The sequence below is a fragment of the Myotis daubentonii genome, chromosome 16, assembly GCF_963259705.1.
Source record: "Myotis daubentonii chromosome 16, mMyoDau2.1, whole genome shotgun sequence".
In the NCBI taxonomy this organism is placed as follows: domain Eukaryota; kingdom Metazoa; phylum Chordata; class Mammalia; order Chiroptera; family Vespertilionidae; genus Myotis; species Myotis daubentonii.
Window position 1 is genome coordinate 36,333,310 of NC_081855.1, and position 288,358 is coordinate 36,621,667.

Here is a 288,358-nt window from a genome sequence, read left to right on the forward strand (position 1 = left end):
ACAGCAGCTTTGGACATGTGGTTTCCTTGGTGGGTCCCTGGAGCACTGTTTTCACTCAGACATCATCCGATAGGGCCAGGATGCACCCCTATAGGCAGTGAGTACAGTGTAATTCCAACTGCTCTTTGTTTTCAAACCTTTTCATGCTCCCCCATTTATGCTTTTCTCTGAGAGCTCTTCAGATTGTAAAACCTCTTTCTTCCCATTCATTTCCTCTTGCTTCTGGGGATCTTTGGGTGCTCCTCACCCAAAACTATCCAGTCAATCTGCAACATCTTTCTCCTTTATTGAACTCATCACTTAGTCCTGGCTGGTTTGGCTCAGTGGATAGAGCGTCAGCCTGTGGACTGAAGGGTCCCAGGATCAATTCTAGTCAAGGGCACATGCCTGGGCTGCAGGCTCAATCCCCAGTAGGGGGCGTGCAGGAGGCAGCCAATCAATGAATCTCTCTCATCATTGATGTTTCTTTTTTCTTTTTTTACAGAGAGGAAGGGAGAGGGATAGAGAGCTAGAAACTTCGATGAGAGAGAAACATCGTTTAGCTGCCTCCTGCACTCTCCCCACTGGGTATGTGCCCACAACCAAGGTACATGCCCTTGACCAGAATCAAACCCGGGACCCTTGAGTCCGCAGGCCAACGCTCTATCCACTGAGCCAAATCAGCTAGGGCACATCATTGATGTTTCTATCTCTCCCTCTCCCTTCTTCTCTGAAATCAATAAACATATTTTAAAAAACAAAACACAAAGCCATCCCTTAGAACTCAGTATGTGTGCCTACCATTCACTGTTCAGTTAGTCGAATCATTCAACCAGTTCAGTGTCAGGCATTGAACAAGATGTTAAGGAAACAGACCAATTCAACATAGACCAAATGAAGACGCTTACAATGTAGTTACTCTTCTTTGGATCTCTGGTGCTATGATTCTAGCTTCCTTATTATTGCTTTGTGTTTTGCCCATGCCCACGTCAACTTTTTTACAGGAAAGATGTGGTACATGGGCAAGGACAATGAAGTGGGATCTCTAGTCTAGGCTTTCAGTTTATCTGAAAGGCCTCCTCACTGGTTCTGCAGAATCTCCTCCTCAGTGTACATACCAGTGATTCTTCTGCTGACCACCATGTTTATCACACTTGAAATCCTGTCCAAAAAATTCAAAAACATGCTCCATATGTTCCTATCCCACTATTCTCTTCCCAGGAGCCTAAGGTTTGGCAGTCAACCCCTTCTTGTTCTTCTACCTACCAAATATGGCTTTACCCACTACTTGGTCATTTTGGCAACTAACCAGTTATTTAAGAGATATTTGCTTATCTGTTCAACCACATTGTTTCCTATGAGTTTTAGGAATGTGAACTGAAAAGTCTGGCTTTACATCTTTAACTAAATGATTTCCTGCTCCTGTACTCGGAAGCGTCTCAGACGATGCACCGTCAGCCTTATGAGTAAATAGAATTCTATTTCCACTAGCAGGAATGCTTCCACATGAAGTTAAGATAAACAATGTAAATAGTTCAAGTTTGTGGGGAACACAGTGTGGGCTCAGTGTTGGAGAAGATATGGCATTCAAGGGAGAAATGGGAAAAGATAGACAATCATTTTAGACGCTAGGGAGCCAGTGTAGCAGGAAGATGAAAAGGAGGGTCGGAGAGCTGATGATGCCCCAAATAACTGATAATAGCTTAGAAGCATTTCCAAAAAAACTTGGTTTTTGAATTATGGACTTCACCTAATGATGAAAAATCTAATAACTTATTAGAACAGTTTTAAAAAACAACAACAGTAAGCCCTGGCCAGTTTGGCTCAGTGGATAGAGCGTCAGCCTGTGGACCAAAGGGTCCCGGGTTCAATTCCAGCTAAGGGCACATGCCCGGGTTGTGGCTTGATCCCCAGTGTGGGGTGCGCAGGAGGCAGCTGATCAATGACTCTCTCTCATTGATGTTTCTATCTCTCCCTCTCCCTTCCTCTCTGAAATTAATATTAAAAAAATATATAAATAAAAAGAAACAGTAAGCTAAATTATGTGTCCCTTAGCAAGTCATTCTATCTTATCTAAATTTAGCTCCTTTGCCAATGATGCAGCCAATAAGGTGGCTCTCTTGTCCTATTTGAATTTAATTATTTATACGGCGAGTACACAAAAACTCAGATTCTATACCCATGCTGTCCAATAAGGTAGCCACTAGCCACATGTGGCTAGTGCTGTTTAAATATACATGGGTTTTGAAGATAATACGAATAAAAGAATGTAAAATAATGTTTTAAATTAATTGTTGAAGTGTTATTGTTGAAATGACAAATTAGGTTAAATAAATTATTCAAATTGGTATACCTGTTTCTTTTTAGCTTTTAAAATGTAGCTACTAACAATTTTAAAATTAGATATATGGCTTGCATTGTATTTCTATTGTATTTCTATCCAACATTTCAGGAGCAGAGTCCTGGGAATTACAGAAAAGACTTGAATGAAGCTTGTCCTTGCTAGATGACAGAAGTTCATAGGTACATGATAGTAAGAATCATGACATAATGCAAGAGATGGGTGTTTCCTTTTTGAAAAAAAGAGGCCTTTGCTTAAGCTGGGCTCACATGAACAGTTATGAGTCAGGATGTGAGCTTAATTCAACAAACGGCCATTGAACACCTACAAGGAAAACCACATAGGCAGGTTTTACAGATGAGCTAAACCTGGCCCCTGGCCTCGAGTTCACCATTTCATATATTCTTTGCTGCAAAGCAAATACCTGGCTCTTGGTAGAGACTCCATCATATTCACTGTCTAAAAAACAAGGGAGGAGATGGAAGGCTGCAAAACTAAAGGCACGCAGGGAAGCCGAGGAAAGCTCCCATATTAACAACAGATCTCACAACTATTAGATGAAACTAAGTACCTGGAGATAGAAATATAATGAAAAATATTTTATCACGGAAGCCCTCCTATATAATTAAAAGCATTTTAAGACAACATAAATCCAAACACTATATTAAGAGAAAGAAGAGCCCTAGCCGGTTTGGCCCAGTGGATAGAGTGTCACCCTGCGGACTGAGGGGTCCCAGGTTTGATTCCAGTCAAAGGCACATGCCTGGGTTACGGGCTCAGCGTGCAGGAGGCAGCTGATCAATGATTCTCTCTCATCATTGATGTTTTTATCTCTCTCCCTCTCCCTTCCTCTCTAAAGTCAGTAAAAAAAAAAAAAAATTAAAAAAAATATATATAGAGAGAGAGAGAGAGGAGGGAGGGAGGGAAGGAGGGAGAGAGAGAGAGAGAGAGAGAGAGAGAGAGAGAGAGAGAGAGAGAAAGAGAGAGAGAGAAGAGAGAAGTGCCTTTGTTTTGAAATCCCTGCCTAAAATCTAAATTCCTTGTTCTGGAATGCCAAGCCTTCTAAAGTTTGGCCACTCCCTGTCTCCACCATTCCTGTTACATGTACTATAGTACCTGAGGCAGACAGAAATGGCCTCATGGAAAAAACACATGGATTTGTCTATATGTTAATGTTTAATGTTGTTCAGTAAGGACAGGGATGGGCCAACTATAACTAACTTGAAGATATAGATGGTAGACAAGCCTCAATGGTCCTGTCTGTCCCTGTGGTGCCCCCTCCCACCCCCCCTGCCAGGCCCCTAAGACCAAGAAGAGGCGGCTCTGGCCATTTCTGAGCAGTACTGATAGGGTACATACCAGATTGCATAGTCTTTTCTTTGGGGAGTGTCTTTCTCAGGGGATTTACTTCTTTTTTGTATTATGCATTTCTTTTGCTTGCAGTTATAAAAAAAACGAAGCCTTAAAAACAATATAGAGATAGAATAACTGATTTTTAAAGGGATGTTAACCCCTGGAGGCAGGCTGAGGAATGAAGGTGGAGTAGTAAACAGCATCAGTGTTCTATAAACTGTCACATAAGAAGGTTGTAGGAGCCCTAACTCGTTTGGCTTAGTGGATAGAGCGTTGGCCTGCAGACTCAAGGGTCCCAGGTTTGATTCCGGTCAAGGGCATGTACCTTGGTTGTGGGCACATCCCCAGTAGGGGGTGTGCAGGAGGCAGCTGATCGATGTTTCTAACTCTCTATCCCTCTCCCTTCCTCTCTGTAAAAAATCAATAAAATATACTTAAAAAAAAAAAAAAAAAGGTTGTAGGAACTACAGGATGCTCCAGGTTCATTTGGGGGCAGAGGAGGGAGAAACTAAAGAATAAATTTGTGGTCCCTATTATCTCAACACGTTCTTCTAATGATGAACATTGCCTACCACAGAAAAGACTGGTACATATCACACACGAGTCTGGGAGCAGCCTGAAAAGAACTGTATGAAGCAGGAAAGCTTCTGTGTATGAAAGAGCTTTGTCCTTCCTCCTTTTTTTAAAAAAAATATATATTTTATTGATTTTTCACAGAGAGAAAGGGAGAGAGATAGTTAGAAACATCGATGAGAGAGAAACATCGATCAGCTGCCTCCTGCACACCCCCCACTGGGGATGTGCCCGAAACCCAGGTACATGCCCTTGACTGGAATCGAACCTGGGACCTTTCAGTCCACAGGCCGACGCTCTATCCACTGAGCCAAACCAGTTTCGGCTGTCCTTCCTCCTTTGCAGAGACTGGGGATGTGTTTATGCTTAGCTTCTTTACGTTTGAAGAAAATGCTGAAATTCTGAAAATGTCTTTTGAAACCTGTATTTTCCTAAAAGCACTATTTTTCAGCCTCATTTTATTCCCCTAACTTGTGCAAAGCACGCCCCTGCACATGCTTTTATCAGACAGGCATGATTCTATCAGAACACCAGGAATAGTGACACCTCAGGCTTCGAAAACTGTACCTCCCTGAGAGTGGAATACTCGCGTTTTGTACCTCCTTTCCACCAGAGGATGACTGCACAAGTAAACCTCGTTTTTCCTGAACTCCGGTGCTCCTGGTGAGTGGGATAATTCTGGTCATCTGTCATGTATTCTGAACTCCTATCCAGCCAACTTCAATAAGGATAAGTCACTTACTGAAACATGTAAACAGCCCCAGCACGAAAGCAGCCAGATGGAAAGCTGCCTTGACCACGTGCTCTAGAAGGTGCAATACAACTGCAATCTTGCCTTTTGGCTTGGCAGAGGCGGTTGGGAGCAGGCCCTCGTGCGCACTTGGGAATACCTATGACATCTGGGTTCTAGGTGGCAGCCACTACTGTCTAGGCTGGTGCTACCGGAATCTTGGACTTGAGCAGAAATATACAGGAAATCACTCTGCCAAACTTTTCTCCTTATAAAGACAGACAATCTGTCCAGTTGAGTAAGCAGGATACAGCAGAGGAGAGGAAATGTAGAGCCGTTTCCTCTGGCCCCAGGTCCATCTCTTCAAGAACAGTGGGGCATAAGAACCAGTCAAGGCTTAGATGATCACTTATGAACCTTTTTCCTGCCAAGGCCATTTGGATACTTATAACATCATTTGAGGGCCATACAAAATGATCAACTTGCCCTGACCAGTTTGGCTCAGTGGATAGAGCGTCGGCCTGCGGACTCAAGGGTCCCAGGTTCGATTCCAGTCAAGGGCATGTACCTTGGTTGCGAGCACATCCCCAGTAGGGAGTGTGCAGGAGGCAGCTGAACGGTGTTTCTCTCTCATCGATGTTTCTCTCTATCCCTCTCCCTACCTCTCTGTAAAAAATCAATAAAATATATTTAAAAAAACAAAAACAAAAACAAAACAAAATGATCAACTTAACTAGCCTGCTCTGTTTGCGTAAACATTTCATTAACTCAACCCTAATGCCTTGGCAAGACCAGACCAAATGATTTTGTGGGCCTTATACGGCCCCGTGGGCTGGATGTGCCCCACTCCTGACTTTGGGAAAGTACAGGGGACCTATTACTCTAGAGCAGTGGTTCTCAACCTTCCTAATGCCGCGACCCTTTAATACAGTTCCTCATGTTGTGGTGACCCCCAATTTCATTGTTACAAATTAAACATAATTAAAGCATAGTGATTAATCACAAAAACAATATGTAATTATATATGTGTTTTCCAATGGTCTTGGCGACCCCTGTGAAAGGGTCGTTCGACCCCCAAAGGGGTCGTGACGTGACCCACAGATTGAGAACCACTGCTCTAGAGGATTCTCCAGAGAAGTCCAGTTTCTTGTCTGACAGGGAGAAGTGACAGCGGTCTAGTGGATGGCACATTCACTAGGAGTTTAAAAATTAGGAAAACTGACTTACAGACCCATAGGAAGGCCCCCTCATCCCCCGTTTGTTCTGTTGCTCAGTATCTCCCCCAAATGTTCAAAACACAACTGTCTTTCTCCCTCAAACTTGCTCCTCCTCCTATGTTCCTGGCTCAGTGTGATCCATCAGCATTCTCAGGGCTCTATGGTTCCTCCTTCTTCTTTTCTGAATCCTCACCCAAGGATGTGTTTTCACTGATTTTTATAGAGAGCAAGGGAGAGAGAAACATCGATTGGTTGCCTCCTGTTCCCACCTAACCAGGGATTGAACCTGCAACCTAGGTATGTGCTCTGACCTGAAGGGGAATGAAACCTGCAACCTTGTTGGTGTACGGGACGATGCTCCAACCACTGACCCACCAGCCACACTCCACCTCTTTTACTCCATCTTTGCCGACTACCCTGGATCCTACTCAGGTAGCACCTCCTGCCTGCCTTTGAATCTCCACGGTTGCTCCACCTGAACTATTGCAACGTTTGTTCAGCAAACACTCGCTGGGAGCCTCCCGAGTGCCAGCCCCCGCGCTTGGCTCTGGGCATGCAAAGGACAACACAATAGTGTCCGCCTTTATGGGGCTTTTATGTTCTAGTGGAGGAAACAGAGCAAACACAAGAAAACAGACAACAATTATGAGTTAGGCAGTTACTTTAAAGGAAACAAAATGGGGCTAAGGCCAAGAATAACAGGAGGTAGATGACTCACTGGTCTTATCTCTTCTACCTACATTCCCCCCCTCCCCCCCCAACATGGTCCCCACCTGTTCCTTCCCAGTGCCTCTCATAGGGCTTTCTCTAATTAGAATACCTTCCCTCTCTCCTGGCAATTCAAATGCCACATCTGCACGAACCCTTTGGATGGATCCTTCCTGCTCAGTAATTCTTTTCTTCTGGCATTGATCTTGCTCTACGCAGTTGTCTGCGTATATGCCTAATGCCCCCAAGAAGACTGGAAGCTCGTGGAGGAATATCATTTTCAACACCTTTGTCTCTTCCCCGCAATGCCTTAACCCAGGAGAGACTTAAAAAGTGAATTAACCCCCCTCCCCGAGTGGGGCTAATGTCACTACTGGCCCTAACCATTTCATAGGGTTATTATGAAGATCAAATAACACTGAAGATGTGAAAGTGCTTTGAAAAAAGGAAAAAAGGTCTATACAAATAGAAATGGCTTTGTAATCATAACTACAGCGAGCACCACTCTGGGAACCGGCCCAACAGGAGCTGGCGTTGCCAATGCTTGGCCCAGGGAAGGACAAAGGCCGCTCATCATTTAAACAGCAACTTTGTAGGCTGTGGCCCCGACTTCGTGTTGCCTATCTGTGATCGCAAGATAAAACAAGTAACGCAGAAGCCAGGACTTTTCTGCAGAACTGAGTGGCCAGGAGCCAGAACACCTGGGTGTTGAGTTCTAACTCTGCCACTTTCTTGCTTCCTCCAGCAAATTACTGAATCTCCCTGTTTTCATTTCCTCATGGGGCTGTTTACAAGGATTTAATGATTAAATACAATTCACGTAAGACAGCACTGAAACAATGCCCGGTACAACGTAAGCAAACAACCACCAAGTTACAGTGTCCACTCCACTTCCTGGTACAGGGCGTGGAAGGAGGGTCCTGGGAGCTAAGCTTTTTTCTTTGTTGATTTGAGAGAAGGGGGGGGGGGGGTTGATCTGTTGTCCCACTTATTTATGCATTCATTGGTTGCTCCTTATATGTGCCCCGAGGATTGAAGCCTCAACCTTAGTGTACCAGGACAACGCCCTTACCAACGGAGCTACCCAGCCGGGGCCTGGGGAGCTGATCTTGACTGCTGGTGTTGTGTGGTTGTGCACAAAGAAAACACCATACAGCGGACATGGGGATGGGTAGGGGCTGGCGCAATGGGCAGGATGAGGCAGAGGTGTCTGAAGAGCCTCGAGTATGGCCGAACCATGTGAGGTTAGGTAGAGAGAGTTTGGCTGTTTTAAAAGGCTTAGTTAGGACCTCATTCAAGTGAGAGTGACGAGGAGGCCGAGCTGCACTAAAAAATGAAACAGAGAAAGGCCTCCTCTCATTATTTTGGGGTTTCACCTCTGTAACTGATGAAAACAGGTGAGCGCATGTTCTCGGTGACACGAGGAGGGAACCCAAGGTACTGTTTCCAACACAACCTGGTGAGAAGCTGAGACAACAGTGACCGGAACAGTCGTTCCCCACCCCCAGGGAAAGACAGAACCATCCCTTCTCCAAACTGCCTCCCTCCACAAAGGCATTTCCCCACAGGAAACCACCTGGGACACAATTAAGCAATACAGTGCGGCTGAGTCAGTCGAAAGTGGCCTGAAGGAATACGCTGCTCACGCTGTTCCAGAGGGGGCAGATGGCAACACAGGGCAAGGCCGCGTTTGGCATGAGTTGGGGGCAGTGGAAATCGGCCTACAGAGGCCTCTCCGAAGGAACAAGGCTTTTCCTCAGAGCTTTGGGTGGGAGGCCATCAAAGCAAGTTGTAGATGCTCCTCCCGGGAAACCCTCAAAAGAAGGCTATGACGGTCAGCTTAGGGAGGTGGCTGCGGGTCCCTCTGAGATGCCCAGAAGAGACCAGAGCCTTGCCGTGGAGATGTCAGGAATGCGGTCTCCAATGCAAATAAAGACTGCATTGTAGGGATAGTGCTGGCCTGTGTCCAAGCCCTCCCTCCTGTCCTTTGAGTCACTGGGAAATGGTTAACAAACGGGTTGAACACCTGGGCTGATTACCCCCGAAGGGGATTTCCACACTGTGTATTGTAAAACCTTCTCTTCCCTTTCCGAGGCGGATCAGTCCCACCCTCTGAAGCGCGCCCTGAAGATTCCAAGTTTTCTAACTTCGGTCCTAGGCTTTCCAAGTGAGAGCGGTATCGACTGCTGACACAAAGAAACAAGGAGCCAAGCAACCTTGTGCTTTTCAAGTTTGTTTTGAATGAAGAGGAGCAGATGTCCAATGTTTCAAAAAGCCACACATTTGTGGATTTGGCTGACAAACCCCCTACACTGCACTCGTTTCTGTTCCCACACAGTCAGCCAGCCACTCACAACTGACTCACTCTCTCTGGGCCACAGTTTGGGCCAGTCTCCCAACTACCGAGTTAGAATCTCAGATCTCAAATGAGTCCAGGGTGTTCGGGTGGAGAGCGGGGGCCACCTAAAGCAATTTTTTGTGTGTTTAATTTAGGAGTATCAACACCCACACAGCAAACTGCAAGGCCAGTTGGTCAAAGAGAATGAGCAAACAGTTGGCACCTGCCTATCCCAGCACCAAGCAATTCTAAAGGCCATGAGTAAGCACCTGCCCAGAACGGGTTTTTGTTACCATCCCTCTTGCGAGTACAGGGCAAATATGCAAATACATGTAGCTTATTTGCCGCAATCCAAGGCCTCACCCCCAAGGCAAACTCATTACCTCAGGTGAACTCTTGGACTTGTTGGGAAGGGAGGGACAGGAACCCAAGCCCCTGACGACCAGACACTAATGACTCAGCTGCTTCTAGAATTTTCAAGTACATTATGTGCTTTCTTGTTGCCTTCAACAATAAAGGAACAAAACGCTTCGGATGCCAGTCTGCTGCGGCGTTTCATTTACCATGTTTTGTGAAAGGCGGAACAGCTCTGATCAATGCGAGTTAGAGATGGAAGTTACTTGGCTTTAAAAAATGGCTATTCAACTCCTGACTAATGTGCTCCTTTTGTGAGCACATTAATAATTAATTATTCATGAATAAAATGGACGTTTTGTGTTTTTCTAGCAGAAATGAGACTTTGAGGCCTATTGAGACCACGCCTGCCACCAAACCAAATTTTAAAAAACCCGGTTTAAAACCTATTTACATCCATCAACTCTCACGAATATAGGTGGGGTTTCTAACAAGGAACTAAAACTGGTACTCCACGCCCCCTAACTTCCAGATTTATTAGGATTAACTATCTTTATAATAAAAAAAAATAAGCTGTCAACATTTATTTATAAGGTGGGTTAGGAAAGTTATTTTCAATGATTTCACAGTATACTTGTGTATTGGTGCTTTGTACCTTATCTAGGCTAGCTGGGGGCCTATTTTCAGATTTGAAAAGGTTTTTGTCTTGTTAAGCAAGTCATTAGTTCATTAATTTGTGTTTTTCTCTTTAATTTGTACCTTGGATTTAACTTCTTTAGAAGGAGTAGATCTACTCCAAAACAAGGGTGCATATACTGAAAACATTTAAAAAAGTTTTTGGAGTAATTGGAATGCTGTAAAATTCTTGCATGTGTATCAAATACTATCTTTGCTAAATTAAAAATTGGGAACATACATTTATGGCAGTATTTTCCATTTTATGCAGTTTAATCCTTCAGACAACCCAACTACCTATATATTTTTTAATAGATGAAATCTAGGCCGAGTTAAAACTTTCTGAAAGTAGACGAGTCTCATGCTGTCCACTGAAGCCACAGGGGCGGCATGTGGGCTGAGCTTGTTTGTACAGGAGCACTTGCTCCTACAGACACTGAACTAACCAGTGAGTTTCAGAACCTGCCCCAGCACCCGCTTTTCCTGGATTTCTAGAGAATGGGAAGTGACCATTATAACAAATGAAAGTAAAACCCTCCCCTGCTTTCAAGCCCCGCTCCCCAGGCGATGTACTCATGGAGAACACAGAAAACACTGCGTGAGGTTTGGAGGGAGGTGCTCCTCAGCGTGAACTGCTGATGCGTGCCACTGGGTTGTACTGGGTTGTAGACTATTCTTGACAGTCACTGAGTTGAGAAGTGATTTAACGTTGTAGATATTTCAGGCACAAAATGAGGCTTAAACAAAATAGAGAAGGAATCAGAATTCCCGGGCCCTTTTTCTTTATTTGCAGCAATATCAAACCATCCATTTACAACATTTCTGGTTTCTCACCAGCTGGAATTAACTAGGTATGTCTCTGGGATCATGTAGTTGTTTGCATCCACTTTTGAGCTAAGAAAGGAACAAATCCACACGGAACACAAGGCCAGCAGGACCCTCAGGGGTGCCACACCTGAGCACACAGTGAGGAAAGGAGAGTTGTTCTTCATTCCAGAGAGTGAACAAATGGTGGCCCTTAAGTCAGACCGTCAGCCCAAGACACATTTTTCTAATCCCCTACCCTGAAATAAATTGACCAATAAAGCCCAAAGATTTAGTACAAGTGGCACCATTCATATTTGCTTTCCTCTTTTCTCTCTTTAGACAAACACCAAGTAAAATGCAGGTGAAACAGATGAAACACAACCAGAAGCTGACTTAGAAACTTACACTAACCCTCAAGAATCTAAAAATTATGATTTTAATGTGAATCTGTTTAAAATAAAGCCTTTGGGGCACTGCTCTTTAAGGCAGGCAACAGTCACACTGCTAGAAGTCCCTGGATGGAAAAAAATGATCAATAACCTTTTCAAAACCTACAAGGAAGGTTGCTTATGCTTTATTTACTTAGCTGTGGTCATGGAGACTATCCCAATTTTCCCATAAAATCCTTTTGACTATGCAATATCATGGCATAGAAGACTCACAGTGCCACTGGACGTAAGGACAGAGGTTTTTGTTTTTTATCATTAACCATGATTTTGGGTGATGTTTGAATGGGAACATTTGATATGGATGGTCAGATGAAAGATACCAAAATGTCAGACAGCCCATCGACTGCTGTTGCCATGAGATTCAACAGTCAACATCAGTCTGATAAGCTACCCGACAAGGTGGTACGGCCATGGAGATGTCACGACGGGAGGCAAAACAAGCAGACATTCAGGCAGGATTTGATCAAACAAATCAGGCATTTCTGGCCTGTTGAGATTTAAACCCAGTTCTACTCTCAACATAATGTCAGTAGCAATTTTCCTAAAGGAAGAAAGTGAAATTGTTTATTTCCCTCTCAAGCAAAACAAAATGACCAAGTTCAACTTGAAACATCCCGAAGGAAACATCACATAAGAACAAAACTGAAAAGGACAAGAAAATTAAGTTACCTATAAAAGTAAATTTCTGTTAAAACAGAGTACACGCTGAGCTAAAATTAACACATGAGAAAAGTGTAGTTTTTTTTTAAATGAGTTATTTCTCTCTCCCGTGTTCTTTGACTTGCATACTACCATCTCTACTGCTTTCACAATCCAAGAAATCCCCTCATGACACCCGTCCTTACGGCACCATCTCACTGGGGTGCAGCTAGCTGCCCAATTCCAGCAACAAAAATTGACGTCGTCTCTTTTCATGCAAATGAACGAAGGCTTAAGAAATTATGGTTGTAGGTGGATTTGGCAAGGCTGCCAATCAGTTGATAGAAGCTACTAGGAAATAAAAAACCAAAACGCTCAAGAAAACGAACACAATTTTGGAATGATCAAAGAGGTCTTTATAAAGATTTTTCATGACTTCATTCTAAATATACAGAATAAAAAATGGTGTCAGCTCATTCGTGAGACACCAACCAGATTTTCCTTATACTGTTTCAAAATTTTAAAGATCAATTTCCCAAGAGGGTGTGCAACGCATCATAAAACGGCCTTTTTTTGGTAGGTGGGAGAGGAAGGGCTGGGCAGGATGGCAGATTAAACTGTACCATGATAGACATGCACGACTGTTATCCCATCTAATATTTATATACATTTTGATGATTTAGAAAAACGGAGCAGTCATTTGTGACAAGCTTAAAAAGCTTGACAGTTAACATACTTAAGAACGTTGTGGTGCCTGGATTCTTTAATTGTACTCGGGGCCTTCTGGAAGTGACAAACAGAAGGCCATTTCCCGTTAAGCCTGCTGCTGACCATCCCACCCACCCTCATAAAATACAACGTGAACTGAATCGAGGGCGGGCACCTTACCTTAACACACAAAGGAAAAGCATGTCAGTGCAAAATATGGACTAAACGCTTTGCAGGGAAAAAAAAGTTAATCGAAACAGGATGGAAAAGGGAAGTTTTTTTCCTGGTTTGGAGTCCTCCCAATTAAGGCAGAACCCATCCATTCTAATTCCTGCTGTGAAAAACTTTTCCTGCTTATTTAGTTTTCTCCTCTGATTTTATCCGCTGCTGGATTCTTTTGGCATAACTTTGTGCCATGGAGTTAATGATGGACAGGATGAAGTAACACACCATTGCAATCACCAACTTCTCGAACATCCAGGACAACCAGTTTTCTCCCTGCAGGAAGAAATGCAGAATGAGCCACAAGAAAAGCTTCATCATTTCAGCAGTAAGACGGGGGTCATCTACAATGTTTTAGAAAAAAATAATGAGACCATGGGAGCCTATAGCCTATAAAGTCTAAAGATGAAAAGTCTCATGTCTCTAGCTACCCTGAAATAGACATTTGGGCTCTTTTATACCCAGTTATTAAGATTTCACTTTGTTGGCTATAAAGTCCATGTTGATGCATATGGTTCAGAATGGGGCGACTCTGAGACCATCCCTTATCTCTTACTACATAAGAATAAAGTCTGCAGACACTTGTACAGGGCAGTGTCAAGAGAGTTATATATTCTTGCTCCAGGACTGGGAGCAGCTTTTAAAACATAAATGTTATGTTTCTGAAATCATGTTTGGTCAGTTGAGGGGAGCACAGGGCCACATAAAGAGTCTAAGGCCATCCAAAAACAACCAACCAAACAAACAAAACAACCCAACTGTGCTTCCTTCAAGTTTCCCATCTCAGGCTACTGCTTACTCATCTTCTTCTAGTCATTTCCCTTTGTCACAGAAAAGGCTTAGTTTAAGTTAAAGTTTTTATGTTCAGCTATAGTAAGAGCCTTGATTTATTAAAAAATGATTATTTTCCCACCTCTGAAAAGAAAAACAGTGCAAAAATGAAGGGAGATGTTCCAGTGACCTCAGTTTTGTTAAGCTATAAATGTCAACTTTTAAGTCCACTCAGAAAGTATACTTGCTAATAAATAATTTAAGATCAAGGCAATAACTCATTCTACATAACAGATCTATTATTTCCCACTAGCTCTAGCCTTGACTTTGGGAGATGCACAAAACAGAAGTTACATGTTCTGATTTAAACAAATTTCCCAGTAGAGACCATGGAGCCTCAACGTCTACGAGGGAGACTTGCAAACAAACCTCACTCTATTTGTGCCTATGCAGTGAGCCCTGTGCGTGATTCCAGCCCCACACGGTGGGGAAGGGGGGAAGTCTCACCTGAGGTGCGCCCATTTCACTCCGGTGGTGAAGCTTCTGCCGCTGGGCCTCCAGGTACTCCTGGAATGGCTTCTGCAGAGATGGACCTATGCCGGGGACAGCACTGGAGGCAGGGACAATACCCCAGGAAAAAGGTACATTTGGGAAGAAAAGAAGGAAAAATGTTAAGGAAAAATGCACTTACCGCCTGGAATCAAAAAGCAGGGATTGGTAGAAAGAAAAAACAAGTAGAACTATCAGCAGAGCTGGTGAAGTCTTGAGAACTCTTTTTATGGATAAAAATTCATCCTGTAACAACCCCATAAAGGAGAAAAGTCTCTCCCACCAACACGTCTGGGAGAGATTGGGAGCTCAGCTCCTTGCTTCTAGCAGAAGAGTTCATCCTCAGAGTGAGGCCAGCTCAGCTGAGGCTGCTCACTGGTGTGGCACAAAGAGTAAAATGAATGACTTCTGAGAAGTCCCACATTTATCACCACCAGTTCCTGTAAGAACTGGTTTGAACCGATTAATAAGGAAATGACTTATGCTTGTGTCATCCCCAGTTGAAAAAGAAACTGCCCGCCCTCTCCCTGACTTGTCCCATCTTCTCCGAGGGGGCGGTACTTTCTCAATCTAAGTCCTTATTAGGACAATCTGTGCGTCATCCCTTCCCAAAAAGAATGCATTAGCAAATTTGGGAGGCACCTCCCACTAGTCAGAAGTCAGTGATTAACAAAGGAACAAAGAAGGAACTATGAACCTTGAATCACTTCATGGTTTATGGGAGATGGTTTGCACAGAAACTGCGGTACATTACTAAACAACTTGTTCTCAGATGATTGGGATAGTGATCGCTGATAAGCTTATGTACTCGGAGCTCCCTCTCACCCAGAACAAGGGGAGGCAGTGCAGTTAAACCGGTTTGGTGACTGTAACTACCGGACTCCCGTTTCAGAAATGCTTGCAGGCGGTTTTTAAAATGGTAACTTGGGGCAATTTAGAAAACCAAACATCTCTATTTTCCTGTCCCCTTATTTTCCCATCAGTCTAATAGGGCCAAAAGGTAAACGCGCCCAATCTCTTTCCCGGGCCAGCAAAAGGTATTTCAACATGTGCCCAATGCTCTCCCTTTTCAGCAACTATTAGATTAACGTCACCTAATTTCTAGAACAATTCAGTTGCTGCTTTCTGTAAAAAAAAGCAGAGGAATAAAGGAAGAGAATTTTTTTGCTATTTACCGGAAGCTAACAAATATATAACTCCTGGCTGACACTTTTCTTTATTCCTTTTAATTATAAACCACCAAACACTTAATGAAGTCCTTATTTTGTGTCCAACACTGTAACTGGTGCTATGGGGGGTGGGGGAATAGTCCACGCCCACAAGAGACTTAGAATCATTATGGGGATTCAACACACACACACACACACACACACACACACACACACACACACACACACACTGATTTGGGAACAAAATAATTTAAAATCAATACTTAATTTTTGGGAGTACAGAGACATACTCCAAAGGAATTGAAGGAGAGCGACTGGTGTGGGGGTGAAGCTGTCCTTTACGAATAGTGAAGATGATTTAAAAAACCCTGAAAGGACATATGCAGTAGAGGCTCCGGCTGCACTGATTAGACCAGGAGACCCACACTGAGATGGAGAAGGGCAAGTCTCCTAACCTACAGTCCCAGTCTCTCTCTCACTGACTTTTTAAAAAACTGAATTTATTGGGGGTGACACTGGTTATTAAAATTACATAGGTTTAAGGGATACGGTTCTATACCACAGCATCTGTATATTGTATCATGTGTCCACTGTCACTGACTTTCACGTGGCCTTGCACTAGTGGGATAAGCCAGAAGAGCTGAGTCTGAGCTGTTTCTGTTTATTACTGCTGATTCTGACCAGAAGGGGCAACTAAAGTACTACAAATTTTCTCTTTAAAAGAGAGATTTTCCTTGGGTAGTTCTTTATATAATGCAAAGGGAATGCAAATATCTCACCATTTACACTTGAAACAAACCACATGAATACAAAAGAGAAAAATTCTAGTGAAGTATACAAAGACTGGCTTTGAAGACTGCAGATTTATAAGACATTTCCTTCAGAAATTGGTTCATTCACACTTAATACCTATGTCATTAAATTCCCAAGTCAAGCCATTATTTAATTTTTTAAAATGTGAAAAAAACTCTTTCATTTAGAAAGGCTGAAATGATTGTATGTTAATGTAAACAGCTAGGGTGTATAAGAAATGGCTTGAAATTTCCCTTTTTGATGTCCTATAGGTGCTGGATTCCATTACATGTGTCTTTTTTACAAAATTATTTTTAATATACCTTTATTGATCTTAGAGAGAGAGAAGGGAGAGGGACAGAGAGATAGAAACATCAGTTGCCTCCTACACCCTCCACCCTCACCCCCACTGGGCATGTGCCCTGATCAGGAATCGAACCTATGACCTCTTGGTTCACAGGTCGACATTCAACCACTGAGCCACATCAGCCGGGCCATTACATGTGCCTTGGTCTTTCTCCAGACCTCTACCTTCTGAATGGAAGTGAGCACAAATATGGTTTACAATTTGCCTTAAATCATACTTGGGATCCAGGGTCAAGTAATTATTTACAGAGAAAATTAAGAACCAAATGCAATGAATGGTCTAATTTTTTGTTTTTGTTGCTGAGAAAAATGAGGGAGGGCCTGGCAATCATTCAAGACCCTCTTCAAAAGAATTTGGAAAGATAAATAATTTGCCACTGGAAATCCACTTTAGCTGATGGAGAATGTATGTCCTTATATATTTACATGATAGGCAACTTTCCAAGAATTATCTTGGGCAAAAAAAAAAAAAAAAAAAAAAAATCTTGGGCTGATGCTGAGATTAATTTTTCAAGTTGCTATGGTATTACTATGCTTTGGAGAATTCTTGGTGGTGGGGTGGGAGCTGCAGTTTCTCATAAGAGACTAGGAAAATAGCTGAAAATAGAGAAATTAAAAGTTTTCATAGCAACATATTAATCACCATTATGAACAGATGCCACATGATCTGAATAAACCTTAAAAAAGTTAACATATTTTGGTTTTAAGTGTTATATAACCAATGATCAGATTCCTCTTAATCCACTTTATATATTAATCAAAATTTTGGTTTTATTTTCATTTCTCTATCTCTACAAACCACGACATAGAGCAGATGTCTCAGCTTATACAAGGCACTCTTATAGTAGGGTTTTCTTAATTAACACTACAACTATTTTAGTAATGGACTAGATAAAAATTGAAACCACAGCTGTCACTATTACCATGCATTTAAGACAAATAATAATGCTAGCCTACAGCTTCATCTTTCCAGTGATAGTCAAGCAGCAGACAAAAGTGAGAGTCCATTCTGACATTTAAGGTTAAAGGTTAATTTAAGGCATATATGGGAGTGGGGCGGCAGCTGGAGGAGTAACCTGCAGTACAGTTGGGTGTTTTTTGTAGTTGGCTTAGGAAATAGCTTAAATGCCACTCTCTGAAAGCCGTTCAACTCAGAGACCCTGTACACTTGGCTGGGAACTCTCATCTCAGCTCACAGGGAGTGGGGAAGTCCTTTGTGCGCTGAGTAAATTCAAAGTTCTTACAGTTTTGTGATACAGAAGAATATATAATAGAAGGAGAACCAACACAGAGACCTATTTTACAGTCAACTGTTGGACTAAAATATGCTTCACTTAGTCTTGTAAACAGCCACTTTCTCTCAGTGAGGAAGCTGTAAATAAAGTAAAGAAAAAAAGAAAGAAAGAAAAGAAACAGAAATTGATCTCATCTGCTTATCCTTGCTGTAAACCTACAACACGGTGGGTAGAAAAAGCTTTGTGATAGTAATATCTTGAAAATTTATATTCCTGGCACACACATTTTTCAGATAATATTACTCATGAAAAAATAAATTTCCAACAAATTAAGCTGATGGCAATTTTTGAACTTTTGTTATGGATTTTAATAAAGGAAAGTAAACAAACAAACAAAAAACCCTAAGAAAATGCAAACAAAAGTCCAGGAAAAAAGTAAAGGAAAAAAACCACAGAAGTCTAAACCCAGCCAGAGCTCAGAAGTGGTTTCGTGAGAACAGTATTTTGCTGTGCTTTTACATACCTAAGGATGTGTTAAAACAGAAACAAGACAAACTTTTCACAAAATTCTGTCAAGGGCCCTGACTGAATATGCAAACAAAAGCTATTATATTTAAATAGTTTTTAAATAGTTTTTAATACATATGTGACTCTGCTTCCGGAAATCACTTATCTGATAAGAAATCTGCATTTTTAAAAATATGTATTTTTATTGTTCTCAGAGAGGAAGGGAGAGGGAGAGAGATAGAAACATCAATGATGAGAGAGAATCATTGATCAGCTAACTCCTGCATGCCCCACACTGGGGACCACGCCCAAAATCTGGCATGTGCCCTGCCTGGGAATTGAATCATGACCTCCTGGTTCATAGGTCGACGCTCAACCACTGAGCCACACCAGCTGGACAGAAATCTGTATTTTTAATTCTCCTCATATTGGTCCATTAGGAAGGTCTGCATTATTCTCTGTACCCACAAAACTCAGAAAACCTTCCAGATGAAGATCACAGTCGGCAGAGGCTGCATGGAGAGTGGGTGGTGTGATTACTCTAGTCCAATGATGGCGAACCTTTTGAGCTCGGTGTGTCAGCATTTTGAAAAACCCTAACTTAACTCTGGTGCCGTGTCACATATAGAAATTTTTTGATATTTGCAACCATAGTAAAACAAAGACTTATATTTTTGATATTTATTTTATATATTTAAATGCCATTTAACAAAGAAAAATCAACCAAAAAAATGAGTTCATGTGTCACCTCTGACACGCGTGTCATAGGTTCACCATCACTGCGCTAGTTTTTCCACAAAGCTTACACTTTCATTTGTTGGTTAGTCCTAAGCACACACCCATTCCAAAAATTCATGATTCCTCCTGTTTTCAAGGGACTCCTTTCAAATTGTGTAACTCTCAAACTAGGTTCACCAGATACTAATATACTAGTAAGCAACACATCATGTGATTTGCTTTGAATCTCTTTTTCATCGTACAGATAGTCATCAAATTGGGACTTGCTATTGGAAGACGGGAAGCTTTCCTGTCCCTGATTCTGATTCTGTTTGGATTTTTCCAGCCAGGTGTGTATTTTGGTACTATGTGTCATCATAAAACCGGGCACAGTGGTTAATAACAAGAAATAACATGATCTTAAAAAAACTGATTTGTCTTATGGTTTAGCTCTATTTACACAGGGCCTATATAAAAGTTAAGCAGCTGAAATGCTTAAGAGAATTAAATGGGAATTAATAAAGTAAACTTGTATTTAATACAGGCTTTGTTCCTTTCTTAACCACTTTTTTGAGGATTTTAGCATTAATGTGATCATGTACATTTCACTGGCTTTCCAGAAAACATGCTGTCTGACATGGGTTCCTAGTAAGGTTGTAAGGTAACGAGCCTTTATCTTTCTTAGAAGAAAATGTGGGCACAATGTTTTTTACCTTTGGTTCACTGTGAAGTACTTTGAGACTAATTTATGTAACATGCCTCTGATGATGAATCATATTGTCTGGGCTAGGGCAGCGATTTTCAACCGGTGTGCTGCAAGAATTTTTAAAACATGCAGTACATGACTAGTTAGTCAGGGGCACTGACCTCTTTTAAGCCCTTAGATTGTTAAATAAAAAGATGACAACAGCCAACACAACAATAGCTGTCCGGTGTGAATGAGTCAAAGTTATATCTATTTTTTGGTTGTTGTTAATCCTCACTGGAGGACATTTTTCCATTGATATTTAGAGAGAGATGAGAGGGGAAGGGGGGAGGGAGAGAGAGAGAAACATCGATGTGAGAGAGGCACACAGATTGGTTGCCTCTCACCCATGCCCCAACCAGGCTGGGGATCGAGCCTGCAACCCAAGTATGTGCCCTTGACGGGAACTGAACCTGGGAACCTTCAATCCAAGGGTCAGTGCTCCAACCGCTGAAAAAAAAGTATTTTTTGGTGCGCTGCAGATTTTTAGTAATTAGTTTATGTGTGCCATGAGATGAAAAAAGGTTGAAAATCGCTGGTCTCGGGTGTGATTAAACCTTTGAAAACTTAAAAATATGAGAAAATGCCTTTAGAATAAGATTCAAGGCAGGAATAGTACAAAAAGAAAGTAAGGAGAGGATTTAATCAATTCTCCTGCTGCTATAATTCAAAAAGTATAACAGAGATCTTTTGAAGTAGACTACCGATGATGACTGGTACTTTTTGATAGTGGCTTTTAATGGCAAAGGAGTCTAGATCCGTGGTCGGCAAACTGCGGCTTGCAAGCCACATGTGGCTCTCTTCCTAAGCCTTAGGAGTACCCTAATTAAGTTAATAACAATGTACCTACCTATATAGTATATGGGTTACAAGTGTACAATTCTATAATGCATCATCTATATATATATATTTTGTTGTTTTGTTTTTAAAAATATATTTTTTTATTGATTTCAGAGAGGGAGAGATAGAAACATCAATGATGAGAGAGAATCATTGATCAGTTACCTCCTGCATGCCCTCTACTAGGGAATGAGTCCTCAACCTGGGCATATGCCCTAACCGGGAATAGAACTGTGACCTCCTGGTTCATAGATTGACACTCAACCACTGAACCGTACTGGCCGGGCTATATGTTGCTTTGTGTCCACCACCCCAAGTCAAGTCTCCTTCCATCATCATTTACTTCCCCTCTACCCTCTTCTATAAATTATTACTTTATTATTTTTAAGTAATAAAGGAAGGGGGAAGCGGGGAGAGAGAAACATGGAAGTGAAAGAGAAACACTGGTGTACTTGCCCTGGCTTGGGATAGAATCCGCAACCTAGGTTCGTGCCCTGACCGAGAACTGAACCGGGGATCTTCTGGTACATTGGAAGATGCTCCAACTAACTGAGCCACACCAGCCAGGGCTAAAAATTACATTAAATGCATTACTAATTATCATGGCTTTCATGCTACCATTAGTGATATTTGAGGCATATTATACACTTGTCCTTTATTAAGATTGTTTTGGCTGATTCCTATAGACATATACTAGGAGTAGGTGAAGTATCAATGCTTTTTTTGCTGTTTCTTATGAGTTCATTATTAGTATTATTTTCCTTCTGTTGTTTATTTATAGGAAACTCTTTAATTCACTGCCTGTTTGTGAGGGTTTGTTTAGTTAAAACTAGGAATTACATGCTATAAATCTGATTGATGGAGACAGAAAAAACATAATAAATTGCAACATGCTTATCGTAAGTCCCCTTTGTATTGTGGACTTCCTACTCTTCCATATATATATATATGTAAATGTTATATATATGTGCTACCATGATAATATTATATATGTTATAAAAACACACACAAAGAAATAACAAAGATCAAAATAAATATAAATAGAAGTACTAAAATTACCATGAAGCTAAACTGTAAAGGGTACAAATATTACACTTTGTTCCCAAAAAGTAAAAAATATTTTAAGACTTAATTAGAAGACCAACTCAATGCAGGATTGTTAGGTAATATATTAGAGGAAATAAAAGATATATTTCTACAAAGATGTGGACTATCTGTCTCTTTTTCACTCATTCTTCTAATAGGCCATTATGAAGAGGGCCTTTAAGAATCTGGAAAGCGCCCTAATCGGTTTGGAGGGTAGAGCCTTGGCCTTCAGACTGAAGGGTCCCGGGTTCGATTCTGTTCAAGGGCATATGCCGGATTGCAGGCTCAGTCCCCAGTCGATGATTCTCTCTCATCATTGATGTTTCTATCTCTCTCCTTCTCTGAAATCAATAAAAAAAAAGAAAAAGAAAAAAAAAGAAAAGAATCTGGAAAGCCAAACCTCAAGGGACTGTGTCCACAGTTAAAACTTGTTTTTCAAGGGAATATCAGGATCTTTAAAAATTTTCTTGGTTAATTGAGGATTATTATAGTCTATCAAAACATCAAATTTATCCTCCGACTCCAGAGAAATCTTCTATCAATTGAGATTTGGCTCAGGAGCACAGGAGGAGAGCCCTAACCAGAAAAGCCAACAGTCACCTCTTCTAAAGAGACTAATCTGTACAATTATGGTGCCTCTAGGTAGGATATACTTTCAGGGATGAAATAAAAGCCCCTTCTCTTCCCACCCCCACTACATCTTTTGTACAAAAGAGGCAATGACAGTTTGGCAGAACTTTAGCAACATGATTGACTAGAAATTTTCTTTCTTGATAACAGTCTTATAAATAATTCTGTTTTCAGAAATGTACACACTTTAGTCAAACACTACAGAGTTAAATTTTTCTCCCCACCCCGTAGGCAGTGATCTAAACAGGCTTAACGGTTAGTATTTTAATGAGTTGTCATTTCCTGTCTGATAAAGGTTCTCACAGTATTTAACCACCAGTTTCCCTGGGGCCCAACCAGTACTAGAGTTCTATTCATGGTGACTCAGAATGGATCTCAGACTCCTGGCCTGGTTCAACAGTGATAGATTGCCCTGAAAATGAAACTTTCCTCCTAAGGTAGAATGCCCTGGAGAGAGGGGAGGGGGAATTTATGATGCAATCCGAATAAGCCAAAGGCCATCAGGCTGATTTCCATGATGATTATAGCCTTTTAGTCCTCAGAGATTAGAGAAAACAAATAGGAAAAAAAGAAAAACAACCTGATATCAAATAAACCCAGGAATATGACAAGTAAATGAACTGGTGCTACCTGAAAATCAACTTATATTTAACCTAGTAAAAATGGATCCAGTACTCCTGTGTGACTTGAATGAAAGTGTTATTAATTTTTCCATTTAACTTGATGGGGAATTTCTTTTTTATTTTTTTAAAAAAATATATTTTATTGATTTTTTTACAGAGAGGAAGGAAGAGGGATAGAGAGTTAGAAACATTGATGAGAGAGAAACATGGATCAGCTTCCTCCTGCACACCCCCTACTGTGGATGTGCCCGCAACCAAGGTACATGCCCTTGACCGGAATCGAACCTGGGACCCTTCAGTCCGCAGGCTGACGCTCTATCCACTGAGCCAAACCAGTTACAGCTTGATGGGGAATTTCAATTTTTGAGACTGATAACAAAAATTGGTAACTGGTGTATTCTACTTGCATTTGGATCTGAAATGTAGTAGCCTGCCCAAAACCAAGTTCCTTTACATCTCTGGATCTTGCAAGATACCTCGATAAAATAAATTCAGAATAAAACCTATGCAATAAATAAACAACCTACGGCTTTCTCATCTATATAAGTTTGGGTTGATAGCCTCCAGCACCATTTAAGATAAGTTGTGATTCAACTCCAGGATTTGGAATTAAAACGTCTTGAATTTCATTCACATCTGTGCCCCTTTCAAATTATTAAAACCTCTTTTGTACTCAAGTTAGTCCATTGTGTGCTAAAGCAGTATTATAAACACATGACACCCTCCCTTTCTAAGTGGCTGGGCAGAAGGAAGACCACTGCTTTATATAGAAACATTAGGTGTATTGTTGCTACTGCCTTACAACATATTCCTATTACAGGCATCTTTCAAAAAAAGGATTTGTAATTATCCTTGCTTTTGAACATTTGGAATTGATTTCTGTAAGAGTTAGAATGAAGGGAAGACCTCCTTATAATTAGCAGCTACTCTGTGAAATATGCTATCATTAAAGGGAAGCTTTTGGAACAAAACTTCATTTCAGAATTTAGACTTGAGCAGGAGACAAGCAGGCATTTATGTTAATGAATGAGGCAGAGCTAAAGGAGTGGTCTATAAGAATCAAGTAAAAGTGATTGGTTGTCAAAACAAAATGTGTTAAAGTATCAGACAAAATAAACTTTAAAACAAAAGCTATAATAAGAGACGAAGAAAGATCCAGCAATTCCACTTCTGGGTACTTTTCTGAAGAAAATGAAACACCAATTAAAAAAGATATATGCACCTCTATGTTCACCGAAGTATTATTTACAATAGCCAAGATATGGAAGCAACTTAGGTGTATTCAATAGGTGAATGGATAAAGAAGAAGTGAATACATACATACACACACACACATATATACATATATATATATATATAGTATGTGTATATATATATATATCACACACAGAGGAATATTACTCAGTCATGAAAAAGAATTAAGTCTTGCTATTTGTGACATGAATAGACCTAGAGGGTATGATGCTAAGTGAAATAGTCAGAGAGACAAATACTTTTATCATTTCATTTATGTGTGGAATCTAAAAAACTAAACAAATGAACAAACAAAACAAACAGATTCATACACAGAAAAACAGATAGAGAGTTGGGCGGTGGGCTTACAGGCAAAAAGGTGAAAAGGATTAAGAGGTAAAAACTTATAACTAAGTCCCTAAAGTACAACATAGGGAATACAGTCAATAATATTACAATAACTTTGTATGGTGACAGATGGATAGTGGATTTTTTGTGGTGATCACTTTGTAAGATGTATAAATGTGAAATCTCACTATGTTATACACCTGAAATGAATAATACTGCATGTCAACTATACTTTAATAAAAAGAGCTTTATATTTCAGAAAAAAATCAACTGATTTTAGTTAGAGAAAATAACAGATTAGAGGAGCTTTATATTGTGACCAATCAATCTGTGGCTGGCTTGAAGATCCACTGAATTATAAGAATAAAATCAGCACTAGGGACCACTAAAGGTCAAGAATAGTTTGCAGAATTTTAAATTTAAGGTGACATGTCTTTTAGATTATTCAAAGCGGTGTGATGATGAGTGGATAAAAAAGTGATAGTATTGATTGGAATTCAATAACATTTAAGAACAATCCAATCATTTTAATTATTATTACTTAGGCTGAAAATCACTATATGTAGTAGATTACTAAGAAAAAAAAAGTAATGAGTTCCGCTCTCAAAGAACTTAATCTAGTAGGATGATGAGAGAAAAAGATATGTTTATACCCACCAAACAAAACCAGTAGGTTTCTCACTGAAAGTAACATGGGTAGTAACTAGTTTCAGTTGTGCCAGGAACGTACACGGATGAATGAGAGGAGCGTGGACAGAAAGAATTCATGCTGACCCCTTACTAAATTCACAAAGCAGCCATTTGAAACTGATTCTCTTGTCCAAATTTTCAACTTCAAGCAGATTACCTCTTTCTCTAACTCTGGAACAGTGGGTGATCACTAAATGCAAATTTTCTACCCACACCCTCCCTTTTAAAAAATGTTTGTTTGTTTTTTATTGTTTTAAAAAAATGTTTTTATTGATTTCAGAGAGAGGAAGGGAGAGGGAGGGAGAGAGAGAAACATCAATGATAAGAGAGAAACATCAATCAGCTGCCTCCTGCATGACCCCTAAGGAAGATGGAGTCCACAACCTGGGCATGTGCCCTGACCGGGAATCGAACCACAATCTCCTGGTTCATGGGTCGATGCTCTACCATTGAGCACACTGGCCAAGGCAACCCTTCCCTTTTTTTATTTGTATTTTCCATCTCTAGCTTTTTACTAGTCTTTCCCTCAGTCTATAATACAAAGAGGTCTCTCCTAATAATGAACAAATGAATTAATGAAGCCAACAAATATTTACAGAACACTTAACTGAGTTTGTTTTCAACATTCTACAGAAATGCTCTAATTATGGTTAACAGTAACCTCCTAATACAATGCCAATTTCTCATCTAAACAGTTTAACTCCAGAATTCCTCTTTAACCTTTAACTATGCTGCCTCCCAATATCAGCAACAAATATAGAAGAGTTAAGAGTCAAAAGAGAAGATGAACTATATGAAGAGGACATGAAAAGGAAAGAGTTTTGACTAAATTTTAAAGATCTTATTGGCTTTATTCCATGAGGCATGGGTCAGGCAGCATCCCATTAGCAGACAGAATGGAGCTCTGAAGAGCTGTATAAAATGAAGGAAGTCTTTTATAGGCAGGAGGAGAGGACAAGGAAGTTACCAGCAAAGAGTGTGAGGTCACCTTCCTTTGGGGGACAGCAGGGGTCCAGCAGGCAGATTACCTCACTAGTGCTGACCAGGTAATTACAGATCGACTGGTTTAAGATTCCACTCCTGGGAGAGGTTGAAACTGTCATTCAGTTAGGTATTAAGTCTCAGTTTGTATTGTGGAGTTAACACAAGTGACTCCATGTAAGGTCTGTTGTCTGTTTTTTTAACACTACCTAAATCACAGAAGATTATCATGAAATCAGTGTGTATAACAATCTGAGTAGCTGGGTCTTAAATAGGGTCCATGTATCCTTTTCCAGTTAATACAAATATTTGTGTTCCACACTCCCATAACTTTTCCTGATTGTTCTACAATGATCAAAGCAAAAGAGAATCAAGTACATGAACTATTTTATATTTTAAAATGAAAGGACAGGTTTTTTTTCTGTAGAGGAAAATGTCCAGGCCAACGTTAGGTCATTCTGACCACTTGTATAGAGTGAGGAGCAAGAAACAGTATTAAGATTCAAACATTAATTACTCCCTGGTTAAAATGATCTCTCTTGCCACAGGCAAGTCCGACTCTGAGGTCAAACATTAAGTTAACTCAGAAACAGGAGACAGCAAAGAAGAGCATGGAACATTCTGTATCTGGTAAAAAGTCCCTGCTTCAGCCAACCCCTCCCCCTGCAAGTTCAGTGATTGAGTTATGGAAACTTTCTTGTGTGGTAAAACTGGGGACTTTGTCTTCTAATAAGACACTGGCAACCTGACAATGAGCCAATGTTCTGCATATGGTTTGTTACGGGTCATACGCTTAATGTTATTTTCTGGAAATTCTCATCTTTCTTTAGTGAGAATACCGGACATGTCATCTTAATCATGATTTTAAAGTTACACTTGGTTCTCTTTAAGAAACATGTCTAGGTTTCTCTCATAAGATAAAGTCTAAATAAAAATCAGTTTAAATCTTAATGAAAAAAAGAAGACAGCAATAAATATGATGCCTTTGAAGCTCTAAAGTTCCCTGGTTCTTGGTTCTGTCCCTTGACTTATTTCAACCCAGGATGCCAAGGAGTAAAAAACTCCACTACATGCCTACTCGTTCTTTCAGAATCTTCTTTCTGTCCTCCTGCCAAACATCCCATAAACCAAAATGCTTTTTCTCAAAGCTGTTATTTGTATTCTAATCTCTCTCAGAATATCTAACTGATTCGTTACATCTGTTCAGATTTCCATACATAACTAGACAAACCCTCTGATTTAGGAATGGATAACAGAATACCTTTCCCTAAACCTAATGACACTGGCAATTATTTTCCAGCACCATCCAAAAAATAAATCGACTAATTATTATTTCTGAGGAGAATCATTTACATTTAAAATTACAGTAATGTTTAGAACTTCAAATGCATAAAAGAAGCTGCAAAACTGTTATTCTCCAGAGCATTTGAGATCTTGCCCCTAGGCACATGTCATCAGTTTGGCTTAAATACACTCTTATAAAAATTAAAATGAAATCAAATAAAATAACAGTAAATTTTGAAAGTAGGGCTTACATTCTCTCTGGAACCTTAGGACTATTGCACAAAGACACACTGTACTAAAAATACCAGAGGCCAAAAGCACACTTAGGGTATCCTATTCGGCTGGCCACACCACAGTTACCCTGAGACCAGGAGCCCTCGGGGAAGGAATTTTCCTTGAGTCATCAGTGTAGCATTCAAACCTGTATAAAATTCATCCTAAACCTCCTGCTACAGATGTAATTGGTCAACACTAACACTTTCCCTGCCACCCCGGGGGAGGTGAGCAGCCTTGGCCTGGCAGGCCACAGGCACACCAGTAGTGAGATTTTGCCCAAATTTGATCATAGACAAAACTAAGTTATCTTAACTTATAGAAACTCAGGGTTATCTTGCTTCTATGTCCAATCTCTCTTTGGCTTCCCTTATCCTTCTGTGTTTTCATCAGACCCTTAGGCTCCTTACCATGTGCTCACCTATCTTATGCTAAGAAGTGCTCATATTTGTTCAAAACAGAAAAAAACATGAAAACATATGAAGTATCTATCAAGGGAGAGTGGATGAATAATTACCCAATGGAACATATAACAGTCAAAATAAATAATTTTCAGCAACACACAATGATATTAGCAATATAATAAGTGAAAAGTTCCAAAAGATTACATATGGTATGAACCTCTTTTTATGAATTTAAAAAACACTAAAATAAAGAATTATATAAGTTAATTATTTTTAACCACTCAGAGCTCATTTCCTTAATAAAAGGGAGATAAATACGCATCATACATGGCTGTAATTAGAAGTAAACAACAGTAATAATAATAATGTATGTAGAATGCTCAAAGTATGTTAAAAAAATAGTACCTTCAAGAATTATTTATGTAATCTTTGATAAAAACTTTGTCCTGGTTAAAGGCAATTTATGAATCAGAGAAGAAAATAAATGGGTACTTTCTTTAAGGAGAAATAGGCTTTCCCTCAATCTTTCCTCAGAGCACACAAAATAGTCACTTAGTTGTCTACCTTTCCATCCAGTCAGTAGAAATTTTTGAAAATGACACTTTGAGAACACAGGTAACATAAAACTTAAGAGGAAAGGCATTTTATTTTATTTTAATTTTTATTATATATATTTTTTATTGATTTCAGAGAGGAAGGGAGAGGGGAGAGATAGATAGAAACATCAATGATGAGAGAGAATCATTGACTGGCTGCCTCCTGCACACCCCACACTGGGGATCGAGTCCACAACCTAGGCATGTGTTCTTGGCCGGAATCGAACCTGAGACCTTCAATTGCAGGCCAATGCTCTATCCACTAAGCCAAACTGGCTAGGGCAAGAGGGAAGGCATTTTAAAAATCCACATGCCCAACCAAAGAACTTATATGCATAACCCATGGACACAGACAATAGTGTGGTGAAGGCCTGGGAGGGGGTGGGGGGAGTGGGGGGACTGGGGAGGCAAGTACAAGGTGGAGGGGTTCAATGGAGAAAAAAGGGGGACATCTCTAATACTTTCAACAATAAAGATAAATTAAAAAATTAAACACATGGTTTGAAATACCAAATCACTGACATGAGTTTGTTTCAACTAAACTATGTAATATTTTGATATAGGACATTTCACATTTTGACTGGAAGTTGGAAAGGGTATCAGTAGCCTCCTAAACTGGAAAAAGAAATTCTACTCAAAACAATGCTACTCAACTCATGTTGTTTGAAAGAACAGTGGACACGGAATTAAATAACTGTGGCAGAGTTCACATTCAAATCTGGATTTATTTTGTCCAAAGCCCGTGTGTTCTTTTCATCTTCCACTCCATAGCTGTCCTTACTCTTGAGATTCATTTTTCATTCTTCCTTGCCTTAGTATCTCATAATTTTATTGTAAATTTGAACTGTTGCTGACTTTTTGTCTTTTGATTTTTTTCTTGACCACGGCAATTCATCACTTCCTTAAATTATGGGTACACAGTTTTAAGATATCCTTAAAAAGGCTGTATTCCAAACTTTCCTAGTTTAGTTTGATGATTTGTTATACCATTTAGAGTTTTAACAGTGTGAAGACGAATTACTAATAATCAAAGAAGAATGGTTCTACAGCAAGCTACAGGCAGTATTTTGAGTTCAACTCAACAATGGGTCTAGGGCAGCCGTGGGCAAACTACGGCCAGCGGGCCTGGATTCTGCCCGTTTGAAATGAATAAAACTAAAAAAAAAAAAAAAAAAAAAAAAGACCGTACCCTTTTATGTAATGATGTTTACTTTGAATTTATATTAGTTCACACAAACACTCCATCCATGCTTTTGTTCCGGCCCTCCGGTCCAGTTTAAGAACCCATTGTGGCCCTCGAGTCAAAAAGTTTGCTCACCCCTGGTCTAGGGAATCACTCTGACTGTCTTCCTTCCCTTTTCTGAAATAAACAATTAAGCTACTTATTTTTTTTAACCTCACCCAAGGATATGTTTTTTCATTGATTTTTAATTTTATTTTTTTCTGTTAATCCTCACTGGAGGGTACTTTTCCACTGGGGCAGTGATGGCAAATCTATGACATGCGAACTCATTTTTTTGGTTGATTTTTCTTTGTTAAATGGCATTTAAATATATAAAGTAAATATCAAAAATATAAGTCTTTGTTTTACTATGGTTGCAAATATCAAAAAAATTCTATATGTGACATGGCACCAGAGTTAAGTTAGGGTTTTTCAAAATGCTGACACGCCGAGCTCAAAAGGTTTGCCATCACTGCACTGGGGACTGAGCCCATAACCTGGGCATGTGCCCTGATTGGGAATTGAACTGTGACCTCCTGGTTCATAGGTGACGCTCAACCATTTAGCTACGAATGGCTGGGCAAGATTTTTTTTTAAAGTTACTAACTGCAGTATGATGATCAGATTAGAAGGGAATGAAACTGGATGTGGGTAGATGAGACAGGGAGCTAACTAATCTAATTCGTTAGAAACTCCAAAGGCTGGGGAAACAAAAGGTGGTAGTGGTGAGGATGTAAAAGTAGCCAAGAAACTTCCTTCTATACATGTTCAGCATGGGAAAAGGAGAAAGGAAGAATGGAGGGTGCTGTGAGCACAGTCACTCCTACAATGTGGGTTTATGTGGTAGTTAGCTAGGTATATGTCCTTCAGAATTTTCTCAAGGTGGAACACTATTCTCTATGAACAGAGGAAATGCCTTCATAGTATTTAAAACTAAGGAACAAGGGTATTCCAATTCTTTTTTAATGCAGCACTTTATTTTTAAGGATTCAAGCAACAAAAAACTGGAGTAATGAAATTTTAATGTACAAGCTACAATCCATATTTATAATCAGAACCAATGACTGGCTCCACTGAGTATATTCTCAAGAATATGTTTTTCCTCAATTTTATATTAAAAACTAAATAGAAAATATTAAAAATTATTTTGATAAAACAAACCATATAGAGAAAAGAGAAGATATAATATACCATGTATGGTTTAAAGAATAATAAATCTAACACTGATGAATTCACCTCAAAGTGGCCATTTTTTTAAATAGCAGAAATTTTCCTAAATGTTTTGTTTCATAAATGGCTTTTAAGATAAAATTTTATGCCAAAACTACATAAAGGACACTTCAAGGTAACACTTTCCCACTATGGGTCAGTAATGCTATTAAATGAAAAAAAACAAAAACAAAAACAAACCTCTCTCCCGTAAACACTGAATAAAAATTCACATATTTCAAAAGTTTCATTTAATATCTGACAGTACTCACATTCCAGTTGACAGCTAATTTGATTAACCAAACAAAATGAGTTTTTCTTTACTGTTTTATCAACGTGAACTACCCAAATTTGTAACACTACCATTTAAAGCATATGTTAAAACTAGTCTTTCTTCTATACACATGAAAATAAAAGCTTTGGATAGAAGCCTTTAAAAATGGCCCGATTTTTCTCTAGCAAAGTAACAGGTTCATAACTGACATATTTTGGTAATATTATGCCATCTTATCATGTCTTATACAACAAAAGATTAATATTTTATATAAGGTTTGTATTTAAATTAAATGCACCTGTGTATCTGGCTAAACGACATGGCATTGTATTAAAGCATTATTAAACTGTAACAAAACACATGTCTTTATGTAAAGAGAATTTCTTATTTTTCTGGACGGGCTACAGTCTCAAACTCCAAAACTTCTTTTAAATCAAGAAGCGCATGACTTACTATGTTCAGTTTAATCTGAGCCTCATCCTTCCCTGCTGCAGTTCAAGAAAGTCTTCTTCAATTTAACTAATAATAGGGCAAAAGATATTTTCTCAAAAAATGAAGAGCTATCACAACAATTCTATACCAATAAAGTCTTTTATACATTTCCTCTAATTCCAACAGTGATACTAATATTAGTCCTTAAAGAATTACTCACCCAATGAAAGCCACCATCTGTTCCACTATGTGTTTGCTGAACGTTATTATAACAAAGATTTTCTGTAAAGAAAACACCAGTTTTAATATTAAAATAGTTATTTACTATTAATAAAATATTAAATATTTCATCAAAAAACACCAATATAAATTCACAATTCTGATTAACAGTCTAAAAAGGTGAGGTGCTGCCCCTAAATGCAATTTTTAAAATTCTTTATAAAAAATATCATTTCCTACCTACTTTGTATTTTAAGGATGTTTTTTCCTAAACACAGTTCTAGTCTCATTAGGATACGTGACCATGTCTGAGGGAAAAATATGAGTCATGAAACCGAAGGCTGGGTAGACATTCCACATGTTTTATGTATCTTAGAATGGTGTATACAACTGAAGTCATGGGTTCCCATGTGGCCCCCACCACTGAAATGAAAGCTGACCAGCCTGATGACAGGGTTTTAGGCTAAATCTAATCCACAGCATCTGAATAGACTGTCCATCCTTCATGGAAAGTTTTGATCATGAAAGTTCCATTCTCAGATCCTGAAGGAGCTTGGCTGCTCAGGATTAGGGTACAAACAAAGGCATAAACAGATTAGTGAGGATCTGTACCAGACCTGGGTCATTTTCAATTTGGTGTTATTGAGGTAGTCTCCATTAATGAAAAATGTTGATACCTTACCTCACAAGTAAAGATGCCTTTAGGGCTAATGTGTAATAAATATTTTCAACTCAATAAATGTTACAAAATGTACTTACTATGGATAATATAAGGCATTGTTATTATTATTTTTAAAAATATTTTATTGCCGAAACCGGTTTGGCTCAGTGGATGGAGCGTCGGCTTGCGGACTGAAAGGTCCCAGGTTCAATTCCGGTCAAGGGCATGTACCTGGGTTGCGGGCATGTCCCCAGTGGGAGATGTGCAGGAGGCAGCTGATCGGTGTTTCTCTCTCATCGATGTTTCTAACTCTCTATCTCTCTCTCCCTTCCTCTCTGTAAAAAATCAATAAAATATATTTAAAAAAATATTTTATTGATTTTTTACAGAGAGGAAGGGAAAGGGGTAGAGAGTCAGAAACATCGATGAGAGAGAAACATCGATTAGCTGCCTCCCGCACACCCCCTACTGGGGATGCGCCCACAACCAAGGTACATGCCGCTGACTGGAATGGAACCCGGGACCCTTCAGTCCCCAGGCTGACGCTCTATCCACTGAGCCAAACTAATCAGGGCAATATAAGGCATTATTAAGAGATTTTAGGGAACAGAAAGACAAGAATACTTCAAGCCCTAAAGATACTTATAAATTTTTCTATACACAGTAGAAAGATGGTAAATCCTATGTCTATGTCTAAGTAAGTCTAAGTCTAAAAGTCTAAAAGTCAAGTCTAAAAGTCTAAAAGTCAAGTCTAGAAGTCGTCTCTAGAAGAAGTCTCTAGAAGATGTCTCTAGAAGATGTCTCTAGAAGAAGTCTAGAAGTCTAGAAGTCTAGAAGTCTAGAAGTCTATGTCTATGTCTATGTCTATGTCTATGTCTATGTCTATGTCTATGTCTATGTCTATCTAAAGATAAAACTATAAATGCCATTAGTGGTAAAAGCAATGTGATATCCAAGTTCAGAGAAAGGGCCTTTGCAGGTCTGGCTCAGTGGATAGAATGTCAGACTGTGGACCAAAGGGTCCCAGGTTAAATTCCGGTAAAGGGCATGTACCTTGGTTGCTGGCTCCTCTCTGTCCTGGGCCCTGGTGGGGTGTGTGCAGGAGGCAACCAATCAATGTGTTTCTCTCACATCGATATTTCTCTCTCCCTCTCTCTTCCACTCTCTAAAAATTAATGGAAAAAATATCCTCGGGTGAGGATTAAAAAAAAAAAAGTTCAGAGAAAGGAAAGGTTACATAAGTACAATTAACTAACTTCAAGAAGGTGATATTAAAGTTTAGCTTTAAAGTAGTGATAATTGATTAAATGTGAGTAATTCTAGATTCTCTCTACAAATTCCTGTTAAAAAAAAACTCTTTAGTGCTTTGTTGTTTTTTGTTAAATAATATAGCCTATGTAACCAAAAGGGAGAGAAGGCAAATAAAAACAATTAAAAAAAATCTAGCCCAGCCAGCGTGGCTCAGAGGTTGAGCATCAATCTGTGAACCAGGAGGACATAGTTCGATTCCTGGTCAGGGTACATGCCCAGGTTGCAGGCTCCATCCCTAGTGTGGGCCATGCAGGAGGCGGCCGATAAGTGATTCTCTCTCATCATTGATCTCACTTTCTCTCTCTCCCTCTCTGAAATAAAAATATGTTTTAAAAAATCTATTCATTATAAATCTCAGGAAAGTGCTTACTTTAGACGAAAGCTTATTATTTGAAACAATAAAGCAATGACATTTTAATTAACATCCTAGTATTAATAGACATTGGCAGCTGCAGTATAAGGATATTTGTAAGGAAATGAGAATAAAAAAAGTTCGTAGTCCTTTTTAGTGTTTGTTTATGCATCTGTTAACTGGAAAAAGATACCTATCTTATAGAAAAAGCAAGCACATACAAAGGTCAATCAGGTACAAGATGGATGATGATTGTATAAACAATGTTATACAAATGGCGTATGAAGATTACGAAACTAATAAGACTATGATAGATCATTTAGGAGAAAAGCCTGAATATATGGGGGGGTGCTTCTAGTATCCATACTAAAATCCAGTTACTTGGAACTATAAATTTTTTACTAAGAAACAGAGCTAATGGTCTTCTCTCTCAGTGATCTCACCAACATAATAAGCTTTCCCTACTATCATTTCCTAACATTCAGAATAAGCCAAATGCCCAGATAATTGCACAATTTAATTGCTTAAGAACAAATCATAACTTTAAAAAAATATGTAACAGCTTGAAAATCCACTGTTCTGGGCAAGAAATAAATGTGTCTGAGTGGGAGATTCTACCAAATAAATAAAAGGCACAGATCACTAACCAACCCTCTCGACCAAGTGCAAAGAAGAAACAAGGGAAAGGGGAGAGTAGGAAGAAAAAAAGATATGGGTATAGGGAACTACTGGTGTCAGAATGTACAAAAAAGAACCTATCTGTAAAAGAAACGTCCTTCAATGGTAAGAAGAATCATAGATTCATTTATTAAATATTTATTAAGTACCTACTACATGCCAGATGCTATTTAGGCAGAATGCCTCAGTGAGCCAAGACACAAAAATCTCTGCCTTCAAGGAGCCTATATTCCAGTATAAGTGTGTGCGGTGGTGGGTGGGAAGGTAGAGAGGGAATAAGCAATACACATGCTAAGTATATGCGAGCATGTTGACTTCTCAACTTCTTCATTATTTGTTTTTAAGGATCCTTCTACAGCCAGAGGACCTCAACTTGTCCAGTGGAAGGGGAAATCCTGATTTAACACTATTAGGTGGGCTGAATTGAAATTTTTAGGGGTGGTTTAACAGATGACAAAATATCAATAAAAATAACAATATTTATCAAGGAAAGTTGTCTAAGCTGAAAGAAGAGAACCAGAAGAGGAGATAGGTTTATTATTAGATTACAGAAAAATCTGTTTCAGAAATGGTTATAATGTTTATATTACTTGTTAGTATTCTTACCCAAGGAATGAGAAATGTCTGTTGCCCTGAGCTACATCTGGATGTACATTAAGTGACATGCCTTTAGAAAGTACATCTCTTTGATACAATGGAACATAGCAAACATACCGCATATTCTAGTTTAGTGAAGGAACTCCGATTCTTTCCTTTCAGAAACATGAAAGGATTTTAGCTTTCTTTTTTTCCTTCCACTCAGAAACAGTGAATGAGCTTTAACTTTATAGAATTTGGTTTGAATTCCTGGGCCTTAGGCAAGTATTTTATCTTCTCTAAAACCCAGTTCCCCCATCAATGAAATATGGATAATAACTACCTCATAGGATTGTTCTGAGATAATCAATGCCAACTGCCTGGTATAGGTCCCAATAAATTCCAGGCATCAAACAATTCAGTTTCCTTAATCACATAAATAATTTATAGTTAAGAAGACAATGCAAAGACTGGAAAAAAACACTGAACTTGAAGCCAAAAGACTAGGGTTCAAATTCCAGCTGTTACTTACTCTCTTAGGTACCTATTATTTACTAACCTCTGTAAGTTTGATAAGTGCTTTAAAGTGTGAAACACTACATAAAAAATAAGTATTATCATCACTTGAAAAAAACAACAAAAATGTTCTAAAAATATACTATTTTGGACTATTCTGATTAGTTCCATATCCTACCCACTATAGGGTACTGTTAGCATAATACGTTTTCCTATAATTTTTAGATTATTACATAAAGCAGGATGTGTAAGTTTATAGATCCCTAGAGGAACTGCTGTTATAAAGGGAATTAAATCTGTTGTTACTTTCAAAAGACTCCCTACAGCTAAATGCTAGCTTCTTTTCTCCCCCCAAAAGAACTGAAAAGATTACAAGACATTATCTTCACGTACACTGCAAAATCATGTTATTCACCATAATATTTTATTACTTGAAAAATCCTGTTGTGATATTTTAAATCTTTACTAAAGAAACTAGCATTCCAATATTACAGAACCCATATTCATTGAACAATATACTTAATATAAGTGGGGGAAAATATTCCTTGAAGGAGGAAAAACATATCCTTGAAATTCTGAGCAATTATCATGGCAGGACAAGCTCAAAAACTCATTCCAATGCCAAAATCTAATATCAGAGACTGGGCAGTAGAAGCAGCTGAAAATTTTCTGTTTCATTCTCTTCTTCTAAGAACTAGAGGTGGAGAGGTGTTAAGAAGAAACAGGGGGGATAGACGTGTTTTTAATTATTAAGGAATCATGCCAGGGCACAGACATTACTCACTGTTCTTGCCTTTCCTTTGGTGAATGACTCTTTGTTGCAAACCTCATTGATTAAGGAATTCTTTCCAGGTTAACTTTAGTTTATTCTGGTGAGATTTGCCCTTAGAAGGAAACAGTTCATATCACAGTCCTAGAAGCACATATGCAGTTCCTCTCATTTAAGTTTTTTAGTCTCTTTTCTCTCCTTTGTTCATATAGTATACACTAAACATTTTGTTAAAAGTGTCTTTGAAGGCTTGCTGATTTTCACTTCTCTCACCACAACCCCCATCTTTCTCCCTCTTCGGAGACCCCTTTCTTCCCCATTCTCCCCAATACTAACATCTGTCTGCTTTTCTGTAAAGAACACTGGTATCTTGAGAGGAAGTGTTACACAGTGTGTGAAAGAAAAGTAGAATTAGTGAAAGGCAATATTATCCCAGCTCATGGTCAGTAAAGATACATTTTTGGACTATGTATGTGAAAATGACATGCATTTTCCTATATGGGAACACTGTTTTTGTTTGGTAAAAGTCTTGCATAAATAGTTTCACAAGGCAAAAAGTGAGTAAACAAAGAGATGAAGGAACAAAGGTAGAAGGAAAGAAGGAAAAGAAACAAGGAGAAAGATAATAAAGGACACAACTTTCCTACAAGGACAGGGAAAACCTGCACAAAATTCACTAACCTCTAAATGACACGGCTGAGCAAGGAAGCAAGCGGTCAACCAAAAGAAACAGAACCAAAATCTTAACAATTCACCTTGGAATGAGCAAGAGAAACATGCCTTTTAATGGTCTCGTCATCATTAGGTAGGTGATGAGAAGATACAATTACCTGAATATGCATCTTAATTATTGCTTTTCCAATCAAGGTTGCACCAAAGAAAGTCCAAAAAGGTACAAGAAAGTGTCCGCATGTTATTCCAGCCAGATCAAACAGAGGATTTGGAATCTGTAAATAAATAAAGAAGTTAAAATGGAACTTCCAACATACAATCCAAAGAACAGTTTCATTTTACCACCTATGAGTAAATCTTACACTACAAAGAGAGGTATGTGCCTTGATCAGCACTAGACCGAGCAAGTATTCTAACGTGTCCATAAACTGGGTCTCACATTCATCTCAGGTTGTTGTTCAATCTGTTCAAAGCAAATCAGCCATCCTTTTGCTTGTATTGCTTATGGCCAATGTCTCAGTAATATACTTTTTTCTATCACATTAGAATTAGATAAATTCCCTAGGAATTTAACACCAGTCAGAAGATTGGTTGGCTATTTGGTAGCTGTTTTCTAAGGTGAGATATACACGAGAAAAAGCCTTAAGATTATTTTAGTAGTTGCTAGGTTTGAAAATCTTTAGCGTGAAATAAGAATATAATCTAGAAAGTGCTCACATATATATATACCAAACATTGTTGTAAATTCACAAATATATTTCTAGGTGGATGTGCTTTTATTTCTCAACATAAAACATCCATTATTTATATTTTATTTTAGGAAAGCCCAAGGCTATGGATTGTGTGATACATTTTAGAAAGAAAGTCAAGTGTGGAAATACAAGAGCACTGATTCAGATATTTTGAATACTCAGTCCCAGACAAAGAAGTGATTCACAACAAATACCTTTTCTAAACATTCCCACATTTCAAGAATGCTAAAAGACAATTTCACATAAAAATGCAAAGACACCACAAGCTATTTTGAGTGCTTCATGCATTTTTCTCCCATAGAAGTACTCTGTCCTTGTGGCTGTTGGCCAAACCATTTATAAATCAATTTATATCATTTCATTTTTGAACTTACAAAGAAAAGTCTAGTTATATAAAAGATACTTGTCACATCGGTCCTTTTAAAAACAGTGCCATGACTAAATTAGAATTCAAGTATTTTTTTGTTAGTAATACTTGGATTCAATGACTCAGTTTTGTTTTTAAATTCAAAGCCTTCATGCAATTTCATCTGACTTACAACCATGTAATAACAATATCACTTCACAGTCTCACATCAGTCATTTCTTAAAAATTTTCATGTGACCCTCAAAACTGTGAATTACAATGTTAATAGTTTTCCTTTTTTATCAGGCTCCACCTCACACACAAGCCTGAGGATCCACATATATAATCTTAAATCCTCACCTGAGCCTTTGCAATGAATGTTGTATTGCCCCATTTTGAAAATTAAAACCTAGGGTTCAAAGGGAGTAACTTGATTGAGGTTACCTAGCTAGTAAAAAGTCTAAACTGGTTTAGGAACCCAAGTAAGCCTGACTCTAAAGCCAATTCTTTCCACTATATCAAACTACAACATACCTATAAACTGCTCAAATAGTTAAGGTCAATATTGTGATAAAGAGCTTCTATGTTAAAAAGAAAAAAGTTCGATTATAAAAATTTCTAGTATTGCCAAGGTCAAAAGATAGTAATTCAGGCACAGATATGCTTTGGAATAGCTCTAGAATGTTGATATCAGATTAAAAATTTTGGCACCCAATGATCTCCTTTTTGTCCATTTGCTTTGCTAAGGCTGGAAAGGGGGTTCTCAAAGATGTATTATTGTTCTAGTACATAATGGATAAAGTAGCTGGTATCAACAGAAAATAATTTTATGAATTTTACTTATAATGGCAGCTTTTATCAGTATCAACCAGGTGCACCTAGTTATTCTGGTCAAATCCACCAGTGAACTACCAACAGCTGTGTACAGGCGACCAAAGAAAACTTGGATCAAAATGCTCCATTTCAAATGTAGTTAGTTCTATTATATAGAAAAGGACCAGGATAAAACACCCATCAAAGAACGTTAGTTTCACAAACCTGTAATTTGAGACATTAATTAAGTAAAACCAAATTTTTTAAATTTACAATCAATATTATTTTGCATTAATCAGGTACAGCATAGCAGAGACATAAAATGTTTGACATAAAGAGCATCTTAGTTCACTGTAGCCAAAGATGCCCTTAACTTTGCCACAGACATTCCAATTATCTCACTAGGTGTTAGCGTCACTTAAGGCAGGTTTTATACACATTTTCTTTACAGTTAATGCTTGAAACTTCGGGAAAAGATGACTTATCTATATCTCTGGAAAGAATGAAGGCATTGTTATTTGGTTAAATGCACTTCATTATAAATTCTCCACGGGAAGGATGGATTTTTGTCTCTTTTGTTCTTACTGAATCAAGCCATTTAGGTCTGAAGTCATCATGGCATGATGAAATGCTTAAAAGTCAATAAACAAAATATGAACATATTCATCAGAAAACAGCTCATTTGATGAGTAAGATGAATGATTAATAAAATTACATACCCGTTAAAAGTGATAGCATTATTGTTCAAGCATGTATCTTTAAAAACAAATTGGATCAAAATATAAATCTAGCATTTATTGGAATTTCTCACTTTTAATACAATTTACTTACTGAAGCACAGGCCAATATTCCAAAAAATCCAACCTTCTGTACTAGGTTTTGTACTGCCAGCTTAGCCCGGGAGGCAAAGTCCTATATAAAAGAAGGATATCAAAACATTAATGAAAAGTACAAGGAAGGAGGAAAAATAACTGTTTATAAAGTTTATAATATTAAATGCCTCATGATCTGAAAGCATTGATTCATTTAATGAGATGAATTCTTTTTAAAAATTACAGGTTGCACTGGAAAACATGCAAATAGAATCTTGATAGAACATTAATTACATCCTTAATGATAAACTTGTACCAGATTTCAAGACTAAGCTAAAACATTGTGACTTTAGTTTTTACATCCCCTCTGGATTATCTAGGGTTGAACAAAATGCTATAAACTAACCATGAACAAACTCTTTTTTTTTTTTTTTTTGAAATACTGGCCTACCACATCTGTCTATTTCTCTTTCCTTCTACAACTCACCAGACTTACTCCCGGATTAATACCAAGGTAAGAAATCATAAGATCTTTCAAGATAGCCAGTGAAGACACCTGGGCTGATCACTAGCCAGAAGATGGAAAACCAGTTATGTGGCAATAACTAAGCATTCATTACACCCAAAAGCAAAGTAACATCCTACATCTGCACAGCCTGTGCTAGTTTGTATAAAATGTTTTCACAAACATTTTACTTGAGCCTTTCAATAATCCCGGGGTATAAACAGGGCAGATTCTTCAGACTCTGAAATCAGAGGGTTCCCCCCACCCCCCCTATTGCCATTTCTGATGCTGAAACATACATTTGGCTGGCCAATTTATTTTCACAATTTTCTTCTTCCAGCATATTTATGCTACAATTATATGTATGTACTAGAGGCCCACTGAACGGGATTCATGCACTGGTAGGGTCCCTAGCAGCTGCGGGCTGCTGGCTGGGTACTCCCTCCCTTCCCCTGGCCACCTGCCACCACCACTGCCGGCTGGGGCCTCCCTCCCTTCCCCCGGCTGGCCCTGCCCCCTGGTAGAATTCCCGGACAACTCCCAGTTGAGGGGGCAATTTCCATATGCTTTTATTATATAGGATATGTTTTTCTTAAAAATACCATTCTGATATTTGATTATAATTATTTTCTGATTTTAAAATGGCATATATTCCAATCAAATTTTCAATGGAAATAAATGATACGATAAAAAATATTAGTTAATATATAAATGTCTTTTTAAACAGTGTGCACATCATAGAATATCTTCCTCTCCCTTTGGTTCAATGCTCTAATAGGCAACAATCTTATAGAAAGGTCAGAATATAAAAAATAGAAGGTTCCTTCATAGAACAGAAACAGGATTTAAAGCACTTCTCTAATCCACAACGTAAGTTGTATATTTCTACTTAAAAAACCACACACACACACAAAAAAACCTTTAACAAATATGCAGAATAACCCTAGCAAATTACAATATTAAATATTAAAAATTTAAAAATGATAATACCTTCCTCCTACTTACTTGAGGATGGTGAGAAAGTCAAAGGAATTAAATCAATAATGTATATGTATTTTAAAAGGTCCTATATAATAAGAGGGTAATATGCAAATGGACCAAATAGCAGAATGTCTGGTCACTATGACACACATTGACCACCAAGTGGCAGACACTCAACGCAGGAGCTGCCCCCAGCCAATTGGGGCCTGCTGGCCAACCTCTTGGTTCTTTCTCCCCAGCCAGAAGGCTCCAACTGCCTGATGGTGAATGAGGAACCGGGGGTGGGGGGGCGGGCCGGCTGCCGGTAGCCAGGGAAGATGGCCCTGATCTCAGGCCAGGCCTAGGGACCATACCCATGTACGAATTTCATGCACCAGGCCTCTAGTCAACACTAATAAAAGAGAAAAATGGTAATTGGCGTACGAGCTACCCTTTTCATTGGCTAATCAGGGCTATATGCAAATTAACTGCCAACTAAGATTGGCAGTTAACTGCCAACAAGATGGCGGTTAATTTGCATATGTAGGCACAATGCAGGGAGGCGAAAGGGAAAGCAGGAAGAAGCCCCCTGCCACTGACAGTGATCGGAAACCCAGGGGGGGGGGGGGAGCTAAGAGCTGGGGGGCAGGGCAAAGGCGGCCCTGGGGCCGCCTTTGCCCTGCCCCCCAGCCATGATCGGAGAATCAGGTGCCTTTTCCACCCTGGCCAGTGATAGCAGGAAGTAGGGGTGGAACCAGCGATGGGAGCTGGGCATGGTCGAAGCTGGCAGTCCCAGGAGCTAGGGGTCCCTTGCCTGGGCCCAAAGCGAAGCCCACGATCATGGGGCCACTGCAGCTGCGGGTCCCCGCTGCCCGGGCCGGACGCCTCAGCCAGAGGCGTCAGGCCTGGGCAAGGGGCTGATCCTGCAATTGGAGGGTGATGGGGGTCAACGCCTGAGGGCTCCCAGTATGTGAGAGGGGGCAGGCTGGGCTGAGGGACACTCCCCCCCACACACACCCAGTGCACGAATTTCGTGCACCGGGCCTCTAGTATTAATATAACCACTTTCAAGTATATAGGCTCTCAAAGTTAATCACTAACTAAATTCTACAATGTAACTTTTATAATTTTACAATTTATTTCCAAAGAGATAATTTTTCTTTTGGGAATTAGCCTTATTTTTTCAGTAAGTCATTATGTCAGATTTAATATTTTTAAACAACTGAATGACTATAGTAAAGGGCACTTTACATTTTCATTCAGATTTCTAACTGAAGATTTATTGTTTCCCCTAAAGTGAACAACTATTGCATTAAGAGTGAAATATTGTTTTAAAAACTGTTAAAAATATAATAAAATCAGCTTTCCAAAATAACATATTTTAAAACAAATTGCACTTCATTTTCTTTTGAATAATTTGTACAATTCAAATTACTAAATTTGTCATTTATAAGAAGTAGTAAATAAAAACTAGTAAGGCATAATGAAAAGAAATGTTTTGAGTTTTTAAAATATCAAACAATCCTATTAGATTACGAATGAGTTATAAAAATTTCATTAATATAGCCTAAAGTTAAAATATAAATTCAGAAAAATGCCTTCTTTTATAGCCCTTAATATCTTCACAACAAATCCACTCTAATAAGAGTCAAGATGGTACTCAATTGTTAAGAAAAATAAAAAAATAAAAAAATATATATACAAATTTTATTTTAAGGATAACATATTTATTAATATATTTTCCAAGTCAGACATATGTGGGAACATTTTTCTATCACAGAATTTATATACCCTTCAATATGTAAAATCATAGAAAATTAGATTTTTGCATAAAATGGCATAAATATGGTCAACTGTATTTAGAAGGTTTGGCGTCCTGTTTCCTTTAAAAAAGTTTTTTATTTTCAATTACAGTTGACATACAATATTATTAGTGTCTCTTTTCTTTTTATCTTAATTTCAAGGCTTTAGAATCTTATTATTTATTTAAACCAGGTGACTATGGTGTGCGGTCCTGTTAAACTGATGGCATTTTTCTATTAGAGACACACACACTTATAAATATATTTAAATTTAAAAATAGTATAATTAAACCAAACATTATGCAGATCACTTAATATACAAAATAATAAAAATATTTAAGCCTACAGAAGTTCAAGGAATCATGTTTTTAAAAATATCCTGAAAGTAAGGAGACATTTTATCCCTTGAGGCAGAATCTCTGTACTCAACAGAAATCAGACAAGAACAAAGGAAAATAGACTCCTTGTTCTTTCAGATGCCTGGGTGCCCATCATCAATTATTCTTAACAGTGTTTCAAGAATTTTTGTTTCAGGGAAGTTACTCTATCCAAATAAATGAAGTAGAAACCTCCCTTAACCATTTTCTTTTTCAAAATTAATTTTTAGCTGGCCTATCTTACAAGGAAAACAAATTAAGTGACTTTTAAATGGGGAGTTTTTACTTTTTAAAAAGTCTGAAAGTCATGTACTGAAAATGGATTTCATAAATCTCATTCTGTGCTTAACACACGCACACAGTGACCATGCTACTTTCAGTTCCTATAATTTATTTTCCAGGTCTTTCACAATATTCTCAGAATTAAAATTACATTACACTTTCAACCACCCATACACATTTATTTAATGTTTTTCCTTGCCTGTGTAATTCAAGCAAACTCAGGGGATCATTGTATTAGTATTCACAACAAATCTAAAATATTTTACAATAGTAAAAGTACTCATGTTTAGATTTCATAGACACAACCATATTTTGTTTTTATTTTAAACATTTTACTTTAAAGCCATATATTCAAAAGTTTGATATGGCTCTAGAGTAGTGGTTCTCAACCTTCCTAATGCTGCGACCCTTCAATACAGTTCCTCATGTTGTGGTGACCCCCAACCATAAAATTACTTTGTTGCTACTTCATAACTGTAATTTTGCTACTATTATGAATCGTAATGTAAATATCTGATATGCAGGATTTATTTTCATTGTTCGTGACCCACAGGTTGAGAACCGCTGCTCTAGAGGCTTATTAATATATTTTTATTGAAAATATCATTCTTTTACTGTCTAAAATATTCTACATGTAGTTGTACTTTCCTGTTTGTTGCACTGTAGTTTAAAAACTTCTTTATTTTTTAAAAAATAATTTAGTATTTTTTCATTATTTGCATAATTTGACAGCTCCTTCTTAACAGGTTGATTTTAAAGTAACATTGTCTAGGCATTAAAATATTTATATTTCTCCCTGCTTTAAAAGAGAAAGAACTGTACTGTGGGTATATTATTTGACAGTAAACCCAAATAAACACACACACACATCACAAACCAGCAAAAAAATTCCTCTTTTACTAAAGTTTAAAAGAACCATTTAAAACAAAATTTGCTATTCTTTTTAGGCCATCAAATAAGATAAATAAGGCAAGGGAAAGTATGCACCAATAACAAACAACAATATCTTAAATAAAAAGTTTAACAAATTAGTGTGTTAGGTATTCAATATTCAAATAAAATATAAAAGGAAATTAGTATTTCATTTTAATGGTTTTAGAGTATTTATGGGAACAATGTAGTAAGTTTAATTTGATTACTTCCTCAATTGTTATTCTTCATTTTTAAAAAATCTGTACAACTAAAACCAAATTCCTTTAAATAGTTTCATTTCTCTGGATTCACATTTCACAATGTTTACCTATTTCACAATTTAAGTGCCTGAGAGGAACGTTTCATTCTCTCGCTCTACCTAAATAAATAGCATGCATTTACAATTAGTTATCACATATCACTTTCCACTTTTTAAAAATAAACAAAATACAAATAAATAAAATTATCTTCCCTACTCCCACTGATATTCATGCTTCTGAAAGGAAGAATGAGAGACACTAGGAATATTTCCCATTGACTATAAGAAGACAGAAGAAGAAAAGTTAAATCCTTATCACTGAGATTTAAAGGATTAATAATAATATTAATAATAAACCACACAAAGCCTTCAAGTATAAATAATCTGCACTACTTTTGCTTCACATTTCTTTTCCCTAAAAAAATACATTTATGATTAAGGGAGAAGAGAAACTGTATTGCTAAGCATAATTAGCTTATAAAATATTAGTCTTTGAATCTACAGATGTCAGATTAGAGCTAAACATATGAAATAACATTTACCTTCAAATGGCAACAGTCATCTATTTCATTTTCATAAGTGGTCACATGAAATTTCAAGATCTCTTTAAAAAGTGACAGTAAATTCCTATATGTGTTAAATGACTGCAATATTATCATAGATAAATATGTATTTGGTTAAGAGTTGATGTTAGAGTTGACCTGTTACCATTAAAGTAATGGTAAATTTTATGAATTATCTGTCTTCTTAACCCATGATTTTTAAAACTGCTGAAATGCTCTTCTCGGAGTTGGTATTAAAAGTGGTTCCACAGCCACTATTAAAAACCACAGAGCAAATGTTGCAATAATAATTCCTTGTGTAAAAGGGAAATTTATATTAAAATTTATTGTATTTGTGAAGTTCTTTTGCCATCTAAAACATGTTAGTATGTCCTAGTCAATTGTGTTGTGGCAAGCAAGTTAAACTCTATTAACCAGAAATGGGGCTAACCTAGTAATAATGACAATGTTGTAAGCTGTTTCAGCATTGTTGACACTCTCTCTGAAATATTAACTTGTTATTAAGATCCCAATAACCATGTAATTATTTTCTACAATGTTATCATATTCCACATAGTAAATACAATGAAAGGGTACAATAATTCTCATCTTCATGGAAAGTACAATGAATCATAATTCATAATCTTTAAATCTTTCTCCTCTTAAAAACAGACTAAAATGTGTCTTAATTGCAATTTTCTACCCATTATTGGAGCTCTTTATAAGTTATTTTCATATAAAAATGTAGAGCATTAATTCACTCAACTGTTCACTCAACTCCGTGAACAAAATACTTTTGAAGTATATTTTCTTTTTTTTAATTTTTTAAAAAATATATTTGATTTTTTAAAAATAGATTTTATTGATTTTTACAGAGAGGAAGGGAGAGGGATAGAGAGCTAGAAACATCGATGAGAGAGAAACATCGATCAGCTGCCTCCTGCACACCTCCCACCGGGGATGTGCCCCGCAACCAAGGCACACGCCCTTGACCGGAATCGAACCTGGGACCTTTCAGTCCACAGGCCGACGCTCTATCCACTGAGCCAAACTGGTTAGGGCTTTGATTGATTTTTTATAGAGAGGAAGGGAGAGAGAGATATAGAGTGAGAGACATCGATGAAAGAGAAACATCGATTAGCCGCCTCCTGCACACCTCCCACTGGGGATGTGCCCGTAACCAAGGTACATGCCCTTGACCGGAATCGAATCCGGGACCCTTCAGTCCACAGGCCAACGCTCTATCCATTGAGCCAAACTGGTCAGGGCTGAAGTATGTTTTCAAATGAGCTACACACCATCCATTCTGTTCTTTGAATTATAATGGACTCAAACACACTCATGAAATGGAGGAAATAAACTCTAGGATAACAAGAAAAAATAGGGATATTAACTTGATAAGATAAATTATTATGACAGTAGGAAGTAGTTAATAAATTTAAGATGCTGGATTACAAAATGCACACACATTTACCAGAAAAGAGAATCAGGACAGTGTTGTGCAACTTTTTCTGAAAATGAAATGTATTGATGTCCAATTTATGGCATTTACATAATTAAATCAGAGATGATCACTGGAGTTTAAATAAAGTAAAAATTAGGGCAAAATTCTAAAATAGTATAAATAGAATACATCACATAAACACATTTCCATAAAGCAAAGCAAAGAAATTTTATTTTGAAACTACCTTAGAGATTTAGAAATTTTAAGAAGAGATTCTAGAGTTCTGAATCAAGATGGTGATGTAGGAGGATTATGAACTCACTTCCTCCCACAAACAAACTGAATATACAGCTGCAACCTCTGCAAGAAATCCAGAAACTAGCTGAGTGATTTCTAGTCTGATTCCCTGGCTTTTCGTGGCTGCCCCTGAGGACATATCTCTGGTAGCCAGTGGGGCTTGTGTTCATAGTTTCAAGGGATGGTAGCAAACACAGAAACAATTCTTAGCTAGCTATTCCTACAGGGTTCAGTGCAGAGAGAGCAAACAGAAATGCCCATATTCCAATCTCTCCCTCACAGGAGTATATTTGCATACTTTAAAATTTGCTGCCTGAAGACTGTATCTAGATGCTTAGTAAGCTACTCCCCTTTGGGACACTGACAGGTCTCAGCACACCCTCAACTATTGGGAGACACTAAAAAAAAAGACAAAAGACAATGGCAAAGGACTGAGAGACAACCAAAGAGCTAGGGCAGAGTTGAAGGATAAGGCTCATCTCCTACAGGAGGCCACTCCTTAAGAATGGGAGAGGTGGCTGTTTTATCTAACGCATAGAAACCAACACAGAGAGTGAGTCACAGAAAATGGAAAATGAAGAAACAAAGGAATAAGTTCCAAAGGAAAAACAAGATCGAGCCACAGATAAAGACCTTAATGAAATGAAGATAAGTGATTTATCATAGAGTTCAAAATAATGCTCACAAACATGCTCACTGAGGTCAGGAGAACAAAGATAAACAGAGTGAGAATTTCAATAAAGATAGAAAATATAAGAAAGTCCCATACAGAAGTCACTGAGGTGAAGACTACAATAACTGAACTAGAAAACTCAAAAGAGGGGTTCAACAATAGACTAGCTAAGGCAGAAGAAAGAATCAGCACACATGAAGACAGGGCAGTATAAATCCTCCCACCAGAGGAGCAAAAACAAAAAAGAATGAAAATGAGTGAAGATATTAAGAGACTTATGGGACATCAAAGGAATATATATTTACATTATAGGAATCCCAGAAAAAAAGAGGAAGTATGGGGAATAAATATTTGAAGAAATAATGGCTTAAAAACTCCTGTATTCTGATGAAGAAAATAGACATCCAGATTAGGGAAACTCGAAATTCCAAGAAAGTTGAATCTAAAGAGACCCACAGCAAGATACATTATTAATTAAATTGCAAAAGTTAAAGACAAAGAGAGAATCTCAAAGGCAGCAAGAAAAATAGCATGTTACGATGCTACATACAAGAGAACCCCATAAGACATAAGTACATTTTTCAACAGAAATTTTGAAAGCCAGGAAGGAGTGGCACAAATATATTCAAAGTACTGACAGAAAATAACTTCCAACCAAAAATACTCTATACAGCAAAGTTGTCTTTCAAAATCAAAGGAGAAATAGTTTTCCAAATAAGCAAAATCTGAAGGAGTTTAGTACCACTAGATCAGCCTTACAAGAAATGTTAAAGCTGAAACAAAAGGGCACTAATTAGTAATATAAAAACATATTAAAGTATAAACCTTACTGGTAAAGGTAAATATATAGTTAAATTCAGGACAATCTAATGTTGTGAAGGTGGTGAGTTAATCACTTATAAAGCTAGTATGAAGTGTAAAAGACAAAAGAAGTAAAAATAATTATAACTACAATAATTTATTGAGTACACAAGATAAAAAGATGTAAATTGTGACACAAAACATAAAAATGTAGAGATTAAAAAAGAAAAGAAAAAGAAAATGTAGATATTTATGTTTGGCCAGTATGGTTCAGTGGTTGAGCGTCAACCTATGAACCAGGAGGTCACGGTTCAATACCCAGTCAGGGCACATGCCCTGGTTGCAGGCTTGATCCCCAGAATCCCCAGTGTGAGGCGTGCAGGAGGCAGCTGATCAATGATTCTCTCTCATCATTGATAAATTTCTCTCTCTCTCCCTCTCCTTTCCTCTCTAAAAATCAATAAAAAATATATATTTAAAATGCAGATATTTATAATGCATTTGGCCTTGGCTGGTTGGCTTAGTTGGTTAGAGCATCATCCTCTTATGTCAAGGTTCTATCGTTGGTCAGGGCACATACAAGACTTTGGGTTGTGGGCACACAGTGCAATATATGGTTCTTGTAACATAGAAATCCGTACCTGAATCCTATCTGACCCTATTAACCAATGTCACCCCAGTAAATATAATTTCTTAAAAATGGGCAGAGGATCTGAGTAGGTATTTTTGCAAAGAAGAGACATACATATGGCCAACAGGTACACAAAAAGTGCTCACCATCACTAATCAACAGGGAAACTATAATGAGAGATCACCTCACAATTGTTAGAATGGCTATCATTAAAAAGACAACAGATAATAAGTGTTGGTGAGTATGTGAAGAAAGGAAAACCTCTGTGCACTGTTGGCAAAAATATGAAATATAACCACCGTATGACCCAGCCATTGCATTTCTGGGTATTGATCCAAAGGAAACAAAATAATCTAAAAAAAAATAAATATCCATGTCCCAAGTTTATTGCAGCATTATTTACAATAGCCAAGAAATAGAAACAACCTAAGTGTCCCTCGATGGAAAAATGTATAAAGAAAATGTGGAGCCGAAACCGGTTTGGCTCAGTGGATAGAGCGTCGGCCTACAGACTCAAGGGTCCCAGGTTCGATTCCGATCAAGGGCATGTACCTGGGTTGCGGGCACATCCCCAATAGGAGATGTGCAGGAGGCAGCTGATCGATGTTTCTCTCTCATCGATGTTTCTAACTCTCTATCTCTCTCCCTTCCTCTCTGTAAAAAATCAATAAAATATATTAAAAAAAATAAAGAAAATGTGGAATACATTGATAACACACACACACACACACACACACACGCACAGTAATATTATTCAGCTATAAAAAAAGAGAATCCTGACATTTGCAATAACATGGATGAACCTTGAGGGTATTATGATAAGTGAAATAAGCCAGAGAGAGAAAGACAAATACATGATCTCATCTACATATGGAATCTTAAAAAACCCCAAACCCAATGTAACAGACACAGAGAACAGATTGTTGGTTGCCAGTGGCAGGGGGTGGGGGATGGGCAAAACAGGCAAAGTTGATAAAAATGTACACACTTCCAGTTATAAGAAAAATAAGTTTTGGGGATGTAATGTATAATATGTTGACTACAGTTAACAATACTGTATTGTATATTTGAAAGTTGCTGAGTGTAGATCTTAAAAGTTCTCATCACAAGAAAAAATTATAACTGTGTGGTTATGGACTTTAACAAAACTTATGGTAATTATTTTGCAATACATATGTATGTCAAATCATTGTTGCACATCTAAAACTGATACAATGTTCTATGTCAGTTATGTCTCAATTTTTAAAATTTAGCCGTTAAAAAAACACAAAGGAACTAATGGTACAACTGGTTCACAGATGTGGCAAAAATCAAATATGAGAAATCTGTGTGCTCCAATGTATAATAAGCAAAAGTTGATCTGTCTTTTTCAGACTCCAGCCAGTACACTAACTTTTTAGAGTTCAAGATAATGTTTGTAGGCCCTGGCTGTACAGTTCAGTTGGTTAGAGTCTCATTCTTGATATACCTTGGTTGTGGGTTTGATCCCCAGTCAGGGCACATACAAGAAACAACCAATGAATGCATAAATAAGTGGAACAACAAACTGATGTTTTTCTCTCTCTAAAATAAAATTAAAAAATGATTGCAAAAGAGTATAGATTCTCTAGGTAGAATGATCTATTGCTTGCTTTTGTCACTGTCTAAAAATGGGACTATGATTTTCTTTTCTGTGGGGTCCAGAAAAACTAAAGACCCCAAAGTCATTAACCTAAAGGCGACTGTGCCTATAGTAGGTTCTATGGCACTTCCTCCACATTAACCCTTTCAAAATTATGTAATAATGATCAGTAAGATTTTTCACATAAAACTATATATAAGGAATATATAATCTTGGAACAATACACATTTCAGAGAGTTGTGCTCAAAATATGAGGCTAACAGCTATATCTGGGTCAAAATCAGGATTAAATGGATGTCTGCAGGTACTGATGTACTGGTTATAAAATTTACTCTGGAGAGATGAGGCAGTAAAAGTATTCTTTTAACTGCGGCACAACGAATATACAGTATGGTATACATATCTAAAATATACATCTTGATGAAACTTTACAATGAATACACCCATGTAACTACCACTAAGATCCAGATATAGAACATGACCAGAATTCCAGAAACCCCACTGGTGGCACTCCTAGTAATTACTCCTTACCCCAAAATAAACACTATCATTGACTTGTATTACACAGATGTAGCTTGCCTATTTTTGAACTTTACATAAATGGAATTAAACAGTAGGTTTTCTTTTATGTCTGGCTTCTATAGCTCCACATTATGTCCATGTGATTTATGTATGCTTACAACATGTAGCAATCATGAATTTCTTGCTGTTGCTGTATAGTATTCCATTGTATGAATATATCACACTTTATTTACTGTTGGTGAACATTGGGGCTATTATGAATAATGCTGCTATGAAAATTCCTGTACAAGTCTTTTGGCACATCTTCCTGTTGCACATAAATTTTCAAGTGGAATTGCTGTATCATAGGGTATGTGTATGTTTAACTTTAGTAGATAGTTCCAAACATTTATCAAAAGTGGTTATAACACAGATTACTCTTAATAGTGCTTCCATGTTGACAATTAATAATCTCAATTGAAAAAAAAATCTAAAGGATTTTCCTCTGCTACAGATGGTTCTAATGATTGTGTTTGTGGTAAACAGCAGTTCTGATAATTCAAATGAAGATTAAATAAATTCAAACATACAAACAAGAGGAAAAGAAAAGCTTTAAGTATTTTAAATGCTGAGTTATGAAAAAACAATATATATATGTATTTTGTTCACAGAATCATCATAGAAGACAAAGTTAGAATCTTTTCCCCAAACCAGAATTCTTATTTAAAAGCTATTAAATTGAACCAAATAAAGTTGGTAAACCACTACATGCAAGGTAATAAAAATACCGAGATAAGGACACAGTGGCCCAATCATTCATTCAACAAATGTTTATCAAGAGTTTATACCTGCCAAACACTACCACAGGAGCAGGGGATTCAACACTGAGTCAATCTGATAACAACCTGGACCCTCACACAGCTCACATTTTAGTGGGAGGAGAGAAAAATTATAGGATGGAGAGGCAGAGAAGGTATAATTTTAAATAAGATGGTCATATAAGACCTGACAGAAAAGGTGACATTTGATCAAAATCCTAAAGGAGGTGAGGGAATAAGCCAGGCTAAGAATTTAGTGAAAGCAAGTTCTAGCAAGTTTATTCGGTTGAGAGAGAAATAAATAATCCAGGGTGTGTATATGGGTGGTGGGTTGCAAGTGTTAAAGAGAAGGGGAAAGAGATGATGAACAACTCATGAAACCTACAATGCAAGGGAGAAAATGAAAAACAAAAAGGACAAAACGTTCTTATAGAGACAATACAAACACCAATCTACAGAGTTCTTGTGATATCAAAATGTTAGAGTACCGATTGCACTATCTTCAAACTTCTCTGAGCCAGTTTCTTATCTTTTCTATAAGATGGTGATAATAGCCGAAACCGGTTTGGCTCAGTGGATAGAGCGTCGGCCTGCGGACTGGAAGGTCCCAGGTTCGATTCCGGTCAGGGGCATGTGCCTGGGTTGCGGGCATATCCCCAGTGGGGGATGTGCAGGAGGCGGCTGATCGATGTTTCTCTCTCATCGATGTTTCTGACTCTCTATCTCTCTCCCTTCCTCTCTGTGAAAAATCAATAAAATATATTTAAAAAAAAAAAAAAAGATGGTGATAATAATACCTATCACCATGACCAGTAAGAAACAAAACTGATTATGGGACAAATTTGTTTAGAGTGAAGTTATATTACTAACTGTCAAAGATGAAAAAGGCTGAGAGCCAATGGAATAAGTATCTTGTCAGAATCCGTGGTCAGACATGAGCTCAGTTTTAATGCAATCTCACGACTCGGGGGATGATAGGCTTTTGTTTGTTTTTAATATAAAAATAGCAACATTTTAATATCGAGAAGAGGAGGGCTGCAAAGCAGGGAGGAGGAAAGAAAGGAAATGCATTAAGAATTGAAAATTTATCAAATCTGCCTTGTAGTACCACCAACTGGTTTATTAAACCCTCCATCACAAGAAGGTAGAGAGAAATAGCTGAGGTTACTACACTTGAATGCTAGTTCTTTTCTTTTTAATTTTATATTTCAATCACAGTTTATATTCAATACTATTTTGTATTAGATTTAGGTATACAGCATCATGGTCAGATAATCATACTTTACAAAGTATTCCAGAATTCTAATTCTTAATATATTCTTGTCTCCAGAAAGAGGAAATTTTTTAGTTATTTAGACCTATAATGGTTATCTCACTACTAATCTTAAAACTCATGAATAACGTATTAAACATAAAATATCTCTTGGGTAGTCTAGAAAGAAGGAATATATGGAAGAAGTAAGGTTTTCGGAAGCCTTTTCAGGGCTGAACATCAGTATTTGTTAACATTCTCAGATTTTAAAAAAAAGTATTTTTGGAAGTTCAGATAAGCATACTGTACAGTACTTTTTTCCTCCTTTTAATAGTCCAGCCAAATTAAAATGAAAGGCCAAGTAGCCTGCATTAAAATTGGCCAGTATCTGCTGCTTCCTTTTCCTCTGTCCATCTCTCTCCCTGTTGGAAAGAAACCTAATAGTAATTCTTAGGCAGGCAGGCAGGCAGGCAGGCATCTACTCCCATCAGTGCCTGCCTAGCCGCTACTTGAAAATGAGATGACTCTGTAGCCCAAGAACAACAGTGCTCTAGACACCCGGGGAAAATGTCTGAGTATGCAAGATTTATTAGAAATGACACACACAAGTAATAAAATTTTCTTTTCTTCTCTTTTTCCTGTCTGAAGTCAGTTATCTCCTCATGTGATCTGCTCATCTCACCAGAAAGGGCTTTTACCAATCTCAGTTGATGCTGGGGTGGGGGGGTAGGGGGGGCAGAGGAGGGGAAATCAAGTCCAATTTTTAGTACTTGACAACAGATTGTATTTTGGTTACAAGTAAGTAAGTAATAAATAACATTTATTTCCAGATTCAGACTGGAATCTAAAAAACAAAAAGCATATGATAAGCTGCTATGTATGTAACACAACAAAAACAGACCAAAGCTTTGCAAACTAAGTCAGTATGGAATTTATAAAACTGTCAGGGACAGGAAACTTAAGAGACTGAAAACAAAGGCTAAAGATAAATGGGATCTTCTCTATTATGAGAAATATGAGTAGTGGACTTCTTTCCCAGGACAGAACCAGTTCTACTTAATAGATTTATAAATAGCCCTGGAAAAAGGAGCAGAGAATTTAAGTTCCAAATCTACAGTGGAAATGAGAATTGCCAAATTTATGATAATAAATTGGCAGGTAAATTTCAATATGGACAAGAGTAAGATAATACATTTAGGGAAAATGTATTTAAATATAAAATAATGAGTTATAAAAGTTTTGAGATATGAACAAAGAAAAGGGAAATGGAAGCAGTCTCCAAGTAAACAGCTTATTGAAGTAAACAACTTATTAAAAACATTAGCAAATCAGAACTGTAGTTGTAGAAATCTGAAAAACATGAGTGTAGTAGCTTCCCTGGAAAATGATGTGCAGTTTTGATAACTTCATGGTAGGAAGGATATAGAAGAATTAGATAAACATTATTAAAGTACTCTAAGTGTTTGGGAGCTGTTAAATATAAAAAGTAAATGGTCACATTCTCTACAGCAGGTAAAAGGCAACTAACTGAAATCTGTAGAGTTATAAAAAGAGGAAAGGGGACTGTTAAATCTTACAAGAATGAGAGACAAATTTAAACAAATGCAAGCACTTCAACACTAATAAAAGAGAAAAATGGTAATTGGCGTACGACGATACCCTTTTCATTGGCTAATCAGGGCTATATGCAAATTAACTGCCAACAAGATGGCGGTTAATTTGCATATGCAGGCACAATGCAGGGAGGCGAAAGGGAAAGCAGGAAGAAGCCCCCTGCCACTGACAGTGATCAGAAACCCAGGGGGGAGCTAAGAACTGGGGGGCAGGGCAAAGGCGGCCCTGGGGCCGCCTTTGCCCTGCCCCCCAGCCATGATCGGAGAATCAGGCGCCTTTTCCACCCTGGCCAGTGATAGCAGGAAGTAGGGGTGGAGCCAGCGATGGGAGCTGGGCACGGTCGAAGCTGGCAGTCCCAGGAGCTAGGGGTCCCTTGCCTGGGCCTAAAGCGAAGCCCACGATCGCGGGGCCGCTGCAGCTGTGGGTCCCCGCTGCCCGGGCCGAACGCCTCAGCCAGAGGCGTCCTGCAGGGGCAGGGGCGGAGCCTGCGTGATCGCGGCGCCCCCCGCTGCCACTGCAGGTCCCCGCTGCCTGGGCCAGACGCCTAGGCCAGAGGCATCAGGCCTGGGCTGGGGGCAGAACCAGTGATGGAGGGAAATGAAGGTCCCCTGCCCAGGCCTGACGCCTCTGTCAGAGGGCAAGGGGCCGATCCTGCGATTGGAGGGTGATGGGGGTCAACGCCTGAGGGTTCCCAGTATGTGAGAGGGGGCAGGCTGGGCTGAGGGACACTCCCCCCCGCCCCACACCCAGTGCACGAATTTCGTGCACCGGGCCCCTAGTCTTTAAATAATAGGCTATGAATTTTATGAAGTTGTTATCTCAAGAAGTAGTAAAAATACAAATGTTTGCAAGTTTAAATAAATTAATTGATGCAGATTTATATCAGGGGAAAGGAACAAGGAATCTAGAATACATGTCTACTTCTGAGGGGAGCACTGGGTTGATTATCATGCCCACTTCCTGATCCACTACATAGTGCTTTAGTTTAAAAGCATGACAGCTCACCCTGGCCTAATTCAGTGGTTAGAGCACGGGCCAGAGCACTGAAGGATCTCGGGTTCGATTCCTAGTCAAGGGCAGGTACCTGGGTTGCAGGTTTGATCCCCACCCTGGTGGGAGGTAACCAATCAATGTGTCTCTCTCATGTTGCGGTTTCTTTCTCTCTCCACCCACCCCCCCTCCCCCGCCCCAAATCAATGGGAAAAATATCCTCTAGTGAAGATCAACAACAATAAAACAAAACAAACAAAAACATGACAGCTCATGTTTTTACCTTGTAAGGACCAAGAGAAATTTCCTTACATACTCAGCAAGAGAACTACAGATCTATTATTACAAACCACACACCCTATCTAATTAGAAACAAAAACTTCTGTAATATGAAATGAGCATAATGGAAATCCTGCCATCCATGTCTTATAAGAAACTCTGGTCTTGGGCCAGGACACCGGGAGCACTCAGCAGTTATAAGAGAATGTGGGTTTATATTTAGTGTGTTAACTGATTTGCAAACTCATGAGCAAAATCACAGCACACATAGTCTGTTGGTCCAAGTTTCAATGAAAGGAGCCTTTCTAAAGGCATTTTACAAAAGGTGTTTGAAACATAAACCTGAAAAAAAAAATCTTTAAATGAGTTTAACAAAGGTAACCTAATCCTTACCCCCTGCTTATTTTTTTCCATATCTGTAAGCAGGTGTGCAAATGAAAAGAAAAAAGCAGACATAAACGAAAACTATATTCTACTCCAATGCCAAAACAAACTAACATGAAAAACAAACATTTATTATTTACTGAGTTTTGTTAAAGACCAAGCTATATTAACCTCTTTTTTCCCCTTCATCTTAATATCATCTAATTTCAATTAGAATCACTTCATCAAAATAATTTTTCTATTTTAATTTGATTATTGAGAGTTAGTGAGCATTGCTAGAATATAAACAACTTTAAACTTCCATTATTTTGCATCCTTTCCTGTGAGGGGTAACTAAATCAAAATTTTTCCCATGTTCTTTCATCTAAATTTATTTTATTACAAAAACATTAGGCAGAATAAAAATTATTTTTAGGAGGTTGGACTTAAAAGTATTCATTAAATTTATTTAAAAAATATTTTTATTGACTTCAGAGAGGAAGGGAGAGGAAGAGAGAGCTAGACACATCAATGATGAGAGAGAATCACTTATTGGCTGCCTCCTGCACCCCCCCCCCCCCCCGCCCACTGGGGATTGAGCCTGCAACCCAGGCATATGCCCTGACCAGGAATCGAACAGTGACCTCCTGGTTCATAGGTCACTGCTCAACCACTGAGCCAGGCCAACTGGGCCATTAAATTAATTATTTAAGTAAAAGTCTGCTGAGATGAATACAGAAATGCACAATTAAAAACAAATTGATTCAGGAATGTATAATGAATAGACAATTTCCTAGAGACCATTCATTCAATAACTTGCATCAAGTTATAGCTCTCTGTCCTGTTCAGTTAGTTACTATTATAAGGATGGGTTAAAGAAATAGAGAAGAGCAAGAAAACAAAGAAAGATAAAAAGTCTGGGAGTGGGGTGGAGAAAAGAGTTTATTTTTTTAAAAATTTATTAATTGATTTGAGAGAGAAAGGTGAGAGAGGGGGTGGGGGAGAAGGAGAGAAATTTGTTGTCCCAATTATTTATGCATTCATTGGTTGTTGATTCTTGTATGTGCCCAGACCGGAGATCGAATCCGCAACCTTGGTGTATGGGAACGATGCTCTATCAGTTGAGCCACCCGGCCAGGGAAAAGAGTTTAAATAAAGTAAAAGTTTCCTGAGAAAGCAAATAAAATGAGGCATTAAGAATTCCACCATAAATCGTGCTAAGTGTGTTTAGAGATCACAACTGTGTGTTATGTGCGACTGAGAGCACTCTGCCTCCTGGCGACCCTATGAATGAGTGGCATCCAAATGTCCTGTCCTCAGCAGACAGCCTGCTCAGCTCCGGGGGACGCCTGCCTATGGCTGCTTTTACGGACTGCAACTACAGAATTGCTTTAAATGCGACCTTTTCTTGTGGAACCAAATGCAAGTCAGTGACTTTCATGTACCAAAGCCACTCTGCTGTCAGTCGCAATATCCTGCAACAGAATCCTTCAAGAGAGACCACTGAAAATTGCTTAATCTTGATGGTACTTTGTGGTAAAATCATGAGCCAGCTCGAAAGAAGAAAGGCCTGCCTTTTCAAAAACTAAATGTTGTTGGGTGTGGTTGGATGATTCTGAAAAGAGAAACTACAGTAAGCCTTGGCCTTTACATGATAAAAAAAACGTGTTTAAGGTGTCTCTGATGCTCATTAAGGCAACACTTACCAGTTTAACCCTTTGCAAACAAGCAAGAGATCATGAGAGCCGGAAGCTTTTCTGTGGAACTCCTGACACAACACAAACCATAGCAAAGCTTAATGCAAACCCTCTAGAGTCCACGTTGACAAATTCTTTAACAAGCCCTGTGGTTACAGGGAAGCTGGTTTCACTCTGACTCACTCCTACTCAAATAGTTTACTGGAAATGAAGGGGAGGGGGAATTTTCAGAGAAGTCATGTGATGGCCAGACAAACCACAGCCAGCAAAGGTTCAACAGAGTCAAAAACAGGTCCCAGCAACAACTGACACCCAGAGTGTTCAGATGGCACTAAATTAGATGAGAATGAGTCCTGGTGGGTTTCAGATCATCCACACCAGGGACTCTTTCATAAATCTCTGTATGTAAAGGAACAGAAACTTCACAAGGGGAAAAACCAGCAGGCATTGACATGGTGTGGGCAGCTACAAACACTTCATAGGAAAATGTGCTTAACAGAGAATAGCATCAAAGGAACGTTAAAGCACTTAAGTGAGTGTATAAATAATCATTATTAAATGCTTTCCCATAGTCTCTAAACTCAAATGATCAAACAGATATTCTATCATCAAAAGAATGTCTAAAGAACCTTTAATTATCCCCGTCTATGAGGGGGATATTCATTGGGTAATGCATAAAAAAAAATGCACTGGCCATAAGAATGAGAACTACCATTGTAATGAACAAACTTTATTTTGGTGCTATGTGTTTTCACTAATAAAAGAACGTAAATAACTTAACATTTCTAAACAGGATAAAAATTCTATTAAGCTAATAAAAGTTTTGTGTCCTTAAATATATTTAACACAAATTAGTAAGTGAAAAGATATTAGTATTTAAACTTAATTGGAATTTAACTTCAATAAATCAGACAAGTGGCAAGTTTTAATTATTATGTTTTACTCCTCACCTGAGGATATGTGTTTGTTTTTCTTTTAATATATTTTTTATTGATTTCAGAGAGAAAGGGAGAGGGAAAGAGAGAGACAGAAACATCAGTGATGAGAGAGGATCATTGATCAGCTGCCTCCTGCATGCCCCCTACTGGGGATCGAGCCTACAACCCAGGCGTGTGCCCCTAACCAGAATCAAACAGGGTACCCTTCAGTCCGCAGGCCGAGGCTCTATCCAATGAACCAAACTGGCCAGGTCTGAGGATATGTTTTTATTAATTTTTAGTGAGAGAGAGAAAGAGAGAGAAAGAGAGAGAGAGAGAGAGAGAGAGAGAGAGAGAGAGAGAGAGAGAGAGAGAGAAATGTCGATGTGAGAAACATAACTGGTTGCTTTCTATACACGCCTCCAATGGGAATCAAACCTGTAATCTCGGTATGTGCCCTGACGGGAAATCGAACCTGCAACCTTTTGGTGTATGGAACGACTCTCCAATCAACTGCAGGGAACAAGTTTTAATTAATTTAAATACTGAAGCCCTAAACAAAAGCTAAAAAATGTTCCCTTAAAATAAGATTAAGCCAAAACCGGTTTGGTTCAGTGGATAGAGCGTCGGCCTGCAGACTGAAGGGTCCCAGGTTCGATTCCGGTCAAGGGCATGTACCTCGGTTGCGGGCACATCCCCAGTAGGAGATGTGCAGAAGGCAGCTGATCGATGTTTCTCTCTCATCGATGTTTCTAACTCTCTATCTCTCTCCCTTCCTCTCTGTAAAAAATCAATAAAATCAATAAAAAAAAAAGATTAAATTCAGAAACTATAAAATAGCCTTTGAGGAAATATTTAACCTAACAGACTCATGAATTATATATACTCAAGAGAAAAACAAGCAAGTCAATATAAATGTGGAGGAAAAAAATTGCATTCTTTTAAAAAATAAAGTTTTAAGAAATTTCAATTTCTGACTTAATTCTCAATTTTCTATATTGATAGTAATAATATGAATCAAAACGGCATTGGCCCTGGCCAGTGTGGCTCAGTTGGTTGAGCATCCTCCCATGCAACAAAAGGTCAACAGTTTGATTCCCATTTAGGTTTGATTCACATGCCCAGGTTGCCTGGCTCTATCCTGGTAGAGGGGGTGCAGGAGGCAGCCGCTTATTTCTCTCCTTCTCCGTTCTTCTCTTTCTAAAAATAACTTTAAAAAATATTAAACATGGCATGGTACTGTCACCGGAAAGGGGTTCTGGCCCTTAGCAGGTCTGCCTAGGGCCAGCTGGTAGTGTGTGTGAGTTCCTGAGTTCATACAAGAATAATTTCACATCACGAGTCCAGATGAATTTTAGAGGACACTTATTAAAGCAGGGGACAGTGGAACAAGAAAGGGCTGGTGAAATCGGCCGAGGCTGGTCTGCTTTGGCTCACTAAGAAGTAAGAGAGCCGAAACCGGTTTGGCTCAGTGGATAGAGCGTCGGCCTGCGGACTGAAAGGTCCCAGGTTCGATTCCGGTCAAGGGCATGTACCTGGGTTGCGGGCATATCCCCAGTGGGAGATGTGCAGGAGGCAGCTGATCAATGTTTCTCTCTCATTGATGTTTCTAACTCTCTATCTCTCTCCCTTCCTCTCTGTAAAAAATCAATAAAATATATTAAAAAAAAAAAAAGAAGTAAGAGAAAAGGGGATATTGGGGACAGGATCGGGGGTTTTGCCCAGAACAACCTGCCACTGCCCACTGCTGCCCTGGTTGTAAATCTTTAGGGTCCCTGTGAGTTTAGGAGATGTATGTCTGTGGGAGAAGAAGAGGGGAAGAGAAGGAGAAAAGGGCAGACGTGCTCCCAGGAGAACATAGTCACCAATGATACATCTGATAAGGGATTAATATCCAAAATGTATAAGGAACTTATAAAACTCAAGACTGAATCCAATTTAAAAAATGGGCAAGGACCTAAACAGATACTTCTCCAAAGAGGACATACAGATGGCCAAGAGACATATGAAAAAAAAAAAAATGCTCAACATCTCTAATCATCAGAGAGATGCAAATTAAAACCACAATGAGATCACTTCATACTCCTCAGAATGGCCATCATCAATAAATCAACAAACAAGTGCTGTCCAGGATGTGGAGAAAAGGGGACCCTCCTCACTGTTGGTGGTAATGCAGAGTGGTGCAGCCACTGCGGAAAGCAGTATGGAGTTACCTCAAAAAATTAAAATGGAACTGCCTTGGGCCCAGTGACTGCACTTCTGGGAATATCCAGAGAAACCAGAAACACTAATTCGAAAGAATATATGATGCCTCTATTCCCTGCAGCATTATTTACAATAGCCAAGGTTTGGAATCAGCCCAAGTGCCCATCAGTAGATGAGTGGATAAAAAAGCTGTGGTATATTTATACAATGGTATACTACCTGGCTATAAAAAAGAAGGAAATCTTACTTTTTGTGATAGCATGGATGGACCTGGAGAGTATTATGCTATGTGAAATAAGTCAGTCAGAGAAAGACAAATACCATATGATTTCAGTTATATATGGAATCTAAAGAACAAAATAAACTAACAAAATAGAAACAGACTGAGAGCTGTCAGAGGGGAGGAGGGTTGGGGGGGGGGGAGCTGGGTGAAAAAGGTGAAGGGATTAACAAAAAACAAACTCATAGGCACAGACAACAATATGGTGATTACCAGAGGGAAAGATAAGTGAGGAGTTAAAAGAGGGTACAGGGGGAATAAATGATGATGGAAGGAGATCTGACTTTGGGTGGTGGACACACAATACAATATACAGATGATATATTATAGAATTATACACCCGAAACCTATGTAATTTTATTAACTAATGTCAACCCAATAAATTTAATTAAAAAATCCAGAAACTATAAAATAGCCTTTGAGGAAATATTTAACAGACTCATGAATTATATTCAAAAGAAAGCCAAATTAGTCAATACAAATATAGAGGAACAACTTGCATTTTCTAAACTCTAAAAAAATTTTTTTTATCCTCACCTGAGACATCGATCAGTTGACTCCCATATGCAACCCCAACAGGGAATCAAACTGAAATCTAGCTATGTACCCTGACCAGAATGGAACCCGAAACCTGTGTACCGAGTTGGAGGTACAGGATGACACTCCAACCAACTGAGCCATCTGGCCAGGGCTCAATTTCTTATTTGACTTAATTCTTAATTTCCTATATTGATAGAAATAGTAAGAAACAGTTTCACACAGTCAGCAACCTACCATTTTGTAAATAAAGAATCCAAGTAGTGAGGTCACTTGGACAGACAGCATTTAGGAAAGCACACTTATTCAAACCATATTCTTCCAAGTAAATATGTACGACATTCCTACTCTATTGTGTCAGCTTTAAACACAAAAAACCACAGTCACCTCCATGATCCCATTCCTCATTACTTCAATACTGGCTGCCCTAATCTTTTAGGACACATCAAGCAAATAAATTACTTTATTTTTCAAACTCTTATTCCTAATGCCTTTACTTTTCCCTTTCCTTTGGTTATGCAGCTTAAAGAATAAACAAGTTATCATAGGAACCTTCATTTGTTTCTAAAGTATAGCATTTTACTAATGTTGTTTTACTGGATGTGAATTAAAAATTATGTCATTTGGTATAATGTCTTTTACATTATCTTTAATGCTTGCTCTCAGATGATTATTAAACTAAAAGATGCAAAACTGCTCAATCTTTCTTCTTTTTAAAAAATGTATTTTTATTGATTTTAGAAAGGAAGGGAGAGGGAGAGAGTGATAGAAACATCAATGATGAGAGAGAATCATTGATTGGCTGCCTCCTGCATGCCCCCCAACTGGGGATCAAGCCCATAACCCAGGCATGTGACCTTAACCGGAATCGAACCCAGGACCCTTCAGTCTACAGGCCGACGCTCTATTCACCGACCCAATCCAGCCAGGGCTTCTTGTTTTTTAAAATTTATCTTTATTGTTCAAAGACTTAGAAATGTCCCCTTTGTTTTTTCCTCCCACTGACCCCTTCCACCCAATCTTTCTTCTTAATGATTTGAAATCTCAATAATTTCTATGTTCACTACACTTTTACATTTTATTTTACAGTAGAGTAATATGAAGTGAACATATTTCATGTAATGCTACGTTTTCTCTCTCACTTGATTATTTCTTAGTTTATTCCAAGTATCTACCTCATGAGTAATGTGTGCAAGACCAGGCAGGCATTATTGAAAATGCACACATTTTTTTTTGGCATCCCCTTAAGGAGCTTACAGATTCCTGAGAGAGATGAGAAAAGTTCATAAATAGTTTTAAAATAAGGTAGCAAGTGAAAAGTACACAAGAAAGATAAAGAAAAAGACAATACCCAGGGGTTGGGAAGACTTTTGAGTAGCAAAGTTCTATGACCAGAGGTAGTTTTCAGAAAAAACAAACAAACAAAAAAAACAAAAAACAAAAACAAAAACAAAAAAACGAACGAAAAAGACTAGTTAAGAGGAGATTTATTAGGAAGTTGCTGGAAATGTTCAGGGACCTAGTAATTAAGGTCTGAACCAGGAGCGGGAAGAGAAAGGAGAAGACATCTCACATCCATATTTCTTTTTCTCTCTCTCTCCCTTCCTCTCTTTCTAAAATCAATAAAAACATATCCTTGGATGAGGATTAAAAAAAAAAACACACAAAAAAAGAATGACTAGATAAGGGAGGAAAGGAGGGAGTCAGGTGACCTAACTTTTACAAATGATGCTAGAATTGCTGAAGGTCATAGGAAACTACATTCATTCATGTCTACCTCCCACAGACATCTAGTGAAAACATGACAGAAAGCCAAGAGCAAAAGGAAGTCAGCTTGGTGGAAAAATACTGCCTAATCTCAATACTGAACTCATGAAAATAAGTTAGGTAGCAAAAGGAATCAGTTCAAATATATGTGTTAATCTCCCCCCCTCCCCCCCCCAAAAATATCTATGGTACAAAATCCAACTATCAGTCAACACTGGAATTTAAGCAAATACTTAGCTTTAAAATTGTTACCTAGTAACAACTTCCTAGTAAAAGCATACACCCTTTATCCTAGTTGGAGAGCACATGGTAAAGCAATGAGAGCCAAGTATTTTTTTCACTCTTCCTGCTGATAAACTTATTCTACCAAAGGAATAAAAAACACACTTTCTACCTAAGTCTCAGGCAATCTTAAAATTCAAATACCCATTCATAATTATTCATTTTACTTACTTTGCTGTTTTAGTTACTGTTACCTTCTCTATATTTTATTGCTCCCATCAAATTGGGGGTTTACAGAATACATGTATCTATAAGGAAATTCCAACACCAAAGTTAGATTAACTTTTGGGTCTTTGTGAAAACTGATTACTGTAAGAACTTTTAAATCACAATCAGTAATATATAAATAAAAAGATATCAGTAAGCTTGGCCGGCATGGCTCAGGGGTTAAGCGCCAATCTATGAACCAGGAGATCACGGTTCAATTCCCGGGGTCAGGGCACATGCCGGGTCGTGGGCTCGATCCCCAGTGTGGGGCATGCAGAAGGCAGCCAATCAGTGATTCTCTCTCCTCATTGATGTTTCTCTCTCTCTCTCTCTCCCTTTCCCTTCTTCTCTGAAGTGAATATATATATATATATATATGATGCCAGTAAAATTATAGCTTACAAATAAAAACTTAATATCTTTAAAAATACTACCAATAACTATTTATAAAGGTATAATATGCAATTTATAATAGTAAAATATAAGTCAAAACTAAATTAAAATCACTGGGAAAACAATGTTGGAATATACAAATAGCTAATTATCTGAAAAAAAGAAAGTTAGGTCCCTACATTATATGGCAGGTAAAATATTGTAATAAATTAAAGATTTAACAATATGTATCTATATCTATATATAAGCCAAGTGATTGGAACGACTGGTCGCTATGATGTGTACTGCAGCAGCCAACTGCCCCCAATCGGTACCCCCACCCCGACTGGGAGTGGGGCTGGCCAGCCAACCTCCTGCATCCCCTCCCCCCTGCTGACCCGGCCATGATGGGGCCAGCCAGACCCCACCCATGCATGAATTCATGCACCGGGCCTCTAGTAAAATAATTAAGTCATAAAAATACTAAAAGAAAATAGAACTAAATATTTACTATATAATTATAAGGGTTCAGGAAGATAATTTTAGGGATTATTTTAAAAGAAAAAGTCTAAGATACTGATATAAAAAATGTAAATTTCTCTATTCTAAAAGGAAAACAAAGCTCAATAAACAACATGGGGAAAATACTGACAGCATATGACAAAAGAGATCTCCTTAAAAATGTCAATTGATAAGAAAATGAAAAATATACTAAATATAAAAAATTGATAAATGAACCAGTTAAAGTTTTTTCTTTTTTTATCTGTATTTTCAACATTTTATACAAGAAACTTTGTAATAAAAAGCAAAGATGCAGAAAATATTTGATGGCACTGAAAAATGTTCACAGTATGACTTTATATTTAAAACAAGTCACAGAACAATAAATAGAATATGACTCACTGTTATAAATATTTATAGAGAAAAAGACTGAAGGATGGAGGGATTAATTTTAAGTAGATATATTTATCAGTTGTCTACAATGAGCTGTGTCACTTCATAATAAGAGCACGATCTTAAAAGTCAGTATCAAATGTCTATTATATGTGGGGGGAAACTTGAGCCTAATATGTACAGTATGATCATAGTTTTTATTTTAAAAAGTTATAAATGCAAAGAAAACAGCTTAGAATTACAGGATCATTATCCTACTTTGGGGAGTAGGTAGGTATGTGGGTTTTCACTTTTAATACTTCTAGAATGCTTCAATATTATTACTACAAACACTTATATAACTTAAAAGATGAAAATCTGGAAAATATAACAGAAGCAAAGAGCCTCAGATTAAATTTTTTTTAAACGGTACCTGATTTAAAAAGAAAATTACAAAAAATTCTCTTAAATTGTTATACATTTATTTGCATTGTGAAAACCTTAAAAACAAAACAACAACAAGGTGTTTTAGCTGAGTCTGAGTTGTCTTGTTGATGCTTTCTATGTTTCCCTATTCTAAAATCAAGATGATAACCACTTGTATATTTCATCTTTTCTGAATGTTCTATCCCAAACCATGTGTAATTTTGTTTTCACACTGGCAGTCTTCCTCAAAGAAACTATTAACAAATTCACCTTAATCCTAAGCTCTTTAGGGATAATTAAAATATTCTATTTATTCCAACCCCCACACTGTTCTTACTTGCGCAGCCTCTGCATGCTCCAGCATCTCTTCAAATTCCTGATACTCTTCATCATCTGGTTCAGCACCTGAGAGTCGAGCTGCTCTGGCCATGAAATACGGGGGCAACTCTCCAATTGCTGTACCGACACCCTATGTTAAAAACCAAAAAAATCACGTAAGATTCTGTTCTCAACACAGTGACACTAAACACATCAAATCTATATTTTTCGATATCACCAAAAGCATATGAAGATGTAGGTATCAGTGAGAAAAGCATATACTAGTACATAACTAGGAGGGTAGGAGTTTGAATCCCGGCCCCAATACTGACCAAGGCAATGCCAGGCAATATGCTATACATAAAAATGTCAGACAATCCTGGTGTATTACTGACACTAAATTAATGTTAGTTCTCTTGCATATCTACTTATACTTTATTTTTTTATAATCCTCACACAATTATATGTATTTTTTATTGATTTTTAGACAGAGAGGAAGGAAGGAAAGAGGGGGGGGGGGAGAGGGGAGAGAGAGAGAGAGAGAGAGAATCATCATCAGTTGCCTCCCATTAAGTGCCTCGAATGGGGATGACATCTGTAACAACTTTCTGGTGTATGGGATAAGGCTCCAACCAACTGAGCCACCCAGCCTGAGCTCTATTTATACTCCATTATTTTTGTCATTTCTCCCCCTTTTAAAATATTCAAATGACTTGGTAATGAGCATTCACTGGTATAGCTATTAGACATATATTTTCTAGGAAATCTGATATTTAGAATGTCGCTTTAATCCCAACTGAACTTTTTAGTGCAGAGTTAAAATTTTTAACAAACTGGTCAGAAAGCCCCTTGAAAACAACATTAGGATGAATAAATTTTAACCACAGGAAAAATGTTTATATCTCCTTAGGACACTGAGTGACTCATGTTTTAGTCTCTTTGTAGATTCTTGTTTTTGAAGATAAATTTTTTTCTCAACCAACTCAACATATAAGGATAAAAACAAAGGTAAAAGAATCAGGAACTTGCTTTGAACTTAAATGGCTCAAATACAGCATAGGTAATACAGCAAGAGGCATACAGCCTCCAGTAAAATTCTCAACTTTGAGCCATCCTTCTCTGCCCTGAGTCAGAGTAAATGAAAAATGCATTTGCTAGTTCTAAAAATCAATGTTAGGCCTTTCTGTTTGCTCTGTCCTTGACAAGAGTCCCCAAGGTACATAATCAAATTCAAAGATTTTGTGTTCACAGTGCTACATTCCTATGTGTAGAATCAATGATCTCCAAGTGAAACTGCACTACCCACATGGGAATCAAGAGTTCTGAAGCAAGAATAAGGCTATAGTTAGTTAAAAAACAGAGAGAAGGGAGAAGAGCCATATATAGAGAAGATAAAGGAACAAAACAAATCCTACTTTACTAAACAGGAAAAGTTAAAGTTAGTCAACTTTGGAGTGTGTAAGTAGACCAACTTACTATTTTAAAAACTGGCAACAAAGAGAAAGATCAATTATTTATCCTGTCTTACCTATATGAAAGATATCTCAGGGTAATTAAATTGCTGATAAAGAGAAGTTTCTCTTTATAAAGTATTTTAGTCAATAACTAAAAAAAAAAATGATATAATTGGGATACCCCTATTTTATAACTCCTAATAAAATAATGAACATATAATAATAGTGCTAATATCACACACAAAAAAGACAACCAGACACTACTGCACCTCATGACAGAAATACACAAGGCTCTGAAGTATATTCTTTCCAGAAAGAAATTTTTTTCAAGCCTCTCAATCTAACTATCAACTCACAGGAAATATAGGGAACATAGAAACATACTTAAATTATGCCAACTGGAATACAATCAGTAAAATTAGGGCTGTGGGAAACTACACTTGACAAACAATCCAATTTCAATAACAAATAAATTTGAAAAGAAAATCAAAGAAATAAACACAACCAAAAAAATTTGAATACTAATGGTTCAACTAATTTGAAGAGACTATTCCTAATTTCTCTTAGGTGTTTTTTTAAAGTCCTATAGTTGATATATTTACAGATGAAATGTGATATGTTATCTAGGTTATGCTTCGTGATAACTGAGAGCAGAATGAGGAGGGGAATATATAAAATAGTATTAGCCAGGAGTTAATATTAGCTGAAGTTGGGGAACAATATGTTGAATTAATAATGTAATTCTATGCACTTAAATTTTTTCCCATAACGAAAAGTAGAAAAGTTAACTGTCATATTTTATTTAAAACATGAACTTCTCTTAAAACTTAAGTCAAATGTTCAATAGTTTTGAAAGCAATCATATGATTCAAACTCATGACAAGATTCCTTAAAGTTAAAAAGTAATAATGAATTGAAATGAAGTAAAGAGCTACATGTCTTATACTTAATTGACCACACATTACACAAACATACATACACACACACACACACACACACACACACACACTTTAAAAAATGTGTTTTTATTGATTTTGGAGAGAGGAAGTGAGAGGGAGAGAGATAGAAACATCAATGATGAGAAAGAACCATCGATCCACTGCTTCCTGCATGCCCCTCCTGGGGATTGAGCCTGTAGCCTGAGCATGTGCCCAGAATGGGAATCAACTGGTGACACCTTGGTTCATGGGTCGACGCTCAACCACTAAGCCACCTCAGCTGGACTCACTCTCTTGATAGTGACTTCGATGCACAAGGTTTAAATGTTAGTAAAATTCAATTAATCAATTTTCCTTTTGTTACCTAACCTTTTGGTGTTACATTTATGAAATGATTGCCATTCTGGCTGGTATGTCTCAGTGGTTGAGCGTCGACATAGGAACACAGAGGTCATGGTTTCGAGCTGGATCCCAGTGTGGGGGGGTGCAGGAGGCAGCCAATCAATGATTCTCTCTCATCATTGATTGGTGTTTCTCTCTCTCTCTCCTCCCTTCCTCTCTGAAATCAATAAAAAATATATTTTAAAAAAATGATTGCCAAATTCAAAATCATGCAGATTTTTCTCTATATTTTCTTCAAAGAGTTTTACAGTTTTAGCTCTTAAGTTTATGCATATGATGCATTTTGAGTTAATTTTTGTCCAGCTTCATTATTTTGCATGTGGATATTCAGTTTTCCCAGCACCCTTTGTTGAAATGACTGTCCTTACAAATGTTGAGAACAAAGGGAACAAATTTAGACAACTTGACATGTGCTACATTTTTCATATGACCCAAGACAGTCGTCAAAAAAGGAAATACGAAAAGCAAACAAACATTCAGCCAATTAGTCAGTATTTATTTATTTATTATTTTTTAAAATACTTTTTTCATTGATTTTTAGAGAGAGAGGAAGGGAAAGGGAGAGAGAGAAAGAGAGAGAAACATCGATGTGAGAGTGGAACATCAATCAGCTGCCTCTTGGACACCCCACACTGGGGATTGAGCCCTCAACCGGGCATGTGCCCTGACCAGGAATTGAACCAGCAACCTTTCGGTGCACAGGATGACACCCAGTAACTGAGCCACACTGGCCAGGGCATTCAGTATTTATTGACATTCTTGTATATGTGAAAAGTCTAACACTGAGTGCTGTAGGGGTAATAAATTTAACGCCCAGTCTGTATTTTTTAGGAGCTTAACATTTGTTTGGGGAAGTAAGCCACTGTATGAACCAAGTTGACTAATTTAAGGCATGAATGAAAAGCCAGGCCAAATGAGCACTTCAGACAGTTGCACTGTGCGAGTTTGTAGGAGGCAGTTACCACTGCCAGTTGGGATGGAAGCTTTTCTTTATTGGCATTGGTGTTAATCCAGCTACATAAATCATTTTTGAAAGAACAAAAGAAAAATAGAAAACTAAAGTCTATATACATAGCCCCTTTCTAGCATGTTCCAAGTATCTCCTGTTATTTTAATAAAACATTTTCATCAAAAGACTAATATGGTCAAATTTAAAAAACACAGGCAACTAGTACAATGAATCTGTTTCCAGTGTTTATAAAAGAGTAACAGGAAACATGACAATTTTTCCTGTCTTTCATATTCAGCAAGTTCAATGTATGGCACTTCCCTTATAATTCTTTTAAAATACAACATAACTGCTACCACATAAATGTCTTTGAAAACTCTGCCTCTTCTGTGGGCATAGAATTCATATTCCTCTTCATTTTAGTTAAGATTTTTAAGTGACGTGTTCCACAATTTTTATTTTATAAGAAACTGTTAGTGAAAAAGTTACAGGTAATATATAACTTAAATGCAAATGACGAATTAAAAAAGAATTGAAATAGTAATAGAAAGTTTTGAGCAAATGAACTATTCCTCAATGATAGACACCTGAATAAATTTAAGCACATAAAAAGAGTGTTTTGTATGGGTTAAAATACATTTTGCTAATGAACATGTACTCCAAAAACTTCCTAAAATATACTGAAGCAAATAATAAAAAGAAAACATCAGTACAACTGAAAGTAAGATCACAATATATAACCATAGAGTCTGATGCCTCCATTACAGTAAAGCTTGGTTTACAAAGAAATGTTTCACCCTACTTTAGTATTATAACAATTCAGAGAATAAAATGAGTCCTCTAAGAATAAATACTAAGTGTTTAAATTTAGGAGACAGACATAACATTTACCAATCTGAGACTAACATATAAGCACCTGCTGTGTGTTTATCAAATATAAACATTGGTGAAATTTTACAAAATTGCATCATCCATACTATTTGTCCCTGCTATTGTCTACTTGGCATCAATTGCTTCATGGTACCTATGGCTCTGTGCCTTCTTTTGAATGTCATTAATGAATAGAAAAGGCTCTAAAGGATTTGTTTTACTTGGAAGTAGGCAGCTGATGACTTAATTATCTGCTGACTTGGTATATGTCTGGATCCAAGTTCAATGAGGTACAACAAACTATACAGGCAGATACACTTTAGACAAATATAAGAACAGATATCTTACCCACATGCAGGCCTCAATCCTAACTTTTGAGATGATGCTCCACAAAGAAACGGATCCTTCAATGCCCTCTTGGTCTGGACAAATAATCTGATCAGGATAGGGTGGTTCAGGGAAATTAACTGAATTGCATTCGTAAGCAGCTAATGTAACTGAAGCTATATGCGGACCCTGTAAAACAAATACGAGAAACCTAGTTAGAAATATTAATGAAAAGGGAATCATCAATATTCATGCTATTTTAACAGTACTTTAATTGCTATATATTAACGGAAAAACCTCAGCTTTAAAAGAATAATAATCTATTTAACTAAATATTTAATGATACAGATGGTAATTTGAAACACTCCTTCCCAAAAGTTCCTCCTGGCTTGCTTAAAAACAAACAAACCGATTTATTGATAATGTACATACAGTAATAGTCATTTTTCTGGGTCTATATTACATTAGTTTTGAAAAATATATTCAGCTGTACAATAGCGAGTCAAGATATAAAACATCTCCATCATTGCAAAGAGTCCCCTTGTGCCCTTTTGTAGTCAATCTCCCTTCCCCAACACTAGCCCCTGGAACCCATATCATTCTTGGGTTGGTTCTGATTTTGTTTACCCATATTTTCATTTGTAGGTTACATTCCCTTTGATAAAAACTTTCTGTGCTGCTATTCTGTTAGGCATAATTTGAGAATATTACTTTATGTCCTTATAAACAGTTGGTGAAGTAACTACCTCACTTATATTTTAATCATATAGATTTAAATGGATTAATAATGTAATAAAGCCTTAAACAAGGGTTCCCAAATACACATGTATGCTGAGGTGAGGTTTCTGCAGAAGAATCAACTAGGCCCTAGTTACTAGGGAGTTTGTTAAAAATACAACTTCCTGTTTGGCTGGCATAGCTCAGTGGTTGAATGTTAACCTATGAACCAGGAGGTCATGACTCGATTCCTAGTCAGGGCATACTAGTATGCTTGGGTTGGGTGCTCGATCCCCAGTAGAGGATGTGCAGGAGGCAACCAATCTATGATTCTCTCTCGTCATTGATGTTTCTATCTCTCTCTCCCCAAACAAAAACGAAACAATAGGTAGGAGTGGGAACCTGCATGCTAATAATGAAGCTCCTTTAGAGTTTCAAATAGGTGATGTTCTATTAGGCTGGGTTTAGGAATCATTGGGAAAGTAGTGAATTAAGGCTTAGAAAATAAGCAACCTCAGACGAGTCACTTAACTTCCTAGGCTTCAGTTTACTCATCTGCAAGGCAAGAGAATTAGACTCATTATATGGTTTTATCCAGCTCCAAAAACTCCAAATATAATTAAATATATCAATAAAATCCAATGCTGATTTCCAAAGTTCTCATGAAGTATAAGACCTAAAAGTTGTATACTCTTAACATGTTGCTCTAACACCCACGGTATAAGTATTCACTTTAAAGCATAAGCATAACTTCTAGAGCCAGATGTTCTGGTGTAGGCTCTGGCCTCTGCCACTTAACTTTTGAGTCTTGCTTTCCTTATCTATACAATGGGAATATAAAATACCCCAGGATCTACATCCTGGGGATGTTGTAAAATTTAAATTAGTCAATTCATATAAAGTGTTCATCCTAGGACAGGGATGGGCATATAGTAAACCTTCAAAAAGTACCAGCCATTAGGTGTTGTGAAGAAAAATACTGTATTTGTAGAATTATATATACATATACACGTGTATGCATATAGAAGTATACATACAATAAGTGATCTCTGTATATAAGTGTCTTTCACATAGTGAAAGAATTTGTGGTTCAAAGACTGCATAATATCCAGTGAAAAAATAAGACACTAAAGAAATCCTACTGCTATCAAGATAAAATGTTATATAAAACAAAATTTTTTGTTGCATGTTAATGTGAAAAAAGATATTCATAAATCTAAGTTACATTTCTCCCTAAATGAAATAGGTATTTTTGTTCAAATAAAATTCAAGAAATGAAGGTCTACTCTTAGCACTGAATCAATTAGTTATTAGGTTTTTCTGAACCTATGTGAAGAATTTTTTAGTTGGTTCCTCTTTTTCTTGACTTTTAATTCCTAGAAGTCCATAAATAGTAATATTTAAGTTTTAAAAATAATTATAGTATGTTTTTTAAAAGAATGCTTTTGAGTATTCAGGTCTTAACAAACGTTAGCCATGAAATCTACAACTGCTCCTTTGAATACTATGTGCATAAGAGATTTCATAAATGGGGGAAAAAGACTATTTTGTAAGCCTAAAAAATAACATACCAAGTTTAAAGTTTGGGGAATTCAGGATCACCGAATAATCAGTAAAAAATTTCTCACTGTACACTTATAGCTAAGCATTAGATGTAATTTAAGGAAAAATTGTAACTTTCACCTTTATTGTTTGAAAACACAAAAGAGAAATGTTATATAAGTAAAACAGAAAAAATTCAAGTTTGTCCATGATATTTCTGTACAATTGTGCCCTGTAGATTGCAGGAACAGTCTACTCCTGAGTTCTAGAAATGAACAAAAATTGAACTTTGCTAGGAGATAAAATAATGAGATTTCTGAGTCTAAAAGGGAAATTTTCAGCAATCTGATGAGAATTTTTTTCCCTAAAGAAAGGACAGTTCATTCACACAACTAAACTGATATATATATTTTCCATAACCACATTGGTAAGTCATGATTACTCAGCCTTAGAGGCAGATGTGGTGGTTCCCAGACAAAATGAACACAAATAAATTAGCTTCTTGCCTTTTGTTCTTTCTCAAGAGTCTATTTAGCCTATACCTGACATTTTAGTTCCTAAATATAACTAATTTGACTGAAATATTAGTTACATGAAAAAAATAAAAATTAAAAAAGAAAAAATATTTTTGATTAGAAGCATTTAAAAAGTAATATATATTCAAACTACCTTTTAAGTGTATTTTCTAAAACCTACAAGTCCTATTACTATGTATCAAATATGAAAGAATCACATTTTAATCATGCTAAATGGAGAAACATGGGAACAAACAAATAGCTATAGGATAAGAAGAATAGGCTACCTGGACAGAACCACCATAAGCATAAAGATAACACAATGTTACAGTTTTTTATGGGAGCATACAGGTATACATGTGTATTGGCTACAGATCCTGGCTGTGGCTGAGGGTTTTCCACCTCAGATCATGAAGTAACTGGTACAGACTTCCATTCCTACAGCAAACAACTAGAAAACTGGACAAAAATATATGGAACACTTTTTTTTAGACACTGCACCACAGGACTTCTGGCTGCTGAGAGAAGGGATACACATGAGGATAACCTATGATGACTCTTGATTTGTAGACACAAACCTGACAGTAAAATCTACAGTCAAAGAGAAGGAGCCCATGCACAGCATGATGGTCTTGCTAAGAAGAGGAAAGAAACAGAATCCTATATAATAAAGAGCTAATATGCTAATTAGACAGAACAGCAGAGCGACTGTCTGGAAGACCTTCCGAATGAAGCCAGGGCTGTGAGGGCCGCAGCTGCAAGTGCCGAGCTCCTGCACGAATTTTGTGCATTGGACCTCTAGTATATAAAAAAGAACAAAATGGAACTTCTAGAGCTAAAACTATAATATTGAATAGAAAAATTCATTAGACAGATCATCAACTGCAGAAGAAAATATAAAGAACTTGAAGACAGGGAAGTAGAAAGTATTCAAACAGAGAGTGAAGGCTATGGAAGAAATTAACCTCCATAACCTATTAAATAACACCAAACAGTTTAACATACATGTGATTGAAATCCTAGACAGGAAAAGGTGTGTGTTTGTGTGGGCGGTTTATATGCAAAAAAAATACTTGAAGAAATAGTCAACTGTTGCAGACACAGCTGACTCTCATAGCCAGTTAGCCTGGAGGTCAAATCACCCCTGGTATTACCGACAACAATCAAGGCTTAACTACAAGACTGCGCACAAAGACCACTAGGGGGTGCACCAAGAAAAGAGAAAAAAATGCGGAGACAAAGAAACAGGACGCAAATGTCAGAAATGGAAGACATAGAGCTCAAAACCACACTTTTAAGGTCTCTCAAGAACTGTCTAGAAGCTGCCGATAAACTTAGTAAGGCCCTCGAAAAGACTGGTGAGACCGCCAATAAATGTAGTGAGAGCCTCAAGAAATCTAATGAGACCCTTGATGTTGTGATAAAGAACCAACTAGAAATTAAGCATACACTGATTGAAATAAAGAATATTATACAGACACCCAACAGCAGACCAGAGGAGCGCAAGAATCAAGTCAAAGATTCAAAACGCGAAGAAGCAAAAAACACCCAACTGGAAAAGCAAAATGAAAAAAGAATCCGAAAATACGAAGATAGTGTAAGGAGCCTCTGGGACAGCTTCAAGCGTACCAACATCAGAATTATAGGGGTGCCAGAAGATGAGAGAGAGAGCAAGATATTGAAAACCTATTTGAAGAAATAGTGACAGAAAACTTCCCCCACCTGGTGAAAGAAATAGACTTACAGGTCCAGGAAGCGCAGAGAACCCCAAACAAAAGGAATCCAAAGAGGACCACACCAAGACACATCATAATTAAAATGCCAAGAGCAAAAGACAAAGAGAGAATCTTAAAAGCAGCAAGAGAAAGAAACCCAGTTATCTACAAGGGAATACCCATACGACTGTCAGCTGATTTCTCAACAGAAACTTTGCAGGCCAGAAGGGAATGGCAAGAAATATTCAAAGTGATGAATACCAAGAACCTACAACCAAGATTACTTTATCCAGCAAAGCTATCATTCAGAATTGAGGGTCAGATAAAGAGCTTCACAGATAAGGAAAAGCTAAAGGAGTTCATCACCACCAAACCAGCATTATATGAAATGCTGAAAGGTATCCTTTAAGAAGAGGAAGAAGAAGAAAAAGGTAAAGATACAAATTATGAACAACAAATATGCATCTATCAACAAGTGAATCTAAGAATCAAGTGAATAAATAATCTGGTGATCATAATAGAATCAGGGACATAGAAAGGGAATGGACTGACTATTCTTGGGGGGGAAAAGGGTTTGGGAGATGCGGAAAGAGACTGGACAAAAATCGTGCACCTATGGAAGAGGACAGTGGGTGGGGAGTGAGGGCGGAGGGTGGGGCAGGAACTGGGAGGAGGGGAGTTATGGGGGAAAAAAGAGGAACAAATGTAATAATCTGAACAATAAAGATTTAATTAAAAAAAAATAGTCAACTGTTTTCAAGATTTGATGAAAAACTTCAAGCCATCAGCTCATTGCTCTAAAATAACTCAACCAATTAGGATCAAGAGAAAGAAAATAAAACACATCAAATTGCTGAAAATCATGATCATATCATATTAAATTGCTAGAACTCAGTAATAACAAGAAAATCTTAAAGCAATCAGAGGGGATAAAAATAACACACCATCTATAGGAAAATATAGATAAGACTTATCAGACATAATTCAAACCAAAATACAATGGGAAAAATGTTTAAAGGAAAAAAACACCTGCCAATTTAGAATCCATGGAAAATATATTTCAAAAAAAAAAAAAAGACGAAATAAAAACATTTTCAGACAAAAAAAAAAAAAAAGAAAGCCAAAAGAATTTGTTCCAGTAGATCTGCAGTATAATATATGATTTTCAGAAATTCTCAGAAGAAAAGTGATACCAGATGGAAACTTTAATGTACACAAAGGAGTGAAGAGCACTGAAAATATAGAAGACCCTTCCTCATTTTAAAATCTCTTTAAAAAATAACTGGTTGTTTAGAGCAAAAAAGATGACATATATAAAAGTAAAATATATGACAAGAGCATAAAGTATGGGATGGATAAAAAGAGTATACTATTGTAAGGTGGTTACATTATATATACTTTAAAAATGCTCAATCCAAACAAGGTAGGAAAAGAAGAATTAAAAATAGGTGGAAGAAACATTCTGAGGGTAGACTTAAACCCAACCATATTGATAACTACATTAACATAAATGTACCAAATGTACAAATAAAAAGCAGAGAGTGTTAGACTGGATTAAAAAGCAAGACCCCAGTACATGACCCAAAAGCACACTAAATAAATGAAAAAGATAAACTACTTTAAAATAATCACAAAAAAGACAGAGTGGCTACATTAATATCAGATAAAGTCGACTTCAGGATAGGGAATTCCTAGAGATGAATAAAGACATTTCATAACGATAAAGGGCTAATTCTCAAGAAAACAAAACAATTCCAAATGTGAAGGTACTCTTTAACCGACTATCAAAATATATTAAGCAAAAACTGACAAAACTGAAAGGAGAAATAAACAATTCTACAATTATAGTTGGGAATTTCAACGCTCTTCTCTTTTTAGTTGATAGAAGAAATAAACTGACAACCAGTATGAATATGGAAGACTTCAACAATATAAAACACTCCACTCAGCAATAGCCAAATACGTATTCTTTTCAGCAAGAATAGACCATATGCTGGGGTGTAAAATGAGTCTCAGCTCATTTAAAAGAATGTGTCATGTGGCAAGGTAAACATCAATACAAGGAGTACTTAAGGAAAAATGGCAAATAGAGGTCCTCAAAGATTAATTTTTCCAGTTAAGGACTGTGTCCTTTCATCTTTGTGGTGGTCATAAAAGGAAGTCAAACAGCTATCTACAGCCCAGACTGTTATTCCCCAGCACAGGAAACTCTATAAATTCCCTAGCTAGCAACAAGGTCACAGGTAACATTCACTAGCTGCACAGAGCTCCTGAGAGTTCCTAATTACTGTCAATGGAGGGTCCCTTTAGTGATAAGGAGGTTGAACTTTAGGATCGTGAAGAAATGTTATACTCTCATCAGAGTGACAGGCTGTAGGGCCCATTGTTGGGAGTGGGGAGGAATTCAGCATAGTCATTCTAAGTGAAGTCAACTCAACAAGATCGTTGCAGTTACTTGTGACATATCGAACATCTGGTTTTGCTTCAGTTCAAAGCCTTATGTATCCAGTCTCATGAGCTGTATTACATTATATTTTCCAAAGTTTTCATAATGGAATAATTCTGCCTGTCCAGGATAAAAGATGTAGAGCTTGGCCAGGCAAGACTATGTCTGGGTGAGAGCAAATCCATAGTTAGACCAGGGATAAGATTTCTAATAAGAGCAGATATAGGTATTGGTGAAAAAAGTATTTTAACTTGAAAAAAATTATATTTAGTAAAATGACAAACTAGTGTATGCATTGCTGCTTCATGAAAAAATAAATGTTTTCTGTCTTTTGAACTTTACTGTAGGGCCCTTTCTTCCAGAGACATTTCTTAACAAGTAAAAACTTAAAATGGTCATATCAGTTCACTATGAACCTAATTCAGCCAAGCCTCATTATCAATCAAGATGAAGAATATATCACATTAAGAATACAGTATGTGTATGTGTGAGTTTTTGTAGGGAAAACGAGCAGGTAGGCAGACAGACAAACAGACAGACATTCTTCTACCCTAGGCAGCTCTCAGAACTGATAAAACATTCCTAAAGACGGGAGTTGTTTGCATAACATCTGTAATGTCAATTCATAACCTAATCCATCATCCATACAGAGAAGTCAAGTGAGATCCCAAAGGCAAAATTTCCAATTAGTTTTGTCTGGAAAGTTTAGGGCAAAGGTAATAAAATCAAGAGTCCTGTGCTGATTCACTGGGAAAACATTTGTTTGCCACACTCCTTCACTGAAGGAACAAAAGGAGTCGGTGGTTAGTCTGGAATGTGATTCATTAGGAATATCTCGGTGATAAATGAGAGATGACAAATGGTTATGTGCATGACTTGCAAAACCTTTGTTTTCTTTAAGTCCTACTTTAGAAATGCTTTTGCAAACAGGAATTCTACTCGAATTCTCTTAATTTTTGCTTTTCTCATTATAGTCAGAAAACTTATCTAAAGTTATGGTGTCCAGCAAAGTCTAGAAGGCTAGAGAATAAACTATTGGTTCCAAATGGGCTCCAAGAAGTTCAACTAGTGTTTATATTTTTGCGTGTGAAAAAAGTCCCAAGTTTACAAATTAAGCCTGTAGTCCCTCTCTATAAAATGCAGCACAGTATATCAAAGCAGTAATTTGGGCATTAGCTAATGTGGGTTTTCATTTTCTGAAGCTGTTAGTAACTTACTATATGTAATCTGACTTCTCAGATTCCTCATTTGATCAGAAGTCTAACAATAATTGTGATTATAATGCCCGCACAACCCAGACAACAGGGTAAGAATTCATGATATTACATAGTAAAAGCATTATGATAAATATAAAATTGCTAATCAAAACAAAAACTGTATAAGCTCTATCATTCATGCTCCAAGTTATAAGGACCTGTCTTTGAAGTCATTTTTATTATATGAATCAATCCATAAATAAAGACATGTTTCACTTTTCTTCTCTAAACCTAAGCAATTTTTTTTGAGGGGGGGGGCAATTCAGAGAGGAAGGAAGAGGGAGAGATAGAAACATCAATGATGAGAGGGAATCATTGATTGGCTGCCTCCTGCACACCCCCTACTGGGGATCGAGCCCACAACCCAGGCATGTGCCCTTGACAGGAATCGAACCCAGTACCAATCAGTCCACAGACTGACGCTCTATCCACTGAGCCAAACCAGCCAGGGCAACCTAAGCAACTTTTGATCATAAAGTTGATTTAAGTGTTCAGGAGAAATGGACTACATACTTACATCAGAGTTTTTAAAAAGGTTACATTATTGTTTAAAATATATACCCAACAGAACAGATTTTAGCTAAACTTTATCTTCTTAGCTTTGATTTAAGCACACATTAATAAATAGTGACTTAAGGGCAGGAAGTTATCCAGTCTGTGCATACCCCCTTTGTTTGGTGAAAACCCAGCCCCACGTCCTGGAGATCTTGGTTTCTTCTTTGATGTGGTGGTGCTCATAAGAGTTAATACATGAGTCATTCCTTGGGGAAAGACAGGGTAAAGAGCAGATCATGCACTCATCAAAAAAGGGCAAACAAACCTTTTCTAAGAAGGGCCTGTTGGTCTTCTGGGAAGAGCCCTGAGTCACTGCCTGCTTACAGTCATTATACCTCTACAGAGCAATATCAAGTCACACCAGAACCTTGCTTTTGGCAATCTCTTCCCTTTTGTGTCTTACAGAGGCACAGACAGGTGAACAATGAAGCCACACTCAGAAGTCAAGCAGAAAAAGAGGTAAAGAGGTTGGGTAACAGTTTTTGTTTTGTTTTTTTTTTAAAGTTTATTCCACCTCGTGGCATTAAACAACTACAATATTTCTCTTATTTAAACTACCACACTCTTTCATTTCAATTCATAGATATGCATTTTCCAAATAACAACTGCTTTAGGCAGTCAATAGCCATGAGTTGAAAAGTATAATAAATGTCTATACTTAAGAAAAAAACAGCTTTATAATCCTATATAACAAAAGGCTAATATTCAAATCGACCAAAGAGCGGAACAACCAGTCCCTATGACAAGCACTGACCACCAGGGGGCAGACGCTTAATGCAGAAACTGCCCCCTGGTGGTGAGTGCACTCCCACAGGGAAAGTGCCACTCAGCCAGAAGCCGGGCTCATGGTTGGCAAGTGCAATGGCGGTGGCAGGAACCTCTCCCGCCTCCACGGAAGCACTAAGGATGTCTGACTGACGGCTCCCAGACTGCGAGAAGGCGCAGGCCTGGCTGAGGGACCTCCCACCCCAAGTGCACGAATTTCGTGCACCGGGCCTCTAGTAGTCTATAAAGTACTATATATATACTATACAGTAAGGAAACAGGGTGCTTTATAAATATTCGATAGCAATCAAGATGTCAGATTTTTCAGATGTGCATTTTTACCACATAGTTTAGTAATGAAATAATCCTAAACTTTAAAGCAGAAAATGCCTCTGAATCTTACACAAGGGAAAATATCTCACAACTTTCTTTGTATTTATTTTATAACAAAGAGCCAAAAATGTTTTCTATTAAAAGGGTCATATTGAACAAATGACCCGTATCATTCAAATAATAATGCCTTCGTGTTACAGCTGCTAAGAAAACCGGATCTATTCTACAATGTAATTAAATAGTCCTAATACTTTTCTACACTCCAACTGCATGTAGACAGGACAACTCTATACTTTGAAATCCCTCCCCTTTGATTCCCAAATGGTTAAAGTAGAAGCCAAAGATAAAAGTTATCTGTAAAATATATTCAACCTTCTATCTATAGCTTAATATTTGGGTGCCTTTTAAAATTACAAAATGACTGTTGACAGTTTTTGTTCTTAGAGTTCTTTGTCTGGGAGCTGGCCTTATTTGAAAGGAATATAGGGCTTGTTAAGCGTTTCTTCAGGAAACTGCTCCACCTGGTGTCAAAAACTGTTCATACATCATATTATTTGGGACTTGTCAATTCTTACGGAACTCATTCTCTTTGTTATTATTAAATGGAACAAACTTTATAAATCATCCATCACACATAGAGCTTACAAATGGCTCTTTAATTGTCTGCTTGTCTTGTAATTTGACAATATACACGCCTATAGAGAGAATGTCTGAGATACATATCTCATTATCAAGTACCAAAGTTCCTGTTTTTTGTTAACCTGGTTGTTTACAGAATTATGAGTCATGTTTTTCTAGTACTGGAAATAATTAGAAGGTGGATACTGAAATAATCCCATTACTTCTCCCAACAATTTATAACAATCTAAACTTAATCCATAAATTATTTCCCAAAAGGATTGCAATGTTGTAAAAACCTGTATGAAATAAATGCACATATAAATGGTTAAACCACATAACTGGAGGGGGCGCGCTGAGTAGAGGTAGGTAAAATGGAGACATCTGCAATAGTATCAACAATAAAAATAAAGAAAAAACCCCCCATAAAATTATAACTAAATCTTGCTATCAGGCAGCTCATTTGGAAAAACTCTTCTATTTATTTTTCATGTAAAGTGTTTCTTTCCCTTGATGGTTTTCTATACCATTCCAGTACCTGCAGTAGTCTTTTCTAAAACTATAGTCTCTTCTAAAACATCATGTTAAGCCTAATATTATTACTCAGAAAGAGCAATGAACACATCTAATGCATGTGCTGTGTGTAAGTCCTCGGAAAGTGGCTGCTAGTTCACGGACTCCCAAGCTCAACATGCTTCTTCTGGTGTCCTACTGCGGTCCCACAGAGGAAAAAGGATTAGCAAACTGCAGCTTGCAGATGAAGCCCAGTCGGCCCCCGTTTCTGTGACTATAGGTTGACCTGAAAATGGTCAGTCCTTCACACACTGTTTTTGGATGCTTTCTCATTACATTGACAGATCTGAGGAGTTGCATAAGAGACTGTATGGCCTGCAAAGCCTAAGATATTTATTATCCGGTCCTTAGCAGAAAGTGTGCTGCCCCTGGGCTTTCAAGCTCTGGGTCAGACCATTATTAAGGTGGAAATTTGGACTCATTCAAACACAGAGATGCATCAAGGAAAACAGTAGCCATCTTTCCTTCATTAACTTATTGTTTTTACTCTGAGCATAAGTTCCTCTAGTAAATAAGCATTCCTAGATCACTTGTGTTCTGAATCATCTGAGAGAAAACCTACTACCATAGTTGCTAAGACAAAAATAAAATTTTTAATAGATTTCTAGAATTTATATCCAAGAAGAGTGCTAGAAGGTACAATCTTAAAGAATCTGTCAACCACAGAAGCCTTCTTTTGCATCTGATCAACTTATAAAGCACATAAGTTAATGAATGAAATCAGTAACTTGTTCTACTTGCTAGATAAGATTTGCTCATGAAATAGACATCAAAGAAACAAAAAGATGACTGCATAAAAAATAAGATCAAAAGATGAAAAGCAGTTTACAAATGCTACTTCATTTCTAATTTGTTATTTAATGTTACATTCCCCCCACCCCCACCCCAACAGAAAACCCAGTCCCAAGGGGTGGAGTCTAGCCCCAAAGAACCAATCCCAGTCCGAACAGAAGAACCCAGTCATGAAGAGAGAAGCCTAGTGCAAAGAGCCGAGCCTGTCTGAACAGCCGAACCCAGTCCTGAAGCTGGGAGCATGGCCCAGAAGAGCCCAGCCCAGACCCCAACAGCCATAGCCAGTGCTGAAGGGCGGAGCCAAGCCCCAAACCGAACATCCAAATCTAGTCCCGAAGGGCAGGCCCTAGCCTAGCCCCTAAGAGCAGAGCCAAGACCCGAACAGCTGTAGCCAGTCCTGAGTGTGGAACCTCTCCCCCATCCCCCAGGCCCAGCCTAGCTTGTAAGAGCCAAGCCTAGCTCCTAGCAATACCTATTCTTCCAGCAGGCCCAAGGAAGCCAGCCTCAGTGTGTTGCAGTGATTTGCACAGGCACCTCTCCCTTGAGAGTCAGTTGCCCTTTCAACCTGTGTCTCCTAGGCCAAGTATTCTAATTTGTTATTTAATAAGGAGTCTTTCCTTATATCAAAATATAACACACTTTACAGATACACTAGAGACCATACAGATACACTGGAAATCATAAGCATGTTGCTATATATTATATAAAAGATACAAATCACATTTTAAATCATTCCTTACACTTGTTTATCTAAATTAAATTTAAAACAAAGAGCATATGAAAATACTGTTTATAACACCAGGAGTAGATACAGTTTTATTTTCTGGAAAATTCAAAAGAGGATGTTAGCCCTCCTGGCTGGCTTGGTGGTTGAGCACCGACCTATGAACCAGGAAGTCAGGGTTCAACTCCTGGTCAGGGCACATGCCCAGGTTGTGGGCATGCAGGAGGCAGCCCGTCAATGATTCTCTCTCATCATAGATGTCTCTATGTCTCTCTCTTCCTTTCTCTCTGAAATCAATAAAAAAATATTTTTTAAAATAGAGGATGCTATATGCAATATACAAGGTGGGACAAAGGTAGGGTGCTTTTATTTTCCTCCAGATTTAAGACTTAAGCCCTAGCTCCTGTCCCCATAAGACTGATTTATATATAGTTCACCCTTATGTCTAATGTGTGGTGCCTGAGGGTTTTACCAGGGCATATCCTTGGCCATTCTCACTTTTCTGAGTTTCCTCTTTAACAAAGATATTAACCTTGTCATTATTTGGTCTTGTCTCATCTCTATGATGTCTTTAAACATATGTTTTTAAATTTTATAAACCTTTTTATGATACTTTCACAAGAGAATTGATCCAAATTGCCTAATCTATCATTACTGGAAATGAAAATGATCAGTGATTTTCAACTATGCTATGACATACTGCTACATTAAAATCAACTGTGGGAAATGTTGCTTATAATTTCTTTATTTTTAAAATGTTTTTATTGATTTTTTAGAGAGGAAGCAAGGAGAGAGTGAAACATCAATGAGAAAGAGAGAAAAATTGAGTGGCTGCCTCTTGCAGGACCTATACCGGGGACTGAGCCCGAAACCCAGTCATTTGCCCTGACGGGGAATCGCACCGGCAACCTCTTGGTGCACAGGATAAGGCTCAATCAGCTAAGCCACACTGGCCAGGGCACTTAAGAATTTTTTAAGAATAACAGCTAAAGCATGTAAATTAGAAATGGTTGTATTTTAAAAACAAAATCAGAGTAAAAATAATGATAATAATAGCAGCTACAATTTATTGGGTATCTTACATACACTAGCCACTGAGCTGAAAAGTGCATAAATCTGTTATTTCATTTAATCCTCAAAACAGCCTTATAACAGCTATTATTATTCCATTTAAAATTTAATAAAATGCGGTTTAAGAATTAATAAATTCCCTAAATATCACCATCTATATATATATAAAAGCCTATGCGACCTTTAGGACTGAACGACCGGAACAACCGTTCGACCAGTCACTATTATGTGCACTGACCACCGGGGGCAGACACTCAACGCAGGAGCTGCCCTCTGGTGGTCAGTGTGCTCCCACAGCCAATCTCCCATGGCCCCTCCCTCCGGCCGGCTGGCCCCCATCAGCCCCTGGAGCTAATCCAATCGTAGAGACTTACTTCTGGGTTGGGGTTGCGTACATAGCAGTGCAGCTTCCTTGCTGTGATCTATTGAAAGTCAGCCCTCAACACAAGGGTTTGTCTCATTCCTGTCCTCTTCCTTCCCCAGGGGCTGCCCGCCTGCTGTGGTGGCAGTGTGGCAGTGAGGGAAGGAGGAGGGAGGGGAGGCAGGGAACTGTGTGGCGGCGGGGCGCAGATGGTATCCATTCCTTCCGCGCCTGGCCCGGCGACTATCACCACCTCTCCCAACCCTGCCAGGGCCCTCGGGCCCAGGCTGGGATGGGGAACTGGGGGTGGGTGGCGGCGGATGCAGCCCTTTCCCAGAGGGGCCGAGGGCCAGCTCTCTCCTCAGGGCTGGCAGCCAACCTCCCCCGCGCCCCCTCCCCCGCTCCATGCATGAATTTGTGCACTGGGCCTCTAGTTAGTAATAATTTGGTTAGGTATTCAAACCTAGTTGTTTAACTCTGAATATACCCTATTTACCTCCCATGATAGGAATGAAAGATTTTAGTCCCATAACAGGATCACCTTCAATAACCTGCAGATTCTTAAATATTAAAGAAAAAGATGGGATCATGCCATTATATTTGAAACTGGGCATGCCACGAGTGTATGTCCTACACGTAAACATGAAAAAAAAGGAAAGAAAGGCTGATTACTGTTAAAGTAATTAATGTATATGGAAAACTATTAAGACAATTACTTTCACTCACATGCATTAACTGGTATTACATAGGCATAAATAGAGATAAACAGAATATCCCTCTAATTTAAGTAGAGTTTTTGAAGGGTTTCATCTTCATCCAGAATAGAACCTGCAAATATAGTAGTGTGTTGGTTGTATGCGCACTGCCACCTAGTGGCAGCCAAAAATAGACAACTTAGAAAAAAGTTCTAAAAGAGTGGCTGGTTCTTAACCTTTTATGGGTTAGAGAGACTATATATCCTTTTTGCCAGAAAGATGCAAAGACACATAGCAATATTTATAGTATTTTAGGGAATTAAAGACCTCCTGAAGTCAATTTGTTGACTATTAAAACTGATTTGAAGGGCGAAGATAGGAAATCTAAAGCAGAGGAGGATGACATTTTGAACAAATCACCAAGAAACAGAAAGCTAAGAAGAGAGTAAAATTATCTTAAGAACTTGATATGTGAAAAAAAACACACACTGATTTGAAAGAATATATGCGCCCCCACGTTCATTGCAGCTTATTTCCAATAGCCAAAATATGGAAGCAAGCCAAGTATCCATCAGCAAATGAGTGGGAAAAAAGTTGTGGTATATATGCACAATGGAATACTACTTGGCCATACAAAAGAATGAAATCTTACCTTTCGTAATGGCATAAACGGACCTAGAGGGTATTATGCTAAGTGAAGTTAAACGGGACAGAGAAAGGCGAATACCATACGATTTCACTTGTATGTGGAATCTAAAGAACAAAATAAAATAGAAACAGACTCATAGATAACAGAACAGACTGATGGTTGCCAGAGGAAAGGGAGTTTGGGGATCTGGATGAAAAAGGTGAAGGGATAAAGAAGTACAAATTGTAGTTATAGAATAGTCAGAGGGATGTAAATTACAGCATAGGGAATACAGTCAATATTATCATAACTATGTATGGGGTCAGGTGGGTACTTGAAATACTGGGGGTACCACTTTGTAAAGTATATGATGGTCTAACCCAGGGGTGGGCAAACTTTTTGACTCGAGGGCCACAATGGGTTCTTAAACTGGACTCAGAAGAAGGAGCTGCGGCCGTGTTGCCCGACGTTGCCATGTTAACACTGCTGCTGGGGAAGGAGCGGAGGGGAGAGCAAGAGAACCCTCCGCTCTTTCGGCTCCGCGGGCCGGATAGAATAGCCGAACGGGCCGTAGTTTGCCCACGGCACTCTAACCACTATACTGCACACCTGAAACTAATACAGAATAAATAAAATTGTTTATTGATAAACTTAAAAATCAAGACAAACTTCCCATTTTAAAGGCAGATATATAGGTATCTAATATTTTAGGAAATAAAGTAACATGTTCAGATCAGCATTTAGTTGTATTCTCCTAACATGGTCACTTGTTGTTGTTTTTTTAACTAGAAGTTAAACTCAAAAATGTATAACATGAGAATGTTAACATCACATCTCCCTAAGTGAGGATTATGTAATGCCTCATAAATGAAAGAAGGTATAATTAGGACTTTCCAAACACAATCACATTTCACAAATATAAAACAAAAGGAGTGGTTGCCCAGCTGGTGCGGCTGGCTCAGTGGTTCAGTGTTGACTTAATAGCCTGGAGGTCACAGTTCGATTCCCTGTCAGGGCATAGGCCTGGGTTGCGGGCTCGATCCCCAAGCGGGGACGTGCAGGAGGCAACTGATCAATGATTCTTTCTTATCACTGATATTTCTCTCTCTCTCTCTCCTCTCTCTCTCTCTCTCTCTCCCCCCCCCCCTTTCCTCTCTGAAATCAATAAAAATATACTTGACAACAAAAAAGGAGTGGTGAGCTATAAGGATAAAACTGTTGACCTTCTATCATCAAGAAAGTGTTTTTACAATATAACCAGAGATTATTTGGAATGACTTCTTAAATAATAACATAGATCAAGTTTTTAAACCTTTATTTCATTCTCCTTTGCCTCTGGTTTCCTGGCTATTTTTCTCTATTATATAACTGCCAAAGTTCACAAATGGAAAGTCAATACTTGCTGATAAAATTTTTTATTACACATTTGCTATTAACTACCTTGGCTCTTGGGAGAGCTACATAAAATAATTCATGTAAAGTACTGAGCAGGGAGCACAGCAAATTCAATGAATGCTAACTAGTCTATCGGTCAGGACAGGCTATAATAACAAACAACCCCCAAATCTCAGTAGCTTACTCTACATATCCACCACAGATTGGCAAAGGGAATCTGCTCTTCACAGTCAGAGACTCAGGCTCCATCTTGACACAATATGTAGGTGAAAAAGAATATGACAAACCTTGAAGCTTCATCAATTTCATAAAGAACATCTGTAAAAAACCTATAGCTAACATAATATTTGACGGTGAGAAATTACAGGCTTTGACACTAAGACTGAGAACAAGGCAGAGTGGCTCCTCATAACTCGTATTCAACATCATACTGGAAGATCCTGCTAACGCAGTAAGACAAGAAAAGGAAATGAAAGGGTATACAGAGTGACAAAGAAGAAGTAAAGCTATCTTTATTTGCACATGGGATGATTTATCTGTGTAGAAAATTCTAAAGAATTGATTAAAAAAAAAAGTCCTGAAACTATTAAGTGATTATAGCAAGGTTGCAGGATACAAGGATAATACACAAAAGTCAACTGCTTTCCTATATATTAGCAATTAATATACACAATCCACAAAAACTTGCACACTAATGTTTATATCAGCTTTATTAATAATTACCATAACCTGGAAACAACTATGATCTCCTTTAATAAGTGAATGGATAAATAAACTGTGGTGGCACACCCAGAAAATGGAATATTATTCAGCGATAAAAAAATCAAAAAAAATCAGGGAATAGGCCTGGGTTGTGGGCTCAGTCTCCAGTGGGGGACATGCAGGAGGCAGCTGATCAATGATTCTCTCTCATCAGTGATGTTTCTATCTTTCTCTCCCTTCTTCTCTGAAATCAATAAAAACATTAAAAAAAAAATCAGGTATCAAGCCATGAAAAGAAATAGTGGAGCTTTAAACATATATTGTTAAGTGAGAGAAATCAGGCAGAAAAAGATACATAATGAATAATTCCAACTATATGACATTCTGAAAAGCCAAAATTTGCTAAGGGTTCATGGGTGAGGGGGCAGGAATACAGTAGGAATAAATATGTGGATCACAGGTATTTTTAGGGCAGTGAAACTATTCTGTATGGTACTGAAATGGCTGTTATGTAACAGTATGCACTTGTAAAAACCCATAGGTCTTTAAAATACAAAGAGTGAACGCTCATATAAGCATAACAATGGACACAAGACACTGGGGGGTAGGGGAGGCGGGGAATGTCAAGGGGCGGGGGGGGGGGGGGGAGGGAAGGAAACATATATAATACTCTTTGTAATACTTTAAGCAATAAAAACAAAACAAAACAAACAAACAAACAAAGAGTGAACACTAATGTAAACAATGATGTGTTTAGTTAATAAGGTGTCAATATTTCTTCCTCAATTGTAATAAAGGTACCAGACTAAAGCAAGATGTGAATAATAGGGGAAACTACCATTAGATTGTATACCTGAAACTAATGTTATGTCAATTGTACTGCAATTTTTAAAAAAGAAATTTGAGCCAGGCTGGTGTGAATCAGGAGGTCATGGTTGGATTCCTGGTCAGGGCACATGCCCAGGTTGTGGGCTTGATCCCCAGTGGGGGGCATGCAGGAGGCAGCCGATCAATGATTCTCTCTCATCATTGATGTTTCTATCTCTTGCTCCTTCTCCCTTCCTTTCTGAAATCAATTAAAATATTAAAAAAAATAAATTTGAAAAATAGGGAAAACTGTGTGTGTGTGTGTGTGTGTAAAAGTATATGGGAACTCTCTGTCCTTTCTGCTCAATTTTTCTCTAAACCTAAAACTGCTCTAAAGAATAAAGCCTATTCATTTAGAAAAAAAAAAAAAGTGTTCTTAGTCCTTTACAAATTTTCCTTTTTGCTCTATCCAACCACTGGCACCAGCAACCCATCTGGATCAGGTGAAGATTTAATTTACCTAACAATATAATGACAATATCCCTTTAAATTTCACTTTTCAGGTACTTATAATAAGTACTTAATAAACAACTGAACACATAACTGTTTCTATTCAATTAATAATGTCAATATCTACTTTGGTAAAAAACCAACTTATCTTTGACTCCTTCTTCCCCCATATACATCTCTTTGTACCAATAAAATTTCTCTAAGATTTGATCTATTTTATTACAATGCCACCGTCATTCCAACTACTCTTGAAATAGTATAAGTTTTATGCCCTCTTTTGTTTTCATTCAGCTTGAGTTCTCTCTGAAAATTCTTTTTTGGAAATATCCCTTCCTCGCCATATTTTTTGCCTGTGTCTCTCAGAAGGATTATTGTAACCACTCATCTTCTCTCCTACCTTCAATCTATCTCCCAATATAAAGCCAGAATTATATATTCATAAAATGCTGGTCTGGTTATTTTACTTGTATTTAATTTTAGGGCATTTAAAATAATTCTACGTAATACTATTTACTCAAAACAAACAAAACTCAAATTCACCTAATGTGAAAAAAGTGGACTGATCGACCCTGGACCCCAGTTCACTGTCAGCAGTGATAATCTACAAAGCTTTTATATAGCTGTTATTAGAATACAACACAGTTTCAGGTGCTCCTTGACTGTATTTTTATACTTACTAAACAAGAATAATATGTCATTTTATAAAGGTTTTGTTTCTCATAAGATATTTATTTGAACTTACTGCACACTTTATAAGCTTCATTAAAATCCCTTTTAAGGTATAGCAGAATCTGCTACCTGGGTTACTTTTCAGATATTTTTAAATTAATCAAATGTTACAAATGAGTTCCTTAATTTACCCAAAGAAACTCAGAGGGCAGGTCTAGAAAAGAATAGAAAGGTAACTTGTATCCTGTAATTCCTTCCTTTTGTCCTCTATCTTGACCTCTAGGGTAGCATTATTCTTCTAAAAATGTAGTATTAACGAATCACTCATATGGGTTACTTCCCTAGGATTTATATCTCTATTTGGAATAAAATCAGCAAGCAATCATGAACAGAATTCTAAAATTCCAAGTTTTAAACTCCCATAACTTGAAGAAGTTATGAATTACAGATTAATTCTCAAGTAATTCTTCAGACCATTAACTCAGCAGCCTTCAGAACAATCATTCCTTAATACTTTTCATGCCTGCTTCAGAAATGAATTCATGAAGCATAGAGACTGGAAGCGTTTGCAGTATTTAACACTTTTCAGCAATCAGTACTGCTGTGACAACTTTCCACCTGTTCCTCCCCAATCGAGATCAAGCTGTTTTCAAATGTGGAATTGCTGTGAATGTATCCAAGGACAAGAATAGAGTGAAACAAGAGAGGCATCCAGGGCACAAAATTTAATGAGGCACTCACTCATCAACCCACACGTATACATGCCCTGAAAGTGCCTATTAAATTCTGTGCCCTAGATGTCTTGCTCGTCACCCTCTGGTCCTGCTATTATTCCAGTTTATTTGTCAATGTTCAAAGAAAAACCTATTTTTTATCTCTCTAATTTCAACTAAGTAAAAAAAAATATTTTTTAGGAGGGGCTCATTTTATACTTAGGTTTAAAAGGATTTAAGAAAGCATTTAATAATACATATGTAATGCTTCATCAACTACATTCAATAAGAACGTCAAAATATTGATTCAGGTGTGCACATAGTGTTTGAGGGTGTGAGGGAAGACACTGTTTCTTACTGGCTGATTAACAGAGAAAGTAAACTGTCCAAATTAATTCTAAGCCTTTTATGGAATTTTGTGCATTTAAATAACTTCAATTCTTAAAACGATAATTGCATAACTAAAAGAAACATTATTCCAAAATCTGGAAAGCAAAAAACGTTTTCTGGCTAAATTAATTTAAGGAAACAATATCATTTGCTTAAGAGGTTTTTCCCCTTCTCTCCCCCGCCTTCTATTTTTAATTCCTCAACCCAAAAGGAAAACCAAAACAGAATTCTAAACAAAACTCAAAGCACTGATTTGAGGATTAGAATGCTTATAAGACACAAAGATAATTAAGTTAAAATCTTGGAATTTTGATGTCTGAAGTAAAAATACCAATAAAAATACAATCTCTTCTAATCTTGCTTATTAAAAGTTATTCTTACCAGATAAAGCAGAAAGGTGTGCAGTCCTGTTCCAAGCCCAACAGAAGACAAAATTCCTAAGCCTATCCAGTAGGCATACAAAAGAAACTGTTTCTCTATACGTTGCACATACTGAAAAACAAAAGGGTCGAGGTGAAAAACCAAAACCAGAATTTGTAAACAGAAATGTGGTATTTATCAACTACAATCAAAATAAGATAAACCAACTAAATAGGTTTCCAATAGAAAGTATGAATATTAAAAACCCTTTGAAGGGAATTAATTCCTTTAAATACATGATAGCAGAGATGACAAAATATTCCATCTTGTTGGAATAAAACTCTTGTTTCTAGACCAGCCGTGGGCAAACTACGGCGTTGGAAATGAATAAAACTATTGAAATAAAAGACCGTACCCTTTTATGTAATGATGTTTACTTTGAATTTATATTAGTTCACACAAACACTCCATCCATGCTTTTGTTCCGGCCTTCCGGTCCAGTTTAAGAACCCATTGTGGCCCTCGAGCCAAAAAGTTTGCCCACCCCTGTTCTAGACCCTTTAAATCCTACGACTGCAATAATATTTATAGGAAAAATGCTAGTTACTAATAAGATAAGTATAAGAATAAAAATTTTCAAGATATTTAAAAGTTACAAAAACTTTAAGAAAGCATAATATACAGTGTTAAGAGAGGGGCAGTTATTTACATAATATTTGTGAATAGAATACTATATTCTTATTTACCCAAGTAAAAAAGTGGGAATAAAATATTTTTTGTATATTTAAGACCAAGATGCTTTTCAAACAGGAGCAAAATGAAGTCCCCTGGGATATGGATGGACTTGCTGGAAGAATGCCAAAATACAGTCTAGATTCTCACACTGACAAGTAAATTCATCAAGCCAGTTCCCTGCAAATTCTAATAGCACACAGATTTCTGTAAAATATTTTTTAATGTATTTAATATTATAAAAACTTTTCTGAGATTAGAGGTAAACTGTTTTAAAATATGAAATATCATTTTAGAACCATATCGTATTCGAATACATTAATGTTTTGCTTTTTAACAAAAGTTATTAACAAAATGTCCTACTTTCCCTTCAGTCATATTGTACTTACTACAGGCAAATGAACTTCCATATATATAAAACCTAAACTTCAACCTAGGATGAATATATCTGTTTGGATGGATCACAGGAATGTGTTAAAGAAACTAGGAAGACTTTGATAGTGAGTAAAGAATTCATGCTGCTTTGACTAAATACCGTCAGGAAAGTTACATTTAAATCCTTGAAGCTAAAAAGGGATGCTATATACCAAATGTAAATGCTGAGCAGCCATGAACTGCCACAAGAGTATTTTAAATATGTGGCCTTAAAAGTACATTAAGAAACCAATTATGAGATAAAACCAACCAAACAAACAAACCTAATTTTAAGGGTAGAAATTCTATGACATCCACAACAGTCCCACTTTGAAACTGTTTGGGATTAGCAAAGGTTCAAGAAGAGAAGCAGAGTTGCTGAACCTCTTACCTGTTGATGTGCTCCTTCCACATAATACGTAGCTATAAGCACAGCAAGCAGCAGTAAACAAGACACCACAATGTTTTGACGATGCCATAATCTTAAAAAACATATTTAAAAAAATAAAATATCTCAGTTTCATTTTCAAGTTTCAGCATTCTCAAGATAACTTCTTGTTGAAGCACTTCGGTTATTTAGCTCACCTATAGAATCAATTATTTCTGTGATAAGCTCTTTTTTCCTTAAACACTATGGTCTCTTGGGGTACAGAAGGTCAAGGCAAGATACATGGATATAGAACTCAATTTAGTTCCCTTATCTAAAGACTGATCTTGTTTACACCAGACTTCTAATTGGGAGAAGCATCCTATATAATCCTATATAATAAAAGGCTAACATGTAAATAGACGGAATGGCAGAACAACTGACATGTGCTGTGACATGTGCTGACAACCAGGGGCGCACACGGAACATGGTGGGCGTTGGCAGGAGGCAGCAGAGCATGGAACATGGCAGGCATCAGCCACAGTAGGATGGTGGAGCAGGTGAGCAGGGGCACCAGACCAAGGTGGGGTACTGGTCGCTGTCATTGGGGCAAGCCTCTGGTGGTTACTGAAAATTCTTTGCTCCCACGCGCCATGGTCCCGCCTGGTGCTCACACCCGCTGCCAGCACTAAAGCCAGCACTTGAACTCGCTGCTGGTGGCCAGTGCCGGCCCCAATCGCTTGGCAACATCAGCAGGTGCAAGTGGTGGCTGCTGGCCCTGATCGCCCCTCAGGACTTCTCCACTTCCCCCTGCTTCTGAGGGGTGATCAGGCAGCAGCCACCGCTTGTACCTGCTGACAGCGCAGAGCGATTGGGGCCTGGGCTGGTGCCAGCAGTGGGTGCCAGCGGGGCCGGTGTTGTCAGCGCATGTGAGTGGCAGCGGCTCCTGCCGGCAGACAGTGGACCGGGGCTGTGGTGGGAGGGGCTGGGCAGGAGCATGGAGGAGGGGCCAGGCAGGGGTGTGGAGGATGGGCTGAGACCCACCCCTGCCCACCACAACCTTGTGGCCCACAGTTCCTTCCAAGGTGCATGAATTTGTGCACTGGGCCCCTAGTTATAATATAATGGAAAGAGTATTGGCCTTCAAGTCAGAAGACTTTGATCAGAGTCTCAAGTCCCTTAAATATTACACTTTGAGTAAGACACTCAACCAATCTGATTCTGTTTCTCGTTTTTAAAATAATAATAATATACTTGTTTTACCTTCTTTATGGAGTTGCTTTAAGGTTCAAATGAACTAAAAAATGTTACAAAATGTTTTATAAACTGTAAGTACAATAAAAATGCAGGATAATATTACAGATAATAACTTGGAAAGGCAAGCCAAAAAATGATAAGGCATGTAAAAGTTCAACTTGCTCTTTATGATATCTGAAATAGGGCTTAGACGCACTAAATTTAAAAATAGAATACATTTCTGTTCTCATTGGCTCAAACTATCAGTAACAGTGCCACGTATCCCGAACCTTGTCCTACCACAGAGTAAGTGTATCCAATGTACACAGGCCTTTCTTCTGAAAGTAAAGCCCAGAAGAAGGAAAAAATCTCCTTTTCAGGATTCTGCTTTGCATAAAAGATTCAACATGAGGCAGTGGTCAACTGTAATAATCCAGTGAGCAAATAGCAGTATGTTCTCTTAACCTATTTTCTTCAAACTACAGAAAGGAAAATAAACATGTTCCCATAACATTCTAAATTTAATTAATTCCCTTGCTAAAGCAGGTGGCAGGGAGTAGGAGATAGCTGAAGATTTCTAAAATTACTAAGTAAGGTTTATGTAAAGGTAATGGAAGACGCTTTACTTTGAGGTCCAGTCCTTCAAGATTACTAGGATTTCCAGAGAAAAATACTGCAAGGTAATGAGTGGCTGTCTCCACAGGACAATATTCTGCCTTTCTTCCCGATCCCTCTTCTTCTTTTCATTCATTGAAGAGGGGTCTGAAAAACATGAGTGCAGAAATTAAACAAAATGCTCGCTTTTTCCAATCACTTTCAAAATTCATCCCACATTTGAAGGACTGCATATAAACCTCAAAAAAAAACCAATGTGGTTCACACTGTGACAATGGGCTGGGTGCTTCTGCTCTATGCAATTATTGTCAGGACACAAGTTTCTCTTTTGTACTGGAATACTAAATTATCCCACTCCTATGAAGGGCAATTTAGCATCACTTTTTAGGCCTTGACCCATAATTACTATGAAGAGTAAAAAATATATAATTAATCTTATATAAGATATATAAGAATCTTGTATTATGATATAGAATATCATTTTATTAACAAGATAATAGATATATTTCTATTTTATTCTAATGAAAAAAATATTATTTAAACCTGTAGATCAGTGGTTCTCAACCTGTGGGTCGCGACCTCTGAAAATACATCCTGCATATCAGATATTTACATTACGATTCATAACAATAGCAAAATTACAGGTATGAAGTAGCAACGAAAACCATTTTATGGTTGGGGGCCACCACAACATGAGGAATTGTATTAAAGGGTCGCGGCATTAGGAAGGTTGAGAACCACTGTAGATCTTCTCCCTCCAAACCACCATACTTTACCTGTGAAGTTTCCATTATATTGTTCCTTGTTCATTGCTACACGTCTCTGGTCACAATTTTTTCCATTCTCTGCCATTTCATAGATCAATAACTCTTGAGGGGCTAATAAAGCAAAATAAAATCCAGTGATACATGACATAATTCTGCTCTGCCCCTATGACTAAATTGAATATAGTAACATGGGAGTAACACTACACATGCTACCTGAACAATGTGCTTACTGTTTTTGTACTTGGAGTAAAGTTAAATGAGATCATTCCGGTGGGGCCCTAATTCAATAGTACTAGTGAATTTATAAGAGCATCATCCTGATATACCAAGGTTGTGGGCTTGATCCCCAGGCAGAGCACATACAAGAATCGATCAATGAATGCATAAATAAGTGGAACACAGATCGATATTTCTCTCTCAAAAAAAATAAAAAAATATATATAAAGAGGTGAAAAGACACCAGATAACTCTCTCTCTGTATGCACACAGAGGAAAGGCCATGTGAGTACACAAGAAAACAGCTGTCTACAAGCCAGAAAGGAAGGCCTCATCAGAAACCAACCCTGTCAGTACCTCAATTTTGGACCTCCAGACTCCAAAACTCTGAGAAAATAAATTTCTGTTGTTTAATTCAACTAGTCGATGGTATTCTGTTATGGTAGCCCTAGCAGACTAATACAATGCTGATTAGTACAAACAAGGGGAACCAGATCACAGGAGAGTAATATTTTTCTTGGTAATAATAATAAATTGGTTTTCTGGTTTGTGAATTTGGTTAGAATAATTCCATCCTCTGGAATTATGCTTATTGCTTCAAATTTATAAGCTAAAAAGCTGAGAATCAGACACTGAAATGTGGGATCTATACCTAGATCTGCTGGATTAGACTTAACTGTGTAAGCCAGACTATCTTTTATCCAGTAAATATCCTAGGTACTTTACTATATGTGTCTTCAAACTGCAACAGTGACTGACTACAGGTTATATTCATCTTACCCAGTATCATTTTCATCATCATAAAAGGAGCAATTTTATAGGGAAACAGGAAAACTTGGTTCCACAAAGCTGCCAATATGTCTTGGTTGATTTGAGGCCATAGCAGGGCAAGCAACCTTTGGACTAGGTCAGGGGTGGGCAACTTTTTTGTGAGTGCGTGCCAAAACCAGCAAAATCTCTGACTCAAAATTCTTCTGCGTGCCAACCCTAATTTTTTGAGAACATGTTACGCCTACTTGATATCTCTTAAGGTGTATGTATGTGAAGAACCTTGAAGAAATAATAAAATTCATTCGAGTGACAAAAACACAGTGTATGATGATGAAAAATACATTATTTTTTAATGTATACATGTACACTGACAGTCCGACAGAAAACTTTATGACTCTGTTTGATATTATCAGTGGGACTTTTGCTGTTGCATCACTGATGACAGAGATTTTATATCAGGTTTATATTTCGTGACCTTCAGAGATATGCACGAGCTACTACTTTCATCTGTCAGGCTACTCCTATTACAAGACTTAAGAAAATTCATCACTGAGAACAAAGATTTACAAGTGTATATGGATGAAAACATGGAGAGTAATGCAGTTGCAAAGTTTTTAAACAGAAAAAATTTTCTGGAATGGCATTCTAAGTCCTCAATAGTTCGTTTTCGACACTTCTCTCTGGTACTCCTGTCTCTAATCGCTTTTTTTTCAATGTTTCCCAAGTAAACTCTAAGGTCAATAAGTTTCTGCTTCCAAATTGAGCTTGTCTGAAAATCAATCAACTGCATTTCAAAGTCAGCCATGTCTATCCATGAAAACATTTGTAAGTTTAGTTCCTCCAGTTTCATGCTGTCTGGAAACCTCATGAATTTTGCTGTCTCTTCCAGTTCTCTGAATTTAGCAAAACTTGAGAAAAACTGCTCAATAGTTGACTCGATGATGTTTAAAAACAGCTTTTGAAGGCTTTGACTCTCTGTTCTGTCATCTTTTGGGAGGTCTTTGATGTGCCTCTTGAGGTTTGGAAAATATCTAAATCTCTCACCATCTACATGCCCCTTAAAGACTTCCAGTTTCTTTTCAAAAGCCTTTATGTAACCAAACATGACATCAAGTGTCTTGCCAGTTCCTTGTAATTTAACATTTAAGTCATTCAAATGTTCACAAAAATTGTAAATGGAACATTATGAGAGGGTTTCACGTGCCAGCAAAAGTTACTGGCGTGCCATGTTTGCCAGGGGTTGCCCACCCCTGGACTAGGTACTTCATCTGTATTCCACATACGAGGACCGAATGCATTCTACCCTATTCTAATTCTCTTCTCCTTCTCAACTGAAAGTAGTTTTATTTCTTGGAGCTAAAAAGAATCCTATCACCATCACATACATAATAGCTGCATGACTTGGGGAGGTAGTTTAAGCCTTTGTATTTGACTTCATTTGTAAATGTTCATGTCATTCTTAAATGGTGTGTGTGTGTGTGTGTGTGTGTGTGTGTGTGTGTTTTGATTTGGGGTACTCTCAGTAATTTAATTATCTACTTCTAGAGAAATTATATATAATTGCCCTGCACAGTGACTGGCACATACCAGGCACTTAATGTTAGTTTATCCGCATTCTTTTCATGAATGTCACAATTCCCCATATTTCCACACCGTACATGAACCACATAACTGGTTTCCACAGAAGCATCCACAGAATCAGAAAAATCTTAGTTTTTATGCTGGATAACAAAAATGAATTATTTAGCATCAATCCAAACATTCTGAAAAGTACTAAAAGGACAATTTGTTACAAAATTATTATGGGGTAAAAGGGCTCTAGCCTATCTATGTAGCTAGGGTAAGATGAAGCAATCATTTTCAAGGAGAGCTACTTTTCACAGTTGAATGCAGTAGCATTCATTTTGGAAATCTGAAAAAACAATTATCAGTCAGACTCCTGTATGTGGGAATAAATCCAAAGTATTCCTAGCCTGTTTAAAGGATTGAAATATCCTCAAACAGGAATCTAGCATATCTTCCTGATATCAGTGGAGCTTACTTTGCAGTGAAAGTGTTGTAATATTAATTTTAAAGGCATGTACTGAGATTAAGTTGTTGAAATAAACTCTATAGGTCTGTGGATGGGATGAGAAGACAGAAATAGGAAAAAAGCATAACTCAAATAGCAAATATAATTTTCATTGTGAAGAGGTATCTACATAAAAGAAATGCTTTAAAAGGCTGTAAGTTGCAGATTTTAAACACAGCCGAAGCATTCAAAAGAAAAGGTTGATATTAAAATATGCATGGGGGGGGGGGGTTATTTGTTTCTAGAAGAAATCCTTAGAAAATAGTGCTAAAATCAGCTCACAAAGGTTCTTTGTAGGCTGTATGTCCAGTGCTAAGACTATAATACTCCATTCATTTTAAACATTAGCTACATTTGTAATGCAAAAACAATGTGAAACTAAATTACTGAGTTCCTCAAAGCAACACAAAAACCATTTAAAAGTAAAATGAAAACAGCAATTCCCCCAGTAATATAAGAATTACTGGAGAATTTAACAAGATGAAAAGGAAAAGCAAATAAGATGAGTGCAACTCTTGATTCTAATTTTCTTGGCCAGTGTTCTAAAATAAAATGAACATACTTCCTCTTAAGAAAATCATCTATCCAAATGATTCTATTTATTCACAAACATATTAAGGTAGCTTTCTCAGTAAAACACACTGTTTTTCATAAAAGGCAGCCAACTTGAATATTATACCTTTCTTGCTTTCAGAAGTGTGTATCCTTAACTGGCTTATTTAGTACATTCAGTCACAGACTACACCAAAATAAACTGTAGATTTCCTTAAAATTGTTAAGATTAAGAAATTGCAATTTATTTTGGAAATTTAACAAATAATCCAGGTGAAGAGTAATATATCTTGACTAGTGAGGCTTTCATCTGTGCAGCGATATAAAGCCAAAGATAATTCAAACACCCTGCACAATATCAGAAGTGACTATCAGATCATCTGACTCTGAGAGCCAGATTGTATCTAGCACATGGTTGTGACAGTTTAAGAATGTGTTCTTGGAAAATTCATTATTTGAAGGAGAATATATGAAAAAAATTATTTGAATCTTTTTGAACTTTCAAAGTCTTGGAGAATTCAACAAATTAAAACGCCAAGTTAGGATATAATTTAAAAGCATTCAAAGTCTAAATAAATCTCCTAAGAATGGTTTAGCAGCTTATAAGGGTATACACTTCTGGCCTAAACTGTTCCTCAACTTAATTGTGAAGTGTAAAATACTTTAAACTCATCACAGTCTTCTACTTGTTGAAAACAGCCACCCCTCCAGATCGAATTTTTAAGTAAAAACCCAAATTGTTCAAAGATACAACCTGGAAGACATTTTAGAAATTCCATTTTTGAGAGTCTGACAGATTTAGGGGAAGGTCTCTTCATCTCTCACCTTCAATATGTAAAATATCATTTTATGTTCCTTTGTGTAAAAACATTTTATTTTCATGGGGGGAAAGAATAACTTGTAAAAGTACAGCTTGAAAAATCCCATTTCTCATTTTCTCTCAGTATACTTCTAAATGTTCATTCAGTTAGTTATTCATAACCAATGCAAGATAAGCAAAAACACTGTCTCTAAAAAAGTGGGGAAGGAGTAAGAGTAAGGTCACGAATTAGAATTTGAGATAAAATAGCCAACTTAGAATTAATAGTGAGCAATAAATGAGGAGTTTACTACCAAATCTAAATGCTAGAGAAAAAAAATTCTAAAGAATATTCTATAAGAAGAAAGCAATGATCCCCCTAATTGGCTGAGATACAAGAAATGTAAAAAAAATAAAGTGGTAAATATAAAGGAAAATAAAAACAAATACTGTATAAAATAAGAAGAGTATCTAATTTGTGACAATGACAAAAACAAGTCCAAATAGACCATGTATGCCAATAATTAAAACAAACATTAACAGATTAAATTCATCACTTTAAAATTATCCCAGCCCAGCCAGTGTTGCTCAAAGGTTGAGTGTCCACCTATGAACCAGGAAGTCATGGTTCAATTCCTAGTCAGGGCACATGCCTGGGTTGTGGGCTCTACGCACAACCCAGGTGATGTGCAGAAGGCAGCTGATCAATGATTCTCTCTCATCATTGTATTTCTATCTCCCTCTCCCTCCCTCTCCTATCCTCTCTGAAATAAATAAAAACATATTTTTAAATAAATAAATAAATAAATAAAAGACTGCAAGTTGTATTTTTTAATTCTTACCGGAGGATATGCTTTTATTGATTTTTATTTATCTACTAGAGGCCTGGTGCAGGAAATTCGTGCATGGGAAGGGGGGGCGGGTCCCTCAGCCTGGGCTGCATCCTCTCCAATCCGGGACTCCTCGGGGGATGTCCGACTGCCTCTCGCAATCCGGGACCACTGGCTCCTAACCGCTTGCCTGTCTGCCTGATTGCCCCTAACTGCCTCTGCCTCACCCCACACCCAGGACCCAGGACCCCCTCCCTCTGGCCAGCAGCAGGCACCCAGGACCTGGGCTGGCCGCAGCCACAGGGGACCGGGGGCGGGCAGCTTCGCCCGGGCCACAGCCACAGGTACCCAAGACCGCGGGGCTGGCGGCTTGTCCCTCTCCCAGGTCGCAGCCTAGCTGGTCCCCATTCCTTTCTGTGAGCTCATTTGTGCCTGGCTGGTCCCTATTCCTCTCCCCCCAGTGTTGAGTATCTGAGCCGTTATGGTCTAACGACCATTTGCATATTAGCTCTTTATTATATAGGATTTAAAAATAAATAAATAAATAAAAAGATGGCAATTTGTATTTTTAAAAAAATATATTGTATTGTTTTTTTACAGAGAGGAAGGGAGCAGGCTAGAGAGCTAGAAACATCGATGAGAGAGAAACATCAACCAGCTGTCTCCTGCACACCCCCCACTAGGGATGTGCCCGCAACCAAGGTACATACCCTTGACCAGAATTGAACCTGGGACCTTTTGGTCTGCAGGCTGACACTCTATCCACTGAGCCAAACCGGTTAGGGTGGCAAATTGTGTTTTTTAATCCTCACCTGAGGATATGTATGTATGTATGTATTTTATCCATTATATTTTGCTGTGTAACAACTTAGCTCCAAAATTTTGTGGTTTAAAAGAATTATGTAATATTTCTCATGATTCTGTGAATTAGGTTGAGCAGTTTGGTCTGGGCTAGCTTGGCTTTTCAGCTAGGCAGGTTTCAGCTGGGATGCCTTGTCCTTGCTCCACATGGTCCCCTCTGCTTCACTGGATTAAGCTGGGCTTTTTCACAAGGGCTGAAAGTTCCAAAGAGCGGTAGGAGAAGACAGGCTCCCACGTGCAAGTGTTTTTCAAGACTGCGCTATAAGCTGACTTCAGCTGAAGCTAATCCGCCATCTACACAAGAACTCTGGGCTATGTCTCTGGAACCAGAAGCCCTTGGCACCTGGTTCTTAACCAACTCTGGCACCAGCGCCTCTTGGCACCTGGTGGTTCTCCTTCCTTTAGATTAAACACACATTCCTTTTCCTGCAGGTAGACTCACTACTTTTAGGTAGAAAACACAGACTGGAATGTGGAAGGCATGGAGCATATCCATGTCATCTTGTTGCCACCCAAGACACCATTGGTATGTAAGTTCTCTTAATAAACTCTTAATGTAATGATGGAGTTATCAGCCTCTTTCTCTGGTCTTTCTGGCGGAGAAATTTTATGTAGCAAAGCCTCAGTTTGTGCCACACTTGATAATATCCCCTTGGCCAAAGCAAGCTTCATAGCCAAATACAGAGTCAAGGGGTTGACTAACAGACTAGAAGTAAAATCATCTTGCAGAAGGGTAAGCATACAGTGAGAAGGATTTGTGATGATTTTGCAATCTAACACTCAATTTCCATCACAATCCATCACTGCGTTCTTTACATGCATTCCTCCGCAAAAGTTAGGAAGAGTAACACTAGTAACGGGTGAAAAACAACTTGTAGACTGAATACTGGCATACTCTTGCTAGCAATTTTATACCTAGGTATATAGCCAATAGAACCTCTTACACATGTGAAATATCACATGTTCAATGATATTTTTAGCAACACTGTCTTAAAAGCAAAAGTTATAAATAATTCAAATGTCCATTGCAAGGAAAACAGATAAATTGGGGTAGAGTTACATAATGAAATATTATACAGCAATGAAAATAAATTTTTCACTTGCTCATTTAACAAATATATACTGTGTGCCAGGCATAGTTTAAGATACCAGAAACAGCAGTGAACAGAAAAAAATCAAACATATCAGATAGCGATAGGTGCTATAGTGAAAAATAAAGTGTGTGTGTGTATAATTTTTAACAAGGTGGATAAAGAAGCTTTCCTGAGAATTTGACATTAGAGAAGAGCCATAAAAAATATGGGGAACAGCACTGTAGAGAAAGAGAAAAAGAAGTACAAAGACTTTGAGGTAGGAATCTACTGGTAGTTTCACTTACCAATAGGTATTAAAGTTACTGATAAGTTAAAATATTTAAATTTCTAAAAATTAGTTTTGTAGCCTGCTGGTGTGGCTCAGCGATTGAGCATCGACCTAAGAACCAGGAGGTCACAGTTCGATTCCTGGTTGGGACACATGCCTGGGTTGTGGACGCGGTCCCCATTGACATGTAGGAGGCAGCTGATTAATGATCCTCTTTCATCATTGATGTTTCTATCTCTCTCCCCCTCACCCTGCCTCTCTGAAATCAATAAAAAACATATTTTTAGCCCTGACCGGTTTGGCTCAGTGGATAGAGCGTCGGCCTAGGGCAGTGATGGCAAACCTATGATATGCGTTTCAGAGGTGACACGTGAACTCATTTTTTTGGTTGATTTTTCTTTGTAAAATGGCATTTAAATATATAAAATAAATATAAAAAATATAAGTCTTTGTTTTACTATGGTTGCAAATATCAAAAAATTTCTATATGTGACACGGCACCTGAGTTAAGTTAGGGTTTTTCAAAATGCTGACATGCCAAGCTCAAAAGGTTCGCCATCACTGGCCTAGGGACTAAAGGGTCCCAGGTTCGATTCTGGTCAAGGGCATGTACCTTGGGTGTGGGCATATCCCCAGTGGGGGGTGTGCAAGAGGCAGCTGATGGATGTTTCTCTCTCATCGATGTTTCTAACTCTCTATCCCTCTCCCTTCCACTCTGTAAAAAATCAATAAAATATATTTTAAAAAAACAACAAAAAACATATTTTTAAAAATTGGTATTGCAGATAGAGATCCTAGTGATATCAACTGATTATCTACATATATAAAAGGCTGTGCCCACCATCCAACCGGTAGCTATGAGGTACACTAACGCTCAATGCAGGAGCTGCCATGACACACACTGGCCATTTAAAAATAAATGGCACCACGGACCTGGCAACGACAAACCAATACTCGGCTCCCCCCAAGTGGGACACAGGCCCCACCACCACCCCAGAGTGACACCCCGCCAAATCGCAGCCAGCGCTGCCAAGACCCCATGGTGCAAAATGCGGCCCACAGCCCAGCCCAGCCTGGAAATGGTCGCTGTGGGAGCCAGGTAATGACATCACATAGCAATGCCCAGCTTCCTCTCTCTAGCGACTAGCCTCCTTGGAGTTTCGTCAGCCCAGGAACCCAACTAGCTTTATAGCCAGGTGCAAACATTTTACAATTTAACCAAATTTTTGTGAAGTGTTTTTATGTGCCTCATCTCATTTGATCCTCACAGAAGTCCTGGAGTAGGTAAATAGGAGACTTGGAGGAATCCTATTTTCTTTTCATTAGTCAGAAAACCGAGATTTAGAAACTTGACCCAACTGAAAAGAAGAAATGGTGGAATTTGAAAATGACTTCAGAGGAGATTACAAATGGCGGCAGAGTAGGAGGATGCTGCACGGACATGCTCCAGGAACAAGCTGGAATTGCAACTGATATACGGAAAGGCTTCCTGAATAACCAACAGAAAACTCGCAGGAGAGAACCCTGATACCTAAGGATTGAAGGTGGAGACTGCATAGAGACTGGTAGGAGGGGTGAAGACGTGAAAGGGCTAGCCAGGCACCCACAGATGGCAACTGAAGTCCCAGAGAGTTATCTCAGCTGTGAGGGGGGTGCCATTGAGAACTCTGGGATCTAATCCTGAAGCAGGGCTCCCCAGTAGAGAGCACCAAACTGAGGCGGGTACCCATATAACATCTGTGGTGCTGTCTGCATGCGCATTTCGATCTGTCATTGTCAATCGTGAATTTGGTTGACACTTCTATTATAGAGAAAGGGCGAATAATTAAAATATTTCTCCAATTATTTTCCTTTCAATGCGCATGAATTCGTGCACCAGGACACTAGTTTAGTATAAATTAAATAATACTCCTCTACACACAGAAGCAGTGCTAAAATTTCCTATCAGTAGATCTTCAAAACTTATAAGGGGCAGGAGAACCTGTATATATACTCTTTTGATTACATGGCTTTTGCAATGTGGACACTTGAAAGTTTCTGGAAGGAAACAGGCTCAACAATAAGTGAAGAAGTGGCTAGTCAGATCAACCAATTCAACTTTGTCTTTATTCTGTCTTCTTCTAGACCACAGAGCAAGCAGCATTTGACAGAGCTGAACATTTTTAAAAGAATTCTGAATAGCCCTGGCCAGGTGACTCAGTTGGTTGGAGGGTTGTCCTACCAAAAGGTTGCAGGTTCAATTCCCCAGTCAGGGCACGTACAGAAATCAGCCAATGAGGGCATGAATGGGTGGTACAAGTCAATGTTTCTCTCTCTCTAAAATAAATTTTTAAAATGTTTTATTACACTGTGTTTATTCTTTCACTTCTGTATTTATGTTTTTCTCTATCAGACACCCGACTAAAGTATCTGTCTTTGTTTCCCACTGTTTTCTCCAGAACCTGGGACACAAAATATTTTGTTCACTGATTGGATGAATGAACAGATATGGCAATAAATGTCACTGCAACATGATCTTTTCCATGCAAAGAAAGTAAGTGCTGGAAGACATTCTTAAACATCAAATCCCCAAATTTCAATTCTCAAATTCCATGTTACGGCTTACAGAGATAATGTTGTGGCAAAAGGGAAAAATTCTCCCTTCTCTCCTCTGGTTCTTTTTGGTTGACTGAATAATCAAATTAACACTAGACAGACTTATAAGAGAAAAATCAAATTTAATTTCATGGGCAAGGAAAGCCCATATACATCAGAGAGTCAGAGTCCCCACTACATAAAAGGTTCGGAGACAGAAAAGGAAAATGAGGTATATATGAAATTCTGAGCTTAAGATGAGGTAAGTAAGACATCTTGGGGCTTGAGTGTCATCTGCAAGATGATTACAGCAGATATTCAGTAATTGGTAGTTTGCCCTGCCATATACATAGGTCAAAAGAGGTTATTTCTGATAATCTCCTATTGTGGGCAAGGCCTCTAATTCAAATTCTTCTAGGTAGTTAAGTGGGACAAGGTGGCAGAAGTTTCTTGATCCTGCAGGGTCTTAGTTACCTTAGCTGAAAATAATCTGCATACCACAAAGGCACACCTTGTGGTGACTCATTCTGAATCCCTACAACATAAACTGTTAACAATAATACAAAAAGGTTCAGAAAATGACCTACAAGAATGCCTCATTTTGTTAAGAATCCCATATGTTGTAAAACATTCACAAAATGAAATTGTGTATATAAATACATTTATTTACTGACACTTCATTAATAATAAGCAAACAATAATCAAGTAAACAGCAACATAAGGACCTGCTTTCAGAAGAGGGTTGGGAAAGAGTTCTTAGCAACTGCTCAGTAGGCCACATGATGATGACGTTGATGATAATAATCATGGGCAACTAAATGCCAGGCACTATTCTAAATGCTTTACTTAAATCTATTCATTTAACCCTGACAAGAAAGATTCTGACTACACTGTCAAGGAGGAAATTGAGATTGCAAGAGGCTAAGTAACTAGCCCAAGGGTTGCACAGTAGTAGAGCTGGAATTTGAACCAAGGCAATTTAGCTTCATAACCTTAACTCTTATCACTATCCACCCGGTCTTCTTAGAAAAATTTGTAAAGACCAGGGTTATTATTATTAATGAACCTGAAGAAAAGAGAAAATACCACAAAATATGTATTTCTGGAATACTACTGACAAATTCCATAGCAATTATAGTTACACCAGCTGATATAGGATTACTCAATAGGTTGCTCTTGCTTAACTTAAAAATACCTTAAGCTTTAAGCATCATCTTTTATCTAACACAGAAAAGTATCACCTATTCAAAGTTCCAAAACCTTTAAGAAGCATATTTTTTTTAAATATTTTATTGATTTTTTACAGAGAGGAAGGGAGAGAGACAGAGAGTTAGAAACATCGATGAGAGAGAAACATCGATCAGCCGCCTCCTGCACATCTCCCACTGGGGATGTGCCCGCAACCCAGGCACATGCCCTTGACCGGAATCGAACCTAGGACCCCTCAGTCACTGAGCCAAACCGGTTTCGGCAAGAAGCATATTTTTAAATGAGCTTTAAATAGGGTTTACATAACACATAATATCAATTCAGCACACTCTACACAAAGTTGCTTTCCCAGACAAAATAAGAAGTTTCTTCAAGCAATAAACTCCTTAAAAGTTTACTTCCACAATATTTACAAGTCTCTGTGGAAACAGATTTTTAACTAACACAACAACAAACAAGTTTTTAATTCAATTCATTCAGTTTGTTTGCGTCTCTAATCTAGAGTTTAAGTGAGACCAACAAAGAGCATGTGGGCAAAAAAACAGCAGTGATAATAAGTTCCTGGCCCTACAATCTCCAAGAAGGGGAGAGACTAAACAGGTTTTGTGCAATCAATGGAAGCAAAAAGAGTTTCCAACAAGACAGAGAATTAACTCTTCTACATTGGCTATTTATCCAGAATGAATAATTACAGAAATGACTCCACAGATTAAGAAATAATCCTATATAATAAAAGCATAATATGCAAATTGACCAAACCATGGAATGACCAGTTGGCGGGAAGTGGGGCCGGTGAGCAGGCAGCGCCAGGCCAGCCAAGGCATGTGCCAGCAGGGAGAGGGAGGGAATGGCGAAGTGGGGTAGGGGGGAGGCTGTGGGGAGCCGATATAGGGTTAAGTCTTGGACTGACCTGTTAGCAAAATCACAAACAAGTCTTCTTCCGAGTCTTAAACAACCCAATCCGAGAGGTGGCCGCTGATTTATGCGTGCTGTCATTTAAAAAATAAAAATGAGGGAATTTGCCGGAAGCCAGTCCACCCTTGCTGCTTGACACAGTCGCTGCAGGGAAGAAACATCTGCACAACTTATGTCTCAAGGGACCAGGCGTATATGGCATATGGTTGCTCCCCTTCTTAGCGCTATGTTTAAAACAGGACCACCTCCCCGAGAAAGGTTGTTTCCCCAGGTCAGGGATTATTAACAGGACTAAGGAAGAGAATAAATCAGTAAATCCCCCTAGTGTGACAGAAATACCATGTACTACTTATGAAGAACTTGGACTACGACTGTTGGCAATAAATTTGGGACTTGTTGGGCCCACATTCCCAGGGATCTTCCCACCAGGGAAAGCACTAAAGCCTATACCCCTGGAGAGCCACCGACACAGGGCAGTCCCAGGGAAGGCAAGCAGCGAGGCTGGGAGGACATAACCTTTACTGGGTAGGATAATCTCCTTCAGTCACTTCCTTGTAGCCTATCAGTAGAGCAGTGACCTTGGAAGAGTCCTTGTAATGGAACACAGAGATTAACCTAGACAAGATTAAAATCAACAGAACTAGACAGAGACAGGATTTTTGGCAAAGGTCAGATAAGAAACAAGGAACTGTAGAACGTTACCCAAAACATACCATGATGTGATTATAGAGGCATGCTTATAGGATGAAATGGTATAAATATAGATGTAACAGAACAATAAAAAAGAGAACCTCGCTATGCTGATCAACTGAACGCTGCCTCCATGTCCTTCATTCTTCGCCGACTCCGTCCACACCTTTGGGAACCCTGGATCTGCTGGGGCAGGACTGCAATAGGAGGCAACAGCTACCAATGGTGGCGGAGGGGTGATGGGGGGGAGGGGTGAGGTGAGGCTGCGCCTTCTGGTGCCATCCCCTGATCGGCTGCTCAGTCGCCTCCCGCAGAGGGAGGCTGGCAGCAGCGGGGTGATTGGGGCAGTGCTGTCTCCTGATTGACCCACCTGGTCGCCTCCTACAGAAGTAGGCCTAAGCCATCAGTAGGACATCCCGAGGGCTCCTGGACTGTGAGAGGGCGCAGGCTGGGCTGAGGGACCCCCTCCCCTGCCGAGTGTACAAATTTTCGTGCACTGGGCCTCTAGTCTATAGATATATAAAAGGCTAATATGCAAAGTGACCCCTCAGGAATTCGATTGCTTGCTATGACATGATCTGACCACCAGTAGGTGGCACGGAATGAAGGAAGGCCCCAGCTGGCAGGTGGCAGCCAGGGAAGGGAGGCCCCTGCCAGCAGGCAGCAGCCAGCAGCCAGCAGCCAGGGAAGGGAGGCCCCGGCCAGCAGTCAGAAGGCCTCGGTTGGCTCTGATCGCCAACCAGGCTTAGGGACCCTACCCGTGCACCAATTTCATGCACCAGGCCTCTAGAATAACAGAATGATGAAATTACAAACAGCTTGGAGAAATTTTTTTAGCAGGAGCAAAGTAATTAATACAGCTTCTCATACGTATTAACAACATTCACTGAGTGAGACATGTGTTACAAAGATCCTCTGTCTTTTCCACTTGCCAGAAAGAAGATACCTCGATACCTGATACTAAAAAAGCATGAACTCAGAATAACTGTTCTGAAGAATAGAACTAATTTTCTTTCCTTATAACATTCCACTGCAAATCTTGCCAACCATAGCGTTGTTTTCATGGAATTTACAAGACTAAGGGGGGGAGGGGGGGATGTATACACACATATATATATCTCTTTACTACATGAGAGAAATCATTTTCAAGCAAACCAGGAAATACTACCAAACAATACAAAGATGCCTAGAGACAACCTGAGCAGAACAGAAAGAACACCTGGGATCTCATTTCCAGTTCAGGTTCTGGCACTACCTAAGCCATAGGACCTCAGGCGAGCCAATACTGACTGTTTCTAGGCCTCAATTTTCTCCTATTAAATGAGAAAAATCTAACTATATGTTCACAGAGGTTGCTTCTACTTCTAAATACTGCATTCAATAGGTATTTAACTATATATAAGCACCAAAAACCTCAGCTTCCTCTGTACTTGTAAATTCTTAAGTAATAATACATGATGACCAAAAAAGATCAGACTTAGACTCTCAAATACAAAGCTATACTCATTTTCCGGTCACCTACTTATTAAGTAAGGTGACTAACTCAATGGATTACAGTATCTAATTATTCCTGGCTAGCTTTTATTGTGTTCGAAAGTAGGGCAAAGATCATCTCAGAGAAATGTATGATAATACTTTCTGATAAATACTACACAACATAAAACACCAAATTTTGAAGAGATGCAAAGGAACAGTATTCTGCACTAGACATGTCCAGATTTCAGAGTAAAATGACAATATCACCATATTTTCACTTACATAGTGATTTCACATTTACTATCTCAATCATTGTGACATTCTATGAAATAAAATGAACAGCACCTTTACCAACCAGCTCAGAAAGTTAGGTAATCTGTCAACTTTCACTCAATAAATGTTGGACTTCAATCCAGGTCTTTGACTCAAAGTTTGATGATATTTTACAATTCTAAAAAGTGGTTATTCAAGCCACAGTGGTTTACAATTCTAAAAAGTGGTTATTCAAGGAAGAAGATGGACAGTGAGAAAATCTGGGTAATCAGTTTCTCGATAACTGAACTGAACAAAAAGAATACGAGACCAGCCCTGGCCGGTTGGTTGGAGCATCCCCGGGAACACCCATACACAGGTTTTGGGCTCCCTGTCCCGTGGGGGTGTATGTATGGGAGGCAACTGAAGTTTCTCTATCACATCGATGTTTCTCTCTCTCTCTCTCTCAAATCAATTAAAAAAATTTACCAATGACTATAAGATCAGTGTTTGGTAGTTACAAAGTCAACACGCAAATTTACTAGCTATTAAAACTAACGATAACCTCTAATCTATATAATTCCACATCTCAACAACCTTGTCACCTCGTTTCAGACAAGTGTGAAAATCTTTTCTAAATAAAAAACAAGAACAAGATATACATGAAACAACACGTCTGAATTTTGCTTAAAAGCGTATGCTTCTAAACAGCTTGGTCATCAGCAGGGAAGATCTCCATTGACTCTAAAGTCCTAGAAACCGGGGAAGGAAGCAGCAGCTTAGAGCGGCTTGCCAATCAGTGGCGCTCAGGGCAAATGGTCGGGAGTCAGGTGTGTGGGTTCGGTGTACCGGTGGCCAGCCAGGGAGCGGTGTCCCAGATAAGCCGGCTACCGCCAGACATCCAGAGCCCGCAGCCCCCGAAAACACTGCTTGAAGTCGAAATCACGGTGCCCCAGGTCTGCACGGCGTAAGTGGGAGAGCTCCGGCAGAGGCTGAGCTCTGAGGAAAGTCTCGGGCTTCCGTCCCCAATTCCCCGGACTCGTTTACCTACCCGCTCCGACCCCGGCTGCTCCGGATCTCCGGGTCCTACAAGCGGCACCTGACCGACTCTCACACCCGCCGCTGGGCTCCGGCAAAACCGGAACTCTGCACGTCACTTCCGGTCCGTGTTCCCCCGGGAGACCGTCTCCTGAAGAGAATCGTTCCCACCTCCTTTCGGCAACCTCGGCTGATGGTCGCACGCAGGATTTCGGTTCGGGACCTGTGGGCGGAGCGAGAGGGAGAATGACTGTTCTCTCCGCAGTTCTTGATCCGGAACTTGTTGTCCAGGAACCGCGGAAGAGGTACCTCGTGCGATCGCAGCGTGCTCGCTCCTCCAAAGTGAAGAACCTCAAGACGCGGCCGAGGCGAGGAGAAGCGCACTAGGTAGGTGGGCCCCTCGCAGGGCGAAGGAGAGGGTGCCGTTCTCCATCCTCTCTCTCCAGTTGGGATGTTTCTTTCCGTAACCCGCACCCCCACCCTTTCATCTTCGTAAACTTCCTGCCGCCCCAAAGCTGCTGGAGCCACTGTTCCTGCTCTGCCAGCCATCCTTTGGAAGAAGGGACCAAGATGCTGGGCGGGGGACGGGCCCAGAATTTTCAGTTCCCAGACAAAGCCTCCATTCGGGCAGCATCGATGTGCTCGCTCCGAATGTGAGAGAACACCGGGCAGGCCGCGCACTCTGCTGAGTTTTTATGGAAATCCCCCATCGTATCGAGTTGTTGAGCCCTACGAAGGAAAAAAAAAAAAGGGGGGGGGGAGTTCTAAGAATATGATCGAAAATTTGGTTCCCAGACATAATGGCTAGAGAAATATTTCCTTGATTGAAATATTAAAGAAGTAGACGCCAGAGACTGTGACCCACAGGAGGAGTTATGTGTAAGTGCTACAGCAGCTGGGAAGAAGAGCTCAGACTGGGGGTTGGTAAGTATTTTAGAGACAGGCATTTGAACTGCGCCTTAAGGAGTAAAGAAGATGTTTTTGTTTGTGTGTTTAGGTGAAGGAAAATAATTGCAGGGGAAGATTGCTGCTTGGAGGGACCTAGTAATTTGGTGTGTCTGGGTAGTACAGTAAGTAGCAGGAGGGTAGGGTAGAAGGATACAGTAGGTTGTAACCAAATCGGGTAGCGCTGTAAATTCGTGCAAAGGGATTTGTTTTGTCCTTTAGGGGCGTTTACCCAGTGATTTTTGAGCAGGGAAGTAGACTCAGGTTTGTGTTTTAGGAGCATAATTATACTGGAAGATGGACTAGGATGAACGAGTGAAGCAAATGTGGAAAGATGAGAGGTAGTGAAGTTAATTTTAGAGGCTTTTGGCCAAGAGATAATTGGGGCACTGCTTAAATAAGATGGTTTAAGACAGAGCAACAAGTTTTGGTGACTGGGTGGGAGGACAGAAAAGTCCGGAGTTACTTAGAAATCAAGAATACAGAAAAAGGAAGTTTGAGAGGGAAGGGAAGATACTGTGTTCATTTAGAGTACTTCATAGACATCTAAGTGGTGAAACTAGCAGAAGCTGGAAATTCAAGTTTGGAGCTCAAGAAAGGCTTTAGGGGTCTTCAGCATATGATGATTTGGGAATAAAGCTTTGGAGATGAGCTTTGTATCATGACCCTGATAGTGAGTACATTTTAATACTGCTCTTATTAGTCATGTTACTGTGGATAAGCAGCTTCTCTGATTCTTATTTTTAAAATGAGGCGAATATTTTCCTTTTATTTTCATAGCAACAGTAATGGAAGTAAAAGGTTTAGAATGTTATTCAACACATAATAGGTCTTTTTTCTGTACAGGGTGGGGCAAAAGTAGGTTTACAGTTGGTCATATGGAAAAGAATACAATAATAAATACAAGAATAAACTATTTTGTGTATTCACAACAGTAAACCTACTTTCTCCAGATAGTACCTGATTTTGATATATGAGAGATTTGGTTACTTTGCAACCTATAAATTAGAGCAGAGAATCTGTCTAATTGTTCAGTTTAGAGTCTGGTCGTTAGATTATCAGAGAGAAGTCCCAATGTGGGTTCTAATAATTTACTTTTCTGGCTGCAAAGACATCTAGAGCCAGGAAGTCCTGTCTGCACAGCCCTGTTACCTCATTAGGCACACCGGTGAAAGAGGACTGAGACCATGTGTGACCCTTTTTCCTCTAGCCACCCCATCGCTAACTCTCTTTTGAACCCTAATGTTTGTTTCCTCAGGGTTTTGTTTTAGCCCTTCACTCTACTTTTCCCAGTGGCCTCATCCACTTTCGTCACTTTGATTACCTCAGTTGTATGTGAAGTTCTCTTAAATCTATATTTCTAGCCTGGGCTTATCTTCTGACCACTAAAATGATGCACATATACACTATCTGAAAGGAGGGGACTCCTATGAAATCTTTTGTAAGTAGAAATGGATGGTATAAAGTGAAGAAGCAATTCCTGTTCATTTATATGGAAAAATTTGAGTGTTCCCAAGCCCCAGAAAATAACCTACCAAATCATACAAGAAACCTAAAATAATACTTGGATAGTAAAAACAGTGCCACTCTTACTACTCTGGGTGCACGCTGCCTCTATATTGAATCGCTGAAAAACAGTGAACACTTTTTGCTATCTGCCGTTTTTTGTGTGTAAAATGGAAAATCTTCGGATTTCTTTTGGTTACTGAAAGCAGGTACTAATGTAGGTTTTTCACAAAAGCAAGTGATGTAACATGGATTTTCAAAATGTGGGAGATACCTCCATCTTTTTTATTTGCCAGACATCTCTGACCAAGATGTCTTTTGGTCAAACAAAATGCAATATACAATTTAAAACTGATTTCAGTATTTTTTACTTTCAAACATGAATTGTACTTGTTAAAAGTTAATTTTATAGTGTATGAATTACATCTCATAAGGTTTAACACCCCCTTCCCTGCACTATCCTTATATTAAACTATTTGATAAGACTGCATATAATTTACCATATACATTTTTAAAGCATCAATGTACTAATTTTAACATGAGAATAAAAAGAAAATTTATGATAAAATCTGTATTTCCAGGACTTGTGCCACAGAATCACATGAATCCAATAACCTCAAATGTAGACTGATACGTTTTATTGGTGACTCAGATACCATGAACAACAGCTTTGTTGGGATAACAAGAATTAATTTTTAAGATAAAAAAGGATAAAGGATAATCTCCCTTTGTTTTTATATAAAGCACTCTGGTAAATTCACTGTATATTAAATGCAAAAAATAGTTTGTGTTTGTATGTAAAATGAAATTGGGTTCGTCTTGTGTATTAGCTTTGCACTTACAATAATGTCCAATGGGACAAATCTTCACTTGTAAGACTTACAGCACTCTACGCTCAGGTCTAGTAAATGTTAGCAAGGCACCTCACTCCAGACCCATACATAGACAACCAGGAACTTCGCTGAGGCGCTGGTACCATCCCACATTGCATTATGAAGACACGATTAAATAAGCACTATATCCCAGAAAAGGGGGTGGGGGAGTTATTCTTGGTTTCTTTAGACCCTTCGGGCATCTTGGTAAAACAGGACATTTCCTTTCTGAGGAACAGAGCTTTGTTGTAGCCAAGAACAAGAGATACTTCTTACTTTGAGATTCAAAATGACTTAAATTGCTTCATCTGTATTCTTGAAATTTTTTCTAGTACAGAGGAGAAAAAGCGGTACACACATAAGATTCAAAATATATTGTGCCTTTTTTCTGGGTGACCTCAGAGTTTTAAAAATACTGTTGCTTATATACTATTAAGGTATTTGATAAGCCTGTAACTTTTCACTGCTGTGTAGTGATAACCTTTTTCCTTTCCTTTAAGATGCTCTCCAAATCCTTGGTAATGGAGTATTTGGCTCATCCTGGTGCACTCAGCGTGGCTGCGGGAGTAGCTTGTGGCATGTGCTTGGGCTGGGGCCTCCGTGTACGCTTTGGGATGATTCCCAAAAGCTCAGTGAACGAGACAAACACAGACACCAGAACTGAAGCGAGCATCTTAGGAGAGAGTGGGGAGTACAAAATGATTCTTGTGGTTCGAAATGACTTAAAGATGGGAAAAGGGAAAGTGGCTGCCCAGTGTTCTCATGCTGCTGTTTCTGCCTACAAGCAAATTCAAAGGAAAAACCCCGAACTGCTCAAACAGTGGGAATACTGTGGCCAGCCCAAAGTGGTGGTCAAAGCCCCTGATGAAGAAACTCTGATTGCATTACTGACCCACGCAAAGACGCTGGGACTGACTGTAAGTTTAATCCAAGATGCTGGACGTACTCAGATTGCACCAGGTTCTCAAACTGTCCTGGGAATTGGGCCAGGACCAGCAGACCTAATTGACAAAGTCACTGGTCACCTAAAACTTTACTAGATAGAATTTTGTATCATGATTGTCTCACCACAAGTGTTTGAAACTGTCAAATTCTAACAATAAAAGCTGAGTTTCTTCCCCCAATTTAAGTGTTCTTGAGGTGAAAATCTGTTGCCATGTTCTTCTGTCATGTACTTGGCACAGTTACACAGTTATCTTGGGCTAAAAAGAAAAAAAAAGTTGGTTAAATTGTCCTAGTGGTTTAAGTCCTGAAACAAAAAATACTTAAGAGAAACAGTTCACAACAAAATTGGATTACAAGGGGGGAAATAGCATTTCCTTTGCATGGTTAGGTCCCTCTGCATGTTAATAGCTCTTCTTCCCCAAGACTATGTTGCTGTCACCATTGGAGAGGATCAGGGGTTCAAAGGTAGTCCCATTGGATGCAGGTTCTTTCCTACCATAACTTTATGGATGACTGAGCACCTACTTTATTAATAGATGTATAGCCACCCACAAAAGGCTTTAGACTCTAACCTGCTAGATTTTTAAAATTTATGTCTCAAAGTTGAGGTTTAATGGCATTGATATAACCCACCTGTGCAGTTTCATGCTCATTTCTCAGACCCCCTGTGGCCAAAGGTTCTCAGCAGTGGTTCTACATCATAGCTATAAAAACTGCTTCACTTCCCCCCTTTCCTGACAGTGACAGCATTCAAACTGGTGAAGTGACTTGTATGGACCTTAAAGGTGGTAATGGGCACATGTAGGAATTTATGGTCACTGTGAAGTGAAAGTAGTGTGTCATCACAACATCTCAGTTTACCCAGAACTGAAGGGATTAGATAATTCAATTATTTATGGGCATCTTTATTTCCCTTTTGATCTTTATAAAATTAACATGACATAATTCCAGTATTACTATACCAGCTTCCCAGCTCCCAAAACTATACAGCTTCTACCCTTTTTGCAATGTATTCTTGCAAAGAGCCCTTTTTCTGAGAGCCTTTTAGGGGGATCCTGGCAGTATTTCTAAATTTAGTATATCCCTAAGAATTATGATGCCAGGGAGAATTTTGATAACAGGTGCATGCTAAGTGGCTTCAACTCTCCATGTTAACTTCAACAATTAGCATTAATTAGCAGTTAACTTCAACATAAGCAGCGTGATAGCACAACTAAGGTATAAGTTTAAAGGAGTTGGCAGGCAGCCTTAAAAGTTATAATATTTGGTCAGTTTTATACCACTTACACTGGCATATTACAGCACAGGAGAAATTGCAACTAAATGATGCCACAGTAGCAACTGTTTCTAAAGAGAATGTTTATACTACCAGATTCAAAAGTGATGCAACAAAGTGTAATTGAATTGAACTCAATCCTAAATGCATGGTTCTGGCTCAGGTAATTTCTGAGGCTTGCCTCAGACTGTTGGTTCCACGTTCAAAGAACTGCATTCCCCACAGAAGGGCCTGCTGTGGCTGATTCAAGTAATTGTAATAAGTCATGGCGTATCTACTAGGATGAATTGTATGCAAATTCTGGTGATACATTTTGTTCTCTAGTTCACCTGTACTTAGTATTTATTTAATAGGATTCATAATCTTACAGGTTTCAAAGTATGGCCAGAGCCCATGAGTTCTCTAACACACTTTCAGGGGGTTAAAACTATTTTTATAATATTAACACATTATTTTTCTTTTACACCATGGGTAAAACTGCTGGCACCTTTCACAAATGAAGGCAGTGGCACCTACCTGTACAAGTAGTTTTCACTGCACCTCCCCACAATAAAAAAAAAAAAAAAAATTCACCCTGGATGAAGCACTAACAATATTATTAAATTTGACCCTTAACTATTTGTCTTAGTATTCTGTGTAGCATTAAACACTTCTGGTGCACACTGAAATATGACCAAAATACTTGTGAGGCTGAGTGGTGAGCTGAACTAGCTGCTTTTATCATGGAAAATTTTTACTGGCAAGAACCACTGACAAACTGGTTATCCAGATCTGAATGTTTGGTAGCAGTCTCCTCATAAATAACAATTGACAGGATGTAGGAAAACTTTTATCTGCCTCTCATCCAAGCTTCCCCAAACTTAAGACTTTCCTGGTAAGATCAGTGTTTCTCACAAATATATAATGTGTCAACATTTTGAAGAGCTATGTAACGTAGTAAATCTGTCTTCCACATAACCAATGCATGAGGGTACAAATCATGCATGGGTAAAAGATCCATTCAAAATAAAGATAGACCAATGGATTTTAATACAACAGTATGAAAAGTTCACTTTTATAATTTCAGATTCCACATTTCAACTAACCCCAAGTATCTAAAAAGGCTATTAAAATACTTTCCTAGTTACAAATCTGTGAAACCATACTTTCTTCATGTACTTCAACAAAAACATATAACAGATTGAATATAGAAGCAGATGAGAATCCAGCAGTCTTCTGTTAAGACAAACTCTGAAGAAAGTTATTAAAAAATAGTACAATGCCAGCCACTCTTATCACTTGACCTTTGTTCTGGGACATACAGTTAATTTATAATTCTTTATGTTAATATGGAGTGAGTTTATTACTATTACATTTAAATGGATTTAATAATTTTTAAAATTTGTTTTAACTACTAATACAGTAAATATCAATAAATGCAACCCCATATAAACTAAAACTCTTTGGGACCGCCAATGATTTAAGAGTATAAAAGGATCCTAAAGAAAAAGTTTGAGAACCACTAGAGTGAGAATGTCTGCGTGACTAAATCAATTTACAGCAAAGTTAAGCGGCCCTACTCGGAGATCACCAGTTAGTCTTCTGCTGTTATACTGCCTATGTTGAAATAGTTGTCAACAAACATCACAGGTTTTGTACAAAGGCTGTATTTGGATATTAGGGAAGATCACTGAAAGCATGCTTACCTTCTGAAAAGTTTCCCAGTAATGTCTCCCCTTCCTCTATCCTGTTTGTTACATCGAAAGTACTAAGGACTCGTAGTACCCTTGGTTAATTGTTTTTAATCCCTTCTCCAAGACCATCATTCAGAGTCATGTTAGGAAATCCTTTAAAATACAGTTTATTACCAATTCATTCTACTACTTATTGTACAACACTTACTAGTGTCTAGTCTTGAGCTAGGCATTTTGTGATTTAAACACGGTCTTGCAAAGAATTCCGAAAATTACTCAGGGAACAAGCTCAGAAGTTCATCTTGTTCAGGATTTGAACCCAAGTCAAAGCAGTTCCTCTTTCTACTCTAGCCCATTATAGAAGGCTTAAGTGGCAACTCAGTATTACAGCACAAGATTTTTTTGTTGTTCTTAAAAAAAACGTTTTAAAGTATGCTGTAGGAAAACCTTAAGTATTTTAATTTGATTCTATTAGAGAAGGGAGGGAAGAGACTGAAGGTCTAGAACACATGTTGAGTCTGAAAAGAATAGGCTCACTAGGACCATTACTATTCTCCCTCTTAATTTTCATAATGATGAAAACAGGGAGCAGAGATCCAGCAGAAACAAAAGTGCAGCCAGATCCTGAATAGCAAGATGTCTTCACTAGGACAAACAAAAAAAGGGTGATTTTCCAGCTAATACTGTAATTTCCTATAGGGTGGGAATTAAAGATAGGGAACGAAAAGAGGTTCTAAGTTAAAAAGAAAAAAAAAGACCCTTCTGTGGCAATACAAGGCTAAGTAGGGGGCTCTCTAACTCTACTGATAATAGTGAAATGAACTTAAAGTAACATTCTTAACCATCAGCCAAGAGTTGGATTCAAACACTGGTTTAAAAAAAAAATCACCTTAAACTACCCATAATTTGGGGACCCTTACAATTTCATGGTGAGGAATAGCATGAACTACATGTTTCTATATGTTTATATCAAGTTAATATAATTTCATATCATGACCTTGTTCATTGAAGTAAAATGCTTAGATAAAACTTAAAAGTGCTACTTGGTTAATATGATGGAGATAGCTGAAATGTAGCCCACTATAGTGTGCCTTATGTTATAAATGTGATATGTGTTTTCACATGTCCCGATCCTCATTCCATTTCTGCTCTCATACCTCCCTACCCTTGGAATCCAATATGGAACTACCAAAACCATGGTTCCTTTGGTTTAAGTTTGAGAGGTATTTAATTAAAACTGCCATTCTACATGTTATTTCCACAGTCCAGTAATTTATTTTAAATTTGAGTATTTTCAAATTTCACAAACAAAACTGAAGAACAGCAATATTTTGTTTGAATTCTCTCTTCTGTACACTCAGTGATCTAAAACACCACAATATCCAACATACACAAACCTCAGGGAAGGGTTAGTAAATACACACAGATTGGAATCATGGTGCTCTTTGTTCTTGAATGGAATGGTCCCACAGAAAAAGCACAGGATACAGCACAACATAAGGGCACCTGTTACATATGGAGTGAGCAAAAACACACTAGCATTTTCTATATGCGTAATCAGGAAACCTGCATAGGTTAGAGGGCCTCTTATGCTCATTGAAAAGTCAGGCAAGTTGTCTGTAATGCATTTTCCCAATACTTTGGAGAGCACTGTAGTCCAGTGTAGGATGTGCTGATAATGATTAGTGTTGTCTTTGTTGCATTGACAGTCTCGCATGGTCACATACCAATATTTTTGCTTTAGCTTTTCTTTGAATAAAAGAGATTTAAATGCATTTAGACAATACATATTGTAAGCTGTTTACATACACTAAATTTAAGAGCTTCAATATTAGAGTTTTTCTTTAAACACTACAGAGTGCAAATCAGGTTCTTCACAACAGATTGAATATTAGGCAGTTCTTCAAAGAACAAAAGGGAAGAAAAAAAGCCCAGATGAATAAAACATTGAAACTATTCCCCTTTGAAAATAAATTCTAAAATGATGCGGAATGTGAAATAAGCTTTTAACATAGGTGATCCAAGTTTATAGTTAGAAACAAAACGCAGTCCTTCATGAAATAAGGGTTACAAGAACATGTGCCTGTTTTCCTCTGTTATAAACTGAGAAGTGGGTAGAGACGATGTTTCAGTACGAAAATAGGCGACTACAGGATCAGCTTTCCGTTTCACATGCTGTACCCAAAGCCAGGCTGTGGCTGCCCATAGGGTGGTGCAGTATAACCATAGCCAAAAGGTGCCTGGGGAGGGACTGCAACACTGGGTCCTGCTGTCAGCATCAACTGGGGCTGACCTAAAGATGGAAAACAAAAAGGAGCGGGTGCGGGGCAAGGAGGCAGTAAAAATTGTTAGTATTGTAGGACTGTCACACTCCAATTTCCCCTCTAGTAGCATAATCACAACTTTGAGTTTTGGGGAGCACTTCTGACTGCCACAATTTTGGCATGACAGTCACCCTAAGAAGGGTCCTGCCTATAAAGCCAACAAACAGTGCAGAGCTAAGGGTCAGCACTGTGACAGTAGTTATGTTACTTCATATCACCTAAAGCAATATGCACATGCATGCTTGACAGCAGGCAAGACATCTACTAATAAGCCTTTTTATAACATGGTGTTTGCACATTATATTTGGTGACAATATAATTAGCACAGGAAAACAATTGTTGAACAGACATGATTTTAACATAACTGAAATGTTAAAGTTATATTTAAATTTCTGATTTAAGCACATCTACATGATAATGAAACCTAATGCATTTCAGCAAAGAATCTAGTACTAATTAGAGAAAGCAATTAAAAATAGCAAGACATATTCAAATATATATTAGGTATGAAATACATTAGAGCATACAACCTCTTTCATATATTCTGTTGCCTCTCTTAGGAAGTTTAAATAGTTGTTGACCACTTACAGAAAACAACCTATAGAGAAGCCGGCTTATTTAGAGGGAAAAGACACGTAACACCTCTTCCCAACTGCCGCAAAAGGACTCAATCTGCCACTGGAATGTAATCCTAGAGCAAGATTTCTCCCAGCACAAGCGACCTCGTGTCGCCCCTTTTTGTGAATAACCAACAAAATTGTCTTTAGTGAGCAAATGCTTTTTGGAAATCAGCAGTTTATAAAAATCACTTCTAACCTTGATATTGACATTTGTCTTGAAATTTCAACCCCACTGTCAACTGCCTATAAGGCCTCTGCATTTAAACACCCTAAAGGCAAATCAAATTTAGTAGGTGCCCCCAAATTATTACACTCATTCTGTTTTGGTTCCTACTGTGTTTCCTATTTCAAATATGTGAAACATCTCGCTCCCATCTCTAACAATCTATTTAAAGGTTATCTTTTCCAACTTTGTCAAAATTACCCTGATTCTCTAAATCCCCAAAGTCCTTTATATTTATAATATAAAGGAGGTAATGTCATAATAGATTTGAATATTATCATTTCCTTTAGCAGGATGAGATACAATGGTTAAAATTTTTTGTCTAAAGAACACTGTAACCTATACCCTTCAAATTCATTGTTCAAATGAATCTGTTCACCAAGAGTGAAATGGAAAAGGTAGTTCAGACGTAAATGTGTAAGAAGAAACTAAATTGCCTTAAATATTAACTGAGAGTTTGAAGATCCTATCTCTCTAGAAAGTTCTCAAATGGAAACCCTATTCAGGTTCTCTGTCCAGTTAAAATTTAAATAGAGGATGTATTCTTTACGTAAAGCAGGGGCGGGGAATGTCTGGCTCCCGGGACATATAGGCCCTTGAAATTATTTAGTCTGGCCCTACCAAGGCAATTATAGGCAAGACTAGAAATTCAATAAATCTAGGAGCTTTGTTCATAACAACAAAAATTTATATTAGGTGAATTATATTAAACAAATGATGTTATAAATACCCAAATGGCCCCCTGGCAGAAAAATGGTTCCCCATCCCTGATGTAAAAAGCATTCTAGCCCTGACTCGTTTGGCTCAGTGGAAGGAGCATCGGCCTGCGGACTGAAGGGTCCCAGGTTCGATTCCGGTCAAGGGCATGTACCTGGGTTGTCGGTGCATCCCCGGTGGGGTGTATGCAGGAGGCAGCTGATGGATGTTTCTCTCTCATTGATGTTTCTAACTCTCTATCCCTCTCCCTTCCTCTTTGTGAAAAACCAATAAAATATATTTTAAAAAAAAAAGCATTCTAAAGACAGCCTTAGCACTTCTGAAAATTGAATTCACCAATAATTCTTCTTCAGTAATTTATGAATAAGCAATCAACCAGTGACCAGGCAATAGAAAAACTGAGGTTATGATCTTAAGATTTTCGAGATTGTCTTTGCATTTAAGATTACCTGAGGGGATAAAATTAATGCCTGCTTTGAGACTGTTTTGGGGAGTGGGGTGGAATAACAGTAGGAGAATTATTTCTTTACTCAGTGAGCCTTTTGCATTTTAGAAGCTTATTATATTTCTATTTTGAGGTCGAATCCCTAATTTTGAGGTCGAATCCCTAAAGAATGAAACATTTATCTACTATATTTCTGTTAAGTTAAAAAGAGAAAGAGATTACCATAAACAATAGGTTGCGTCTCTGTAGCTTGTTCTTCTTCTTTTCTCAGTGATTCTGAAGCATCTAATTTATCCACCTGGAGAAAAACAGGTAATGTTAATTAGCACCTCAAAAGTATTATAAACCTAGGTTTATGGCAGAAAGTGGAAAAGCCTTAGTTTGTTAAATTTTGTCAAAATAAAAAGACTAGAAAGAACATTCTCAGGCCCCCTCAAATTCAGTGGCAATGTTCATACTTCAGTCAAGGTGATTTTCAGCACTGTCATTATAAACCCTCCAGAAGGAGGGATTTATAAATGCCATTAAAGCGCACGCCAGGCTAAAACTGGGCATGCTAGGTAGCAGCCAGCCTGAGGGAGGGAGATAATGAGAAGGAACCACTTTTACAAATGAAGATTAAAGCCTACCAAAGATAATAATGAACTCATGACTTGACAAGACTTCTTCCCCAAAGGAAATGGTATTCAAAAAAAGTAAAATGAGTCTAATGACTGGACAAATACTTATGCAGAATAAGCTACCTTTTGCCCAGTGTGCAGTTTCTGCTGATACTGATTATAGGTACAAACTGAAGTTTAAGACTCAAGTGGCTCCATATTTGATTATTTTAATATAAAGACAGGCTGCATGGTTTTATGCTCTATTTTCTAAGAAGTAGCCTTTTAAGAGTTTTTGTCTTTTTTTTTGCTTTTAATGAAGCCACAATAAATGGCCATTATATGCTAGCTACTCTAAATAAATGTGGATACTATCTGACAGAAATAAGACTGTAGAGGAGTCCATATGTGTTAATGAACCGAGGGAGAACACATAGGTTCTTCCACTAACTAGGCAAACCACTGCACTTAGCCTCAAAACATGTCCTTGTCTATAAGAGACAGCTGAGCGAGGTGATCTGTAAAGTGCCTCTAGGACTAACTCTGTGAAGAATTAGGAAGAAGTCATCAGGACACTAAGACTAGGAAATCTCCACCGCACAACTTTCACTTGCCTTTTGAAATATACACTATATTTGTCTTTTAAACTATATTTAAAAGTCGGTATCTCAACCAAAGCATAACTACATTATATTTAAAGTAAAACTACACTTCAAATCTCAAAGTTATTACTACTAGTGGTGTTCAAAGTCATAAATGTGCAGTGAGATGGGGGAAAAGTGCAGGAAGAAACTTTTTATTAAATGTTCCTCAAAAAGGCAAATAGTGAAAAAAATCACTCACAAAAAAAGACATGCAAACATCAGTGAAAAAGCTATAAAGACTGCTAAAATGGTTAGAGCAGCCCTGATTTCTTTCTGAAATTATTTAAAATGGTGTCTTGGAGTCTTCAGATAGGCCACTAAGATTAGGACAATACTTCATACGTGTACTAACTTTTTAATATTAAGTACCATAAATGTGGGTCTAGTCCATCCTACTATGTCAAGGAACAAAATATTAGAAAAGTAAGCTGAGGCAGACTCTAGACACCTTTAAATAAAATGTGGTTTCCCCACCCTAGGAAGTTGGGTTAATTTGCTTTTGCATACATTTTCCTGTTTTATACCCTAAGTGTTCATCTGTTATGTATTACCAAATGTCAAATTAAAGACCACTATCGAGTATAAATACCATGAAAAATACCCACAGTTTGGTATTCAAACTTACAACAAAAATTATTACAGCTGTATACTTTAAAGTATGGTATGTGCCACCAAGGGTCAGATGGGGTTCTGCTAACCTAAACAGTATCCAAGCTAAAGAGGTTGTGCAAAAAAATACATGGATGAGTGTACATTAATAACTTCTAAGAAGAAAAAAATTAAACAACAAAAAACCCCACCACTGCATAATACATTTCCAGACTTTCAAGGAAAAGAATCTAAAGTGAACACATGTTTAAAAGTTAATGTCTGAGTCAGATGTTGGAGACAGAGACCTATTACAGAAGTACATGTAAGACTTAGAAGAACTAGCAATATCACAATGCCCAGGCACAGACATAGGCAGGCTGGGCATGGGGGGGGGGGGGGGACACAAAAAAATAAGAACTCTGAAGGAACAGCACCAAGCTAAGCAAAAAATTTTTGATTTTTCTATATAATAGGACAGCCTCTGGCACAGCAACATCCAATTTTTTATTCCACAGACCCAATTTAGATTGCTCAAAAAAGAAAAAGCAGAGAAGGCTGTTATGAACATAAGCTTTTGTTAAGAGCTGTAACAAAAGTTTCTGATCCTTGGATTTAAAAAGAAAAATTTCAGGTAAGCATGTCACTGAGTTCCACCTGTACTATTGAAAATTCACTGTAATGTAAAAGGCTTTTCCACAAAGACTGCAATATGCTGCAGAGAAAAGTTAACATGCAGTCAGTTATTTTGGTGTATGTGTGCATGAAAAAAAGGCAAAAGTACTGAAGCAAGAAGTGAGATCTGAAGATGACTTGCTATACAGGCTCTCAAGAAACACACACAGCCCACAGCAATGCTTTAAGAGTTTCAAAAGTAGTATGATGTAATTGCAATGACTGTTGTACATGCTTGATTTAAAACAATGCATAACACTGCAGTTCAATTACCTGTTTTTCACACACACGCTTTCTAACTGCCTTGCTTACTAGCTGCTGAAGGGCCTCACACAATGCATTTTACTCAGGTCTGCCCTAAGTTCCAATGGTGACTCCAGTTTGGTTCAACATAATTCCAACGCACTGTCCCCCAGCCAAATTCATTCAAATTTGTTTCAACTCTATCTTCCCACCCTTTTCTTACCACAATTTGATATCAGACATAAGTTTGTAAATTGGTTTCATTTATATTGTAATGGTGACAAGCCAATTAAGGAAGCAGCAACCAAAAGGTGCCTAAATTTACCATGGATAAACCAACAGATGAATAAGAGAGCAAACTTGAGGTGGCTTCAGAGGTGTGCCTTATTACAAAACATAGAAGTTAATATTGCTTTGTTATATATAGAAATAATCCATGTTGCTAGCAGCAATTAGAGCAAGCTACTCTCATAATTAAAAAGTTTTGAGTCCTCTTGAAAATGGACTAGCACCATAAGAACTGGACACCTGGAGAAACATGAGGAAAGTCTCTTCGGAAGCAGCTAGTATCTCTTGTATCTACTTTCAGCAAAAAATTAGTAAGAATCAAGAGATCAGAAACTGGATCACAGTCCTTCAATACCAAAAAAAATCCCAAAAAGCCTTTTAGGGCATGTATATACAGATATAAATTCAGCGACTGTCAGGCAAGCTCACAAAATAAAACCAGAGGCTGTTTAAATTTATTTAGAGTATTAAGAGAATCCTATTATGGTCCAGATACCCTGACAGGGAAGAGAAATTTCCTGAAACTTTGAAATTAATATGGAAACTCACCATGCTCAGTTTTTAATAATTATTTAAGAGAGACTGTGAACCAACTACTGATTAGCCTCCTGCCCTTCCTAAAGCCTATTAGCCGATTAGTACCAAACATCTACTAACGTCCTACAACTCTATTATAGTTATGTTTCAAGGGACTTGCAGAGGCTTTAGTGAAAATTTATTGGGGGGGAAAAAGCAGCAGCAGCAGTGTAGAAAAGGAAGGAAAAAATCATGCAAATTCCTTAGACTTAGTCCTCCAGACTTAAAGATGGAAAAGAATCAACTTTCACCTTTTCCTTTATTGCATCAACCTGCAAAGGAATTCAGAAGGTGCAGCTTAGAAAAAAATCAAATTCCATATTGAGCATAAAAAGGTAGAATCAGCAACAAAGGTTTAGGGGAGAAACATCTAACCACTAAAAAAGGTATGAGAATAGTGAAAATAAAGGGCATACTGTAAGCAAAATTTAGAATATATATATATTTTTAACTTCAGAGCTTACTGCAGAAGAATTTATGCTGGAGTCAGTGTGAAAGAAAGCAGCTTAATCGCTAGTAAAATTTACAGCACTTCGGTTAACAGCAGCTTAGAGCCAGGTCTCACAAGTTGGCATTATGCATAAGAAAAGAATTCTCATCTATGGCTAAGATACCCTGGACTTATACACAGAAAGTGTTAATTCTTAAAATATTATTACTGAACATAATGGTATCTACTTAGATGGTAGCCTAAGGAAATACTCAGTATACTGGGGGCTGTTAGTAGTGCTATTTCCCCCCTTTAAACAGGCATGCTGAAGAGATCAGATGTGAAATAGGTTTTAATAAGCATGTTTTCTCTAATGAAATGGATCCTTTAAGATCATTTTTAAATGTGTGACAGCAAAAAAGCTAGTAACTATTGAAGATAGGGTGAATAAAAATATCTAACATCAGAACGGGACACTAAGACGAATAAGTGACTTTTATAAGATTATATCCCCAGCTTGTTTAATGCACTTTTAGGAAACGTGTCATTACTTGTTAACCTCCTATGATATTTTAAAATTAGGGGTTAAACTATCAAAATATTGAGAAGATTAACAGATGTTAAGAATACAGGTGTAGCTTCCCCAGGGAAACACGCATACACATTAAAGTCAAGAACCAACCGAATAAAGGGAACCTATACTACTATTTCTAGAATCTGAATAGTAAGAACTGATCTAAGATATTTTGAAAAAAAATTTTTTAATAAAATGTTTTAAAAAAACTAACATACAATGTAGAAGTAATACTATTTATCCTCAGAAATACATTGAGGATAAACCTTCTGGCAAGTTATGATTTGAGTTTCCTTTTCCATGCAATGTCACTTGTCAAAAATTAAAAATTTATGGATAACAGGAATATTTTTGAATCAACTAAATAACTTACTTTTACTAGAGAAGAAACATTAAAAAAAATAAGTCTGCACATGGAGTTTTACATATTCAAGATAATTAGTTCTGAATATACCCAGAGGTGCCATTACCTTTGTCAAATATTCCTTCATGACCTGGATGAAATAGGGCATGGCAAAATCCATGATATTGTGCCTCCAGGCAGTTTCCAGGACAACATCTGGCCTTAAAAGATCATAACAGGTAAAGAGACAAGCTCCAAAGCACTCTCTTTTTTCTTCCTGCAAAAACCACTGTAGGAGTTCTTCAGCCAACTCAGTATCTTTAGATTCAGAGGCATACTGCATTGCATCCTATTCAAACGAAAGGATGAAAGTCAAACATTAAACTCAAATATACTGAAACTGGTAAATTAAGCAATACAAGGGGGGGGGGGGGCGGCGGCGGGGGTGGAGTCCCAGTTATATAATTTAAAGATTTGTTGAAAGAAAAGGAATAGATGGATAAAGCATTTTTTTTTTTTTTTTTTAAAGAGAGAGCTTTGAAATAAAAATAAGGTAGCCCTAGAATAAAGAAATTCACTTAACTATGATCTCCTCAAATGGGGGCTTAAAGGTAATTCTCATATTCATAAGCTAATACTTTTAAAGACCATAATCACTTGTAGTATACCACATTAGGGTTAACACAGATCATCCAGAAGTTGGTTTAATGGCCCTTCCCCCACCAACTTCATCCACCTTGTACAGGCTATCTTTCTTGCACAGCTCTACACTCTGTTTCCAGCGATTGTTGCCTTTGAAGAGATAAGCAGCAATTCTCCTGAACTCAATGAGTTCATGTTTTTCCAAACGCTGAGCAAGTGAGATATTGTCAAAGTTGTCGTAAGCGTCTATTGATGTTCGCAGAGCCTTAAAAAAAGAAAAGCCATCCAAATTCCAAATCAGTGTTCCATTCTAGTTTTAAGTTTATGTTTCATCATTTTTTATCAATGAGCCATTATGACTGTATATGACATGATCAATGGACATGTACGTATGATGATGACCAGTGAACCATTATTAAAATATAACAGCCTAGACTCAAGCATCAAATCACAAAGTTGTAATCTAATAAATAAGCATCAAGGTTCTCCAATATAATTATGTAACAAAGACCTCGAAGATACTGTAAAATTTCTAAAGGTGCAATTTTCTCCAAGGTTTTCATATCAAGGACTAACATAAATGGTTATGAAATTCGGAAAGTTTATAATTTGAAGGCTAAGATTTTATGCTCTGAGGAAACTCCTGATACAACTCAACATGACAGTCAGTCATACAGAGGGGCATGGGCTCTGAGCCTAAAAGAAAAAAGAGCCCACTGAATCTTAACTCTTAATTAATTTTGTTCTTGTGAAGCCTTTCACAAGGGAAAGTTTATTAAACAAATACTAATATGGTATTGGGCAAGAAAAGCAGTGAATAAATACAGTTAATACCAAGTAAGTTTTAAGGATTAGTTAAGAGATCAAAGACTTTTCAACCCTATCTATAATATGCTTAGGGATAAAGTAACCATAATTTTTTTCTAAAGAGAGATAAGGATTTAAGCAAAATTCTGCAAACTTGGCATTTCATCAGAGGGAAGTCAGATTTATTAATCCTGAACACCTCTTTAAATTTAAATCGTAGGCATATAAATACCTACTATTTAAAAGTCTAAGGATAATGGCCTCTTTTTATTTTTTAACTGCAAAACATATCAATTTACAATCTAATTATAACCTGAGTTTTGAGAATATATGCAAGAATCAAAAGGTTTTACCTGATAATCTTCTTCTGTAATAAAGAGGTTGTTCAGTGATTCATTCACAGATTTGTTGTTGTGGTTCTGAACTGAACGCAAATATGGTTTCACCAGGGGTAGCTGTTTAACCTTTAAAATAAAGAGTTTGTTACAAATGTAGCACATGGTTAAAGTTCCATGGACAAAAATTATTCAAGTATGTCTTAGATCCTTGTTATAATATTTTGAAGTTTTAAAAAATAATTACCTTGCTGAAATAATTGACTGCACGAGTATGATCCAACCGTGGAGACAGCACCATCAGCAAATCATTTAACAACAGAGGCTTGAATTCTAAGTAGAACTGTATTGCTCTGTAGTATAATTCCACATTGGCAACCTAAAATGGGAAAAATCCACACATAAGTCAGAATTACTTCCTAATGAGCTTACTCATTTTAAAGCCTTTGTTTTGTTTTCTGAAGAAGGTACATACCTTGGTAATGATATCTTTGAACTGCCCTTCTTTCCATGCATCAGTGGGATGATTCATCATGGTAATTATGGCATTATCATATTCTTCATACTTGTCATACAAAAACACCAATTCCGCCCAAAGATGAGCTTGTTCTGCAGCTCTTAGCACCTATGTAAGAAAGATTTAATTGCTTTAAATATGAGTCTTTAATTCTAGATAGTCCAAAAAGGGATGTTTTAAAATATTAGTTTTAGCTACAGAGTTGCTCCCAATGTTAAAGGCTGGTTACCTTAGGTATATTCACTCTGGACCAGAACAGCTCCAAGTGCTCCCTCATTTTTTGTGGCTTAAATTTAGAATATAGAATGGCTAATTCGGTGAACATCCCCATATGAGCTCGCTCAAGTCCCAGAGCTGCTTCCAACATTGTTATCAGTTCTTCAAAATATCCACGATCCTGAATAAGGAAGACAGGAAATTAAAGATAGGAATATCTGTGGCAAAAGATCTCAATTAATATGAAAGACTGCTGTTCATTACCTGATAGTAGTTGATAAGTTCCTCTAATTCATCTGCATGTACTACAATATGGAGCCCACACATCTGAGCAAGACGGAATTCTTTCCCATCTACACAGGCAAAGCAGACCTACAATAAAAATTTCAAATATGTGAACTCAAATGTAAACATGGCTGGTTAATTCAATTCAGTTTAAAGAGCATTTCTAAATAGCATCTTAATTCTTTACTCAAACAGGTATTGAGATTACCTCTTTCCATGTTCGGGTACTGTTTGCTTTCCTAGCTCCATCAACAGCTGCCTGATATTCACCCAGGTGAACCAGGGTAGATGCCAAGCGTCCAAAATTGGAAACATTGTTGTACAACAACTTAGCAGCATCATACATTTTTTCATCATAACAACGGTCACCAACCTGAAAAAAAAAAAGACAATCCATTTTCAGCGAGCCTAAACTCAATCCTTTCTCCAAAGCTGCAACTCAATGTAATAGTGAGAAACAATATTTTTCCTGTAAGATATTTTTTCCTTGGAAATCTTCAGCTGTAATGTGTTGATCCTACTAAGCTAATGACGTTGCTCAACTACTTATCTTAACATTCTTCAAAAAAAAATATGAATAAGAAACCTACTTGTTGGATATGAGCATTATTTGGCCCATTGATGAACTCTTCTAACTCTGCAAGGCGGTTTGTTTTAGCCAGTGCGAATATCAATTCTGTCTCCACATAGGACTCACGAGCCTTCTTACGGGCCATCTGCAAGTACTTTACCAGTTCTTCCCAGTTTCCTAGGTATAGGAAAAGAAAAAAGTAATACAAGCACTGACATCCTTTTTTTTTTTTTTTTAAAGCACTGACATCTTAACGTTTATTTTTTCACCCAAGTAAATGAGAACTACTTTTAATTTCCCTTTAAGGAAAACATTATAGACAATAACAAATATAAACAGTGAAATACATCTAGAATAGCAAAACTTCTATTATGCTTCTGTATTATCACTAATGAAATGAATAGTGGATATCCCCTTTCCCTTAGAGAGCTGTAAGATTAGATAGAGCTCAATCAGAATTTTATGAAAATTCAAAACAGAAAATTAATCTTCCCCATGGACCTTGCAAGTTCACAAAATGCAGCTTCTCTTTATCTGGACTAAAATGGAGGGCTACATGTTTTCAAAAGTAACCCTAAGTATCTAATTCCTACTTAATTCAGAGTACACAATTTATCTTAATGCTTAGCTTAATCAGAGCTTAGGTACATTTTCTGAGGTCACAAATACGTAATAGTTAAGAAGTCGCACCACTAGTATTGGCAGCCTGAACAACTTCCATGTAGGACGAAGGGTCATCTGCTTTGATATAAGAGTCAATGGCTTCTTTCACCATTCCTTTCTGCAACTGGGCTTTTGCAAGCTGACTCCAGACCGCAGGCTCATTGCAGCGTTCAGCAAATTCATATGCCCGATCCAAGTTTCCAATATGTTCAATTAAAACCTAAGAAACCAATTTTTGAATTAGTGTTACAGTAAAATGAATCTTACCACACAGCAATTACATTGAAATGGCTAGGATTTTATTGCTCTCCTTTGCCATAGCAATTGGTTATGCTCATCCTTAAAGGACAATACATATATTGAATCATGAGAAGTCATTATATTTAGTATATACACTTAGGTAACCTGAAATTTTATTTACCTGCACTGCTGAAGTATTGACATCAAATTTCCGGAAAATGGCAAATGCTTCTTCAAAGAGCTCATTGCTGATGGCGATATTGGCAATATCTGGGGCATCATAATTATCCAGGCGGTTAATATACTCCATAACACGGGTACGATCAGCCTTGATTGCAGTGAGGATTAGGAGGTTTTGCAGATTCCTTTAAGATAAAAAGATTTAAACACAATATTTTAATAGCTCATTAGTTGTAAAGAATAAGCCCTGTGGCTATACTAGTCCCATCTTTTGTCTCAGGAGGTAGGGTGAGAAGAGGAGGGTATTAAAGAGTGAGAATTTAGACAATATACTCAAATCTTTGTCTCCTTGTTCCTTCTCAAAACTGACAGGCCATAACAAAAGACTGAATATAAATAGCCAATGGAACCCTCTCAGAGCATACCTGTGTTCACTGAATACAGAGTTATCAAGAACAATTTTCTCCAGCAGTTCAATAAGTTCATTAGGAAGGTCTGCAGTCATAAAAGCCTTGACAGTTACTGACACTTCTTCAGGGTCCTGAGTTTCAGACAAGGCTGTCTGCACAACCTAGAGAGGATATATAGAAAATAAGTTCCGAGAATCAAAGTGATTTTTGAAGGTATTATCTAATAAAACTAAGTTGGCTTTTCAGTAGAAAACTTGAAATTGGCAGGAAAAAAAGTGGAGGAAAAATACCTTTAAATTTACTACCTAAAGGTCTTCGTACACAAATTCATGTATAACTATATCTTATGTACTTCCATTCTCCTGAAAAATTACCCTAATTGTATAATTTCAATCTTTTCCCTCATTAAAACATTACTCATAATAACCACTCCCCATTATCACTTTAACGGCTACATATAATCCAACTAAATAGATATAGCATTATATACTCAATAATTCCTCTGTTTTCGGCTATTTGCACGGTTCCCAGGTGCTGCAGTGTTTTTTTTCTGGGAAGATTTGTATCTACTTAAAAATTTTCCTTAGAAATGCTTCCCAAAGCATTTAAAATAATTAAATGTTTAAAATGTTTCTTTTTACTGCCTTCTCTCATAGTTAAATATGGTCCATGTGTATGATGAGGGAAAAGAAAAGGTTTTACTCATAGTTAAAAGATGAGCCTTAATCCCATTTGCCAACTTTACCTGGTCAATTAGAGGTCTCCTGTAAGGATTGCTTTCCAGCAGCACACTGCCCCACAATTCTGGATCCTTTCGGCGTACCAGATAGCGGGAAAGACTTTTGAAGAGGGAGTTCTCATTGCAAACCTAAATAAGATATTAAAGATTAATTTCAAGGTAAGAAGTAAAGACTTTTTATAACCGACTTCGCTTTTCAAAGTTATTTCCTATCATTTATACTCTGATTATTGTTTTCTAGGAGAAAAAAATCCACGATTTTTAAATATAATCTTGAAGAGGTTACAAGCAAGTATTCTACTCTACTGGTCTGTCATTTATGCATTAGTACTGCATATTTTAATTACAGAGGCTTTGTAATGTGCTTTAATATCTGGTAGGCCTAGTTCACCTTTACAGCTTTCTTTTCAGTGTTTTACTAGCTATTCTTTTTTTTTTAAATACATGTAGGCAGCCAAAGGAAGGCCAAGGAAATGATGTATCACCTCCCCTGAAAACCTGAGGCATGCCAGATTCTATTCCAAGTTGCTACTTTCCTATTACTAGCTATTCTTGTTTATTTTTCCATATGTACATGCATACATATATGTTCGTGTGTATATGAATGGATGTATGTACATAGATGTATATATTTCCTAGCTATGATCACTGAATGATCATAGAAGCAAATATAAATACACCTAACAGCCCAGATCTGAGTTTGTTAATCCTCACCCAAGGACACACTTAGAGAGAGGGAGGGAGAGAGAGACTGGGTGGGTGGGGGGTTTGAAAGAGGGATAGAGAAACTTAAATTGGTTGCCTTCTGTATGTGCCCCAACCAGGGATCAAACCACAACCCAGGTATGTGCCCTGACCAAGAATCCAAGCGGCAACCTTTTGGTGCATAGGACAATACTCCAACAACTGAGCCACACCAGCCAGGGCCAGATCTGAGTTCTTAATAGCATTCCCCACTAAAAAGGATGAGAGTTCCCTGGGGAAATGGCAGATTCCAGGGCTGGGAGGGCATAAAATGTGTGTGAAGTAACTTGTTGTGCTAAAAAATAAGGACGTGCTTGAAGAATGATGAGACCATAAGACAAAGCCCCAGAAGGCAGGCTGCAGAGATTTTTATCAGCCAAAACTGGGACATTTTGAGCATCAAAACAATAGTGGTGGATTATAACCTATTGAATCAAACAGGGATTCATGAGTACATGAAAATATGAGTGCTGACTAAATGTGGAGAATGTGCTAGACTTGGAAACTTGTCCTTTTGCAACCAACAAATTAAGAATGGTTTAAGAAGAATCAATAGATTCTAAATTGGCATAGAAGAAGGGGCACACAACATTTGCATGGTTTTAAGTGTTTCCTTGCTGACTTCTTAAGATCTGCAAGGGGAAATATAATAATTATACAGTAAAGAAATTGACAACAATAAAAAGTGCCTCTACCAACAAAGGACAAAAGAATGCTAAGTGCTTCTGCATATAATAGCATGAGAAAGACAAAGATCACTTAAGCAATATTCTGGATGCAAAATATACAATCTAAAGCTAATCACGGGGAGCCATCAGAGAAACTCAAAATGATTAAGATTCTCTTACACTGTGAATATACAAATTGCCACTGAATTTTTCACTTTCAAATGATTATTATGTAAATTTCACTGCAGTAAAAAAGTTACAAGTAGAAAAAAAGACTACTTTTACAAAGAAAGGCTGAAGAATTGTCTCATATTAAAAGAGACTAAAGAGATACGACAACTATATGCAGTATGTAATCCTAGACTGGAAGGAAAAACTGTTGTAAGAAACATTATTCGGTCAATTGACAAAACTGGCATAAATTAAGAAACATTCTGTCAATCAAGTTGACTGAAGTTGGTTTCTATAATGTGTTTATGGAAGAGAACATCCTTATTCTTAGGAAATACACTGCAGAGGTACAAGGCCACGATGCATGCAACTTTATCATATGTTTAAAAGATGTATGCCATGTGCATAAACCATGGACACAAACAATGGTGCGGTGAATGCCTGGTGTGGTATGAAAACCAGATGGAGAGGGAGTAATGGGGGGGGGGGAAAATGGGGGACATCTGTAACACTTTCAATAACAGAGATTTAAAAATTTTTTAACCAAGGGGTAGGGGGGAGCTGTATGCAGCTGTGTATGTGTATGAGAATGTATAAGAACACAAGTGATAAAACTAGTACAGTTAAAATGTTAGTAAGTGAAAACACATTTGATCTACCATCTTGGCCACTTTAAATTCACAATTATTGGCAAACAAAAATTTTTAAAATCACATGTCTTCCAAAAATGCTCTGTCCTAACTAAAACTACCCTGAAATGCTCAAAATTCACTAACCTAACATTATATAATACATTAGAGGCCCAGTGCACAACATTCGTGCACTGGGAGGTAGGGGGGTCCCTCAGCCCGGCCTGCACCTTATCACAGTCTGGGAACCCTCAGGGGATGTCCACCTGCTGGCTGTGGCCCGATCCCTCAGGGATCAGGCCTAGCCCGGCACTCAGACATCTTTCTCACAGTCCAGGGCTCTTGCAGTCCAGGACCCCTCACTCCTTACCGCCCGCCTCCAGGTGGGAGAGGCTCCAGCCACCGCCACTGCACCCGAGCTGTGAGCTCGGCTTCTACCTGAGCGGCACTCCCCCTGTGGGAGCACACTGACCACCAGGGGGAAGCTTCTGTGTTGAGCACCTGCCCTCTGATGGTCAGTGCGTGTCACAGTGACCAGTCGTTCTGCCATTCAGTCAATTTGCGTATTAGGGTTTTTTATTATATAGGATTTTTTAATGCAGCCTTCTTAATGAAACTACCTTGTTAAAGAAAATAAATAAATACATAAAATGCAGCCTTCCTTTTATACATTCAGCTAGCAGTACTCACATTAATAAGTTCCAGATCACACTGGCCACGCTCATAAGCAACACAGGCCAGATGTGGATCTCTCTTCTCACAATATTTTCCAACAACACGACTGTCATAATAAGGATTTTCACGAAGAAATCTTTCTGGGTTGTTATTACTGTCTATGTAGATTTTGGCTAACGCATTGTGAGTAGCAGGCTCTTCACAGCCCTCATGAATCCTGGCCTCTAGCCATGGCAGAAGCAGTTTCAATCTAATAAAAACAAACAAACCAAAAAATAACACATGTACACATATTGTATTATAAATAACAAACTCTTAACATGCTAACTACTTAAATAATGTGCTTTCCCATAAATTATTTTGTATTCTCAACAACCCTATTATAAATTGGGAAATAAGACTCAGAATGTGGTTAAATGACTTGCCCAAGATTACACAGAAAGTATATAGAACTATCTTTATACTTTCCCAGACCTACCTGTTATATATATATAGATAGGATATAGAAAGAAGAGATTATAGATTCGTATACTGTTCTTTTTTATACTGAACAAAATATCTAGACTTTGGATAAATTTTGTTCAGGAGTGGGCTGAGACGTGGTATGAGAAAATAGGCCAGATTATCTGAGGTTTCTTTCAATTTTAACACAATTAACATACATTACCTACAGCCAGAGGAGGCGGCATCCTAAATACACACTGGGAACAAAATGTAGTATCTTTAGGAGCTCTGGGCTTAAGAATTTTAGCAGTTGTATGATCACTCCACCAGAGGTCATGGTTTCACTAAGCTATAGTTTGTGTTTCAATGGTTTAAATATCAAAAGCACCCAGAGAAAGAGCAGTAGGCCATTATTTTAGCTATCAAATTCATGTAAATACTTACATTACCATGTTCTCCTTTGAATATTAAGATTCAAATAAAGCCCTAACTGGTTTGGCTCAGTGGACAGAGCGTCGGCCTGCAGACTCAAGGGTCCCAGGTTCGATTCCGGTCAAGGGCATGTACCTTCGTTGCGGGCACATACCCAGTAGGGAGTGTGCAGGAGGCAGCTGATCGATGTTTCTCTCTCATCGATGCTTCTAACTCTCTATCCCTCTCCCTTCCTCTCTGTAAAAAATCAATGGAATATATTTTTTTAAAAAATAGATTCAAATAAAAAAACACATAATTTAACCCAGAGTTAATAGGGAACTCTCTTCTCATTCTTCTTGAGAATAATTTAAGAACTAGTTAGCAAATACAGGGTGTCACACCTAACTAAAAAGAGGCTTTTCACATAGTTGACATTAAAAGCATATACAGTCAACCCATGTAGCTCTAATTATAAATATGCAAAACAAGTGATTAGCCAGGTTAACAGATTTTTTTGTATGATAGCTGTAACGTTTCAGAAAACAGCTTTTCATTAAATCAACGCTACAGTTAGCCGATCACTTCTAAATAGGGTGTTTCCAGGGAATCATGGTCCATTTATTTCTGAGTAGCTTTTCAACAACTGACAGGTTACATTTTTATCCGTTACCATGCTGAGAGAGACTTATTTATCCCAGTTATGGAGGTTAAATGGTACTACACCTGTTTCTTTTTTCAACCTCAGCAACAAGCTCATCAGTAGAAAATTGACCTCTTACAACAAGAATCAAGTTTTTAATGACATCTTCAGAGCAATCAACATCAAGTAATCCTCCAATAACCACAGGAAGTCGACTTGGATTCACCTAAGGGTTAAAAAAATTTGAAGAATGTCTATTTAATACGATAAACAAAAATGAGCTTTAAAAAATAAACATTTCCCCCTCTTTTAAGCTCAGTTATAAACAGAGTCTAACTTTGCAACTAGACCAAGGAATTTAGCAGGAAGTCTGGCTTGTTAATTAATTATCTCAGCATTACTCCAAAGGATAAATAAGTCCAAAAATGCTAAAAGTCACAGAATTTTTCACACATTAAGTCCACTATAGCAAAACTGTCTGTCTGTTTTTAGAATTAGAAGGTACAGTTTTTTATATCTATATTTAAGATGGTTTTAAAACTGTGCTTTGGAGTCTATGGCCTCTACACAGATACTTCAGGTGCTACCAAGTAAATAGGGCATTGGCAATCCAACTTTTTCAACTACAGCACTTCTGATGTTTTATATACTTGGCATGCATGTAAAATTTTAATCAAAGAAGGATTTGGGCAGGAAAACATTATAAGAGCCACTCTAACAGACCACAGTTTCAAAAGGGTGAACATTTCCTGAGTGAAATATAAAATCTACAATAAGATTTAATTTTTAAGTAATCTAAGTATTACTTACCTTTTGTACATATATCTCTATATACTTTTGAAGATTATTTCTATATAAGTACAGCACCAAATCATGGACAAAGTCAAATCGATCACACACAATGATGAGTGGTAATTGATCTGTTAGCTTCGCTTCCTGGGGGAAAAAAGAACAAAAAGAAACCTTAATTTTCTCCTGTGAGCTATCAAATCTATGTAAAATATGACAACCTCTGTTTTATACTGGTGGGAGAGGATCATATAAACTTGGCTGTTCTCTTAAAAGAAATCCCCAATTGCTGGAGAGAGCACACCATTTTCAGTAATTTTTTATTAATCAATACTTAGATCCATAGCAAAATACCAGGTCCTTCCCACCCACACTCTTGACCAAAAAAAGTAACAAATTAAGATTAGTGAGCCACTACTGGCATTCGGGATATAAAATCATCACAGAAGGACTTTCATTAATAATTAATAAAATAGAATTGAGTTATTTAAGACCAATAGTCACATTGTCAAAATGATGACGTAAGTGGATTGTACTTGTTTCAAACTAATGACTTATTTTCACTCCTCCCTAATTCTATTCTATATGGCCAGCCTCTAACATTCTGTTACAATAAAGCCTACAAGGAGCAGCATGATGGTGACAGCCATGAATTAAACACACCACATGTTGCTATAAGAAAAAAGTTAAGAAAAAGAAAGCACGTAAAGAAAGACATCTTTAAATTGCCTACTGCTTTTACCATTACAAATACCAAGCTATAATCCTACTTTATAGATTGACATAGATGTTACAGACAGGAGGTAAGACCTATATTGGGCATTTACCTGAAACATGTCCTGTTACATTCCACAGACATAAGGTAAAGCACAAAAAACAACAGTTTCCATCAGGAATTCATTTACACACAGTGAAACATTGCTCAATATATGATCTGTCTATAAAAATCGGCTAAGGAAGTAGAACTAAGCAGGATAGGACTTTCCCCAATGACAGCCACTAAGAACAACATTATTTGCAAGGTTAGAACAAAATAGTACCTAAGTTTAGAACATCTCAGTCACCCAATGATAAATAATTTGAAGATTAGTCTATGAAGTGTTCAAAGAACACAAAACTAAATCTGGGAGTCATGAGAAATCCTGAATAAAAGATCAAAAAGGCATGCATGGGTCTGGATTTATGATAGGCCTGTACCCCTGGGTCTCTCATAGTGCCCCACGCCAGAGCAAACTGTGGCCTTGAATCATTGCTTGGCCTCTGCCCGTAGGCTGCAGGCACTGAAGCAGGTTACACAGTGGAGGGCAGGGACAGGGAGAGAGGAAAGGCTGTAAATCTGAAGTGGAAGTCAGCTGCAGATTTTTCACACATTAAGGAAAGTCTAAAGCAGGGGTGGGGACCATCCAGCTCTTGGGCCATATAAGGCCTGAGAAATCATTTGGTCTGGCCCTGCCAAGGCATTAGGGGTGCGTTAATTAAATGTTCAACCAAATATAGCAGGCTAATTTTAAGTTGATAATTTTGTATGGCCCTTGAATGATATTATAAATATTCAAATGGCCCTTGGCAGAAAAAAGGTTCCCACCCCTGGTCTAAAGCAAGTATTTAGCAGCATGGAAACTGTACTAAACAGCTGCTATAATCATCTCTAGAAAGAGTGTTTGATCTACCTATGTAAACATTTCAATAAGCCAAGTTTTTCCTATTAAATAAACATCAAAAAGTTAGTGGGTCATACTAATCTTCTTTATCCTGTTTAATATAAAAATAAAATATTATGTATTTTTATTTTATCATTTAGGGAGAAAACATACTTGCAAGTAATCTAAGATTACTTAGGTATTCTATTCTCATGCGTGTTTAAGATTTCTGCTGGCAAAGACAAACATACTCAATCTACGTCCCCCCGCCGCCCCCAAAAATTTAAGATTGAAAGAGTAGACAAAAATCTAGAATGGATAGTTTCTTGATTGCCTAAATTTGCACATGTAAGTAATGCTATTAATATTTTAAATTATTTAAGTTTACCCTGAAGCTATTATGGTCAAAGATTTTAAGATAAAAATTAAAATTATATATAAACATTCAGGGGTTGTCATAAACATGAAGTTATTCATGTAACTAATATTTTCTGAGTACCCAGGTACCAGACACTGTACTTATGCACTGGAGATATAGCAGGGAACAAAGTAAGCATTCCCTCAAAGGACTTACACTGTAGTGGGAAGAGACACTACTGTTAAGTGTTATTTTTAAAAAAGTAGAATACGGGGGTGGTAAGGATAGGCTAGGGTCATCTGAGACATCCTTTCTCATGACATCTGATGAGAAATCTTAAAGAACGTTAGGACTGAGGTCATGAAGGTCAGAGAAAAGCAGAAAGGGGTACAAGCAAAGACCCTGGGTCCCAGAAATAGCAAGCAGGTCCGTGCTGGTCAGGCAAAACCAGGAAAGGAAAACTGACAGAAGATTAAAGGTAGCAAGAAGCAGATCACGGATCTGGAGAACAGTTTCATGCTTTCTATGGAGATCTATAATTCCACAAAAACTTAGGTCATGAGCCAAATGATGCTAATGTCATCATTTCTTCCTGCTAACAGGTTACTGTACGTGGGAAGCCATATTCTATCAATCTCTATTTCTGGTGGCTAGCATATAATTGGCATTGGAATGTTCAAGATCAGATTCAGAGAAGTATTTTTCTTATTACCACAGAGTTTACATACAACATCAATCAATTATCATATAGCTAGTACCTCCAAAGCTTTATAACAGTGATGGTGAGATGTAGCATTGCAGCTACCATATTACTGGTCAATAAGGAAAGGGAGTAAAATGCTTTAGTATGTTCATTCTCACTACTGGGATGAAAGGCTACATACAATAGTAGCATCTTAGTATTGAGTTCCTATCTCAGATTATTTAAAGATAAGACACCAGGTTTACCTCTAACTCAGCCTGGAATTAGAATTCCTTCAAGGAGTCAGGAATAACTCAAAACCAAAAAGAAACAAAACTTGAATTCTTGTATTTCACATGTAGGCTAGCACCACCTTATTTCCAAGGCCCACCAACACAGCTTATTTACAGCTGTTATAACCTGAACACCTATGGCCTACGAAGGTAGTTGAGAAAAACAACTTGTGGCTGAAGAAACCAAGGCTGAGTTAATTTGCTTGAGGTAACAGGTAGACATATACTGAATGAACAAATAATAGTTAATAATAGAAAGAAATGGAATTTGAACCAGGTCTGACTGGTTCAAAGGCCTGTAATATCCACATCCATGCCCCTACTCTATCAGGCTTGCACCCAGTTCACAAATGTGGAATGGAAATCCTCGTCTAATTAGATCTCATGGGCTAAGCAACTTAAGGCTGCACCATCCTAGTATTCAGATAAGTTTTCTGAAGTTCAAGAACAAAATAATTTAATCCTGCTTTACAAATATATATATATTTCATAAGTCAAATATTAATACCCTATGCTAAAGAAATTACGACTAAAGCATAAAAGCTGTGAGCTTAATGAAAACAAAAAGAAATCAGTTTAAGAACCTGGTAGTATTTTTTAAAAAGGAAACATTACTGACAATCAAATGAGGAACTGAACCAGGGTTAGGGGTACACTAGCCAAGCATAAAGCATTAATCTTTCTTATTTGGAGTTTTTTTGACAACAGAAAGTCTTGAGTTCAAACACATCATACTAGCCAGGCCATTCAGACTATTTATAATGGTCAAGACATTAAATTATAAAGCTATATTTTGGGGGGATAGTTTATTTTTTCATCTATAATATAGGGTTACTTCAGCACTTTGACTATCTCAGTACACTGAAACCCCTAAGGTTTGGGGGTATTTAATCTAGAGCCCAATCAGCTAATACAACTAGATCAAAAATGATGACAGTGTAGGCATAGGAAAAGCCTATTTTTTCTACTAAATTATTCATTAAGCATTTTGGTTTTAGTTTCAATCTAAAATTCTTCCAAAAGACAAAAAAAAATGTTTAAGAACGTCATATTCAGTTTCTGGAGTCATTTCATATATATAAATAAATGTTAAGGGGGATGAACTGAATGTTCTATAGTTTTCCTGAATTTTAGAGGCAACTAATAATATTAAAGTTTTATTTTCCTGTCAAAGTAACTAGTAGGAATGAGAATAAAGGTAAAGTTAAGTTAAACTTTAAACAAAATTAACTGCCCTTAGGTATATTTTAAAGAGCTAAGAATCTTTAAACCATTACTCTTCACTTCAACATAGGCAGTTCTTACTTCTCTAGAACTAAATTCCGTGTCACAAATCTGAGGATTTTTGTTTAATCTTACCCTCAATTTATGAATTATACATGATTAATATTTAATTTCCAGAGTCAGGCTAATTTGATGACAGAAATAAACCTGCTTTGCATGCAGTAGAGGCTCCTTAAAATAACACTGAAGGCAAAATGATTTTAATATTCAAAAGAAGACTAAATGAAATTCTAAAATGACACTGAACATCTAAACCACTTTCAAAGTGAAAGAAATGACATTTCTTTAAGGTAGTGCATTTTTTTCCTTCTTTTAAATAGATGGGGTCATTCTAAATATTACTTACCAACTTCCTTCCCTATTTAAAAGGAAACCACGAAGTATTAAATTTGGAAGAAATAATTCAGCACACAATTTCAGAAAGTTAAGAATTTTACATTTAGGGGAACTTTTTTTTTTTTTTTTTAACTAACCAAACCCTTGCAGAACTGCTGATCTTCAACCCAAACAGAAACTGCATTACTCAAAATCACTTACCTTGAGAAAATTCTTGACTCGCTCAGGATCATAGCAGTTGCTTTCTCGGCAGATTCTTTCTACTTCTTTGATCTGCCCAGTCTTGCAAGCTGCCTGAATATATTTAAAGTGCACATCTGGATCCTGACTAAAGTTAACAATGGATCCCAGAAAATAAAAGAGACCTTAAAAAACAGATAATTGAAATTAAGTACAGGTGCACTTTTGAGAATAACAGAACTGTATAATATTTAAGCAATTAAAAACATGTTATTTCAATTATACCTCAATTTTACAAAAAATAAAAAAACACATACTCAATACTCCCAAATAAAAACTGGTTGCTCAAAAAACTCCATAAGAATACTAATTAATCTAGTAATTAGTTCAATAAATGGATTTGCACCTTAATCTTGAAAAAAAAAAAAAAAACAACAGAAAATTCAGCCTGGCCAGCGTGGCTCAGTGGTTGAGTGTCGACCTATGAACCAGGAGGTAATGGCTCGATTTCTGGTTAGGGTACATGCCCAGGCTGTGGGCTTGATCCCCAGTGTGGGGTGTGCAGGAGGCAGCCCATCAGTGATTCTCTCTCATCATTGATGTTTCTATCTCTCCCTTTCCTTTCTTTCTGAAATCAATAAAAATATATTTAAAAAAAAAACCCACAAAAAATTCAACCCAATGTTTTCTAATAATAGAGAAATAGGAGGCAGCTACTTAATACCAAACTAATTATCACATTATATTCCATATGATAAGTTTTAAATGAAGACCCTTATAGCAGATGTTTTTCCATATGCAGTTAATAGAAAACATACAAAAGTAGTTTGAAGAGAATTTAATGCAGTGCTGTCAATACAGTAGCCACTAACCACATGTGGCTACCCAGCACTTGAAATGTGGCTAGTGTGACTAAAGAACTAAATTTTTAATTATATTCAGTTTTAATTACTTCAAATTTACATAGCCGTATGTGGCTAGTGGTTACTGTACTGAATGAAATAGTATCAATTTAGTGCATAGCTAACATACAGAAACAGAAAACTAGTAGAAATCTTATTCCTTCTGTCTAGAGCAATACTATAAAAAGAGGAAGAAAAGGTAACTGGGACCAGAAGTTTGGCTAATGAACCCAAGAGCCACCCAACAGTGATTACATTAGTACTCAGTACAGCAGTGGTTTTCAACTGGGGGTGATTTTCTTCCCAGGAGACATTTGGCAATGTCTGGAGACATTTTTGTGTCACAACTGGTGGCGCTGAACCACACTGGCACCTAGTGAGTAGAAGCCAGAGATGTTGCTAAGAATCCTGCATACACCCCTCCCACCAACAAGTTATCCAGCCCAAAATGTCTGAAGTGCTGAAGTTACACAAACCTGCTGTATAATGACAAGTCACAAAATATCCTTGGTTAGAAACATTTGCCATTATAAGAGTCAGACAACATAGCATGAAAAGTTATTATACCTGATCACTAGTCACTAGTATTTTTGTCTTACACAATTAAGACAAAGCCACTATATATATTTGTATCTTAAAATTCTGCTTTTATTTCACCTATAAAATATCCAAGCAATCTTGTTCACTGCATATCCCTCAAATCTGATATAAAAGATGCTCGACATTTATTGCATGATAAAACTTAAAATTGTCCCATTAAATTAAGCTTGTAGAGACAGAATTTCTAATAGCCTGTGATCATAATAATATCCCTTTTGGTTATCTTAATTAAAACACAACTCAGAAATTCCTAATTACCTTCAAAACTTTTGAAAGATTCAAACAGTTCAATCAGAGACTGAGTTGACAGTTGTTCGTGATACTTAGAAGCCACTTGAACACATATCTGCAGATTTTGGCGAATATTGGCAGACAGCATGGCCCTGAGGCATTCTAGGGAGTCTTCTACTGATAAGGATCCAAAGTAGTTCACTAACCACTAGAGGACAAAATAAATAAATAAGCAAGTACATAAATGAAATAAAACTGAACCTAATAGTGATATGAAATTATTATCATTCAGAACCACAAACACATTTTTAGTACATCATTTAATCATATCTAAGACCACCTGTTAGGTAAGAAAATGAAATACCTCAGGGTTAAGAAGATGGGTGTGAACAACTGCACGCTTAATATCATATAAATCAGTGAAGTGTTCTAATGCACGTTGCAGCAGACCAGCCTTTTCACACAGCTGAGCAATATGAGCCCGGTCATAATGCGTGAACATCTGATTCCCTAGAATAGCATCTGCAACCTATAAAACCACAAACAGAATAAGTTTATTTTACAAGCCCATTTATATCAGTAATTCTATATCCAGATTACATATAAAGATCCAATAACTAATTGATAAAGAAGAGAAAATACAAAGGAATGTTAACTAAATTTTCTTAAAGAATAGTCATCTCAGTTGCTTCAAATAACAATCCAAGAAGTTCTGAGTAACTACTAAAACAGTGTTGAAAACATCTTAAAAGTATGAACGCATATACCTGAGGTGCGTGCATAAGGTTCATCTCAAGCAACCTAGTCTGTAAAGGACCTTCAGATGGGCGATTATTCTTCAGGGCATCAAGCAAGAATGCAGTACACTGCTGAATTAGATTGTATTCCATAAAGACATCCACAATCTGCAAAAATATTTAAAGAATATTGTTTGAGATGTTTAAAAATGGCTTTATGATACTGTTGATAATATGCAAATGAAAGGAAATTTAGTATTATCCCATTTTACATATAAAAAAAATTGCCTGACCAAACAAACCCCAGACTTAAATAATAATGTTATTTGGACAGCATAACTTCATAATTTAAAAATAAATTTTTGTGCCCTAGCCGGGTCCCTGGTTCAATTCTGGTCAGGGGCACATGCCTGGGTTGTGTGCTCGATCCCCAGTGGGGTTGTGCAGGAGGTGGCCAATCAATGATTCTCATCATTGATGTTTCTCTCTCTCTCTTTCTCTCCGCCCCCCCCCCAATCAATACAAATATATTTAAACAAATAAAAATAAATAAATTTTAAAATAAATAAATAAATAAATAAATAAATAAATAAATAAATTTTTGGCTCTGGCCAGGTAGCTCATTTGGTTAGAGCATTATCCTGATACACCAAGGTTGTGGGTTTGATCCCTGGTCAGGGCACATATATGAATCAGCCAATGAATGCATATTAAGTCGAACAAATCGATGTCTCTGTTTCTGTCTCTCTTTCTCTCAAATCAATTTTTTAAAAAAGGTAGCTCTGGCCTGTGTGTTCAGTGGTTAGAATGTCAGTCACAGGTTTGATTCCCGGTCAAGGGCATGTACCTGGGTTGTGGGTTTGCTCCCCAGCCTGTTGGGGCGAGTGTGGGAGGCAATCAGTATATGTGTCTCTGAGACATCAATGTTTCTCTCCCCACACCCAGCTCCTTCCACTTTCTCTGAAAAGCAATGGAAAAAATATCCTCAGGTGAGGGTTAAAAATGATAAGAACTATTTTTGTCTTCTGGAGTTAATTTTAGTTCTAGTAAAAACAACTATTATTCCCATACATTTTTCATATGTTTACATATACATCTCTAAACAAGAAGTCCATTTTGTATGTTTTTAAACTGTATATATAGCCCTGGCCAGGTGGCTCAGTTGGTTGGAACGTCATCCTGAGCACCAAAAGGGTTACAGGTTTGATTCCCAGTCAGGGAACATGCCTGGGTTGTGGGTTTGGTCCCCAGTCAGGGTGCATATGGGAGGCAACCAATCAGTGTTTCTCACATTGATGTTCTCTCTCTCTCTCTCTCTCTCTCTCTCTCTCTCTCTCTCTCTCTAATCAATGAAAGCATATCCTCTGGTGATGATTAAAAAGAAAAACAAAAAACTGTATGTAGATGGTACCATACTGTCCATTCTTCTGCAACTTGCTTTTTTTGTCTATGTAGATAAGACAAAGCTCTAATTTCTAGAAATTGAATGGTTAACCCATTCTTCTCCAAATTGTTTAAACTCAAATCCCCCCATTCACTATTGAAATCAACTTCTACCAATACATTTTCATTTCTTTACCTGTGTGATATCAGCAAGAGGTTCTTCATCCTGAACCAACATTTGAGCAAACTGCTGTCCCTGATCTGGACTGATACGCATGACATTTCTCAGCAGAAAGATCCAGTCTGGAGTATATCCAACCTACAAATAGATATAAATTTAAACCCCAACACAAAGTTTCCTTTTTATATAATTTAAAGGTTTTTTTTTCTGCAACAGAATCTTACTAATATAGAACTACTGATGAAAGTACAAATTCAGTTTTAATTTAAGGTGTTCCGTTTGACCTTGGTTTATATTAGGCAAGTAGATGCCTTAGTGATAACGTTTGATTGAATAGCTGTAAATTTTTATAATTGGCTTCATTTTTGATGAGTGACTATTTAAAAAAGTTTGTTCTAACAGTTTAAGCATGCCCCTGACATCTTAAATTCAAGTAAGCTGTATAAGAGAAACTCCATTTTTTTAATAAGTGTAATTCTATATGTGGGACTAAAATAGGGCTTTTATACTTTTCCCAGCAACTAAAAATTTAAGGAAATTCACTATTAAAGTCACTTAGAGTTTCTACAGGCCAATTTCTCTTTAATGTTTTAATGAATTTTTTGTTGAGAATTTGTTTCATTAAACTCACTTTTTTAGCATACAAAACAATCTTCTGAACTTGACCAGTTTCTGCAAAGCACTGAATGACTTTATTTGGGACATTAGCCCTTAGGTACACACTAAGTGCCAATGTAGGGTCCACAGATTTCACAAGGTCACCTAGTTCTTCAGAACATTCCAGCTGTCCAAAGGAAAAAGAGATTGGTTAGTAATCCATAAGTTGTTTTATAAATGAGCAGTTGACACTACTTCCACTATAAATAATATGATAACATTTAGTTACTCAATTGTCCCAGAATATATTACAAGTATTCAGGGGTTGTGGTTAGTAAAGACTCTTGATTATGTATTCACAGCAATGTCTCAGAATTTTCACACATCCTACTTAAAGACAAAAAGCCCAGTAAGATTTCATACATATAGATATTACCAAATGCCTTGTCAGAAATGTAAATACTTAAAAAGGAGAACTTTGTACTATTAAGAATATTCACATATCTAACCCACATGGCCCCAATTTTTTCAAAATAATGTAACTTTAAATGTAATGTTATCAAATGAAAAAAGTTGATACTAAGTTACTAGTTGAGGCTTACCATAAGGACCATTATTAAAATTAGGGTATAATTTGTATGTCTGAAGAATCTAAGCTCCATTATCTTCTTGACTTTTGGATTTATGGTTATAAAGCAGGACACACTAATTTCACAAGGTCAAACAGATAAAAAATTTTGAATTTTTAGGTGGTAGACAAGTAGATTCCCTTCTCTATACATTCAACCTGCCTTAGTCAGCTGCCCAGTCTGGAAAGCAGTTTCCCTAAAATAGTTTTGCTTTACATATTAGAGTTGATTTTCTACTTTTAAAGGCTATGTGGCTATGTCAGAGAATAGCCTTTATCACTGATCTTCAGTACGGAGAAGTAAGAAGTTGTATTAAAGTATATATCTCTTAACTAAACATGCTAATTAATGAAGAGTTGACCAGTATCCCTTTTACTACAAATAGATCCCATATGATCATTCTCAAAAAAAGTAATAATATCCAGAAAGCTTTCACAATGTTATATAGGTCAACTCAGTTGCCTTGGCTGTCACCATCCTCCCTTATCTTAAATAATTAAGACCTCAAATACTCGCTATTGTGGCTATAACTATTCTTCAGCAGAGGCTCCTATCCAAGCATTCCAACTCTGAAGTACTATTCTCCAGTATCCTACAAGACTGCAAGATGCTGGGTTAAGAAACAAGGACTTAGCCCTGACTGGTTTGGCTCAGTGGATAGAGCGTCGGCCTGCAGACTGAAGGGTCCCAGGTTCGATTCCGGTCAAGGGCATGTACCTTGGTTGTGGGCACACCCCCAGTACGGGGTGTGCAGGAGGCAGCTGATCGATGGATGTTTCTCTCTCATTGATGTTTCTATCTCTCTATCCCTCTCCCTTCCTCTTTGTAAAAAATCAATAAAAAAGAAAAAAGAAAAAAAAAGAAACAAGGACTTAGAATTAGTCATGTAAAAATATTGCCAACATACACTAACACTGAAAGGTATAACAACATTATGTTATTCACTACTCAGAGTGCTTTAAATAGTACCACCTCATTCTTGACAATAGCATAAGAAATGGCAATTCAATATTGCCACTTTATTGAGAAAGGCTTTTTTATGTTGGTATGAAAGGAATAAAAACACTGATGGATTGTTCAAACTTGTTAGTTGCCTTCAAGTAAGCAACATTTTCCATAGTGTGCTCTAGAAAACAAAATACTATTAGATGTTCTATGTGAAAAGAAATCAGTTAAGTATGAATGAATATAAAAAGCACAGAGAAATCCTGCAGTAAAGAAAGCTGGTTAACATTTTTTAAAGGTTCATATTTAAATAAATTTCAAGAAACTGAGTTAAATATTTTCCCATGTAATGCTAATTTAGATACTGTGAAATCTTTCTGGGAATTTTTATCACTGCTAATTAGCCCTGCTGTCTTATTAACATATCTATAGTCCAACATTTTATATAACATGTTTCCTTTTCACACCCAAACATAGTTACTAGTAGCAAATACCACCATTATGATGATACTTGGGAATTTCTCAAAGAAGATATATTTGTATGACTGAAACTACTGTGCATATTAAATGTGGGATGTGAGAGATAGGAATATATTCTTATATCCAAATGAATGTATCTATGTTGACATGAACACATACTGAAGTGTCTCACACTAAGCTTTTCCTGAAGCAAAAGGATAGCAATTTGCTTCCAGGTTAGTGGTTCTAACCACCCAGCACAAATTCTGGATTCCATTTAAAATACTAAACAAAGATATACTACCTCCGCGTTATAAAAGTAAGTTTATGCATCTCACACAATGTCTGCTCTTATTCTATTCCTATAAGCAATAACGATACAGATATTTTGGGGCAGCCTAGATATTTATAACTTGCTAACGTGGTATTTAAGACAATTAAAGCAAATGTATGTTAACTGGAGTTAATATACCTTATCTTCTTTTAACCATTTCTCCAAAAGCTGTTTCCGTCCTTGCTGAAGTACAGGCCTACACAGTTCTAGGGATTCATATTTGTTTAGCTGGCCTTGGTCCAAAAGTATGCCAAAATATTGAAGTAGAGGAGAAGTTTGACCTGGCTGGGCTGGGACACTCTGGAATCGACGGATAGTGTCTGGGGTACGGAGGATTCCCTTTAAGAAAGAGAAATGATAAAGACTCTGTTTAAAGGAGATCCAACATCACACCAAGAACTCCATGGGTCTCTTAAGTCAATCATAAAAGCATGATTTCACCTACTAAGACCAAATTTCAAACCTTCAATTTGTTAAGTAATAAAGATTCAGTCAACATCTGTTCACACCTCTGGCCAGGTGTAATAAGGTTATTCAGAATCAGAAATATACCAACCTAATTAAAATGTCAACGTGTATCAGAAAGTAGTTACAGCTAGCTATTATTCCAGGTTCATATTAAGTGCAAATTTCCTAATAGTGATCAGGATATAAGGTGTTAATTCATTCAACATAATACAAAGGTGATGAGAATAAACTCAGCTCAATTTCAGACAACTCTTTTTACCATAAATGTAATAGGATCTGTTCAATCCTTCAACTTTGGGAAATAAAATCAGTACTACCAGACCGTGTGCCCTGTGGACCCATCTCTTGTTTCAACAATGTTTGAAAAGAACAGACCCATGGACACCCCTTCTTCCAGCCCCAACCACGCTCTAACCTCTTTTCCAGCTGCAACCTTTGGAACCATCTTCTCAGCCATCCTCTGCCTCCAGGACCAGCCAACACCTTTTTTTGAGCTTAGCTCCTTATTGTTGATAAACCATGAGCTCCAAGATTTGTCAAAATTGTTCCACAGAGATGGAAGCCACTGTCAATCGCCTGGTTAACCTTCATTTGCGAGCCTCCCACACCTACCTCTCTTCTGCGCTTCTATTTCAAATGTGAAGATGTGGCTCTGGAAGGCATGGGCCACTTTTTCCATGAGTTGGCTGAGAAGTGGAGGGCACCAAGTGTCTCTTGAAGATGCAAAGCCAGCAGAGTGCCCATGCCTTCTTCCAGGACACGTAAGAGATGTCACAGGATGAGTGTGGTAAAACCATAGTCCTGGAGAAGAACCTGAACCAGGCCCTACCGGATCTGCATGCCCTGGATTCGGCCCATACAGACACCCATGTCTTGGTGACTTCTTATAGAGCCACTTCCTAGATGAGGAGGTGAAATTCATCAAGATGGATGACCACCTGACTAACCTCTGCAAGCTGGCTGGCCCCTAAACAGAGCTAAGTTCACCCTCTAGCATGACTAGGAGCCTCCGCAGCCCAGTGGCCTCTGAGAGACCACTGGCATCCCTGTGGTGTCAGGGCTTCTGCCTGAGCCTCTCCCTGCAGCTCTAGGCAGCTTTTTAACCACCCTGAAAGCCCTCTCCCAAGCTGTGGACCAAATGGAAATAAAGCTTTATACAGGGGGAAAAATTGGTAACTATCACTGACAAGGTCAAACAGTATTACAACTAAGTAACTAAACATCATTACATCTACATAAATCATAGATAGCTAGATCTACTTATCTTTCTAACATTCTTAGTTTTAAAAAGCTAACCAAAACTAGAGAACAGAAAAATAATTAACCAAATCTAAAGGCACCAACAAGGAACTCAATCTACCACAGAAAGAATGCAACCTAGAGAAGACTAGTTTCTCAGTGGAGAGCTGGCTCCATTTCTAACAGTAGTAGAAATAAAGCATATGAACATTAATCCAATCATGGCAACTTCATTTTCATGGCTATTTACCTTGGGTGCATTAGCAGCCACCTTTGCTGCCTCTGAGTAATTTCCCTGGGCAAAAAGAGCATTAAACTTCCGGGCAAAGAGTTCTTCAGCACCAGCTAAGTTGTTACGTACAGCCATTCTCAGAGCCAAATCAGGATTTTGTAGGACATTGGTGATATAAGGAATTATGTTTTCTTCTTCCACACATACTGATAGAACCTGCAATTTAAAGATTAATGAATAGTTGCAATGTGTTCATTTGGATATCAGCGATACTAAATCTGCTTAGAGCTGATTACTACTGAGTCACAAAGGTATTAAAATTGTGACAGCTGCCTTTTTGTGTGTCATAAAAATATCAAAATTAAATAAAAAGAAAAAAGAGGCCATAAATGAGAAAACTGGGGTGCCTAAAATATGGCCATTCTGTAATATAAATAGCTCCCTATTTCATACTGTCCGACCTCTAATTGCTTTGCTACCATCCATTTAAATGAGCTCTGTAAAACAATTCACTATGATTTATAGATTCTTGAGGAACACAATCTTGAAAACCTACAGAACGTGACTAAAGAAACTACAAAATCTAAAGCTTGCCTGGAAGAAGTTTAAGGTATATTCCTTTTAACTGTAGGATTTTTTAATAAGGATTTTTCAGTAATTTTCTTTAACTACATTTACATTCCCACAGGCCAGATTATATATTCAGTGAGGGGAAAGAATCCCTAAATCCTACTGTATAATACAAGGTATACAACAGGTGCTTAATAAAGGTAATAATGTCATCTTGATGGCTTTTGATTTTCAACCAATAGAAATCACACACTCATTCCTTTAGGGCAGTGATTTTCAACTGGTGTGCCACAAGAATTTTTAAACATGCAATGCCTGACTATTTAGTAAGGGGCACCAACCTCTTTCCCTTAGATTGTCAAATAAAAAAAAGACAACAGCCAACATAACACTAGCCATCTGGTGTGGATGAATCAAAATTATACTTTGTTGTTGTTCCTAGATTGGGACAGAAATTGTAGGGGAAGGGGAGAGAAACAATTAAGTCCCCAGAATCAAAGTTATAAATATCAAATATATTAGTAAAATTATTCAAGATACTTTAGTTTAAGCATTATCTTAAAAACATCAGCACAGAAAAAAATATATTTTAAGGAGAAACCAAGAGGGCGGCATAGGTAAACACCGGAGATTGCTGCCTCGCGCAACCACTTCAAGAATACAACTAAAAGACAGAACGGGCATCATCCAGAACCACAGGAAGGCTGAGTGGAAATACTACAACTAGAAGGAAAGAGAAAAGCATACCGGGACTCAGAGGAGCTGCGGTGCGGAAGTTAAGTGCACAGGTACGGAGGCAGACGCGGAAAGGGCTTGCGGCTGAGGACACAGTTGGCTTTTTCAATCGGGAGGGAGTCTCAAACTCCCTACTGCTCTGAACTCCAGTTCCGGTCGAGTCTCTGGGGACCCGGACTGATACGGGGAGAGGCCAGACTGTCTGGCATCGTTCGCATCTCGAGGGCGGCTTTCTCTCAGAGGTGCTTGCAGCGATTACCCGGACACTGAGACTCGGGGCCTCTTAGGGAAGGACTGACAATCAGCCATAGCTGTTTGCTCCGCCCTATTGATCCCCTGGGACCCCGCCCCACCCAAGCTGTGCACGGAGGCTTTTGCCATCTGAAAATTACCTAACAAACCTGCAGCTGGCCCACGGCCCCGGGGCAACTTGCATTCCTTCACAGCTGAGCTCCTGCTGAGTAGCCTCAGGCAAAGGCTAGATTAGCACCTCCTGAGAGATCCAGGAGCCAGTATACCTAGTGGTCAGAGTGGGACCATCCAGATTGCAACCCGTCGGACCCATAAGGGACACACTCAGGGGGCAGACTCAGTGAGCACCAAAGCCCCACTGAAGCAAGTCTTGCCCTGGAGGGGTGTCTCCAGCACAGTTCTCCCACTGCAGACACAGCTGATTCTCACAGCCAATTGGTCAATTCCTCCCAGTGATACCTACAATAATCAAGGCTTAACTACAACAAGACTGTGCACACAGTCCACAAGAGGGTGCACCAAGAGTGTCCACCTCAGGTAATTGGGGAGGCTGAGCCACTGGGCCCTATAAGACACCTAGCACAGAAAGCCACTCCATCAACACAGGGAAGCACAAAAAATGCGGAGACAAAGAAACAGGATACAAATGACAGAAATGGAGGAAAGCAAACGACTGGATATAGAGTTCAAAACCACACTTTTAAGGTTTTTCAAGAACTTTCTAGAAGCTGCCGATAAATTTAGTAAGACCCTCGAAAAGACTGGTGAGACCGCCAATAAATGTAGTGAGATCCTCAAGAAATCTAGTCAGACCCTTGATGTTATGATAAAGGACCAATTGGAAATTAAGCATACACTGATTGAAATGGAGGATATTATACAGACTCCCAACAGCAGACTAGAGGATCGCAAGAATCAAGTCAACGATTTGACTTACGAAGAAGCAAAAAACACCCAACCGGAAAAGCAAAATGAAAAAAGAATCCAAAAATACAACGATAGCGTAAGGAGCCTCTGGGACAGCTTCAAGCATACCAACATCCCAATTATAGGGGTGCCAGAAGAAGAGAGAAAGCAAGATATTGAAAACCTATTTGAAGAAATGATGACAGAAAACTTCCCCCACCTGGTGAAAGAAATAGACTTACAAGTCCAGGAAGCGCAGAGAACCCCAAACAAAAGGAATCCAAAGAGGACCACACCAAGACACATCATAATTAAAATGCCAAGAGCAAAAGACAAAGAGAGAATCTTAAAAGCAGCAAGAGAAAGAAACTCAGTTACCTACAAGGGAGTACCCATACGATTGTCAGCTGATTTCTCAACAGAAACTTTGCAGGCCAGAAGGGAGTGGCAAGAAATATTCAAAGTGATGAATACCAAGAACCTACAACCAAGATTACTTTATCCAGCAAAGCTATCATTCAGAATGGAAGGTCAGATAAAGAGCTTCACAGATAAGGAAAAGCTATAGGAGTTCATCACCACCAAACCAGTATTATATGAAATGCTGAAAGGTATCCTTTAAGAAGAGGAAGAAGAAGAAAAAGGTAAAGATACAAATTATGAACAACAAATACACATCTATCAACAAGTGAATCTAAAAATCAAGTGACTAAATAATCTGATGAACAGAATAAACTGGTGATTATAATAGAATCAGGGGCATAGAAAGGGAGTGGACTGACTGTTCTTGGGGGAGAAAGGGGTAAAGGGGATGCGGGAAGAGACTGGACAAAAATCATGCACCTATGGATGAGGACAGTAGGTGGGGAGTGAGGGAGGAGGGTGGGGTGGGAACTGGGTGGAGGGGAGTTATGGGGGAAAAAAGAGGAACAAATGTAATAATCTGGTGCTCGCTTTGGCAGCACATATACAAATCTGAACAATAAAGATTTTAAAAAACAAATAAACAAACAAAAAACATCAGCACAGCAGTGGAAAGAAAAGATCTCTGGCTTATCAACTTCATGATTATTAAATTGTCATTAACCTAGTTCACCAAAAGGCAAGTCATTCTTGATATTTTCCAGGAGACACACATGCAACTGAATAAATGAAAGCTACTGAATTTTTAAAGTCACTTTTGTGCCAGACAAGGACTGGTGTAGAAATACGATTAAACAAAGAAAAGCCCCTTTCCTAATCAAGAACAGTGACTTAACACAGTTAAGCAAGCAATTGTAATTCATTGTGGTAAGTGCTATGAGGAGGGCTACGTAAGTTGTAGGGACATAAAGCAGTTGTAGAGTTGAGGTAGGGGATGGACAAGTAGGGACAGAGTATTTGCCTCTTCATATACACCCCATTTCTTGGAAATTAACAGAACAAAGGAGGAAAAAACCTACTAATTAACTTCCTCTGCTTACTACTTGGGAAAAATACTAATTTGGAGGAAAACTAAGTCAAAACCAATAATAGTACTGTTTTCGAAGTTCTAATAATTTTTTAGAGAATAGGATACTCCTGGGGTAGAATATTTTAATTACATTAAAATACTAAAAAAATACAGAAAAGGGATCACTTGCAAATGGTATGAAAAGGTTTGCCAATCATGACAGACTCAGATCAGCTAATATTTTCCCCATCTAACTGGATAACTTGCCAGGTACCCCATAATAGCTACTGTAACATATCACCTTCCCACATTAAATATTTAGTAATAGTTAGGAATAGTGATGTAGGAAAAATTCTTTTCCTTGTAGTTAATGATTTATCTTAGAAGTCATAGAAAGAAAACTCCTATAAAAAGTATACAGTCTGTCAAATGTGGCCCCAATAGTTTCTTTGAAAAAGAGTCACTTCTTTTGACAATCCTAGGTGGCTATATGCTAGTTTTTCTCTTTGAGACAGGATTAAAGAGAGAGACTTTGTATCCTATGCTTCGTATTTTTAGGTATATATTATTTTCGGACATCTAAAGTTACCATTTACTTAAAAAAATGTTAACGGCAATAAGTATTATTTTGTAGCTTAATTTAAGTCTCAAGGTTTCCTTACTTGTCCCTTTCTGTTTACTCCAATTATTCCAGCTGTGGCTTCATGAGGTGCAGTAACAAAGATTGTTTCTCCACTGATTCTATTCATGTAGATGCACGTACCGGTCTCAAGGTCATACAGGTGGATATAACCATACTTAGTAATCAAGAATACTACATCATGCTTTTCACTGATCTGTATAAAGAAAATCAACACTTAAGTAAAATAATGAATCCACAAACAGAAAATTTATACCAATTCCATTTTAGAGATGGTGAAATTCTAGAACTCTGACAAGAGATTTACATTATAAATTAAAAGCTAATATTAATGGTTTCCTCATTCTTACAGAACATTTAAATGTGGCACAAATAAGGGTCTTACATAAAACATAAGAATATGAATAAGATGTCTAAGATAAAAAAGAAAACAATTTTGAATGATTTAGGATAACCCAGTTTACACGTTAGAGTATTACTTTATCAAGTTTCTCTAATAAACTTTATTTTAAAATAAAAGTTACTCTTTTAAGCTCCAATTAAATCATATTGACTGACTAATAATAGTTTTTAATTAATTCTGTTAAGAGGAGAGATTTCAAAGGTCCCTTTGCTTTGTTTAAAATACCTGCATTGCAACAGGAAAGTCATTTTGTGCTTCTGGAGGAAAGAAAACATCCACAGCCTTCTTTGGAAAGGGCTGGTTCCCTGTAGGTGGGGTGCCAACTTCAATGATATGTAACTGTTCAAAAGAAAATAAAACTTATAGAAACTTAGATCCTTTAGTAGTTATCATAGTAGCTTTATTTGTTGCTCTAAACTGGAAACAATCAAAATGTCCTCCAATAGGTTTAATATTCACCATTAATATTTCCATGGTAGGTTAATAGTAATTAAAAAAACTCTCATGGACATTATGCTGAGTGGGGTGGAAAGCCAATCTCAAAAGGTCACATAATATATGATTCTATTTATATAGTATCTTGAGTGACAAAATTATAGAAATGTAAAGCAATTTAGTGGTTGTCAAGGGTTAGAGATGGTAAGGGAGTGGGAGTACCTATAAAGTAGCATGAGGGAAATCCTTGAGGTACCAGAATAGTATGTATCTTGTGACAGAATTATAAAATTATACTAATGTTAATTTATTGTTTCTTTATATACTATATGTATAGCATGTAAGACATAACTGTTGAGGGAAACTAGGTAAAGAACACTTGTACTGTATTTACAGTTTCCTCTGAATGTGTATTATTTCAAGATAAAAACTTTAAAGTCAGTTGAATAGCTGAAACAATCACACCACAATCTATCTTAAATTAATGGCATAAAATAGTAATATATAACCCACAAAGGCGCTTTCTCATGGTTTTCTATTATGACCTAGCATTTGGGTCCCCAAATAGAGACCTAACTGTTAAATTCTTTTCAGCCTATACATCTACTCTAACACAGAAGGAAAGTATGTGCATAAGCTGAGTGAGCGGTCACGCTCATCACATAGACCTCAAAACCTGGATGAAAACATTTTGGTTTAAAATCACTATCTTAATGTTTTCAAATAGTTACCATGGGAAAATATGAAGACTTTAGGGAGTCTAGTCTGGCAGTGAGGTCTGCAGTGCTGTGTCATCCAACATTGCAGTTAGAGTCGCAGCCGAGTTCTCAGGGTTCTATGGCAGGGCTTTCGGCTGCCGCTCTGGCGAATGCCCATTTTCCCTGATTCCTCATCTTCCAAGCTTGGTCCTAAACATTCCAAGCTATTGTAAACTATCCATAATCCTCTCAGTAAATTTTCTATGCTCGAATCAACCAGATCTGTTTCTACTGTCTGCAACTAAGAATCATAACATACAAAGTACTTCAATTTGTCCAGGTGATTCCAATGTAGAGCCAAGATTAACAAGCTCTGACTTAGGGCAGTGTTACTCAAATTGTAGGCCACATTCTACCTAGTCATGTAGAATATTTAAAATGCAGAGTATAAGCACCCTCTATTGAATCAGACTCTTTAGATATAAGGTGCTCAAATGCATACGTTAGCAACCCTAATGAATCTTATGCACAGTAGGCTGAAAAACATAGAAGTAAGGCCTTGATAAAAGTCCTACAGCTGATACTAAAAAGCTGTTAAAGAACATTATTTATTTTAGATAAGTATCACTAGAAGCAGAATTTAAACAGTCATCACAAATCTGAATGTTAGAGGCAAATTAACAAGGAAGAAGACAATTTTGAACTTAGATGACTAATTAGTAGCATAAAGACAAAGAAATTCTAAAATAATTTCCAAAGCCAAAACTTACCTTCCCTCCAGCTTGACCCCGTACTGCAAAACAAAATAACGTTGATTCTTCTGCATTTCCTTCCATCTTAAATTGTGCGAAGCTAGCTGCATGTCCTTCAATGGGCTGAGACACTTTCCTATCTACAGAATACAACTGCATAGCTCCCACCACACGATTTTGCTACAACAGATCAAAGAGAATAAAGTTTGGGGACCCAATGAACCAATAACCCAGATTCATCAACTAGTGAAAATAATTAGAATTGCTTTATCACCTTTAAAAGGATTTACAATTCTTTTTTAGTCTCTCAATGTAGATTTGATACCGTTTCACTTAAAATTTAGCTCCAAAGATTACCTTATTAAAGCTTAACATGAATGTTTAAAATGTGGCCCATATACGACCATCTATTTATGCTATCTTAAAAAAATATATGTGTAGGAGTACTCATTCTGCAGTAAATGTCCATAATAAATTCCAAATCATTCATACAGGAACTCAAAATGCCCACTTAACCTGCAAGTAAGACCTAAAAACACTTGGAAGGAGTACATACTCTGAAATTATGTCAGTATAAAGGCATTACGCCAGCTCTCTCTATTTCTTAAAAAAGAAAAAAGGTCTTCCAAATAAGTCAGATATTACATAACTGAGCATAAAAGACCTAATTTCAAAATAAACTGCATTCTGGGCATATTAGTTCTCTAGACCTTTCTTTATTAAACACTAGAAAAAAAGTGTTACCTGTGCAGATATGCCAGTCAGAAGTAACCACTTTTGCTTTGCATCTGTACGATAATTGATAATCTGGCAACCTGCAAGGCTAGAATGGCGATCAAACATTTTCACTGGCTGAGACTCTCCTTCCATACTCCAGTGGTAAACTGCATTATCCGTAACAAGAGCAACCGTATTTAAAGAGATCCATTTCCAAAAGGTGACATCATCAGTCATGGTATGGGCCTTCATTTTACTTTTCATTTCAATGTTAAATATCTGAAGAGTTTTCCCAGCTGAAACAAAAATTAAGAATTATGAATCACTAAAGAAAGCCACACTTCAGGATAAATTAATATCTAGCTAGACTAGCTCTGTAACAAGATCTATAACTTCCAAACAAATGGTTCTGTCAGGAGACTATTCAGTAACCAACTACAGAAGTCAAGTTGATAGAGCAGCAACCATTGAAAAGATAGCTGTGACTGGGCAAGCCATCTACATTTGAAGCGAAAACTATATTACCTCTATTAAAGACATTTTAAACAGATAGCATAAAATTCTATAGAATTCTAAACCCCAACTAAAGAACAGCTTGCTTAACAATGGTGGAAAACAAGGTCGAAATCTTATTATTTATAATTAAGAATATTTACACATTAACTACGTTAGTTGTAGGTACAAAGAACAAAGCAAATCTGACACAAACACATTGAAAAAAAATGACAACTTTTTAAAAGGCAGCCATCCCCTATTCAACTAAATCTTGTGGAAACTGCTTTTTGAAAGAGGACCTACTTCAACTCTGCCTTGCACCACGAGAACATAAGGGAAATGCATGCTACATTTAATTGGTGTAAGATACAAAGGAAAAGGTAGTAGAGATGCTAGAGGAAAGGAGAGGGAGACAAAGGAGGACAGTTTCAGATGCTGTTAATATACTGCAGATAGGAACAAAGTTCAAGCTCCATCCAATGAAGACAGCAAACATTTAGTAAAAGAATGAAATTTGAGTGTGTTAAGTGGTCACTGAATCAGATGCAAAGACTGGTATTTATAATTTGAATTCCATCACGATCCAAAAAGTGATTTGGTTTAAATTAACAGAGGTCAAAGCCCACAGATATCACTAGGCTATCTAATCCAGATTAGTCCTTAGAGACTAAGGAAAACTCCATTCCTGAGCCACAGAGAATCTGGATCCTAAAGAACAAAAATTATGGGAGTATGGGGGTGGGAGGAGGAGATAGGACAGGACACAAAACATATGGCTTTGTACCATGACCCTTCTTACCACATGTGTAAGAACTTCTTCCATAAAACACAATATATAAAACACAACCAGACTTGAACAATTGTGAGAGTTATAGTCCTGTTTATAAAAAGAAACCAAGATTTAAAACTGGCTTCAAAAGTAAGTACCGTAAGGCCTCAATAGGTTCTGTGACTTTAAGGAAAACAGCAAATAAGGAAACCAATTTTACCACAGGCTAACTGATTTTGAGATAAATTCCTATGGCAGCTCATCAATCTTACAACCAAATGACATTATTCAAGGACCAGCTGTATTTGGAAATTACTTTCCTTTGCTGCCTTCCCCAACCCCTAGTTAGACTTTTATTCTTTTTTTACATAAAAGCGGTTGGAGTACAGTACATGTTATATAAGAGATTTGGGGAGAAGGGAAAGGGATGACAGTTTAACTCTATAGTGTACACATATGGGCACAAATCTATAATGCTATTATTGTACAATGCTCTGGAAATATTTTCAACTTATTCTTTTTATAAGACAGGACAATAACTAATACAATCTAATTTAAGATAACTCACCATCTGCACACATAAGAAAGCATTAAGAAATGTGATAAGATAACAACAACATTAAAAATAGAAAAGAATGTTGAGAAAATTTAAATGATGGCCTTTTAATAAAAGTGTGAGAGCTATTAAGCAGTTGAATTTAAATTCTTTAAGGAAGCTGAAGGGAAATTAATATTTTAAAGTATAATATGTATTGTTTAATAGAAGCAAAAAGCTCACTATTGAAAAACATGTGGGCCTAGGTGAAAGCTGGATAGATAATCTTTCCTTGGGGTGAGATCAACTCTAATCTTAGACATGGAATGGTGACATCTGTTTGATTATGCTCGGCCCTCTCCCTCCCCTCATTTAATCTCCAACAAGTATTATTACTAAATACGAAGTTTAAATCATGTAAAAAGAAGTCTGTTTAAAAACTTCAGCACTTTTAACAACTCATCCAGAAATTACTAGGATTTTGAGCTAAAAAGAACTGGAAAACTACCCAATCCAATCCTCTCACTTTACAAATGAATAAAAAGTAGACTTCCTGCATATTTCTATGTCTTATCCAAAGTCAGCCTGCTAGAGATGGGGTTGGAAGCAGTGCTTGACACCATTTAGGTAACACACTATTTAGCACTGAATGGCTCTATCTATAGACTTAGGTCTCCAATGATTAGTTATGTGATTTTTAAATTTTTAATTGCATTTATTGAGGTGACAGCTATGTGATTTTGAGCAAGGTCTGTTTCCTTATATAAAGATAATTGTATTTATGCCATAAGATTAAAATAATCTTTATAAAAGTTACATATATGCTCCAAAGACATAAAATACCTGGTATAATATTACTAGAAACTGGAACTCTTCCTACTATACCAAGAAGAAAAACAAGCAAAGAATAAGCAGTTAAATGCCTTTTTCAGTCATCCAGTTTGTCACCAACTCCTCTCAGAAACTTCTGTTTTAAAAGAGTCAATTACATTCTCACTTTATAGCTCAAAGGAAAAAAATTAATATAGGCTCCCAACCCATGTGAGGTTCTTTAACACTAGATTGCCCAAGGAAGTCATTTTGACTGCTTTTTAATTTCAATTAGAAAAACAATTATGTATATAAGGACACAATGTCTTAGAATTTTGTGACTTTTTGTACAACATATAAATGCATTTATTAATAATTGTAGTTACCTCCCTCCTCCTTCATTTCCGGTATATATATATGTGTTATACCTATATTGCCCAAAAGCAGTCATTTTGACTGCTTGGGGAAATTTTAAATAATCAAATGACTCTTATTATTGAATTGAGTAAATTTCTTATATGACCAGTTGGGCTCTGTATTGAAATAACAGTTTTCATTTTTTTTCGATTACCGCCACATGATAACATACAAGTACATGATAAATTGTCGATACTTGATAAGTTGCAGTTGCTCAATAAGCTAAACTAGTACTTGTTATTCGAATCTTTATGCAGTGATACTTGTTCTAATAAGTTGTTTATTTTATTTCTTTTGCGCCCTAAATTCATGAAAGAAATGTCGAATAGAAGTGAGTTATTGGAAAAGCTAAGGAACATAAGTGAAGAGTGCTCCGATATTATTCTTTCACAATGCAGTCATTTTGACTGCTTTTGGGCAATATAGGTATATACTAAGTTTCAGTCTTTCTAGTGTTAAACTCTATTTAGACTAACAGATTGTTCTGTTCCCTGTGATGACAACTAAAAAGTTAGTCTGAATAAACTCTAACACCCGTGATTTCAAAGCTTTAATACCCACCTATATATAGACACACTTGTAAATTCAAGCCATTTTTAAAACTCGATAACTTAAGTACAAGACAAGTATAAAAAGATCACAGCAAGAATAGCAAATTTATAATCATAACAAAGTTCTGCAATGCTTAAGTGCTAATAGTAGCAAAATATGTGGTGTTATTCTTTTTAAAGCAGTCTTATCAAACTGTGGGCATAAATTTTAAATTTATTTAATTTTTCCCAAGATCTATGCTGAACAGAAAGACATTTTATAGAAACAGTCCAAGTAAAAGCCATGACAATAGTTAAAATCAAATTCAGTAAAAGCTTTAACTTTGTAGCTTTATTTAACCAAATCAAAATACTAAAAGAGCTCCTAATTATTGTATTTGAATAAATTATACATAGGAAGAGTTTTAAGAAAAAGAAACCCACAATCTTTTATACCTTTCAATGCAATTACTTTGCTGGCTGGATTCATGATGGCACTGTCTGCTGAAATTGGTCTTCGAATTGGATTACTTGGGTCATTCATATCAATGATTACCACTTGAGCTTGCTCTCCTACTTTCTCTCTAATGCAGATGAATTTGTCTGACTCCATAGTCAGGGTACTAAAGCCAATGTTTGCTGGGTTTATACCCAGGTTCTGGAGCTAGAGGAGAAACAAACAAACATTAATAAACCATGTTACAAAGTGAATTAGACAGACTTGATATGATTGTATTATCGTCACTACAAATCCTCATTTAACCAGTAACGCTTTAAGTCAACAGTGAAAATCCATTACACTATTCAAGTGAGGCAATGGATAGCCAAATAATGGACCGACCACCTGTTCTCCAACAAATATGGCCTTCAGTTGTTTTTGCTAATAACCTTATAGTTACAACTAGAGGTATATAACCTTGTGGTTATAACTAAGAGGCAGAATAAATAGGAAAGGAAAGAATTATATCTGGCTAGGCTTTATGGTTCAAGAACTTTTAGTCATCAATGTTTCTCAGTTTAAGATCTTTGAACTGTCCTCTCTTTCTCCCTTTAACAGTTAGTAATTACTTGTTCACTTACATTAAACTTCAAAATCTGAAAATTAAGTCACAGAATGAAAAGAATGAAATTTAAAATTTTACAGTTTTCGATCTAAGGGAACTTAGATTAACAAAAGCAGACAGACAAGTAAACAAAGTTACAGTATTTTGCAAAAAGTGCCAAAACAAGTGAAGGAAGGACCTTGTCAAAGACCCATAGCTAAGGGAACATGTTCAAGGGAGAACGCTGGACAGAAGAACATATGCTAAAACCAAGCAATGTGAAAGTATGGTCTGCTATGGGAACTACAAAGTACTTCTGTAACACTGGGAGTATAGACTATGAACATGGTAGTAAGTTAAGGCTATAAAGATAAGCAAGGGCCAGACTGATAAGCTAACTGTACCCCACTGAGAACCCTGAATTTATTTTTTAGGCAAAGGAAGCTACTTAAGGATTTTAACAAGGAAAATAATGGAATCAGATCTGCTGTGTGTACTCAGAAGATATTCAAGTATTTGCTAAAAAAAATATAGAGGATCTAAGGATGGTAGGTCTTTAAAACCCAATTAAGGGTATAAAAACAAAAGGCACCTATTAGAAGGAGAGCTCTAGAGTGGGTCATTAATACTCAGGGTGTCTAAAAGTATTAGAACAGATTAAGTCCCACTAAAAGGCTGCCTGAAGACTTTATTAGCCTTAGCCAGACTAGTCTCTCCCCCACTCCCTACCCCCAATAGGTAATTCACAGGGAACAAAATGCAAACAAAACAAAAAAAATCACAGGGAGGAAAAATCAACTCTTTCTTCTTCCATTGCCCCCCAGATACCAATTTCCCTTCCCAGAGTCCACCGCTGTCACTACGCTCTCTGGACTGACTAAGCCAAGTTAACTGTATTCCATCTAAATTCTTTTGTCAAATTCTTCTGCTATAATGCTTAATTATAACCAGACTGGGATCTGAGTAAGATACAACCTAAGACTAAGAGAAGGCATTTTACTTTCACTCCCCTCCTATACCTCAGTGATTGCAGGCACAACCAATCTGAACACCAGGGCAAGGAGCCAAGCAATTGTCTAACTATTAATTACAAGCATGGTAACAAAGTAGAAGATTAACTAGCTTTACAAGCTCAAGTATATGCTGCCATGCATGGCAAGTATACAAGCTGTGAGATATATAACTTATAATGACTTTGGTTACAATAAAACTTTATGAGTTATTAATTTTCATTTTTTTCTTGAGTCTAGCTTTAGTGACCTTTAGTTTAAAAAACTAATGGAGGAAGATAAACCATTAAGTAATATCCCGATACATGCAAAGGGATTATGTGGGTGTCTGTCTCGTTTTAGGAGAGGTGTATATATCTAATTTTCTAAGTAGAGCACCCTCAATAGTTTCCTTCTCAAAAACTGGAGAAAACATTCCAGTAGTTCATAAACCTATAAATACATATGTAAAAGCAACATGTTATATTCTAAACTACTCTGTAAAATAAGAATTCTGTGTTTTTGTCATTACCTAAGGCAATTTTGAGCTTCAATTGTCACAGCTGAAGCCTAGTGTTTCAGAACAAGTAAAATAGTGCCCTGAATTACAGACTCTGGGTCAAACCACAAATAAATTCAGAGGATTTGTAAGTTTCTGAATAATGACATCCAAATAAGGCCACATTTTATCTTCTCAATTGGCAAAATGTTTCTCTTGCTGATCTTCGAGACACTCTATTTTGAGATGTGCTTGGAAGTTTCTATGATAAAAACTGTTTTTAACTTCAAAGAACTTTTATTTTGCTGGTACAAAATAAGAAGAATATGAAGTCAATAAATTTAGGTTAAAAAAGTGATTACTTATTTTTAATAGTTATTACATGTATACAGCAAATTATTCAAACTGTTCAAAAGGGCATATACTATGAAAAGTCACCCATTCCATGTTTCTAGTAGTACCTCCCCGTCCCAGCAATTAGATACTTCTCCATCCATGAGATAACCTATGCATATTTCCATCCTTCCTTAAAAACAAACAGAAACACTAATGGGACATGCACAAAAGTATACAATTTATCAACTCCTCCTTTGTTAAAGAAAACCACCCAAACATTATAACTCATTTGATTTCCAGACTAGATTTTGACACTGGCCTACAAGTGGCACAACTTTAGGACTGAACACGTATGCCGAGTTTAGATTCCAAAAAGCAAGTAACAGATTTATTGTTAATCAATCAACCCAAAACTCTAAAGTGCCCTAAGAGTAACAGGTTATAAATGATATGAAAGTATTTCCTTTTCCCTCTTTCCCTCCCCCCAATTTAGATGAACATGCCTGGGGATAAAAGTAAGACACTAACTGCAGTCTTAGTTGTTAGTGAGAAATGTCATTTCAGATTCCCCGTAATTTGGACAACAAAGAAGGTTCTTCATTCAAGAAGACAATTACTGTCTAAATGTATAACTTTGATTATAAAATGCAAGCGCCATACAGAATTAACTGGTTCTGTGGATTGCATCAGAGCTAAAACGTTTAGGTTAGATCCCAGTTTTGCCACTTAAATAGGGCATAGGCAAATCAGTTATCTCTGTATATATTTCCTCATCTGAAACATCTGAAGTGATAGTAGCTATCCCACGGCTGTGAGGATTTAATATGAAGTGCTTAGAACAATGCCTGACACATAGTAAAGGCTCAATAGATACCATTAGTACAAACAACACATCTCAAGGTTATAATTTTTTGTATTTTCATGCTATTATCTGCTTAATTCAGCTGTCCTAAACGTTGGCTGAAACTCTGGGTGTGAATTTCTTTTGACTACTGATAATAGATAAGTGGTCTCTTGAGTGCTTAACTTACTCAGATACTGAAATGCCCCTTTTTTTCATTTTCTGACAAAAGGAATTACACTTAAAAACTTCCAATTCTGCTCTTTAATTTGCCTAACTAAAGTAGGTAGAGACTAGAATCTTCAATACCATGTAACATGGAACCATGTAATCCTAAGTAACGCTATTTTAATTCCTATTTTTAGGGGCCTCATGGACACAACAATATTGCTAAAGCTTTCTAACAAACCTGACCAACATGTTAACAGTTCGCTGAGTGAGCAATCTGGGATCGCTAATACAAACAGATGGTATATGGTCAGTATCATCAAAAATTCTCTTTACCCTAAAGAGAAATAGAAGGTACAATGAAAAGTAGGCACACATTTCTCTCCTCAATGTGCAGAAGGCTTGGTTCAAAGACACAGTCAGTCAGTGTCTCTGTCTCTGTCTCTGTCTCTGTCTCTGTCTCTCTCTCTTTCTCAAACATTCTATACCAAACCTTTCCAAAACCAAATTTTCCCAGTGTTTCCTAATCTGCCCATGGACCACAATTCCAGGTCAATTTATGCAACTAAACTTTAAGCTCAAGTAAAAGAACTCGCCTAAAGAATGAAAACCACCCTAGCTGGTTTGGCTCAGTGGATAGAGCGTTGGCATGTGGACTGAGGGTCCTAGGTGAGATTCCAGTGAAGGGCACATGCCTGGGTTGTGGGCTTGAACCCCAGTGGGGGCGTGCAGGAGGCAGCTGATCAATGATTCTCATCAATGATGTTTCTATCTCTCTATTCCTCTCCCTTCCTCTCTGAAATCAATAAAAGTGTATTTTTTAAAAATGTAACCATCAAAAGCATGAAAACCTCTTCCATCTATGCTATTTAATATGCCTAACTCAGATCATTGAGGTCAGAATCTTCTTACACACAAGAACAACATTTCCAGCCCTGGCCAGATAGCTCAGATACACCAAGATTGGGGGCTCTATCCCCAGTCAGGGCACATACAAGAATCAACTAATGAATGTATAAATAAGTGGAAAACAAATCAATGTTTCTCTCTCTCTCTCTCAAAGAGAGAGAATATTATCAGAACAAATGATGAAATATGAATTAAGCCTGAGAATAGATAACAGTATTCTGTCAAAGTCAATTGCCTCTGTTTGATCATCTTAGTGTCTCTATATGACCATTTTGTTATTCTTACTAAATATACAATAGAGTATGTAATGGTAAAGAGGTATCACATCTATAAAGTACTTTCAAGCAATTTAGTTAAATAGTTTTTATGTATAGAGATAAAAGAGGATAAATCACATGTAGTTAAAAAAAATGTTAAGAACTAAAGAATCTGGGTAAAGGATGTATATGGGAATTCTTTATACCATTCTAACTTTTCTGTAAATCTGAAACTCTGTAAAAAATGCTTTTTAAAAGAATCTTAAGAGACACAATTGTAAGCAACATGCAGCTTTTGCTTGGATCCTGATTTAGACATACCAGTAACATTTGAAGACAATCAGACAAATCTGAATTTGGACTGATTTTTACATATTGAGGAATTATTATATAAGGAGGCTTTAATGATAACATGATTAGGAAAAGATTTCCTTATTTTCTAATGATGCATGGTGGAGTATTTAGAGGTGAAATGTCACCATGGCCTGAATTTCTTTAAAAGTCTAGATAATTTGGTATATGATATATGACTGTCCTCAGTTTCATGAAAATTTGCAAATTTATCTTTTTAAATGTTTTTTGTAAAAAAAAGAGTAATCTTTGTTCTGCTACAGGTTGCAGAACTTGAGATTAAATTGTAAGGATGACTTTTATTAGGCAATTTACCTGTAGGGCAGGAAGGAAGACTACAACTTCAAAAGGTAAACATGAAAATTAGTCAAAGCATGAAATAACTCAAGCTCTGTAAGGGGGCTGTATACTGGGAGGTTTGCTGCTGTGTCCAATATGGCAGCCAGTGGTTACATGCAGGTATTTAATTTTGTTAATAAATTTAAATTTAGTCCCTCAGTCACATTGGTCACATTACAAGTACTCAACAGCCACATGAGACTACTGTACTGGATGGCTCAGAATACAGAACATTTCCATCACTGTACAGTTCTATTAGAGAGCACTGTTTTCAGAAGCTTTTCTTGGGAGTCCAACAAGAAGAAAAGAAAAACTTTAACATTAAACTCTGGCAAAATATGAAGAACAATTGGTATACAGACACACTCATGTTATACATGATTTCAGACAAGACAGGAAGAAACAAAAAAATATTAAACTTCCAGGTTTCAGAGTCCAGTTATTTGCAGAAGACTGTGGGGTGAATGGGGGTGGGGGGGAACGGGACATTAATCTGCAAAGTTCAATGCTAGCAAAAGTGCCCAGGGAAAAACTCAGTATGGGTGTCTCTTTCCTCTCAAGAAATCACTAAATAGTCAAATATCAGAAGTCCAGGGACTGAGCCAGACTGAGAATGTGCAGATGTTGTAAAATGCAATTTCTTCAAAGAACATGAGAAAAAGAGAGGCTTGACTGTGCTTGGTGGACTACAACTGCCTCAATTTTTTCTAAAATGTTCATCAATATCATAAAGTTTTTGGGAAAAGAGTATACAACTGTAAGATGAATCCCCTATTTCAAAAAATGGTTAGTATGAAAGACTATATTAAGACCAAAAATATATGGTAAAAATTGTTACCTTAAGCCCGTGGTTGGCAACCCGCGGCTCACGAGCCACATGCGGCTCTTTGGTCCCTTGAGTGTAGCTCTTCCACAAAATACCACGTGCAGGCGCACACGTACAGTGCGATTGAAACTTTGTGGCCCATGCGCAGAAGTCGGTATTTTGTGGAAGAACCGGTATTTTGTGGAAGAGCCACACTCAAGGGACCAAAGAGCCGCATGTGGCTCGCAAGCCGCGGTTTGCCGAGCCACAGTTTGCCGACCACTGCCTTAAGCAATATTAGATTCAGAAATCTATGTTAAATGCTCATCAGTTTTTAATGGTTTAAGCTTTGTCTTTCCTGTCTTGGTTTTGAAACTATACTTGATTTGATTGTCAAAATGGCAAACACAAAAGAGAAAGCATCCATCCATGCTTGAGGAGCAAGGAATGCCTAGGACAGGTGCTGCATGAAAGTGATTCAACACACAGCAAGCACTTAGAACAGTGTGGGTCCTTTTATAGTTATCTAGCTCTGAGACTATGGTATCTTGACATGTCCTATTCTAAAACAGACTAGAGGTCCAGTGCATGACATTCATGCACTGAGGGGTGAAGGGTGGGGGAGGTCCCGGCCTAGGCCCTCGCACAGTCTGGGACCCCTCGGGGGATGTCCGACTGTTGGCTTAGGTATTTCAGATGAAACTATTCTGTAAGTGCTCTACATATAGTCCTATTTCAGTTCTTATATAATGAATCTTGTATCTTGGTAAAGACTTGATAGGTGCTATCACTACAGAGTTAAGAAGTTGGACATCCTGAGGGGTCCTTAGCACTGCTGCTGCTGCTGAGCCTGGCTTCTGGCTGAGCAGAGCTGCTCCTGTGGGAGGGCACTGACCACCAGGGCAGCTCCTGCGTTGAGCGTCTGCCCCCTGGTGGTCAGTGTGTGTCACAGCAAACGGTCGTTCCACTGTTAGGTTGATTTGCATATTAGTCTTTTATTATATAGGATACGGTTGGCTCTGATTTTATGCTTCTGACAATATACAGTCAAACATAGGGCAGGCCGATATGCTTTGTTCAAAACCTATATTATAAAGACAACTAGAGAAACTTTCATACATCAAGGATCAGGAAACCTAGTGATGGTGAGTCAGAACATTAGTGATCAAACTATGAAAATATTGTTAAAGGGACAGAATGAGCTATGTATGTATGTGTGTATTTTTAAAATATAACTTTTTTTAAAAATATATTTTATTGATTTTTTACAGAGAGGAAGGGAGAGAGATGGAGAGTTAGAAACATCGATGGGAGAGAAACATCGATCAGCCGCCTCCTGCACATCTCCTACTGGGGATGTGCCCGCAACCCAGGTACATGCCCTTGACCGGAATCGAACCTGGGACCTTTCATTCCGCAGGCCGACGCTCTATCCACTGAGCCAAACCGGTTTCGGCAAATATAACTTTTTTAAGTTTTTATTTTTTATTGATTTCAGAGAGGAAAGGAGAGGGAGAGAGAGAAACATCAATGATGAGCGAGAATCACTGATCAGCTACCTCCTGCACACCCCCATACTGGGGACTGAGCCCACAACCCGGGCATATGCCCTGACTAGGAATTGAACTGTGCCTCCTGGTTCATAAGTTTACACTCAACAACCGAGTCACACTGGCCAGGCTGAACTATGAGTATATTTAACCCAAATAGTAATACATTTTGACTAAAGACTCTCTGTTAACACAGTCTCTATCTCAGCAATCAATCACAATTGTGTTTATGCCTACAAACATCACATAATTAAAGGAGTAATAGGTTTGCTTTGAGCCTACTAATTTCATCCAGCAGTTCTTACATTTGATCAGATAGGAATACTCATTGGAAACAGGCTTTTTTATAAGCATATCTGGGCAGTTTGCCTCCTAATGAATGACTAGTAAATGCAGCACAGAACTCATTTACCAGCTGTATCAGCTGAAAATCAAAATACATTAAAACTTGTGTTTATGCCAGCATTACTAAGAACTTATGTTTCACAATTAGTGCTTGGCTTTACACTTTACAGATCCTTCCTCCTTATTTCATCTGAATAGTTAGGATGAAAAGGAAGTATGTATGACCTACTGTATTTCAGATGAAGCTATTCTGTAAGTGCTCTACATACAGTCCTATTTCAGTTACTTATATAAATGAATCTTGTATCTTAATAAATATTTTATAGGTGTTATCACTACAGAGTTAAGAAGTCAACAATTTTAGAGACTTGCTGATACCTGGATGTAACTCAATACAGGTATTTTTAACTTAAGCGCTTAAAGATTTGATTAACTTCCTATTCCAAGTATTTCACTCAGCATAATTTCCTTTAAAAGTTCCAAACACCCTCCACCTTCACTTGTATCCACCACAGTGAAAAAATATGCTGACAGAAGCTATTTCAGTAAGCCCTTCCAGGAAGCTAGCAGAATGTCCCATAAAAATTGCAATTGCTGTCTTCTACAGGAAATGAAGAAAAATGCTGAAAATGCAGCATTCCTTTAGTTCTTCTATCAACAGGATACCAGCCATTGTTTTCTGTGTGCTCCACATTTTAAGCAACAAATAAAAATGCCTTTAATTCTATAGATTTGTTTATACTCCCTAAAAACCTCTGAGACAATTACTGTCTCTTAGGAGAAATCTTAACGTTGGTCACTCACTCCAAATTGTTTTATTCTTTTTATTATTACTATTATTATTATTGATTTGAGAGAGAGAGAGGGTGAATGGAAGAAAAAGAGAGGGAAAAAGAAACACCGAGTATTGTCCCACTTATTTATGCATTCATTGGTTGATTCTTGTATGTGTCCTGACTGGGGATTGAACCTGCAATCTTGGCATATGGGGCAACCCTCTAACCAACTGAGCTACCAGGCCAGGGACAAATTGTCACAGTGGAGACAGGAACTGAAGACTATTAGCTTTGATAAACTATTAGGAGAATCAAAGAGAATTTTTCCTACTTGTAGCCAACTACTTACTAGAAAATTTAAAAATGTTAAGACTGGCTCTGGCTGGGTAGCTCAGTTGTTTAGAGCATCGGCCTGATATACCCAAGTTGCAGGATTGATTCCCCATCAGGGCACATACAAGAATCAACCAATGAATGCATAAATAAGCGGGACAAAAAATAATGTCTGTCTGTCTCTCCCTTCCTCTCTCTCTCTAAAATCCATAAATAAATAAAAAATTTTTAAAGAAAACTAAGACTGGTATGACTTTTTATCAGGAAAAGGGTGTGCCCTGGATTCTTGCAGATTCACCCCCCACCTTTTTTTATTTTTATTTCAGAGAGGAAGAGAAAGACAGAAACATCAGCCCTAGCTGGTTTGGCTCAGCGGGTAGAGTGTTGGCCTGTGGACTGAAGGGTCCCAGTTGGATTCTGGTCAAGGGTGCATGCCTGGGTTGCGGGCTCAATCCCCAGTACGGAGCATACAGGAGGCCGTTGATCAATGATTCTCTCATCATTGATGTTTCTATCTCTCTCTCTCCTTCCTTTTCTGAAATCAATAAAAAAATATATATATTTTTTAAATTATAAAATAATGAACTTGGAAATGGTTTTCTACTCTTCACATTTCAGAAGCCATTTTTTAAAAATATTTTTTTTATTGATTTTAGAGAAGAAGGGAGAGGGATAGAGATAGAAACATCAATGATGAGAGAGAATCATTGATCGACTGCCTCTTGCGCACCCCCTACTGGGGATCGAGTCCACAACCCAGGCATGTGCCCCTGGCTGGAATCGAACCTAGGACCCTTCAGTCCGCAGGCCGATGCTCTATCATAGTGGTTCTCAACCTTCCTAATGCCACGACCCTTTAATACATTTCCTCATGTTGTGGTGACCCCCAATTTCATTGTTATAAATTGAACATAAAGCACAGTGACTAATCACAAAAACAATATGTAATTATATATGTTTTCCGATGGTCTTAGGCGACCCCTGTGAAAGGGTCGTTTGACCCCCAAAGGGGTCGCGACCCACAGGTTGAGAACCTCTGCTCTATCCACTGAGCAAACCGGCTAGGGCTCAGAAACCATTTCATTTAAACTCTCCATAGGCATTTTTTACATCAGTGTCTTCATTAGCACTGGAAAGTCATCTCCATTCCATCAGCTTTTTTTTTTTTTTTTTAAGAGGAAGGAAGAGGGAGAGTTAGAAACATTGATGAGAGAGAAACATCAATCAGCCACCTCCTGCACCCCCCCCCCCACTGGGGATGTGCCCACAAACCAAGGTACATGCCCTTGACCGGAATCGAACCCGGGACCCTTCAGTCCGCAGGGCGACACTCTATCCACTGAGCCAAACCAGCTACGGCCAAAGCTTTTTTTAAAATCCATTATGGTGCAATCACTGAATTTTATAACATGCCTTGAATTTCTATTTGCATATTATGAGAGTCATTTTCACTTGCTTGGATTATGATCTCCAGGAATATACCCCTAAGGGATTGCTTTTTGAAGAATGTTCAAAGCCAGCTCTTTGCCAAGATGAGTGTATATGAACAGTCTCTGGCTTTACTCTGCCCACTTTGGTGGTTGTTTTTTAATTGATTTTGAGAGAGAGGGAGAGAGAGAGAGAAACACTGATTTTCTGTTCCAGTCACTTATACATTCATTGGTTGATTCTCTTTTCTTTTTAATTAAAAATTTTTATTGATTTTAGAGAGAGAGGAAGGGGGAGAGAAACACTGATTTCTTGCTCCACTTGTTTATGCATTCACTGGTTGATTGTGTCCTGACCAGGGACCAAACCTTGGCATATGGGGATGATACACTAACCAAGTGAGCTCCCCAGCCAGGGCCACTTTGGTGGTTTTAAAGCCCTCTTTCTTAGATGAGCAGCTGGTCAGAAACAGATGAAAGCAAGTCCCCTTTTTCATCTACTAAGATTCCCACAGATTCAATTGATGGGGTCATAAAAAACCGCAAAGCCCGGGACCCCCTGTGTGCATCACTATGAGTTCTTCCCTACCCTACTCCAGAAATGGACTAAATACAGAAAATAATAAGCAGGAAAAAGTCTGGTATAACTTCAAGATCTTGACTTCTGTAACTAGGTAGATGTGGTTTTTTCCTTTAGCAGGGCACATATGTTCACCTCAAATGGACAAAGGGAGACTCCCCTCCAGCACAGAAAGTATTGTTTTAATTTAATAAATGAGGTAGTTAAGAAAAGCTAAAAAGACAAAGCTTGGGTTAAATATCTTGAGATATTTTCCACAATTGGACACTGCAGAATTTTAATTTTTTAATGTGATGAAATGGTTTTAATGGTCTCATTTTCTATTCATTCAGAATAAGCTTTAAAATCTGCTCTACTTACTTAAAATTTAAAGAAATGTCTTTATTTACCCAATCATTCAGAACAGGAAGTACTAATATTACTTGGAAGTTCTGCTTCCCAAGCACAATCCTAACAGTTTGTAATCACTTTCCCCTCTATGGTTATACTAGTCAAACTGAGCAAGCATGTTGTACTCCTACTTTGCTCCTCCCCAAGCATAATCATCTTCCTACAGTTCTATTCAACTTTTACGTTAGTCTAAGTACAAAAAATGCATAATATAGTAAGACAGAAAGCAGAAGCTTCCTGCTTTCAGACTGGGACACATTTATCCTCTTGTCATCAAGGAAATGTCTCTAGAAAAGTTTAAGAAGTTCAGGCTTATGAGACGGATTTGATAATCGTGGTTAGAAGTCAATCTGATCCCCAATCATTCTGCACAATTTTCTAGTGGAAACTTGGATAAAGCCCTTTAAAAACATCTGTTTAAGGCATAAAAAATTCAAATGTTGGTTCACTGGCCTCTACTTTCAAATATAAAACTAGGAGGATGTGTATGTACATCGAAGAACACCACAGCATACATACAAACTGGTATATTTTGCAGTTCAAATTTTACAGATGAGGCAATGTATCACAAAAGAAGAGCAAGTATTGGTCTGACCACCCATCATTAGCTGTGTGACTCTACAAGTTAACAGCTATGAACTTGTTTCTCCATCTACAAAATAAGTCTAACCCTATCTATCTGAAGGGACTGTCTTGCTAATAAAATGAGATCATGAACATAAACTATTTAATAGAGTTCTTAGCACACAGTAGGTACTCAAACAGCTATTTATTTTGATCTTGTAGATTTCGGAGCAATTAAGATTTAATGGATAGTTATGTCCTCTAAACTAGGACAAAATTTCTTAAATTATGTCTTTCATAATACAAAAGAGACACAAAATCCAAGTCTGACAGATGGGTTTTGCATAATACATCCAGATTCAAACCTTCTGCCATCCCATTGAGAGTTAAGAGCACTAGCCACAGGCACTTGGCAGGAAGGGGGGGGGGGGCAATACATAAAGCTGTAAACTTTGTTATGATTTACAAATTGATATTATGAAGTAGCTATAGTGTGTTGTGTATGTAAATCAATTAGAGAAGTAGTCTCATTCTATTAATATAGGACTAAAATATCAGCAATGAACTTACTTCCCATCTAAATGAGAACATTTACTTCAATTCTTCCATCTTACAGGACATATAAAACAACATATTCAAAGGTGGATATTTTCTCAGACATAATTTAGGTCTCTCAAATATTTCTGACCAAGGAACAGTAATTAAAAGTGTACCAATGGTACACAATGAGTGCTCATAGTATATAATAAAATATTTTAAAAATTCCTCTTTTGGGCACAGTTTTAGAGCAGTATTAGTGATCAATTTTGTATCATTAATATTTGTATTAAATTCTGCACAATATCAAACATTAGATAACATCCATGGTTGCAATTATGTGTGGACTGTCTTTATAAACTAATCAATGCAAGCATGAATGCAAGCTGCAGTCAGTCTTGTTCACCATTTTGTCCTTAGGCTAACATAGTTGCTGATATGTGATAAATGCTCAAATCTTAGGTAGATATCAAATATTTACAAACCATAAAAATCTAGGTATGCAAATTAAACGTTCAAAGATACCTGAAAAAAAAGTACTGGACACGAATTATATATCTACCAATTAATGCTCAAAGTGATACACCAAGTACTTTTCACACCATGATCTCAGACCTTCACAGTAACTTTTAAGGCAGTTATGCTTATTTTACAAAGATGAAGCAAGAACCTGTGTTCTCCAATACTGTAACCACATTTCACAAGCCATAAGTGGTACTGACCACTTGAAATGTGGGTACTGTGACTGAATTTATTTTAAAATTAAAATTAAATAGTTACTAATGATCGGTTATTTATGGAAAACTTAAGTGTGCTTGTAATAATCTAGGTACGCAAATCTGCTTTTCCAACTGCAAATTTTATAAAAGCTAAATAAGATCAAACATTCCCCATGAAAATAGGGTATGACTGAGATTTGCTCTAAGTGTCATATACACATCAGATTTTGAAAATTCAGTACCCCCTAAAATATCTCATTTGAAAATTTTATACTGATTACAGGTTGAAATTGTAACATTTGGGATATACTGAGTTACATAAACATACTAAAATTAAGTTCACCTGTTTTTTAATATAGTCACTGGAAAATATAAAATTATATATATTGCTCTTACTATTTTTCTATTGGACAGCAGTGGTCTTGACAACCCCCAAACCCCTAATCTGTCTACTATACCACATCATTAAACACATTTTAAACCAGTAGAGAAATCATTTTTGGGCAAAGTCCAACAACAAAAAAAAGCATACCAGGATACTGCATAACTTCTCTTTAAAAACAAACAAAAAACTGATTTTTAGAGAGGAAGGGAGAGAAACACTGATTTGTTGTTCCACTTAGTTATGCATTCATTGATTCTTGTATATGCCTTGACCGAGAATCATACCCAAAACCTTGGCATATCAGAACAACAGTCTAATCACCTCTAATTACAGCCAGGGATATATATAACTTCTCTAAGGCCAACCATCCTACTTCTTTGGAATAGTTTGTGAGAAGACCTAGGTTGACATTGTGTTTGAGTCTCACTTTCTTCAACTGTTTAAGGAGGATGTGGGGGATTAAGTGAAGACCTGAAAGCACCCAGCCACATTCATAGGATACAAGAGGCTCTCACAAGTCTGCTTCTCCCTCCATTCCAGGGGTCCTCAAACTACAGCCCGCGGGCCACATGTGGCCCACCGGAAACATTTATCCGCCCGCCGGGTGTTTTTGCCGCTGCTGCCTGTTGCTTAGCAGCCGACTAGTTTTTTTTAAACTATAGTCCGGCCCTCCAACGGTCTGAGGGACAGTGAACTGGCCCCCAGTTTAAAAAGTTTGAGGAGCCCTGCTCCATTCATTAGTCATTGTTCATCAACACCACTTCCCCAAGAGACAGTATTCAACTAACACTTTCAAATAATGTTTTATTTTAGTTAACAGAATGTTCTACAAATAAATATGGGTGGTCAGATAAATCTTCACTCTCACAAAGCACATCAGTATGGCCTATAATTGTGCATCCAACGTCATAGTCAATAGCCTCATGTGGCTATTTACATTTAAATTAATTTAAAGAAATAAAACTTAATTCAAGTGCTCAATATCCTTATGTAGATAGTACACATTTTTCATTATGGAAGAAAGTCCTATTGGACAGTAACTCTCAAAAAGCAAAAACTGTATCAGTAACAGTGACAGGAAAAAAAAATCTTGTGAAATGTAATTCAGGTAACATAGATTGAGGTTTCTGAAATCATGTATTTTACTGCACACTAAAATAAAAATGATTGAGGTTCTACACACACACACACATACACACACACACACAGTTCTATGTCTTAAATTATTTCCTAGAGAGTGAAAGCACAGTCACTAGAATTAGCCGCCCGCCTTTAAGCTGAGTAAACTGACCATTAGGAAAATTCTGAAAAACATGATACATCTTAAACCTGGAAGCTATTCCCAGGATGGACTGCAGCATAATTCCAAGGCAGTTGCCTCTTTCAGGCAGTACAGTTAAGCATACAGCACATCCCAGCAATACCTAGCATTGTTTGCTCTTTGCAAACCACAATAACCACAGCAAGAACTTCTATCATTCAACTCACACCACCTTCCAGTTCTGCATGTACGGATTAAAGGGAAAAGAACAGGGTTGGGAGATTTTTTAATTGCAGACTCAAGGAACCTGGGACATAGTGCAATGTGTCAGTTGGCATAAACATACTTAATGTGCCAAGAATTGAGAACTGCAAGCACCATTTTATATGTATAGCCTAGGATTTTTCCCCCCCAGAATCTGCAACTCTTAATGTCTTGCTCAATTTGGCAATCATCTATTGACTGCTATCAGCCTAAATATCCTAAAAAAGAAGAAAAAAAAACACACTTCGTAACTTATAATATTAATATTTATTTGCTGTATAGCTCCAAGCCCTAATGACAGATCCTTCAGCTGGCCAAAGTATTTACATGTTACAAAAATAAATTCATTTACAGTTCACATTTTAAAGCTTTCACAAGCTAACTCTACATTCAAGTTCCTCAATTCTTGTTCCTAATTTTTATCCTAAGTATTTCAAAGTGTTTTCTGCTACTTAGCAAACGGGCAGGGACTCAGATGTCAGATCTAAAACGCCAATTAAAATAATCCTTATTAATTTTTTAAAAGGGAAGAGATAAAAATAAGAATTCAGGAGATAAATATCCTGGAAGAGGTTGGCTAGTGACTGGGGGCTCTGCGCAATTAATCATTATCAGCTGAAGAATACAGTCACAATAGCAAGCTTAAGTTTAGACATGGCATATTACTCCAAAATAAATGAATGAGTGAAATCTTCAAGTGTAACTGAAAAGCTGCTTTACATTCAAAACTTCAAGTCTTTGAAAAGGAAATGGCTTCACTCTAGTATTTGCAGAAATTCTGACTCCCTTAGAAATCAAACCCATATTAAATCTGTTTTCAATTAGTGACAAGGTTGGATTCCAATCTTTGGGTTTATTTAACAATTTTTATTTCCTCATTAATAGAAATGAAAAACTATTGCCCAAACCACCATTAGTCAAGAAATGAGATTTGTTTTGGCTCAGTTGGTTGGGCATAGTCCTGCATAAAGAAGGGTTGCTGGTTCAATTCCTGGTCAGGGAGTATGCTCAATTCCCCTGTGTGTGTGTGTGTGTGTGGGGGGGGGGCGTGGCAGTGGAAGTAGGGGAGGCGTGCTGGGGGGACCAATCAATGTTGCATTCTCACATCGATGTTTCTCTCCCCCACTTCTATAAATCAGTAAAACTATGTTTTTAAAGAAATGAGATTTAATAGTGGGCTATACCTCTACCTTATAAACAGCAATTGTATCTGATTCTCCATGTATGATTTTACAAACATTTGTCTGCAAAATGATTATGTATGCATCAGATGCACTGTAGTGTAAGTAAGGAGCCTGGTTTCCTTCACACCCAAGAACATTGTTTTCCTAACCCTTCACATTCACTTATACTTCACTGTAACAGAAATAACCATAGTAATTAAAACTTAGATTGAGCATAATTTCTGTGTCCATTCTGTCACTTAACATTTTTAACCTATTATAAAATAATGTTCCATTACTTCAAATGAATGATCTGAAAACCACAGATGTCTGCAGAAAGTGCATTACTTAACTCATCTTTTGAGTAAAGATTATTGCCCTGGCAGGGCTGCTCAGTTGGTTAGCGCAGTGTCTGGATATGCCAAGGTTGCAGGTTCGATCCCCAGTCAGGGTACACACAAAAATCAACCAATCAATGAATAAACAAGTGAAACAATCGATGTTTCTCTCTCTCTCTCTCTCTCTCTCGTCAATTAATAAATTTTTAAAAAGACTATTCATTACATTTGAGGACTTAAACGAAAATAATTTATTGCTGATGTAAGCAAAGGTGATAAACCTGTAAAGAAGTATAAAATTATGTTACTGATAGCCTGGATATTAAGCCTTTTTATTAACAATAATCCTTTATGTACGTAATAACAATGGGAGAAAGTAAATGAAATTAGCCTTCAATGGCCAAAGTGTCCAAAAGGTCACTAATATTAGTGTTATGTCAAACCATGGTATCTTTCATCATGAAATTAGCCCTTCAGAAGGTTGAGCTGAGGCAGGCCTTTTTAAGGGATATTTGGGATGAATGTATTATTTCAGCCAAAGTGCAACCAGGATTGGTGAACCAGGAAGAAGCTCAGAAAAGGCTTAATTCAGTCAAGCCCTCCCATGATCACCTGCCTGGGCCCTCCATGGGCATGCTGCCAGATAAGACAGCATGCTGCCGACAGGATAATGCACCAGGGGGAAGAATTCTAGAACCTACTAAAGGGAAACCAATTACAGACCAAATAACTGTGCATATCTCCAGAGGAGGTGAGCTCTATCCCCCCAGGGCTGTGTTCAATTCCACGCAATCCTGAGGGAGGGACTCACGCCCACAAGCACCTGCTAAACTCCAGCAGACTCCGAGATAACCTGGGAATAACTCTCCCGTACCCTCTAGACTAGAACCAAAGGGGATCAGAGCCACGCCACCCCAGAGACATGAAGAAAGGGGGGGGGGGGGACGCGAGTTCCCCTAGGGACCTTGACCCCACGCACGCTGAGATCGACACCGCCCTAAGAACCACGTTCCCCCATCCTACCCTCCTGCAGTTCCCTCCCGAGTGACCTTCTTCCTCCTGCCTCCGGGAAAGTGAGAGGCCAGCCACCGCCATTCCTCCCCACCCCCCGGGGAGAAGGTGTCTTTCTCAGCCGAGAGCCGCCAAGGGAGGAAGAAAAAAGGCTGCTCCTCCCCAACCCACCCGCCCCGCAACGCCTGGGTGCAGACACGATGGGGGAAAGGGAAGAGGAAAGCCATGGGAGGTGACAGCCCGACACGGGCCGAGGCGAGGTGGTCTCAGCTGCGGAAGAAACGCGGGAGAATTCTTCCACCCCCACCCTCCCCAAATGAATGAACTGGGTAAAACGGGGAAGGGGGTGCAGCTAGTATGCGCAGTTCTTGCCCCCCAGGAAGAGAAGACAGAAAGGCCCTCGAACCCGGGACTGGCTTCGCTGCCCTGCGCACCCCGACTCTCGCCATTCCCATCCACACCTCTCACCATGTAACCCTTTCTTCCCAAGATAGCGCCCCCTCCTCCATCTACCTCAGGCACCAATACCCCCCCCCCCGCCCCCACCGCCACCACACCTCCGATAGTGCCTTCTGCTTGGGCCCAGAATCCGGCTTTTTCCTTCCGACCACCCTCCCCACAGCCCTCACCAGCCCCGGCCGAGCCGCACCTGGAGATGCTCCTGAAAACGAATTGGCAGAATCTGGGCCATGGCGCTGTCGGGGGTATGGGCTCCTCCTGTCACTGGGGCTGCGGGGCAGCGGCTGCCCGGACTCTCCAAGGGAGAGGAGGAGAAAGGGGAGGGGGTAGGCTGGGCTCAGCAAGATACTCTCCGGGGACGCAGGAAACTGGCAGACAGACGAGAGCTCGGGTCGGGGGCGGAGGCTCCAGGGTCCGGGACAGCCGCAATGGCGGAACCGGGCGCAGCGCAGACTCCGGAAACGGCTGAGCCCTGCGGAGGGATCCCGACGACAGAACTCCGCCCCAGTCACCTCACCCCCTCCGTCCGATGTACCCCTCCACGGAGCGCCGCGGCGCAACGGGCGCAGGAATGCGGGACGCAGCGCGTTCCGGCCTCGCTGACCGCTGCGGCAGGAGGGGAACTAGGGGAAGCGAGGGACTACTTTTTTGGACTCATCACTTTCCCAATCTCCTGCTGCTTTTCCCTCCCTCCTCTCCCCCCCATTTTTTTTTTGCATTTTGCCACATCATGCGACTAGAGGCGGACGACGTCACGTCCGTTGGCACTGTGGGCCCCACCCACGTACTTCCGGGTGCACGTGATGCTGGCTGGGAAGGTCGGCTGATGGCTCTCAGCAGACGGGACGTCCCGGGTTCTAGGGAAATGTGGCGCCTCCCGGGAATGCGGTGTCTGCCGGGCCGCCTGGAGGGTTGGGGGTGCCGCTCCCTTCCCCTGTGGGCCCTGCTTATTTAAACCGACTCCCTCAGGAAGAGGACGAAGCGTGGGCGCCTGGGCCCGGCCTCCGGCCCGCTCGGTGACTCAGGGAAACGGCCTCCCTGCGGCGCGCTGCCCTGGCAGCTGGCTGCGGCCCTCCGCCCCCGCCTAGTTGAACGTAGTGGGTGTTTTCTTACCTCCCGGGGAGGGGGACGAGCGGGGCTCAAGTCCTCCCGGCCCCTAGGAGCGCCCTCCGACGGGGGCAGCGGACGCCGGGTTCTCACTGGCACTAGCAGGCCCCCCGGGGGCTGTTTTAAGTCACTGGCTCACCGGGCGGCGAAGGCCGTTTCCGGGTACCTCCAGCTGGCCTGGTGGTAGCTTTTCCAAACGTTTCTGCGGACATTTTGGCGGACATGTACGTCGGTCTAGCTTAGTAATAAATGTGTCTGATGGTAAAGGATTTGAGTACCCTAAGTACGCGGAAAAATTGGACCAAAATTGCAGCAGGAGGATTTTTTTTTTTTTGGCACAGCAAGTCATTAATGAATCAGATTGAGGTAATTGGGTTAAGAGTGGTTTGTGAAACCTTCAGGTTCCTCCTGGGTGTGACGAATGTACCTTCTCGGAGGAAGGGATTATCTACCGGTGGGACCACCTCCGCCTTTGCTTGTAAATGAGCGATGTTCGGGGACCTCCGCGTTGAAAAGCTGGAGTGTGTGTCGTGCCTTGTAACAGCATTCACGTAGCTAAGGTATTCATGATCGATTAATAACCTTCCCTGTACTTTCTTGCTAAATTATGAGCTGAGCTGTAATATGTCATAATAGCACAAGTTCAATAGAAGACAAAAGAATTTAGTTCTGTGCTTTTCACATTTATCAGAGGTGATTATTTCCCCTCCACCCCCCAAAAAAGGTCTTGAGGAAAAACTCAACTATACAGTGATTATTCTTTAGTGCCCTTTCCAGTTAAACATAAACCCCTATTGGGTATACAGTGATTTTGTTTGTTAAGCAGTTTTGCCTGGAAAGTTTGCTTAATCATTTAATTGCTTTTAATGTTTTCCCCAAAATATATATCATACACTAAGGATGAGAGAAGACTCTTGGGCAGGTAAGAAAGTAGAGAATGTTCCGCAAAGACAAGACTTGCCACCATGTCATAAGAGTGAATATTTATGTTTGGCAAAATCTCGTTTTGTTAAACCAAATACTTGAAGATGTTCTGTATTCTGCAACATCTGAAATGACCTTTCTGACACCAAGTTTAATAGTAGCTGTTTTCAATCCTTTCTGGAAGTAGACAAAAATCCAAATTTAAAATCGAAAGGAGCTGTTTTATTACAGTAAAAGCACTACCTTAAGTAACATTTTCCAATCTGAGAATCTGGGATACAAGAGTTCTATCATGAACAAGCCACGGAAATTTTCTTTATTAATAACTGTCTTGCATTTTCATACAGATCTATAATTTTTAAGTACATTCAGAATCCCTAAAGCAGCTGATTTTGGCTTGGATATTTGGTGTGGACTATCTAAAAGTGTGCTGAGGTTCTGCAAAAGGGACTTGCTGTGTCATCGTACACAGAAATCTAATGAATACATTTTTTTCAGAAATCATTTGGAGAGAAGAAAAATAGATGACAATATACCAGCTCATTTTGAACAGTATATTCTTCAAATCAATAAATTAAAAAACGTTTAACCATTTGTATGCCATAAGCGTCTATAGATGCAAGCGGCAGACCTTTTTAAATTAAATTCAAAGTATCGTGGCAGATAAATTTGGTCCAGCCCGGCTGGTGTTGCTCGGTGGTTGAGCATCAACCCATGCACCACTAGGTCGCAGGTTCAATTCCCAGTCAAGGCACATGCCCAGGTTGCAAGTCGATCCCCAGTAGGGAGCGTGCAGGAGGCAGCCAATCAGTGTTTCTCTCATTGATGTTCCTCTCTCTCCCTTCCTCTCTAAAAATCAATAAAAAACATTTTTTGAAAATTGGTCCAGATGATAAAAATTAAACCAAACCTCTGGCTTTTAAAGATCAATAATCTTGGCTGAAAGAACGAGAGCTTTTTATGGTAGTATGCCTTTGCTAAGGGTGTAGAAGCAGGGCGGGGGTGGGGGGGTGGGGAGACTGCCAATCCTTGGTTTAGAAGCCCCCTAAGGCTGAGTCACTGTTAACAGTTACCTGAGCAGTAACTGAACTACTGTTTTAAGGCACTACCTTAAGTTAGAGAAGATAACCTAATAAATCAGGAAACAAATGCTGGGTTTATTTTTTTTTCCCTATGATAAAGTCTTTTAATAAGACTAGTGCTATAAAAATGTATATTATCCTGGCTTTGGGTTTCAGAAAATATTTTAGTAAGGTAGCTGTGTTTATAAAATAAATGGTCAAGTTCTTTCCATTTGAAGCTATTTTTTAGCAATAGTGTTCAATAGTATAGGGTGACAGCAAGTACCATTAGCAAAAACTGCACTGGTCATCTGCTATTTTGAGGAGTGCTAGTTTCTCAAAACCTATACAAGAAACCTTTACTGTGCCCCTACTTTATATTTTATGCTGGTAACTATGATATATACATGAATATCTCCAACAAGAATGACACCTCAGCCCTAGGCGGTTTGGCTCAGTGGATAGAGCTTCAGCCTACAGACTGAAGAGTCCCAGGTTTGATTCTGGTCAAGGGAACACGCCCGAGTTGAAGGCTTGATCCATCCCCAGTAGGGGTTCCTGCAGGATGCAGTTGATCAATGATTCTCATCATTGATGTTTCTATCTCTCTCTCCCTCTCCCTTCCTCTCTGAAATCAATAAAAATATATTTTTTAAAAAAGAATGAGACCTCAGAAAAACTTTTTATTATAGAAGATTCCTCTGTAGTTGTTCATTTTCAAGCAGCCCCAGAATTAACTTGACCTTTTAAAAATGGCGTGAGCTAGTTGTATTGCAAAAGCCAGCCACAAAGGCAGTTCTCAAACATTGAGATTAAAGCAGACTTTAAACCTAACCCATTACACCTAACAAATATTTAAAATTCAGATTTTATTGAAACCAAACAGGATATACTTTAGCTTTACCCAAGTAAGATAACTAGTTTCGACCTTTAAACGGCAGCTTTGAAACATCTCGACCCCCCCTACGGCTCTGCTAAGAATCCCAGCAGGATTAAATAAAGAACAGCACACATCAAACGCCCAGTAAGTGGCTCAGGTATTACTCAACAGTGCCTGTACAAAGCACTGATTATAGGCAAAACTCACCCAAAAAGAAACATAAGGCAAGAAAAAAAATTCTTTTTCATAGTGTTTTTTAGAATGAAATGGATCTGAACTTATACTTAATAATCACTCACTCAGGCTTGTCCTAAACCTAATTTATACAGACAAATTTTATAATGTATCATGGATGGCAATAAGATCTAGTGAATCTTTATTCTGTGTCAGGATTGAGCATGTTCCAAATGAACAGCCCTATGGGAGTATCTGGATTCCAGTCATACTATATAGTCCCCTCCCATGTTTTCTAAAGGTTAAATTAGATCCCCACAAAGGAATGATGTGGCTCAAAACAGTACCTTAAAGTCACCTTAGGTAAGTTGGTTCAAATATAGTGGTACACAGGGCATTCAGAAAAACCCAGTTATAACCCTGCTGAAAAATCGAGTCAGATGCCACATCACAACATATAAAAAAAAATTGGAAGAAGCTTGAAAGTGAAGGGGCAATGAGAGGGTCAAAGGCGTGAGAATGACTGTTACGGGCTAATTTTTTCTCCTTTCTAAATATGTAGAACTGTCTCTTGTCACTTCCTAGAGTTTTTACTGTCTCCAAAGCAAGGCATGACCCATAAACATGTTCTCTCAGCAATCTTAAAATACAGGGATAGTTCTACCAGTAGCAATGTACATACAGACTTGTTACCATAGTAAACTTTTCCTCAGAACAGAATGGTTAAGGACTGTGATTTGGTAAAGTTTTGGTTAATTCAATAACAATAGTTTCAGGCACATATGGGAGGCAACCAAACAATGTTTTTTTCATATCGATGTTTCTCAAATCAATAAAAACATATCTTTGGGTGAGAATTTTTAAAAGGGGATGGGGGGCTCAGGTTCATCACTGTGTAGTTTTTGTATGGTTCTGCAAGCATAGCCTAATCTGAATATGTACCAAATTTATGACACACTAGAAATTGCTTTTTTTTAAATGCCTTACCTCAATGTGTCGTGGTAAAAGTGGATTATGTAAAATGAACCAAAAACCTGGTTATTTTTCCTGGTTGCTCTTATTCCAAATAATTGTGACTTTAATGTTGTACACTATACAACCATACAACTACTATTCCGTCCATAACACTACAGTAATGAAAAATATGTAGCATTCATGAACCTACCTCATACTTACTGATTTAAATTTAATTTTTCTTTCCTGAGCCAACACTGTTAGCACCTAATCTCTTCAAGTTAGATATGCCAGCCACTCAAACAAAGCTTTCATAGGGTGAAAATAAAAACCTGATAAAGGCAGCCCTTAACCATCTCTATATTTTCAGGCTATCTAGTTAAAATATAGATGAGGTTACATTCCTCACTGAGGGCTTAAAAACTGCCATTTCTTGAGGAACAGGGATTAAATGGAGTAGCAGATGGGCACACAATGGCAGTTTTTAAGTGCTGTACACTACAAAAGGATAACCCCCGTCCAAGCTGACTTTCATATTTTTCTACCTGCAAGAATGAGTGGCAAATTTTCTTCATTTGACCTACTTAGTGTTATCCCAGATTACAGACTAGAAACTGCAAAATCCTTTTTTAAAAAAAGCCCTTCTTGTCCTAACCGGTTTGGCTCAGTGGATAAGAGCATCAGCCTGCAGACTCAGGGTCCCAGGTTCGATTCCGGTCAAGGGCATGTACCTTCGTTGCGGGCACATCCCCAGTAGGGAGTGTGCAGGAGGCAGCTGATCGATGTTTCTCTCTCATTGATGTTTCTAACTCTCTATCCCTCTCCCTTCCTCTCTGTAAAAAATCAACAACAACAACAACAACAACAAAAATATATATATATATGTATGTGCGCACGCGTGTGTGTGTGTGTGTGTGTGTGTGTGTGTGTGTGTGTATTTTAAAAGCCCTTCTCCAGGTGACAATCTTTCCACCGTTTGATTTCTTTCCCCAGCCAGAAAAACTGTCTCCTTCTTGTTGTAGTCCAAGTCCTACTTTTCCTTAAAAACTCAGTTTAAAATCTATTTACCCTACTTCTTACGCTAGTAACATTTACCGACTATACCACCTATTTATTTTGAAGCCTAGACTAATTTAGGTTGTTAACAATCACACCTGGAATGAGCACAACAATCATTTATAAATACCACTATATACAAAAAGCACCAAACGGGGTGCCAGGTTATATTTTGGGTTAACCCATCACATTTCCTACTTTTTAGCTGAGGACCAAGTAAAATCAGGTTAAGAAACATATGAAGATTTTATCTGAACAAGTAATGTGATTTTCTTTGAAATTTTTTTAAAAGCTTCACAAGAAAGTTTTGTATTATTCATATTTTAAGGTTAAAGAAACTACTAACAAGTAATACAGATTATTTTGAAAATCTTTGGGAGAATGAATACATTTTAACTGATTTATGTTATGCTCAATCCCATCAGCTCTGCTTTGAAGAAAAAGTAAAAACCAGAAGAGTCTCAGATATTTCATGAAATTAAGATCTTTTCTTGTAAATAGTAATTGAAATAATTTCTTTCAAATGAAATCATTTTAATTAGAATAGGTATGTGAAAAGTTGCTTCTCTGGATTAGAGTGCAAGTGTTTAAAAAAAATAGACTATTTTCTGACGTGAAAATTATATGAAATTAAAATTTCATTGTCCATAAATAAAGTTTTATTAGAACACAGACATATCCATTTGTTTATGTATTATCCATGACTGCTTTTATACTACAACAACAGAGTAGTTGGAACAAAGACTGTATGGCCCGAAAGCTTAAAATACTTACTATTTGGCCTTATCAAATTCAAGTGAGTCTATTTTATTTCCTGTACACAATTTGAATATAAGGAAAGACTTGAATATTTAAATATGTAAGTTAACATAATAATGAGGCACCTGTTTTGGTCTATCAATAAAAGAATATTAGGAACTACAAGGCTACAATAAGACAGGCACTTTATTACATTGCTGTTAGGAATGTAAACTGGTTCATCTATTCTGGAATGTAAACTGGTTCATTTATTCAGTAAAGCATCAGGAGTCTCAAAGATCACTTTCATGCACGCTGTAAAGAATTCAACCATAAGAACATAACACAATTCAACCATTTTCCTATTGATAGCTATATGCACTGTTCCATATTTTACTATTAGAAACAATGGCAATACATAACATTTTTATAAATCAACTGATGTTAAATCTATGGGAGTTACATTTTATGAGGAACAGAGTATTTTATATAATCTCTGAGTTCCTAGGATATAAATCTCAAGGTGGGTTTTCTGGGTCACAGGTTAAGCACATCTTCAACTTTACTACGTATTACCAAAAATGTTCTCTAAAAAAAGAACAATTTATTCTATGTCAACACTTTTCAGGCATATTATTGTTGCCAATCTGTTGAAAAAGAATGGCATCTGTTATTTTCAACTGCATTTCCCTAATTACTAGGAAGATTCAGGAACTTATTCATTGACCATTCACGTTTCTTCTTTTATGAAATGGCAGACCAGATCCTTTGCCCAATTTTCTATGATAACATTTGTCTTCATTTGTTTCTTTTTGTTTTGTTTCATTTAGTAATTTAAAGGTGAATCCTCTATATTCTTTTAAAAACAAACTTCTTCATAACCACTACCTTTCCTCCAAGGCTCCTTCCACCTTCTCAACTAGATCCAGTATTATTCCTCTCAAAGAAATACTGTAAATTCCTCTTATGGACACCACTGCCACAAATACACCTTAAAGCTGTAATGATGTCACTCCCCTCCAATAAATTCATATATAGCACAAAAATGTCCAAATTCATAGTATGGCTTTCAAAGCCTTCCATATAATCTGTCCTCGACCAACATTTTCAGCCTATAACTCCTATATATACTCTATGCACCAAACAAACTGGACTATTTGCCATCTCTCTCAAATATCCCCTTAGCTTTCTAATTCTCTGTCCTGAGCTATGCTCTCTAGCACCCATCTGTTTATCAGACATTCTTCTTCAAGGAAAGCTCTTCCTTACAATATAACAAATAAATATAGCAAAGAATTGGGGGGAGCGGGGGAGGATCACCATTTTGTAACCATAGAAATAATAAAACTGATTCAGGCAAGAATCATCAGTTGATGATAAATCCAAAAGGCGATACTTTATGAGGAACAGGCTATTTCAAAGTATCCCTCCTCCAAATTACTTACTGAAGAAATTTTTAAAAAAAACACCCTAACCAAGTAATCAAAATATCAGTAAGGGGCAAATACCATGTGCCACCAAATTTGATGTCTTAAGAGAAATGCAAATTGAGAACATTCTATAAAATAACTAGTCTGTATTATTTTAAAATGTCAAAATGTTATTTGAAAATGTCCAATGCAACAAAAGAAAAAGGAAAAGATTGATAAATGTAAAAGACAAAGGACCTTTTCCAGATTAAAAGAGATTAAATCCTGAATTAGGAAAACATAAAGATCATTATTAGAACTAATGAAATTTCGGAATGGACTATAGATTTAGAACGTGTGCTTAATTTACAGAAATAAAAGAGCTTTTATTCTAAGAATCCACATACACCCCTACCACATCGAAGGAATGCACCAATACATAAACCTGACAAGGGGAACTGATAGGACTAACATGCTGAAACACTAGAGGGCACTTAAGATGAAAATAAATTAATAATGCGGGGAATGTTCATAGAAACTGTCACCACTCACCTTACTTCAAGAACAAACACATGGATTTGGGTCCTCATGTGATTTTTCAATAAAGACTTCAAGTCTCTAATATTGACAAAAAACTAACTGCAGAAGTGTTAGTTACCAATAAACAATTTAGATTCTTAGTTTTTACGAAAAATTCTAAAAACACACATTATACTGCCTTTTGAATTTTAAATAAACTAATAGCTTTATTCAACAAACATTGAGCGAATACTATGTGCAAAGCAGTGTGCTAGGTGCCATGAAAGATACAAAGATGAAAAAGACATAGTTCCTGCCCACAAAGAGCATATAATCTAGTGGGAGAAAGACAAATACACAAATAACTAGAATACAAGACAGTAAACAATAGAGTGGGCAGGTGTTGAATATGGCCTGAGTGTGATATTAGCCTCAAGGTTCCAATTTGAAACACTGGTGATGTAATGTTGGCTGCTTTGAAAATCCCATTTCAAAACAGCGTAATAGATGTTTAAATGGTCCTACCCAAGCAGCTGGAGGCAAGAGAGTAGGCCAGGTAGAAGAGCTGTTTGAAAACACTGTCACAACTTACATACATGATGCTGATACAAATATGTAGAGTCAGCTACAAAAAGAACATATACATATATCATCTGTCCTTTGGTTAATGGCTATAGCTACTGTTTTAAACAATATACTTTTATATAAAAAGGAATTTATATAATCCCAGAAAAATCAATTTAAGGATTAATATTAATTCAACAAAGAATACTGCCATAGGCAATTTTCTTATTTACTAGTTAAGTCTTTTCTCTAAATATCTATAAAGCTCTTTAGCAATTAAACAGACATCTAAATATTGCTGAATAAAAACCTCTTATGTTCAGCCTTCTGAAGGAAATGGTCACATACCTGATAGCCTGATATAATACTATTCTAATAGCAAAAGAAGGCCTTAAAGAGATTTAAGGAAAATAATTTTTTAATGCTTCAATGTAAATGGAATACACACTGATTACATAAAATTCAATGTTCTTTGAAAATATCTCAACAACAGCATTTGATACTAGTTAAGGCCAGCAAAATTGAAGTGAGAAAAATATCACATGTATTGTCTTTCATTGGTTTCATATATCATTGCCTATGACTATGGCAACCCAATCTTCTCTGAAAATTGCATCCATTAGTATTAATGAGTTTGATTTGCTTTTCGCCCGTATGCTAAAAACAACTGCTGACCACTTCATCTTGGTAGTGCTGTCTTACATAAATGGTAGTAGAAGCACATTTCTTGGCTGCTTTTCCTACTTCCTGAATTGGAGGGTTCACTGCTTAGCCTGTTCCCTTCAGTGTGTCACTGTGATCCTGGGACCTCTGCTGCTTTCTCTCAAGGAAACGAGCTCGTGCATCTGATATGGATTTATCGTCATTTCTCCTTTGCATTTTCTTTAGGACTTCTTTTGATATTCCATCTGAAAATATTACAAATTAATCCAGTAAAACTTGAATTTTGAGATTCAGTGCTAGAAAGGTTAAGAGAAAGAGATGCCCTAATTTTTCAATGTTTAGGTAAAATTAAATTAAATTCTGCCCTTTCAAAAAAACCCGATACAGTCTATGGCTAAAAAACAAGAGCATGGAGGCCGAAGCAGTCAGAAAAACTGGCCCTATTCAAGCATTTATACACTACAGTTATACACTGCAACAAAACGTCTAGTGTCTAATGCTACTAAAAAGACTATTCTATCATCTTGGGCAAATTCCTCACCATTTCATTTCTCAGTGATGTTAAATAAGGATAATATAACTTGTTCCATCAATCAGCCTCAGAAAGCTTTACTGAAATGAAAAGCTTTTTGTATGTGTGAACTAAGTAGAATTAAGCTTTCTGTCCTAGTTCAGTACCACACTGTTTATGCCTCCCAATTAGGAACCTAACATTTCACGGAAAAATAAAAAAGAGATGTTCTGAGGAAATAACTCACAAAATTTTATAAACCAAATAAAAATAGTAAAGTACTACTGGGAAGCAGCATGGCATAATAGCCAAGAATAAGGACCACAGAAGCAGGTTACCTGATTCAGAATCCAGATTCACCAATTATGAGCTATGGGATTTTTAGCAAAGTATTGTACACTGCTAAGTACTTCTTCATATATAAAGTGGGGATATTTACTTACCATATATGTTATTATGAAAATTCCCTAATGGGGTAATGCAAGCTTTTAACATATGACAAAAACTCAATATATATTCTTATTAACAATGCTATTGGACAGAGAGGTTAAAAAAAAACAGAAGGAAAGAAGGAAGTCAAAATAACGAAGTCTAAGACTAATGATAATTCTTTGCTTTCTGAGTAGAGAGAGCCAGAATGTAAGTCCTGTAACAATATTTCTGTAATTACATAAGAATTTGGACATTTATGTTTCCTGGACTATATAACCAGAACAAGTGATATACTCACCCTTCAGATGTTTTACATTTTCCTTATTTGTCCATCTCCTTCTTGCATCTTCTCTTGCTTCACGTCGGGCCACGCTGCTCAAGTCTTGTGCATTAAATTCATGCAACTTGGGTAATAAGTCTCTCACCCATTCATAGCGAATTGGACACACAATTCTTGCGTAGACTTTGGTGGTAACTAATACCTCATGAAAAATGATCCATTCAAGTTTGGTTTCCTGTTCGTGAAGCTGTACAAAAGAACTCACTTAGAGATGATAACTCAATAAACTGCCTTATTCCACATTAGACCAACCAAATACTATTAGCCCAAACTCTTCTGAATTAATCCCTATATGCTTCAATCAGAATAGAGACCAACTCAATACCTTTATAGCTTTATGTAACATAGTTATATTATAAACTTAACCTCAAAGCAAAAAGTAGAAGACATCTGTATGTCACTTAATCTTACACCTTTATAAATTTCTTCTCTTTATAAAAAATAAGATACTTACTGCTGAGGAAGGATGAATGTGAACTGGGCTCCCACGCCCATCCATTGTGCAAAACGTTCTCCCAACAGATCTAAAAACAAAATAGAAACAAAAAGAAAGAATAAAGACACTGACAGTACAACAAAGACATCAGTAGGGCATTGAGTCAATGAATAGTTATATGTTCAGCTACATAGAGTACCATAAACAGAGGTTTAAGTTTATTCAACTGTCACTATTACTTCTCTACCAATTCATCTTAAACTATGTATGATACAACTGAGTTATTTAAGTATAAACACTTTTGGTTAACAAGTAATATTAACAATAATATTTTATTTGTGTATTTTTTAAAAACATTTTTTATTTATTTCAGAGAGGATGGGAGAGGGAGAGAGAGACAAAGACATCAATGATGAGAGAGAATCTTTGATTGGTTGCCTCCTCCATGCCCCGCACTGGGGATCTAGCCTGAAACCCAGGCATGTACTGACAGGGAATCAAACCATGACCTCCTGGTTCATAGGTCAACGCTCAATCACTGAGCCAAACAGGCTGGGCAATAATATTGTATTTGTGCTTTAGATTTTCCAAAATACTTTCATAATAAAGGCTCAAAACAACCTGAGTTTTGAGAGCCAATCACTTTAAGGTCAAAAGTGAGATTTCAAAAAAAGTTAGCTAGCCTTCTAGAGGTCACAGAGCTAATGTATGGTAAAAGCAAGTCCCAATCATAGGTCTTCTGATTTAAACACAGTGTTATTTAGATCTCTTTTTAAAGATATAAATTATTTTCAGTATCCTAAAATCTGATAATTAGAACATTTCATGAATTTTTCTAATTCATGTTCTTAATTTCGAATTCTTATCCTCTTCTACACTTTCTTACATAAATGTTATTCCAAAAACTTGTCAATATAACAGCCCTAGGTCAATTGTCATTACAATTTATTTCCTATACTACATTATATGTATTCCTATTATAACCCAGATCAGACAGCATTATAATTATTTTATATATCTGTATAGTACAGTGTATATTTATACAGTACAAAAATATTTTTGACTTGAACCATTTTGAGAATTAGTTGCCAACTTTATGCCCCATCATTCCCAAATACCTGAGTTTGCATTCCCTATAACCAAGGACATTCATCTACATAATCATAATACATCCAACAAAACCAGGGAATTAACACTAATATATTCCTAACATTTAATCCTCAGCCCCCACTGAAGTTTTATCAAATGTTCTAGTATCATTTATAGCAAAAGGATCTAGTTCAGAAATCATGCATTGCTTTTACTTTTAATGTCTTGTTAGTCTCCTTCATTCTGGAATACTTCCCCAGTCTTTCTCTGACCTTCATAATCCTGACACCTTTAAAGATTATAGGCTAATTATAATCAATGTGAGTTTGTTTGTTTCAGAATGATTAGATTCAGGTTATGCATCTTTGGCAGGAATATCAAAGAAGTGACACTGTTTATTATAGCCTATCAGAAAACATGATTTTGATTTGTTTCAGAAATAATAATGTTCACTTTGATTGTTTGACTTAGGTAGTATCTGCCAGGCCTTTCCACTGAAAAATTACTTTTTCCTTTGTAATTAATAAGAATTTTATAAAGATGCTCAACTATGCAAATAATTCCATTTGTCCTTAAACTTTTAATTTATTAATTTACTAATTTATATGACCATAGACCCATGACTTCACATTTTATTCAGGGGGTTATATCATCCATTACTTTCATTTATTTTGATGCTCAAAATGTTCCATATTTGATCAGTTGGAGACTATTCAAGCTGGCTCCTGTGTACTTCTGACATGGCCTCAACCTTCACTGATCACTTCTTTGCTCACTGGCAAAATAAGATGTCCTAGGCTCATCTTGTACTCTCCCGGCCCTATTTCTCCATAGAGGCGCAAGTCCATCATGTAGCAGATGGTTTTTCCAAGTCAAGATCTGGGCATCATAGTGTCATTGCTCCCAGTCCATCTCAGAGATAGGGTACATATGTATATAAGTATTTACACACATACAAATACATGTTTTATATATATTCACAGTATCATCCATTTTTATTTCCCTATCTATCTATCCATCCAGCTATTTTAAAAAACAAAAGTTCACAATGATATACTGAAGATCCAACCCAACACCACAGAGCTCATTCTCATTTTCTCCCTTTCAGTACTTCCAACTCCTTTCACCATTATTAATATTTATGTGCTCAAATTCTCTGTATACAATGAATCTCCCATCACCAACACTGCTATCCCTTTCCTTACAAAAATGCCCTCCTCACTCTAACACTCAATACTCCATCCTGCTCAAGCCCTCGCACTCCACACCAACCTACCCTTTAGGGATGTCATCCTCAAACTTTTGGCTTTCACACCCCACACAGAGCAACGCCTCTGTGAAAAAAAGCCTTGTCACTCTGCTAAGGCACTGATACCCATGCTGGACAGCTGTCCTTCAGACACCCCTACTGACCCACTCGAGTTTGAGTATCCCACTCTGAGCCACTGCAGCTTTCCCTGCACAAGTCACAATTATGAAAAGGGTCACTGTAATAGCTAGTCATAATCACAGAGCTTAAATCAAATCATCAATCTTTAATATTAAATAGTTCAATATTGTAGTCAAATATACTAGCTCTTCTTTACCCATCTCCCAAGCTCATATTGCTTACCTTCGAGCTACATTTTTGAAATAGCCTGCACAAAGACATCTTCGTAGTACTTCATGTTTAGGGCCTTCAAAGGTCTCTCTTGGAAAATCACTTTGCTATAGAAAGAATATAGAACATATATATATATATATATATATATATATATATATATATATATACACACACACACACACACACACACACACACACACATACATACACACACATATATACACACATATATATATACACACACACAATGGTAAATCTCATAGAACAATTTAAAATATTCTTTTATTTTGAAAAATCCACATTTCTAAAAATTCTGTTTCTGGCCAATATGGAGTAAGAAGGACCAGATTTACTCTTCTGCTTGAAACAACCAAAATAGGGACTTTCAAAATACTGTACATATACCAAGTGATAAGGAATAATGATCTCCAAAAAATAAAGGAAGAGTCTCAAAAAAGATGAACCCAAATGGGCCCATACCAAGACACATCATAATTAAAATGGCAAAGGTTAAAGACAAAGAGAGAATCTTAAAAGCAGCAAGAGAAAGTCAGTTACCTACAAGGGAGCTCCCATAAGACTGTCAGCTAATTTCTCAACAGAAACATTTCAGGCCAGAAGGGACTGGCATGAAATATTCAAAGTGATGAAAAACAAGGGCCTACAACTAAGATTATTTTTCCCAAAAAGACTATCATTTAAAATTGAAGGATAAATAACGAGCTTCCCAGACAAAACAACAACAAAAGCTAAAAGAATTCGTTACCACCAAACCAGTATTAGAAGAAATGTTAAAAGGCCCTGGCTGGGTGGCTCGGTTAGTTGGAGCATTGTCCCAAATGCCACAAGGTTGCAAATTTGATTCCCAGTCAGGGCACATAATTAGGATTTGAGTTTGGTCCCAGTTTGGGGTATATACAGGAGGCAACTGATTGATGTTTCCCTCTCACATTAAGGTTTCTCTCCTCTCTCTCTCTCTCTCTCTCTCTCCCCCCCCCCACTTCCTCTCTCTAAAACCAATTAACACACACACACACACACACACACACACACACACACACACACACACATCCTTGGGTGAAGATTAAAAAAAAAAGTTAAAGAATGGCAATAAATACATACCTACCAATAATCACTTTAATTAAATGTAAATGGCTAAAGTGCCCTAATCAAAAAACATAGGGTAGCTGAATGGATAAGAAAACAAGACCCATATATATGCTGTCTACAAGAGACCCACCTCAGAACAAAATATACAGAATAAAAGTAAAAGGATGGTAAAGATATTTCTTGCAAATGAAAATGGAAAAAAAAACTGGGATTGCAATATTTAATATGTGACCAAATAGACTTTAAAATGAAGGATATAGTAAGAGACAAAGAAGGATAGTTCATAAGATAAAGGGAGCAATACAACAAGATATAATTTTACTTACCAATGTCACCAATAAATCATTAAAATTAAAATAAAGGGAAATAAATTAAGTAAACCCAACAACCACCCCAGCATTGTCAACCTTGAAAGAGATTCTGGATCAAGGTGCAGAGAAGGAAAAGACCCAAGTGGAATCCGGAAAACTCCCTGAGTTAAAGAGACAGAGCTGAGAATACAGGAAGACCAAAATGACTGGAGTTCACAGGCAGAGTTCAGGAGAGAAGAGACCTTTATAGAGAACTCCAGAGATCTGTGTTCAGCTGAGTGCTGATTAGCACATGAATGTGAGGAAACTAACCAAGGCCAGGTAAAGGACCTCCAGGATAAGAGGTTACAATGCTTGGTGCTCACACAGGATTAGGAATGGCGCCTGTTACTACAAGCCAGACTAGAACATCTCATAATTTACATGGTTTTGGTAACTCAGAGGGTCTTGTCCAAATGCTACTCAAGAAAAAAAGCAATCACCTGTTTAAGCTTCCTGATTAGGTCTCGAAGTTGAGCTTCAACACGAAATGCAGAAAATAAGCACCTCCAATGAATCCAATGTTTTTGGCACCAGGAAGCTGGAGCTCCACTGAAAAACAAAATTAACGGTATCTTGAGAATATCTTCTATAAGTGAAAGACAGTCTAACATCCTCATTTCTATTACAAAACTAGAAACCCAAAAGCAACTGTCAGCTCTTTTATGAGATATATCTAATTACTGAAAAAGCACTTTAGCCCTAGCCAGTTTGGCTCAGTGGATAGAGTGTCGGCCTGTGGTCTGAAGGGCCCCGGGTTTGATTCTGGTCAAGGGCATGTATCTCAGTTGCAGGCTCCATCCCCAGTGTGGGCTGTGCAGGAGGCAGCCAAACGATGATATTCCTCTCTCATTGATGTTTCTATCTCTCTACACCTCTCTCCCTCCCTCTTTTTCTAAAAAAAAAAAGAAAGAAAGAAAGAGCACTTTAAGGAATTTGAAAAAAAATTAAATGTGGGTGCCTCTGAGTGAATTAAAAATTCTTTGTAAATGGATATTTTATACACATATGCTTTAACAAATAGCCAATCTTTTTCTCATCTAAGCTACTTATATAGAACCAAAATTCTATAAGGTCATTTTCAGGAAAGGTTCAGGGAGAGAAAAAACACACTATTATCCTATATAATAAAAGGGTAATATGAAAATTGACTCTAAATGGCAGAACGACCGGTCACTATGACGTGCACTGACCACCAGGGGGCAGACGCTCAACACAGGAGCTGCCCCCTGGTGGTCAGTGCGCTTCCACAGGGGGAGCTCCGCTCAGCCAGAAACCAGCTCATGGCTGGCCAGCACAGTGGCGGTGGTGGGAGCCTCTCCTGCTTCTGCCACAGCACTAACGATGTCTGACTAACGGCTTAGGCCCGCTCCCCTGAGGGCTCCCAGGCTGCCAGAGGGATGTCAGACTGCCAGCTTAGGCCCAATCCCCTGGGGAGCAGGCCTAAGCTGGCAGGTAGACATCCCCCGAGGGGTCCCGGACTACGAGAGGGCATATCCAGGCTGAAGGATCCCCCCCAGTGGACTGGGCCTCTAGTTATATAATAAATGCTTACTAAGTAACAGTCACCTGACATAGAAGAATCTCACTAATGTTCACAAAAATACCTGAAGGTCAATATCATCCCGACCAAATCTGTCTAAAGCAGTGTTTCTCAACCTGTGGGTCGCGATCCCTTTGGCAGTCGAATGACCCTTTCACAGGGGTCACCTAAGACCATCCTGCATATCAGGTATTTACATTACAATTCATAACAGTAGCAACATTACAGTTATGAAGTAGCAATGAAAATAATTTTACGGTTGGGTCAAAACATGAGGAACTGTATTTAAAGGGCCAGAAGGTTGAGAACCTCGGGTCTAAAGTCACATAGTAAGTACATACTGGAGCTGTATTTCAAACCGACAATTTCCAGTACAGACAACTCACATACCTTGATTTGCACTGCTCAAAAATGACAGCTAAAGTTGCAAAGTCATTAAATCCTCCAGCTTTAGCTGCCAGTTCTCGATGTCTCTGTTCCGCTTCCTTCTGATACTCTGGATCAACTAAAAGACAGTTGCAGAGGCAATTTAGTTCCATTTTATATCAAGTGTCTACATTCACTTTGTTTATTCAAGCTCACTAAAATTTGTCTCACCCTCTGGGGTGGAGTAAAGTAGATCTATATTACCTTTTCGAGGGGACTCTAATTACTCCCACAACTCCTCTTTCTCTTTTAACCACACTTTGGAGATGTTATCAGATATAGCAACATTACTTCTCCCAATCCATTTGCCTTTAAAATAGTATTTAATGCACGTATTTTTTAATTCACTTTTATCATAAGAGTAACCCATGCTCACAGTAAAAAAAATTACATAAAAGTTCAAGGTTCTCCATTTTGTCACATTACCCACAAATCAATCCTCAAGGCTAAGCACTGTTAATTATTTAATGTGTGTCCTTCAAGATATTTTCTATGCATATACAAGGATATGTATATAGTGATTTATTTTAACATAAATAGGATATATGTTCTGAAACTTCCTTTATTTATTTAATAACGGCTTCATGTCAGTGCAGATAGAATTATTCATTCTCAAAAACAGCCACCTTGTATTCCCCAGAAATATAAGAAACATAACACAATTTAACCAGTCCTTATTTACTCAATTCACAATTATGGACAATTAGACAGAAAGGTCAAATATGCAGAACTAAACTACTACAAACTTTTTACTTTTCTTTTTTAACTTCATATTGAGGTATAACATGCATTCAGAAAACTACACAGGTCATAAGTGTACAGCTCAATGAATGTTCACAAACATACCACACTAATGTATTACTCAATACCTTGATCAACACACAGAATCACCAATACCCCAGAAGCCCTCTTTTTGCCCTTTTTCTAATAACAACCTGTACCCCTCCACAAAGGTAACATGTCCTAACTTCTAACCCCAAAGAAGGTTTTGTCCTGTTTTTAAACTTTGTATAAATATACTTTATGTGTCTTGTTTCTTTTGCTCAATATTTCATTTTTGAGACTTATCTGTTATTGACTAACTGGATCGCACTCGGGACTGATGTGCTCTATCACGGCCCAAGTTCCCCACATAACACTTCACCCAGGCTAATTTTCCTTCAGAGTTCAATTTCTCAGATTTCCCAAGGATCCTTCCTTCATTGTGCCACATCATACCACAATTCCTATTCCTTCAGTACACCCATCACAGCTACATTTACCAGAGGCACCATGTTGCCTGCTTCTAGGAAGCAGCACTTGTATAGACTACACTATGAATCTCCATAGCAGCAGTTCCTGGTATTAGGAGGAAAGTAATCTGACTAAAGAAAATGCTTCAGAAGATATAAAGTCTTCCATCCTGGCCTGGCAGTGTTCTCAGTGGTTAGAGCACCGGCCTACATACCAAAGGATCTCAGGTTGGATCACTGGTCAGGGCACTTGCAGGAGGCAACCAATTGATGTGTCTCTCTCACATAGATGTTCTCGTTCTCTCTCTCTCTCTCCTCTCTCTCTCTCTCTCTCTCTCTCTCTCTCTCTCTCTCTCTCCCTATCTATCTCTATCTCTGTCTCTCTGTCTCTCTCTCCCACATCCCTCCTCCCTTCCACTCTCTCTAAAAATCAATGGAAAAATATCCTCGGGTGAGGATTAACAACAACAAATACAAATATATATATATAAATAAAGTCTTCCATCCCAGGCTTTATGTAGTTTCTGCCTGTTACCTAGGGAGCAACTGAAGAAAGCAGCTAGAGACAATAGGAGAGAGGATATAGTAGTTAGAGTCCGTATCACACACAGTTTGTTCAGTCTAGCAAGTTTATCCTCCTACTACACAAAAGTTTGACTATCCATCTTTACTTAACCAGTAGACTTGTCATTTTCTTTAATTTATTATCTTTCCCCAGATGAAATTCTATGATCAGTTTTATCTCATGCAAATAGGTAGATGCTATTGAGGAAAAAACTATAAATAAAAAGCTAAAGCAGCAAAACAAGGCTGTAGCAGCAAAACTCCCTTTGGGAAGATAATTCAATATTTTCTATATAGCTATAAATCAGAAAACAAAACTATTACACAGAAAGGGTTTCAACAACAGTCCTCAGAGATGAAGTGGGGAAATAAGGCTATAAGTATCACATACAAATAAAGTACCCTTTATTTCTAAAAATATCACAATTAAAATAAAAACTTTAAAAACAACCCAATGTTATTTTAAATTTGTTCTATTTTAAGGCTAAGTTGTTTACCACCAATAAGCTATTCACCACCTAAAAGCCCTCTCTCCACTGTCTGATTTCTAAAGCAATACAGTGGGGCCTCAACTTACGAGTGTCCCGACTAACGAGTTTTTTGAGATACCAGCTATCTCTCCATCGATTTTTTGCATTGAGTTGACAGAGTAATTTGAGTTAACGAGCTCCTTAACGAGCTCGGTCTTGGAACGAATTAAACTCGTAAGTTAAGGCCCCACTGTATATATAATAGCATACACTGTAATACAGTTTACTACAGCAAAAAAAAAAGGTTACTAAAAATGTTGACAATATCATCATTTTGATATTTAAAATCTTTATTCAATGTTAGATCTAAGAAAACTAGCCAGTTTTTCCAATAGATATGTAATAAATTAAATTAGGTAATCTATGATGACTAAGAACCAAGCCAGAAAGGGTTGCTTAACACGTTAGGCACCCAGCCTGTTCTGTCTTCCGGTCGGAAAGTATAATGTCAGTCACCCGTGACTGACTGGGTGCTTAACGTGTTAACCTTTAAAGACTATAAATGCTCTTAGAAAGCAGCTGGAAAGGCAATACACACTTTGAATATAACAAGAGTCAGCAAGTCACATGCTCAAAAACGGAAGATGCTTTCTGCAGCAGCTCAAGATCTTGAAATTTCAGGTTTAAAAATTAAGACTAGGTCATATAAGTGTACATTTCTTTATGTTTGAATAAGAAACTGGTAGTAGTCGTTGCCTTTAGGAATCAGACCTGGGACATGTTTAGGAGAGGAAGACTTACTTTTCACCTCATTTCTTTTGTAGCGTTTGAATTTTTAGCTATATAATATGTTGGAAATGGTGGTGTGAAGAGTTAGGCAGAACCTCCCTCCCAGAGAAACATCAATTAAACTAGTCAAATTATCCATGTCTCTGGAGATTGAATCTGTGGAATTCAGCAAGAACAGTTGGAAGTATCGCATCCGAATAGCTAATATAGTCATCCCCCCACAACTTTGTGTGAAGAACTAATTCTGAGGGCTTGGCAGCCTTAAAGTGGTACCATTTCTCTCACCCCGTTTCTCCTCTGTACAGAGGATCCGGCTGAACAGCTAATGAATGGGGGAACAGCTAATGCCAGTGCAGCCCCCCATTTTCTTACAGCTCTGTAGTGTAGAAAATCTGTTCCACAGATTTCAGTGGCTGGGTGATAGCTCCCACAACTCCCAGTTTCCTAAAGCTTTTCAGGTATTTTAGAATTTAAAAAAAAATTTTTTTGGCAAACAGTGTGTCCACAGATCCCATCTTGCTAGCCTTTGTACTGAGTGGTAACATAAGTTCCCACCATCTCCCACCCCAAGCTTCTGCTCCAGGAAGATCCAGGCAGGGCAGACAGCGAAGAGCAGGTTCCCCCCACCCCCCAAAACCTGTAAGTAAATACTGAACTCCAGTTGTATAGAGTGGCCTTCCACAATGGTATAGTTTAGTTCTGAAACTACTTTTGTATATTCTAAGGACAATGGACAATTTAAATATGGACCCTGGAATAGATAATAGCACTGTATCGATGTTAAATTTCCTAATTTTGATAACTTGACTTTGGTTAAACAAGATATTACCCTTGTTCTTAGTAAATATACAAGTAAATATTTTGTGGTAAGAGTACAATCTTTCCAATTTACTTTCAAATGATTCAGAATAAGAAAATGTATATTTATAAGTATATATGTATATATACATATACAAAAAATAATTAAGCAAATTTAGCAAAATGTTAAAAACTGCTGAAATTAGATAAAAGGTATAAAGGACATTCTTTCATATTCTTTTTTTTAATTGATGTTTTTAGAGAAAGAGGGAGAGAGATACATCAATTTGTTGTTCCACTTATTTATGCATTCATTGACTGACTCTTGTATGTGCCCTGACCACAGATCAAACCCACAACCTTGGTGTATCAGGCTGATGCTCTAACCAACTGAGTTACCAGGCCAAGGCCTGTCATATTCCTTCAACAGTTCTATAAGTTCAAAATTGTATTACAAAATGTTACCAAAAATAAAAAAGAAGGCTAAAACCAGACTGGTTTCATCTATTTAAACTAGAGGCCCGGTGCATGAAATTCATGCATGGGTGTGGTCCCTAGGCCTGGTCAGTCATAGAAGGCGAGTGTCTGGTGTGGAAGGGCAGGTCCCAGCTGACCTCTGGGCCCTGGGCAGCACCAGGGCCCCCGGGCCTCCACGCCTCCCCCCTCCAGCTGAATCACAGCACCCGAGTCCCCATGTAGAGATGTGGTGAGCGCGGCCAGACGCCGCGAGGCCAGGGCACAGTGTGAGCCTCTGGGCCACCCAGTGGCACCGCATGGAACCCGGCCGGCCTCGCAGACCGGCTCTTGTGTGAACCCACAGGAAGCCTGACCTGTCCCTGCAGTCCCAGCAGCTGTGGCCCAGCTCACCCAGAAGACGCTGCACCATACGGGTACAGGGCAGGCTCCTCGCGGGCGCCTGGCACCTGAGCGTGGGGGAGGTTAGCAGGGGGAGTTAGAGTGCGGTCGGTGGACCCACCACATTCTCACTGCACCTCTGTCCCCATCACCCCCGCCCCCAGGTAGCCACCAAGAGGTCCAATGGTGTAGCGGACATCTGCCCTGTTCCTCGCCACCCCCTGGTGGTCAGCACACGTCATAGCTAGCAGTTGAACTCCGGTGTAGGGGAAAGATTGCATGTTAGACTTTTATTATATAGGATATCCCAACAAGGAAAAACATTTCCTTTTTCTGGCCTTACAAGACTATTAGAATTGGATCACCTGAATCCAAATCCCTAGTTTTACAAATGAAAAACTGTGAGTCCACCAGAAGAAAGCAAAGCTGACATGTGACAAACTAAGCTGTGTCCCATGATGACACACCAAGAAAAGAAACAAGCAGAAGTTTAAAGACATGAAAACCTCAAAACAATCCTCTGAGGGTACAAGGGCTAAACTACCTTCTTTTGATGCTTGGGAAAAAAAGGTTAATATATTACTAATGTACTATACAACAGGGCAAAGGTTCACCATACTATCTTCCCTTACCAATGAAAGGAAATTAACTCTCCCCGCCAGGAACATCACATACTCCCTATTTGAAACAACTAAGTTAAAGGATAACAAAATGTAAAAACCATTTGTCCTCAGTTTCATGTCCTACAGGGCTAGGTATATGGTAATCAAAAAATGGTCAGTGAGCCCAGCCGATGTGGCTCAGTGGTTGAGCATCGACTCATGCACCAAGAAGTCTTTGGTTCGATTCTGGTCAGAGCACATGCCTGGGCTGCAGACACAATCCCCAGTAGGGAGAGTAGAGGAGGCAGCCAATCAATGTTTCTCGGTCATCGATGTTTCTATCTCTATCTCTCTCCCTCTCCCTTCCTCTCTAAAATCAATAAAAGCATTTTTTTCAGTGACAGTAAACACACAATACAATAAACAGATGATATATTATAGAATTGTACACTTGAAACTCATATAATTTTATTAACCGAAGTCACCCCTATAAATGCAATATAAATTTTTAAATAATAATAAAAATAAATAAATGCTTTGAAATACTGGAGATCTAAATATATGGAGAAATATTCCATGCACACAGATAGGGAGACAATATTGTCAAGATGTCAGTTTTTTCCAACTTGATCTATAGATTCAATACATCCCAATTAAAGTCCTAGCAAGTTATTTTGTGAGTATCAAAAACCTGATTTTAAAGTTTATATACAAAGGGAAAAGACTCAGTATAGCCAAAACAGGGAAAGAGTAAAGTCAGAAACTGACCCATACAAATACAAGCAAATGATCTTTAACAAAGGAGAAGAAGCATTTTAAGGGAGAAAAGATAGTCTTTTGAACAAATGGAGCTGGAACAAATGGACATCCAACTTCCAGAAGATAACATAGGAGAAAATCTAGATGACCTTAGGTATGGTGATGACTTTTTAGATAAAACACCAAAGGCATAACCCCATGCAAGAAATAATTCATCAGCTGAATATCATTAATATTAAAAAATTCCGCTCAGCAAAAGATAATGTCAAGAAAACAAGATGACAAGCCACAGACTGGGAGAAATATTTGCAAAAAACATATCTGATAAAGCACAGTCATCCTAAATACCCTATCTAATAAAAGAGAAACATGGTAATTAGCGTACGTCCGCTAACCTTCCCATTGGCTAATCAGCGAGATATGCAAATTAACTGCCAGCCAAGATGGCGGCTGGAAGCCAGGCAGCTTGAAACTAACACGAGGCTTGCTTGCTTCAGTGACGGAGGACTCCAACATTCCCCGCCTGCCTTGCCGGCCTCTGAACTTGCAGTTTGAAACATTGTTACAAATACAGAAGCTAAACAAAACCCCAGAAACCTGCTTTCAGCCCGCCGGGATCTCAGAGCTAGAGTTGATACAGTGTTTTGATAATAGAACCCAAACAAACCAGATACCTGCTTTCAGCAGCAGAGGCCTCAGAGCTGGAGCCAGAGCTAAAGCTGGCCCAGAATAATTAAAAAAAAAGAAAAAAAGGGGCATTTGGGAGCTTCAGTCAGCCGCCAGCCTGAAAACAGCCCTCAGCCCCTCACCCAGACTGGCCAGGCATCCCAGTGGGGACCCCCACCCTGAAGGGTGTGTGACCAGCTGCAAACAGCCATCATCCCCTCAACCAGGCTGGCCAGGCACCCCAGTGGGGACCCCCACCCTGAAGGGTGTGTGACCAGCTGCAAACAGCCATCATCCCCTCACCCAGGCTAGCCAGGCACCCCAGTGGGGACCCCCACCCTGATCCAGGACACCCTTCAGGGCAAACCAGCCGGCCCCCACCCATGCACCAGGCCTCTATCCTATATAGTAAAAGGGTAATATGCCTCCCAGCACCGGGATCAGCGGAGCTGAGAGGCCTCCCGGCACCGGGATCAGTGTGACAGGGGGCAACGCCCAAACCCCCTGATCGCCCTGCGGCTCTGTGTGTGACAGGGGGCAGGGCCACAACCTCCCTATCCGCCCTGCTCTGTTCGTGACAGGGGAAGGCGCCCCAACCCCCTGATCAGCCCTGCTCTGTGCCTGATAGGGGGGAGCTCCCCAACCCCCTGATCGCCCTGCAGCTGTGTGTGACAGGGTGCGGCGCCCCAACCTCCCCACCCCACGGGCCCTGCTCTGTGTGTGATGGGGTAGAGCCATAACCTCCCCATCGGCCCTGCCCTGAGTGTGAGAGTGGCGGCGCCCCAACCCCCTGATCGGCCCTACTTTGTGGGTGATAGAGGGCAGCGCCCCAACCACCCCTCCACAGGCCCTGCTCTGTGCGTGACAGGGGGCAGCGCCCCAACCCCCTGATTGGCCCTGCTCTGTGCATGACAGGGGGTGGTGCCCCAACCCCCTGATCAGCCCTGCTCTGTGGGTGATAGAGGGTGGTGCCCCAACCCCCTGATCCGCCCTGCTCTGTGCGTGACAGGGTACGGAGCCCCAACCCCCCTGATGGGCCCTGCTCTGTGCGTGACAGGGGGCAGCGCCCCAACCCCGATTGGCCCTGCTCTGTGCATGACAGGGGGTGGCGCCACAACCTCCCCATCAACCCTGCCTTGAGTGTGACAGGGGGCGGTGCCCCAACCCCCGAATCGGCCCTACCCTGAGCGTGACTGAGGGTGGCATTGCAACCTCCCAATCTGCACTGCTCTGTGCATGACGGGGGCGGCGCCCCAACTCCCCAATCGGCCCTGCTCTGAGCCCGACCAGGGGCTGCACCTAGGGATTGGGCCTGCCCTCTGCCACCCGGGAGCAGGCCTAAGCCAGCAGGGCGTTATCTCCCGAGGGGTCCCAGACTGCGAGAGGGCACAGGCCGGGCTGAGGGACCCTCCCTCCCCCCCAAGTGCACAAATTTTTGTGCACCAGGCCTCTAGTCCTATATAATAACAGCCTAATATGCTAAGTATCCCATCTTCTGGTCATCTGTTCAATCAATCAAAGTGTAATATGCTAATGATATGCTAAGGTCACTCAACTGCTTGCTATAATATGCAATGACCACCAGGGGGCAGACAGTCAACTGGTAGGTTAGCTTGCTGCTGGGATCCAGCCGATCAGGACTGAGCAAGACTGGCCAGACGCGCTCTGGAGCCCTCCCATGGTCCCTCCTGGGCTGGCCAACCTCCCATGTCCCTCCCAGGCCCCAATTGTGCACCAATGGGGTCCCTCGGCCTGGCTTGTGCCCTCTTGCAATCTGGGACCCCTCAGGGGATGTTGGAGAGCTGGTGTTAACCCGATCCCGCAAGCCAGGCCAAGGGACCCCACTGGTGCACAAATTCGTTCACTGGGCCTCTAGTACAAATATAAAACTCAACAATAAGAGGCACCCTGGCCAGGTAGCTCAGTTGGTTAGAGCATCAGCCTGATACACCAAGGTTGTGGGTTTGATCCCTGCTCACGGCACATACATGAATCAACCAATGAATGCATAAATAAGTGGAACAACAAATCAATGTGTTTTTCTCTCTCCCTCCTCTTTCTCTCTCTAAAATCAATCAATAAAAAAATGTTTAAAGCCTCAACAGTAAGAGAACCCAATTTAAAAAGACCAGAACAGACACCAAAGAAGACTATACATGGCAAATCCTATATAATAAAAGGGTAATATGCAGATAGACTGAATGGCAGAACAACCAATGAAAGCATAATATGCTAATGATATGCTAAGGCTGCTCAACCGCTCGCTATGAGACATGCACTGAACATCAGGGGGCAGACAATCAACTGGTCGACCAGTCTCTATGATGTGCAATGACCACCAGGGGGTAGATGCTCTGACCGGTAGGTTAGCTTGCTGCTGGGGTCCGGCCGATCGGGACTGAGCCCGATCGGGACTGAGCAAGATGGGCCAGACACGCCCTGGACCCCTCCTGCAGTCCCTCCTGGGCCTGATCGTGCACCGGTGTAGTCCCTCAGCCTGGCCTGTGCCCTCTCACAATCCGGGACCCCTCGGGGGATGTTGGAGAGCTGATTTCAGCCCGATCCCGCAGGGAGGGTACCAGACGCAGGGCTCATGGCTGGTGAGCGCAGCTGCAGCAGCGTGAGCCTCTCCTGATTGGGACTGATTGGGCAAGCCAGTGGCAGGCACAGTGGGGCCGGGATGAGTGGTAGCGGCAGGTAGGAGCTGCAGGCCATGTTGTACTACGGGTTTCGGCCTGATCCCTGCAGGCCACCCAGAGGGACCCCACCCGTGCACAAATTCGTGCACCGGGCCTCTAGTAAGCATATAAAAAGACGGTTAACATCATGTCACCATAGGGCAATGAATTAAAACAACAGTGAGATACCACTACACACCTATTAAGATCACTAAGATGATCAAAATCCAAAACACCAGTAACATCCAATACTGGTGAGGTTGTGGAGCAACAGAAATTCTCAGACTCATTGCTGGTAGGAATGCAAAATAGTGCAGACCTGTATAAGGTCTGGAAAACAGTTTGGCAGTTTCTTACAAATCTAAACATATTCTTACACTATTCAGCAATGAATTGAAAACCTCTGTCTACACAAAAACCTGCACATAGATGTTTATAGCAGTTTTACTCATAATTGAAAGCAACCAAGATGCCCTTCAATAGGTAAATGAATAAACAAATTCCATACAATGGAATATTATTCAGCAATAAAAAGAAATGAGCTCTCATGCCACAAAAAGATATGGAGAAACCTTAAATGTACACTGCTAAGTTAAAGAAGCCAAGTTAAAGAGACAGTAAAAACATTCATGGCTGTAAGGGGTTTGGGGGAAGGGATGCAGGGATGAATAGGTGGAGCACAGGAAATAACTAGGGTAATGAAACTATTCTGTATAATACTGTAATGGTGGGTAGGTGTCATTACAGATTTGTCAAAACCCACAGACCATACAGCACAATGATCCCTTTTAATTAATAATAATGTATCAATATTGGCTCATCAATTGTAACAAATGCACCAGAATAATGAAAGTTGTTAATAACAGGAGAAACTGTGTGTGTATCTGTACTTTCCTTCAATATTTCTATAAACCTAAAACTGTTCTAAAAAATAAAGCCTATTAATTGTTCTTTTATTTTTAGAGAGAGAGAAGAGGGAGGGAAGGAGAGGGAGGGAAGGGAGGGGGGAGAGAGAGAGAGAGAGAGAGAGAAACATAGATTTGTTGTTTCACTTATTTATGCATTAATTGGTCAATTCTTATATGTGCCTTGACTGGGGATCAAAACTTGGTGTATTGGGACAACACTCTAACCAACCGAGCTACTTGGCTAGGGTTAAAGCCTATTAATTAAAAGTAAACCTCTTCAATAAACTTCTTACCAGGTCTAATGAAGACATTTTCCACAGACAACATTGCTGCTATTGGAAGTAGTAGATCTTCACAGTCCAGAGAAGCAGCCTTTATTACTGCACATGTCAGATGTGGAGGGAGAGGAAATTCTACCATAGACAAACCCAATCTGGTCACATGGCCATTCCTTAATAGAAAAAAAAGTTATGTCTTTCTACTTTGGGAGAGTACAAATGAAATGTTCATCATTCAGAATAAATCAGATATAATTTAGATTACCTTCAATCACCCCCATAAATTCAATTTAAGAAACATGATACACTGTAGTCATAGATAAGAAAAACATCAAGATAATAAATTCCTTGTTGTCAAGGGCCAGTACATTCAAAATCCTAAACAATGATGCAAAATAAAGTAGTATAATAGACACAAAATGCTATGGAAACACAGAGGATATCCTTGAAGTAATGGAAGCAATGAAATCCTTCTCCATCACACAATAATGAGAACAAGGATTCTGGCTCTCTTATCATTTTGATATACCCAGCATAATGCCTGGCACTGAAATAGTACTCAGAAATTACTTGTTAAATAGTACTAATATTGAACAAAATTCATTTTATGGTATAATTTGTAAATTCAGAATTGTGGTGAAAAAAGGTTGAGGACAATTTCTAATTTCAGGTAAAACAATCCACTCAATTCAAACAAATTCTTTTATACTTATAAGGAAAGTATTAAGAAGCCTATTTTAGCCAAAACCGGTTTGGCTCAGTGGATAGAGCGTCGGCCTGCGGACTGAAAGGTCCCAGGTTCGATTCCGGTCAAGGGCATGTACCTGGGTTGCGGGCACATCCCCAGTAGGAGATGTGCAGGAGGCAGCTGATCGATGTTTCTCTCTCATCGATGTTTCTAACTCTCTCTCTCCCTTTCTCTCTGTAAAAAATCAATAAAATATATTTAAAAAAAAAAAAAAAGAAGCCTATTTTAAAAAGAAATTAACATCTGTTGTGGTCAGGTTTGGGGGGAGGGGTTTTGTTTGGTTGTCTCTTTACCTGTCAATAGCATCACACTGATAAAGTTGTTTAAGGGCTTCCAAAATAAGTCTCTCATTAGGTGGGTCCAAATAAGGAAACCTGTGTTTACATGAGATATAAAATGAGATCCCATTTCTTGAACACAGTACGATTTTATACAGACTTGAAACTTCCTTTAAAAGGTTTTAGCGCTCCTATTTTTCAAATACTCTCTTCTTTTTTTAAGGCATCCTATGATCATGATCAGCATTCAGCAAAAGAGGAAATAAGTTTTTCTGAATCATAGTCTTTGATTAATTCGAGAAGCACCTGTTTTTGATCTCCTTAGCTGGAACACCCTCGCCATTCCTCTTATCTGAATCCTGCCCCATTCTTCACAGCCCAATGTCAACTCTATTCTGTCCTTAGTCCACAATTTTATTATAAGTTTATAAAACAATGGAGAAAAATTCACTGAAAGTGGCCAAAAATTACAGAATGTTTAATAGCACTTCAAAATGGCTTTTGATAAAAAGGCAAGTATGTTCAATTAATTTTACCGTATTTGCTTTATGTATCTATATGTACCAATTACTTAATTTCTCCTGAACTCTTAAGGCAAGTTGCAAATACAATGCTTATTCATCCCCAAAATACTCAGCATGCATCCCCTGAAAATAAAGACATTCTCTTACATAACCACAATACCATTAATAAACATAGAAGAATTAATAATATTCACGAAGGATAACAGTGGCATATAACCAAGCATGAATATATATCATACTTTTAAACAGGAGCAATAGTTACTTGATTATACCAATCTTGTTTCTCCAATGTAACTTAAGCTTACTGAAAGCAAAAAACTACTCCAGTATTACCGTTTCTCACAGTGCATAGTACACAAAGCTGGCTCTACCAAAGATGCTACAAAAAAACCCCACCATTTTATCTGGAATTATGATCATTATATACCTTTCATAACAGATAAACAGTGGTCACTAAATGACCCAAATAATATCAGCATGAGGCACACCATTAAACCAAGGTTAAAATATGAGCAAGGGCCTGCCTGGCACGGCTCAGTGGTTGAATGTTGAGCTACAAACAAGGAGATCATGGTTCAATTCCAGTCAGAGCACATGCCTGGGTTGCAGGTTCAATCCTCATTAGGTGGTGTACAAAAGGCAGCCGATCAATGATTCTCTCTCATCATTGATGTTTCTATCTCTCTCCCTCTCCCGTCCTCTCCGAAATCAATAAAAACATATTTTAAAACAAATATGAGCAAGGGGCCAAATTCTAATAAAGCATCATAAAGAAGCCTTTTGTATGGGTTTACTTGAACCTTTAGATATAGGGATATCTAAGCCAAATACTTCAAAAGGATTTCTGAGAATTAACCAGGCTCCACCCTAACACATTTTCCTTTTTTTAAAAGCTGTCTACATACCTTATAACATCGTGTATGGCAAGGCACTTTAAGGTCAAAACTACAGATGTCAAACTAGTTCTCTTAATCTCAGGGATCACATGGTCGGGCATACACTGGTTCCAAAAATCTTTACTATAGATCCGAAAGCATTTTCCTGAGGAAGTCCTACCAGCTCGACCACTTCGCTGTAATGCCTCACTCCTTAAGAAGAAAGAAAAACAAAAGTCCCTAAAATGTTCAGCATGGAGGAACCTGGAGAGTATTATGCTAAGCAAAACAAGCCAGTTAGAGAAAGACAAGTATCTTACTCATGTGGAATCTAATGAACAAAATAAACTGATGAACAAAATAGATCCTGAGACATAGAGGAAAGGAACAGACTGTCAAATCTCAGAGGGAAGGCGGAGGTAGGTGGGTGGGAAGAGATCAACCAAAGAACTTGTATGCACATGGACACAAACAATAGGGTGGTGAAGGCCAGGTGCAGGGGGTAGGGGCAGGCTAGAAGGAGACAATGGGGGGGAGATGGGGGACACATGTAATACTTTCAACAATAAAGATTAAAAAAAATAATGTTCTGTGTTTCCTAAGCAATTCACCTCCCACCCTGAACCAACTAGAAATTATCTAATCCATGGTTCTTTGAACAAAAAGGCGTGACATGGAGACTTACTTTGAAATTGGGACCACCTCCAGGATGTCCAACCCTAATCTGGGATTGTGATTTAACTGCTTCACAAAGCCACCATCTACCACATATCTAAGAAGAATGAAAACAAGTTAAGTTTCTAGAAAATACGGAAAGAGTTGTTAATTTTCAACCACTATGGAATCTCCTTTTTCACCAAACTAACAACAACATGATGACTTTAATGTTAACTGTAAAACCTGAAAGTCAAGAAATTGGAGCTTCATACATTCCTGCTGGAAATGTAAAATGGTTCAGCCAATGTAATGTGGAAAAAGGTTTGAAGGTTCCTCAAAATGTTAAACACAGAATTACCATGTGACCCAGAAATCCATTGCTAAGTAAGCACCACAAAGAACTGAAAACAGGACTTAACACATACTTGTAGATGTATGTTCATAGCAGCACTGTTTGTAAGAACCAAAAGGTAGAAACAACCTAAATGTCCATGGCCCATTAAGAAATGAATAGATGCATAAATTATGGTATCTATATATATAAAGCCTAAGTGACTATTCGACCGGTAGCTATGTCATACACTGACCACCAGGGGGCAGATGCTCAACGCACAGGAATGAAAACATGAAACAGACTGATGAATCTCAGAGGGAAGGGGGGAGGGCGAGAAGAGATTAACCAAAGATCTTATATGCATACTAGAGGCCCGGTGCACAGATCCGTGCACCGGTGGGGTCCCTCAGCCTGGCCTGCTGGGATTGGGCTGAAATCAGCAGTCTGACATCTCCCAAGGAGTCCCGGATTGTGAGAGGGCACAGGCCAGCCCGAGGGATGCCACCAGGGCACGAATCCGTGCACCGGGCCTCTAGTATACATATAATGGCATATATGTCATATTCTGAGTTACTGTTTAAAGTGTACAGGATTTTATTTTGGGGTGATAAAAATGTTTTAAAACTAGGAAGAGTTGCCGTAGCTTGTTTGGCTCAGTGGATAGAGCGTTGTCCTGCAGACTGAAGGGTCCTGGGTTCTATTCCAATCAAGGGCACATGCCTGGGTTTGGGCTCAATCCCAGTGGTGGGCATGCAGAAGACAGCCAACCAATGATTCTCTCTCATCATTGATCAGCTGAACAATGATTCTCTCATATCATTGATGTTTCTATCTCTCTCTCCCTCTCCCTTCCTCTCTGAAATCAATAAATATAATTAAAAATTTAAAAATTATATAATAAAATACTTTTTAAAAAACTAAATAGAGAGAACCAAGATGGCGGCATAGGTTAACGCCGGAGTTTGCTGCTTTGAACAACTACTTCAAAAGTGAAACCAAAAAACGGAAGGGACATCACCCAGAACCACAGGAACGCTGGCTGAGTGGAAGTCCTACAACTAGGAGGAAAGAGAAACGCACACGGACACTCAGAGGAGGCGCAGTGCTGAAGTCAAATTCTGAGGTGCGGAGTGCGCGGAGCGGGCTGGCGGCGGAGGGCGCGGTTGTTGTTTTCAATCGGGAGGGAGTCGCAGACTCTGAGCACCAGATCCGGGCGAGTCTTTAGGGACCCAGACTCAAACGGGAGAAGCAGGACTGTCTGGCTTCGGTCAGAGCGAGTGCAGCTTTCTCTCCGAGCTTTGCAGCGGGTGCTGGGACTCAGAGAGGCAGAGCCCCTTGGGACAGGACTGAGAGCCGCCATAACTGCTCTCTCCGGCCCACCCTGTTGATCCTGTGCGACCCGCCCCGCCCAAGCCCTGCACAGAGGCATTTGCCGGATAGCCTCAGGCAAAGGCATTTGCCGGATAGCCTCAGGCAAAGGCTAGATTAGCACCTCCCTAGAGGACAGAAGTTCTCTCACTGCTGACACAGCTGATTCTCATAGCCACTTGGCCTGGAGATCAAACCCTCCCTGGAATTAGCTACAACAATCAAGATTTAACTATAAGACTGCGAACAAAGACCACTAGGGGGTGCACCAAGGAAGCATAACAAAATTCGGAGACAAAGAAACAGGACAAAATTGTCAATGGAAGAAATAGAGTTCAGAACCACACTTTTAAGGTCTCTCAAGAACTGTTTAGAAGCTGCCGATAAACTTAATGAGATCTACACGAAAACTAATAAGACCCTCGATCTTATATTGGGGAACCAACTAGAAATTAAGCACACACAGACTGAAATAACGAATATTATACAGACGCCCGACAGCAGACCAGAGGAGCGCAAGAATCAAGTCAATGATTTGAAATGCGAGGAAGCAAAAAACATCCAACCGGAAAAGCAAAATGAAAAAAGAATCCAAAAATGCGAGGATAGTGTAAGGAGCCTCTGGGTCAGCTTCAAGCGTACCAACATCAGAATTATAGGGGTGCCAGAAGATGAGAGAGAGCAAGATATTGAAAACCTATTTGAAGAAATAATGACAGAAAACTTCCCCCACCTGGTGAAAGAAATGGACTTACAGGTCCAAGAAGCGCAGAGAACCCCAAACAAAAGGAATCCAAAGAGGACCACACCAAGACACATCATAATTAAAATGCCAAGAGCAAAAGACAAAGAGAGAATCTTAAAAGCAGCAAGAGAAAGACAGTCAGTTACCTACAAGGGAGTACCCATACGACTGTCAGCTAATTTCTCAACAGAAACCATGCAGGCCAGAAGAGAGTGGCAAGAAATATTCAAAGTGATGAATGCCAAGAACCTACAACCAAGATTACTTTATCCAGCAAAGCTATCATTCAAAATAGAAGGTCAGATAAAGAGCTTCACAGATAAGAAAAAGCTAAAGGAGTTCATCACCACCAAACCAGCATTATATGAAATGCTGAAGGGTATCCTTTAAGAAGAGGAAGAGGAAGAAAAAGGTAAAGATACAAATTATGAACAACAAATATGCATCTATCAACAAGTGAATCTAAGAATCAAGTGAATAAATAATCTGATGAACAGAATGAACTGTTGATTATAATAGAATCAGGGACATAGAAAGGGAATGGACTGACTATTCTTGGGGGGGAAAGGGGTGTGGGAGATGTGGGAAGAGACTGGACAAAAATCGTGCACCTATGGATGAGGACAGTGGGTGGGGAGTGAGGGCGGAGGGTGGGGCGGGAACTGGGAGGAGGGGAGTTATGGGGGGGAAAAAAAAGGAACAAATGTAATAATCTGAACAATAAAGATTTAATTAAAAAAAAAAAGAGAGAGAGAAAGAAACTCCGTTACCTACAAGGGAATGCCCATACGACTGTCAGCTGATTTCTCAACAGAAACTTTGCAGGCCAGAAGGGAGTGGCAAGAAATATTCAAAGTGATGAATACCAAGAACCTACAACCAAGATTACTTTATCCAGCAAAGCTATCATTCAGAATTGAAGGTCAGATAAAGAGCTTCACAGATAAGGAAAAGCTAAAGGAGTTCATCACCACCAAACCAGGATTATATGAAATGCTGAAAGGTATCCTTTACGAAGAGGAAGAGGAAGAAAAAGGTAAAGATATAAATTATGAACAACAAATATGCATCTATCAACAAGTGAATCTAAGAATCAAGTGAATAAATAATCTGATGAACAGAATGAACTGTTGATTATAATAGAATCAGGGACATAGAAAGGGAATGGACTGACTATTCTTGGGGGGGAAAGGGGTGTGGGAGATGTGGGAAGAGACTGGACAAAAATCGTGCACCTATGGATGAGGACAGTGGGTGGGGAGTGAGGGCGGAGGGTGGGGCGGGAACTGGGAGGAGGGGGGTTATGGGGGGGAAAAAAAAGGAACAAATGTAATAATCTGAACAATAAAGATTTAATTAAAAAAAAAAAAAAACTAAATAGAGTTGGTGGTTGCACAATACTGTAAATGTACTAAATACTACTTAATTGTTCAGTGTTAAATGTTAATTTTATGTTATACGAAATTGAGCCCAGCAGCTGTGGTTTAGTGGTTATCATCAACCCATGAACCAGAAGGTCATGGTTCGATTCCCAGTTGGGGCACATGCATTGGGCACATGTGGGCTCGATCCTTAGTAGGGGATGTGCACGGGGCAGCCGATCAATGATTCTCTGTCATCATTGATGCTTCTATTTCTTTCTCCCTCTCCCTTCCTCTCTGAAACCAATAAAAAATATACTTAATAAAAGAAAAAAAAGAGTGAACATAAATATAATATGCACTTCCTACTCCATTTCCCTATTTATTGCAATCAATAATTACAAAAATGATAGGTGACTTTAAATTAACTAGGTGAGAAGGGAATTAGTGGAGGGCACGGAGAAGCAAACTCAATGTTTTATGATTAGCTAAGTGGCTTTCTTGGCTTTAAAAGAATTTTTTAAAGTTGTACCTGATTCCATCTATTGTCAAAGATGTTGCAGAAATATTAGTGGATATGACACATTTTCTAATTCCAGGTGGAGGTGGCAAAAATATTCTCCTCTGTTGATCTAAAACATATGTAAAAGGAAAATACTAATTTATAACATGCATTTGTCAAACTCAAGTTTTGAAAAAGTAACTTCTTTCCATTAAAAGTTATATTCTCTTCACCTCTTTAATTATCTTGAATTCAAAATATAATAGCAAAACTATTTTTCCTCACCTTTCACTGTTAAGGTTTCTAGATCCATGGACTCACAGTTTATTATTGCTAAAATAAACCCTACAGCAGACACCTTTATGTAGGTAATAGCTCCCTTTGAGAATATTTTAAAACCATGTACCTCTTCTCCATTAAAAGACACGTTTGTACACACACACAAAATTTTCAAACAATTCCCATTTAAGGGCTACAGATTAAGGACCTCTCTCTGCCTTAAAGACTGATTAGCTAAGTAGTTTTTACTTTTTCAGTGTCTGCCCAACTCATGACTACCTCTCTAAACAAGTACACCACACTCATTTCCACTACCCACACTCTGAAGGGTGGGCCCCAGCAGCAATGCTTATAGGATGGTACTTGCTCTGATTTACAGCACCAAGGATAAACATCTCCCACAAGCTGGGCCAATCTGATTCTCCTATGAATTTGGAAGAAGGACCAAGGGACGCTCAATTTGATTAGGCTAGTCTCCTGCAAAGAGGAAAAGTAAACTTGTCATAGGAAAATGACTAAAGAAAGTGAAGGACAGAAATCTAGTCTAAAGAGAGAGAAAAATGAATCAGACTTGAGAGTTAACAAGAGAGCATTTCTGAGTTCCTGGCACTTTCCAGGCCTTAAGAGGCCTGGGTGTAAATTAAATAGAAAGATGGATTTGGCCTTTAAGGATAAAAATTAAAATTTTCAGGCAATCTGACAGAAAAAGCAAATCACTTACAGGGAAGAGGAAAAAAATCAGGCTGGCCTCAGACGCCTCCACAGCAACATTCAATGCCAGAAGATAACTGGACAACGTCTACCAATTTCTAAGGAAAAGAAAGTGTGACCCAAGAACATAAAACCCAGCCAAGATGTACTTCAAGTAAAAAGGCAAAAGCCAGACATTCTCAAACATAAAAGAGCAACAAAAAAATAGTACTCAAGCCCAGCTGGCATGGCTCAGTGGTTGAGCACTGACCTATGAACCAGGAGGTCATGATTCGATTCCTGATCAGAGTACATGCCAAGGTTGTGGGCTCGATCCCCAGTGTGGGGTGTGCAGGAGGCAGCTGATCAATGATTCTCTCTCATCACTGATGTTTCTATCCCTCTCCTTCTCCTTTCCTCCCTGAAATAAACAAATATAATTATTAAAACAAAACACTCAAGAGCCCTTCCATTTTAAAAAAGTTAACAAAAGTAAGCCAATCTAAAGTTAACCAAAAGTAACGTAGGAATGAAAAAAAAAGTTTAAAAAAAATTGATGGTAAACACTAAGTACATCGGAATAATATAATAACAAAAATTAGAAGAGGATATAGAAGAGTAAAAGTATTTAAGTCCTCATCAGATAAGTAAACAGGTAAGATCTCTAATCAAATATGTTCTGAAAGAAGATACTAACTTCAGCTTAATATTTTTCATCTTGCTAAACTTTAAAGCAAACTTTTATAAAATATTATCTCATGTGGTAAAGATTAACTTGAAGTTTAATAATTCCTTCAAGTAAATTCAAGTAAAATTAAATATATTTTTAAAAAATAGTGCCCTGGCAGAGTAGCTTAGTTGGTAAGAACATCCTCCCAATATGCCAAGGCTACAGGTTTGATCCCTAGTCAGGGCACATACAAGAATCAACCAATGAATGCATAAATAAGTGGAACAACAACCCATGTTTTTCTCTCTCTCCCCCCCTTCCACTCTCTCTAAAAAAAAAAAATCAATAAATAGCCCTAGCTAGTTTTGCTCAGTGGATAGAGCGTTGGCCTGCGGAACAAAGGGTCCTGGGTTCAACCCGTCAAGGGCACGTACCTTGGTTGCAGGTGCCTCGGGCCCTGGCCCTGGTCGGAGGCAACCAATCGATGTGTTTCTCTCACATCGATGTTGCTCTCTGTCTTTCCCTCTCTCTTCCACTCTCCCTAAAAATCAATGGAAAAATATCCTTGGGTGAGGATTAACAAATAAATAAATAAATAAATAATAAAAATAAAAACCAATAAAAATATATTTACATGTATAAAGAAAAAGTCCAGAACAATATATCTCAAAATGTTAATAGTGATTAGTACTTAACCATGTTAGTGGAATCTAAGTTTAAGTAATTTCTTATTTTGCTGATTTTTTTTTTTAAGTATGTATTTCTTTATAAGCAAAAAAAAATATTTTCTCATTTGGGGAAGTTCCACACAGAATAGAAGTTTTTATGTGAAGCTTACTAATCTTATTCCCCTACACCAGGGGTCTTCAAACTATGGCCCGCAGGCCACATGCAAATACAAATATTGTATTTGTTCCCGTTTTGTTTTTTTACTTCAAAATAAGATATGTGCAGTGTGCATAGGAATTTGTTCATAGTTTTTTTTTAAATTATAGTCCGGCCCTGCAACGTTCTGAGGGACAGCGAACTGGCCCCGTTTAAAAAGTTTGAGGATCCCTGCCCTACACCATTAATCTGAACATTTAAAGAAACTATTCTAAACAAAGCAAATTCTAGTTACCTACCATATTGAGGTAATGTCTTTGTTTTGCCGGAAGAAAACAATTTGGGGATTTATGTACTAATCTAAGCAAGCAGTTTTCCTCTTTTAAAATGTTGTACATTAATTCAAGGTAAAACTCCTTTCCTTTTCTTCATGTATTTTGGAAACACATACTGTCTTATCACCCACTACCAAATAAATAACCAGTTATCAAATACAGATGTACCATGTGACATCAGGGACATCACTTAGCCTCTACTGTAAAATAAAGAAGTCTGATTATGCAAGACCATATAGTGTATGTATGTGAGTATGTGTGTGCATGTGTGTGCATTTTTCTAGAGAAACAAGCCATGACTTTTATTACCTTTTTAAAAGAATCTGAGACCCTACCCTCTAAAAGAGACTAAGAAGCACTGAATTCGATCATTACTTTTAGTGCTAAAACTGTCTAATTCCATGCAAATATTTGTCACTTATGTAAAAACAGGTATATTTCAGTTCATACCTTTTTGTGGGGTTCAGCTTTCCCTAGATGCATGACAAATCTGAGAAACTACAATAACCCGAACCAAAGAAGGAAGTCAGAAGAGCGAAGAGGTTCGAGAGAAACAAGAAAAAGGTTCTAATCATAGCATTTGTTGAAAGTCCTGCAGAAAGTAAAAAATCTGGAACTCAGTCTAACAAGTATTTAATGAGGACTTTTTCAAAATATTGTACTTGCCTTCAAGAGGTTCACAATCTCTTTGAGAGGATGAGACAACCACAACATGAGGTAGAATGTGTTAAGTGGCACAAGAGGTACAGCAAAGCATGAGGTTCAAAATGAAGAAGAGATCACAGTGAGTTGTAGGAGGGAAACGGGGGAAAATTTTTATGGAGTTGGTGAAACAAAATAGCAGGATTTCAGCCAGTAAGAGGGGAGAAGAGAGAAAGGAGACGTTCAAGTTAAGGAAATAGCAAACAGTCACCAAAAAAGATGTGGGAGGAAAAGGATTTAAAAAATCCCACCAGCACTTCTAGCTTGAGAGAATGGCACAAAGGGTGGGGTTGGGAAGTTCAGCCCAGGGCGCGGGACTGTGTAACCTCGGCAGCAGAAAGGACACCACAGCACCTCTTCATACTTGACAGATGAGAATTTTTTCTGCCAGTTAACAACATACTTTAAGGTGTCTCTTTAAAACACTCAGCCACCCTCATGACTAGCCCAGAAATAAGCAAATATAAAATATCCACATTATAATTTTTACTGATTCACTAAACTTAGACATGGGTCATTTTTGAACCCCCTTCCTACAGGCTACAAGCAGGAAACCCTTCTTCCTTCTCCTCACTCCCCAGTTCAAGTTTTCTGTTCCTGAAATAAAGGAAGTAACTAACAGTGTCTTTCCCCACCACCCAAAATAGCAATAATAAAGAAAAAAAAATTGCTGTATTGTATTAAGCAGGTTTAAAAAGAAAGCCTAAGGGCCCAGGAACCTGACACTCTCCCTATCTTGTCTAATTCCACCTCACCCGTTACTTAGTGCCTCATCAGCTCCAGTGAATGCTGCTTTGCACTGTTATAAACTGCTGTAATTAAAACTATTATGCTCACCCTACCTGGTTTGGTGCAGTGGATAGAACATCGGCCTGTGGACTCAGGGGTCCTGGGTTTGATTCCAGTCAAGAGCACATGCCTGGGTGTGGCTCGATCCCCAGTTGGGGGCATGCAGGAGACAGCCAATCAATGATTCTCTTTCATCATTGATATTTCTCTCTCTCCCTCTCCCTTCTTCTCTGAAATCAATAAAAATACATTTAAAAAAAACACCTATTATCCTCATAATGGATCGCCAGTAGCTTGCCCTTATAGTGCCCTTGGAACCAGAAAGGAAACTAAAATAAATACAACCCTTCAGTAATGGCTCTACTCACACCCAGCCCCACACCTTTACTGTGTGCACATGCACTGGGAATTAAGGCTGAAAACAGGTTGCAGTCATGCTGAAGGATACTGAATGGCAACTCAATAAGTTGGCACTTTAATTCAGTCGGGAACAGCTGAAGGTACCCAACAGGATACTGACACAATCAGAGCTGTGCTGTTGGAGGATCAGCACTGCACATAGGATGGCCAATAAAATCAGGGAAAACCGATTAGCAGGCTATGGTAACAACTCAGAAAGGCAAACTAAGGATCCCAAATCTAACAATGATAATGAAAAACTAAAAAGAATGAGAGATCTGCATAAGACAAGGGTAAAGAAAACCTGCAGGAGTTGCCACCTGTTTGGATTGAGTGATCTAGGTCAGTAGTCGGCTAACTCATTAGTCAACAGAGCCAAATATCAACAGTACAACGATTGAAATTTCTTTTGAGAGCCAAATTTTTTAAACTTAAACTATATAGGTAGGTACATTGTTATTAACTTAATTAGGGTACTCCTAAAGCTTAGGAAGAGCCACACTCAAGGGGCCAAAGAGCCGCATGCGGCTTGCGAGCCGCAGTTTGCCAACCACGGATCTAGATAATAACAAGCATAAGACCAGAAAACCAAGTGAAGAGACCCAGGAGGTCTAGGCTGCAGGAGTGAGTCTGAACTAGAGAGCGCTTTCAGGAATCATCCACAGAGAAGTGAAAGGTGAATCCTAAGATCCAATTTCACCAAAACACATTTTTAAGAAAACAGCAAGCTACGAATGAAACTAGAAAGTAGTCACATTTAGAAGAGAACAAAGGCTGGAGAAAGTGGAAAGGCAGAAGCCTTAGAGAAAGATTGCTCAGGAGAACTAGATAATTAAATAGTATCCCAAAAGATAACATTTCAAAGACCTATTGACATCACAAAATCAAAATACATCATGGCCATGAGATTTGAGAAATAAGTCACTAGCAACCTTTAACAGTATAAGAACTGGATTTCAGGATGCTAAACAAGAAGCAAGAGCAGATATAGAACGTTATTTTCAAGGTGATAATAAGGAGGAAAGAATAGCCCTAGCTGGTTTGGCTCAGTGGATAGAGCGTCAGCCTGCGGACTGAAGGGTCCCAGGTTCGATTCTGGTCAAGGGCACATGCCCAGGTTTCGGGCTTAATCCCCAGAAGGGTGTGTGCAGGAGGCAGCCAATGATTCTCTTTCATCACTGATGTTTCGATCTCTCTCCCTTCCTCTCTGAAATCAATAAAAATATATTTTTAAAAAAGATTATATTTATATATTTACATATATTTATTTTATATGAAAAAATATAGTTAGTTAATGGTTAATAATAAAGCAACCGTAATTGTTTTTAATTACCTTATCAGTTTTAAAGCAAATTTTAAAAGTCATTAGATCAAATCCCCAGAAAACAATAAGAACCTTAAATATCTAATGACGACCTTAAGAATTCCATTTAAGATGTAAAAATCTAAAAATAGATTTCAATATCGAGAGCAAGGGCCTAATATCATCACAAAAGAAATTTCCATAATAGCATGTGGTCTATGGTTATTTATCAACACATATATTCCTGAACTTTTTTATTAATATGAGAAGAATCACCTACTCAATAAAAACAAAAACACACATAAAAAAAGCATGTTTTTTACATTACATTAAATGCTAATCCCAATCAAACTCTAGGTAGCTACAGTTAATTTTCCTTTAGTTTTACAAATCAAATCTCTAATAAAATAGTTTCACACAAAAACTCTAAACCTCATTTAACATTTATCATGAACAATATCAGAATAAGAGTTTGCATATGCTCTGAATTTACACCATTCTTGAAAAGTAGGCTAATACGTGAACACTTAAAAAATCCAGTGTTGCCCTAGCCAGGTAGCTCAGTTATTTAGAGCATCATCACCAAGGTTGCTGGTTGGATCCCTGGTCATGGCACATACAAGGATCAACCAATGAAGGAATGAATACGTGGAACAACAAATCAATGTTTCTCTCTCTCTAAAAAAAGTAAAAATAAAAAATAAAAACTCCCACTGTGTTTAGTCTCAGATATATCTGGATATGTAAGATTTGTAGAAGCTCTGTGGCCGTGGCAAATAAGGCTTGACTTACGGTGCTACTATCAAGAAATTATAGTCCTTATTTCAAAAAATTACCAACAATATTTTTGTTCCAGTGGGAGAAGATGTAGGTCACTCTTAATAATGCTAAGGGGCATGTGGAAGACCCTTGGAAAAGACTTCAAGAAAAAAATCACTTCTGCCCTAACCGGTTTGGCTCAGTGGATAGAGTGTCAGCCTGCAGACTGAGGGTCCCACGTTCGATTCCGGTCAAGGGCATGTACCTTGGTTGCGGGCACATCCCTGGTGGGGGGTGTGCAGGAGGCAGCTGATCGACGTTTCTCTCTCATTGATGTTTCTAACTCTATCCCTCTCCCTCTCTGTAAAAAATCAATAAAATATATTTTAAAAAAGAAAAAGAAAAAATCACTTCTCTCAAGGGATGCTGGTTCTCTTAATGTTCTGTTTCATGTTGTGGGTGTTAGTTACAAAGGTGAGTGCAGTTTGTGAAATTCATTGACCTAAAAATAAACATTTAGGAGTTGTGTGTGCACCTTTCTGCACATATGTGATTTTTCAATAAAATGTTTTTTAAAATCAGTCAAATTTTCTATACGAATGAGGAATTAATTACCTGTTGTCATAGATCCATAACATGGCAAAATTAATAAGCCATCTAGAGTGGTATCTTGAACATCATAATCATAATCAACAGACTCTGCCATCTGAAAAAGTAATTCACAACTTTTTTCTATTTCAAATTGACCTGAAATGAGGGGAGAAAACACCATCAGCAACTGAATAGCAAAGTTAATTTAAGAGTGAAAAAAAGACCTTCTAAATTAAAATCAGTTTTGCATAATAGTTATTTTAAATCTCTCACTTGATCTAAAGGAGATGAACACATAAGTTGTCCAAATCTCAACAGTAAAATAAAAAATAGAAGAAACACTCGTTTCCAAGGAATTTAACTCTCTAAAGGAATAAAAATGTTTATAATCTTCTAGCCTTTCATGTTATTTAGCGTGGTTTTTGAGGAAGATTCAGTAAGGTTAATCATTAATATAAGGGATTCTAGTCCAGGAGATACTGCATTTCGGTGTGTTTCAAAATACTTAAGTAATCTTAAAATGGCAAAGTGACTGTTGCAATGTCTCACTTCTGACATCAGTAGAAGGCAAAGTAGGAGGCGAGTGATGAAATGACTCATTTCTGCTAATAGGATGCTATTACTTGAGGAATCACATTAATCTGGGATTTTTGTCCTACAAAAAAGGCTCATCTATGAGACATGGATTCCACACCTTATATACTGCTATCATATAATATCACCCAGCCACTCAAAGGAGAAAGGAGCTGGTAGGATATCTTTTGAAATAATAAAATTAATCATTCAGATTCAGGACTGTTTAGTGTGGTAATACTTCTATATGAGATAGACTAATAAAAATATTAATACTTTACTATTTAATATCTTTCTACTAAAAGGTCAGTGTGTTTTACATGTTCACTAATGAGACTGGCATTTTTAATGGCAGTGTAGAATTATCTTACATAAGATATAAAATCTATAACTATTCAAATTGTCATAAAAAGCTGCAGCAACATGAGTACCACCCAGATTTCCCAACAAAGGCAGTACTTTATTGTGGTGCCATGTGCCCTCTCATAAACAGTCATCTTAAACCTGATACTGAATGCTCACCAGTCAGAAAAACCAAGATGTCTCCAGCCATTTCATTCAAATGGATATCCATGGTCACTTTCACAATCTAAAGCAAGAAACACAAGCATAATATACTAGTGGAAATACAGTCCCCTACCCCCACCTCCCCTTGTTCCACAGAAAAATTAAATTTGGTTCTCAAAAGTCTTAGGAGAGGCCATTAGAATAATAGGGAACTGCCTGGCCAGGTGGCTCGGTTGGTTGGAGCATTGTCCCATGCACCAAAAGATTGGGGGTTCAATTCCTGGTGAGGGCACATAATGGAGGCAGATGTTTCCCTCTCACATCCATGTTTCTCTCTCTCTTGATTTCTCTCTAAAAATAAATTAAAAAAAAAAATAGCCTGGCCAGCATGGCTCAGGGGTTGAGCACTGACCTATGAACCAGGAAGTCACAGTTTGATTCCTGGTCAGGGCACACGCCCAGGCCGCAGGCTCGATCCCCAGTGTGGGGTGTGCAGAAGGCAGCTGATTAATGATTCTCTCTCATCACTGACATTTCTATCTCTCTCCCTTCCTCTCTGAAATTAATAAAAAAATGTATTTTTTAAATGATAATAATGGGGAACAAATAAATTATCAAACTATATATTCAACTAGAATCACAGATATAAAAAAGATGCAAAGTAATACCGCTTGAATATATGCAGTATTTTCTTTGTCTCGTGGGCCGATCAAATTGCAGAATTTTTCTCTAACTGGATAAAGCCTTCCAGGTATATCAAATATTGGACAATTTCCAAAGAATGCAGAGAGCTTGGCTAATTCCATAGTTGCTGACATCACCACGACCTTTAAATGCTCCTTCCTGTTAGGAGACTTCTCCTGAAATAGCTTCTTCAATAAACCAAACAAGATGTCCTGAAAGAAAAGTAAATTTCTAATAAGTATACCTAACAACCTCTTTTTAAATATTTTGTTTCCCTAACCAAAGACTCCCTATTTCTTTTTTTTTTTAATTTTTTTTTATTTTTTTTTTTATTGCTTAAAGTATTACAAAGGGTATTACATATCCATTTTATCCCCCCGCCCTAGACAGTCCCCTAGCCTCCCCTATCACCCAGTGTCTTATGTCCATTGGTTATGCTTATATGCATGCATACAAGTCCTTTAGTTGATCTCTTACCCCCCTACCTCCTGCCCCCCAACCCTCCCCGGCCTTCCCGCTGCAGTTTGACAATCTGTTTGAGGCAGCTCTGCCTCTGTATCTATTATTGTTCAAAAGTTTATAATGAAGACTCCCTATTTCAATAGATTAAGATGTAAGAGGAGGTAGTCCAAAAGCTACCCCAAAGCAAACTGTCTAACAGATAACCAATATATTAAAATACTCACTGTAGTTAGAGTTCTCTCATGGGCTTCATCCAAAATAATGACACTGAACTTGGTAAGATTTGGATCTCCCAGAATATGTTTCAATAAACATCCATCAGTCATATATTTAATTGCTGTTTCCTAATGTTTAAAACACAAAGTTTTAAACAAGGCTAGGAGTTAACAGTAGTGATATACATAAAACAATGGAAGGAAAAAGAAAGACAGTTGCAGTGGCTACTAGGAAGACAAAGACAGTATTTTAGAGAGTCATTCTGTGCCATAATTAATGACCATTCCCATTAGGAACCTTACGTAAAAATCAGGGATTATTTTGTATCTGGTATAAAATTAAGAAATCCCAAGAGAATGTAAATTGTAACTATTAACTATTAAAAAGAAAACAATTTTAAACTTATTAGTGCTATGAATATAGAAGATGCTCAGTGCAAAATACTTGCTGACTTTGTTAATTTAGTTGTCAGTTTTCCATTGACTTCAAGAATACAAGCATACAACATGGATGAACCTTAAAAACATTAGGCTAAATGAAATAAGCCAAACACAAAGGACAAAATATTGTATGATTCCATTTATGAGATAGGCAAATACAGAGAGACAGAAAGTAAAATAGTAGTTATCAGGGGCTGGGGAGAAGAAGGGTTACTATTTAACAGATACAGAGTTTCTATTGGGATAATGACAAAGTTTTGAAGACAGATAATGGTGATGGTGACACACATTGTGAATGTACTTAATGCCAGTGAATGGCACACCTAAAAATGTTTAAAATGGTAAATTTTTATGTTATGTATATTTTACAATAAAATGTTTTAAAAAGAATATAAATTTAAGTTATATGTAGGATCCTTGGAGCTAAAAAATAATAAGAGAATTCTAAGAAAAAGAAACATGCCCTAGCACAGTGATGGTGAACCTATGACACGCGTGTCAGAGGTGACACGCGAACTCATTTTTTTGGTTGATTTTTCTTTGTTAAATTGCATTTAAATATATAAAATAAATATCAAAAATATAAGTCTTTGTTTTACTATGGTTGCAAATATCAAAAAATTTCTATATGTGACACGGCACCAGAGTTAAGTTAGGGTTTTCCAAAATGCTGACACGCTGAGCTCAAAAGGTTCGCCATCACTGCCCTAGCAGGTTTGGCTCGGTGGATAGAGAGTCAGCCTGCGGACTAAAGGGTCCCAGGTTCGATTCTGGTCAAGGGCACATGCGGATTTTGTGGGTTCGATCCCCAGTAGAGGACGTGCAGGAGGCAGCCAATCAATGATTCTCTCTCATCACTGATGTTTCTATCTCTCTCTCCCTCTCCCTTCCTCTCTCAAAAAACAATAAAAATATATTTAGAAAAAAAGAAACATAACTGTCACTTAGAAACCAATTGAGAACAGAGAAAATGGGTTAAACAGACATTCCAAAGCATTAACAATGGACAACAAAAATTAATTCTGAGATTTTGTTTCCTTAAAAATATAAATAGAATTTCAAAGTTAAAATCTTCCATAAAAAAAAAAAAATCGTTCATAATTTTCTTCACTCTTTCCATAAGTTTACAGTACTTAAACAAATACCAACAAAACTTTTGTACCTTAGAGCTGCAATCATCAAAACGAACTTGGTATCCTACTTTGGATCCCAAAGTGCATTTCATTTCTTCAGCAACCCTCTGAGCCACTGATATGGCAGCTACTTTTCGTGGTTGAGTCACACCGATCATACCATGTTGTGAAAACCCTATCAAAACCAGAGTGAAAAAACACAATGTTAACAGTTGCTTCTTTTTAGAGCTAAATTGTTTCTGGTCAATCAATACAAACTATTCAAGTATTTCCCAAACTCTGCAAATTAATAACATAGTATAGTAGTACATTTGTATCATGGAAATTTAAGAATTAAAAATAACACATATTAATAATCATTCAAAATGTATATATATTAATTAGGCCTAATTTTTAAAAATCCAATATAAAGCCCTAGCTGGTTTGGCTCAGTGGATAGAGCACCTGCCTGTGGACTGAAGTGTCCCAGGTTTGATTCTAGTCAAGGGCACATGCCTGGGTTGCAGGCTCAATCCCCAGTGGGGGTGGCAGGAGGCAGCCAATCAATGATTCTCTCTCATCATTGATGTTTCTCTCTCCGTTCCTCTCTGAAATCAATTTAAAAATAATCCAATATAAAGATTTACTCTAAAGAGTAAGCCAAGCCCAGTGTGTGGCACAGTGGTTGAGCATTGACTTATGAACCAGGAGGTCACAGTTCAATTCCCGGTCAGGGCACTGCAGGCTCCATCCCCAGTGAAGGATGTGCAGGAGGCAGCTGATCTCTCTCTCCCTCTCCCTTCCTCTCTGAAATCAACAAAAACATCTTTTAAAAATGTAAGCCAAACACTTTTAATCTCTAGGAATCCATAAAATTCCACACGCTTCCTAAAATAGATTTATCTTTGTCACAAAAGTTTAAATATATCACTTTATATAGATTCTATAGGCACTTTTTTTTTTTTTTACTATTTAAAATATCTTTGAAAAAGAGATGCATCTGACAACTGATGACAGTTTTCCTTCATTAACAGTATGTTAATAGTAAAAAATAGTGGTATGTCTTAACCAATGGCATCTTAGGTTTGATGCATAAGAGTAAGTTAATATATAAGCTAAGAAGTTTTTATTTGTTTATATGAATATCATCCTATATGATTTTGTTCTATATTAACCTTATGCTAGGAAGTTTTAGCATAATAAAGTGAAAGACACTTTAAGGGTAATTTGTTAGCTGGTGTTAGCACAGAGAATAAATACCTGATAATGCTCTGGAGAAAGAATGAAGAAATACTAATGTCAGCAACAGATATTAATATATCCCTCTCCCGGAAAAGATTTCAATACCCAATGGTGAATAGTCTACTGCAACACAACCTTATTCTATAGCAGAGAATCAGTAGATACCTATAGTTTTCCTTGGGATTATTATGATAATTAAAAATGGAAAAGTTGCCATCTCAACTAATCTCCGAATCTAAAATAAAACCACAGAGAAGCAGGGAAAATGTAGGGACAGACCAAGAGAAGAATTGGGTCTGTAAAACAAATAGTGGGCATTTGTGGTATACAGAAGTCCTGCTGGCCTTTAAGAGGATTTTTTTAAATGTATTTTTATTGATTTCAGAGAGGAAGGGAGAGGGAGAGAAGATAGAAGCATTAATGATGAGAGACAATCACTAATTGGCTGCTTCCTGCATGCCCCCCACTGGGGATTGAGCCCACAACCTGGGCATATGCCCTTGACCGAAATCGAACCCAGAACCCTTAAGTCTGCAAGTTGATGCTCTATCCACTGAGCCAAATTGGCTAGGGCAAGAGGGTATTTTTTTCAACCTCCCCGAATTATCCCAGAATATCATTACCTGCTTCATATAGATATTTTGGAAGTTGAGTTGTTTTACCACTTCCTGTATTCCCAGTAACAATAAGGAACGAATTGTCCCTCACAGCTTGAATAAGCTTTTTTCTTTGTTTTTGAATAGGAAAAGTTGGAGTAGTTCCTCCCTCCTGTGATGTGCATCCTTTGTCTTCTGTAATGAGAGAAAAACAATTGTGCAATTAAAAGGTCTGTAAAGATATCTTTGACTCAATTTTCCAGAACTGAAAAGAAAAAGACAGTAAAATTTTCGGGTTGGAAAACATCAACCAACGACTTATTAAATCACCTAAGTGTAATTTGTAAGTGAGGGTTTATAAGCCCAGAACAACTTTTTAGCGACATCTAACAAGTTGAGCATTTGCTAATGCATGACTCAAAGTTAGCCTAGTACAAGGCAACGTATATGCAAGTATACCTATACAGAAGCACAAAACCCAATTTTATCAAACAACAGAACAAAAACTGGAACCCAGCAGAAAACTGTCAGCTGAATTAAGAACCACCTGTGCTTGCTTCTGATTCATGGTTCAAGTTAGGTCCCTGTTCAGAGTGACATATCCCAGAAGGCCAAGTGGTGGGTAACCATGGAAACTGGCTCCCATACTGTACCCAAAGGCAGGCTGGCGACCCGACGAAGGCGGAGGGGGGGGCGGGGCGGGTAGATGGGTAGAGAACAAAGGCTTTATGCGCCTGGTTAACAGGAGAGCGCGTCTGGGCTTCGGGGTTCACTTTTTTGGCGCCCAGAAGGTTTTCGCTCAACTTGGGTCTGGGACCGCCCCCCTCTAGAGTGAAGTGCTCCCATTGGACGCCAAGTTCGCTTCTGGCGAGGAGGGCGAGGAGCAGGCTGCGGCCTCCCGCCCACTCTGCTCCGTCGGCCCCCGGCGGACTTTTACGCCCCCCGAAACCCGCAGCCGTCACTCTCGCTGGCCAGGGCAGCATCCCGAGGACCGCACCTCTGTCCGCGATGGGAACAGCCGAAGGCCGCTCTCCCTGGGGCTCTCTGGACCGCTCTCCCTCCTCTGGCCGCCTTGGCGCCCTGCCCGCGACGATGGGAAGCCGGGACATAGACCCGGCCCCGAGTGGAGCGGAGCGGAGCACGTCCACCGCGGCGGGGAGACCGGAGGGGAAGGGGTAGGCGCGCCCTGATGACGTCGCCGTGTTTACTTCCGCGCGTGCGGCTGGGAGCACGGGCAGGGGAGCTGCTCGATGACGTGTCGCGAGACGGCGGGAAAGCTCCTCCCCCCGCGACCGCGTGGCCCCCGAGCCCAGGGTTTCCCGCCGCCGACCGGTGTGCGCTGCTCCTCGGGTGCGAAGCCATCCCTCCCAAGGTCTGCCAGGGCCCCCTCCGTTCCTCTTGTGCGCAGAGGAGCCAGGCGACACCCTGCCCCGGGCCCGGCGGCCACTGCGCGCCCGCTGCCTTCACGCACCTGGCACCATGCGACCCTTTGCCGGGAGCTGGGACCTTCCCAGAGCGCGGCGCCCCGCCATCCATCGCGCCCAGCTCATCCCGAAATAACCTGCCTTCATAAAATGCGTTTGAATGTATTTACATGTTTATTTTCTTCCCCTTTCCTCCGCGTAGACACGAGGACGGGGACTTTAGAAAACCATAATACGCGCAGAGCCCAGCAAAGCCATTCAAAGTGGGCCGTCCATATCTGTTGGATTTGCTGAATGGATGAATGAATGATTGGTTTCCAGAGGAATTAAGCTCACTTTCAATTCGGTGTGGATTCCTTGGAAACCACAAGATCTGAAATGTTAGACAGAGATGGGGCTACTTTTCAGAAAAGGTACTTGGGGGAACTCTTCTCTGTTGTAGAACTTTCCAATTTTGTAAATAGTGTCAATGTCACAAAATCAACATAAGAAGGTTGTTTCTTGCCCCGCTGGTTTGGCTCAGTGGATAGAGTATGGGCCTGCGGACTGAAGGGTCGTGGATTGGATTCCTGGTTAGGGCACATGCCCAGGTTGTGGCTGGATCCGTGCAGAAGGCAGCCAATCAATGATTCTTCCTCTTTATTGATGTTTCTATCTCTCCTTCTCCTTTCCTCTCTGAAATCAATAAAACTATATTTTTAAAAAAGAAGATTATTTCTTGGGCTTGTCAACTGTTTCTGCTGTTAAAATTAACTAACACAGCCCAGCTGGCGTGGCTCAAAGGTTGAGCATTGACCTATGAACCAGGAGGTCATGGTTCCCATAACCGGTCAGGGAATATGCTGTGGTTGTGGGCTCGATCCACAGTGCGGGGTGTGCAGGAGGCAGCCAATGAAGGATTCTCTCTCATTGATGTTTATCTCTCTCTCCCTATCTCCCTTCCTCTCAAATCAATTAAAAAATATATATGTATATACATTTTTAGAAAGATTAACCAACACAACTCAAAAGTTGTCACTTTACCATTAACTATAGGCCACTATTCTCTCTAACCAGGTTTCAAAAGATGCCCTAGGAACCCTGGGTGGTGTTTCTCAGTGGTTAGAGCTTAGGTGTGCCTTGGGAGGAAGAAGAGGAGGACGGGAAAGGCATGGGCATATTCCCAAAAGGGAAAATGCACCCAAAACAATATACTATTGAATGTCAATTGTAATTGAAAATGTTTTGATTACTAAAAAAGCCTCGGGGGTAGAGAGGGCATGTAGGGATTGAACAAAAAAGAAAAAAGAAAGTGAAAACTCGTGGACATGGACCACAGTGTGAGAATTGCAGGGGTGGGGGGTATGGAGGTGGAGGTGGAAGAGGGCATAGAGGGTATAAATGGTGATGGAAAAAAATAAAATAATGTTAAAGTCTTTGCAAAAACAGTACATAAATGAATGATGTATGTTTCAATAAACTATATTTACAGAGGTTTTAAAAAGGGATTAATTGCCCCCGCTGGATGACTCAGTTGGAGTATTGTCCCCTGCATCAGAAGTTTGCAGGTTTGATTTCCAGTCAGGGCACAAACCTAGGTTGTGGGTTGGATACCCCCTCAGGGGCATATTCGAGGCAACCAATGAATGTTTCTTACATCGATGTTTCTCTCTCTCTCAAATCAATAAAACATATCATCAGGTGAGCATTTTTTTTAAAGGGACTAATTAACATTTAACATGCAAGTTCATCAAATTTTGAATGATACCAAATGAAGTACAGCTTTCTCACAACTCTATATATTGGAAACTTCTGTGCTACAGGAATAAATCTGGTAATAAGAGAACATCCAAGATTTCTCTCATCCATTAAGGGAATCTCCCAACCTCTGGAGTATGTTAGAAATTCAAAATATTACAAGTCAGAAAAAAAAAGCAAAAATACATTTGTAGTACAAGCAAGGTATTGGTGAGTACGGGGCAAAGGATTTCAGTACAGGGCAGCTATATCAGTGACATAGTAAAGTTATTTTTTAAGAAAATGAGCAGAATCATATCAGACCAATGATAGTTACCATTTATTGAGCACTTAGTAGTCAAATATTTAATGTAAATTTTTCACTTATTCCTTACAAAAAACCCCCAGAGAGGTAGGTAGTTGTTATTCCTAATTTTCACATGTGAAAATCAAGGCTCACATACATGTCCAAGACAACAAAACAAAGAGGTAATAGGACCAGGATTCAAACCACACTAATAACCACTTTTATGTAATGGGATTATCTAAATCTCGATGCCTAACATAGTATTTTATTCCAATGTTTGCTAATAAACTATTATAGAAGAACTATTCTTGTTTGAGAACCACCTAATAAGAGTATCCAGAATAAAACCTGCAAACCAAGAATGAAGAAAAGTAAACATTAAAACCGTAAACGTTATTTAACATTGTTGATTTTAAAAGCAAGGGCATTTAAGACATGTTACCATTAATAACCATGTGCTCCAGGCTATTTCAAACTGAAAGATCAACAATTATTTCCTGCCCAGCAAGCTTACAAATTACAAAGGCAAACAAAAAACAAATATAGAGTGAAAATAGAAAATATATGGGTTTAATATGAGAAGAAAGGTCAGTGTTCCCAACAACCAACATTGAATCTATTTCCTGTTTTCTTTGGGTAGTAACAAAAACCTGAAAGAAATTATATTTAAAGAAGTGTGAGAAATATGAATTCCACCCTGCTGCACTGCACATAATCAGTCTTTCAAAATGATCTTGAGTCGAAGTAATCTGTCTTTGAGCACCTAAAAGACAGCAAGGAGCCTCAATATTAAAGATTTACAAAAATGGAAACAAATTTTTAAATCATCTTCTGGAAAGAAAGGAGAGTATAAAACCAGTGTTATAATTTAAGACAAATCACTGGAGCAAAAGGAAAATGATCAAAGATTTTTAATACAATAAAATCCAGAAAGTAAAAAATGGTGATATTTAGAAAGTTAATTATAACAGGAAGTCACAGAAGGAGAGTAACTAATGGTATCAAAGTACATGGATTTTTTAAAATTAATTACTTTGACCAAAATTATAGTTGTTTTGTAAAGAGAAGAAAATTACAAAGCAGACAGAAAATGTACTTAATGCATTTGAAGATGCCTGGTTAGAAACAGGTAAATGAAAGGGAGAGAAAAGAATAGCCAGAAAAAAGATACCACTGTTATAGTGTATGTATGATGATTTGAAAAGACTTGGTCAACGAGGTTATTGGGGTACAGTTAGGTGTGTTTAGGAGAGTAGAAACACAGAGGAACTGATGAGGGTGGAAAGCAAATTCTCATTTTCAGAAAGGATGCAGGACTAGAGGAGAGAAAACGCTTTTAGTCCCTGTAGGTATTATAAGTATACATTTGTGGCAGATTTGTGTTTCACAATAGGAATCTGATTGTTTCTTTATATTTCCCTCCCCTATTTCTATCTTACTAGTAAACCCAGGGCCTCTCTCCCGCTCCAGCCCTCACCAGAACAGATACAAGGATCCAGGGCCACTGCTGACCCATGGGCTAAGCCCAGATCCTCCTGTGCATGCTTGAAGAACTGGTTACTCACTAAAGTGGATAAGAGTGTGTCTAGAGAGAGATCAGAGAAAAGGGAGAATCCTATATAATAAAAGGGTAATATGCAAATCAACCAAACAGCGGAACAACCGATCGCTATGACGCACACTGACCACCAGGGGGCAGACTCTCAATGCAGAAGCTGCCCCCTGGTGGTCAGTGCGCTCCCACAGGGGGAGCACCGCTCAGCCAGAAGCCGAGCTCACGGCTGGTGAGCACAGCGACGGTGGCAGGAACCTCTCCCACCTCCGTGGCAGTGCTAAGGATGTCCAACTGCCAGCTTAGGGTCGGACATCCCCCGAGGGCTCCCGGACTGCGAAAGGGGACAGGCCAGGCTGAGGCACCCCTTCCCCCAGTGCATGAATGTTGTGCACTGAACCAAGAGCCCTCAATGTGGCCAGGAGAAAGAGGATTTGTTGTTAGAAAGTTCTTGTAAGTATTTCAAGAAGATGAGAACCACCATCCGCAAGTGTGGATCACTCACCCTTTAAAAAAAGAATTAAAACCTATGACCCATTTGTCATTTAACACTCCTGGATACACGTAGGCCTGGAAAGAGAGGAAGGGGAGCTTGAACATTCTGGAGGGAACAGGAGAATGCCGAAGAACCTCACTCCCTAAACCACGTGGAACTAGGCAGAAACAACTGGGAATGTTTCCTGAATGAAGTGGTGGGGGACCACATGCCACTGTTAGACATTCTGTTAACATGCCTATGGGATGTTAGCAATTTGGAAATCTGGAGGAAAATGAATAGATGGTCACATAGCAGAATTGTCAATGAAAATTCATGCTTTACAGATATGCATATATGATCTTGAGTAAACGTGTGGGATTCCCATCATTCTACTAGTAAAATAAGTCCTCTTTCAAATGAAGGTTCAACAATTACTTTAACTTCCTATTCATTAAATCATTCAATGGTTCATTTATTCATCCATGTATTCTTTCAGTATTAGCATGCACAACTCTCTATGTACCCTTTTTAATAGCCATACAGAGGCAGAAAAATGAGTACGAAATGATCACTACCTTCCATGGCATTACCTATATTCAAGGAGATAAAATATTTACAGGAGGAAAAAGTAGAGTGATCAGGGAAATCTTCTTGGAGTTAGTGGCATTTGAACTGAGCTTTGAAAGTTGGGAAAATTCCAAAAAATGCCAGGGAAAAATTCTGGATCGAGGAAATCTCACAGAAGCACCCATAGAGTGATCAAGACACTGTTAAGTATGGATTATGGAGAAATCTAAAAAATTAATGTTCTATCTCTGGTAATGGTCTCTGTAAATCTCTCACTTGCCTGAAGGTGGCAAGCTGGGTTTGTTTGAGAAACTTCAGCACCAACATTATCTGAAAGAAAAATGAAACTACTGCTTCTCTGGGAAAAAAACACACACACACAAACTTTCTTTGACATTTATCTCATAAAATCAAAAAGTGGAAAAGGTTAGAAATTACTATCACAATTATTTAAATAATGTATATATTTAGTATTACTTATTTTAAGGCACGTAGATTTTATATTACAAATATTTTTCATTTTAATAGTTATTTTATTGTTCTTATTGATTTCTTAGTTATGATGTTTTCTTTAGAGAAAAAGGAACTTATACTTTTAAGTTACTATTAAAATATGTGATAAGCATTGTTTATAAGTCTATTGGGGGGTGGTTAGATTTATTGAGGAGTAATTTCCAAATAGTAATTTCAGTAGCTAGTTGTGAGTTTTATGAATTGTGACAAGTGCATATGTTTTGTAATCACCGCTATTATAAGATCTAAAACAGTTTATCACTCTAACAAATTCCCTTACGCTGCCTTGTGGGCAAGCCCTTCCTTCACCTCTAGACCCTGACAACCACTGAGTTGTTTTCTGTCTGTGTAGTTTGACCTCTTCCAAAATGTCCTATGAGTGGAATCATGTAATATGTACTCTTTTTTGGTCTGGTTTCCTTCATTCAGCATAGTTACTTTGAGATTCATCTATATTTGAATATAGTTGTAGTACCAATTATTTAACCCTTTTTATTACTGAATGATATTCCATTATATGAATGTACCACAATTTATCAATTCCTTAGCTGAAGGACATTTATATTGTTTCAAGTTTTTGGTGACTATGCATAAAGTCACTATAAATATTCACACACAGGGTTTTAGGTGATCATACATTGTCATTTCTCTAGGAGGGGAATTGCTGGTTTGAGTGATAAGTGTATATTTATAAGAAACTGCCAAACTGTTTTTCCAAAGAGACTGGCACTGTGCTAGATATTTTGGGGAATGTAATGCTGAACTATACAGACTTTGCTGTCAAAGTATATACCATATTGCATGGGATGCATAAATAATTAGCAATAATACAAAGCAAAGTGTGGGGCTGGAATACGATTAGGGACAATCTTGCATCAAAGGAGGAGGAAGTAGCTTCAACGTGTACCAGGTTGATTAACTTCAAAGATACAACCAGCCACCAAGAGGAATTTGGAGAGGTGCAGGCTTAGATGATTTTGAGATCACTAAAGAAAAACACTTTTCTCCTCCCCTCACTCTCCTTATTTATTCTGAGTTCAAAGCTAATCTAACAACCTATGAGTGTGCCTAGGGTTGAGGTTTTGATTCCCAGTCAAGGGCACATCCCCAGCCCTGGTTGGAGCACATGGAGGAGGGAACCAATTGATGTCTCTCTCTCATACCAATGTTTCTCTCTCTCTCTCTCTCTCTCTCTCTCTCTCTCTCTCTCTCTCTCTCTCTCTCTCTCCCACACATACCTCCCTCTCTCCCTTCCACTCTCTCTAAAAAAATCAATGGAAAAAATATCCTCGGGTGAGGCCTAACACATACACACACACACAAATCATGTTGAGAAGTTTGCATTCTAATGCAATCCCAAGTGAAATTAAAACGAGTAACTAAAAATAAGTAAATAACTAAAATGAGCACCAGTGCTACGGCCTCTGCGCCAGCGGGGCTGGGGTACAGGGCGCCCAGACTGCTTCCAGGGGAGCGCTCCTGATTGTGACATCACATCCATCCCCGTGGCGATGGAGCTAAAGACCGGGAAGGAAGAGTTCAGATGGAGAAGAGCCAACAGGTTCGGTTATGGGAGGCGTCTCCGGAGTGGCACTGAGTGGAGGCATCGGGCTTGGAGCCTTGTGAACAGGGAAGCTGCCCCCCAACACCTGGAAGGGCCTGCTGTCAGTGAGGAGCCATGGGGTATGACGTAACCCGCTTCCAGGGGGATGTCGACGAAGACCTGATCTGTCCTATCTGCAGCGGAGTCCTGGAGGAGCCCGTGCAGGCCCCGCGCTGCGAGCATGCCTTCTGCAACGCCTGCATCACCCAGTGGTTCTCTCAGCAGCAGACGTGTCCGGTGGACCGCAGCGTCGTGACGGCTGCCCACCTGAGCCCGGTGCCTCGGATCCTGCAGAACATGCTGTCCAAGCTGCAGATCACCTGCGACAACGCGGTCTTTGGCTGCAGTGCTGTGGTCCGGCTTGACAACCTCCGGTCTCACCTCAGCGACTGCGAGCACAGCCCAAGGCGGCCTGTGACCTGCGAGCAGGGCGACGGCCTGGAGATGCCCAAAGACCGCATCGCGCACCTGCGCGCACTGGTCCGGCAGCAGCAGGCGCGCATCGCCGAGCTGGAGAAGGCCTCGGCCGACCACGCGCACCAGCTGGCGGAGCAGAAGCGAGCCATCCGGCAGCTGAAGGCACACCTGGCTGCAGGGCGCAGCGCCAGCCCCGACCGGCAACACCTGGAGCAGACCCGTGGGGGCAGTGAGGTCCTGCAGTGGGTGAACTCCCTGCAGCCAGCAAGAGTGACCCGCTGGGGAGGGATGATCTCCACCCCGGACGCTGCCCTCCAGGCGGTCATCGAGCGCTCCCTGGTGGAGAGTGGCTGCCCCGCCGCCATCGTCCCGGAGCTGATAGAAAACGCCCACGAGCGCAGCTGGCCCCAGGGGCTGGCCACGCTGGAGACCAGACAGATGAACCGGCGGTGCTATAAGAACTACGTGGCCAAGCGCATCCCTGGCAAGCAGGCTGTTGTGGTGATGGCCTGTGAGAACCAGCACATGGGCGGTGACATGGTGCAGCAGCCGGGCCTTGTCATGATCTTCTCGCACGGCGTGGAAGAGATGTAGGTCTCAGCGGGCTGTCAGGAGCCTGTCAGGTGGGAAACCCAGATTCCCTTCTTTTGCCTGATCTCTCCCGCTACGATGTCTGTTGGGAAAGTCCCCATCCCTGTATCTATTTTCCTGCCCAGGGTCTCCGGTTGCAGACATTTGCAGAAAGCACGAACATATTCACCTTCTCTAGAGGATCAGCCTGGAGGGAGAAATCTGTCCTCGTTCCCCGCCTCCGAAACCAGGGACCCCGAGCAGGCAGGCCTGCTGCCTCTCAACCTTGAGGGGGCAGCTTCGGGGAGGTGACATCCTAAAGAAATAGTGAGGGTGGGACCCAAACCCTAGAAACTACGAGCCAATAACTGGCCATCACCGAGGTCCTTGGGGAGGACTGGGCCTCCGTGCCAAGCAACACCTTGCTGAACCCACCTTAAAGGTGCGGGTTCCCCCTGGGCCTGCAGGTGTGCGGGTTGGGATGCTGGAAATTTCCAGCTGAGCTCTTCTTTCCTACACTTCCTCTTCATTAGGGAGAGGCAGGAGTGGGGGCAGGGGGTATGTCTGTTGGGGTGACTATACTCAGCAAGCAGCAGCTCCCTGGCTTTTGCTGAAATCGGGTCGGCCGCTGCCTCTGTGGCACAGGCCCTACTACCTCCCTAGCCCCCTCTCTGGCACAGTGATTGCTGTTTACACTTCACTCCCACTTTTTTATTTTTTTATTTTTTGAATGGCCTGGTCGTGGCTACCCCACTTTTCCAGCCCAGCCACATTGTTGGCAGTTTAATTTACTTTTCTTTTTAAGAAAGGAAAAAGGAAAAAATTAACGAAGCTTGAAACTTTTCTTTAGCCGTTCCTATGATGGGGGTTCTGGACAGGGTGGGACGGGTGGGGTCTGTTCTATACGTTTCCTTCCCAGCACAACCGCTGGCTTCAGTTGAGGAAGGGCCAAGGGAGCCTTGGGCTGAACTTACGTCTGTCCCAACCCTCCGTAACCCCACCGGAGACGAGGAGCTGCCTCTAGTCCCCGAGGGGTGTGACAGTCCTGCACTGATGCCTGGGCCCCCCGAGAACTTTGCTCCCGGCCCCTCTGGAATAGAGCATTCATTTTGAAGGAACCACCCCCACCCCCCATTTCCTTGGAGATTATAGCCAGGCTCTGAGCTTCACCAGGCAAGGTGGGATACACATCTGTCTTGCCTCTGAGTGAGGGCTGTACCCTCTCTCACCCATGCCCCTGAAGGACCTCAGCTCCATTTCAGGCTACCCTTGACCCCTAGGTGGCTGGCAGAGTAAGACAAGGGGAGGGATAGGGGGTGTGATCATTTTTATATGCAGGTGGGAGTGGGGTTAAAAGAGAGATGGCCCTATAACAGCTGCTTCTCTTTACGCAGTGTATTCCAGGCCAGCTTGCTGTAGGTCTGGGTAGTTGGGTCAGGACTCCCCTGGGCCTGGCTGGCCTAACTCAGTGGTTGAGCCTTGACCTATGAGCCCCGAGGTCATAGTTAGATTCCCAAGCAGGGCACATGCCTAGGTTGGAGGCTCGATCCCCAGTAGAGGGCATGCAGGAGGCAGCCGATCGATCAATGGTTCTCTCTCATCATTGACGTATTAATGTTTCTATCTCTCTCTTCCTCTCTGAAATCAATAAAAACCCAGGCATATGTATTTATCGGGAATTGAACCATAATCTCCTGGTTCATAGGTGGATGCTCAACCACTGAGCCACGCTGGCCGGGCAATAAAAATATATTGAAAAAAGACTCCACTGGGAGTGGAGTGGAGGGATACAGCTTGAAGGGTGTAGGGAGCAGTCATATGTTCCAGCTCCAGGACCCTGAGCTCAGGAATTTGAAAACGTTGCTATACTTGGTCTGGTTACTACGTTTCTCCCGCTCCCCGTGGCCCCGCCTGCCTTATCCCGGCCCAGTCCCGCCTGTCCACATCCTCAGACGAGCCAGGAAGCTCAGCTCAGGCTCCCCGCTTCCCACCAGAGGCTCTGCAGGTTGCAGGTTGCAGGTTGCAGGTTGTTATCGGTGCTGCTCCGCGGTGCTGACTGCACTAATAATAAAGCTTCCCCTCAACTCTCTAAATTCTTAATTCAGTGTCACTCCCCTTCTGGTGAAGCTGTCTCCTTTTGCTCTGACCTCTTTCTCACCTTCATTCCCCCTCCTCCTTCCTCACTATGTCACCTACCCATGTCTTAAGAGCGAGCCCTGGTTTTAGGAGGCAGTCTGCCTGGGGTTATGGGCACCTCTCATCTTCTGTGCCCTCTGTGCCCTCCTCCACCCTTCCCTCCTGCCTCCTGCCCTGCAGCAGCCAACACTCGCCCTCCAGTGATCTGAGTTTTGTTTTTTCCCAGGGTCTGCCTCTGCCTCAAATTCCACGCCTTGTGCTCCTGGGGTCCGGCAACACTTTCCACAGAAGATACGCATGCACCTCTCTCCCGAGTTCCATCTTTGCTTTGGAATCTGGGATTCCCTCGTAGGCAGGGCAGCCCCCACTCCACCCCCAGGCCTCCTAACCCAGGAAGCAAATGTGAGGGACACCGGGACCCACCGACTACCTGCTGTGCTTGTCAAACCTCGACACATCCTTTCGTAGGCACTTGCTGCCACCTCTTCCCTGTCATGAGAAAAAGAAAATATTCTTTTCCCTGAATAATAAATATATATTTTAAAACCTCTGCCCTATGGGTGTGGCTCAATGGTTGAACGTCGACCTATGAACAAGGAGGTCACAGTTTGACTCTTGGTCAGGGCGCATGCCCAGGTTGTGGGCTGGCTTGATGCCCAGTAGGGGACGTGCAGGAGGCAGTCGATCAATGATTCTCTCTCATCGTTGATGTTTCTATCTCTCTCTCCCTCTTCCTTCCTCTCTGAAATCAATAAAAATTTTTAAAAATTAAAAAACCCTTTTATTAGCAAAGAAATGGAAATTAAGGTAATTGAATAATATTTTAACTTCTTTTTATTGATTGGTTGATTTGAGAGAGAGAGAGAGAGAGAGAGAGAGAGAGAGAGAGAGAGAGAGAAAGAGAAACATTGATTTGTTATTCTATTTATTTATGCATTCATTGGGTAATTCTTATGTGTGCCCTGACCAGGGATCAAACCCCTAGCCTTGGCATATCGCAATGATGCTCTAACCAACTGAGCTACCCAGCCAGGGCATATTTTAACTTATTCAATTACCAAATATTTTTTCCAGTTATATTTTTTGCTGCTGAGAGTATGAAGAGGGAGTTTCTTACCCGCTGTTGATAAAAGCAATCCTTCTGCCAAGCTCTTTGGCAAAATTCAAAAAAGTTTATGTCCCTTTATCCCTTTTGTTTTACTTCTGGGATGTTATTTTCAGGAAATGATGAGACATACATTTTAAAAATAATGCAAAAAGATGTTTCTCATCATTTATAACAATACATAATTTTAAATAATCTAGGTTGCAAAAATAGGAACATAATTAAATAACTGATTATGTTTCCATATGATGAAATACTGTAGAGTACTAAAAATAACTTTACAAAGACATTTAGGATTTTAATGGCACAGGTTATAAAGATAACGGTTGTATATAATACATGTTTATGTATGTAACCTATGTATATGCATATATAATCAGTATGTGTGTGTGTATGAACATCTGTTGACAGAACCAGCTACATAATTTGTAGGGCCCAGTGCAAAATGAAACGCAGTACCTCTTGTTCAAAAATTATCCATAATGCCAAGGCAGCAGTCGTAGAGCCTCATACCAAGTGCAGGGCCCTTCTGAACGCGAGTCCTGTGTGACTGCACATGTCCCATGCCCTTGAAATTGTCCCTGACTATAGAAAAAAGACTGAAGGGATAGATCCGAAAATGTCAACAGCCATTACCTTTGGGCTTAGGGATTAATGATGACTTTTATTTTATGCATTTTACCAATTTTCACAATAGACATGTATTTTATAATCAGTGAAAAAATAGTATGTCTTTAAAAAAAACTAATACTGAAGGCAGCACTACAGTGAATTGCATTATATTTGGTTTTAAAGCCTTTTAAATATCCATCTTGGGCCATTGGCATAACAGATACTCTTTTTTTAAAAATTGTATGTTATGTTTTTAAGTCACTGTAAAGACTATAGCAAAATATAAAAATGAAATCAGTTCTTGGCTAAGTGAAGAAAGCAAGCCAAGCTGAACCACAAATACCATATTTCCATCTATTTTTGTCTCATGTAGAATTAGCTTTGGTTGGACCCTGAACATTTGCTTGAATGGCGCAACGCTAAAAATTTCTCCTCTGGTCTCCTCAGACTTACATTCATACACTTGACAGTCCGCACCAGCACAGGGAAGGAAGACCTGCAGGAGGCCGATTGCATCCTAAGCATTGACCAATTCAAGGAAGGATTCAGCAATACTCTTTTCCCCCCTCTAAATTGAAGAAAGGTTGCATCTGGAAGACAACAAAAGACCACTTTAATGTGAGAGCATTGAGTCAAAAAATCATACAGAGGGTATTTGCAATGCATTCTCTTAGAAGTTACACAGAGAAGCCTTAAGCTGAGCGATTAATGACTTCTAACGCGTCATTTTGGCACTAATGGAGTACAAGAGCCAAGGCAAATCACTCGGTCCTTTTAGTGCCCTCGCAGACAATCTGTCTACCTACAAAGGGTTGCCCCTGCAGACCCCTTCGGTGCAGGCTTCATGTTCTGGTGTATTCTCTGCTGTACTGCACACTCAATTACCCCCTCCCCGTCCCCCCACACAGCAAAGAGGAGACTCACACTAATTTTTGTGTCTAGACTGTAAATGTGCACACATTTAAATTTTACTTGTTCAGCAATTACTTGTTAATTTAACAAATATCATGGCAGCGCCTACTGTTTGCCAGGGACTGTGCTAGCTGTTCCTGGGGATAAGCACCCAGCAGTGTAAACCTGGTCCCTGTCCTACTGGGGCCCATAGTTTAATAGCTTGCAGTTTACTTTTAAGGAAAAGACCCAAAACAAGTTATGAACAAATAATAGCAAATAAAGGTACTATAAGATTTTTTTTTTTTGGTTAAAACAAAAGCAAAATTTTTAGTCAATTTAGTTATAAGCACACTGTAGTTTTATGACAATTTGACCACAAGGGAAAGGCTTCTGGCAGACCAAAGATTCCTTCTTGGTAGAAATATTTTATCGGAAAATTAAAACGGTAATCTTTTTTGATTGCATATAAAAGAATGTTCATTTAAGGTCACTCAAGTCAGTTATGTGGGTGGGTGATCCATTGTCTCAAAATAAACCAGTTAAAATTCAGAAAACTCCTTATGCATTTCATTAGGAATGCTCATTTCTTCCCAGTCCAGGTTTGGGACAATTTTTCTCTTACAGTATATTTTTATTTTTTTAAATATATTTTTATTGATTTCAGAGAGGAAGGGAGAGGTAGAGATCGATCATTGATTGGCTGCTTCCTGCACATCCCCTACCGGAGATTGGACCCGCAACCTGGGCATGTGCCCTTGACCAGAATCAAACCCAGGACCCTTCAGTCCGCGGGCCGACGCTCTATTCACTGAGCCAAACCAGCTAGGGCTCGGGCATTCTTACGGTATATTTTTGTAAGAGACATTTCAATGTACTTCCTCGTTTCAGTTTTTAGCTGTAAACACATTCTGTCATCTAGTATCCGTCCACATTTAAAACACAATGGTTGTTCCTGTTTGTTGTGAAATCAGTGGCGGAGATGGCGGTCATGGTGGGAGTCCTAGTTTAATAGAACCGGCAGGAACAATGTCGCTGGGGCTAATATTTAAGTTGAGGAAGTCATATTTGAGGTCCAAAGGAAGACAAAAAGCTGGTCAAGTGAGATGACAGGGAAAAGCATTCCATTTGGGGGAACAGCTTGCATGAAGGCTCTGAGAAAGGAGAGTAACTTGAAGATGGCATTACGTGAGGAAGGGGACAGAGAAGATTTGAATCCAATTCAGAAAGTTGAGAGATGGACACTGATTGGTCCATTCGGAGCCAAATGCCAATCCCGTGGGTCAGGTACTATGAATAATGTGGGAGGAACTAGGGTGAGATGCTAAGACCAGAGGAAGGGAGATAAGAACCCAAGAAAGGAAGGGGAGGGTGACTCTTTCACGTCCCCATAGAAGAAAGACCTTTGTAAAAACTGAGGTCATCGTCCTTTTCTGCACACCAGCAAGGGTGACTTTTGTGATAGTGACGTCAGGACCAGCCTTGGGAAGCAGGAGCACTGCACTGACGAAGGGAGTCGTGGGCTTACACCACCAACTCTAGTTGATGTGCTCTGTTCTGCTGGTGACAGGTCCTGAGCCTATGTACACTGGCTGAGAGAATGTCTTCTTGCAGACCCGACTCTCTAAAGACAGGTTGAAAGAAGTAGATAAGAGAGGAATTAGGGCCCGGCCAGCATGGCTCAGTGGTTGAGCATCAACCTATGAACCAGGAGGTCACAGTGTGATTCCCAGTGAGGGCACATGCCTGAGTTGCAGGCTCATCCCCAGTAGGGGGTTGTGCATCACCCAGCCGATCGATGATTCTCTCTCATCACTGATGTTTCTGTCTCTCTCTCCCTCGCCTTTCCTCTCTGAATTCAATGAAAAAAATACATATAGTTCAATAAAATATATAGTAGCCCTAATTTAGCCTCAGGCTAAAACCACATTTATCTAAACACAGTTTATAAGAAAACCCTACCTAGATCTACTTTCTAAATGGCTTAGAATTTGAAGGGGGAGATAGAAGAGATTAGCCCCAGACCTCCAGCAGATGGATTTTGGTTAGATATGAGAATATCTTGAAATAGTGTTCTATTAGTCAGGACTTTTTACTATGAAGACAAAAATTCAACTCAAACTCTTTTAAGCTGAAAACAAAAAACAAACATGGCCGGCATAGCTCAGTTGATTTGATGTCATCCTCAGTACCAAAAGGTTGCTGGTTTGATTCCTAGTCAGGACACGTATAAGAATCCTATATATAGCCCTAGCCGGTTTGGCTCAGTGGATAGAGCGTCTGCCTGCGGACTGAAGGGTCCCAGGTTCGATTCTGGTCAAGGGCATGTACCTGAGTTGTGGGCACATCCCCAGTAGGGGGTGTGTAGGAGGCAGCTGATCGGTGTTTCTCTCTCATCGATGTTTCTGACTCTCTATCCCTCTCCCTTTCTCTCTGTAAAAAATCAATAAAATATATATATATTTTAAAAAAGAATCCTATGTAATAAAAGAGAAACCAAATTAACCATCCCTCCTCTATGCTCAAGCCATGCCCACCAACCATGCCCATCAGCCAATCAGGAGCGAGTATGAAAACTAACCCAACTAAGAGGGCTGTGGCCACGGAGCTGAAGTGAGCAGGAGGCTTGGGCTGCCCCCGGCGACAGAGGAAGCCAAGCTTCCCGCCTGCCCTGGCTGGCCTTCAGCTCTGCTCAAGGCTATGAAGTTTCAATTATAGAAGATAAATAAATCCCAGAAAAAAAAAGAAAGAAAAAAAGGAGAGGCTGGGAGCTTGGGTCGCCGGGGGTGTGTGGCCAGCCTGAAAACGACCATCAGCCCCTCACCCAGGCTGGCCAGGCACCCCAACGGGACCCCCACCCTGATCCGGGACACCCTTCAGGGCAAACCAGCTGGCCCCCACCAGTGCACCAGGCCTCTATCCTATATAATAAATGGGTAATATGCAAATTGACCCTAACAGCAGAATGACTGGGAATGACTGGTCACTATGACACACACTGACCACCAGGGGGCGGACACTCAATGCAGGAGCTGCCCCCTGGTGGTCAGTGCGCTCCCACAGGGGGAGCTCTGCTCAGCCACAAGCCAGGCTGACAGCTGCCAGCACAGCAGTGGTGGTGGGAGCCTTTCCCGCCTCCTCAACAGCACTAAGGATGTCCGACTCCAGCTTAGGCCTGTTCCCCGCTGGCAAGTGGACATCCCCCGAGGGCTCCCGGGCTGCCAGAGGGATGTCTGACTGCCAGCTTAGGCCCAATTCCCCAGGGAGCAGGCCTAAGCCAACAGGTGGACATTCCCCGAGGGGTCCCAGACTGCGAGAGGGCACAGGCCGGACTGAGGGACCCCTCTGAGTGCACAAATTTTTGTGCACTGGGCCTCTAGTCTTCTATATAAAAGGCTAAGTGACCAGCCTGTACATATGACATGCACTGGCAACTTAAAAATAAACGTTGACTTGCGCATGCACGATACATATAAAGCTCTCACTGGCACCAATCACACTTGTGTGTTTCTATCTCTGTTATTGTCAATCATGAATTTGATTGCCTTTGTTGACATTCTGAAGCTTAAAGAAAGTGGTGGAATCGACAAGATATGTCTGAAGACCATTAATAAATCACAAGGACAAACTCTAGACAGAGTAAGAACATTCCTACCTGAACCCGGTTTCAGACATGGTCAGTTATATGTTGCTTTCTCTCAAGTTCAAAGAGCATGTGACATTAAAGTTAAAAGTGTAGATACTTCATCACAAGGGAAATTAGTCAAGCACTCTGAGAGTGTTTTTACTCTTAATGTGGTATACAGGGAGATATTAGAATAAGCTTAATCAATTTATCAGTCATTGTTTTTATCAATGTTGTTTTTATATCATATTTTTGTTGTTTTTATATCATTTCTTTGTTGTTGTTATGTCATGGTGTTATTGTTTATTTATTAATCAATTTATATATTATTTTCATATGCAATTTTCTTTCATCTCTGGCATTCTATTATAGAGAAAGTGAATAGCGATATTAAAATATTCCTTTTAATGAATTTCCTTTCAATGTGCACGAATCCATGCACCGGGCCACAAGTCAACCAATAAATGTGGGAACAAGTGGAACAACAAATCAATGTTTCTTTTTTTCTCTCTCAATTCAAAAAATAAATTTAAAAAAATGAAAGAGGAAGAGTCCACATCTGATCTGAAGCACCCACAGCTGTGAAAATATCGTGACTACATATTAGGTACAATGTTGGGCACATTTGGATAAGAATAATTTGAGATTTGTATTCATCTCCAAGATACACCTCTCTGTATGAAGTTATATGGATAAAGATGTAGCTTCAGTTTCAAACTAGAGACCTGGCACCATCTCCGTGCAAATTAAAAATACCAGTGAATCATTTACATATCTCCTAGAAACCAAGAATATTATACCTCCAGCAATTTGGATAATGCCGTGAATTGAGGTGTTTTTTTCCCCTCTCTCTTTCTTTTTTAAAAATTCTAATTAAGCCATCCATCACTTCAAGGTGACAATTTTTTCAAGTCCTTAAGACCAATGCTTTTTAAAACCATTGAATTTTATTTGGCTTCCTATGGCAGGAAAAATTTTGACTCATAGGGGGAAATCTCACATAAGTGGCCATCTGTTACTTCTGGAGGAGGGGAGGGGAGAGTGTAGAGTATATAGGAGTCTTCTTCCATCCCTTCCTTTGGAAAGCTCTCACTCTCCTGCTCCACAGGATTCTGGCCACACACTCTATGGCGGTGGTTCCCAACCTTTTCTTGGTCATGCCCCACCTAAGCATCTCTAAAATCCTGATGCCCCCCTGTGACATGCAATTCTTATTATTCAAAAGTGAACTCCTATTCATGTGGAGGAAGCCTAAACGGCCATTAACTTGGTCTAAGCAAGCTTCCAAAGAACATGGCATCCATGAAAGAGAAAAATGAAAGAACGAAAGGACAATGGAAGTACTGGGGAAGAAATCACTAAGAAATTGTTAAAAAAAATAATATGAAGTGATATGAAAAAATAGCAAAAAAGTTTCAAAACATATAATAGAGAACTGAAATGCATAAATATGCCACAGTATATATTTACAGACTGTATATGAGGCCCCTAGAACCATAAGAAATGCAAAAAATTCACTATTAATAACTCATTTTCGAATTGATCCCCCGTAAAAATCAAATTGCCCCCCTATGGGGTGTGTGCCCCATGTTGGGAACCACTGCTCTTTGGCCCTCCCCCCTTTCCCCCCCCCCCCCCCCACTTCCTCAGTCAGTTATTCATCTTGGATTCAGACTTGTGCTGGAGTTTCCACATGGCACTCTACAAACGCCAGGTGACGAAGTGAGGGCAAGAGTTTGGAAGAGGGCTAGTTTCATGTCCGTATAGTTGCCATGCAGCACTTTTGAGAGTTTGCTCCTTCAGAAATGCTCTTGGCCACAGGGCAGCATCCTCGCCAGGGCTGGGGGCAGGGGTGGAAGAGAGCTGCTGCCCTCCAGTGGTTTTCCCCGGTAACTACAACAGTGACTGTACCCCAGCTCATGCAGACTTCCGTGAAGACTTCCAGGAACCAGCACCTCAGACAGGGTAGGAGGGAGACAGATTTGCCTGGGAGCAAGAGGCAACAAAAGGCAGTAACATGCCATATCTTACTGTTACTGTGACTGCATCAGTACTCAACTTGGTGAAAACTGGAGAACTATGGATTACATGTATTGTAAGTTTTCAACGAGAACGTAATTGCTTTTATAATCAGAGAGGGTATATGTTTAAGATAGAATAAGAACTTAAACATTTATATCGAACTGAGAAAGGTCCATGCAGCCTAAAAATGCAGAATAATTAAAGATGAGGGGTTAGAAAGAATTTTAGGATCAAAGATTATGTAAATAAAGGCTAAAAGTTTACTTAAGTTGGGGAGGATGTTGAAAAACTGGGACCCTTGTGCATTGTCAATGGGAATGTAAAATGGTGCCACTGCTATAAAAAACTGTATGGCAGTTCCTAAAAAAATGTAACATAGCATTGCTATATGATCCAGTAATTTCACATCTAGGCCCCAAAGAGTCAAACTCAGGGATTCAAACATACATATTTACACCCACATTCATAGCAGCATTCGTCATAATAGCCAAAAAAATAGAAACAATCCAAATGTCCATCAGCAAATGAATGAATAAACAGAATGTCATATATGCATAAAAAAGAATATTATTGAGTCTTAAAAAGGAAGGATATACTGACACAGGCTACAACATGAGTGAACGTTGAGAACATTATGCTAAATGAAATAAGCCAGAAACAGAGGACATATACTGTGTGATTCCATTCATAGGAGGTACCCAGAATAGGCAAATTCAAAGACAGAAATTATAAGAGGTTACCAGGGACTGGGGGGAATGGGAAGTTATTGTTTAATGGGTATAGAATTTCTGTCTGGAATGATGAAAAAATTCTGAAAATAGATCATGGTGATGGTTACATAACATTGTGAATGTACTTAATACCATTGAATTGCACATTTAAAAATGGTTAGAATGGTAAATTTGCCCAGCCATGGTGGCTCAGTGGTTGAACATCAACCAGGAGGTCACAAGTTCCATTTCTGGTCAGAGTACGTGCCTGGGTTGGGGGCTTGAGCCCCAGTCGGGGGCATACAGGAGGCAGCCAATCAATGATTCTCTCTCATCATTGATGTTTCTATCTCTCTTACCTTCTCCCTTCCTCTCTGAAAAAAATATATATTTAAAAAATAAATAATAGCCAAAACCAGTTTGGCTCAGTGGACAGAGCGTCGGCCTGTGGACTGAAGGGTCCCAGGTTCGATTCCGGTCAAGGGCATGTACCTGGGTTGCGGGCACATCCCCAGTAGGAGATGTGCAGGAGGCAGCTGATCGATGTTTCTCGCTCTTCGATGTTTCTAACTCTCTATCCCTCTCCCTTCCTCTCTGTAAAAAATCAATAAAATATATCAACACTAATAAAAGAGAAAAATGGTAATTGGCGTACAAGCTACCCTTTTCATTGGCTAATCAGGGCTATATGCAAATTAACTGCCAACTAAGATTGACAGTTAACTGCCAACAAGATGGCGGCTAATTTGCATATGCAGGCACAATGCAGGGAGGCGAAAGGGAAAGCAGGAAGAAGCCCCCTGCCACTGACAGTGATCGGAAACCCAGGGGGGAGCTAAGAGCTGGGGGGCAGGGCAAAGGCGGCCCTGGGGCTGCCTTTTCCCTGCCCCCCAGCCATGATCAGAGAATCAGGCGCCTTTGCCGCCCTGGCCAGTGATAGCAGGAAGTAGGGGTGGAGCCAGCGATGGGAGCTGGGCACGGTCGAAGCTGGCAGTCCCGGGAGCTAGGGGTCCCTTGCCTGGGCCTAAAGCGGAGCCCACGATCACGGGGCCGCTGCAGCTGTAGGTCCCTGCTGCCCGGGCTGGACGCCTCAGCCAGAGGCGTCCGGCCTGGGCAAGGGGCCGATCCTGCGATTGGAGGGTGATGGGGGTCAACGCCTGAGGGCTCCCAGTATGTGAGAGGGGGCAGGCTGGGCTGAGGGACACTCCCCCCCCCCCACACACACACCCAGTGCACGAATTTCGTGCACCGGGCCCCTAGTTAATAAATAAATAAATAAATAAATAAATAAATAAATAATAAAATAAAATGGTAAATTTTATGCCATGTATGTTTTGCCACAATAAAAACATACATGAAATAAAACATTTTACCAAAAAAAAAATCCCATAAAATGGATTCATTGTTTTAATTTTAAAGAAATAGGAAATGTTTCTCTTTTTTAAAAAAAATATTTTTGGACTTTATTGGCTGGTTTTTATTACACAACAAATACATGTAAAGGGCATTGCTATTATATACTTTAAAATAAGGTTATAATTTCATGGCCTCAGGCCTTTTTTTTTTTTTTTTTTTTGTCTTTAGAGCTGAGCCTGACTCAGAAGAGCTGAAGGTAGCCCCAAAGGGATAACCGTATTTCCTGAGAGCCCAGGAGCCCTCCAGAGCCGACCGAATCCCCAAGGGCAAAGCCAAGTCCAAAGCGGGGAGCCTAGTTCAGAACAGCCCAGCCCAGTGTGTCGGAGCCTAGCCCTAAGAAACCGTAATCCCACCGGCTGATCTAATCAGCTCAGTCCAAACAGCTGGTTTAATCAATCCTCGTTCTCTCAATTTTCTCTCCTCTCTCGCTTCCCACTCTCCTCCTCCCCCCGCCTCTCTCTCTCTCTCTCTCTCTCTCTCTCTCTCTCTCTCGTTAATCCATGCCAGGGGATGTTTTCCCACTGATGTTTAGGGAGAGTGGAAGATCCTCTCTGAGTTTGAACAGGAGGAGATGGCTGCTCCAGGCTTCGCTGCCTCTGCACCTAGGTCCTGTCATTTTGATTCCCTTCACTAGCACGACCACACCTGCTCCCAGCAGCCTGGCCAACACGCTTGGCGGAGGACCACACATTAGTCTTGTTCCTCTGTCATATACCACCAAGTCATTCTAAAAATGTTTTAAATGATTAATTGCAATAAATAGAAATGGTATAAATATAATAATATGTCATAGTATAATAATATATAAATAATATTTAATACAAATATCTACATATAAAAATCCATGCAGTTATTATATTACCAACTTATAAATACAATAAATGTAATACAAATATACAAAAACATAAATCATTTAGAGGCCTAGGCAGTCTAAAAAGCATCTCCCACAATCTAAATTTCTTCTTTAATTGAAATTAAATATACACACAAGAGTTGAAATTAAATATACAAGGCCTTCAAGGATCTTCATAATCTGGCCCCCAACTTTCTCTCCAATCCTACCTTTTTCCATTTCCCTCTGTATCTGCTGTGCTCCAACAGTGTCTACATGCTCTCAGCATCCTAAAGAGGTCAGTGCTTGCCCACACTTCCACGCCTTGGAAACGAGAGTCGTCTTTCTGGGGGTTGGAACACCCCCTGCCCCCATACCTCCTCCTGAGCTGTCACCACCTCTGTGAAGCCAGCATTAACCGCCTGGCCGTGTAGACACCCCCGCTGTGGTCTCTCACACCCTTTGGGCACACACCCAAACTTTCCTGCATATAAGGCTCAGTCAACTATGTTGTTTGCTAACAAGCATATTCCAAGATCTTAGAATTTCCATGGGAGAAGCTTGGGAATCTGTATATTTAACAGGTTACCCAGGAGATTTCCATTTTCAGAGGAGTTTAGGAAACATTGCTCTGTGTTATAGAACTTCTCATATTACCAGTATTTGAATGATCTGTCTTCCAACAGCCTGCCTGTTGTGAGTGCTCATCAGTGCATTCCTTGTCCGATATAGTGCCCAATTCATGGGAGGAAGTGAAATATGAATGAATAAAAAATCTGATGTGTATGTTTCTTATCCTTAAGAGCTCTGGAGCCCTAGCCGGTTTGGCTCAGTGGATAGAGCATCAGCCTGGAGACCAAAGGGCCCTGGGTGCGACTCTGGTCAAGGGCACGTACCTCAGCTGCAGGCCCCTCCCTGGCCCAGGCCCTGCTCAGGGCTCGTGCAGGAGGCAACCAATCGATGTGTTTCTCTCACATCGATGTTTCTCTTTGTCTTTCCCTCTTTCTCCCACTCTCCCTAAAAATCAACGGAAAAAAATGTCCTCGAGTGAGGATAAACAAAATAAATACATAAACAAAAAACAAAAAAACACTAACCAATTAAAAAAAATAAGAGTCCTGGAAATATTGGGAAAGCACTTTTCTGAGTTCCTCATTCCCTTATTCCATGAGAACCACATCTTAGGGTTTGCAGGTTGCTCGTAACTGTGTTTCTTCTTCCTTCTAGGTGCCCCAGTAGTCACTTAGTTCCCACTATCCAGGCGCTACACATCACCAAGGTCTTACTGATGCTGGAATTAAGCCTCAGTGTTCTCTGTATGAAATGAGAATGTTAACAGGGCCTATCTCATAGGTTCTGTGTGAGAAGTAAATGGAATAATATATGCAAAACACTTAGCACAATAGTCTAATATTAGAAGGTGCTAATGCATGAGGTAATAATCACGAGGAGGAGCGGTCAGACTTAGTAAGTTGGGAGATGATATTGCCCCTGTGAAGCCCAAGTACAAAGAAGGAAATCACAATGTGACGCTTGGAGTCATTTCCTTTGAAGGGTTTGCTTTAAGACTTAGAAACACTTTCTCCTGTTCCCACATTTCAATACCCTTTCCGGGTCAGTCTTTCTTCTCACATTTCACGGCAGAGTTGACTGAGCATTGTCCCCAACTTTGCCACGGAATAGGAAGGCAGGCATCTCAAATCCCATATGCACCAGAAGGTCGCCGGTTCGATTCCCGTCGGGGTACAGGCCTGGGTTGCAGGCTCAGTCCCCAGTAGGGAGCGTGATAGATGTTTCTCACATTGATGTTTCTCTCTCTCTCCCTCTCCCTTCTTCTCTCTCTACAATCAATTTAAGAAAATATTAAAAAAAAAAAAAAAAGCAAAGAAAGAGGAATACCATTAGGAACTTTATCCAAAAGGTTAGAAGAGTCTAACTCAGCAAAGAAAGAAATAAATAAAAATTAGCCGTCCAGTGGCCATCAACTGTCACATCTGAACTCAATTTATGGTACCCGGCATTTATTAAAGTACTTATTCCTTCCTCTGGCGAGTCCTTCAGCTAGTGGAATTTTAAAAGACATGTAACCTGGAGGGCTTACTTAATTATATTCTGCATTTGATTTTAACGGAGAAACCAATCATTACAGCGCACTAAATAACCATGCTTTGGGAGAGAAGCTGACACCCTTTTATGTTTAACTTGGTAATTTTCCGACAGCCATGCCATTTTCTGCACCTGTTGCTTTTCAAATTAATTTTGAAGAAATAGCCTTCCTGTAAGTGGACAGCGTGAAGATGAAAACATTCTCACCCCGTGAAAACATCCAGAGTACTTTCACCTTTCCACCGAGAACTCACCCCCCAAGTCAGATGAATGAATTCACTAATTTGAATGCACACGCTCTTTTGGGGGAGGGGGAGGGGGGATTCAAAACAAAACAAAACAAGCTCTGCTGGTCTGTCAATTAGAACAAAAATGATTCCCTTTTCGGTCTTTTAGAATATCATCCTAAACTTACGTTTCAACCACTGTCTGAACAATCTCCTGGTGATTAGTTGAATATAAAATCATAAGACACACAGGGTCCAAAATAATAATTAAACGCATTGCTTCCGCCCTGCTCCTTTAAAAAGACATTACAGCCTAATGTGATGTAGTCTACCTATTCCGTACCTAGTCATTCGTTGCTATTTCGCAAAAGTAAAGCCACTGGCATGTCATGCAATGCTTCTTCCCGTTCCCCCGCTCCTCTCTGCAACCGGTTAGAAGCTCTTCCTCCCCCCTTATGTGCTTCCAACATTGCACACATTTTCTTCTCGTGCTTAAAAATAAATGTCCAGTCCCTGGTCTTTTGCTAAAGATGCATTGCCAAAGATGGTTTCACAGCACGCATCTTCGTAGGGAGAGCATTGGCCCACATTCCTGCTAAGAACGTAACCTGGGAATGATGGAAACATCATTATAATCAATGTCAGAGAGCACATGGGTTTCTGAGACGCCTGCCAAATAGGACCCGCACTAATCCTTTCCATCCGCTGTCAGGCAGTTGACTCTAGCAGACACATTCCTCATATTTCTCCACACATATTTCTCCCACATATGAATGGTTTCTGAGAAACCAGTAAATGCCTTGCATTTCATAATCTTGGTTCCCATAAAACTACAGTTACCGTATTTTTGTGTCTCTAAATATGGAACAGACTTATTCTACTTCATCCTTTACCCTCAGTGACCCATTAAGGTCAGTCCACAGATAGTGAAAGAAATGAGGCCATGCTAACATATACACCGAAGCCCTGGCTGGTATGGCTCAGTGGTTTGGAGTGGTGGCCCTCAAACCCAAGGGTCGAAGGGTCGACTCCCAGTCAAGGGCACATACATACCTGGGTTGCAGGTTCAATCCCCAGCCCCGCTGGGGTCCATTTGGGAGGCAACCAATCAATGGGTCTCTCTCACATTGATGCTTCTCTCTCTCTTTCTTCCCCACCCCCTCCCCACTTTCCACTCTCTTTAAAAATCAATGGAGCCAAAACCGGTTTGGCTCAGTGGATAGAGCGTCGGCCTGCGGACTGAAAGGTCCCAGGTTCGATTCCGGTCAAGGGCATGTACCTGGGTTGCGGGCATATCCCCAGTAGGAGATGTGCAGGAGGCAGCTGATCGATGTTTCTCTCTCATCGATGTTTCTAACTCTCTCTCTCCCTTCTTCCTCTCTGTAAAAAGTCAATAAAATATATTAAAAAAAATAAAATAAAATAAAAATCAATGGAAAAAAATATCCTCTGGTAAGAATTAACCAAAAAATAAATAAAGTTTTGGAAAAAAAGCCCCATATTTAAAAAGCATTGCACTTTACGTCAATGCATGTTTCAGCTGGATACACCCCAACAGCATGTGTCATTTCTAAAAAAGGGAATAATGCTGAGCTGACTAAATGGAAGCAGGAACACCTGGTGCATATCATTATGAAACAAGGTCCTGGGTGAGTTAATGAAGATCTTTGTTGTTACACAGGGGTTTTCCAAGTATTTTTCTACTGAGCTTACATTTCACTTCACATCCACCTGCTTTGCTTCTCTTGGAATACGTGCCAGGTGGTATATAGTTCTTGTAGGAGAGATTTTGTGTGTGTGTGTCTGTGGAACCTCAGAACACAGGCAAATCAGAAGCAGGTTATAATTTTCCTTACAAGTCTCTGTGTTTCAAACATTTGAGGCCTTTGAGCAATTTGCCACTCTTTCTGCACAGTGGGAGGATAAAATTCCAGCTTCTCTTGCCCGGCTGGTATGGCTTAGTGGTTGAGTATTGACCTATGAACCAGGAGGTCACGATTCAATGCCCAATCAGGCACATGCATGCCCGGGTTGCAGGCTTGGTCCCCAGTAGGGGGCGTGCAGGAGACAGCCGATCTATGATTCTCTCTCATTATTGATGTCTCTCTCTCTCTCTCTCTCTCTCTCTCTCTCTCAATCTCTCCCTCTCTGAAATCAGTAAATATATATTTAAAAAATAAAAATCCAGCTTCTCTTTTAAATGAGCATTCTATTACTTTCTTTTTTAAAAAACGTATTTATTTATTTTGGAGAAAAGAGAAAAACGTCGATTTGTTGTTCCACTTACTCATGCAGTCATTCGTTGATTCATTTGGTGCATGTGCCCTGACCAGGAGTCAAACCTGCAATTCTGGCATATTGGGATGACGCTCCAAGCAACTGAGCACCCCAGCCAGGGCCTCTATTGTTTTCTAAGTCTAAATAAATCTATAAACACAATAAATATGTTGTATGCTTTCTTATTACACAATTCAGGGAGTAGACAAAGGGGAGCATCCTAACGAAATATTGGTAGATCTCGTTTCCAATATTTAGGACATTTTAAGCAAAGAGGAAAATGAATTGGAAATGAGGTTGCTGTTTGCTACCATGGAGCACCATTCACAGGCCTAGCACTTAATTAACAAAGATACAATACACTGGGCAGCTGCCTCTCTGTCCTGAGGCCCCTCTGCTCCTATTGAGATGCTCAATGTAGCAGTCCCAGCATTCCAGTCATATCCTAAAATGAAGATTTTTGAAGACGAGTTGGACATGGATATTGTGATTTCCCCGGCCACACAACCCTGCCCCATGTCCTACGGCTACAGTTACAAAAATGAAATGACTTTTTTTTTTTTCTCCTCCAAGCTTCATTATCAGTTTTTAGGAAAACATGTATCTCACTTCTTTTTCCCCTCAGCATATGTCTGTAAAAACCTTACAAAACTCCAAGATGACCAATTTCCCTGAAATCAGCTGGGTGCAATTCTGTATTTGTAGAGTAAAATGAGTCATAAATGGACATTCTCACATAGCAGCTGTTCAGATAGTTTGAAAATAGGCACTCAAAGGCCTGGGGGGGGGGGGGGGGGAAATAATTCTAGCTCTATTCTCTCTGTAACTGGTCTGACCCAACTTAGAAATCTAATTTGCCAAATACTGGCCTCATGTATTCTGTGAGGATGCTATGTATATCGTTCAAATGCTCCATAATTCAATTGATGAGGTGGCCAAATAAGATTATGGGAGTTTTCCTTTTCTCAAGGAGGCCGCGCTGTGCTTCTTAATAACAAGAACACCTCACCCACTCGTTCACGCCAACGCCCTAGTGAATGGTGTTCCCAAGCTTATTAGTAAGCTGGTTGCTTAGAACTCCAAATGGTTTTCCTTTAGGCATAAGGGTATATAAGTGGTAGTTACATTTCAAGCATAAACTCCAAATGGGATTGACCTCCTCTAGGAAACTGGAGCAAGTCCCATAGGAGCCTGAGCTCCAGCTGTTAGGAGTCAACATCTGTGCTGATGGTTCTCCACTTATCACCGCTGTGTGCGCTGGAGGGCTGGCCTCTTAGGAGCAGATTCATGCCCTTGGTTCCATTGCTGCCTGGCGTTCCGTTGGCTTCAGCCAAGGAGGGGCATTGATCAGGGATGGGACAGTAAGAGGAGAGAGAGGATGGGTTGTTTTTTGACCTGGCAGTGGCTGTATCCTTCCGTGGCTCCATCCGTAGCTAGGCAGCCCTCCCTCTTACTGGGCTCTCTGAACCCCATTCACTCCTCTTGGGCCTCAGTCTTGGGGGTACAACTGCTCACTGCTTTTCCTGGTCCTTAGTATCTCCACATCCTGTGTTGGTTCTCTTAACCTCACCCACACCTCAGTTAATAATCCCTTCATTAAAGTTTCTTCATTTGTACTATCTGAGTGGAACTCCACCCAGCAAGACCCTGACTTTCTCCAGGTTGAGAAAGAAACAGCGCAGTGTGAAGGGCTGGCAAAGGTCGGGGGGAAATGTGTTCCAGGCCCTAGGAGCTGAAAGTGAAAAAGGCTTAGGGGCAGGAAAAGAGCTAAGGCAGCTGTTCGACTTCGGAGGAAATTAAAGATAGATATTTGCGAGCTGCACAGGGAAAAGTGTGCCTAGAGAAGGGGCCAGGTGGAGGGTGGTCAAGATGAGGCTGGATTGAGTGTTCAGAGGACTCAAGGCAGGGCCGTGTAGGCCATGGTGATGAGTGTGGATTTTATTCCAAGTATAATGGAAAGCCATGAAGAGTTCTAAAGAGCAAAGTGAGAAGAGGTGACCTGTCTTTTTCAGCGATCACTCTAGCTGCTCTATGGAGAAGGGCTTCGGGGAAAAACAAGCGGGATCAGGGAGAAGAGTCGGAATACTATTAAGATAATCCAGGCAGAAAAGGATGAGGCTTTGGGAGTGGAGACGAAGAGACGCAGACCTCCTCAAGTGTTTTGTTGGAGGTGGAGCTCACAGGACTCGATAAGGATTAGGTGTGGGGCAGGGGTTAAGGGAAAGGGACGAATCAAGGATGACTCCCAGGTGTCTGGCCTGGGCCACTGGCTAGATGGTGAAGCTGTTTATGGGAGAGGGGGAAGGCTACAGAAGGATAGGGATGGAAAGTTTAATGAGATGAAGATGTCTGAGTCATCCAAGAGAAAATGTCAAGCAGGCAGATGGCAATCAGAGCATGGGACGCAGTGGACAGATTTGAGCTGGGGCCGGGGTGGGGGTGGGGGGCTGTCTTTTTTCCAGTCTCTTGGTGGTCAAGCAGGTTTCTCAGGCCAACCTGGTTAGGCTGAACGGGATCCCCTCCAGGCCCCCATGTACTCCCTGGAACTCTACCTGAGGTTTAGATGTGAAGCCCTAGTTAGTGACAAGCTTTCCTATACCTTGCTTTGTCATTAGTCACTGTTTGTTTGTTTGTTTGTTTGTTTTTAAGACCTCAAAGCAAGAGATGAATTGGAGAATTCCTAGGTCCCTGGCTAAATGCCATCATAATCTCACCTCTAGAGTTCCAATTTCCACATGACTTAATGGTATATTTAAAGAACAGCTCCCGGAGTCCAGTGTGGCTGATGTACAATAATGTCCTAATGGGGAGACATGTACCCATAGTAAGAGATAAGGTTCCAAGGCTTTTCATCCCAGTTGTCATGGCAACAGCAGCAAGAGCTCTGGAGGTAGGACGAAGAGGGAGGAGCGGAGAAACCAGAGCTGTGGTTGCTGTTAGTCTTTGGAAGATAATTAGACAGACATTTGCAAGCTGCATGGAGAACACACCCTGTAAACCCAGGGCGATTGCAAGTGTACAGATTGAAAGTGGACAATTGGTTGATTTTAAGACAAGAGATAAACATGACAGTTTTATCAGACTTGGGGGCTAGGAGCACATCATGGATCTGTTTCATTCACTGTGCCCATTGCACTGCCTGGGGCTCCATGAATGAGAATGAATGAGCAAATGAGATCCCCAAAGAAGAATCACTACTCTACTTATATTATAGGGATTCTAAAGTTGCTAAGCAAACATGTCCTTTGGGTAAAGATTCTATTTTACATAAAAATCATATTCATCTTGTGGGCAGTGAGTATGGGGTGACAAGCCTGGAAGGAAGATTCACACCAAACCAAAGGACAAAAGTCAGGAAGTCTTACTCTTTGGGGTTGATCCTGATGATTATTCATGAACCATGGATGAGCTATTATTTAATTATACACTTCCCATATAATAATCCATTGTAATAATAGGCTTTGGATTAGGTTCTCTTTAAAAATATATATATTTTAATTAATTTCAGAGAGGAAGGGAAAGGGATAGAGAGATAGAAAAATCGATCGGCTGCCTCCTGCACGCCCCCTACTGGGGATCGAGCCCAAAACCTGGGCATGTGCCCTGACCTGGAATCGAACCAGTGACCTCTTGGTTCATGGGTCAATGCTCATCACTGAGCCACACCTGCCAGGCTAGGGTGAGTCCTTACTAGTATACCCTCCATCCTCTGTAGTTCCCATCAGCACCCCCAAGTAACCTCCAAAAAGATTCCAGGCAATTCCCCAACCACATTGCTGCTGGGAACTCTTCCTGCCTGGAAATGCCAGCACCATCTCTGTACATGGAAGTCAGACAGAAACAGCCAAAAACAAAACAGACAGAAACAAAATTCCCAAAAGAGACCTGAAAACAGACCCAATGGAAGTAAGGGTGCATCCAGGAGGCACCAGCAAGGACCAACATCCAGCAGGAGTGACTGGAAAGAACTGGTTAATGTCTTACACATTGCCAAGCCGAATTACATGAGACAGAACTTGTGATTTAGCTCGACTATATATAGTTTGCATCCTGGAATTCGCTCATACTATATATAGTAGCGTTTTATTCGTGCACTCGATCTGATTATGCGTGCTGGCCTGGAGTGGTCCAGCGGTGCCAGAAATGAAGAGGAAACCAAGTCTTCCACGGACCTATGGGCATGTCCTGTGTGCCCGTGCCCATTTCCCCTAATCCGTGGCGGCGGCAGAAAGCTAATTGAGACCAGCCACAGAATCACAGAGCAGAACCTCCCCTGGAAAGAATGCCTCCTTTCAGTCTTTTCCTTGTGGAGTATTTATTTAAAACCTGGCTATGGTCATGGTTCAGGAATAATACATGCTAAAAGAGGGTTTAAAGGCCCAAGTAATTACCCAGCCTTTATAACAAAAGAATAACACGAAAAATAGTTTAGTGTCTACCTTAAAGTTCTATTCAACTACTTATCCACTGTTTCATAAATTTCAGTTTTGGGGATATAAGCCATTTTTACTTCTGCTCTTTTTTCTTTCAAATAGCAATGTTTCTGACTTTTAAAAAGTAAAATGTTCTCTAAACAGCCTATTTCAGGCTGCAAAACTCATTTTAGTTCAGGAGTCTCAAATCTCTCTTAAAGCCTGGGAGTGAACAGGGGTCTTTCTGAGGGGCTCGTGTAGGAAATGGTTAGCGTTTTTACTGCCCAGCATTGAACATCCCTTCCTGACAACGGGGGATTCCTTCTACCTACGCACTTCAGATGAAGCTGACTTCACTCCTGCCGAGCAGAGTATGTGACCTAGACTAAATCAATGATGGATGCTATCTCTTTGGTTACAGTGGTTGGTTGAGAGATGAGCACATGATTCAAAATAGGCCAATCAATCTGAGAACCAAGATGGCGGCATAGGTTAACGCCGGAGTTTGCTGCTTTGAACAACTACTTCAAAAGTGAAACCAAAAAACGGAAGGGACATCACCCAGAACCACAGGAACGCTGGCTGAGTGGAAGTCCTACAACTAGGAGGAAAGAGAAACGCACACGGACACTCAGAGGAGGCGCAGTGCTGAAGTCAAATTCTGAGGTGCGGAGTGCGCGGAGCGGGCTGGCGGCAGAGGGCGCGGTTGGCGTTTTCAATCGGGAGGGAGTCGCAGACTCTGAGCTCCAGATCCGGGCGAGTCTTTAGGGACCCAGACTCAAACGGGAGAAGCGGGACTGTCTGGCTTTGGTCAGAGCGAGTGCAGCTTTCTCTCCGAGCTTTGCAGCGGGTGCTGGGACTCAGAGAGGCAGAGCCCCTGGGGACAGGACTGAGAGCCGCCATAACTGCTCTCTCCGGCCCACCCTGTTGATCCTGTGTGACCCGCCCTGCCCAAGCCCTGCACAGAGGCATTTGCCGGATAGCCTCAGGCAAAGGCTAGATTAGCACCTCCCTAGAGGACAGAAGTTCTCTCACTGCTGACACAGCTGATTCTCATAGCCACTTGGCCTGGAGGTCAAACCCTCCCTGGAATTAGCTACAACAATCAAGATTTAACTATAAGACTGCGAACAAAGACCACTAGGGGGTGCACCAAGGAAGCATAACAAAATGCGGAGACAAAGAAACAGGACAAAATTGTCAATGGAAGAAATAGAGTTCAGAACCACACTTTTAAGGTCTCTCAAGAACTGTTTAGAAGCTGCCGATAGACTTAATGAGATCTACACGAAAACTAATAAGACCCTCGATCTTATATTGGGGAACCAACTAGAAATTAAGCATACACGGACTGAAATAACGAATATTATACAGACGCCCGACAGCAGACCAGAGGAGCACAAGAATCAAGTCAATGATTTGAAATGCGAGGAAGCAAAAAACATCCAACCGGAAAAGCAAAATGAAAAAAGAATCCAAAAATGCGAGGATAGTGTAAGGAGCCTCTGGGACAGCTTCAAGCGTACCAACATCAGAATTATAGGGGTGCCAGAAGATGAGAGAGAGCAAGATATTGAAAACCTATTTGAAGAAATAATGACAGAAAACTTCCCCCACCTGGTGAAAGAAATGGACTTACAGGTCCAAGAAGCGCGGAGAACCCCAAACAAAAGGAATCCAAAGAGGACCACACCAAGACACATCATAATTAAAATGTCAAGAGCAAAAGATAAAGAGAGAATCTTAAAAACAGCAAGAGAAAGAAACTCAGTTACCTACAAGGGAATACCCATACGACTGTCAGCTGATTTCTCAACAGAAACCATGCAGGCCAGAAGGGAGTGGCAAGAAATATTCAAAGTGATGAATACCAAGAACCTACAACCAAGATTACTTTATCCAGCAAAGCTATCATTCAGAATTGAAGGTCAGATAAAGAGCTTCACAGATAAGGAAAAGCTAAAGGAGTTCATCACCACCAAACCAGGATTATATGAAATGCTGAAAGGTATCCTTTAAGAAGAGGAAGAGGAAGAAAAAGGTAAAGATACAAATTATGAACAACAAACATGCATCTATCAACAAGTGAATCTAAGAATCAAGTGAATAAATAATCTGATGAACAGAATGAACTGGTGATTATAATAGAATCAGGGACATAGAAAGGGAATGGACTGACTATTCTTGGGGGGGAAAGGGGTGTGGGAGATGTGGGAAGAGACTGGACAAAAATCGTGCACCTATGGATGAGGACAGTGGGTGGGGAGTGAGGGCGGAGGGTGGGGCGGGAACTGGGAGGAGGGGAGTTATGGGGGGGGGGGGGGAAAGAGGAACAAATGTAATAATCTGAACAATAAAGATTTAATTTAAAAAAAAAAAGAAAAAATAATAGGCCAATCAAAACCCATAAGATTCAATTCTGGGACTTTTACTGGACCTATTAGAGAAAAAGTGGGTCTTTCTTCTATAATTGGTCATTGTGATGTTGATAACTGTAGCTGCCAGGGGCCACTGGCAACTACAGAACAGGTGAGAGGATCTACCTGGAAAGACCTAACAATAACTTTGTAGAACTCGATCTACTGATTGGGAATCCTGATCTTCCAAGTAAATTTTATTGTAATTTAATTTTGCAGTTCATGATCCAAAGTCAAAGCTAAATAAAAAGGTACACACAAATATATTCTACTAGAGGCCCAGTGCATGAAATTCATGCATGTGTGGGGGGGTTGTCCCCTCAGCCCAGCCTGAACCTTCTCCAATCCCGGACCCCCTGTGGGATGTCCTGGGGATGAGGCCTAAACCAGCAGTCGGATATCCCTTTCACAATCCTGGACCACTGGCTCCTAATTGCTCACCTGCCTGCCTGCCTGCCTGGTTGCCCCTAACTGCCCCCCGCTGCCGGCCTGGTCACCCCTAACTGCCCCCCGCTGCTGGCCAGGTTGCCCCAACTGCCCCCTCCCTGCTAGCCTGGTCACCCCCGACTACCCCCCCCCCCCAGGTCTAGTTGCCCCTCACTGCCCTCCTGCCAGCCTGGTCACCCCATGCAGCCTGCTGTTCAGCCGTTTGGTCGTCCCTCACTAACCCCCCTGCCGGCCAGGTCATAGACAGCCATCTTGTGACTGTGACAGTCAATTTGCATATTACCTCTTTATTATATAGGATTCCTCTCCTTGGCCTCCTCTAGCTCTTTTACTTCATGGGTAATAATTTTTATTGTTGTTTTGTTGGTTTGTTTACTCTTTCAGTGTTTCTTCATGCATATGTAATCACATATTAATGTATTTTTATTTCCCCCTTTTTGTTTAGACAAAAGATAGTGTGCTTGGCTCTGTTCTACATGCATTTAATTTCTTCAAAATATGCTCATTCAAAGAGTACCCTTCTTTGGAATTCTATAGTGCCTTTGATTATTCCTGGTTGCTTTCCACATAATGTTAGAAATGGCTCGGAGCCTTTTTAAGTGTATCCTACCACTTCTCCTCTCTATTACTCTGGAGACATCTTGATTTAACACTGGAGAATTCTATTTCACCAGAACCGGAGAATTCAAATCGAGGCGCTAAAATGAGGGTCTGACGTTACTAAAGCTAAAAAAGGATCACATCTAGAGAGTCTAATCTGAATACCAACCAACAGAGACTATTTTGGGGGCGAGGAGAAAGAAAACAGCTACGCAAATAAAAATGTCAAGAAGTTGGCCCCGGCAGGTAGTCAGGTGGTTAGAGTGTTGTCCCCCTACACCAAGGTTGTGGTTCGATCCCTGATCAGGGCACATACAAGAAGCATCCAATGAATGCAAAAATCGGTGAAAAAACAAATCAATGTTTCTCTCTCTCTCTTCCTCTCTCTCTCAAATCAATCAATAAATTAAAAAGTCAAAAGAACACGTCCTTAGAAAAAAATGCCAAGAAGTCTAAGTTTTTAGACCAAAAAGAGAGTTTAGCAATGACAAGTACTCTAGGTAAATATCTCAGAAAAAAAAAAAAAGTATATTGTCACCAAACGACCCATGGTTTTGAATAGATGTCCGATTCAGTCCTCTAGGTTGGCAACAATCTGTGATCAAAGCAGTACACTGGCCCACATGCTCTTTATCTCTCAGAGAGACCTTACTGACCCTTTCCTCAGACAGCGGCATAAGTAGGGCTTGGACAGGGGCCTGACAGCTTCAGAACTCAGAGCTGACACCGTGGGATGGTTCCCTTGGGGCAACATGAAAGAGAACATTTTCAAACTGAGTCTACACGGTGGAAGAGCTAAAACGAACGGTTTTCTTTGAAAACCATCTTTAGGCCTCAATATGAGAAAAATGTCTAAATGATAGGGATTTCAATGAGGCAATGGACTGAAAATGAAAGGCAACCTAAGATTTATTTATAATTTCACTGCAAAAAGACTCGATGATTCACCCTATTGTACTAGACATTTGGCAGTTGGAGAGCCGGGGCACAGTGCGTGGCAGGCATTGGCTGCTGAATAACCAATGTTGTGGGTGAATGAACGAATGTGTTTATCATTGTTTTGCCCGCATACCTAGAGGCAAACCACGCATCTGCATGGCTTCTTTTTTTTTTTTTTTAAATACACTTTATTGATTTTTTAAGAGAGGAAGGGAGAGGGACAGAGAGTTAGAAACATCGATCAGCTGCCTCCTGCACACCCCCTACTGGGGATGTGCCAGCAACCAAGGTATATGCCCTTGACAGGAATCGAACCTGGGACCCTTCAGTCCGCAGGCGGACGCTCTATCCACTGAGCCAAACCAGTTAGGGCCATTTGGCTTCGTACGCTAAGGTTTCTCAGCTATATTGGGTAGGGAAAACAAGTTTGTAAAAAGGAAATTACATTGGATGCTATTTTTTGGTCACTTTTCTCCTTTCTTCTATTACAAAACTGTCTATTGACACACCCAGGGAGGGCTGATGATCTCTCTGGATTGGTTAGATTTCAAATGGGTTACATAAACACATTTTCACTTTTATGGTTTCATGCAGGACTAAATTAGAAGTAAATGAGCCAGGCATTGTTATTTTAGTCTTTAAATAATTAGTATTTATTGCTTACTTTCCTTTTGATCTTCTAAAATTCCAATCGGTGAATTAGAAGAGCCATGAGAAAAAAAAATGTTTTCTAAATATCTAGACAAATTCATAGTAGACATTCAGAAAGAAATAAGCCTTCTAACAATATACTATAGTTTCTGTAAAATGGCCTTTATAAATGGTTAGAGCTTCATCTTTTGGTCCTAAAAATGAAATATTTGTTTGCTGGTCAGGTGATGTGAATGTATTTCCAGATGCGGGATCTTAGAAAGCAATTATTGAACATACTTTATTCTAAAATATGTGCTATTATTAATTAAGGAAAATGTTTTGTGCTATTGCCAAATTTCAATAATTTTATCTTGGTTGCAATAAAGCAGCCAAGGAAATTGTATATTGGGGTGAATGCTATTATTCTAAGAAAGCACATTTCATAAGAACTAATTCAGCAATTCAACTTATTCCAGTCATAAATCCTTAGACTCAAAATGTGATTTAGCTCATAGATTTACGCTTGTAAAGTAAGCAAGGTTTCAATTAAAAGTCAATAGGTTATGCCTAAACATCAATTAATTTTTGCCCGGGGGCACCTACTTGTTTCTAAATTAAGTAGCCTAATAGAAAACACTTTACCTTCAAGGTTTTATTTCTTCACTAACACACCATGTGTGAAAAAGACATTCTTGGCCCAATATGTTATACGGCGGAGTCTGATGCCTTCCATATGTTTCTGACGTTGACAAAACCTGCATTGTCCTCAGAAGGTAATACAGACAACATGAGGCCATTCCGTACTGCAAACCACAGAAACATACATTGGCTCATCATCGGAATAGATTGGATGTGTAACCAAGGAACAGTGGGGACACTCCTTGTCTGCGGCTTTTCTAGAATGTAGTAAACAACTGTCCTTTAAGGACGGGCCCCCAATGAAAACCGAAACAAAACAAAATCTCAAGGAAGCAGAAGAGAAACTGGTAACATTAGATGAGTAATCCAGAGAGAGAGAGAAATAAAGGAGACAGTGAAATCCACAAGAAGATTTGGACGAAGAAATCTGAATTTACACACACTTAGGTAATACTCAGGGCCTTGATCCTGTTATGATGCAGATGTACAGGGCAGTGGAATTAGAAACAGTAACAGCTAACTGCCCGATTACAGAGCTCCCACTTTGTTTTGCTCAAGGACCTTTGATTTACTTTTACTCTTTACAAATTTAATTGACAGTGATGCTGCTACAAATATCAAATTACTCTTCATGAAATTAGCTGCTTTATAATGACTAAGTTTCACCATTAAATTCGAAATCTACTTCCCTTGTAAAAATGCCTTTGTGGGATGAGTCATTTCTTTTTTCTTCTTCAGGGCTTCTCGGAGCTGAAAACATCTCATCAGTCATAACTTTTAAAAATAGTATCAGGGCACAGATCTTGTAGGTCTCCAATGATTTTATTGGGCATTTAAGTCGAATACATCTGTGCCTCTGTTACATTTGTGTCAGGGCTGGGGTTGGCACTGGACCTGAGTTTTTACAAAATAGTCTCTGGGGGGTTAAATTTAATTTAGGTCAGGCTTTTAGCCACTGGTTATCAGAATGATACATTTTCTACTGTGTGCACATTTCGATATATCTCCAGAACGTCCTGGTGTTGCTGTTTATTCTGTAGAATTTGCAACTTCTTCAATGATCTCAGGGAGGTTTTTGCACTCCTTAAAAAAGATTAAATTGCTTGCATTTTAAAAACATAATGCATATATTTATTTTTTAAATTGCCACCTTTAGAGGAAGAAGGAATAGTTCCAAACTAAACTCAAGCAGATGTGGAAATTTCTTTGCCCTAGATTCACTTATTTACAACAGGGAACTCTTTGTCCAGTTCTGCTGGCAAAAGAGAAGTTCTGATGATCAATGTTTCACAGGAGTCCATCCAACAAGCCTGAATTAAGTTGCTTATTTTTTTTTTTTTTAAATGTTATTTGCATAGTGCAGGTTAAAAAAAGAAAAAGGAAATGTCTAGAAAGGTGGGATGGGGAAGGAAATAAGTTCCTGTGATGTTAAGTTTGTGTATGTGCACTCTAACGATTTAAACATCACTCAACACACGTGCTAGTCAGCTCAAGCTGCTAACTAAATATAGGTCCCAGGAGGCCAAAAAATGTACCTATCACCTTTGGAGAACTCTAGTTACAGGTCAGCCGTTTCCTCTTCCTGTCCTTGCCTCTCAATAAGCGACTTCTGTTTTGCATTATCCAGAGTGGCCAAGTCCAACATAAGTAAAGCATCGTGGTTTTTAACGAGAAGGGTTTCAAATGCATCTTGCCTTTATAGCTAGTGCACAGCCAGGGCTAAAGAGCTGCTATTAAAAGAACTGTATTTTCTTTATGGCCAGTTCTTGCCTGGAGACTAAAGCATGTTTGGTTAAGGATACTAAATGGAGACAGGCTCCTTCATAAAAATAAAATAAAACAAAAAAAAAGATTAAGAGCCTATTCTGCAATGTTTTCATAAGAATCCAAACGGAAAGCAAATGAATGTCCCACTTTTAAGGCACACAAAAAAGGAATGAGTATATATTTCATTCTATTTATTTTCCAAGTTATTGCCAAGGAAAGACAGTGCTTTACACAAGCCTGCTGGGGTTGGGCCTTAGCAGTACAAAGATGGGTTAAGTATTTGTCTTAAGAAGGGTGATGCTACAGACCCAAGGAGAAGTAACTGAGGGGCCTGACAGCTGTTCACGGCTCAGACGTGGAGGGACTGTCCCTGATTGGAGATACTGTAGGATATGTGGTTTAAAAAACAAAACAAAACAAAACAAAACATAGCTGTTCTGGTGGTGTTTACCTTTTAAACTTTTCTTCTCCGAAACCTTGCACAACCAAAGGAAACTATTTTTATTCTCACTCTTGCGTAGATATTAGTGTCTCCTCCCACCCCTGCCTTCCCTCCACTTCCCCTAATGCTCTTCCTTTGTCTCATTTTACTCTTTCTTTTCCTTTCGTCTGCTCAACACCGTAGCCCGTGCATTTACTGCCCAGTCCTGTTAGTCCTGACTCTCTCTTGTCCTATCTATCCCTTCTCAAAAGATAGAGCAAGGAACTCTAGTGCTGAGAATATATCCAACCAGAATGAAAATGGAAAACAGCCAAAGGAAATGCCCCCATCTCCCTTTCTCGTGTTTATGAGGAAATATATGATGTGGGTCCATGTCTGCGCTATCTCACTCTGTTTATACAGCGCCTGAGAGATAGAGATTTGACTCCTGGCTCTGCCACTTATAGTCTGGGTGATCTTGGACAAGGTGCTTAACCAAAGCCTGAAACCCTTCCTGGCATAAGGCAATGGTATAAGTACCTACATGATCTTGCTCAGACTTAACTTCTTAATGAGAGAGGAAAGACAGCTTAAGAGGTTAAAAGCACAGCCAGACTTTGGACTTGGGGGGGGAGTCTGGGACTTTCCACTGACTTGATAATAAGGCCTTAGTTTCCTCATTTGTGAAATAGGGCCAATTATAATATTAGCCTCATAAGACTGTGTTGAGCAATGAATGAGATAATGCATAGAAAGCTTTTAACACAGTGCCTGGCACTCCATAAATGTTAACTATTATTATCCCTTGATGCCGTTTTGTTTTTATATGTAAATATATTTTTATTGATTTCAGAGAGGCAGGGAGAGGGAGAGAGAGACAGAAATAGCAATGATGAGAAAGATCATTGGTCAGCTTTCTCCTGCCCGCCCCACACTGGGGATGGAGCCCACAACCCGGGCCTGTGCCCTGACCGGAGTCAAACTGTGACCTTCTGGTTCATAGGTCGATGCTCAACCACTGAGCCACACTGGCCGGGCGATAGCTGTTTTTTTATTTTGTTTTTTACATTAAAATCTTGCAGGCTAAAGTTAAAAGTAAGATATCTAAAGCTCCTAGCAGAAAACACAGGCGATAAGCTCCTTGACATAGGTCTTGGTGATGACTTCTGGAATCTGACACCAAAAGCAGAAGCAACAAAAGCAAAAATAAACAAGTGGAACTACATCAGACAAAAGAGCTTCTGCACAGCCAAGGAAGCCATTTAAAAAAAAAGTGAAAAGGTCATTTTCGGAGAAAATATTTGCAAATCTCATATCTGATAAGGGATAACATCCAAAATATTCAAAAAACTCATACAATTCAACACAAACCCCCAACAGTCTGATCAAAAAACTCATACAATTCAACAGCAAACCCCCAACAGTCTGATCAAAAAACTCATACAATTCAACAACAAAACCCTCAACAGTCTGATTTACAAATGGGTATAGGCTCTGGATAGATTGTTTTTGTCTAAAGAAGACATACAGATGGCCAACGGGTACATAAAAAGATGCTCAACACCATTAATTATCAGGGAAATGCAAATCAAACCCACAATGAGCTCTCACCTCACACCTGGTAGTGGCTATTATCAAGTGTTGGTGAGGATGCGAAGAAAAGGGAACCCTTGCGCGCTCTTGGTGAGAAAGTAAAGCTGGTGCAAACCCTACGGGGGGAAAAAATATGGTTGTTCCTCAAAAAATTCAAAATAGATAGTGCCCTGGGCGGTCCCGGATCTGCCTCTTGCTGCAGCAGTGTTTGGATAGAACAGACCTACGGACACCCCTTCTTCCAGCCTCCAGCCACTCTCAAGCGTCTTATCCAGTCACCAACTTCAGGACCACCTCCGGAACCAACTCCGGAAACACACCTGTTTTCTCTCTACCCTAACTCCTTATGGCCGAACAACCATGCGCTCCCAAATTCGTCAGAATTATTCCACCGAGGTGCAGGCTGCGGTCAACCGCCTGGCCAGCCTGCCTCTGGGGCCTCCCGCACCTACCTCTCTCTGGGCTTCTGTTGCCACCGCGAGGATGTGGCTCTCAAGGGCGTGGGCCGTGCCAGGGCGTTGAGCGTCTCTTAAAGATGCAAAACCAGTGGCGGCCGCATTTTCTTCCAGGACGTGCTGAAGCCTCCCCAGATGAGTGGGCAAAACTCAGGACCATGGAAGCCACCTTGGCCTTGGAGAGGAACCTGACCCAGGCCCTTTTGGAGCTGCAGGCCCTGGGTTCTACCTGTGCAGCCCCTCATCCTGTGACTTCCTGGGGAACCACTGCCGGGGTGAGGAGGTGAAACTCATCAAGAAGATGGGCGACACCTGACTCACCTCCGCTGGCTGCCGGCCCCCAGGCTGGGCTGGGCAAGTACCTGTTTGAAAGGCTCACCCTCAAGCACGACTAGGAAGGAGCCTTTGGAGCCCAGAGGCTTTGAGGGGCCCCTCTGCGTTCCCCTGGGGTCTGGCTTTTGCCTGAGCCTCTCCCCAAACTACTAGTCATTCTTTTAACCACCCTGAAGCCCTCACCCATGCATTGGGCCAAATGAAAACAATAAAACATTTTGTAGAAAAAAATTTTTTTTTAAAAAAATAGAACTACCATATAATTCAACAATTCTACTTCTGAAGAGAACAAAAACACTAATTTGAAAATATATGTGCACCCCATGTTTATTGCAGCATTATTTACAATAGTCAAGATATGGAAACAATCTAAATGTCCATAGGTGGATGAATAGGTAATGAAATTATATATATTACTAGAGGCCCAATGCACAAAAATTTGTGCAAGAGTAGGTCTTTCTTCCCCCCTCGGCTGCCGGGATCTGGGCTGCTTCCTGCCTCCAGCCCCCGGCAGGCACCTGGGACCCGGGCTGGCTTCCCGCCACCCCGGCTTAGTCAGGAAGGACGTCCGGAAAATGTCCAGTCTAATTAGCATATTACCCTTTTATTATTATAGATTCAGTCATAAAAAATAATGAAATCTTGCCATTTGCAACAGCCTGAGTGGATGGACCTTGAGAGCATTATGCTAAGTGAAATGTCAGACAGAGAAAAACAAATACCTTATGATCTTGCTTATATTATGGAATCTAAAACAAAACAAAACAACAAAAACAACCTCACAGACTTAGAGAATAGATTGGTGGTTGCAAGAGTTAGAGTTGGAGAATGGTAGATATAGATGAACTTTTTTTTGTTGTTAAAACAAACTGAGCCCTAACCGGTTTGGCTCAGTGGATAGAGCGTCAGCCTGCAGACTCAAGAGTCCCAGGTTCGATTCCAGTCAGGGGCATGTACCTTGGTTGCAGGCACATCCCCCGTAGGGAGTGTGCAGGAGGCAGATGATTGATGTTTCTCTCTCATCAATGTTTCTAACTCTCTATTCCTCTCTCTTCCTCTCTGTAAAAAATCAATAAAATATATTTTTTAAAAACCTGAATTTTTAAAAAAAATTTAAGTGAGATACAATCTTATAGCAACAATAAGCTACATGTATATAGCTTATTATTTAGTTTCTACTCAAAGTTCCTGGCACAGAACTCCGAAAACCCTTGTCATTGATATTTCTTTTCTTTTTTATTTCAGGGAGAAAGGGAGAGGGAGAGAGAGATAGAAACATCAATAATGAGAGAATCATTGACCTGCTGCCTCCTGCACACCCAACACTGGGGACTGAGCCCACAATCCAGGCATGTACGCTGACTGGGAATTGAACTATGACCTCCTGGTGCATAGGTCGATGTTCAACCACTGAGCCATGCCAGAATGGCTCATCATTGATGCTTCTATTCCTCTCTCCCTTCCTCTTTCCGAAATCAATAAAAACATTAAAAAAAACAAAACACAATCATTTTCTTTTGCTTGTGATTTTCTGAGTAGAAATTGAGGAGCTCTGGTGAGCCTTGGGATCTCTCACGAGGCTGCATTTAGATGTTGGCGGAGACGGCGGTCATCTGAAGGCATGATTGGGCCAGACGTCCAAGTTGGCTCATCCACATGGCTGGCAGTTGATGCTGGGCAGTTGGCTGGGAGCTCAGCTTGGGCTGCCTCCTGAACTGTTTCACGTGGTCTCTCTCCAGCAGGTGGGTTCAGGGTTGTCAGACTTCTTACGTGGACATACTTCCCACAGAGCCAGCTCCCAGGAGAACCAGGAGAAAGCTCAGCATCTTTTATGACCCAGGCTCAGAAGTCATATCTATCACTTCTTCTGAACTTTATGGGACAGAGGAATTACAAGTTCACCCAGATTCAAAAGGCAGGGACAGAGTCCACTGCCGGTGTTCTCAGTGGTTAGAGCTTTGGCCTGCGCACTGAAGGGTTGCAGATTCGATTCCTGATCAAGGGCATGTATCTGGGTGGCAGGTTTGAGCCCCAATACTCCAGTATGGGAGGCAACAGATCGATGTGTCTCTCTCACATCATTGTTTCTCTTCTTTCTCTTCTCTGTCTCTCTCTCTCTCCTTCTCTCCCTCCCTTTCACTCTGTCTAAAAATCAGTGGGAAAACAAATGTACAGTGAACTAAACTGATTGCATTGGCTAAACACTGGGGAGTTGCCAGGACAGGAAAGACCATGGGAGACCTGAAAGTCCTCACAGGTGAGTAACAGATCCTGCTTCATTCTCTAGGTTGTGCCGTGACCCTCACCCCAAACCTATAATCACTGGGGACCTACATCAGGCCCAGCACCTCTTTCCTGCAGCCCCAGGTCTCAGAGACCCATCCTGACCTTAGATCGCAGGGGTTAAAGAGTACGGGCCCATCACACTGGTTGGGAAGGAGACGATTCTTAGAGGAGCCATTCCGTAACACAGCCAGCCAAAAGCAGCCTCTATTTTCTTCCCCCATCTGCTGGGCTCTCCAGTAACAGACACAGTGGAGCTGGGGACAAGGGAGGCTGTTGATTGCAGCCCATGCAGGTCAGCCTCTGGGGTGGAGAAGAGCAGATCTGAGTAGATAGATGGGAGATTATTAGCACCTGGATTCAAACCCTTGCTCTTTCTGTACCTAGCAGCTGTGTGATCCTCAACATGTCACCTAGGCTCAGTTCCTTCTCAGAGAAAACAGAAAACAAAGACCAAAGGAGGTGATCGCATGGCGCGCTTGGTGTGTCTCCTAGTTCGGAGTAAGGGCTGGGTATCCGGCAGACAGTCGCGCTGCTCCGCCTCTGCCTTTAAGCCCAGCTCTGTAACTGGGCTCCTGGCTTTTGAGGCCCAGTTGCCCTCAGTGCTCCATCCTGGTCATTGGATCCAGGTCACTCTCATTGTGCCAAGGCCTGGTCTTGTTACTTGTTTTATCCTGAGGCCTCCTAGGAATGACACCTTGCTGCATGTTTGTCGGTAACCATGGAAACCGAGTCATCAGGTGACTTAAGACAAGTTTGTAACAGCTTGATGATGGGGGAGAGAGAGAGGCTGAGAACAAACACTTTTAGGAGCCAGGTTAAGCAAAATCCATGCTCCAGACTTGGGGTTGAATATTTTGATCCTTCAAGAGAGTCAGTGGGGACCCCCCCTTCCTTAAGCCACAGTACACTCAGGAAAGAGTATCCCCTCCGTCAAGGCAGGGTGGGAGGTCCCCAAGCCACTCTCCCTGCTGACCTCCAATGAGCTCTGCATACCTGGCAAGCTCTGCAGGAGCCATTTTGATTGACAAGTTCGCCACAGCCCCGCCCACCTTCTCTGAGACCTCAGTTCAGGAAACCAGGGCTGGGTTAGCCAGAAGCGGGATGGAACAGCTCTACAATTCTAGAGAAAGGGAATGTATTAGTTTTCAAGAGCTACTAGTACAGTAACAAAGTACCACAAACTGGGCTGTTTCAACAACAGACATCTTCTGTCTCCCAGTTCTGGAGGCTGGAAGTCTGAGACCACGGTGTGGGCAGCTAGCTTGCTTTCTTGCTTTCTTTCTTTTTTAAAAGATATTTTATTGATTTCTTACAGAGGGGAAGGGAGAGGGATAGAGAGTTAGAAACATCAATGAGAGATCATCGACCAGCTGCCTCCTGCGCACTCCCTACTGGGGATGTGCCCGCAACCAAGGTACATGCCCTTGACCGGAATCGAACCTGGGACCCTTGAGTCCAAAGGCCGAAGCTCTATCCACTGAGCTAAACCAGTTAGGGCAGCATTCGTTCGTTCTGACCACTGTGAGGACGATGCAGCTCCATGCCTCTCCCCTCGTTTCTGGGGGTTTCCTGTCAATTTCTTTGATGTTCCTTGGCGTGTAGCAGAGGGATTCCAACTGCTGGCTTAGGCAGACATCCCCCAAGGGGTCCTGGACTGCGAGAGGGCGCAGGCCTGGCTAAGGGGCCATCCCCCTCCCCCAGTGCATGAATTTTGTGCCCTGGGCCTCTAGTTTGCAAATAAGATCATAATCTGAAGTACAGGGGCTTAGGATTCAAACATAGGAATTTTAGGGAGATACCCTTCAACCCTTAACAGGGAGTATCGTTGAGGAAAGACCACCTCTCTACCCACATATTGTTAAGTAGCTTTCCTGGCATGAGGAGGAAGGGGTCACAGGTACTTCGTCTTCCTCTCCGGGGAGAGGAGGCATGCCTCAGGAGGCCAGGATTTCCACAGCGGCTAGAACTAGGTCGTCTGAGTGCTGACAATTATCCTACACACTTCCTATCGTGGCCCCTAAATACCCACCTGCTCTCAGACAGGGTCAGGAGCACCCGTCATTTTGAAAAGATAATTTCCTCAGATGAGAAGCGAAGCACATAAGCCGTCGTTATGTGCCTCCCTCCGGCCCCTCCTCAGAAGCCGAAGCGTGACTGAATGTATTTTAGGGAGTGAAGTTCAAAATGTGACTTTCCTGTGCGGAGAAAAATAATCGGTCAGAAAGCACTTCGGAAAAGGCACAGCAGGCAGGTCAAATATGTTCAAAGACCTGTCCTCCGCCCGCTTAGCTGGTCCTCTTGACAATGTCATTCAAACGCCAGCCTGTGATGGAGGTCACTCCCGCGCCTGTGGCTGTGGCCTTGCAGTCGAGGGAGGGCGGTAGGGGTTCTGGTGCCCGGGGCCCCCTGGAAAATCCACCTACAGCAGCATCGTGAAAGCGATCGACCTCAGAGGCAAGTGACCGTTTCTGCTCTCCTCCAGCCAACCCCCCTCCTGACTGCTTGCCCTGGGACCCCTTTTCTTTTGAATGCTACTACCATGCTGCTGGTCACCTGAGCTGGAAACTGCTGAGACAGTGGTTCTTAGCCTTTTGTGAAGTCTCAGACACCACTGAGTGTGGATGAAAGTTATGGGCTCTCTCCCCAGAAAATAAATATTCACACAAATATTTACTCAAAATTTCAGGGGGTCTTCAGGCCCTCCTAGCTAAGTAATCTTGATTCTTCTCTTTTATTTCCTAATAATATCTGCTCCAAAACCTTTAGTGGCTCCCACCATCAATAACATATGTCCATATCTCTTAGCCTGGCACCTAGAGCATACCATGATCTGACTACAGCCCCTCTTTCTAAAACAAATGAGTTAATCATGGACACAGACAACAGTGCAGTGATGGCCGGGGGGTGGGGGAGGGTATAGGGGGTAAATGGTGATGGACAAGGATTTGACTTGGGGTGGTGAACACACAATACAGTGTACAGATGATTGTGTTGCAGAATTTTGCACCTGGAACCTGTATAATTCGTTAACCAGTGTCACCCCAATAGATTCAATAAAAAGCAAAAATTTAAAAATTAAGCAAAACATCAACATGCTGGAGAATGGACTATTAATGAGGATTGTTAGAGCAGGAGTTGAAGAGTGAGAACCCAGCATTTTTTTTTTCCTGTGTTCAGATAGGGAAATGCAGTATAAATAATAATAATGAGGAGGAGAAGGAAAAGAAGAAAAAGAAATATTATTTAGCAATTTGTCTGTGCTGGGGACGTCATCTCAGTCCAGTGAGGTTTGTAATATTATCTCCATTACACTGGTCACTAAGTAAAGGTCACTCATTATACGTCATGGAGCTGGGACTCCAATCCAGTCCTATTTCCAGAGCCCACGTTTTGTGATTTTGACTATAAGCATCATATTTCTATGACAATGAAGACTTTAAAAAGGAAGCAGAATCTTATAAATGGTGAATATTTTATGATCAAGGCATTCTTTGTCCTTTTTGTGGATCTGCTGAGAAATGTTTTGCTGGGATCGATCCTGAGTTTGGTTAAATGCACATAAAACCACAATCTGTGCCGCTTTCAATGCATTTGCCCCCATAATCCACTATGAAGTGTGGCAGGTGGCATACCCTCTATCCTCCCCCAGCCCGACCCTATTCCAACACTCCTAGGAATGGCTGAAACTTAGAACAGCCATTCCTACCATTTAGTTCTTGTCATTGATTCTGTGCTGAGCTGCCCACCTAGAGTCCCCCCTTCAGGACTGAGGCACCCATTTGTCCACCTGCTGGGAGAGTTGGCTGACAGCTCTCAGATGAGTGTCTCTTGGAGAATTGCCTTCCCTCCACTGAAGAAAGCTGTCTTGCTCAAGGCCATGCGGTTCTCCCTGGTAGCAGCCACTTCCCATGACTGTCCAGTGATGGGGGCTGGGGCTGGGGGAGAGCCCAACTTAGGTGCTCAATGGGCAGGCTGTGCTAGGGAGGAGTGGCTTTAAGTCCTAAAGAAGCAACAAGTGCCAGGATAAGTCAAACCCTCTTCTCCCAGCATCCCCATCCCAGCTCCTTCACCTAGCCCTCCCCGCACGCGCTGTGTGCCTGGGGTGTGGGAGCAGGTGTGGGCTTCCACACCTAGACTGGGGGGGAGAAAGAGCTCACTGACGGCACGTCACGGCATCAGGGGATGTTGGCTGGCGTTGTTTGCCTTCACCTCTAGCTGGGGAAATAGAAATTGCAGGCAGAGGGATTTTATAACATGTGGCTATGGGCCAGGAGCAGAACGATTTAGCCATTTGGGGGCAAAACAGCACAGTTTTATAGGATGTTTTAGGTTTTGTTTTTTGTGTGTGTGACTTTCCTACTAAGTGCTAGAGACCGTGCCACTATTGTGCACGCTTTACCTCATTTAATCTTTACAACAGCCCTTTGACACCAGGGTTGTATTAGCTGATTAGAAAACTGACGGCTACAGAGATTAAGGAATTGCCCTTGGGACCCGCCCCTTGTAAAGCACGTCGACCAAGTGGAAGCCAGGTCTATCAGGAATTTCAACAACTACTGCTCTCTGCTGACTCCCCATGTAGTTGTAGCCCACTGTAATCTTTATCCAAAGAGCTCGTGTGACACGCTTAAAAAGACCCAGCTACTATCTTCCTAGCAGCAGTGCCTAGCATAGTGTTTTGTCCTTAGAAACTGCATTGAATTAAGAGGTGCTGACAGCTCGACTGGCATAACTCGGTGGTTGAGCATCGACCTATGAACCAGGAGGTCACGGTTTGATTCCTGGTCAGGGCACATGCCCGGGTTGCGGGCTCGATCCCCAGCTTGGGGTGTGCAGGAGGCAACCGATCAATGATTCTCTCTCATCACTGATGTTTCTATCTCCCTCTTCTGTTCTCTCTGAAATCAATAAAAAGATGTTTTTAAAAAGAGGTGCTGACAGATCTCTTTAATAATAGATGTCAATGTGATGGACCGCAAGCATACTGAGAAAGGCAGAGGCAACTTTTTCTCTCACGCTGTAGGAAAGAACTGCAGGCTCACCCTCACTCATTAGAGCCTTCTATTTCCTATTACAAAGCAGAACTCACAAAGTCGGGATCCCAAGGTGATGCATTTGTCTCTAAGTACAAATGAGTCCCACGCGGTGGTGGCTATGGAGGTAAGTGGGGAGGGGGCAGCTGTGCTGCTGGCACAGCCTCCTTCTCGGCAGCTCCCTGCTGGGAAGGGGAAGAGACCTCAGCTGTGGCTTTGGCGCCTCCCTGTATCCCCAGCTGCTGACACATTACCTGGCACCCAGGAGGCTCTGGGTGGGTGGATCTGTGTTGAAGGTCGAGGCGCTGTTCTGGGGGAAGTCTCAGTACTGGGACTCGGAAAGAGAAGGAACTTTGATTGGACACCCACTGAGCATCAGTGCTGCGCCGAGCTGTGTGGGGGCCAAAGGTGGATCCAGGACTGTTACAAAATGTGCAGGGCTCGGTGCGAGATAAAAATGAGGGGCACCTGCACCTTGTTCAAAAATTGAGACTTTCAAGATGGTGATAGCAGAGTATTAAAGCAAATGTGGGGCCCTTCTGAGGATGGATTTCTTGTGTGGTTGCACAGGTCACATACCCAGGAAGCCGGCCCTGGGTGGATTAGAAAGTTTCTGTTATCAGCTTCACTGGTGTGGTTCAGTGGTTGAGCATCAACCTATGAACCAGGGGGTCATGGTTTGATTTCCAGTCAGGGCACATGCCTGGCTTGTGGGCTGAATCCCCAGTAGGGGGCGTGCAGGAGGCAGCCGATCAATTATTCTCTCTTATTGATGTTTCTATCTCTCTCTCCCTCTCCCTTCCCTTCTGAAAGAAATAAAAATACATTTAAAAAACGTTTCTATTATCAGAGGGCTCTCACCAGAGTGGGCAAGACAAAAGCATTCACAGCGATGATTTGGTGTGATAAATAATAGTGTGGAGAACCAAGATGGCGGCATAGGTTAACGCCGGAGTTTGCTGCCTCGAACAACCACTTCAAAAGTGAAACCAAAAAACGGAAGGAACATCACCCAGAACCACAGGAACGCTGGCTGAGTGGAAGTCCTACAACTAGGAGGAAAGAGAAACGCACACGGACACTCAGAGGAGGCGCAGTGCTGAAGTCAAATTCTGAGGTGCGCGGAGCGGGCTGGCGGCGGAGGGCGCGGTTGTTGTTTTCAATCGGGAGGGAGTCGCAGACTCTGAGCACCAGATCCGGGCGAGTCTTTAGGGACCCAGACTCAAACGGGAGAAGCGGGACTGTCTGGCTTCGGTCAGAGCGAGTGCAGCTTTCTCTCCCAGCTTTGCAGCGGGTGCTGGGACTCAGAGAGGCAGAGCCCCTGGGGACAGGACTGAGAGCCGCCATAACTGCTCTCTCCGGCCCACCCTGTTGATCCTGTGCGACCCGCCCTACCCAAGCCCTGCACAGAGGCATTTGCCGGATAGCCTCAGGCAAAGGCATTTGCCGGATAGCCTCAGGCAAAGGCTAGATTAGCACCTCCCTAGAGGACAGAAGTTCTCTCACTGCTGACACAGCTGATTCTCATAGCCACTTGGCCTGGAGGTCAAACCCTCCCTGGAATTAGCTACAACAATCAAGATTTATCTATAAGACTGCGAACAAAGACCACTAGGGGGTGCACCAAGGAAGCATAACAAAATGCGGAGACAAAGAAACAGGACAAAATTGTCAATGGAAGAAATAGAGTTCAGAACCACACTTTTAAGGTCTCTCAAGAACTGTTTAGAAGCTGCCGATAAACTTAATGAGATCTACACGAAAACTAATAAGACCCTCGATCTTATATTGGGGAACCAACTAGAAATTAAGCACACACGGACTGAAATAACGAATATTATACAGACGCCCGACAGCAGACCAGAGGAGCGCAAGAATCAAGTCAATGATTTGAAATGCGAGGAAGCAAAAAACATCCAACGGGAAAAGCAAAATGAAAAAAGAATCCAAAAATGCGAGGATAGTGTAAGGAGCCTCTGGGACAGCTTCAAGCGTACCAACATCAGAATTATAGGGGTGCCAGAAGATGAGAGAGAGCAAGATATTGAAAACCTATTTGAAGAAATAATGACAGAAAACTTCCCCCACCTGGTGAAAGAAATGGACTTACAGGTCCAAGAAGCGCGGAGAACCCCAAACAAAAGGAATCCAAAGAGGACCACACCAAGACACATCATCATTAAAATGCCAAGAGCAAAAGATAAAGAGAGAATCTTAAAAACAGCAAGAGAAAGAAACTCAGTTACCTACATGGGAATACCCATACGACTGTCAGCTGATTTCTCAACAGAAACTTTGCAGGCCAGAAGGGAGTGGCAAGAAATATTCAAAGTGATGAATACCAAGAACCTACAACCAAGATTACTTTATCCAGCAAAGCTATCATTCAGAATTGAAGGTCAGATAAAGAGCTTCACAGATAAGGAAAAGCTAAAGGAGTTCATCACCACCAAACCAGGATTATATGAAATGCTGAAAGGTATCCTTTAAGAAGAGGAAGAGGAAGAAAAAGGTAAAGATACAAATTATGAACAACAAATATGCATCTATCAACAAGTGAATCTAAGAATCAAGTGAATAAATAATCTGATGAACAGAATGAACTGTTGATTATAATAGAATCAGGGACATAGAAAGGGAATGGACTGACTATTCTTGGGGGGGAAAGGGGTGTGGGAGATGTGGGAAGAGACTGGACAAAAATCGTGCACCAATGGATGAGGACAGTGGGTGGGGAGTGAGGGCGGAGGGTGGGGCGGGAACTGGGAGGAGGGGAGTTATGGGGGGGAAAAAAAGGAACAAATGTAATAATCTGAACAATAAAGATTTAATTTAAAAAAAAAAAAAATAATAGTGTGTGTTGGGTGAGGGGGGAGTGGCATGAGGTATTAGGAGAACAAAGACTCATTTAGACCTCATACCAGTATTGTTATCTCCTTTTCTTAACTAAAATATTTTAATGCTTTACCTGTTTAACAGCTTTTAGATATATTCACATATCATACTATTTGATTCACCCATTGAAAGTGTACCATTTCAAAGTTTTAGTATATTGATAAAGATTCGCAACCATCACCACAATCAATTTTAGAACATTTCCATCACTCCGAAAAAAAATCTCATTCCTATTAGCAGTCACTCCCCATTGTCCCCCGCCCCTCCCTGTCTAGGCAACTACTAATCTTTTTGTCTCTTTCCCACTTGCCTATTCTTAGGAGTGGAATTGCTAGGTTCTGTGGTAATTGCATGTTCCTGCATTTTTTAAACAGCGTTATTGAGATACAATTCCTATACCATAAAATTTACCCTCTTAACATGTACAATTCAGTGGTTTTTGTATATTCACAGAGTTGTGTGACTACTATTATCTAAATTCTGGAACATTTTCATCACCCCTAAAAGAAACTTCACAGAGCTTAGAAGTCCTTCCCCTATGACCCCTCCCTCACATGGATTTGCCTATTCGGTCAGACATTTCATATAAATGGAATCATACAGTACGTGGCTTCTGTGTCCGGCTTCTCTCACTTAGCATAATGTTTTCCAGGCCTATCCACATTGTGGCATATAGATGATCTTCTGTTTGTAGAGGAGGAAACCAAGACTCTGGGAAGCTAAATGATTTGTACAAAGTCACACACTAAGCCAGTGGTCGACAAACTCATTAGTCAACAGAGCCAAAATATCAACAGTACGATTGAAATTTCTTTTGAGAGCCAAATTTTTTAAACTTAAACTATATAGGTAGGTACATTGTTATTAACTTAATTAGGGTTCTCCTAAGGCTTAGGAAGAGCCACACTCAAGGAGCCAAAGAGCCACATGTGGCTCGTGAGCCGCAGTTTGCCAACCAAGGCACTAAGCCATCGTATCATTGGCGTTACCAAGTTTGATTGCTTGGTTTTAAGACAGTGTCTAACAGATCTCTAAATGGTAAAAATCCATTTCCCTTCGGAATTATTAATTGATCTGTGGGATGCTACTCTGAAACCATATGATTGTCTTGTTTCCCAACATCCTTTCCCTCAATGGCTTTAGCACCCATGAATGAGGCTACCTACAATCAATCACTGTATTGGCAGTTGCAAAGTCTAATTCTGTCATTTGCCTACATGTATTAGCTGGCATGCTTGTGAATCACTGTGAACTTATAAATTTTTTTTACATTTTACTTAATGTGCTATAATCCATTACCATCATTAACTTTTTGATGCTCAAATTGTCCAAAATTTGGCAACTGGGAACTCTTAAAATAATTTGAAAGGTCTTTATAATAATCTATATGTCACAAAATATGATAGATTGGAGGCCTATGAAACTCTAAAATGTATCCCTAACCGGTTTGGCTCAGTGGATTGAGCGTCAGCCTGCGGACTGAAGGGTCACAGGTTCGATTCCGGTCAAGGGCATGTACCTTGGTTGTGGGCACATCCCCAGTGTGGGGTGTGCAGGAGGCAGTTGATCGATGTTTCTCTCTCATTGATGTGTCTAACTCTCTATCCCTCTCCCTTCCTCTCTGTAAAAAAATCAATAAAATATTAAAAAAAATAAAATGTAGACTATATTCACATACTTTTTGGACAGTTTGTTGGCATAAAATGTTTGCTACCTGAAACAAGTTCAGAATCTGTTGACAATACCTTTGATTTCCTTAGAGCAGCAGTTCTCAACCTGTGGGTCGCGACCCCTTTGGCGGTCGAACGACCCTTTCACAGGGGTCGCCTAAGACCATCCTGCATATCAGATATTTACATTACAATTCATAGCAGTAGCAACATTACAGTTATGAAGTAGCAACGAAAATAATTTTATGGTTGGGTCACAACATGTGGAACTGTATTTAAAGGGCCAGAAGGTTGAGGACCACTGCTTTAGAAGTTATATGGTAGAACATTTTTTTAAAACTTGATGTTGATGTATTGTAATAGGACTTCTTCCAAAGAAAACCAGTGAATTTTTATCTTTAGATATCATTTGAGTCTGAAACAATATTTTAAGTGTCTTTAACCCAACTTTTTAAAGTGGCACAATTTGAAGAGTTGGAGAATTAATACAACTGCATTGGATGACAGAAATTTCATTTCCTGAGCAGTGCTGAGGACTGTGAGAATAAAAGGAAACTCGAAATAGCCCCAAATGGGTAGGATTGGGTTGGGTTGCAAGCCATAGAAAAACAGATAGTAATGGCTTCCCTCCGCAGGGACTAAATTTTTTCTCTTGCAATGAGAAACCCAAAGGTGGTTAGTTCGGTGACCCCCCCAGGCCTTCCTCTTTCTTTGCACGCCACCATCCGCAGTCTGTCTCCTTTGTCCTCATGATTATGCAATGCTACTGAACCTCTAAGCAGCGGTTCTCAACCTGTGGGTAGCGCCCCCTGAAAATACATCCTGCATATCAGATATTTACATTACGATTCATAACAGTAGCAAAATTACAGTTATGAAGTAGCAACGAAAATAATCTTATGGTTGGGGGTCACCAAAACATGAGGAACTGTATTAAAGGGTCGCGGCATTAGGAAGGTTGAGAACCACTGCAAGGCATTGCACCTGTGTTCTAGGCCAGGCCGACGAGAGGAGGAATAGAGACCAAACTGAATCAGTCCCTATTAGGAAATGTTCTAACAAGCCCCAAGATAGAAACAAGTGTTTATGTCTGTTGGCCAGATTGGAACACGTGGACCCCTCGCCTGCAAGGGAGTCTGTGTTAGAAGAAAGCAAAGGAGAAGGTGGCTACCGATCACTGTTGGTTCCCAATCAACAGGATCCACAGCCATGTAAGTAGCAGGGCTTCTTTAGTTGATATTTCATAAAAGTTACATCTAAAGAAGTTAACATGGTTATAGTCTGTCCGCCTTCCACTCATAAAGCAAAAATATTTTTTTTAGCATCTTCTCTGTACTGTTACTTCACTGAGAATATAAAAGACGAAAGTGATATGCTGCTTCATTTGTTCTCTTTAAGACATATATTTTTGAAAGTTCCAAGTAGTAAGTCTTAGGACTCAGGAAACAAACAGTTGTATTCAATTTTATGTTGCCTCTTCACAACAGTTTCAAATCCAATCAAAACAGGAACTGAATCACCCCACTGAGATAACTAGCTCAGTCAAATACTCAATGTTCTCCTGTGTAACAGTTTCCTTTGAGAAAAATTATCGTAAATTAAATTAATATTCAGACAGCCCTGCCAAGCTAACTTCAGTAGCTAGGTAGCACGGGCATCTTTTCCAATGTTTGTAGTGACCTGTTTATGTTTACAGGATGTATTATACTAAATAATTAGAGAGAGCTACTTTGGATATCCTACTGACAAATATAACTTTAAAATTATAGAGAGAGCACCTAATTCTTTGTCTTTATAAGCAAAGCATAAACATGTAGTTTTCCTTAAAGAAAACTATTGCATTAGGCTGCAAACTCTCTTACATCTTCTAGATCAGGGATTGGCAAACTGCGGCCCATGGACTGCTGCCCATTGTAAATAAATTTTTATTGGAACACAGCCATACTCGTTAACGCAGAATCTAAAGCTGTTTTGAAACTACAATTGGCAGAACAGAGTAGTTGTGATGGAGACTGTATGGCTTTCAATGTCTATATTTA

The 288,358-nt window shown here is 39.3% G+C and overlaps 5 protein-coding genes and 1 non-coding gene across 11 annotated transcripts; 3 read left to right on the forward strand and 3 right to left on the reverse strand.

The window, feature by feature from the left end:
* Positions 1–11,033: 11,033 nt before the first annotated feature.
* On the reverse strand, positions 11,034–113,038 carry VMP1 (vacuole membrane protein 1). Its single transcript, XM_059669817.1, has 12 exons — positions 112,903–113,038; positions 97,283–97,384; positions 96,518–96,653; positions 94,680–94,770; positions 93,164–93,274; positions 72,312–72,479; positions 67,370–67,501; positions 40,566–40,646; positions 37,982–38,098; positions 32,290–32,351; positions 14,372–14,474; positions 11,034–13,369 (listed from the first exon to the last, which is right to left on the reverse strand). The coding sequence occupies exons 2-12, from the start codon at positions 97,356–97,358 to the stop codon at positions 13,226–13,228; spliced, it is 1,221 nt and encodes a 406-aa protein (XP_059525800.1). The 5' UTR covers positions 97,359–97,384; positions 112,903–113,038; the 3' UTR covers positions 11,034–13,225.
* A 70-nt stretch (positions 113,039–113,108) lies between these two features.
* On the forward strand, positions 113,109–117,336 carry PTRH2 (peptidyl-tRNA hydrolase 2). The gene is made up of 2 exons (XM_059669818.1): positions 113,109–113,276; positions 116,713–117,336. The coding sequence occupies exon 2, from the start codon at positions 116,713–116,715 to the stop codon at positions 117,250–117,252; it is 540 nt and encodes a 179-aa protein (XP_059525801.1). The 5' UTR covers positions 113,109–113,276; the 3' UTR covers positions 117,253–117,336.
* On the reverse strand, positions 115,505–184,266 carry CLTC (clathrin heavy chain). 4 transcript variants are annotated; one of them, XR_009449215.1, is made up of 34 exons: positions 183,810–184,266; positions 165,437–165,644; positions 161,452–161,720; positions 160,726–160,887; positions 159,048–159,161; positions 158,442–158,615; positions 153,903–154,100; positions 152,084–152,284; positions 149,613–149,765; positions 148,997–149,119; positions 147,448–147,585; positions 147,045–147,209; positions 146,708–146,888; positions 144,969–145,132; positions 140,196–140,321; positions 139,469–139,611; positions 137,903–138,137; positions 135,007–135,129; positions 134,277–134,422; positions 133,853–134,036; positions 133,459–133,651; positions 132,788–132,945; positions 132,406–132,570; positions 132,177–132,284; positions 131,926–132,093; positions 131,655–131,804; positions 131,427–131,558; positions 131,198–131,308; positions 130,132–130,302; positions 129,523–129,744; positions 128,300–128,320; positions 124,658–124,733; positions 117,281–117,414; positions 115,505–116,540 (listed from the first exon to the last, which is right to left on the reverse strand). XR_009449215.1 is itself a non-coding variant. In XM_059669812.1 (33 exons), exons 1-33 carry the CDS (start codon positions 183,849–183,851, stop codon positions 122,275–122,277), a joined length of 5,049 nt encoding a protein of 1,682 aa, XP_059525795.1. In that variant the 5' UTR covers positions 183,852–184,265; the 3' UTR covers positions 121,359–122,274. The 4 variants fall into 4 exon arrangements, 3 of the variants coding, with proteins under 3 accessions (XP_059525797.1, XP_059525795.1, XP_059525796.1); XM_059669812.1 differs by lacking the exons at positions 115,505–116,540; positions 117,281–117,414 and adding an exon at positions 121,359–122,399 and having other exon boundaries at positions 183,810–184,265; XM_059669814.1 differs by lacking the exons at positions 115,505–116,540; positions 128,300–128,320 and having other exon boundaries at positions 183,810–184,265.
* On the forward strand, positions 141,341–141,474 carry LOC132219450 (small nucleolar RNA SNORA42/SNORA80 family). The gene has a single exon (XR_009449460.1). It is a non-coding gene; the product is annotated as a small nucleolar RNA SNORA42/SNORA80 family (small nucleolar RNA).
* An 8,375-nt stretch (positions 184,267–192,641) lies between the features above and the next one.
* Positions 192,642–233,863, reverse strand: DHX40 (DEAH-box helicase 40). Of its 3 annotated transcripts, XM_059669808.1 has the most exons (18): positions 233,671–233,863; positions 232,701–232,868; positions 230,886–231,031; positions 229,292–229,411; positions 228,590–228,817; positions 227,937–228,003; positions 226,866–226,997; positions 219,530–219,629; positions 215,218–215,304; positions 214,563–214,745; positions 213,149–213,229; positions 212,123–212,280; positions 201,473–201,587; positions 199,983–200,091; positions 198,089–198,183; positions 195,406–195,475; positions 194,910–195,138; positions 192,642–193,913 (listed from the first exon to the last, which is right to left on the reverse strand). In XM_059669808.1, the coding sequence occupies exons 1-18, from the start codon at positions 233,780–233,782 to the stop codon at positions 193,774–193,776; spliced, it is 2,340 nt and encodes a 779-aa protein (XP_059525791.1). In that variant the 5' UTR covers positions 233,783–233,863; the 3' UTR covers positions 192,642–193,773. The 3 variants fall into 3 exon arrangements, with proteins under 3 accessions (XP_059525791.1, XP_059525793.1, XP_059525794.1); XM_059669810.1 differs by lacking the exon at positions 213,149–213,229; XM_059669811.1 differs by lacking the exons at positions 213,149–213,229; positions 214,563–214,745.
* Positions 233,864–240,901: 7,038 nt separating this feature from the next.
* On the forward strand, positions 240,902–241,858 carry LOC132217837 (E3 ubiquitin-protein ligase NRDP1-like). The gene has a single exon (XM_059668265.1). The coding sequence runs from the start codon at positions 240,909–240,911 to the stop codon at positions 241,842–241,844; it is 936 nt and encodes a 311-aa protein (XP_059524248.1). The 5' UTR covers positions 240,902–240,908; the 3' UTR covers positions 241,845–241,858.
* The last annotated feature ends 46,500 nt before the right edge of the window (positions 241,859–288,358 follow it).

Bases quoted from the DNA above. Each gene is read 5' to 3' on its own strand.
- CLTC (XM_059669812.1), bottom strand. From the start codon at position 183,851: ATGGCCCAGATTCTGCCAATTCGTTTTCAGGAGCATCTCCAG. The intron at 134,423-135,006 runs GTAAAGTTGGCA...TATCCTCTCTAG, and splicing joins GGAGACCTCTAATTGACCAG to GTTGTGCAGACAGCCTTGTC. The intron at 132,094-132,176 runs GTAATGAACAGC...TTCCTTATTCAG, and splicing joins AACTTATCAACTACTATCAG to GATCGTGGATATTTTGAAGA.
- VMP1 (XM_059669817.1), bottom strand. From the start codon at position 97,358: ATGGCAGAGAATGGAAAAAATTGTGACCAGAGACGTGTAGCAATGAAC. The intron at 93,275-94,679 runs GTAAGAGGTTCA...TTTGTTTTTCAG, and splicing joins TGGAAGGAGCACATCAACAG to TATGTGCAACGTATAGAGAA. The intron at 13,370-14,371 runs GTGAGACTTCCC...TTCTTCCTGCAG, and splicing joins GTGAAATGGGCGCACCTCAG to GGAGAAAACTGGTTGTCCTG.
- LOC132217837 (XM_059668265.1), top strand. From the start codon at position 240,909: ATGGGGTATGACGTAACCCGCTTCCAGGGGGATGTCGACGAAGACCTG.
- PTRH2 (XM_059669818.1), top strand. From the start codon at position 116,713: ATGCTCTCCAAATCCTTGGTAATGGAGTATTTGGCTCATCCTGGTGCA.
- DHX40 (XM_059669808.1), bottom strand. From the start codon at position 233,782: ATGTCCCGGCTTCCCATCGTCGCGGGCAGGGCGCCAAGGCGGCCAGAG. The intron at 219,630-226,865 runs GTAATTAATTCC...CATATGTTTTAG, and splicing joins TTATGGATCTATGACAACAG to ATCAACAGAGGAGAATATTT. The intron at 214,746-215,217 runs GTAAGTCTCCAT...TTTCTTCTTAAG, and splicing joins GAGGTGGTCCCAATTTCAAA to GAGTGAGGCATTACAGCGAA.